The sequence below is a fragment of the Phoxinus phoxinus genome, assembly GCF_949152265.1.
Source record: "Phoxinus phoxinus genome assembly, chromosome: 24".
Classification (NCBI taxonomy): domain Eukaryota; kingdom Metazoa; phylum Chordata; class Actinopteri; order Cypriniformes; family Leuciscidae; genus Phoxinus; species Phoxinus phoxinus.
Window position 1 is genome coordinate 13,556,282 of NC_136899.1, and position 246,183 is coordinate 13,802,464.

Below are 246,183 nucleotides of genomic sequence, written 5' to 3' on the forward strand. Positions count from 1 at the left end.
ACCTAACCGTAAAGGTCCTTGCACACGAAATTCTCATCCAAATTTTTTGCAGGTTAAAAAAATAAATCCGACCTTTTACATTTACACACTGCCTCCGAAACTTTCACCCGTCATTCGGATCGGGTTCGATTTTCTGCGTTTTTTTGCATCCGTAGCAAGCATTTTGAGATGTGTTTTTACCATTCAGAGTCCCTGAATGACGTATACGAAAAAGCACATTCAAAAATTTCGGACTGAGTGTGCAAGGACCTTAACTCTATAGTAAGTAGTTACAGTAATGTAGTTAATCAATATTACTCAGTACTTAAGTAAGTACAATGAGTAAGTACAATGTAACTAACTAACATTAAAATAAAATGTAACCGAATTGCCTACTTCGTGATTGCTACATCTACAGAATATTGCTTTATTCCTCTTAAATATTGCAGAACACTTAAATATTTTCATCAGTGTGTTAGCACTATTTTGTTATGAACAGAGGTTTTCCTTCTCTGCCTCTTTTGAATGTGCATCAGGTATCTAACACGCTCAGTGCAGACAATGGGAGTGATTGACAGGTAGTTTTATTCAGGCAGAAGGGCTTTCCCCTTGCTCTGCTGCTCCCCCAGGTGTGAACAAAGGACAGAACTAGAGCAAATCCCCATGTGGCACAGGCTGATCTCTGTGAATGAGTATAATTACTACTCTGTGTTTCAATGTCTCTGGAGGAAAATGATAAGCTGAAGCGTTACTTAACATGTTTTGTACATTTAAATCTTGGTTATGGAAAAACAACTCTAGAATGTCATAAAGACAGACTATACAGTGAATAAAGGGTGAATTTGTTTGTGAATAAATTCAATCTGTTCATCATATAAAGCGATCGTGTCTCTTTAGAAAATATTAGACTAAACCACTCAATTCATATGGACTAGTTTTACGATCTCTTCTTTATAAACTTTTTTAAGCCTTAAAAGTGGTATAGGCTGTCAATGGAGGGACAGAAAGCTCTCAGATTTCATCAAAAAGATCTTCATGTGTGTTTTGGAGATGAACAAAATATAATAATTAAAATAAAAAAATAAAACAAGACATAATTTTCATTTTTGGGTGAACTATCCCTTTAAGATTTGCAGTGTAAACAAACTTGCACACACACACACACAAAAACCTTTAACTGTAGAAACAACCCGTTAAATACAAAAGCACACAGTGGGGACAGAGCAGGTCATCCCTATTAGGGAACTTTTTGGCCAGAGATGTTTTATTTAATTCTGTTAAATCCATCCCTAAACTCTCTCTCTTTTTTCAAAGTAGCCTAGTGTCCCCACAAAATATCGTAGGCCTATTGGTTTTATTTCCATAAACATTCAGTAATTGGATTATACGGCTCCGCAACTTAAGGTGATTCCAAAGCCTCTCGTCTTCCTTGCTCGAGCTGACAGAGGTTCACTGATTTTGGATCATGTGTGGCAATAGCTTACGTCCAAACAATCACAATCCTCTCGTTTCCAGCTTTCTTATTTATTCAGCACAGTGCTCTTTTGAGTCGCTGAATCTCTGGAGTGGATGTCGTTGAAAATAGCTCTCAAAACTGGCTTATTTTGCCAGATAAAAAATGTGCTCCGCTAAAAAGATCTCAGTTTAAAGTGCTTCTGTGACAGTTGCCGTGCAGACCCCACATGAGATGTATAAAAGAGTTTGAAACTTGACAGTTTTGTCAGGATTGCCATGGCAACCACAAAAGAGTCTCATTATTCATGTGTTTTTTTTATGTGTATTTTTTGCATATAGAATCTTTCTCTCAAAAAAAGAATAAACAAAAATAAATATTAAATAAATAATAAAACATTTAATAAAATGTATAAAAATATCCAACAATAAATCTTTCCTTCCGCTTAGTTACTAAACTAGTTCCTTAATCACCCCTCATTAAATTCTTTCTACATCCAGTGAAAATGATACTGTCCATTTCTCAGATTAAAATATAGCTGCAAACATTTTCTTTATCTCCCGCCTCACACTCATCTAACATTTTTTTTTGCATTTACTTCTCAATAATAATATACAAATGTCCCTCCGATATGTCGCATTAGCCCGCTGCATAATTCTAAAATCGTTAAATAAATCTTGCTAATAACTCATTAGCATCAGGATCTCAATATTGTTAAATAATGAAGCATCCCTTATTTCTTTCATCTGAGCGAGGGGCCTTCAGGACGTTTCGCTGTTGTGTAATGACGAAAATACCCAGAGGAATATCACCGTTTAATTCAGACGGTGGGACTAAGTGATGATTACTGCAAATTCATCTGCAAATAAGAACTTTCCATATTTATGGGTTCTTATAGTTCGGAGCAGATGGCGATATTACGTATTAGTGAAAGAAAAGCCTAATGGTTATGCACATTTGCTTGTCATCAGGGTTTTTCAATGAGATAACAGGGAGATGTGCTGAAGCTAAGACATCAGTTGTTTTACAACTAATAGCTAAATAAAAAAATTGCTCAAAATGTAGATGAGAAAAACTAAAAGAGAATTAAGTAACAAATGTAGAAAAAACTTAGCGGTAAGAAATCTTCCTGCCAACATCCATGGAAACGCATCTGAATAAATTAATGTCTGCTTTTATCATGTCACATCTTACTGTCAGAGATATGTGTATTCACAAAAATGTTTGGTAATTGATAGAAATATTTGCAATCAGACTCCAAATTACAGTTTAATATGGTCATTCATTATGTGAGTAAATGCAACAATAGCTACGTTCACATTGACACCTTGTTTGAAATCATTCCGATTGATGAATCCGAATGTAGTGTTAACATGAATGCTAAATAAAGTGATCGGCGCGTTTATATGTCACAAGTTTCAAATAGGAACTTAGCCTATTTTTAGGATATGCGCACAGTCGCACACTGCACGAATATACCATTTTTCACTGCACTGATATACATTTTACGAGACGACAGCACATATACCGTTGTGTTTTGCCACTTATATTTATCAAGCAGCCATTCCCGCAACCAAAACAAAGCAACTGTGGACTGCAACTTTTCGGATTTGGTCGAAATTGCTGTGATTTGACCCCACCAGCAAGCATTCTGGGTCACTACAACACATCACACATATCTGTAGCAAATCAAATCAAACCTTCTTATAATTAGCAATTTTAGAATTACTGTAGTATATAAACATTAGGAAATCCAATAAGTATGTAGTGAGTGTGCTAATGATTTTGATGGTCTAGTGTGTATTTTTTACTTTTTTAATGTGTACAAAATGTAGCCTACTGTTATTGAACTGAACTGTATCAACATTAAGCTAAACTGAGCTGAATATTGAAACTATTGTCTGTTTCTGACACTGAAGTGGATTCATAATTGATTTGTCAAAAAGAACACTGTAATATTTGTTTATTACTGTGAATCTGCTTTAAAACAATCTGTATTGTAAAAAGCGCTATATACATAAATGTGACTTGACTATTTTGTGACACTAGCGGCACTAAATTGAAATAATGATTGTTTCCAAAGTTCCCTACCTGCCATAGTAGAAAAAAACAAATAGCCCCGCCCCCAGATCAGCCCATTGGTTGAGCCAGTGTTGCTATGCTGGGATGCCCAATTAAACAGAGCAATGTTTTAAAAATGCCACAGAGCCACAGTGCTCACACTTTTTGAATAAATCAGCATGCATGGCTTAATTACAATCATTTCTGCATATTCAGGAAGAATAAGGGAAAGTATTTAACAATTAAAAAATAATCACCTTTAATTTTTCATTGTGTTCACTATGTAAACAGCCACATTGATGAATAAAATGAAACCGAGAGGGATCAACAGCAGATGTAAGTAAGTGCTCGCACTGCCTCAAAGGTAGATGGGAAGAGGCAGGAACATTTAGAGGAAGGGGAGGAAGGAGAGAAAGCCGGAAAAACATCAGAGGAAATTCAGGGGCCACACCGGGGGGGAAGTTCGTAAAGCAACGCAACCTCTGTGGGGAAAAAAAAACTGGGAAATGATCGGAGCGACTCCGCGGTCATATTCCACCCTGGTGACATTGTTCATGGAGAGCAATAGTCCGCATTTATGTCAATATTTACACTCTAATGTAATTTTCCTGTGGGCCAAGGCTTTCAAAAGAGCTCTACAGAGTGCTGACAGTGTCTGGCCTCCATGTCAAACCCCTGCTATGATACTAATTACACTCCTCGCAAATTGGTTTAATATGCATAAAGTGTCTCGACTCATTATCCACAGGGTTTTGCGTGCCCTGACCAGGCGGAGAACACCTCGGTGTGAGCCGTACACCAGCGTTACGTGCCACACAAAGCACTTTGTTGTGACATTTACACAACAAGGGGCAGGGAAAGGGGGGTAAAATGGGTCAGAGATGAAAACGGAGCTGAAAATAAGATGGATTCGCATACGGTGTGTTTTTAGTGGTTTTACATTTAGTGATGTAAATAAATAAACAAGGTTTTATAGCACTGGCAAGTGGCAACTGGAGGCAAGCTCTGGGAAAATTGTGACAACAGAGAGACAGGCCGAAACGGGAAGGGGCGAGTGAGGGAAATTAGAAAGACAGTGGAAGACATGGAGGAGAGTCCAATTTGGCACTGTCCTCCTGTCAATGTGTTGCCCCACGTCTTACCCTTATTTTCAGTGACGGCTTGTGTATGTGTGTGTGTGTGTGTTTGTGTATGTGTGTGTGTGTGTGTGTGTGTGTGTGTGTGTGCGCGCTTCAAATCTCATTCCTCTCCTGTTAATGCATGACACCTCAGCGAAGAAACATTTCGCACCCTCTTTCCACCCCACCATCCTTACTCCTGACATAATGACTGATGAAAATTCCTCAGGAATTATTCTTCATCTCCAGTGAAATAATGCAATTAGAGAGAGAAAGAGGGCGAGAGAGACAGGAAAGACCTGAGAGGAAGCAGCAACTACTGCTGCTGACAGCAAATTATGTCCCTGCCCCGACCCATAAGGTACTGATGCAAGACAGAGTTTTTTTTTTTCTCTTCCCTTTTATTATCATCGTAGTTGAATTATTCAGCAGGGCCCATTAGCGTTAAGAGCAGGACTATTTTATATTTAGTCGGCTGTGTTGACTGCATCAACAGCTCTCTTCTGAGACCCTCTGTTAACAGCTCTGACAAGAAAAGAGCGCAGTGACTCAGAACTGACTGCAATTAAAGACTGAGAAGGGAGACGGGAGACCTCTGATAGGTCCTTTTCTTAAATCATCACCGATTTGCGCAAGAGCGCATGGCCTACCATGTGTTTCTATAATGCCGTCGCATTAGGTGCAGGGAGAATTCTTTCTTTCGAGCCACTGACATGATTGTTTAGTCAAAACTTAAAGGGATAGTTCACTCAAAAAATTACATTCCGCCATTATTTACTCACTCTCATGTCACGCCGAACCGTTTTATATTTTATTTTATCTAGAACACAAGAGAATATCTTTAGTTAGCAAGATGTGCCAGTTGCAGGAATATGCAGGGAAAAGAACCAGATTTAATAGCTGCAGCAGAGGGTAAGGTCACTTCCATGAATAAAGACTTAAATTTCAGTCTCAAATTATCGTACAATTTCAGAAGACTTGGAAAATAGTGTACAAATCCAGCAGACTGTTTACATGGTCCTTGTATTGTTTTTTAGGTCATTTTTCCACCATACACAGACACTATGAACTGTCATTTATAAGTATAGAAAAGATTTAAAAATTCTCCTTTTGTGTTCCACTAAAAAAATTACAGCATATGAGGTTGGAAAAACATTGGGCTGTTGAATATTGAAGTATTAAGGAATCTTGAATGATTTATAAAAAAAAAAGATATTATACATAATTCATAATCAAAATATCATAAATCATACCATATTGCTGGACATCAGTTTTTTTTTTTTTTAAAGAAACGCTGATCGTCTTTTTCACGCTGAAGCGCCTCGCTTTGGTCACCAAGAATTGAAGAATGTTCAACTTTGGGTAAAACGCAGCGCTCATCGCGGTCACTTTTTATCCAGCTGTCCAATCACAGTGGAGGAGGGGCGGGACAAATACAACACCGACCGACAACCACATTCTGCTTGTACAAAGTCAACGGATGACAACAATAAGCATAATAACGGAACAAAATCATTTAAAACAAGAGCCAGAGCAAACACTTAACATTGTATCAACATTTTTATATAGAAACAATACAGAAACAAACTCTCTGTGAAATTAAATACTAATAACACTTCCTAACTAATATAACTAATAACTAATATTCCGTATAAGTGTCTCAAGTGAAAAAAACACAGTGCTGCCAAAACGCTCTAGTGCCCACAGCTTGGCGTTTCCAGCAGAGCGCCTGGCTAAAAACGCATTGGTGGACATGCGGTCTAAGTCCTGATATTTTTTCTCTTCAATAATCCGCTTTATTTGGATGTAGCCTACTCCCTAAACTGTCACTACTTCAGTTTCATCAGGACTTGAACAATATTAAATATTTAATGCTTTATTGAGTGTTGAGTGGCTTACAAAAGAGAATAGAGTTAAGTTTGTCATTCTAACTTCCATCTAAAATCAAATGTGCTTGTTTGAAACGTGACGATAAGGCTGATACACATGTGGCCATTATTTGAGTGACACGGACCTCCATTTGTGAGTGTGTCTCTGCTCTGTCTCTATCCCCACCAGCTGTGCCCTTTGACTGGCACCAGGCTTTGATGAACTGTCATATCAGCCAGCTAGTCACCTGAAGAAAACTAGCGTGTGAAGAAAAGGCAAACTTTCTCACGTCTCAGACAGAGTACGGGTCCAATTCACTTCTGAAGAGACCACTTGGAAATTGCAACATTATATCTCTAGATTTTTTTTTTTAACCAACGTTTCTTTTTCCCCAACATCCTTTGCAGTTTTTTTTTTTTTTTCAGAGCTGAAAAACAAAAAGGATTGTGCTTTTAAAACCCTTACAACTCACAGGAGACCATTAAGAAACAATTCCCCAATATCAGAGCTAGTTTGACAGCAAGGTGATGTTACGACAGCCGTTATTCATATGTTCTCTGCAAATCACACCAAAACCAGTCAAAACCCCCAACGCGCTTCTTATTTGAGATTTAACATAGCTTTTATAATTTTTAAAGCTGTGAAACAGGAATGGCTCTTCCTACACTGTCACGTGATATTCAGATATGGCAGATTATTTATGATGAGAGTAGTCTGGCTGTGGGTGGAAGTGAGATGGTGCTAGCTCTCCATGTCTCTCAGGAATATGTGTATAAAAAAAAAAATCTACAAAGTGACTCTCTAAGACCCGCCTGCTCTCTCACATATGTAGTCAGACCACTGCGAGAAAGTTTTAGATGACAATCAAGAGGCACGGTCATCTGAGTTACAAAAATATAAGGCAGTGCTATACGGGATCCATTTAGTGCCATGTTTCTTCTAGAGAACCAGGATATTCAAATCTAATTGTGGAGGGAAAAGTCTTGTCTTTGGATCCAGTGTGAACATATTAGGTTGAATTTACACTATTTCTGACTATAGCTGTGCCCTTTGAAGCTTTTAAACAAAGTAAAAAAGCCAAAAAGAGTATTTTAACATCTCAAAGGACTTATTTACAACAATCATCTCCATAGTGAATGTATGGACGAAGTGAATATACTTTATGAATATTGTGTTTCAGCAGTCACTGTAGTCTTCCCTTTGAAATGTTCCAGAGGCTATTGATCTTCAAGTGACCTCTTGATGTAGCATCATTATGCTTTACGTTTGTCTTTCAGAAGAAGATTTACCCTTTTTCTCTTTTTGAAATTCAGCTTGGACAAGGTCATGTATCGTAGCAAACATCTTTCATTGATAGGGGATTCAATGTCACACCGTTCCAACAGCAGCACACACACACCTAGAAGAAGGGGCTAGTTGTCACATACAGTATATAATTTAAAATGTTTTATATCATGCACTACCATTCTAAAGGTTAGTGTCAGTATGAATTTTTTTAAATGAAAGAAATTAAATACTTTTACTCAGCAAGGATGCACAAAATTCAAAGTAAAGACTTTTACGTTACAAATTATTTCTACTTCAAATAAATGCTGTTCTTTTGAAAATTCTATTCATCAAAGACATTTCCACAAAAACTGTTTTTTCAACCTTTATAAGGTTACACTTTATTTCAATAGTCCACTTTAGACATTCTGCTAACTATACATAACTTTGAAACATGTCAACTACCAGTCATTAGAGTATTAGTAGACTATCTGCTTAATATCGGCTAACACTTTATTTTGATGGTCCAGCAACAGGCATTCTACTGACCCTAAACCAAACCTAACAGTCTATAATCTCTAATGAGAGTTAGTTGACATGTAGTTGCACATTTGCTTAATTAGCAGAATTGTCTAAAGTGGGCTTGCCTTTTGAAATAAAATGTAACCATTGATAATAATAAGAAATGTGTCTTGAGCATCAAATCAGCAGTTATTTAAATTTATTTATAAATATATTGTATATTATAAAAGTATAATTAATTATATGAAGTAAAAGTAGTTGTCTTCACGACTAATATGTCTAAAACAAAATTATCTGAATTTTAATAAGATCTTATGTAGAATTACTACATAAGATGAAATAAAGTCAAATGGACAAAATGACAAAAAAAAAATCGTAAATACAAGAATGAAAATGGAATCAAAATTGTAAAAAACTTCAGCAAGGATGTTTTCCTCTTTGCGCTTGGATGTCTGCGCTTCTGTCTAGCATCCATCAGGTTTTGTAAAGGGCTCTCGAAGGGCGGCGAGTGAAACACCTCCACATCCCTCTCAGAGTTTAACAGGGAAGTTCTTTTCTGCCCTGAGCAGCCACTCAGTCTGGGGTTTGTGTTGAGTGACAAAGAGCGCTTTTACACTGTGACACATGTCTGATAGGAACAGCCACAACTCTCCTATGACATGTTTCTGTGTGCTTCAGAGCACCCAACTCTCTTCCACAATCCACCCACAGAATGCCAATGATCGGAATAAGGGTCTCAGCTACAGAAACAGCCACTCAGGTATGACTGGATGTCAGGAATCAGTCTCACAAGCTGCAATTACACTATTTTCCTCCTCCATTGGCAGGTCCTTGCTAGCTCCAGACCGATGCTCTCATTTACATGACCTTTGAATGGGGTGGTTCGTATTCAACAAAGGCCCTGTACCGGAACCGCAGAGGCTGCGAGCGCTAGCTGTTATTATATCCTCTACTGCTCTCCCACATAATACGTAATGAATATTAATACACTCACACTACAGTACAGAGTGATGGGTTATTAAAGGTAATTATGGGTAAACTTTGCCAATACTGAATCATTGTACTGTTCTTCTGTGTATAACAGTTGGAGTAGAAGTTATCTGTTGGAAGAAATCCTGCCACTTCTGCCATCTCTTACAGCAAAAGTGAAAATTATGTCGTCATTTACTCATTTTCTGAAATTTACTTTTTTAAAGACTGTACCAAGGTTGACATCAGTAATTCGAAAAATCATTGAAAACTCATTATGATGTGCCAAATTTGAATATGCAAATCTACAGACGAGGGGAAAATTAATGAATAATTATTATATGCAATAATGCTCTTCGCACAAAACTATCGTACCAGCAATTGGTGTGCTTTATTTTTCTTTATTATCAATTTATTTTGATCAAATTAGTTCAATTTAGTTAGATAGTAATTTTTGGTGCTTGTCTGGTCAGGTCACTATTTTTTTTATTGCATGAAAAGGAGCAGCATTAACATTCTGCGAAATATCTAATTTTCTGAGCAACAAAAAAAATTTTGTGAAGGTGAGTAAATGACAAGATTATATTTTGGAGGAGTAATCAATCTGAATTAAGTAATCTGAAGTAACAAAATACAATAAACTATTTCTGACTATCAAGAACCAAACTAGGGTGGAAACATAATATAAACTGAATTAAATGTAGCTGAGGCATTATACGCATAGCTATTTTTTAAAAATCTGAGCGATTGCCACAAACTAAGTGTGAAACATCAAAGGTATTTTCTTAAAATATGTATTCTTCAAAGTTACTAAATTAATATCAACGAAATACCTGATTACACAGAGTTTTAAACAATAGCATTTTATTTGCATAAATGCTAACTCATTACGGTAATGCTAATTTGAAACCAACTAAACACAGGAGAAATAGGTTTTTTTTTACACGACCCCATTTATGTTGTCTGACTGCATCAGAGTTCTCCTAGGAAGAGCCTGCAGGCTTCCTGTACATCTGACATACAGCAGCCATATGAAACGTTCACCAGGAATAAAATCTGGAGCCACAGCCTCAAAGGAATCCTCACAGAATACATTACTGAAAAATAAAACTGACTTTTCAAAGTATTACCAATGTCAGGTAAGAAATTAATAAGCTTCAGAACCGCAGCATTTGAAGATGGTTTCAAGGTAGCAATGTTTCTTTCATTTGATACTTTCCTTCATTTCGAATGCTCCGGTGCATATTAAGGAAGAGACGTCAAGAAGATCGATGGATTACGTTTGCATCCACCCAAATTTCTACAAAACAGCCATCTCGCTTTTAACTTGTCAAAGAAAATCAAATTTAGCCATGCATTGTGGAATTGAGACGAACATGGGACTAGATCTGAGTGCCGGTCCTAAAAGACATGAACCTGCAGGGTTTGGCTTTCAGCTTTATGTTCAGAAATACCCACACACTCAGCAGGATTTGTGCATAAAGAAGAAGAAGAGAAAAAAGCCAAGAGAACGAAGGAGGGCTAGTGTTGAGAAGCAGAGGAGGGGTTGCGGAGGAGCTGTGAACTCCAGGGGCAGGGGGTCTTGGAAAGAGAAGGATCACACCACGTATAGCGAGGGCGGTACAACTGGAGCCGGCTTAATTTGAGGGGTGCTCAGCTCGGCCCTTCTTCTCAAGAGCCATGGAGAGGTCTCGCGGCAATCCACTGATCATTATGGCAAAGGAGCTGGAGAGGTACAGCACAAACAGAATATCAATCGTCCATGGATGAATTTGATGCATGTGCGAATGGTGCAACATGGTTCTTACCAAGTGGAAAACATTTAAAAACGGATGATAATTCTGAATAGCAAACATGCATTCAGTGTCAGGTCACGCTTAGTTTCCCGCACGTTCCTCCTCGCGATTCGTTCATCCCTGCAGAGGAAGGGGAAACACCTGGGGGTCGGCACTCCTGTTCCCAATCCTCCGTTTCTGCCTGGCTGACTCACCTCGTCATAGGCCGTAATTAAAACCACAGGTGGGAGTTGCAACACTCCCGGTCTCCTCCCGGCACAGAAGGACACCATATGGTTCAAAGGAAGGTTATTTATTCAAAGAAAAAGAAGGGGTTAAAACATCAAAAGGAGCTAACTTTTGATCAGACTGAAAAGTGCAGGCTGGAACAAAGGGGATCGCTGTCCTTCAAATCATTCTGCAACATAAAGCATGAAATCTGAGTTGATGTCCAGCGTGGCCATGCTGTGATTGTAGTTGGAGCGGACTTTTCCCCTTAACACCTCATGGGATCGTGTTGTTTGATCCGCCCTGCAACAAATACTCCTGACGTGATATCATCCATGATCACGCATTAATGACCAACTTTTAATTCATTCAAGCAAAACAGGTCAATGACATGAGAGTGTTTATGATAAAGAAAAGGGAAATTGTAATAATTGTAGTGCATGTGTATAGTGAGAAAGAGAGAGAGGAACGTCCTCCCACTTTCAACAGCAAATAAATTTAGTATGTGTAAATATTTGAATGAACATAAAAAAATTCAACAACTGGGACATAAACAGAACAAATTTCACAGACATCTGAAGAACAGAAATGGAATAATGAGTCCCTGAACAGAGCGGGGGTCAATATCAAGTCCTACAGTGCATCTCATCTTCATAGGCAGAGAAAGATTTGTCAGCTCTTGCTTTGAGATGTTACTTCACTCTTTCGCAAGGCATTTGCAAGTTCTCGAACACATCTGCGGGGACATATGGTGACATGTGGTTTGGCATTGCAAGGACAATCAGCTGTCCTTCCTGTCTCTCTGTAGCAGTCTTATGCGTCTTACATTACGGACATTGCAGTTTATAGTTCTGGCCACATCTGCAGATGTCAAGCCTCCCTGCAGCAGAACTATGACATATTTTCGCAGGTGGTCAGGCATCTTTCTCCTTGTGTTTTTCAGAGTCAGTAAATGTCCTTGAAACTGTAACATTCATTTTCTTCCACCTGTAAACTGTTATTGTGTTAAAGAGAACCAATCATGCAAAATTCACTTTTATAAGGTGTTTGAACACAGATGTGTGTCCACAGTGTGTGTAAACAACCAGCCTATAATGGTAAAAATCCACCCAATACTTTTTTATAATTCCCATAAATCATTAACAATCTCTCCAAACGAACGGTTCCAGATTCCCCCTACTCTTTAGGGAAGCTCCACCCACGACTGGTGACGATCTGCCCTGAGTGAGAAGCATGGAGTCCGCAATTTCTGTTTTGAGATTTACAATGTCTGCGCCAAAAAAAACATTACAAATGTTCTGTTGCTGAAAGTACCATCAAACAAAAGAGTCTCCGTAGACTCCCGGCGTCCGAGTCACTGAGGACACCATGGTTGGAATTTCATTTTCAAAGGAAATGCCCTGAAGACAATCGATAAAGTCTTATACAAAGACCATCGGCTCGATAAATGTTACATGCGTTCTGAAGAGAAAACACGTTTAAACAAACAGGCTCTAGTCCAGGATGGTCATTCATACATTTGGGAGTCTGCTCAAGCTGACGCTTCCGTCGTTTCACCTTTATTGCAATACAGTACATAACACAAATGCAACAGCATGTTATAAAAGCAAGATGACAACATAAGTTATAACCGGAAATAAACTAAACTATACCTGTTCTACCTTTATACAGTATTCTCTGGCTCTATAGGCATTTTACAACAGCTCCCAAACAAGCATCCGTTCAGCGATATATAGATTATCATGACAGAACATGCTAATCGATGACTTAACTTCGATAGTCGATAGTTAACTTCACATCAACTACATAAATTCAGTAATTAACCATTCAGAAACATCCTTCTTGTCACTTCTTCTTGAGTCTCCATCATTGTCCAACTCCGGTTCGAACATATAAGGCTGGCTGACTGACAGTTTCTGACATTTTCAGTGCGTGAGAGAACACCGGAGCATGAGCTCTTGAAGCTCTGCCCTCTTCTTGAAAGGGGGCCTGGGAGCACCAGCTAATTTGCATTTAAAGGGACATGCACAAATATAGCGTCCCTAAAAGTGGCAATTTTAACATGCTATAAAAAATTATCTGTGGGGTATTTTGAGCTGAAACTTCACATACAAACTCATATTTACATTATTGTAAAAAGGGGGCATAGGTCCCCTTTAAGGACTGCTCCACAGGTGCATGTGCAATAATTGTTTATGGTTAATTGAACGAGCATTAAAAACATTGTTTAAACACTTTCAAATAAAGATCTGTAAAGCTCATTTGGGTTTAAAAAAATTACTGAAATATCCTCAAAAAGGGAATTATAATATATTTTCCTTACACCTTGAATACATGTGGGTCCAGACATCTTTAATATTTTTTTTGAAGGTCAAAAAAGGATATATATTTTTAAATACAATACATTTACAATACATTTTTATGGAGTCAAACCACATGGCATTTTACAACATAGACTAACCTCGCCTTGTCATCAAAATGTCAAACTTTCAAATATCAGATATTTTAAGACTTATTGACCTGACAGACAGTCATGAGTCATTTTTGGTTTTTCAAATATTGATAAAGCCTTTTATTAAAAATTAAAACATCTTCCAGGAAGCTACTTAAGATTTTTTTCTTGCGCCTCCAAAAGATTATAAAAATGAAATTAATACAGAAAATAAATGCATGGTCAATACAGGGGTGTATTCAAGTTATCGTACTAATTTTCATTCATTTTTATTTGATTTTAAAATAAATTAATAAATTGGATGAATACAATTGATGTCATGTTATTAACCTAAATATTACAATGACAAATCAACAATATGCCTCAGAGATGGTATAACACCAAGCTAGTGCTAAACGTAATCGTTTTTTTTAAATCTGCATCATTATTTTCATATTTTGTGTAAGAATTTCAGCACAACCGGGGGAGCTGTTTTACACTCTTGTAAACATGGAGAGCATCGCTCCCCTGTGAAAGCATCATTTAAAATGTTTGTCTCAATGGGATGATAAAGAGCCATCCAATGTGCTCCAATTTAAGCTTCCATGAAATCCCATTGTTCTCAGACCAGTGATGATAATCCCAGCTGTAAGAGTAGAGCGCATTTGTACCAATGAGATTAAACCCGTGCTAGGGTTTTTTCTGTTGTGTTTTATCATGTAGGGCCTCCAAGGCAGTTACACAGGGAGCGTAGTGCAGAAAGCATAAACAGAAAGAATGCTTCATCTGCTGGATTTATTCAATGTGTCTGCAGCATCTGTTAAGGCCAATAGCAAATCAAGAGCTTGTGGGGGCAAAGAATTTTCCTAATTCTTATTTGAAGTGATTTATTGTATTTCTGTAAATGGGAATGGGTTCATTTTCTCAACATCCATTTTTCCCATTACGATATCGCCACATACACAATAATGAAGCCACGCCCACTCAATGTAGTTGCTTTTTACTTCAGGGTGAAAATATTTGTTTCTAAATTAGCAAAATTCTGTTTTAACTCTGTATTTTTGGCCCTTTTTAGGACCTCTCTGATACTGACATCTTGCAGCTCAAATGCTTACATGCAGGACGCAGAAGCTAAAACCGCAGAATTCTGATCAGCCTGTTACCCTGTGACCCTGCCGAGGCAGCGTTCACATAAATCAATATGTCCATTTGCTCATGGTAACACCCATCAACTCAGGGTGGCAGCTGTAAAAATATTAGCAATGAGAGACTCAAAAAGACCACATGCATTTAAATACCTGATTCTGGAGCATGCATTTGAATAAATATGACTTACAAGAGTGAAGAGGAGTCATTTTTATTACAAAAAAAAAAAGAGTGTTATTTGTTCCTAAAATAGTTTTCAAAGCTTTTTGCCCCACAGTCTCAAAAGCAATACGTTTCAATTAGTGTGAAAGCTGTTCCGAGTTTAAAGGCTTTTCTACGTTTGCTAAGTGCCTTATTTTGCATAAGGTACCTTCATGTTACATTTTTTTTTACAAATAAACCAAAAACCTATATACAAGCATATATAAATAGCTGAAATAACAGCTTTTAACATGGTGTGAATGCTGCTCTTTCAATAGCTTTTGAACAAATGAAAAGCTGTTCCCCCCAACAATCAGACTGCACCTGGTCTTGTAGGCTATATACCGAATGTCTTTGAACCTATACTGCACGACAGAGACCATTAAAACACAACAACAAGAATATCTATCTCAGGTCCCATATGGTTTACAGCTAGCTCTATGAATCCCAGCACGGTTCTCCTGCCTGGATGAACTCCCATCAGATTAAACCCACTCTCGCTGACTTTAAACCCTTGAACTCATCCCTCACCTCGCCTTTCCCCACATGACCAAACCAGTCCCTTGAGTCCTAAACTCACCCATCTATCCATCCCTCATCTAGCTCACAATTCTGACAACTTTACAAACCCAAATTTCAGCCCACATAGGGGTGCTGCACAACCATTGTGCCCTTGATAAAGACACATAACCCCTGCCTGCAATGTTGCTACTGTAAGGTTTCGACTTTGTTCACACAGAACACATTTTCTCCATTCCAATGTGCTACTTTTCCATTGTTTTTCTATGTAGACGCACTAGAAGGATGTGTTATGCAGCGTCTCGCATATGACATTTGAAAAATACAAAAAAAAAAACATGTTTCTAGAACTTATTTCATTTTAGTGACCTGCATCTCTCTCAAAAATGTTTTTCTTTGTAAACGCATGCTAGACGGACACATTTCACTGATGCGTTTGTGGCTTTTGGAGCCTCTTGTGCATGACATGGCGTTCTAAAATCACGGCCCGCAAGTTAATAGAAGTGAAACTTACAAAAAGTTCATAAAGATATCGTAAAACTAAAACACATGTTGTTTAGTCCAAATTTTCTGAATAGACTTGATCGCTTTATATGATCAACAAATTTAATTTAGGCTTTTATTCACACATAAACATTAATCAGCGAACACAAACAGAAGCACAACCAAATCTATTTGATGCACAATAAAAAAAACTCGTGCGGAAGCTCAAAAGTGCTACGTAACACGAGAATGAACCTCATTGGTTCTTACACATCAAGCCAATGTGCTTGAGCTTCCGTTTACCACAACTGATGTGTGAGTTGATGAATGTTTATGTGAATAAAAGCCTAAATTCAATCCGTTCATCATATAAAGCGATAGTGTCTCCTCAGAAAGTAGTGGACTAAACCGCTCAATTCAAATGGATTAGTTTTATGATCTCTTTATGAACTTTTTGAAGCGTCAAAGTGTCAGTTCCGTAGCTGTCTATAGAAGGACAGAGAGCTCTCAGATTTCATCAAAAAGATCTTCATTTGTGTTTTGAAGACGAAGGAAAGTCTTACCGGTTTGCAACTACATGAGGGTGAGTAACTAATGACATAATTTACATTTTTGGACGAATTAACCCTCGGAGAGGTATATGACTCTGCAAGCTTTAGGGGTGTTGATGGACTCGATTATGTTTTGATTTTGATCATCGTTCTGAAATGATGAAGTCTTTGACAAAAATGCAATTTTCTCAACTTTTTGTGGAAGAGTTGTTTCGACGACGACAGCGAAGAGTAGAAAATATTGGACAGCTATATGATGTGACGGACCAATCAGAATTGAGAATTCTAAAGAGCTATCTAATAAGGTGTGATGTTAGGCAAACCAATGCAAGAATCAAAGATTGATTCAATGCAAGAAGATGATTGATCACTAAAGGAAGAATGAACAATCCTTATCAAGAACAGGGAGAAAATATAAGTATTAATTTAGATGCTGCATACAGTTTATACCATATAACATCAAGGCCTTACAAAATTAATTCCATTTAAAATGTATTGATAGTTGTATCTGAGCAGATTTTATTTTTAAACAAATTATGTCTTACTAAAAATCTTTAGTGGTGCAATTCAGTGGCTGTCTGAGTGATGGTGCACATCAGTAAAATCACGTCGAAACATTTGAAAACCTGAAAAATATTCTGACAGTTGGACAGGTAGAATGATATCTGAAAAGTGTCCTTGATATCAGAAAGTTTCCATCTAGAAGTTCTCAAACTTTGAGAGAAAAATAAAAAAAAATTCTACCCTTCTACTTTGCATTTCTACCCTTGACAAATCTGAAATAGCCTATAGGTTGCAACATAATGACTGTTTGTTGAACATTCAAGAGAAATTTAGAATAGAGAGCTTTCGAATAACTAAGACTAAATATCACACGTGAATTGAGAAGAGCATTGAAGTCAAGTTAATAATTAGAAATGTTTTAATCATTAATTATGAACTAGACATTTTATTTAAAGGGATACTTCACCGCTGGAAGGATGAATGTGTATTTAAATTGGGTCATGTATGTAGTAGAAATGTGAAATTATGAAATAAATAAGTTGATGCCTTCTAGACTGAGAAAAGCCAGAACATGTATTTTTGGCTCATGTGGATGAAAGACAACAACTCCCAGAATGCACTTGATTCGCTGCCCTACGAGGCCACGCCTACTGGTTACAGAGGCCAGTATCGAAATAATTGATACAAATAGGTTAGTTGACTCGAAACTGAAAAGACACCGTTTTATCGTAAATCTCAGGGACGAGTCTGCCCGGGCTCTTCCTCCTGACCGTCAGGCGGGTCTCGCTCCTCTGCTGCTCCGGCCGCCTCTGGTTTCTCCATCGTCCGCGGCTGTTCCTCGCTGTGTTGCGGCTCGTGCGGGTGGCCACGAGTGTCGGATTTGCACGGCGGATTTCGGGATGTCCGGGATTCGGCTTGTAGTCGCCATTCAGTATGTTTAAATGCACGCATTTTGTTTCAATCAGACTGAATTCATTCCGATTGGTGAATCTGAATGTAGTGTTTACATGAACGCTAAACAAGTGATCGGTTGATGTGCGCTTTAGCATTGTGAAGCAGAATGCATGACCTGCAGAGCTGGCACGTACGTGTCAGTGTCAAATAATGTAGGTGTAGTGAATGGAGACTGTGGAAAGCAGGAGCCGAGACCCGGACATTTTGGGCGATCTCGAGGTCTGGTCTGGTGCACGGTCCGATGCTCGTGGCTGCCTGTGCGGGCCGCAGTGCAGCGGGGAGCAGTTGCGGATGGTGGGGGAGCGGGAGGCGGCCGGAGCAGCTCCTGCAGCGGAGGAGCGAGACCTGCTTGGCGGTCGGGAGGAAGAGCCAGGGCAGTCCCGGCCGGACATGTCAGGGAAAAAGAGGATGTATGGTCTACTACTCGGCTTTCTCCACAGAGCAAGAGTCGGTTAGCTTAGCTTTTAAAAAAAAGATGGCTGACACCGTTTGTACATTCTGTGAGCGAGATCCCACCCACTATTGGCGGGTTGAAAACATGCGGAACTTGCTCCTCCTACTGGCTGTAGTTTTTAGCCTCTGGCCAGGAAATACTCTGATGACGCAAAATGACGATTTTTGCGTCATAGGAAGATTTTTTTCTAGAAAAAAAATACATAAATCTCTTGTCTCAGGGGGACATGAGGCAGGGAAGCATGGTTATTCGAATATACTACAGGTTTTATACTAATACAAAGCTTAATTCCAATCGGTGAAGTATCCCTTTAATAAAAACATTTCAAATTACAAAATAATAAATCCCCCCAAAAATGTGTATGCAGTCAAAGCAACACAAATTGATTAAAGTATCTATAATGTAGACAAAGCAGCTTCCAACACACCATTTACATTCATATGAAACTACGCTGTCAATTACTGTATTTTATTTAAAAGATGAAAGTTTTATTTAAAAGCTGATAAGTAACTTCACCATTCACACTGCCCACTGTAAAAAGTCGCTCAGTGCTATTGTCCATGAGACTTATTTTTTTTAACTATATTTATTCCATTAAATTAATTTATTTGTATTTCTTTGTTTTTTTGAGTTATTGATAAGTAAAAAGTGTGAATATTTTCGTAACTTAATATTTTCTATAATAAAATTAGGTTCATTGGACTTCACCATAAATTGATTTTACAAAACTCATTTTAAAAGTTTATATCAGACGTAAAAAAACGACCCCGCCCACCTGCAGCAACGGAAAGTTCAAGCCAGCTGGCAAATCCTTCACTCTCGTTCCAGGACAGAAGCTTATTCGAACACTGAGCCATGTAAGTAACTTTTTGTATTTTTAAAGTTAGATGTTAGCCTAATTAACGTGTTTATGTTGTACAATCTGCAAAACCATTGCTCTGTTTCTTACAAACTTTTGCGACCGTCGGTCGCCATTTTTAATGTGCTCTCAAACAGCTCGAAAGTAGCAGCTAACTTGAGCCACATAATGTTAACGTTAACTGTTAGTGTATAAATCGATGTGTGTGCGTTGTATAAGTAATGTTGTCTTTGTGTGATAGTTTAATTTGTCAAATGTGTTTGTAAGTTTGCCAGTGAACTGAGAGTGCAGTGTTAATTTCATTTTTCAAACATTTTTTCACAGACAAAAACGAGACCATAACTAAATTAAAACCTACAAATAATGGCGAATAAAAACGTTAATGTTAGGGAGAGACTATTAGGGAAGAGATCCATTCAGAACTGATTTGCGTTTGTGGTAGATGCGTATGTTAGGCCTACATTTTGTAACGTAGCCTACTGATTTACCTGACTGAACAGGAGTTGGCATGCGCTTGATGCATGTCAATCGTTCAAAAATGTAAACGTCTGGGAGAAAGAGAAGAGCAGAAATATAGATCTGAATAAGAGTGACGACGCAAAAGAGGTTTTCCTGTGCGCTCACGTGCAGCCCTGCATATAGACAGCTAACGTTATACAGCCCGCGAGGACTGAATTTAACTCTTTCATGTCTGAATGGATTAAAAACACACAACATTATTTCTTAGTGTATACTTCACTTAATATTATTCAAACAACATAATAAAAATAGAAAAGCATTCATTGCTTTTTAATAGCTTTTATAAGGATTACTTGTATTTAGTTTATACAAATATGTCTGCTTGAAAGAATAAAGAATCATGTATGTTAGTTAAAGACTGAATAATCATTAATACTGTTCTACTTTAGAAGTGTTTTTTTAAAGATATAATTTTGTCACAATGCTAAATCTGTGTCTGTATTGCATGGTCAAACTTAAAATAAATATTCATATTAATAGGTTGATAGATTATCTACAGGAATATTATGGGTTTGTAAATAAAAACATTTTAGAAATTTTTTTTAGATTAATGCATTACAATTTAACTAAATTAGTTGAACTAAAGCTTATCTTGTTCAGAAGGCTAATCTTCACTTGTATTTTAAGTTTTTTTTTTTAAAAGGGCTTGCATTATAGTTGTATGACTAATATTTGTTTTTTCTTTTCCCTCTTAACAGATGGGATGGCCCTGTAAATTGTGCCGTACTGTGGTACAAAGAAAGAGGGACATTTTTAAACATTATAGACTGCGTCATGGGACCTTTGGACACAGCCATTCCTTGCCTTGTATTCATATAGATTGCCCATGTTCTTTTAAATCCTGGAGTTCCTTCCGCTTTCACCTCTCAAGATACCATCCAGAAGCTAAATCCCACAATTCACCAGAAGTAAGTCTTTCATTTACCTGTCCTCTGTGTCAAAACCCTGGATATCACAATGAAAAGGAGTGAATTTATCAACAAAAATAATTTATTCATTTTTGTTCTGTTAACTAGGACCCAAGTGCCACTGCTGTAAAAAAGAGAGATGTCACTCTGAGATGCCTCTTTGAATATATGGGAGAGAGTGCACAGGAGCTCATCTCTGATTACTGTGTAAGTATTGGCTCAGTCTGGTGAACAGGTTTAAATTGTGCTGACTGTTAATGTAAACTAACTGAACCAACATTTGGCTGGTAATGGTAGAGTATTTGTTTTTCATAAACAAATCAGATTGTCTTATATATATTTGTTTTATCTCAAAGGGGGCTGTAGAGACAACTGTTCATGATGACCTGAAAATGAAAAATTTCAGCATTTATGTCTGCCGTGAGCCAGATGCAGTAGGAATCATCCTTGAGGGAATTCCAGTCCTTTCTAATCTCGGAAATCTGGCCAGAGCATGCTGCTTACTGCTTGGGTTGACATATGCCCTTAATCTCGAGTTTCCACCGAAGCTTTGCAAAACATTTGAGGTGTTCCAAAGACTTTTCGTGGGACTTGACACACTGCGCCCAAAACCAAGCCCAAAGTTCATGACTTTGAAAAATAAAGTGAAAATGTTCTTTCAAAACTGGTCAGTTGGTGGGATCAGTGGAATATTTGAGTAAAAATGTTTCTAAAATAACAAACTATGTGAAGGTGTCATGTTATTGTATAATGCTAAGTTGTACTGTAGGTCAGATGCTCATGCTTGTGACCTGTAAAGTAAGTTAGTGTTAAAATGTTTATATATTATTATATTTAAAATATGTACACACTACTGTGAAGGTGTTTTACAAAACAGCAGTTCATGATTGTTTTAATGCATGAGTACAGATGTTACTTTATACTGTCCAGCTAATTTCAACTGTTTAGAAATATTAAACTGTTTTAATATGTACACCGTAAAAACACTGAAGCACTTTATTGGCTGATTCAGATGTTACTGATTGTTTACATTGTGCAGCTAATTGGTACTGTTAATAAATGTTGAAAATTAACAGTCTGAACTAATTATTTGGGTTTACACTTTCAAAACCAAGAGCAAATTGGTTAAAACTAATAAAACAGAAGACATTAACAAGTATTTTTTCATTTAAATTTTACCTAATTTAATTAAGTCTGTATAAAATGCAGATCTGTTTTTTTACTTTGATTGTACTTAATTTATTGGCTTTTTCTTAAAATGCTACTTAATAATATGTTTTTTTATTAATTCGAAAATATTAGGTTGTCCTTACTCAAAATATCAGTTAGTTCAATAAACTTACAAAAAGTAGTTGGAAAATGTTGTCTTAATTTTATTGAGTTAGATTCAAGTAACAGTTTTAACAGTGTAAGCACCCTCTTTCAAAATTTGACAAGGATTACAAAAAGCATGATATTATATCCACATCAAGGCTTAGTAATACCTGTTATTAAAATTAATTCCTGCTAAATATTTCTAATTTATACACAAGGAGAACCGACCAACACCACAGAGAGGAGATACAAATGTGTAATGTTACTTTATTCACTCGTTCATGTAGATTCACATGTCCTATTTCTTTTTAAACCATAGATCATCTTCCTTTGGTCTCCTCGGGATTGTCATGAGCTGTCATCAACGCCACTGAACCTTGAACCAGTCTGCAGATAAGGGATTTCAGTCTACTGCATAAGTGCACGGCACCCTCGGACTGCAAATGAAGTCTGACGAGACTTAAAGGCTTCCGTGTCAAATACTCATCAGAAAACATGACGCATGTCTTTTCCTTGAAAAGGCCATCAGCTCTGCTTTAGATAGATAGATGTTTCTGTTTCATCCCATGCCTCCTGCTAAAATCAATTTGGTTTCATATTTAGCAAATTTGGAGAGTAAAAATCTGCAAATGTGAATTGCACAAATCTGAGTGAACAGCAAAAATACTTTTATGGTAAGAATTATGTTAAATTCTCCCTGATTACTGAACCACAAATGTTCAGTCTTTGCACTCCTTGGCACCCAAGATACAAATGGAAATCTACCCCTGTAATCTCAAGAATAATCAACTGTGATTGGCCCATCTGATCCATCACTAAAAGCATAATATGTTATTCTCTTTTCTATTTCAATGACTTGTACTCAACACTTTTATTGCAGCAATTTTTTCGCTGCCATGTGACAAACCCCTTGCCCCTGGAAAGAAGGATGGATGAATAGAACAAGGAAACGCAAATGGATGGATGCATGGATGGTAAAGAGTGAGGAAAGGATGGAACAAAAAAAGATGGATGGATGGATGGATGCATTGATGGTAAAGAGTGAGGAAAGGATGGAACAAAAAACAGATGGATGGATGCATGGATGGTAAAGAGTGAGAAAAGGATGGAACAAAAAACAGATGGATGGATGCATGGATGGTAAAGAGTGAGAAAAGGATGGAACAAAAAACAGATGGATGGATGCATGGATGGTAAAGAGTGAGAAAAGGATGGAACAAAAAACAGATGGATGGATGGATGGATGGATGGATGGATGGATGGATGGATGGATGGTAAAGAGTGAGGAAAGGATAGAACAAAAACGGATGGATGGAAAAGGGAAAGAAGAGATTAATGGAACAAAAACGGACGGACGGACGGACAGACAGAGAATGAATAGGTCAAAAAACAAAGAACAATGATGGAAGGAAGGAAGGAAGGAAGGAAGGAAGGAAGGAAGGAAGGAAGGAAGGAAGGAAGGAAGGAAGGAAGGAAGGAAGGAAGGAAGGAAGGAAGGAAGGAAGGAAGGAAGGAAGGAAGGAAGGAAGGAAGGAAGGAAGGAAGGAAGGAAGGAAGGAAGGAAGGAAGGAAGATCCAAAAAGTGAAAAGGCAGAATAGCAGGAAGGAAGAAAAGATGGATTGAAGGAGCATGTATGGATGGATGTATGGATGTATGGATGTATGGATGGATGGATGGATGGATGGATGGATGGATGGATGGGTGGATGGATGGATGGATGGATGGATGGATGGATGGATGGATGGATGGATGGATGGATGGATGGATGGATGGATGGATGGATCTAAAAAGGAAATAATCAAAGACAGATGGATGATTGCACGGACATAATTAGAAAAAGATATGAGGGAAAGAAGGGTGGGTAGAAAAAATTAAAGATGAATGAATAGATTAAACTAAGGAAAAGAAAGAAAGAAAGAAAGAAAGAAAGAAAGAAAGAAAGAAAGAAAGAAAGAAAGAAAGAAAGAAAGAAAGAAAGAAAGAAAGAAAGAAAGAAAGAAAGAAATTATTTCTCCAGTCACAGCCATACTTTGTCAGCGTGATGCATCTGTCTTGAGGGTTCATGAGTCTCAATGACTTCATCAAAGCCTGCAGCATCTGCTGCTAGAATATTCACACACACTCATTCCTGGACTCCTGTACCCAGTGTTTTTACCTTCCACCAATTCCCTCCAGAAGAGAACTCCACATATTAGTAATGTGTTCCCGGTACCCTTACCACTGGCATCAATAAAGCAGTGTGTGCCGCAGCCTGTGGGTATAGAGTCACTCTGAGCTGTCATGACACACACTTCACGTGTCAAAGTCCTCCAGCACCAGACACATTCCTCACTTAGCCACATCAACTGGAGGATTCCTCCTGAGCAGAAACTGTGCCTTTGTCACCAGCAAAAAATAATGACGGGGTTGGAAAAATGTGCTATTAAACTCCACAGTTTAGGCTTAAAATTTACAAATGCAGATTTAGAAAATATTTTTACTAGTCACAACCAGTTTATAACAATCCACCACGGGAAAATCATGAAAAATCACAGTTAAAGGGAAAATTAGACTACTTCCTAAGCCAACCTGTATATGTCATTCTTCTTATGTTTGTCATTCTGCATAGTTATGTTTAAAAATGCCCTGGCTCTTCCAAGCTTTAAAATGGCAGTGAATTGCTGTTTCTGTTTAGAAGTCCATAAAAGTGCATCTATCCATCATAAAAGTGCAACAACCAAACGAACGCAGTCTTCTTACGCCTAAAGCGCAACTTACTCAACTTGTGACGTCGGAAGTAGCGTAGTGCGTCATGGCGTGGCATAAATATCAGCAGTACGTCGCATTACTCGCATAAGTTGTGTTTTAGACTTAAGTGGAATTCGTATTTTCGTTTGACCGGAAGCTAGTTATTTTACTTTATAAAGTTTTAAATATGGATATTTTTCTTACAAAAATGCATCGCTTTGCATCAAAGGGCCTTTATTAACCCGCCAGAGTGTGTGAAGGATAGATACACTTTTATGATGGATAGATGCACTTTTATGATGGATAGATGCACTTTTGTGAAGGATAGATGCACTTTTATGATGGATAGATGCACTTTTATGATGGATAGATGCACTTTTATGGACTTCAAAACAGAAACGGACATTTACTGCTATTATAAAGCTTGGAAGAGCAAGGACATTTTTGAATATCTTCGATTGTATTCGTCTGAAAGAAGAATGTCATACGAAGACTTGAGGGTAAGTAAATCATGGGCTAATTTTAATTTTTGGGTGAATTATCCCTTTAATTCACCCCCACAAATCACCCGCCTTCTGTCGCGTGTTTGTAAAATTGCCCGTGCCCATTTTGTTTATGATGTCCAGTGAGTAAATGGTTTTCTTTTTATGTGACATTTATATGTGCAGGCTTTCCACAAGTTAACGTTCAGAACTAGATCCCTTCAGCGTGCTCATTTCTTCCACCCCCTCAGTGAACTTGACCTCGGGACCTTTCTATGCTCTGGCATGGCTCGCCAACAATCTCGTTTATTGAACTCAATACTGCAGTTCTTTAGAAGCACTGGAGACAGGGAGAGCAAACCAGACTAAATTGGGCATCAATATTTAATCATAACAGACTCAATATCCGGCGCAATATTTTTAGATCAAGAAAACACTGGTGTGATGACAAATGGATAACTTAATAGAATGTTTTACTGGAGCAATTAACCTCAACGCCATATAATAACAAATTCTCATCCATACTAGACTAAATGCTGGACTTTAGCGAGTAAGAAGTCGACTTCAAACAAACTTGCATGAGGAAAATTAATTCTAATGAGTGCATTATTCAAATATTAATGAATATTGCAGAATTACATATTTGTGCCTTTCATCAAATGCAGCACAATACATAAAATGTGACTGTGGCACTTTTTATTAAGTTATGAAGGCATTAATATTTGATGTATATTCTGAATACAGACACACACTACATGTCAAATGTTTGGACGCAGGTCATTTATGTTTATGTTATGCAATTTATGTTTCTCAAATACTTTTAGTCTAAAAGCTTATGGTTAAATGCTTGAAATTAGTTTTGTAAAGTTTTTTAATACATGTATAATTGAATTGAATTAAATCCAATTAAATTGATCAAATTAAATACAATTTAATTAATAGATGAATTGGATCGGATAATGAAGGAATGTGAACTCTAAAGGTTGAAAGGATTTTTTACACAAAATTGGGACAGTCTATGAACTTGAGTTAGTATTAGTGTAAAGCACAAGATACTGAAATGGTTAAAGCCGACTGAGTTAATAATACTCCTTTAAAACAGTCCTCTCTTATTTTTTTCCTCTCTCTATTTTTAACCAGTCTTTTTTTATTATTTGTTCTATATGTATGCAGGAACTGCTAGCTAGACTGTGCATATACACAGGGTTTGAAATTAACTTTTTAACTCGACGGCCAATCTGGCTAATACATTTTTTACAAGTTGCCGGCCATTCAGAACTTCTACTAGCCCCCCAAAAAATACATCAGACCTTGTATTATACAATTTGGATTTCATAAATTAATTTCTTATTCAAACAAAATCTTGTCATCCAGCAATCTCCTCACTTCCTCTTTCATCCTCATCACCAAAAAATTATTTTAGGTTGACAGATCAATACAATACAAAGAGCATCAAAAAAAAATAGCAGGATGTTGGAAAATAATAATGTCTTTTCTGTTATCCAATTGCTTTTTAATCTTCGTTATTGCTTCAATGAAAATTAACAAACATGCCATTATTTGTTGCGTAGTGATGTATCTATATGCGCAGATTTGGCTTACACAAACTTACTTCCCCAGCAAAGTGAGTAAACATAGTAAGTAACCTGCCACATTGGCTAGTGATTTGACAGCGTTACCCGCCACAATTGATTTTTACACGCATTTGGCGGGTGTTCATTTCAAACCGTGCACATAAATGCATAATAATTATCGCACTGCTATTATCTAAACCCTCCCTGCATATCAATTAGAATTCAAATAAAGGCAATTGGGAAATAATTAGTAAGCTGAAAGCTATGAAATTTGTAAAACTGGTGTAAATGAAGCCTCGCAACCTTCTCTTAAACTTGCACATCTTCCACATATCCCTCAATTCTCCGCAGATAAGCCATGCGGGATGTTGGAGTTTTCTGACAGGCGCTTGTTTGCAAACTGAAACCGTTATAAACACCATCACAAGCGGTGCACCGCCACTGTTGTGACAAGCTGTGGCAAATATAACATGACATGACACTGTGGATGTGATAACATGACATTCTCCTTCTGGTTCCAGTGAAATCACCTGATGTGTGGCCGGTAATGAGGGCATGCCTGTGACGCGCAGTGTCATGCCGCAGAAAAATCAATTGTCAGGATCTCCAATGTATGTCAAAATAATTCGTCATAATGCGCAGCAGCTTATTGTCTCAGCTCGCAGGTTCTCCGCTCCAAATTTCTGACTCAAAATGCCAGCCAAGGTATAAAAATGAGTGAAAGGCTTTAAATCATAAGTAAGTCCTATTTAAATCACAAATAAGTGGGTTTGTTTCAGGGTTGACTTGGAAATACACATCCTAAAGAAACAGTTTTTCCCTTTTTTTGCATGTAGCTTAGGACAAAGCATGTCAGTGTAATTTACCATCACAGACAAGAAGTCGTCAAGCTTTCATGAGTTATTCCCAGCAGCACCAAGCTCTTGAGTCTTGCATCCATTTTACTTCATATATCAAACTACATCTCAAAAAGAAAACATAATGGCTGCTACTGACAAATCATATCTGTCAGTATGTTCGGCAAATGTCGGAAATGCCACCACCAGCAGAGCAATTGTTTGTTTTGAGAGAATAATGTTTTAGGAGCATTTTAGGAGAACGTTTTGGGAGTATGAAGAAGCAAGTCACAAGAACTGGGGTTTGATGCATATTTTCTCATTCAATCCGTATTTGTTTTGTAGGATAATGAGGAATGTAGTTCTGTGTACAACACCTAATCTCATTTTAATTTCTTTCCATACTGTAGTAGAGAATGTAATTTTCAAAGGTGTTGAAAAATAATTAATTTAGCCATACAACCTGTAAAAGGCATAGACTAATTCTGTACATGTGAACAGCTAAGGGCCTAAAGTGAGAAGCGCATGCGCATTTGATGTAATGTTGCCATGTGCCTACATGAGCATGTTCTGTAATTTCAGGTAAGAAATAATTGCACATACATGCACAAACTGTTGTATGAGGTGAAGGAGTTTTATAAAGCTTTAAAAATATGTTTGTCATATGTGGTTCTGCTAGCATTACTTTATCTTATGGTCCGTTTAATTAAACACAATGTTTTATCTCTGTTATTCTGAACATTTAGCATAGCCTTAATGTCTGAAATTTTTTCACAATTTCTACAAAGCTGTAACAGAACATTTGCGGGTGCGGGCGGGAGTGGGCGGTGATGGTCAGAAATTCAGCGGGAGCTGTAAGAAAACAGTCCTGAAGAAACAAAATATTTTTTTGTAGTCGTCCTCAGATCTGTGTCTCAACACAATCCTGTCACTGAGCTCTGCAGGCTGTTCCTTTGACCTCATGGCTTGGTTCTTGCTTTGATATGCAATTTCAGCTGTTAGACCTTTTATTGACAGGAGTGTGCCTTTCCTAATCGAAGTGTATAAACATCTCAAAGATTCTCCAGATTTGCAAAACGGACATGCCCCTGAGCTAAATTTATCAAATAGAGTTATTTCAGTTCTCTTACGTAGAGTTCTCTCGTACTGCGTCGAAAGAACGCTACGGGAAAGATATTTCTTTGTCGAGATTGAAGCCTAAAATTAATCCTTAATTTTGTAATATTGTAAAACGCTTTTCTGAAGCATACAACCTAGGCGGAGCAATACAGCTCACCCATTGGCTGCTCTGCCAGAAAAGCACAGCCTATGCGAGGCCAGAGACGCTGACCAATGAGGACGCTTCGCGCCCTTCTGCGTCACCTCCCGCCCAAACAGGCGTGGCCTAGGCCTATAAATACGAGCATAGCTGTCTAACACACTGATTTTTCTAAATTCACGAAGCTGCACGCATCGTTGGATTGGATTCGAGCCGCCACAGCCGTTTGGAACAAGCACCTCAGCAGGACGCGCCTCTTACCTGAAGCCGCTGGTCATCGCCGCCTTCAGCCGCCGTTCCCTGCTGCGCTTCTCCGGCGTGGAATATCCTTTACATTATGTGTGTGTGTTTTGTGTGTGTGTTCGCCGTAGCGACACACAGTTTTTCCACCACTAAAAGAGCCGAGCGTCTTTTTCAAGATGTCTCGCACCTCCTGTGGCTCGTGTAGAGCCCCGCTCAGCGACGGGGACCACGTGCTTGTGTTTCCTGCCTGGGTGATGATCACGCAGCTTCAGCTCTCGTCGATGGCGGCTGCCATCACTGTGATTTGATGCCTACGGTGACTCTGCGGACTCGCCTGGCGTTCTTTACTGAAGCTGCATCTTTCCGCCCGCTGCAGTGCCGCGCCGTGAAAAGCGCCGTGCTCAGCGGATCCCGGAACCTCCCTCCACCACGAGGTGCTCGCCGCTGCTGCCGCCAGCTTCTCCGCCCGCTTCGCTGGACTCTCTGACCGACGGACAAGGGCCGCTGAGTGCCGCCGCGTCCGTCATGAACGAGGGTGAAGCCGCGTCTGTGGAGGACGACTGCTATTCTCTCCTCGCTTCGGGTAGCGAGGGATGGGCGAGCTCCGAGGATCTCCCCTCCCCCGCCGCTCTTGAGCGTCGACGGAGAAAGACCAGCATCGATGCGCTTACCGGCTGGATGGCTGCTTTTCTGCAGAGGAACGTACGTTACCGTCCTCACGACCCGCGCCTTTTTCTTCCAGAATTCACGAAGAAATCGCGGAGTCCCGGAAAGCCCCGTTTTCAGCCAGGATGCGCACTTCTGCTTCGAGGAAAGCTACAGTGTTAAAATCCCGCCGCGGCCGGATTTCACTAAAATGTCTCGCTCGCACAGTCCCAACATACGCGACCGTGCCAGTGTATTTTGCGGTCACCAAATCGGCATCAATGCCCGTTTGCCTGCACACAGACGCCGTTTTCACGACGCCCCAGGTAAATCTGAAAATGTATTTTCTGGTGTCCCGGCCACGGCCGATGGTGTAATGTGTGTATCCGTAATGCCCACGACCTAGTGCCCATTCGTACACACAAGCACAGCCCTACACAATACAGGGCTTGCACACATAAAATCGACTCATGTCGGTTGTGCTTCACATGTAAGTTAGTGAACGTGCCCGCTTTTCAGTGCCCACAATCACTACACACTGCATGTCCCGTGGTTTCTGTAAAAACGAAACGAATGCACGGTCAGTCGGTTCTGATAGACAGTACTCTCTGTGCTACACGGTGTCCCGGCCACGGCCGATGATGTAATGTGTGTAACTGTATGCCCACGACCCAGTGCCCATTTGTACACACAAGCACAGCCCCACACAATACAGGGCTTGCACACATAAAACGACTCATTTCGATTGTGCATTATATGTAGTGAGCGTGCCCGTTTTCAAGCGCCCACAATCACTACAAGCTACATGTCACACGGTTTCTATGAAACGAAACCAATGCACGGTCAGTCAGTTCTAATAGACAGTACTTCCCAGTGCTATAAATGTACCCGCGTTCACGCACCCACATTTATTCTCAAACATGCCGAGCCGTACGGGGCTCGCACCGCGCGCTCTCTCTTTCAGCTGAGAGAGCTGAGCGCGCGCGGGCTGCCCGCTCGATTAAGCGCGCCCCCGCATCACGCTGCAATGGCGCCCATGTTACAGCACACGACTGCTCTCGTGTCGCCGCCATTTCGCGACCAGAGCCGGGTTTTTCAACCCGTGCAAGCACAGCCCTGAACAACACAGGGTCTGCACACATAAAATCGGCTCATACCGATTGTGCTTTACATGTAGTGAGCGTGCCCACTGTCCAGTGCCCACAACCACTACATACTGCACGTTCCGCGGTTTCTGTAAAAACGAAACTAACGAACGGTCAGTCAGTACACAAACACAGTGTCCCCGGTGTTATAAGTGTGCCCGCCACCAAGCGCCCACGTTTATTCACAAACATAACGAGCCCCGTAGGGCTCGCCCCGCGTGCTCTCTCTCAACTCAGAGAGTCGAGCGCGCGCGGGACGCATACTGTGTTAAACATGTCCCCCGCCTCAGACGCCACGGCGTCCATGTTACAGCACACGGTTGCTCTCGTGTCGCCGCCATTTCGCGACCAGGGCCCAGATTACATTCAACCCCTAGTCACACGTGCAGATGCATGGGAAAGACTTCCCGGGGTCTCAGAATGGGTGCTAGAGACTATAGAAAGAGGCTATTCGCTACAGTTTCATCGACGCCCTCCCCGTTTCACGGGAAAAGTCGAAACCACGGTAAAAACAGAAGTAGCACATCTACTTCGAGCCGAAATAGCGAAACTATTGAGCAAAGGGGCCATAGAGCCTTTATCTCAAGCTCAGAGCGAAGGGGGTCTGTACAGCAGATATTTCCTGGTACCGAAGAAAGACGGGGGTCTCAGACCCATTTTAGATCTAAGGCGTCTGAACAAAACGCTAACAAAGCGGAAGTTCAGAATGCTCACGACCAGAAGAATCCTCTCGCAAATTCGCCGAGGAGACTGGTTTATGGCGATAGATCTGAAAGACGCGTATTTTCACATACAAATTGCGTCACGTCACAGGCGATTTTTGAGATTCGCCTTCGAGGGCCGGGCATATCAGTACACAGTCCTGCCATTCGGCCTGTCTCTAGCACCTCGTACATTTACAGTGTGCATGGACGCGGCGCTGGCACCCCTGAGACTCCGAGGCGTTCGAATTCTGAACTATTTGGACGATTGGCTAATTCTGGCTCAATCGCCGTCAGAACTCGCTCACCACAAGACACTAATACTCGATCACCTCGAGTGCTTAGGTCTGAGAGTCAATTGGGAGAAAAGTTCACTGTTTCCCAGTCAAAGGATCTCCTTTTTAGGACTGGATCTGAACTCACTGTCTATGACAGCACAGCTGTCATCACAGCGCAGGCGAAATACCCTGCAAATGGCGAAATCCTTCCGCAGCGGCCACATAGTGCCACTCAGGAGATTTCAGAAAATGCTGGGCCTCATGGCCTCAGCCTCAACAGTGCTGCAGTTGGGCCTGCTGCGCATGCGCCCACTACAGTTCTGGTTGAGAGCGCGCGTACCGCGCCGAGCATGGTTACACGGTCGTTATCGCCTCAAGGTCACTCAGGAATGCATTTCAGCCCTGACACCATGGAGAGCGTCAGACTGGTACCGGTCAGGTGTAAGCCTGGGGACTTCCTCGAGCCTGAAGGTGGTGTCCACGGACGCGTCCACCTCAGGCTGGGGAGCACTGCTCGACGGCAGACCGCTCTTTGGCCAGTGGGCAGAGCGGGCCAAACTACCGCACATAAACTGCCTGGAAATGATGGCGGTGGACTTTGCGCTGAGGCGCTTCTGTCCCCGGATAAAAGGACACCACGTCCTGGTCCGCTCGGACAACATGACGGTAGTAGCCTACATAAACCGCCAGGGTGGCGTGAGATCCCGGAACCTATTCAGGTTAGCGGAACGCATACTGGTGTGGGCCCAGCACAACCTGCGCTCGTTAAGAGCAATGCACGTGCCAGGCCACTTGAACGTAGGCCCGGACAGACTCTCACGGAACAACGTTCCTACGGGAGAGTGGTCCCTACACACACAGACAGTGCGTCTGCTGTGGAAAACGTTCGGCAGAGCGGAAATAGACCTGTTTGCAAACAAGGAAAACGCTCACTGCCCAGAATTCTTTTCGAAGAGCACGAACGCGCTGGCCAGAGTCTGGCCCCGCCGTCCGCTCTATGCTTTTCCTCCTGTCTCACTCCTGCCTCAAGTGCTGGAGCGTATCAAGGAGAGCGGATGCTCAGTACTACTGGTTGCTCCATACTGGACGAATCAGACCTGGTTCCCAGCTTTGATGCGACTGAAAAGTACTGCCCCGTGGCCGATTCCAGTGAGGAGAGACCTCCTCTCACAGGCCAAGGGCTCGATTCTGCATCCTCACCCCGAGCTTTGGTCCCTACACGTATGGGCCATAAACGGGTACCCGCTAACCTCCCAAGAGGAGTGTTAGACACGATCGAACAAGCTAGGGCTCCGTCTACTAGACGACTCTACGCTTCCAAATGGTCGGTGTTCTCTGGATGGTGTTCAGATCAAGGTCTGTCACCACTTCAGTGTGGAGAACCGGAGATTCTCTCCTTCTTGCAAGAGCTATTGGATAAGGGAAGAACCCCATCCACGCTCAAAGTCTATGTGGCTGCCATATCAGCGTTCGTTAATCCAACGCTTGGCCATTCACTAGGCAGGAACGACCTGGTGGTCCGCTTCCTTAGAGGCGCCAGGAGGTTAAACCCTCCAAGGCCTCCTTCAGTCCCCGTTTGGGACCTTTCTACAGTGTTGAACGCTATGAAAGGGGCCCCTTTCGAGCCTATTCACTCAGTTGACATGAAACACCTGTCTTTCAAGACCGTGTTTCTTTTGGCTCTCGCTTCAGTGAAGCGTGTGGGAGACTTGCAAGCGCTCTCAGTGAGAGCTTCTTGTATGGAGTTCGGGCCAAACGACTCTGTAGTCGTATTGAAACCGAAGCATGGGTACGTGCCTAAGTCCCTCAACACACCGTTCAGGGCTCAGGTCATCTCCCTGTCGGCCCTGCCGGCCTCAGAGGACGGAAATAGCTCCCTTTGCCCGGTCAGGGCATTAAGAGCTTACGTGTCCCGCTCCGCTGTTTTTCGACAGACGGAGCAGCTCTTTGTTTCGTTCAGCGGGCGCTCCAAAGGGCGAGCCGCAACGAAACAGAGTCTGTCTCGATGGGTAGTGGACGCCATTGCGCTAGCCTACGCATCTAGAGGTTTGGAATGCCCTTTGGGCATCAGAGCACATTCCACGAGAGGCATGGCCTCTTCATGGGCTTGGTATAGCGGAATCTCGTTACAAGATATCTGTATGGCGGCAGGCTGGGCCTCCCCGTCTACATTTATTAGGTTCTATAACCTAGAGGTTCCTGCGTTGCAGGCTAAACTGCTCTCGGTCTAGAAGACTATGTATAAGTGTTCCTGCCCCGCGCTGCGGCCCAGGTCACTTCAATGTTTAATATGTATAAGTGTTCCTGCCCCGCGCTGCGGCCCAGGTCACTTCAATGTTTAATATGTATAAGTGTTCCTGCCCCGCGCTGCGGCCCAGGTCACTTCAATGTTTAAGCATCACTCACTGACAATGTGTCCCATGAGCATGCTATTACCCCTCATATATATCTATATTTACATATATATACTATTATGCCTTAAGAGGCACTACTATAAAGGGATGATGCTATTTTAGCCGCTCTCCCTATACTTCTTGGGGTAGGCACTTGTATACCAGGTATGTCTGTGTCGGTCCAAGAGCACGCACGGCGGTTTACATAGGGTTCCCGTAGCGTTCTTTCGACGCAGTACGAGAGAACTCTACGTAAGAGAACGTACTCGGTTACTAACGTAACCTCGGTTCTCTCTAGGAGAGGGAACGAGTACTGCGTCTCATGGCCGTGCGTGCCCACGCTGCGTCGCTTCATTGACGAAAATCAGTGTGTTAGACAGCTATGCTCGTATTTATAGGCCTAGGCCACGCCTGTTTGGGCGGGAGGTGACGCAGAAGGGCGCGAAGCGTCCTCATTGGTCAGCGTCTCTGGCCTCGCATAGGCTGTGCTTTTCTGGCAGAGCAGCCAATGGGTGAGCTGTATTGCTCCGCCTAGGTTGTATGCTTCAGAAAAGCGTTTTACAATATTACAAAATTAAGGATTAATTTTAGGCTTCAATCTCGACAAAGAAATATCTTTCCCGTAGCGTTCTTTCGACGCAGTACTCGTTCCCTCTCCTAGAGAGAACCGAGGTTACGTTAGTAACCGAGTACGTTTTTATTTGTAATACATTTTTATCAGTTTATCGTCATTGTGTATGGAGTGTAGATTGATGTGAAAAACAACAACAATTTAAAGCAGTTAACATAAGACTGCAACAACAACAAAAGTGGGAAAAAAATTAAGGGCTACAATATTTTTGCAACGCACTATAGGCTATGCTTAAACTATGAATCCAGTTAAGTATGTGAATTCAGTAGTAGAGGATTCATCAGACTGATTCAAATTTGTAACTCCTTGTTTTGTGAGTCTTTCATGAATGGTTCAAACTAATTATTCTTTTAATTATTCATTCAGAGAGTCAGTTGTTTGCGAACAAGACCAAACTTGTGTCACGGTCGGTGGCTGTAATGAAAGCGCACGATGATGAAGATACTCAAATAGTCTTTAATCCAAGAATTCAAAACAATAAACAGGAGAATAACTCACACACAACCACAGACACATTAACATCAAACAATGCAAGGAACAGACTGGACCTGAGGGCTTAAATGCACGGGAAAACAAAGGAGCTAAAGAGATGGATTAACATGACACACCTGAACAAAATACTCCAATCAATCAGAAACCATAGTGACAAACAGACAGGGAACAGAGGAGAACTGAACTAAGGCCACATCCACACGAAGCCAGAGCTTTACCTATCCGATGTTTTTTTTGCCTCGTTCTAAAAAATAATTCCGTAAACACGGCGTCGTCTCAAGAAATATCTGCGTACACACGAAACCACTGAAACCGACTCAAAACGATGTAGTTTACATGCCAGACCAGTATGTGGCGCTGTAATTCTGTCATAGAGATACAATAAAAACGGAGAAGAAGACTGAGCATGCGCATAAACCTTGCGCGCTGTATACAATAATATTAGGCACAGTAGCTTCTTCTTTTCTTTTTTACCAAGAACTTTATTAAACAATATGAACAACCATAAATGGCCTGGTACAAAATAGGGATGAGTCACGATATTCAATTAGTTAGCAGACTCATAAAGCTTGCCGCAAAGAACCGGCAAAAGTAATGAATGAGTCACATATAGCAAGGAGACATTTTAATTGTTTAAAAGTAGACATTTCAAGCATTTTAAATTTCTGAGTTTCGGTTCATTTATGAGACGAGTTCCAGTTCACGAGCAATGCACGTTATATTGCGCCGGCGCGTCCATGTCATGATTATATTGTCAGCTATATTTCCTTCTTATTTATTAAATCCAGGCAATTGGTTAATGAAACATTGATTAAAAATAACAATCTAGAATATTAACAAAAAAACTCAGACATGATCAGGATGGAAAACAGGTTGAAAAACTCAAACCGTGACAACTTGTTTCACTGTATGATTTTGATTCACAAAAAAAAAATAGCTCTGTTTTTTGGTCACATGTTTGCACCATTCCTTCAAAGCAATGAAGGAAACACTAGAGTAAAGATTTGAAGGATTTTAAGAATTGATGATGAGACCATAATAGCAGAAAGCAGAAAATTGACAAAAGCAGAAAATACCTACAAATTATGAACAAATTCCTAAAAAGCTCAAAAGTCAGACTACACTCAGTCCAATAGCGAGGCATATTCTTCCAATTACAGTGGTAAGATATGGGTATTTCTCTGTAGGGAATGTGTTCTTTAACCCAACTGATTTGACACAGAGGAGCTAGCTTTCAGCCAAAACAAGGAAGGGCTATTTGAACCAGGATATGTCTACGAATTAAACAGGAGGAGGGTGGAGGACAATGCCTGGCATGCTCTCAAACTCTCAGTGGGGACCCCACACTTGTCTGCGAGAGCTGCCGTCTCCCACTGCACCTTGACGTGGGCTGAAATATTGGTTTTCACATTAGCGGCTAATAAGGAGCAGCAGCACTAGCGATGCACCCTACTTGTGTCTTTCATGTGTCCAATTACCGACAGATCCCCACAAAATCATATTCACCTCTTCCTGTCTTTAATTACCTCTTCATCACTCCACTTTTCCCATGTGTCAGACTCAGGCACACCAGCCCTCATTCACTGCTACCACCATCCTGAGATTGTGGCTTTAATAAAGAATAACAATGCTTACAGAAACATCAACCCATGGATCTTGGATTGGCTTAATGTGTGACGTGCCTTTGTCAAAGTCACACAAACAGATTTAGGCACAGCGGCAAGGATATGTCAAGAGACAAAAGGTATATAGTTGAAAATCCCTTATGCTATAGATGCGTACAGTATTTCAAGAGAACGAATGTAGGGGTCTGACAGCTACGAAAGATGACAGTGCAGGTGATTTATGAAATATTAGGCTGAGAAAACCTTGTTCGTAAGCAGAAACAAGAATATCAAGTTGATCAAAATCTATAAGAGATCAAAAACATACTCCTCAACGCTTCAGATTACTGAACAATGACATCAGATTCTAGATGGCCTGCAAAATGTTGCCGACAATGCTGGACTGTAACTAATTAAAGGTAACAACTACATTTTGCACAGTAGTTTAGCTGTACAAACCATTTTTTAGAAACAAACTAAATGTTTCCTCAAGTAGTGGTGTCATGCGACAAATACACGATTTGTATGTCAAATTGTATTTGGCACGAAATGTAACTGTAGAGTTAAAGGGATCAATAACGCTCTCCTAAAAGGTCCTTTCTATCATATAGCGTTAAAAAGTCGGAGTCATGCTCTTGAATGAGTTTGTTCATGGAGTGTTTATGTAAACTACCAGATTCAAAGGCATCAGTTCAAGCAACAACTAGCTAATATACTGTATGCATAAAAAGCATGAATTGTTTCGGCTCTGATTCAGTTAAAAATGGCACATAGCTTCAATGTAATGTAGTGTCGTGACTACATGACTACAACTGCTGCCTTGACTGTAGGTCATTTACTGTAGGTTATGTGTAGATAAACTAGCCTCCCCAACAGTGGTTTCTCTAAAGCCAATGAAAATGTAGCTAGCATTGGGCTGTGTGCTGTGACAATGTATTTTTCCAACAGGATGGTTTAAAGGTTATAAATAGTAAGGAAACTAAGATATGTCAGTGACATTAAAAATCATTACCGTATATTGATCTATGAATGCATGAACTTAAAGTTCCACTTTTTTCACCTATTTGATAATTATTGTAAACAAGATTTTCTTCTGATTAAAGAAAACAATTGTTGCAAAAACTCATCGACATCCTTGTATGCACCCAATGGACAGCCTGTCTTGTTTCTGTCCAGGTTCCTTTTTTTTTGGAAATAAAACATTAACTCTGGTCTCTTTTATTTGATTTTTCTTCCAGAAGGAACTGACTTTGATGGTATGTCAAAATGAGGTGATTATGAGCGGTCTCATTGCTATTCTATTGAGTTAAAGCAGGTTGGAGTTACCATTTCAACGCTGTGAATAAGGTGAGAATCATCATGCAGAAAGTTGATTCAAGGTCAGAGCAAAAAGGGCATGCACTACAATGAACATGTTCTGCACGTACTTGAAAGTGTTTGTCAAATTATACAGAAAAAAAAAAGTTTCCATTCTGTTTTATGGTGACACAATTGCTTTATGTAAAGTCGAAGGCTATCCAACAACCCTGTCTTGTTCTGGTGAAAATATCATGTCTTTCAATCACCCTATCGGCTGTAAGCTGTGATGAAGGATTGACCTTTTCCTGTTCTTTGCCTTCGTTTTGCTCAGGTTTCTGCTGAAATGAAGCTGATGGTGTGATTAAGATGCACACGCTCAGAATGAAGGAACTGGACAATTCTGGGAAATGGAAATTGACACAGCAGCCAGAAATAAAGATATTTGGTCAGAGGACAGAGCTGACTAAAGAGAGACTTTAGACATTGTAACTCATATTATTCACGCTGCAGTTTAAATGGAAGTGTTTCATTCTCTTGATGTTAAATTGCTTTCTCCTATCACAGTTTAATATGCAGAGACAACTAATAACTACTAGTAAGCCATTTTTTGTGCTATGTTTATGAAAACATTGATGTTTGCTAAAAGTTCTCTTGTAGTCAATAATTGTATGCCTTAAAATTCATCTTTGATCACCAAAATGACATTTACATGTTTTTTCCTGTGAAAAAAGATTTATTAATGCCTTAAAAATAGCTTGACTCTGTTATAGCGTAACTCTACACCCTTGCTTCATAGTATACGCGGTTCCCCGCCTCCACTCATTCATACAGGCTCGTCTACAAATCGATGTATCAGAATGGTAATGCGTTTTATGTATTGCTCTCTACAACGTTGGATGCATAACGGTAATTAATATGATTAGCCTTTTGCTTGACTACATTACCAAACAGCTAATAATGTGTTGCTAATGTTACACAAACCTTGTTCCCGTTCGCCGTCTTCTAAAGATCAGCATCCTTACAAATGCTTTGAACAACTTAGAACGTCACTGGAGAAAGACATGTAGGTCATCATATCATCGTAACATACATCATATACATAATTCACCCGCTATATTGCTAAATGTACCCGATTTTTCATTTCAACAGAAAAATATACAGGGATAACCTGGCTTCTCTTGAGACTACACTGATTCGCAGCATAGTAACCAGTGCTGGGGAAAGTTACTTTTAAAAGTAATGCATTAACATTGTGTTACTCCCTAAAAAAGTAACAAATTTCATGACTTAGTTACTTTTTATGGAAAGTAATGCGTTACTTTACTACTTACTTGAAAAAGTAATCTGATTACATAACTCCTGTTGTAAAACGAAAAAAAAACGAAAAACGAAATGACTAAAACTGTACAAGTAAAATTAAAATGGAAATATATAACAATAATTAATGCAATAAAGCAATCAAAACTATAATAGTATCTCAATGATCCTAAAATAACACAACAGTAGTGATGGATCATAGCAAATGTTATTACAGTGTTCCTATTATACTACAATAGAAAAAAAAAGAAAAAAAACATTACATTTTCATGACTTTCCAAAAGAGGAAAATAATGAGAGATGGAAAACTACTGATCTATTCATTCAGAAAATGAGCTAACAAGCTGACGAATAAAACAAGAAAATATATACAACCACCTTAATTGAAGAGATATCAGTCAAAAAAGTTATTATACTTCTGAGTATGTCTCTAAAGCAAATTTGGGAAAACCCAGTTGACACGGAACATTCTCAGAACTTTGGATAACATTTGGTCTAAAGTTATAAACAAACATTCCTCCAGTAATGTTAACAGAAATTATGTGTTCTTAAAAAATATATTTTAACCCTCTGGTGTTGTTTGGTCATTTTAGACCATTTTTTTATCGCTATACTTCATCAGAACGGAGCGAAATTCTGTGCCATTTGCGGCAAACACTATGGGACCATACAAAAAAAAAACGTGGACTTGATTCGAAAAACCTAAATGGTCGTTAAAAAAAATAGTCTCACTTGTGTTGTTCACGGTCAGAAATGACTGCCATAGGAAATGAATGGGAAATATAAAATAAAAAAAAGAGAATTTTTTACAATCTAGAAATCAGCCACAATGCATAAAAATCAAGAGTGCAAAATAGACACGGCATTACAGAGGTTTTTACTTTCTTTTCCCTTTTTACCTCAACCTGATGGCACTAATATGCCTTCAAAAATCTTGGTCTTGTCTCTATTTTAACATGAAATACAGCTTTAATTGAAAAATATTTCAATGGGAATAAAATTATCATAATTATTCACGTGTATATATAAAGCTTCACGTATATATATATATATATATATATATATATATATATATATATATATATATACTGTAAATATATATATATTATACATTTTGTATAAATATTAATTAGTAACATAAAATTATCTTAAAATACAAAATAAAAAACACTTAAACGCATACCTCGGGTGTTTAGTGACACTTCACTGCCCTCCCACTTAAAGTTAGACATCAACCTTCTTAGTATTTCTCAATCAATTCATTAAAACCAATATAACAAGGGAAAAAAATAATAATAATGTGTCGCTAACGACCCAAGGTGTGCAACAGTGCAAGTATATGTTTTCTGCACAACAATAATTGAATATTTGACTGAATAAGTGCAATGTCTGATACACAATGATGAAGTGACATTTCACTCATAGTTACTGCAGGCAGAAAACAAAAGAATAGGAAGTAGCATCAGCAAAACTGACTCACAGCTACTGAACACAATCAAATATTAGTGATGATTTTTGAACATGTTGAAAATGATAGTTTTGAGAATTTGTTTGAGATCGCGAATATGAGCCAGATGCTGAATGTACTGGGAAATGAGCTTGAAAACAGAAATGCTCTTCATTTCATCACAGCAGTGCTGTCGCTTACCATGCTAAATTAAAGCGAAGACACGTCATCAAACTTCTTCCTGTCGCAAAATTCTTAATTTCTCTTGAAAACTTTCTCTTAGAAAAGCATTTGCTTCCTTAGCGAACTCCAAATGCAGTTGCTGTGCTGTTGACATGCCTGGAACAGCCAAATGTGACATATCTATGACTAGGCCTATAACTCTGTGTATTTCTGAAGCCAACAGTCAATGGAGTCAGAGGTCATTGCTCATTATGTATTCACGATATCCTGGAAAGCCACCCACTCTAATATCAATACATTCCCCCAGCATTGCTTTCTTGTTTTTCTGTGTCTGTATTGAATTCAGACATTATGGATAAAATTTATCACTACATTGTTCCGCTTTTTTCTCTTTATACTTTCTATTATGTCCATACAGTATTTTTAAACACTGCACAAACCATTGACAACATACAATGAGTGCAGGCACTGTCCGATCTCACAATGTTTCATCGAGCTGAATACGCTACAGCATTCAGACACTATCCCGCAATGCTGGCATAAAAAAAAAAGCCCAGAACATTTTCTAATTAAAGTGCCAAGGACCTACTTGCACCTGCAAATGATTAAAATGAAACAGCCATAGTCTGCCTAATTTGCACAGTCACAGATGTATTAAGATCATCTCTATGGACATCTGCATATTCATAACGCTCCCTGACTCAAGGGAAATGATAATGTTCCTTAAATGCAGACATTGCAAAATTTGCACAATTAACAAATGTGTGTGTAGAATCAAGGTTTAGTAATATCAGGGAGAAGGCTTGGAAACTACCCTTGTGAGCTGTGTACTGAGATTATTTATAGACATCATGAAAGCCTGTGCACTAGGGATGGGCCATACCACTTATATTCATTTTGATCCCATATATGAAGGCCAATACCGATACCAATATGATACGGCTATTAAACAGAACTTCTGATGATAGATAAAATGGCAAGGTATTTAACATTACATTTTAAATCTTGAAATAAATAACCACCAGCGATTGAGGTGTTTTGTTTTTAGAATAAACATAGCAGTCTTCATTTACTCTCGTTGATACTCGAGGATTGTCCTGGCTCTGAGTGTGAGCTGGTTAGGCTCCGCCCCCCGTGCGTGGAACCACATCTCATTAACTTTTAAAGGAGACACACTAAAACATTACAATTTAAACATGCTGTAAAAGATTATCTGTGGGGAATTTTGAGCGAAAACTTCACATACACACTCTGGGGACATATTTTACATCTTGTGAAAAGGGGCATAATAGGTGCCCTTTAAATGAGCGTAAAGAGTTGTGAGGACATCGGATGTGTCAGATTCGCACCATGTGCATCAGATCTTAAAGTGACAGCAGCCTAATAACCCTTCTGCTGTGATGTCTGTAATTATTAATCATTGTTAATAAAAGAACAAAAGACAAAATCACTCACTGCTCATGATTGAATAACATTTGTAGCTTTAAAAGGGATTAATCTATATTTAATTTATTATTTATGCAATGAAGACTGTTTGATAACTTTATTAAATTTCTGTATATTTCCTACCTGTTAGATCAAATATTTAAATACTGTGTATGTTGTTTCTACATTAATTTGGAGATTAAATGTGAAATTACTACAATAATTGAAGACTAAACATTTTTAATGTTTAATGTTATTTTTTAGTATTATTTCATCATAATACTTTATCATTTCATAATGTATTTTGTGAAGTCAGACTATGTTTGTACATGTGTGCTGAGCAGAGAGCTGGTAGAGTTATATTTTGCTTAGACGTATGCAATGTTCACTTAGCAGAGATGTTCCAATGATGATGATACTTCAATTGTCTACAGTTGGTGCTCTTTGCAAGGATAATGAATGTTTCAACTGATGCAAATGTACCATTTGTATACTACTAATGTATACACTGAAGAAATAGTTTCTTAATGTGGATAGTGGATTGTACCATGTGCATTACATTCCATCTTTAAACAGAAGCAATAAATGTTTCTACCTTACAATGAAGTTGTAAGTCTCTCTGTGATGTATATAAGCTCAATCTTACTGTACCACCTCAGAGAAACATTAAGGCATAATGATGGTGTGAGAGGAAGGAGGAAACAGAGATGATGGGGTAAGGAAGGAGAACCCCAGAAACCATTTACATCTAGCATGATGGGGTGAGAAGATAGAGAAATGGGGAATAGAGAAATCTAGAATGAATACCTCCTCTCAGCCTTATTCTTATATGCCTGTATTTCTCTCTGTCTGACTCGTGACACGTTTAAATAATAAATCTCTTGGCAAAAGTAACTGGTGTAGCTTCCGTGATTCAACAATTATGGGGGGAAGCAGGATTTTCAAATCTACAATCATATATATATATTAAAAAATTTAATATTAGGTATGATTAAATCACAATTAATTACAGAAAGAAATGTGATTAATTAGTTGGACAAACCCAGAAGTTGGGTGAATTTTTTTAATTAAAAATGTTAACCCAACGGTTGGGTTAGTCCATATTTGACCCAGATTTGGGTTAAAACAACCCAGCATTTTTTAGAGTGTACCTGCTGCTAAGCATATAACTGTAATGTTCTAACACCGGATCCTTTCACAAGTTTGGCCCCGCAATGAGGGTTTAACATTGCAAACGCGGCACTAATCCTGCACCAGGAGCAGAGTTTCATAACCCTGGGTAAAAAGCTGTGCTAACCCTTACTTATAAATTCCAAGTTCGAAATGTTCCTTTACTCAGAGTTAAAAGCGGTGTTTAGGACAATGTTAACTCGTGGTTAAGTGCAGTGTGAAAAGCCCTAATGAGCCCAACTCTGTGTGCTGATTTATGTCACTCTCTGCTAAGCTAAGCAGTTTGAGGAAACCATAATGGGGGGTTAACATCTCACTGAGCCCAAGATGAAATCAGGTGAAATCAGGCAGAGGGGGCACAGTCGACAAGGAGCCATTTTTAACACCCTCAGCAAAAACTTTATTTCATGAACAAAATACAAACAAGGCCCTCCGTTTATAATAATTCAAGATAAACACGCCAGTTTCTTGGGAAATTAAGACTTTTTGGATTTTTTGCAGTAGTGGCAGAATTTCCCAAACCTGAATTACAGAGCAATTTGCAACGTCTTTGATGTGGTAAATATAAGGCCTTGCTGAAAAATATACAGACTGCAGGGTAAGAGTGATCAAGGCTGCTCCACGGCAGAAAACACAGAACTGGAGTTTGCTACCGGGCTTCCTTTCGTGCAAAAAACTGCTTAGATCAGAGTCCAAAAGCATCTTCATCTGCTTCGATTATACCACTGTGGATAGAAAATTTGATGACTATTAAGGAGCAAAACTAGGATGCTGACGTGGTAACCTCCAAAAGAGGGACGGGGCATTGTGGGAGGAAGGCCATGGGGGTGATAGACATTCTAATGAGGGGATATACTGCACACATTCATCTCTGGATGTTTGGCGCTTTCTGCTATGAGCTGATCAGCGAGCCTGCTTTTCCTTCAAGTAGTTAAAATAAAGCACATTTTCAGAGAAAAACTGATTGATTTGTTGATCAGAAAATCAATTTGTGCTTTTTAATACTTTTATGAATTGTTTTCCTTTTTGTGAGCTGGTGTTGTTGCGTCAGCACTGAGCATGGATGTATCAGGAGAATTTGTGTTATTACTGTCGATCAATAGGGGCTGCTCTATTGGTGAGACACTTTGGTATGGATGACGGGGCATGGCAGTTGTTGGGAATTAAATTAGGGGGAGGAGAGAGAGAGGCCGGGTGATGAAGAGTATCAATCATCCTGTCTCGCATGTGAAGTTATTTGTGGGTTAGACAGAATCGGCAATAATGAAAGTTCACTTGTTTTCACACACAAAGGGTTTGTGGACAAATTTATTTCTCTGGGAAACGCAGTGTGTGTGTTATTTAGCTATAGATTGGGAACTAAATCATCCCCAGAAGTTTACTGAAAACAAAACCTTTTATTGGGAATTTCCTCAATTGTAAGGTATAAAACATAATATTTAGATATTTTAGAATATTTAGAAAAATATGAAAAATAAATAATTAAAAGAATTTGGGCAGACTTTACATTGTATTTAAACAGTATATACCAACATTTAAATTAATCATTTGACACAATGCACATATTATGTACGTTTTTACATTGTACTTATTATTTATTAATTCCTGCATGTAGTTTACAAATAATTTCTATAATTACACCTATAATTTTGACTGTTGACCCTTCTCTTACCCCTTAACCAACCTTTAAACCTACCCATACCAATAAACCTCTCTAACCGCATCCATATCCCACTAGCCTGACGTCGTCATACTCAGATTCTAGTCAGAATATGAGTCTGATACTGCTCCATTGGGCTGTGATTATGGGGCGTGTTTCAACCGAACCAGGAAAGAAAATGCCTCTGCACTCAATTGGATAGACCTACAACCAATCACAGGAACGGAGTAAGTGACATATGTTGAATGCCTTGATCGCGGTTCTCTGTTCCTCTTTTAAAATGAATGTGCTGTCGATGTCTTCTATAACAGCGAATGGCGGAATCTACACATTTCAATTCTCCAGCGGCAGCCATCTTTGTTGTAAACAAATTCAACGCAAGCGCTCTTTGGTGATGTGGATGATTACGTTACTGTTGATCATCTGTCCATCATCGTATAAAGCCCGCTCTGACAATTTGATTGGTCCAAACAGCTCTGGTTCGAGCATGGTTGCTCCACAACGGATCAAGTTCGGCTGGCATCCAGGCTAACATCCCACCTCAGTAGCAGCAAAATACAATACAACCTGAAGACAATAAGTACTGTACATTGATTGTACCAAACAAATTTTTCTTTGTAACACTCTATTTAGAAAGTCCACTTTAGTCATTTTACTAACTATAAGTAACTTTGCAACTAAACGAAAATCAACGACTCAACGAATATCAAAAAGCATAACTTTCCATAGATGGTCCTGAAAGAGTTCTGGGGCTCTGCAGCTGAGCGGATCCGTAGGAGGGTCATTGCTTGGACATTTTTTTTTTCTTTTTTTTAGGCAAGCTCCGGCTGCAGATGTTGATACAGACACCATCACAGGACAGTACCATCACAGGACAGTACCATCCTGGCCACTGGATTAGTCTCAGGGAGAAAGAGACTGCTATCCAGTGTGGCAGATCTTCCGCTGATGTCGGCACAAGCAGTTCAAGCCCAGCAGTCCCAGCACCCTCAAGCCCAGCAGTCCCAGCGCCCTCAAGCCCAGCACCCTCAAGCCCAGCAGTCCCAACGCCCTTAAGCCCAGCAGTCCCAGCGCCCTCAAGTCCAGCAGTCCCAGCGCCCTCAAGCCCAGCAGTCCCAACGCCCTCAAGCCCAGCAGTCCCAGCACCCTCAAGCCCAGCAGTCCCAGCACCCTCAAGCCCAGCAGTCTTAGCACCCTCAAGCCCAGCAGTCCCAGCGCCCTCACGCCCAGCACCCTCAAGCCCAGCAGTCCCAACTCACTCAAGCCCAGCAGTCCCAATGCCCTCAAGCCCAGCAGTCCCAGTGCCCTCAAGTCCAGCAGTCCCAGCGCCCTCACGCCCAGCACCCTCAAGCCCAGCAGTCCCAACTCACTCAAGCCCAGCAGTCCCAATGCCCTCAAGCCCAGCAGTCCCAGTGCCCTCAAGTCCAGCAGTCCCAGCGCCCTCAAGCCCAGCAGTCATGAGTCCGGTGTTTCCAGATCCAGCGGTCTCAGAGAAGAAGATTCCGGTGGTCTCAGAATTCTTTTGAAGCTGTGCTTCATGTGGCAACCGACATCTTGTGTGTTTGGGTCGCACGCACTTCTCCTGCCTGCTTTGACCTGGTTCCCTGATCCTTTGACTCCGCCCTGGTTCTCTGCTCTGCTCTCAGTCACCAGGCTCTCTTCCACTGCATGGAGGGCCACTGTCCTGGCCCTCCATCTCTCCCCCTGGTCCGCCTCTGCTCCACCACCTACCAGGACTTTTGTTTCAGGGTTTTGTTGGCCTGTGAGCATCTAAAAGTCGCTCTTAAAGGGTGTGGGGGGGTTATCTGGTATAAGTTCCCAATAGGCTTGTTCGACTTGAACCGGCGCTGCACATACCGATCGGTTTATGACATTAAAATACCTCGAGAGTGATTCAAAAGCATATGAGCGTCTGCTCTCTAATTGTTCTCGCGGTACTTTGATGTAATTCACCGATCGGTCTGTGCAGCGCCCATTCAAGTCGAACAAGCCTAAAGTCTTGTTTGGACTCTTAAAGGGATACTCCACCGTTTTTTCATATTAAACTATGTTATTCCCTTAACTAAGACGAGTTGATACATACCTCTCTCGTCTCAGTGCGTGCACTAAATCGTGACGCAAAACAAAACGTTTCGCTTTTCTAAGCGTGTAAGAGTGAAGATATTACTGCACCAAGTCGAAGTGCTCCCAAGCACTTGCCATGGTATTCCGCCATACAATATAGTTATCCATTTTACACGCTTAGAAAAGCGCAACGTTTTGAGTCACCGTCCTAGGTCGAATTACACTACTCGAGTAACTGTATTTAAATAGGGAAAACGTGGAGGTGTTTGGTAGCTTCTCTGCTTGGCCCCTATTGAATGAACTGGGCTAAGCTAAGTGCTATCAAAGTGTCGCGGCGCGCCAGAGCGATTTAGTGCACGCACTGAGACGAGAGAGGTATGTATCAACTCGTCTTAGTTAAGGGAATAACATAGTTTAATATGAAAAAACGGTGGAGTATCCCTTTAAGTTACTTCCTGTGTGGTCTCCTTTTCGTAGTCTGATTGTAGTTCTTTTGTTCAGTGGTTCTCCTTGATTTTATCCCCAGGTGTGTCTTGTTCCCTCTTTATCTTGTTAGTTCCTATGTGCATAAATGGCCCCATGTTTCTGTCAGTGTTTGTTAGTTGATGTTTGGTGTTTCTTGTGTGTACCTGCCTTCAACTAATTTATTAAAGTTTTATTAACGTTACTGTGGTATGAAGCAGGGTGAGCCAAGAGCCGTAGGAGCAGAACGAGAACACTGGAGCGAATGTTGATGAGAGAGTCCGGAGCTTTTATTATGCTTATGCTGCAGTCAGCCACTTCCGCTCTTTTCATTGCGTATGCGTTACCAGTGCTGTTTTACATGGTTAAAACAATCATACTAAATACATTAGTGTGTTGAAAGTTAACGTTACTCTTTGCGTTCACTCGGTGGCTGCTATGAGAGACTTGTTGAACTTTGCAGTTAGCTAGATTGATATTAGAATATCATATTAATAAAAGCTGGTTGACTTGTGTTGCTAAATCACATGGAATTCATTTTAAAATATATTGTGGAGAAAGCACTCTCTCCGATTATGCCATGTTAGCCACTTGACAACATAGTACTGTCTCTGAGGCAAGGTAAAAACATGGTAAAACAAGAAAACAAATTATTCAAACAATAAGACTAACCATGTTAAGCTATAAAACAATGATTAGTTTTCTCTTGATAAATGTATCCAAACATACCAAACAGGGTATGACATCATCAACAGGCGACACAATGACATGGTCCGTGTTCTGGTTAAAATTGCTGATTTCTCTGGATTTAAACATTGTTGGAAACATTTGGGATAATGCAAGTACAGAAGTCAACAAAATATATAACATTGTTCTAGTGGTTTTTGGATATTAAAATCTTACATATTGCGCCTTTAAGTAAAGACAGTTACAGACACCTATAAGTGTGACCAAATAATCTATAAAAAATATTATGAAAATTAATACTATATGTATGAAAATCAATTTAGAATTTTTTCAGAAAGGGCTTAGATTAAGCCAGGAGTAGGCCTTAAATTAGTACATGCAAGTAGCTTTTTAAATGCGCCTTTAAAAAAGCATTACTGATGTGCATCTTGAGACAAAACAATGGCAATGACATTTTAAGATATGTCAGTGTGAGTTGCTTTCAGTTAAGACCGCTCAAAAATTTTTAGTCTGGGACTAAGCTTAAGCCTTGCCTGGGAAACCGGGCATTAGCTTGGACCTCAACATGAGTGTAAAAGAAGAAAATATGAGAGAAAGTGAGAGAAAAATAACCAACTTGCTACGAAAGTAAAAAAAAAAAAAAAACCTATTGTCAAGTTTTAAGTGTTCTTTTTTATGATCTCTGAGGGAGCTGCCCTTGTTTCCCCACAACAAGCACTACTAGCTTTTCTCCATAGGGTCCTACATGGCATCACCGCAAGTGATAAAGACTACAGTGCCAGGAGTTTAATGACACAGGAGAGCAGAATCTCTGGCAGTATTTATGTTTCTTGAACAGAGCATTTCTATGGCATCTGTTCAATAAGAGTGTTTCTTCAACTATGGCCATGTTTGCCCCCTGTGGACTCCTTTAAACTCATTTAAAACAGTTTTTACATTCGCATTAGTTTATGTAATCTGTCCACAAAGACGGTCCTATTTGTATGACATTGTATGACAAACTTATCATAATTTTAACATCATATAAAAAAAAAAATCTGCTGTTCTAAATGATGCATAATATAAATAATCTGTTCTGTTTCATCTCAAGCTCTTCACTGAGCTTGTTGTAGGCTACACCATGTTGGTTGTGATGGAAATGATGGCACAAATAAGTGACAGTCGTAAATTGTGTAGAACGATGGATTTTCATAATTTAAGGGCAGAGATAAAAAAAAAAATCTAAAATAGATCAGAATCTAAAATAAGAGATCTGGAAAATCTCTCTATAAAAGGCATTTAAATGACAAAAATAAATAAAAACAAACAAACTTTTCAATAAACTTTGATTCTGACCTTTATACACCACCATTCAAATGTTTGGGGTAATTTTTTTTCACGATTCTGTGAAAGATCATAAGACCAGCATTTATTTGAAATACAAATCTATTGCAACATCATAAATGTCTTTACTGTCACTTTTGATCATTTTAATGCAGTCTTACTGAATACAATTTTTCTTTTGTTTAAAAAAAAAAATCCAACCCCAAACTTTTTAATATAATAGTTGAAATCTATCAGTTTTAATGAAAATCAAACCATGGAACATATACTAAGTGCACATATTTGAATTAACACATACATGCAATTCCCTGTTCAAAATATGGCAATGAATGCTTTTGTCAGGTCCAGCTCCTCCTCTAGTACATTTAAAGTGTACCTATTATGCTTTTTTAAATGTTACCTTTCTTGTGTGTAATATAGCTGTTTGTGAAAGTAAAAGGTCTGCAAAGTTTTAAAGATCAAAGTGCACAACAAATAAGCTCCTAAAACAACTGACAAAAGTCATCAGTAATTCCAGTCTTACTTCCTGTTATAAACCTACATATGTTTGCAACAGATTTGCAGATTTGTCAACATGTTGAGAAGACGCTGTTTTCTGCACTGTGAATCCACTTTGCATGCACTTCCAAAGGATGAGAACTCGCGCTGGAACTGATTCAGTAAAACTGACGACATTGTTACTGTTTGTATCACTATATGTATACAAAAGCTGATGAAGCCTGTGATCAAATTCACATATGGTAATAGGCGTTTCATTTCTAACACACGCTGTATACAGTAGACCAATCACAACAGACTGGACCATCTGACCAATCAGAGCAGAGTAGGCTCTCAAGAAAGGATGGGTTTAAAGAGAGTGAATCTTTTATCGGGCCGTTTTTTATTTAATGAGAAAATTTAAATGTTTTTTGACCTTGTGTGCATATAAACCTGTTGTATGAGACCTCCAAAACAAAATTAAGAACCTTTAAAATTGCAAGTTTAAAGAGATCCAATCACAATCTTTCTCTTTCAAAAAGAATATTTGTGGCATTACCATTTAATTGCGTATGAAGCACAATTACCTGTCATTGTGCTGTGGAAGGTGGTGATATAAGGTTTATCTCAAATAGATTGATCCCAGGAAGCCATGTCTCAGATTTCCAAAGCTGTGGAAGTGGATGGAGTCAATGAATGGATCAGAGAAATGCTGTGAGAAGAGGGAAAGGAGGGAAGGAGGAAGAGGAGGGGATGCTGGCTAAATACTAAATGAAAGGAGGGGCCATAGGCTGTGGATCCACCCTTGGGTCCAAGACGGCAGTGATTCTGACAGCTGGGTGAGAATGTGACTGATGTGTGACAGCAGAAAAAGTGGCGGTCTGGGAAAAGCAGCTGTTCAAGACACGGAGCACAAGTGGATCTCAAAGAAACTCAAGGAAACGATAGACCTATGATTAGAATATCTGTGATATCTTGGTTGGACTACATACAGTAAGGTCCATAAGTCTGATATTTTTCAGATTGCACCATGAGGTTACTGATGATGACATAAGCAAATATGTGACAATTATCATGTGAGACTGTAAACAAGTCACATCAGTTTCCAGTGAAGCTCAAGTCAAGATGTTCTTTGGACCATTCTCATATCATGCTGGAGAACATGATCATCAAGATTTACACAAACTTGTGGAGCTCGAGTTCTGCTGTTAATAAAGCAAAAGACAAACCAAATACTAAGGCATCCATGTTGTTTTTTCAATTGTACTTTACACTAACATTATTACATTTATAATCTAATTTGAAAAGCAGCATTGTCATAAGTTGTCTCAGACTTTTGTGTACTATAACACATATCTGATATCTTAATGTGCATAAGTTGTGCATGCTATTTTACATTTGTCCAAGATGTGTTTCACACATTAACTGGGCTACATTATGGTCGATTTTGACATAAATCAATAAACTGATCTGTCATATACTGCCAGGTTAAGTTGAATGCAAAAATGTAATGTAAAATGGACAATTTATGCACATATTTTACTGATGTAACACTTCACCATAACTGCCCAAATTAAATGCGAGGAGAAATATGATTAAGCATTATTCATAATACTGACCATTTCCATAGACAGGTTACTGTATAATTCTCTCACTAACTTTTGCATCTATAGTACAGTTCAAAAGTTTGAAGGTTCAGAATGTAGTTTGAAAGTCTCTTATGCTCACCAACGCTTCATTTATTGAAATAAATAAAAAAAACTGGTAAAAACAGTCAAATCTGAAAATATTACAATAATTTAAAATAACCGTTTTATATTTTAAAATCATTCTAATATGCTGATTTGGTGCTGAAGAAACATTTCTTATTATCAATATTGAAATAATTGAAAACAGTTGTGTTGCAGAAGTTATTCTTCTGGAAAATGTGATCTTTTTTTCAGAACATAATTTATTGGAAATAGAAATTGTTTATAAGAATTTAAAAGTCTTTACTGCCACTTTTGATCAATTTAGTGAAAAAAGTATTAATTTCTTACTGACCCCAAACATGTGGCCAGCAGCTTATCTATTTAAATACGTGGCCCGCCATGCATAATTTACAAATCACGCAGCTGCGCAATGTCAACACATGGTGACAGCACTATATTTTAGGCCAGGTGTAGCAGTAAACTGTGAATGACAACAATTTGATAAGCAGATGCTGAAAAAATGGAGGTGCATCATATCTTGCTTTACAAATAAGCGCCCTGTCGAGTCGCGGTGCAGAACTTCTCCGTCGCACAAGAAAAACTCAGTGATAGAGGAGACGGGTATACATTGTACACCGCCAAAATGGGGTTTGAATCAGATTTAAAAAATAAATCAATCATAATTTCACAAACCTATCTGGATATGCAAAAAATCAGATTTTTGCTGGCCGTCTGAACATGGCCTAACCAGTTTGGCGCAGAGGTCTCTGATATAAACCTCAAAAGTCTCCAGTTTTAAGCCGGATAAAATAACGCTGACATTCTCAACAATACTGACGCGGAAAACAGAGAAACATTGTGCCACAACGATCCAGTTAGAAGGCTTTTCAACCCACAAATCACCAACATTTACCATGTTTTTAGACATACATTAAATAAGTTATAAAATATATGCCAAATTACAGAAATATTTGTTATAAGCTGGCATTTTAGTTCATTTGTATTCATATTAAATGTGTTTGGTGGACTAATTACCTAAAAGCCATTTTAGATACCATATTGTTACTTTTTACCACAGAAGTGAAGTGCCATGTCTGGTTTTACCTCAACCCCAACTCCAGCTACAGCTATCCTGTCAACTCAAGCTACTGTCAAATGTGCATTTCCAAGACTCAAAACATGTAATGTGCGGTGCGGTGCTACCAAATCAGGTGCTGGTGCCACTGGACGGTCTCAAATGTTAGTCCCTGTATATAAGTTTGGACATCCCTGCCGTAAACAGAACAAATGAACCACTATCCCTGGTAATGCCACCCTGGAGAGGGGCTTAAAATGGCTTATAGACAACCGGAGGTGGATAGAGGAGAAGAGGAATTACAGGAGTGTTTTATAAGAACTAAAAACGCTCAGTAAAAGAGGTTCACATCAGCAGGATCTGTGCCATCAGCAGTCTGCTAAGTTAGAGCGCTAAGTGACACCTGAACACACAGAAGATGAATGCTGCAAACAGAACACACGAGCCCAAATAATAAAACGAAAATGTGTTCTGCTATTTTATCCTTGGTGATAAATTGGCGTGTGTTTATGAAACCATCCTTACAGGAAGTAATATTAACAAACAATGCTGCATTTTCAGAGCCATCCACCTAATAATTCGGGAGTATGCGATGACGAGCAACTTTCTTCCCAAGGGCACTTAAAAAATTGCAGTTGATAAATTAGTCTGACTGCCACATTAATACAGAAGAATGAAAAAATCGTGGAAGTGCGGGAGGAAAAATAACTTTCTTTTTTTCAGGATCTCTTGACACGCCGCCTGGTGCTTTCTGACTTCTACAGAATCAATTATTATGGAAGCTAATCGAATGGAGATAATTGGTCGCAGTGTATATTAAACAGTCCCACACAGGCTCTTGTGGGGATGGATCCAGAGTCAGGGGCTGAGGGGCCACTCCAGGGCCAGAGGGCGAGAGGGGAGAAGGGATGACGCACTTGGCAGTGCCGGAGAGTGGGAGGCTCAGCTTGCGGAGTGCGCCTCGCTGCACGACTTGAACACTCCTCAAAGCTGGAGAGGGGCTCATTCTGAGTGTGTGTTTAATAGGATATGCAAATATCTTACAGTCAGAGAGCATGTGAGCTTCTGGGTGTGTTCGGGTTTTAATGATCATCATCAGACTGAAAATCATGGTAAAAATAAAGAGCTAAAGTCATTCAAACATTCTCTGATGTCCACATCCCTCATCTTAGCCACCCACAGATGTCTGTAATCACATTTTATGCTTGTTTCAAGGGCAAGTCAAAAAAAAAATCAAAAAATCAAAAAAAAAAAAAAAACTTGCGATAACCACAAAACCAAACACAAAACCACCATCAAAACAGAAAGTCTAAAATAATAATTTCACGTCTTTTCTTTTAAAGGGTTAGTTCACCCAAAAATTTAAATGCTGTCATTAATTACTCACCCTCATTTCATCCAAACCCATAAGACCCAAAACCCGTTCATCTTCGGGACACAAATTAAGATATTTTTTATGAAATCCGAGAGCTTTCTGATCCCTCCATAGACAGCAACGTCATTGCAATATTATAAAAGCGCAGAAAAGTAGTAAAGACATCATTAAAATAGTCCATGTGACTACAGAGGTTCAAATGCAATGTCATGAAGTGACGAGAATACCTTTTGTGCGGCAAAAAAAACTCAAAATGACAACTTTATTCAACAATCTCTTCTCTTCCACCTCTGACATAGAACCGGGAAGCGCTGTATTGTGAATACTATGCAAATAGCGTAGGAGATCTGACACAGAAGAGAAAAATTGTTGAATAAAATCTTTATTTTTGCACAAAATGTATTCTCGTCGCTTCATAATCTGACATTTGAACCTCTTCATTTACATGGGCTATTTTAACGATGTCTTTACTATCTTTCTGGGCCTTGAAAGTTGCAATGGCGTGGCTGTCTATGGAGGAATCAAAAGTGTCTTAATTTGTGTTCTAAAGATGAACGAACATCTTACGGGTTTGGAACGACATGAGGGTGAGTAGTTACTGACAGAATTTTCATTTTTGGGTGAACTAACCTTTTAAAATATATATTTTAACGTAAGGTAACTTACAGTTGATGAATTTACTGTTGTATTTTTATGGTATTCCCCTTTACAATAACAAAAAATTTAAGTAGATCCATCTTTGCCACAAAGTTTTGACTTCTTCTCTCTCCCTCTCCCTCCCATTTATTTCTACCATAAAGTAGACACAATTTACAAAAACACTAAGATTGAATAATCTTATTTAAATGCCATCTGTCCTTTTCCCTACAGCGGATAAACAAAGAACCACTTAAAAGTAATGCGTGTAATTTTTCAATGTTAAAATACTTTCTCCCATCCCATCTTAGCTATAAGCAAGCAATTTAAACCACCTTTTCACAACTTACAGCAAACAGCTAGACACAAGAAATCAGTCATTTCCAATGGAAAGCCACACTGGGGCGTATGCAGGATTTTCTGATCTGATTGGATGAATGTGATCTGATCAAAACTATGACCGTGAAGTGAGAATCAATGGTTTCACGCTCCTTTAGTGTAAATCTGTGTATAAATGCGTTCATCACTTGGCGGGTGAATTATGACCCATTTGTATCCGAAGATTGCTGTTCAGGTAAACCTGTTTTAAAACACTCATGATTTTAGAAATCCCGTTTGTTGACACTAGTGGTACCATTGAATATATAAAGGAAAAATGCTCTTAAAGGGATACTTCGCCGATTAGCATTAAGCTTTGTATCAGTAGAAAACCTGTAGTATTTTCGAATTACCATGCTTCCCCCCTCATGTCTAGAAAAAATCTTCCTATGACGCAAAATGAGGATTTTTCGTCATAGGAAGGAACATCTGAGTATTTCCTGGCCAGAGGCTAAAAACTACAGCCAGTAGAAGGAGCGAGTTCCGCATTTTTTCAACCCGCCAATAGAGGGTGGGATCTCACTTACAGAATGTACAAACAGTGTCAGCCATCATTTTTTTTAAGCTAAGCTAAACGGCTCTTGCTCTGTGGAGAAAGCTGAGTAGGGTGACAATACGTCCTCTTTTTCCCGGGCATGCCCGACCGGGACTGCTCTGGCTCTTCCTCCGACGCTCGTTGCAAGCCGTAACACAGTGAGGAACAACCGCGGACGATGGAGGAACCAGAGGCGGCCGGAGCAGCTAGTAACCTATTTGCATCAATTCTTTCGATACTGGCCTCTGAAAACCGGCAGGCGTGGCCTCGTAGGGCAGCGAAGCAAGTGCATTCTGGGAGTTGTTGTCTTTCATCCACATGAGCCAAAAAAAAATTTCACATTTCTACTACATACATGACCCAATTTAAATACACATTCATCTTTCCAGCGGTGAAGTATAGCTTTAATTTCTAATATTTAGAGGGAAAGGTGCACTATGAATTACTCTACAGAACTTAATAAAATATATATTTATTTATATGTTGATCAAATGAAATATCAAAAATATCAAAATAAAATATAAAATTATTTGTTTTAATTGCGGTGTGCAAATTAAATGGTTGAAATAGAATGAATATAATGAAGAAACATTTAGAGAGTGCCGTAAGACAAGAGTGCAGCTGAAAATGGTGCAAGGTGCCCTTATTAATTAAAAGCTGTACACACACACAGCCTTCTGGGACACTATCCCTTTGTATATAAAAAATTGTACCATAAAAAATCTGATTGTACAAATAACACTGGGTCCCCTGTAACAGAGACGGGAGACTCCTTGAAATTGTTGTTTGTGACTCGTGAGAAACGAGAAAGAGAACAGCTTGGTAGCTTCCCCGGGGACAGACATTCATGCTATTTACAGCTGGTGGTTGTTTTTAAATACTCACATATTTAATTAGCAGACAGCACAAACATTTCTCACATGCAGGCTCAAAGTCAACATTCTGGCCAGGTGTAAGGATAGGTGTAGGTGAGGATGAGGAAGCATCTGTAGAATGAGGAAACATTATGGTTAGAGAGTGATACTACTGTATTTTTTCTGAATATCAAACTAATGCAGCAGAAGAGATTTTTAGACATTTATTTAGAGCTGTCAAATGATTAAATTAAAGTCAAAGTCAAATGAATTACATGATATGCAAATGAATTTAAACAGCTCACAATTATGAATATGTGCTTATAAAACAATGTAAAGCATTGAGTAAGCATAAAGAGTCTACAGTCCACAGCAATCCAATCCCCGTATGTCAATTAAACATTTTCAGTGCAGTTGTTTATATATATATATAAAACAAATATTTAAAAAAAGTACACATCCACACAACTTTTTTTTCACACTATGTTTAAGCATGGCGTATCCTGATGATATGAAACATAGGACAAAAGAAGGACCCTGGTGTTTTTATTTTATTTTTATTTTTTTATGTATTAGCAGTTTATAATACCTCTTAGGCTACTATTCAACAACTACATTTATTTTATTATTTTTCAGGAATGATTTAGTTGTTCAATACAATAGTACACATTTAATTGACATATTGTCCTAACCAACCCCTAACCCTAAACGTACCCATTTGTACATTTAACCTAATTTGTTTAAATATATGTGCAACTATATATTCTGGTTTGAAATTCAGGTTTCTTGGAAAGAAATACTATTTTCTGTGTACCTGCCAGACTTAAAATTCAGTAAACAGTAAAACAATTGCTCTACAATGGTGTGTTTATTAGTATGTTAATTAACTAAAATAATTAGAAAACAAATACCAGTTTACAACATCCAGCAGCACAATGAACTGTTTTTGCACAGCTAAATAGTAACTGGAGACTGCTGACACCGAAAGCAACGCATATTCAAGTTTAAAATGGTCATGACTGCTCTTACGTTAAAAGAAAGGTGGGAAAGAGAATAAAAATAAATAAATATGTCCGTGGGTCTAGTCTTTGCATCTGTTTGTTTGAAGTTTGAGTCAGGTTTCCTCTTTTGGAGTAGAGTTGATAGTGGTGCTATAAAACTAGGGTCCTATGCAGTCCTCAAACTGCAGCCTCCTACGGGACTTGCTGGTGGAAAAAATGTGGGATGGGAGATGTTTTTTTTTTTTTGTTACATATTTTGAGTTCCCTCGCAAAACCTATTGTGAGCTCGGACAAACACTTCCTGTTTAAGATCCCGCTCAAATACTAATATGCACAAACAAGGATTTTTTACCAAAATAAGTTGCATAGTGTACCTTTAATCATCACATCATTTCATAATACCATTTATAATACTTAAATAAATTGTTGTTAATTAACAGCTCAAATTGAAAATTAAATTAAAAATGTTTTTTAATTTGTCAAAATAACTATTCTTAATGCAGCATGCACTTGAAAGCTGTTTAAGGCAGGAAAGTATAGTGTCTTTCAATATGATGTTGGAAGGGGGGGGGGGGATTCTCACCCACTTCAGATCTTTCTCATCTGCATTTCAGTCGATCCCTCAAAGAAGAAAAATCTAAAAAGATTACATCAGGTTGTCATACCTGTGACAGACAGTAGCTACCACTGAAATATATTTTTTTTAAGATGAAAAAATATATCCAGTGCAAAACATGATTTGGCATAAATTTGCCACATAAAATAATGTGAAAAAGAGATTTACACCTTATTGAGGAGACTGGGGCTAGTTGTCACACAGCGAAGTTTCACAAAGTCTGGATCTCAGTTACTGTAAGGTTCTGAATCAAAAGTCTCATTAAGCAAATGCATGTTTTCTCCAGCAGGTTTACTTGTTCTAGTATTCCACGACACGACACCGTATTCAACTGAAAACGGTAAACTTTTTTTGCATTTTGGCCTCATTTACACGACAATGGCATTTTGGGGCCATCAACAAACAACAAAAACATGAATTGTGAAGACGATGTCATGCGCATGCATATTTGTCTTCGCGAGGTGTTTCTTGACAGTGATATTGCCAACTACAGGCGAAAAAAAATCGTTTTGACAACGTTGTCGTCTGTTTTTAGTACAGTATCGTTTTTGTGCAAAACATACCGTAAACTGCACACACTCACACCCCAAACGGTCTTATCTAGTTATACTTATTAGAAACATACATTTTCATATAAAAACAACTACGGTACTTCAAATGTTCATTTTCGGTATGGGAGTGTGTAATTTACATTATAGAACAAAACGTCAAAGTATCAAGTTGTTTACCACAAGCTTTATTTTACTCATAAATTGAAAAACCCCATAGGAAAATCTCGATAGAACCAGTGGTGAATTGGTCTTATGGTTTTGACGTTATCCTTAACACAAGTGGTGATCAGTAACACTTTAAGAAATGTGCCTAGACTGATTTTTTTTTTTTTTCTGAGAAACATTCAATGAAGTGAACAACTGTGTGACAATTAACCCCAGTCTCTTCTATACAACAAATAATATATTTTACAGCATAAAATTGCCACATCTGAAGTGGAAAGAAACAAAGCATGTACAAGAAAAGCATGTGATCACTCAACCATGTGAATAATGAATTACACAAGGTCTGAGTGATTACTCATGATAGAGGTTTTGCTGGCAACATCGCTACACGCAAGACCTCACTCCGGGGAATAAGATAAGCGCACGCTAACGGTATGAAACTCGCAAAATCTCTGATAGGGCAACATGAATCTGAAGCAACGTCAATTAACTGGATTTGCGGGTTTAACCTGTCAACAGGATGTCATAACAGCTTTTATCATTGTGCACACTGTTGAGTGTGAGAGGCATCATATTTAATCATGCTCTCCCTCGCTCTTTCCCCTGCTTTCTTTCTCTTTTTTACTTTTTTACTTTTTTTTTGGAGTGAAAATATGTCCCCACGCAATGCAAACTCCCCAGACACAGTGTTGTTTACTGCAGATTAACAAAGGGGAGGCAAGACGAGTTTCTGACACCAGCTCAAGTGAACAAGCAAGCGTAATACCAGCAAGGAGTGAGAATTTTTAAGCAAAAGTTGGGCTGCATTTGTGGGAACTGTTTACTTTTGTTTGCTAGTTCGCTACGTGGACTATTTATTTATTCATTCATTCATTTATTTGTATATTTATGAATATATGCAAGTGTGGTATAAAAAAAAGTTCAGCTTTTGCCCTCGCAGTACTGCAGGAGAGCTAGATTTCTGTTGGGCTTGGTTAACTGAAATTTCCATTATTTGTGAGACAACGCTTCCCCGCCGTTGACGGAAATGTCCGGCTTTTCGTATTTTCACTGTTATACAGTTGGGGGCACTACTTCTGAAAGAGTACTGAATCTCCTGCTCAAATCACAGGTGAAGAAGAAACAGAAACAAGCAATGTAAGCAGATGCATGTGTAAAATAACGTGATCATCAACATTAAACAGCATATAAAACAAAACTGCCTAATGTTACTGAATGAAATGTTGACCCTATAGAATGAGCTATAGGTCTGTGAAGCTTTGATGGACTCGCTCTAATCCATATAGGTTTTGATCATCATTCTGAATCCGATCTGGATTTAGTCTTTGGCAAAAACGTGATTTTCTCAGCTTTGTGCTCAAAATGTTTTATTTTATTTTATGAAACTATACCACATTCAAGTGTTGATAAAAAAAAGAATGCATGTGCATTTTTTTAAGAGCAGAGGTTTTGTTCTTTCTTTTGATATATTGCATATTCCTACAAAAAATGGCCATGAAACTGTGTAAATTATAAAAAAATGCAGGCGGTGGCTGGCAACTTTCAAAAAACACTGGCGGTGAAAGAGTTAAAAAAGCTATTTGTGTAGTAGTCCATAATTAATTAATAAAGATACATTTTTTGCAATGTCAGTGGGTCAGTGTTTTTCAGAGCAGAAAGCATCTGAAGAACTCATCCTTTAGGACTTGCATAGGGACACATGACGGAATACGGTTCTGTTGGTAAAATAGCAGCATGTCACATGACAGCACGTCAAAGGATAACTGACAAAATGATGGGTTGCTTACTTGCTTTTGGTAAAAATATCTTCCAAAAGCAAATGCATACATTTTAAAGTGTACCAGACAAATAGGATTTGAGGACAAGACTTGTTTTTTAAAGTCAACATGAAATCAAAATGGACAATTCTATTTTTAAATGCAATATTCTTGCAGTATTGATTATAAATGATTTATCCGTGCACATTATGTGCCCTCGTAATCTTTTATCAAAATAACATCCCCTCCCTCTAGCAATAAAATATTTTCTCTTCTTTGATGACGTGTTTTTCGGTGTGAGGGCGGTACAACCTGTCACTAACATGAGATCACAGCAATTAGGAAATGACAACGATCCAATCAAGTCCCCATGGAAAAAATCAAGTCCTGCCAAGTCTTAGGAACAATTGCATTGCCTGCTGATTTTCCCAGCAATAAAACACACATATAGCTATGTGTGCACAGTGGCAAACAATAAACAACACTTCAGTTCTGTTTAAATGCAACCTTTCACCATGGTTCACTATATATATGAGCTACAAAATGCTTTGAGATTGGATATCCAGTTTAGAAAGCATTAAGATGTAACTTTTGATGCGGCCGACCCGAGTTTGAATCTGCCTTTTCCTGAAATTCTTCTGCTCCCTTTTACCATCGCATATTAGCTTGGAGAGGTGTATATTTTAAATAAAAATGAAGAAAATATTCAAGCAGTGGAAATAAAGTGCCTAATGGATATTTAGCAGGAATGAAGTGTTTAACAGATATGGTAGGTGTGGGAGAGGTCTTTAAGGACAGGGACTAGTAATGTCCGTAAAATGTAAGGCAGCATCTATTTATCACTTTAATAAATATAATCCTATACTGAATATGTTGTTAGTAATGCATACTGTTTTATAATATAGCCTACTACAATACAATAAGGTGAAAGAGTATCTGCCACTATTTGCATGAAGTATAAATAGTATCTATCGCTATTTCTACAATCTACATGGTGTACATTTTTACCTTTACACCAAGTAAAAAGACTGTAACAGTTTTTCTTGTAAAACGACTCCAAAAAAAATCTGTTTTATTAAAAATTCTTCTTTTTAAAATGTACCCTTAAAAACAAAGGTTCCTTATTGGCATCTATGGTTCCATGAAGAACTTTTAGTAACACTTTAAAATAGGCCCTAAGGTTCACTTGTTAACATTATTTGTTAAAGGGATAGTTCAGGGAGTGCAGTGTCGTATTTTGTGCAAAATAGATAGACAGGCGAGACGTGACACGTTCAGAATGAATAAACTTTTAATAAACTACAGAACAGCGGGAAGCGTCGCGTCTCACACGAGCAGAGCTTAGGCTATATGCTCTAAGAACGGACACTGCACTAGTGATATAAAACACACACACACACACACGCCTCTGTTAACTTAAGCAATATTTTAAATAAGGTAGTCTAATATTTTTCTCACTACTGACAAAGTAGGGTAGATTTAAATAAAGAAGCGGCGCGCCTCACGCGAGCAGGACTGCTCTAGTGATATAAAATACACACACAGGTCTTTTAACTTAAGCAATATTTTTAATAAGGTAGCCTTATAATATTTTTCTCACTGACAAAGTAGGGTAGATTTAAATAAAGAAAAACTAAATTTTAATAAAGAAAAACAAAACTTAAATAAAGAAAAACGAAAAATAAATGAATGAACTGTAATAGCCTAAAAAAAGAACACGGTACAATAACAATTTCAATAACATCATCACACATTTCAAATAACGAACAGGGAATCCATGCAATTTGGAATATAGCGGGAGGGCTAAAGATTTTGTCACAGGTCGGGGGGGTCGACTTGGTCTACACCCTCCCTTTATCCAGTACCACTTAGGAGCAGACCAGAAACCAAGCAGACAACAAGGTAAAATTTAAGCAGGCTTTATTTACTTAAAACAATTTGAAAATCCTAAATTAAAAACTTCTTCTTCCTCCTCGATATCCAATGGGCGGTGGAGGAATACCACCAACCCAACGGCGTGCGTGCCTCAAGTGCTGAGGGGGGTGTTCGCTGGACAGCAGGTAAGTACTCCAGGTACGGTTAGCTTCCTCCCAGTATAACAGGTACAGAAGGCTTACGGCTGTGGGAAGGAGTGTCGACTAGACGACAGGTAAGTACTCTAAGTACGGTTGGCTCTTCCCAGTATCACAGGTGCAGAAGGCTTACGGCCGTGAAGGGGCGTCGACTGGACAGCGGGTAAGGACTCCAGGTACGGTTGGCTCTCACCAGTAAAACAGGTACAGAAGGCTTACGACTGTGAAGGGGGCGTCGACTGGACAGCAGGTAAGGTCTCCAGGTACGGTTGGCTTTCTCCCAGTACAACAGGCACAGAAGGCTTACAGCTGTGAAGGGGGCGTCGACTGGACAGCAGGTAAAGGTCTCCTGGTACGGTTGGCTCTTACCAGTATGACAGGTGCAGAAGGCTTACGGCTGTGAAGGGGCGTCGACTGGACAGCAGGTAAGGACTCCAGGTACGGTTGGCTCTCACCAGTAAAACAGGTACAGAAGGCTTACGACTGTGAAGGGGGCGTCGACTGGACAGCAGGTAAGGTCTCCAGGTACGGTTGGCTTTCTCCCAGTACAACAGGCACAGAAGGCTTACAGCTGTGAAGGGGGCGTCGACTGGACAGCAGGTAAAGGTCTCCTGGTACGGTTGGCTCTTACCAGTATGACAGGTGCAGAAGGCTTACGGCTGTGAAGGGGCGTCGACTGGACAGCAGGTAAGGACTCCAGGTACGGTTGGCTCTCACCAGTAAAACAGGTGCAGAAGGCTTACGGCTGTGAAGGGGCGTCGACTAGACAGCAGGTAAGTACTCCAGGTACGGTTGGCTCTTCTCAGTATAACAGGTGCAGAAGGCTTACGGCTGTGGAAGGGGCATCGACTGGACAGCAGGTAAAAACTCCAGGAACGGTTGGCTCTTCCCAGTATAACGGGTGCAGAAGGCTTACGGCTGGGAGGGGGCGTCTACTAGACAGCAAGTAAGTACTCCAGGTTCGGTTGGCTCTCCCCCGTATAACAGGCGCAGACGAATTCGGAGGGACGGCGGAAACGTTGACGGGGTGGCAGATGGGCAAGTCCAGGCAGTCGTCCAGCTCCTAAAGTCGGGCGGGCTTAGAATTCATAGCTACTTAATTACCTCCTCGGAAAACTCCAGACTGTAACACAAGGCAGGACTGATGGGCATGTGACAGAACTCTGTACATTAGGCATGCAGCAACTTCATTTCAAACACACGGTGGGACACAGCATTTCCACACGTCACTCTCGCCCACTCCGTGAAATTAAGGCCACAGTCCACCTCCTTTTGTATGTCTTAGACGCGTGGGGACCAATGAAGCCCCCGAGGGGAAATCCCGCCGATGGAAAGCTGGCTCGAGGAGAAAGTTCACTGCCTCGCTCTGAACAGTGGCGACTGTAAGAAGAGAGAATTTGGCGGCATGATCACGTGTCACAACAACTGTCTTCACATTCAGGCGTCTGGACTCCTCTTCTATTCCAACTCTTCTCATATGCAATATATTGGGGTATAAATCAACATTCAAATACAGCCAGTGAAAGGTTTGTACTTATCTTCACCCAGGTGGGTAGACTCAATGTTACTTTGTATATGTATCGTCCTCTACCTCTCTGTTCTTCGCCACCCCGTTCTTCGTAGCAGGCCCCTTTCCACAGAGCGGTCTCGCCAGCCGATTCGACCCACAGAAAATCTCCCAGCCCACCTCGACAGGAACAAAACAATGTGCAGCCACGACCCAACACGAGAGAGAACGACCCCTTCTCTTCTCCCCGCTCTGCTTTTATCTGTCTCTCAAGGCTACGTGTCCCAATCATCGAACAGTCGCTTAATCCGCCGCACCTGCGGTCACTTTGCCATCAGCGGCGGCTGTCACCATGGTAGCGACGCACCTGAGGCTGGCTTGGTGTTCGGTTAAAGTCGCTCCGGGTGGGAACGTCCCTCCGCAAACTTTTTAGTTCCGCCTCTACTTCGTCACCTTGTGACAATTTCCCCACACAGATTTCGTATTGGGTTCTGTCGATCAGGCAAATTTGCCACGTGGGCCAACAGACAGCTGTACATGTATCATACTACTCTATATTGACCATAGACAATGGAACCTTTTTGCCAGAAAAAAAACATTCTGGTTAAAATTCCATTACAAAATATTTTAAAAAGTTTATATTTTGGAGATAAGTGGAGGCTAATAGCAGCAGGCCACATACTTCATTGCATTGTTATCGAGGTGCAGTAGGCAAAGTCCAACGTAAGAATAGCCCTTCACATCGGGCTATAATGTAATCAGCCATTGAACACATCTAAATGACATGAGTACAATACTTCAATACTTCCTCCACTGGTATCAATGCTTTCCGACCTGTCAAGCCACTTAGTGGAAATGAACATTATCAGCACTTACAAGAATGTAACCCTTGAATAAAAAGAAAGTGCTGCATAGAAAATGAACCGTTTTTGTCAAAAAACTATCCAAAGACTGAAATCAATTTTCATAATTTGTTCAAAAGCACTTTTGTGCTTCACTTAAGTGTTTTAGAGAAGACGGGCGAGTCAGTCAGGCCGTTTTGTATTTGCAACTCTATTTCACCTATAAGTCCACTATTCATACCATTTTCATGTCATTCTTCAAAACCTCAGTTCTCGTCAGTTTAGGGATTTGAATGGCCTTTGAAACATTTGCTTCTTGAAACCAGTTTCTTCATTTCTAAAAGTCAATAATATTAGTCCTTATTTGAAAATCATTGTTTCTTACTTTGCTACCTTTCACAGTGACTGTAGAAATACACAATCTATCAGCTCGATGCTGAATTATTTATTCCTCTAAACACCACCTACGCCTGCTCCAGATTTCCATTCTCTCTCCTTTTCATTTTCTATTTCTCTTTGCATCTATTTCTCTCTCTGTCTCTTCCACGGAGCGGTTGCGGGCGCTCATGGTGCGAGATGACAGTTCTTCTCCGTAGTGATTCATGGATCCAAATGCTGCACATATTGCATATTTTGCATTGTAAAATCAAGTTTGTCAAGCAGAAAAGAAAAAGTATGTCTGACAGGAAGTATAAGCATTCATTCTTTCCTTCTCCCTAAAGCTTGGTTCTTTTCAGCTGCAAAAATATAGAAATAAACAATTGACGGAGGCTAAAAAATATATATGACAGCAGACACAAGAGTAGTTAGACAGAATGCTAATTCTTGGAAACGGCACTCTAGATTTATGCAGCTCGATGAAATGTTGCTCATTCTTTTTTTTATATGCTCAACCGACAACAAATATAAATATATATATATATAGGCTTCTTATATCAATAAGTATAAGTCTTTAGGGTCACTGAATGGTGATATGTGGCTGTTTCTTCAGCTGGCTCATTTGACACTATGGATGTTTAGAAAATAAACTACTTTGCACTTTTGTATTTCATTTATCTAAAGAGTGTGCAACAATGGACATGAATCACATTCACATTTAGATTCTGTAATTTTTTGTCATGTTGTCTGAAGTCACTTTTTTTCCTGAACAATCAAATGTAATCTCAATATGTAAATTGTATTATTATCATCATGTGGCGGAAATTAATGTTGTGGAAATTATATTTGAAACATTTTTGGAATAAAATGGCAGACTCTGTCAGGACTCTGGTTTGATCTTCAGCCTTTCTGCTGTTTGTCTTGTGTCTTGATTGTCAGTTCACCTCACTCTACCATCACAGCTGAATCCCATTCTAATTAGTGCTCTCACTCTCATTACTCACACACCTGTTTCTCATTTCTGCACTGATTTTCTCCACTACTTATGCTTCTCTCTTTCTTTGGTTCTCTGTCAGTGTGTCTTGGTTTCCGTCCGTTTCACCACTGTCCCCTTGCCTGAAAGTCTTGTTTTGGTTGCTGCTAAACCTTGTCTGATTATTTAACCCTGTTTTGTTGTTTATATCCCTAGTTCCTGTTCCCTGTCTTGACTCAGCTTGCTCTCCTGGTTTTTGACCCCCTGCCTGTCCTGGACTATTGCCTTGGCTTTTCCTTAAAGTTTGGTTCGCTACTGGCTTTGACCCCAGCCTGTCCATTGGATTTCGACTCTGCCTCGCCCTCTTACTTGGTGGCTCGGCTACCAATTATTTTGTATTTTGTTTTGCTTCAATCTTTTGGACAATAAATTCCATTCTCAATTGATCTGCTCTTGGGTCCCTGTTGTCTCTGCACCTCCCTAACAGTACACACTGACCAGGATGGATCCAGCAGACCAATCTCAGCTACGTTCGGCTGTGGAGGCCCAGGGTGCGCTACTGGGACAGCATCAGGGGGAGCTGGCGGTCACTCATCGAACCATGGACTCGCTAGTCAACCAGGTCACTGAACTTACAGAGACTATTCGCAGAATGCAGACCGATCGCAACCCTGTGTCACCGGTCATCGAACGCCCCCTTGTCACTCCCGAACCACGCATCAACAACCCTCCCATTTATTCCGGTGAGCCTACAATGTGTCGTGCGTTCATGATTCAGTGTGAAGTGATTTTTTTCTCTGCAACCCCTCACTTATGCCTCAGACACTGCCAGAGTGGCGTTCGTCATCTCCCTTCTTGCTGGCCGGGCCCGGGAATGGGCCACTTCCGTCTGGGCTGCAGAGGCAGAGTGCTGTGAGGACTTCTCAAGCTTCAAAGCAGAATTTGTCAAGATATTCGACCGCTCAGCGCTCGGTAAGGAGGCGTCGCGGCTGTTGGCAGCACTACGTCAGGGGAGGCGCTCAGTGGCGGACTTTGCCATCGAGTTCCGCACCCTCGCAGCTTCAAGTTCATGGAATGAAGCCGCACTGGTAGCCAGGTTTACGGAGGCACTGGAGGATGACATAAAGGATGAGGTATATGCCCACGAACTTCCTGAACACCTGGATGAACTTGTTGGCCTGGCCATCCGCTTAGACAACCGTCGGAATCTTCGTAGGAGAGCTCGGGTTCCTCCATCCTCGTCATTAGTCGACCTCGCACCTTCCTTCTCCATGTCTGCTGCTCCAGACCACCCATCCCCTCCGGAAGCTATGCAGTTGGGCAGGTACCGTTTGTCGGCAGAGGAGAAACAGAAACGTCTGTCCAAGGGGCAATGTCTCTACTGTGGTCGACCCGGACATTTTGCTTCTTCCTGCCCGGCAAAAGCCAACGCTCGCCAGTAAACGTGGGGATACTGGCGAGCGCTACTTCCACCACCCCACCCACTGGTTCCCGCTCCATGCTTCCAGTCTCAGTCATTCATAAAGGTGCTGTCCACCAACTCTCTGCCCTCATTGATTCGGGAGCCGAAGGAAATTTTATTGATTTTTCTTGGGCCTCGAAAAGAGGCATTTCTTTTCAGTCTCTCTCTCCTATCCTTACTGCTCTCGCCTTAGATGGCAGGGAACTGACCACTATTTCTCAGACCTCTGTTCCTTTAGAGCTTATCACCTCTGGCAATCACAGAGAAGAAATAGTGTTTTTTGTTTGTCACTCACCCCTCACTCCTGTGATCCTTGGTCACCCCTGGTTAACCACTCACAATCCTCACATAAACTGGTCTGAGAGCACTATCTTATCATGGAGTCCACATTGCCATGCCCATTGTCTTGTGTCTGCCTTGTCTCCTGTCTCCTCTGTTTCTGTGTTGCAGGAGGAGCCGATTGATCTCTCCAGAGTTCCTGAGGTCTACCACGATTTGAGGGCGGTCTTCAGCCACTCCCGGGCCGCATCTCTTCCTCCGCACCGTCCCTATGATTGTGCCATCAACCTTCTTCCTGGCACTTCTCCGCCTAAGGGACGGTTGTTCTCCTTGTCCGCCCCCGAACGGGCGGCCATGGAGAAATATCTATCAGAGTCTCTGGCGGCTGAAATTATTCGTCCTTCTTCCTCTCCAGCGGGGGCGGGGTTCTTCTTCGTGAAGAAGGATGGTTCCTTGCGCCCCTGCATTGATTATCGGGGGTTGAACGACATCACTGTTAAAAACAGGTACCCTCTGCCATTGATGTCGTCGGCCTTCGAGATCCTGCAGGGGGCAAGGTACTTCACGAAGCTGGACCTCCGCAACGCATACCATTTGGTTCGGATCAGGGAGGGGGACGAGTGGAAGACGGCTTTTAACACCCCCACGGGGCACTTTGAGTACCGGGTTCTTCCCTTCGGTTTGACTAACGCCCCAGCCGTCTTCCAGGCGCTCGTCAACGACGTGCTGAGAGACATGATCAACAAGTTTGTCTTTGTGTATCTGGATGACATCTTGATCTTTTCTCGTTCACTCCAGGTACACATTCAGCACGTCAGACGGGTGCTGCAGCGCCTGCTGGAGAACCAACTGTTTGCTAAGGCGGAGAAGTGTTCCTTCCACAACCAGTCGGTTCCGTTCTTGGGACACATCGTCTCGGTGGAGGGGATTCGCGTGGATCCTTCTAAGGTAAGAGCCGTCTCTGACTGGCCCACACCTGGCAACCGAAAATCACTACAGAGTTTTATTGGGTTTGCTAATTTCTACCGGCGGTTTATCCGTAATTTTGGCCAGGTGGCGGCTCCTCTGACTGCATTAACCTCCACAAAGACACCGTTTTGCTGGTCCTCGTCTGCTCAGGCGGCCTTTGATGAACTCAAAAAGAGGTTTTCATCCGCACCTATATTAATTACTCCAGACCCTACCCGGCAGTTCGTTGTGGAGGTTGATGCGTCAGAGATAGGTGTCGGAGCGGTTCTTTCCCAGCGATCTTCCCTTGACAACAAATTGCACCCTTGTGCATACTTCTCTCACCGATTGTCTCCCACAGAATCGGCAATCGTGAGCTGTTGGCAGTGCGGCTGGCTTTGGGGGAGTGGCGCCACTGGTTGGAGGGTGCGGCGGAGCCTTTTCTGGTTTGGACCGATCACCGGAACTTGGAGTATATCCAAACCGCCAAACGGTTGAATTCCAGACAGGCTCGCTGGGCACTTTTCTTCGGTCGCTTTAATTTTACTCTGTCTTACCGGCCGGGTTCCAAAAATGTCAAGCCTGACGTGCTCTCTCGCCAGTTTCCTGTCCCAGAGGACGCAACCCCGCCAGACACCATTCTTCCTCCAGGTCGTGTGGTGGGTTCCGTCACCTGGGACATCGAGAGACGCGTCAGGCAGGCCCAGTCGGGGGCAGAGGTACCAGAGAGGGTCCCGGCGGGTCTGCTGTTCGTTCCGGAGTCGGTTCGGCCGGGGGTTCTGGAGTGGGGTCACTCGTCCAGGCTGGTCTGCCACCCAGGAGTGAGGAGAACATTGGCTTCCATCCGCCAGCGTTTCTGGTGGCCGGGCATGGGGGGGGGATGTCCGTGGTTTTGTAGTAGCTTGCTCGGTCTGTGCTCAAAACAAGTCCTCTAATTCTGTTCCCGCTGGTTTGCTTCAACCTCTCCCTGTTCCATCCCGTCCCTGGTCCCACATTGCACTGGACTTTGTGTCAGGGTTACCGGAGTCCAGTGGCAATACGGTTGTCCTTACCGTAGTGGATCGCTTTTCCAAGGCGGTCCACTTCATTCCCCTTCCTAAACTCCCCTCGGCTAAAGAGACCGCCCAGAAGGTCGTTGACCACGTCTTTCGGATCCATGGTCTTCCGGAGGACGTGGTCTCCGACCGGGGGCCCCAGTTCGTCTCCCACTTCTGGAGGGAGTTCTGTCGACAGATTGGCGCTACTGCTAGTTTGTCGTCAGGATTCCATCCACAAACCAACGGCCAGACCGAGCGGGCGAACCAGGATCTCGGGAGGGCTCTCCGCTGTCTGGCCTCTCATAACCCTTCTTCCTGGTGCCAACAGCTTACGTGGGTTGAGTATGCTCACAATACCTTGCCGGTGTCGTCTACTGGGCTATCCCCGTTTTCTTGCTGTCTTGGGTATCAACCGCCTCTGTTTCCTTCACAGGGTTCCGAAGCTGCGGTTCCCTCAGTTCAGGCATTTATTAACCGATGCCGGCGGACCTGGAGGAGGGCCAGGGAAGCACTTCTAAGAACTAGGGACCGCACCAAGAGATTGGCGGACCGCCGTCGGGCTGAGGCACCCCGGTATGTTTGCGGACAAAAGGTGTGGCTCTCCACCAAGGACCTGCCTCTTAAGGTGCCATCCAAGAAGTTGGCACCGCGGTTCATTGGGCCATACCCCATTGTTAAGGTGATCAGCCCGGTGGTGGTTCGGCTTCGGCTCCCGCATCCCCTTCGTCGAGTGCACCCGGTGTTTCATGTGTCTTGTGTCAAACCTTTTATTCGTTCCCTCTCTTCGTCTCCACCTATTCCTTCAAAACCCCTCCCTCCCCCCCCCCTTAATGGTTGAGGGTGCCCCCGCCTTCACTGTTAGGAGGATTCTGGATTCCAGGCGTCGGGGAAGAGGATACCAGTACCTGGTCGATTGGGAAGGGTACGGTCCGGAGGAAAGATGTTGGGTCCCTACCCGGGACATTCTGGACCGTTCTCTTATTGAGGAATACCATCGATCTGCTCCTCGTCCTGGGAAGCCTGGTGGCGTTCCTGGGGCGGGGGGTACTGTCAGGACTCTGGTTTGATCTTCAGCCTTTCTGCTGTTTGTCTTGTGTCTTGATTGTCAGTTCACCTCACTCTACCATCACAGCTGAATCCCATTCTAATTAGTGCTCTCACTCTCATTACTCACACCTGTTTCTCATTTCTGCACTGATTTTCTCCACTACTTATGCTTCTCTCTTTCTTTGGTTCTCTGTCAGTGTGTCTTGGTTTCCGTCCGTTTCACCACTGTCCCCTTGCCTGAAAGTCTTGTTTTGGTTGCTGCTAAACCTTGTCTGATTATTTAACCCTGTTTTGTTGTTTATTTGCCTAGTTCCTGTTCCCTGTCTTGACTCAGCTTGCTCTCCTGGTTTTTGACCCCCTGCCTGTCCTGGACTATTGCCTTGGCTTTTCCTTAAAGTTTGGTTCGCTACTGGCTTTGACCCCAGCCTGTCCATTGGATTTCGACTCTGCCTCGCCCTCTTACTTGGTGGCTCGGCTACCAATTATTTTGTTTTGCTTCAATCTTTTGGACAATAAATTCCATTCTCAATTGATCTGCTCTTGGGTCCCTGTTGTCTCTGCACCTCCCTAACAGACTCCTGGAATATAATTGCAGTCTTAGGCTAATTTCATACCTAGCATTTTATGTATACCAAATACACACAATTAGGTTCACACTTTTCACATAAGGCTGAGTACACAGTGCTTGCATTCTCAGTGTTCATTAGTTTACGATCTGTATAACTAATACGTTATTACATAGAACTGTTAGAAAGTAGACAGTGATAAAGTTATTAACGTATGCCAGGTGGTTGATGTCCAATGTTGCTAACTGATCAGAAATACATAATCATGTTTTGCTTCCCCCCCAAAGTTCCGTTGGATTTTCTCCTTTTATACAAATCTGTGGCATTGTGCTCATTGTGCTGTGTGATAAAACTGCACATTTTAGAGTGGCCTTTTATTGTGGCCAGCCTAAGGCACACCTGTGCAATAATCATGCTGTCTAATCAGCATCTTGATATGCCACACTGTGAGGTGGATGGATTATCTCGGCAAAGGAGAAGTCCTCACTAACACAGATTTAGACAGATTTGTGAACAATATTTGAGAGTAGGGATGGGCATTCGATTAAATTTTCTAGTTGATCGTCGGGAGAATAAACAATCGACTATCGATTAATCATTAATATTTTTATATTAAAATTATTTAACTTTTTATCAATTAAAAATGCAATGAAAATACAAAAATACAGCGCGTTTATCCTCAATGGCATCTTTATTACAAGAAGATCAACTTGTGGCAGTTAAACTGGATGTTCAGTTAGGCTAAACTTGAAAATATATGCGCTGCGGTGCTCTAAAGAGACCCTCGTTTGTTCCAAAATAATAAATAGTAATAAAAAAATAATCATGTTAAACAATAACTAAACCAAAAACATAATAATACTTAGATCTGACAGGTTTTGTAAAAAAAATGTAACTCAAAACTATCCAAGGCACAGAGTCAAGAAAGAGGGTGAGAGAGATTAGCCTACCTAACAATTAAGTAGGCTACTTAAAGCCTCATAAAAAATAACTAGTAACTCACATACAACTTCTGCACCTACTGATTTTTGTTGAGAAAGATAAGCATGTTGACATGATTTGGGATCAGACGCGACCGCAACCGTTGCCGGGAAGCATCGTAGTGTCTGCAGTGAACGAAGTCGTTTTTTAAATCAAAATGGTCCCATGCCACACTTCGCCGTGACCTCTTCATGATTCTCCTTTTGAAATCAAAACGGAAACTCGCAGCCCGCAGGTAACCGAGTATGGCGTCAAATATTGCCCCCGGGTGGTAAAATATTTAATTACTGCCACACAGTGAAATTCATTTCATTGCTTCAAGACTCACACTACACGACGCAACCTGCATTAGTTTAATCGAATACAAATTAACGTGATCGACGAAATTCTTAATGACCAATTATCGATCGTCGATTAGGCTAATCATGCCCATCCCTATTTGAGAGAAATAGGCCTTTTGTGTACATAGAAAAAGTCTTAGATCTTTGAGTTCAGCTCATGAAAACTGGGGGCAAAAACAAAAGTGTTGCAATTATAATTTTGAAGAAACCTGGGTGTGTTCTTTGATAGCAATCTTTCATTTGAAAGTCACGTTTCCAGTATTTGTAAAACCGCATTCTTCCATCTTAAAAAATATCTAAATTAAGATAGGCTATATGCTTTCAATGACAAATGTGGAACAGTTCACTCATTCATGATATCAGAGCTAAATTGTTGTAATGCTCTACTGGGTGGTTGCCCTGCACGCATAATAAACAAACTAGAGCTGGTCCAAAATGTGGCAGCTAGAGTTCTTACCAGAACCAGGAAGTATGACCATATTAGCCCCGTTCTGTCAACACTGCATTGGCTCCCTAAACATTGTATACATTTTAAAATACTGCTGATTACTTACAAAGCACTAAATGGTTTAGCTCCCCAGTACTTGAGCGAGCTCTTAACGCATTATAGTCCTTCACGTCTATTGCGATCTCAAAATTCTGTCCAGTTGATAGAATATCAAAATCGATTGTTGGTGGTAGATCCTTTTCCTATTTACCACCTAAACTTTGGAACAATCTTCCTAACATTGTCCGGGAAGCAGACACACTGTCAGTTTTAAATCTAGACTAATATCTTTGACCTAACATACACAACTCATTATCAACTTCTATTATTCAATGTTAGGCTGCATATATTAGGTCAGCCGGTTATAATCTATCCCCTAACCCTAAACCTACTCCTGATCCTAACTGACGAATTTTAACAATGTGCTCTAATGAGTAGCCTATTTGTGTGCATTTAATATTGACAACATTATGTTTTTTTAAGTGGTTATGTTTAGCTTTGTGGATAGCCTTAATATATTTGTAAACATTTAAAGGGACTCCTAATACAAATGCAATTAATGTCCAATAAAGATTGGTTTGAAAGTACATTTCCCAATATTCTGTGACCTAATCTAAAGTGAGAACTATTTACGGTTAATAAGATGTTAAGCATTATCTAACTTTTTATAAATGAGCTAATTAAACTATAATGATTTGCTAATTACAGTGACAATGAATGAAGAACTCATTGTTTGTATATCGTCTATTAATGTATTAACTACAGTTTATAAACTATTAATTACCTATAAACTCATAGTTTGTAAATTATTTGTAAATACTTTATTACTGTCTACTTTTTACAGTGCACAGCGCTGGTCTCAGCCAACCCAACACGTAATCACAACTTCTCTATTCAGGCCAGCCAGGAACCTTGGAGTTGTGATTGATGATCAGTTAAATTTCACAGAGCACAATGCTAGAACAGCCCAGTCCTGCAGATTTGCCTTATGACATTAGGAAGACCAGGGGCCTCATTTATAAACGTTGCGTACGCACAAAAGAAGGCGTGCGTACGCCTTCTTTTATAAATACCAATTATCGCTCTCTACGCAATAATTGGTATTTATAAAAAGCAAACTTCACGGGAAAATGTGCGGTCCTTCACGCAAGCTCTGACCCAGGCGTATGCACAAAAACGGGTGAAATGAGAAATGGCGACACCGTCGGCAGATGGAAGAAACACGTGAAAGTGTGTGAAACTGTAGACCGTTGTGTAAAAGAAATGGCAATACTGCCTCTCATAAATAACATGAAGACTTCACAAAGCAAGTCTTACAATTAACAGCCTACACGAACACCCGTTCGATCGATCTGCAGTGTAAAACAAACAAAATCAAACGAAAATTACAACAGAAATGCAAATTAACACATTTGCAAAAAGAAAAGTGAAATATGTTCTGCAATAATATTGGCATGTTATGCAATTCATCCTCATAAATATTATGGTAAACAGAACGAAATAATGTACAAAACTGATATTCTCGTCAATGTGTCCGTCTGGCGGAGCAGATATAGATAGACATATAGATAGATATATAGATAAATAGATAGATGATGTAAGATAGATGTAGCCTATTAATTGTCCACTGGGAAAAGTTGTTTTCATAGTAAAAATGTCTTAATCAGCTACGGAATCATGGTATATGCCTATGCCTTTGGTTTGTTTTATTTTTGATAAAAATAATGTATGTATGACGTAGCCTATGTCTCAACTATTCAGAAAGCTGCAAGAAATTACATTTGCACTGAACTATTTCCCATTTCCACGTAGATTGTAACCGACATCTGTAGCTTGTCAGATGCAATTAAATGGATGGAAATAAAATGCCCCATCACAATGCGTAATGACGCACAATGGCTGATCTTGCCACGGTCTGAGGTTGTGAGGCTACAGCATTTACGGCGTCTGCAACCTTTTGCCACTCAAGTGCCTTTTTGGCATTAGTAATGCCCACACTGTGCCCTCCAAACAACATTTTTCTCCTCTTTTCCACCTCGCCAACGATAACTTATACTGCACATTGAGTGAAGTTACGTTTTTTTTTATTTCCTCTCTGTGTTTGCCATGATTTCGCAATCGATGAATATTAACTTGTGGGCGTTCACAGACTATTTATGGGCAACTATGAATTGATTGTGATTTATTACGGGAAAACTGCGTAGGATGTGCGTGCGCACGGTTTTATAAATCCGAATATTTCTGTGCGTACGCACGTCCTATGTTTCATCCGTACGCCACTTCTGACGCAAATCCTACGCAAAGTTTTATAAATGAGGCCCCAGGCCCTTTCTATCAGAGAATGCAACAACTTCTTGTCCAAGCAAGCATTCCCAAGAGAATACATAGGCTATTCAAGATATTATTGGTCAAAAATGACCATCCATTGAAAATGAATGGGCGAAATCAAAAATAAGAGAATCATTTAGTGTTCAAGAGCATGTTCATGTTCACACATGTACATGCGTGCTTGCAAAGATAAAGGCCTCGGACCTGTGTGCGAGGATACATGCATACTCGCGCTACTGCACACCCACCCACACACAAAAACACACACATGTATACACAAACAAACTATTTTGAGTATTGGGCTTTCTTTTTCACAGAGATGAACTTTATCCACAGATCAATGAAGCTCAGGTCAATAAGGCCTACGATCAATCGGTTTCAAAAATAAATACAAAACCTGTCCTAATTTAAAGAAAACAAGATGACAAAAAGATTAGGCTAGTATTTGGTGATATATATATAGGCCTAGATAATATAGCAGATTTACAAGCTTTTTTTTTTTTGAACACCATAAAAATGTGACTTTGTTACCTTTTGTACAAAACAAAAGCATTTCAAAACAAACCTCCTGGTTAAAAATTAAAGCAGTGTAATAAACAGGGGACTTTTTTTCCATATTTTGTTGAATATTGATAAAATTATCCACAAATAATGCTTTTTTCACTCAAAAACTGAGGTGTATAAGCTCGGAGCAATGAGGCTTATGATCAATCAGTTCAAAAAGAAATACAAAACCTGTAGGCCTACTTATTAAAAGAAAACAAGCTGACAATATTTGGTGATAATATAGCATAACAAATGATGTACAAGGAATTTTTGAACGGGAACGACAATGTGTTACAGGGTTTTCTCTACCTAAAATCTTAGCTTTTTTCTACATTTAAAATAGAAAATAAATACAAAAATGAAAGCATGGTAAAAAAGTATTAAATGAAAAGTAAAAACATAATATATCAACCCCATAGTTGAATAAACAACCACATGTCTGGCATAAGAAACTTCCACAGCTCATAGCCTAATCCCTGTCAATCAAACCACAAAGGTGCTTCATCATCAAAAGTGAGACTAAAGACTATGTCAGCTTAACTCAGGTTCGAGTAATAGTCAATAACAGTCAACATTTTCCTAAAGAGTCAATGATAACAGCCAAACAGAGGCCTCCGTTTAGGGTTTTTTTTTTTTCAAAGAACAGCATTGTCTCATTTTGAACCTAACTTGATAAGAAAATGTTTTGCATATCATGAAGCCTGTTTTCAAGTGCATATTCCACAGTAAAATTAATTCATCAGCTCTTTTTTTTCACCAGATGGATTAATGATTCAGATAAATGCTGGTAATGTAACATCAGCACACAAAAATGGTTACATACCCCCCATTATCTTGTTTTCTTTCTTCTCAAAATAAAGTTAAAACATCTCCAGGATTTCAGAGCAGCTGACAGTTTGAGAAATAAATAAATCACATGCATTCTTTTATCTAACAGACTCCCTGTAGATGCAATTCGACAGCTGTAGATATTTAACAGTCATCCTCAAACAGAATTATTTCAGTTCTGCACAAGCCAGATCCCAAAGTTCATTATTATTGCATAGCTTATGGCTACTCCTCTTCATCAAGGCTGCATTACATTATTTACAAACCAAAAACAATTGTGGGAAAAGTATAATACAAGGCCAGGGACACCGTTAAAAAAAGCAGTTTGCATAATGGATGGGAAGAAAAGTCATTCTTCGTGCATACGTTACATAATGAACGTGTTGAGGTATTGTATATTCAAGGAAGCAGCACTTCCTAAACTCATCTATTTGTTTTAAGAGGGAAGTAAATGGACAGATCTAGGGCAACCTAAGCGGAGTCTCTTTACTGAAGAATGGCGCTCCGTTGCTTTACGGCCCTAATGGGAAGACAATTTCATAGCAACGATTCTGGTGTAAGAAAAAAAAAAAGGGCAAAAATAGACATAAATGCACTTAAACAGCTGATCAAGGGAAAAATACAAAGCAGAACAAGAAATCTTTTCCTTTTTATGTTCTCTTCTGTATTGCTGCAGAGTTCAGAGCGGTTTGGGACTCAGCAATCTATTACGGGTCAGGGGAAAAGATGAGACAACTAATAATCGACCGTTTTACTGTAGTTCGCTCTGGTGAAAAGACCCAGAGGAGAGATGTTTAGGAGAGAAGCTTTTCACACAAAACCAGTTGCATGATGTTCATATGGGTTCATATTTTGCCTACAGCAAACTGCCCGCTTTTTTTTTTTTTTTCACAAGGTGATAAATTTAAAACATAAACTGCAAAAAACACTGGTTACTTGTCATGTTATTTTTATGTTTGTTTTCGAGCAATACCCAACAATCCCATGTGACACAACACTTGCTGATCAACTCCACAAATCTCATACACTATCGTTCAAAAGTTTTGGGCCGATTAAATTTTTTTTTTAATGTTTTTTAAAAAGAAATATCTTATGCTCATGGCTGCATGCAATTTGAAATGAAATTAAATGAAATGAAAAATATGTTAAAAACAGAAATGTATTACAATTTAAAGTAGGCTAACTGTTTTCTGTATATGCTTTCAAATGTAATTTATTTCTGTGATGGTAAAGCTGAATTTTCAGCATCATTGCTCCAGTCTTTTGTGTCATGATCCCTCAGTTTCTTGCTGCTCAAGAAACATCTTATTATCAATGTTGAAAACAATTGTGCTGCTTAATGTTTTAGGATTCTTTGATCAATATAATGTTTTTAAAAAACGGCATTACTTTAAAAATCGGTGCAAATTGGTGGTGGTTGTGGTGGTTGAGGAGGCTAAAGGTAGCCTATGCCAACATCATGTAACTTTTGGCAGTTATAAAACAACACTGCATGCATTTAGCGGAAGAACATTGCTTTAGTTGTGCTTCGGCTCTGCGTGACTTTTCAGATGAATATGGTTCTTTCTCTTTCTCATAACTAAAAAATAAGAGAGAGAGAGATGATCCTACTGCTCATAAAGCTATCACTAGGCTACTGGGCAAGAGATAACAGTTTAACTTAGATGGAAAGGATCTCAAACTGACAAGCTGAAGACGTTACTGTTGCTATTAGGCCTTCCCATTAATAGTGTTTTCTGAGCAGTATGATTATCTCTCTTTTATTAGTTATGAGAAAGAACGATAGTATGGTACTTCCTTGAAAATATACAGCACAGTGCTACAACAACCATAAATACATGACCCTTCACAATAGATATGCTTTACAGTGAACTAAGAAGCTACAGTGAAAGAGAAGCTAACGTTACAGTTTATCTGCTGAATAAAATACTTTACTCACCAGTTGAGTAATAAAAACGCCATCTGCGTCGCCTTTACAACATTCCAAATCCATCAGTTCTTGCCAACTCCGAAAAGCCAATGTTGATTCTCGTTTTATTACGAGCTCTGTAAGTTAGTTCTATTTTTGTCAGGAGACTCAGAAGTTGCGTCCGAAATCACATACTATAGTAGGTAAGTTACTAACACATTTAAAATAGAACGTACTTCGCGATCATTAAATACGTTCTGTATATGAATATGGATAACAGTTAGTTTGAAACAGACAATAAAGGTTTGAATCATAGACAGCTTTGAACGGAGTAGGCTACTACACGCGCCATGTTGGTATTGTCACGTGACATGCGATGTGAATTCAGTGCGAAAATTTAAAGAGCCCATTCCACTGACTGCACTAACTTCCAGCGATGTTTTTAGTTCTGCTAAATGCTTTCGTCTGGGTTTCTACGCCATTCAAACTCACAATCCAGAGGAGGCGTCGGTCAATGTGTAATGTGTAATTTCTCAAATAAAGTAGTATCATCATTTATTTAGCTAATGTATTTCACCTCAGAAAATACACACAAATCTGTGAACAATGACATGATGTTGATTTTGGTAAGGAGAGGGTCATTTATGTGCTTGTGATATTTACCATCAATGAATAAACATGAATTAATCAATATCTCTTATAGCTACATTATGTCTGTTGATTTATTAATTGATGGTAATATCACCAGCAGTGTGTGTGTGTGTGTGTATGTGTAGCCTATATATATATATCAAAAAATGGGTCACATTATGAAATAAATGTTTTTTCTACAAAACACATTGAACAATTATTTGGCCCCTTTTATTAAATACTTTTTGTGATCTCCATTTTCCAAGATAACAGCTCTGAGTCTTCTCCTATAATGCGTGAGTTTGGAATCTCTCTTTAGATCCTTCAGATTCCCAGATCAATGTTGGCGCTTCTTCTCTTCAGTTCAGCCCACTAATTTTTTATAGGGTCTGGGGACTGGGATGGTCATTGCAGATGCTTGGTTTTGTGCTCAGCATTTTTATTTTATTTTATTTTTTTATGTTTGTTTTCGGATCCTGTTGGAAGATCCAAAGTTATAAGATTTCTAGCACAGGCTGTCAGGTTTTGATTTTTTTATCTGTTGGTATTTGAATCCATCTTGGTAACACTATAATACAAATATTTTAATACTTTTCCTTTTGGTGGTGCTTAAAGTGTTGTCACGATACTAGAATTTCTAACTTTTATACAATACCTTGAAAAATATCAATTTCAATACCATTTTCGATACCACAGAGAAAAAAACTGCCAAGTCTAGGCCTATGACAAGTCTACAACATGACAATGAGGTATATTTTACATGAACAAAAATGTCCTGAGTTCTATCTGTTCATATTTTTTATTGGACCAGAGCTAACATGATCCGTTGTATTTTTATTACATACTGTTATCAAAGATTAAAATATACTGTAACATAATGCATTGCTCATCGGTCATAAATACTGGTTAATACATTAATGTATTTTGATGAACAGATTTAAACGCAAACGTGCGTGCATCACACGCGAAAACAGTGCTCACTGGATTGACATGAAGTCAAGTCACCTTTATTTATAGTGCTTTTAACAATACAGATTGTGTCAAAGCACTTAACAGTATCAAATTGGAGGATAGAGTGTCAGTAATGTATAATAATAAGATTAAACATTCAATTTTCAGTTAAAGGCATTTCATTATTGAATTCAGAGATGTCATTGTCTAGCTCAGTTTAGTTTAATCTGTGTAATCAAATTGATGATAATTGCTAATGAAGGCAAATTACAGAATTAAATAATAATTTTTTGAATAAAGTTAAATGGGCACAAGTTAATTTACATTTGACCACAGTTAAAATATGTACTTGTCTAAGATTCCTCAGTCAGATTAAATTAACTTTAAGAATTACGGTGAAAAAACGAGACAACACACACTCATATCAACAACAATACTAGGCCAAGGTTAATGTTTCAGAAAAGTTAAAATGAGAAGAGTTACAGTGTTTCCTTTAGGATTTAAAAAATAATAATAATAATAAAATAAATAAAACTAAATTCTTTTAATTAGGTTTGTAACCTTTAAAAAGTAGCCTATATAACATCTTGGAAACTAAATTCTGAAGTGACAGACTGTGTATTATACCTAATGACCGGATTTGATTTTCAAAGGCCTGCATCATGATTCCCAGTTTTAAAGAAGGATTGAGTGCAGTACGTCCTATTCGGATACGAGAAATAACTGTATCTTCCCTTCTTTTTCTACAAACTGCTCTCTTTAACCTACTTCCATTTGTACACTACAAGTGTCTACCCTTCTCTTCTTATCCTACATTCATTTTTTGCTCTTTTTTATTAACCCTTTTGATTTTGAATTTGCTTAATGAAATATTTTGTCCTATTTGTACATTTTCCAAGGTCTTCTTGGCTAAAGCATCTGCTTCCTCTTTCTGCTACATGAGATGGTACCCATACTAAGAAAATGTTGTAACCTTTTTGTTATATGGATTTCAAATAATATATCTTGTCTATATGTTGATTTACCACATTATTATTATTAACACAGAATATGATTCATGTCCTCCGCACTGAATTGCCAACATAGCTAATTGCGATCATCTCTGTCATGTAAACAGATAAATTATTTGTTGTCCTTTTATATTGTATATTTTAATTTAGGAATGGCCACTGCTGAAGCTGTTCATCCAGATTCTGGATCTATTGAGCCATCTGTATATTCGATTGTATATTTCATATTCATATGTTGCCTCACTGCTGTATCCTTTGAAACACATCTTTGTTTATCCAGAATTGTATTTTTCAACTGAAGATCAACTGAAGGATAAGACTACAGCAGACAACTGAATAATCTTCTCAGAGTAGTTTTTAAATATGCGTTATGTCTATACAATGCTGAGAAAATATTGCAATCCTTCATTCTTGGTCAGCATATATATTCACGTTGTTCATCATTGTATGAGAACAGTGTCATGCATTTTAATTGGTGCCTTGTTGTCTATGTAATCCTTAAGACTCACATTGAATATCATAGACTCACTCTAAAATATCCATATCAAGGGATTTTCCACTGCTAGAAAAGGGCAAGTTTAAAAGCAAAGCTAGTTCCTCCTCTCACCCTTTAGATGTATCGTCCAAGCTTTCTTTTAAAAATATATGTTTTTCCTTCTTTTTTTTAAATAGCCACCTTTCCCGTTCTGACTTTTTAGGATTCTCAAAACAGACATGTCATTTACATAGAAGTCAATGATGTATGCACACATAAAATCAATGCCTTTCTAGCCTAAGGGTTGACATGTTTAACATACATGATTTTTTAAATCAACACATAGACCTACATGGCTTGAGTAAGGCTAAAGTAAGGCTAAATCTTGTACATTTGCTGTACAAGAAAGCATATAGTAAAGAGAAATAGTAAGCCACCTTTAGAACAGTAAACGGGTAAATGCACAGCATGCTAAACAGGGCAATGTCTGCTGGTTCAGAGCATCATTAATCAGAGCCGCATTGCTGGTAGAAAGATTGAGAGATTTGCAGATCATGTTAATACTGGTGAGACAAAGCAGCAACGATGCAGAAAGGTAATACAGAGAAACACTGCCTAGGATTCACGCACACTTTGTGGTGTGAAGGCTTTTGTTGGTTAAGTATGTGACATGCTGATAAGGAATTGGTAGGGGCAAAAATTGTGAGGGATACAAGCAGGTGGGACCAAATTGTGAGCGATTAAATGGTGTTGCAATTAAAGCACAAAGCAAATGGGCACCATATCAGACGATTTGTTGTCATAATTATGCATTTTCATTAATAGATGTGATTTTATTTAGTGCTATGACGAGAAATTAGAACAAACTTGATAGCTAAAAACACATAAACGTTTTATTCATTGAAGTTAGAATTAAAAATCTAATATTTTAAGAGAAGAACATGCTTTTAAAGGGATAGTTCACACACAAATGAAAATCCTGTCATCATCAGGTCGTTTCAAATCTGTTTGCCCTTGTGAAAAAGAATGACAATTTAGCATAGTTTTAAAAAGTGTATTGAAGAGTTGTATTAGATACTTTAAAAGAAATGTATGGTCCCAGACTTAATGGTCATTAACTACAATTAAATTAAAAAAATGTATTATACAGTTTACTAATATACTAAATACATTTAGCTGAACTTTTAGAGTGCTTGACTTAATTTCGTACATATTTATATGTAAATTCAGAATTCCGTCATATTGTCTTTAATGAAATATGATTAAAAACTGTTGAAATGTTTTTGCATTGCTTTAGTTATACAAGTTTCAACTAATTTTTTAAGTCAGATTAATGAAATTTAAGTTGAAATGACATAAACTTTCAAGTTGATTGTACTTAAAAATTGAAGGCAGCTACTTTATACTTTTACAGTACTTGTCACCCTTTTCCATGCAATTACAAAAAATAACCATATAAGCTTGAAAAAGATACAAAAGCACCATGAAAGTGGACCATATATGACTTTTGTGCTATATTCTAAGTCTTCTGAACAGACTGAAAAAAAAAAGGTTTGGAATGACATGAGAAATGATAACAGAATTCAAGTGAACGATCCCAAGACATAATTAATTTGTCACTACTACTAAATTGTTCACATTCATTTTATATTATTATTACCATAATATTCACACGATGGGTAGTGCCAACTTATTTTGTTGGTGCGATATGGAATTTCATATTTGCGAGTGAAAACGCAATAAAATGGCGTCTTGGCTTCCATCAGTGGTGTGGTGAGACACCAACTCTTTGGATTGGTGCAAAGGGAACATATGCCAAAGATACCTGCTCCTGAGACTCTATCAGAGACTAACTTGACAAAGGAACACCTGTTAGGATTTTATCTTTCTCTTCTAACAGTATGGCTAGGATTTTAAAGGACCAATAGTGGGGTGCTCTTCCTTGAAGTACGGCTACAGAGAGTTCTCCCCAAGCACTTCCTGATGGGCGCCACCTGTTCTCTTGCCACATGAGGATCTGCGGATCACTGGGGGGAGAGAATATTGTCACCACAACACTGCTGGAGCCTCCTCTCTCTCTTTATTCTCTGTCACCTGTTGTCCTTCAGGTACCAGATGTGACTGTTTGTGCAATAAAGGCCATATTCTAGCAGTCTATCTGGCGGGATTCCAGCTTGAATGACTTTAGTTTCTCAATAATAAAAAACGATAGTCCTGCCAAAAAATTTAATTCTTTCATTGTTCACTCGTGATGTTCAAAACCCTCATGCCTTTCTTTCTTCTGTGGAACACAAAAGAGAATATTTATATAATGTCTGTGAGGTTGTTACACCTGGCCTGTGCCGGGCCGTGCAACAGAGAGGGGAGACCACGCGGATTAGTTTGATTTAAAGAAAATATGTTTATTAAAGATAAAGAATGAACAACGTAAAGTAAATAAAGTCAGTATATGTGTTAGTCAGGAGAAATAAAAACGTATGCAATCAGGGTATATGAAGAGTAATGCCAAAAGGAAACAAAATCAGCAAAACGGTGCGGGAGAGAAGGAGAAATCGGCGACCCCTCAATCCGGTCTGGAGAACTTTTTAAAGCCCAAGATGCTGGAGGCAAATCACACGCGATATGCCACACCTGTGCTCCGCTCACCTGTAGGGGAGACATAATTACAGAGGAGGAGCCGACAGATCCGTAACAGAGGTCCAATGTTGTTTTGAACCCCATTGACTTTCATTGCATGTCCAAAAGCAGTTGAAACAAGAAGCGAGCCATATCCAGATACTTTTTTGATAAGCAATCAATCACCTGGCAACCACCCAGAACATCCTAGCAACCGTATATTAGCAACATGTTTAAAAACAACTCACTTAGCAAACACATAACAACATCCTAGGATTGTGGCTTGAGGATTGTATTTAATTGATCATGCAATTTTTTTTTAGGTTGACTTACCCTCTAATGCTTATTGGCATTAATATATCACATTGAATTTCACTAATACACCAACTCACACTTTTGTAATGACCAAATCTCAACATAATTTTTCCTAAATTCAATTGTGGTATTTAAAGTCCCCCTGTAGTCAATAATTGTATACCTTAAAACTCATCTTTGATCACCAAAATGTTACATTTGAAAAAAAAAATCATTGAGAATTTTTTTTTTTATTCATGCCTTAAAATACCTTGAATGTAACTACACCTTGCCTAATTCAGTAAATTAGTAAACGTGGTTCTATTAATATGCAAATTAGCCCCGGCTCCACTCACGCCAGCTCAGAGATCCACTTGTTGACGTGATTGGTTACAAGGTAGTTTTGTGACGTCAGAAACACCTGCGATTTCAAACCCCGTTTTTGAGAGTCTTTGATTCATTGCAGTTTTAATGAGAAAATCAACAATGGTGTTTACTTATGAATTTGCACATGGTTTGTCTTAAAGCATATTAAAACACCACATAGACATATAAACAACATATGATTTTCACCACATGGGGACTTTGACATAATTTATTTATTTTTGTTTTATTTTGAATTTATCGAAAATAGTAGCCTATAGAATTTTAATATAATTTAATATCAGTAATTGGCCACAACAAAGAACTCTCCAAAAATAATTGTAAAGTACTTGTAATACACCCCATATCTACAGAGCCTAAAGGGACATGGGATGAGATGGAAAGAAAAAATATGTCAATGCTTTTGCATTCGCTCGCAAAATGTTTGCGTTGCCCCGAAAAACACAGAGAAAATGTGCGTTCAATTGCAAAGAACACTGAAGGTTTGCGAGCAAACGCAAAGTTTCTTGGGGGACCGGAAAGAAGCCAAAAGCTTTGAAATATATATTTTTCCTCCCATTACCATGCCCCTTTAGAGGCTCCGCACATATCCATTTAAAAGCATCAAATAGGCCTACAACAAAAACTGACATGAGACGAAATTAAACATTGAACAAACAAACTGGCAGAACCCCAGAACCAAGCCATTGTCAAAAACAACAAAACACATAAAATGGCATTAATTGATTAATTAATTATGCTCAGTAAATAAGTTATGAGTGCAGGTTACCCATAGCTTCAGTGGTGATTAGACCTTTGGCATGGGATCACAGGCTGTTCTCAGAAGTGAACCTTTAGTACCCCACAAATAAAAACATCTGGTGCCAGCAGGCACTTTGGGTCTCATCATTATGCTGCAGACCAAAGTTCCTTCTGCCATGTCATTTTAAAGCCATAGCTGTGTTCACTGGGTAATTTGAGTTGTCTTCATCATCCGCTGACAAATGGAACTTCATGCAGAGGACCAGATGGCAAGGCTAACTCATAAATCTACAAAATAAGACATTTGATTGATGACTTACGGGATAAAGAAACACTCCCAGTAAAAAACAAACCGAACAGCGATTCTTTCCTCTAATTGAAACTGACGTAACACCAGCAAATATAGAGCGATTCAAATTTAATTTGGGCTTCTCAACAGTACAGCTAATGAACTCCAAGTCATGAATATTTTTGAGTTAAATCAGTTTTTGTACTCAGGACAAAAATTGACCCAACAGTATGTGAAACGCATATTAAACAGTGTTGAAGTTCTTACCTAAACAATGGGAGGTTAACAGACGGAGGCTTTGAAAACACAGTATGACAGATCCATAGTACCGACTGTATCCTGGAGCAGAATATGTACTGAATATCAAAACAAACCTACTCTTATTTTCACACAGAAAGTTTGACTCACTCGGTTTGGCACATTTAAAAGGACGTGCTATTTCATGAGGGTGGCATCCTAGTGTGACAAGTTATCACCACCTTACCATGAATAAAACATCTTGCACCCAGAAAAAGAATAAATATGTGCCTGTACCTTAAGAGTCCACATTGAAGAACTAAGTACATTCTATATTTTTCTGATTAGGAGCCCAAACTGTACAAATACACACCCGACTATTGTCCGCCTAACAAAAGTTAGCAGATTCCAAAATCATTTGTCAACGATAATCTTTTTTTCTGAGAAACAAACCAAAATAAATGAGATAGGCTATATGTGTGTGTGTGTGTGTGTGTAAAGGGGCATTTACACAACACCAACTAAAAACGGGAAACTTTTAATGCGTTTTGGATGTTCATTTCAAGTTTTTGAAAACAATAGCGTTATATAGTCTCCATGTAAACTACAAAAAAGCTACTTAGTGAAAACGGTGATGCATATAGGCTACTTATTACGTGTTCAGTCTGTGTAGTGTTTCTTTACAAATTGACATTGCTAACCACTGGCCTGTTATGCAAAATACTGAATTCTTCTGTCATTTTTGCTCATGCGAAACATTTGTTATCCGTACATTGTCGTCGTGAAAACGGAGCCTAAATGGAATACAGTACAAAACAAAGCTTTGAATAGTGTTTTAAATGTATAATTTTACCAGCAGATACAAACGTATACGTTTTGGCCATTCATTTACATAACAGCGTTTTTGTCGCAAACATTTGCAAACGCGTTTCAAAGTGCAAGATTTTGAAAACGACACCAACAGTTACTGTCGAAACGCAAATTTGTGATTGTGAAAACGTTGACATCATGTATACATAGTGTTTCTTTACAAAGTGACATCGCCAACTATTGGCCTAACATGTGTAACAAGCATTTTTAGTCATTCGTGGATCTGTGTGAACGAGATCGCTTTGAGAACATTGTCAACTATGTGAAAATTAATTAAAAAAAACACAAAGGAAAACCATTTCCATTTTTAGTTACAATGTTGTTGTGTAAATGAAATACAGTACAGAATACAGATTTGAATAAGTTTTTTATTCATAATTTATACCAGCAGATACAAAAATGTTTTAATTGTATCCAAATGTGCAAGAAAACACAATTGGTACTTTCATTAATTCAAATTAACAACAAACAAGAACTGACTTTGGAAAACTGACCATGTAAACTGTAGTGAGCAGACCCTTCTCAACAAAAAGGACTGAATTCAGAGCATTATCATCACTGATTAAAAACGTTGACTACAATTTTTGCATCTGACTTTCTCAAGACTATACCAAAGTCATGTGAATACATAGGCCTATATCTATAGGTGACATTCTATCTCCCCCATTTTGTAATTAAAAAGGCAATCATAATCGTAAAGCAGCACAAATGTGTATGACACATTAAAGAAATACATTTGTAAAATTGTACCAAGATGTTTAAGAAAGAGATATAAACAAAGAAACTAATTTGTACTAAATACATCATGTAAACATTCACCTTCATTCGCAGCACAAGGACAACATAACATGGATATCAGAAAAATAGATATTTCAGTGAAGCTTGTTAAGTGCTCAACTGTCATCGGTTCAAAATACTTCAGCAATCCGAACAAGAGACATCTAACGACATACAAACAAGGTCATGAAAATTATAATTGAACATGATGGACTCCCGTCAACTTTTTTTTCCTTTTTTGAAACATGCTCACACACACTGAACATTTTCAGTGTTTATCTAATTATGCCACACATCTGGGAAAAACAAAAGAAATTCAATGTACATTGCAGTCAAACACTCAAGTTCACATTTATTTTTTGCATTAGTCGACTTCCACATTCTGGTAAATGCATTTTCAACGGATTGAAAATCTTGTGCCTTGCCTAAGACATTCCTCTTTTTGTTGCTTACTTGTCCACTCTCTCACTCTCAAACACACAATTTAGGTGATTCTTCTGACATCCAACAACTGACATCCAACAAAAACCCTTCATTTAATGGGAAAATGGCAGCTTTTGCCCATTCAAATACAGCATTTAAAATAAGCTCCTTTCAGTTGTGTAAAGGAGCGATTCCCGCCTCAAACTGTTCCCTCATACGCATCACATAAAACATTATTCGCTGAAGGAATGAACTCTATGGGTTGTTTTCACTAATAAATATTAAAGATGGCAAACCGTTTATTTGACAGCTAACCTTCAAAGTCTCCCCAAGGTGTCTCACGAATACTTTCCGCGGCATTGTTCACCAGTTTCTGTGAACGCCACTTGGCACTTTAAAAAAAAAAAAAGAAGGCCCTTAAAAGCCTTGGACCATGTGTGGTGTGAAAACCGCAAATAGAAAGATCTGGCTGATTCACACACATTCAATATGCCAGCTAAAGAGACATTTATAAGCTCCCGTTTGCTGATTATCCCAATCTAGTCCAAAGCCAACCGGTGTCGACTTGTATGAGGACAGTGCACATGCAAAACCATTTCATGTCAAATTTATCCCAGCATTTAAATAATGCACATAAACCACTAACTCTCACAAAATATGAGCTACCGATGACTGACGATTTCTCCTATTTGAAGCCCTATTAAAGCCCTCTTTAAAGGATAGATGAGCAACACAATTCCCTTTCAGGTGACAAGAAAGAGGATAGGTGGTGTGGGGAAAACAATGCACAACAGATGAATTCTCAAATATCTGAATGCAACATTTTTGGCTTGAAGCAGTGTTTATGGAATATTGACAGGCTGACATGCTGCTATTATGGAGGGCAGAGGGTGAGGAAAGCCTGCTGTCGGTTCTGCGAGGGGGAAAAATCTCCCATAAATCACTCAAGAACTTATGAATGCATAACTCATTTGGGATATTTGCAGATTAATTGAATGTTTGGTTATGGTTCAAGTATAAACAAGCCATTTAAGGTGAAATGTTTCTATAAAAACTGTGCTTTTGGGTTTGGTAGGTTGTTGCGAACAATTCTTGGCATTATTTTCTTCTCTCAGCCAGAGCTTCTACAACAGCGACTGATGGCAATCATTCCAGCACTAGAATATGAAATACTTGAAATGTTGTTAAAAAAAAAAGAAGAGGTTTGTGAACAATTACAAATCTTTACTTAATGTAAATGAACCAAAAATGATTTAGACAGAACAGAATACTGTGTGAACCACGCTATACAATATAAATAAAAAAACTAAACCTCTTTTGTTCTTACCCGCTCCCTTTATGTATAACATCACAGATTTGTGGCATTCTATATGTATTCTTCTATAACATTTGTTTTAGATGTGATTCACAGTCCTTTCTTTCTGGCCTTCTCATACCTGACTGACGGAATTTGTTGTTGCACAGATCTACAAAAGTCTAATGGACGAATAAATGATTTACTGTAAACCTCCAATAAATGTAGAATATTAATGCTAAATAAATACTTATTCTCTTACAAAAGTTGTCTGCTGATATTTGACGATAACTGTATTCCACTAAAATTCTGTCATCCAGCATATTCACAAATTTCATTAAAAGTACCGATTTGTAGAAGAAAAACTACCAAACCCTGACAAAAACGTGGCTGACATCTTATTTCTAGAAAGGACCAAGTTCCTTTTAAAGGTGCAATCGCATTTACCATTGTTCAGCAAATTTTTGCCAGCAAAATCCTAGCTAGTATTCGTATTAGCATTACTGCAGTCAATATGAATATGTGTATTAGGCATCGCATCAAAAATCCTGACTGGTTGTTGGACATCACTCGGAAAAAGCCTTGCGAAACGTAAAACACTGAATCTGAGCAACAACAAATGCACTATTCATTTCTGAGGGAAGATCGGATAATCAACTTATGCGACTGATCACTTGACCTCCATACATGTAAACTGTTTTAAGAATGCGTCACTCAACAAAAAGTGCAATTTACCACCATATCCCACAACAGTTCGTTCAGTAGTGCTTCTCCTGCAAATAATCTTTCATTTTGTTTGGTAAAGGCAGTTTCTGAATCAGATCTATCCGTGTGTACTGTCGAATGACGAAGCGACAAAGATATTGCAGCGAACGGACTTGCATGAACCGCGAGACAGGATTGGTCAACCGAACGGGGTACGTGGCGGACCCCGGCAGACGGGATCTGGAGTAACAGAAAGCGCCATTTTCGGAGTCTTTTATAGAGTGCTCGATGAGATCTACGATAGAAGTGTGACCTTCTACGTCAGGCTGCTCATAAAAGCTAAATCTGCCATTCGAGTGTTCGATCCTGGTGTGAAGCGTCTTTCCCTGTGACCGAAAGCTCAAACTGAGGAGATAGCGATCGTCTGAACTGTCCCTCACCAAAAAAGAGCCATCTGGAAGGTTGATGAGCTTCTCCTCTGCCTCCCATCGAGTTATAGGTCCCCAGTACCAACCCTGTTTGGCCAGTTTTTTAAGTTCCTCCGTAAGGCTTGTGACAACCATGGGTCCGCTGGTTTGGAAAGAATCGTACACCCTGCTAACACCAGGAGCGGAATTGGGGTCAAAGTTCAGGTGATGCCTCATTCTCTCTACAACATGAGAGTCTGCACCACTGAACCCAGAGAGGGTTCTTGGAATATCGTTGGTGGAAAGAGGTGACAGTGAGGGAGAAAATAAAGGTGTGTCTGCTCTGGAATTGGAAAGGACCATTGACGGAGTACCAGGAAGGTGTCCGTTCACCGCCTGCTCCATGAGAATGTCTGGCAGCACGAGATTGTGGTCATCCGGGCACTGGTCCACGTGCACAGAGTCGGATTCGACCTGATCGACCACTTCCATTGGCGAGGGGCCATCTAAGCAGAAGGACTGGGACGAATTTGGGTACATTCCCTCATCTAAAGGCATTGTGTATTGGATGTAGTCCTGAGGTGTGAGTCCAATAGGCACGTGATCCTCAATGTTCAAATGCAAGCTACCACTCTGAGTCTCCATGTCCTTCAGAGACTGGCTCTGATCCTGGAACAGACCTTCTATTTGGATGTCATGGAACTCCTTTCTCATGCCATTGAGGGAGGGACTGGGGTTGGGGGAGTGGACCATAGCTTTGACCTTCACCTCCATCTTGATGCAAGCCTCCTCCGAGCTGACAGGTCGGAAAGGCCACGGAGAAGGGCTGTAATGATGGCTTCGGAGGGACGAGGATCTTAAGGGACGCTGGGCTTTGACTTCATTAAAGCTTATCGGGACTGACGAGGAAGAGAACGTGTCATCATCATCTCCAGAGCCTACCGCAGAGGAACCTCCTTTAACTTTTGCTTTCTGTTTGGTAGACAGTCTCCTCTTTAGAGTGCCCATAAGACTCTCGCTCTTGGATCGGTTCTTATGACCCTTCTCATCCTCCCCATTAAGATCACAACCTACCAGCCCTTTGGTGTAACAGCCTCCAAAGAGAGAGTCATCCTTGGCAAACTCAGCTGCTAAAGATGGCTGCTGGAGCATGACGAAATCCCCATCTTCTTTGCCCTTTATGTTCAGTGACTTTCTGATCGTCTTCAGACTGATCTTCTTCATCCTTGTACACCCCAGGTGAGGGCATGGGATGGTCTTATCTGCTGACCGATGAAGGCTAACCTAGTCCGGCCATGTGACTTGAGAACGTCAATCATGTGAACGCCAAGCCTTTGTCATCTGCAAAAGGTGAGATAAAAAACATCATGAAAAAGTGAACTAACCACTAAGAGTGCAGAGTACTCAAAGTGGTTGACCCATAAATGGCATGTTTTTCCTGTTTGGCCGATACATGATACAGATACATGACATGAGCACCCATTTTAAGTCTTCATTACTTTTCGTCATTATTTAAGAGTTCTGTATAATAATACAAAGGTAAACTTTATAACCATTTAATATACCCTTGAGTTTGACATTCAGAAAATACACATTTATATTGAAATTTAATCATTTCCATTCCGAGGACGAGAATCCATGAACCGCATTTTTGGATTGTTGTCTAAAGCAGCACGATGTATTGAAACCATTTAAAACCATACTATAACATAGTGCTATTGTGAATTCACAAAGCCAGCGATTCAATTAAATAAATATATGCCCTGCGTGTTTAATGTGCTTTAATTATTTACATGCGCGTAGATAACGGGCGTCTCAGAGTCGTTCAGTTCGCAGTAAATGCTGCTCCACATGAACTGTTATCATTTACAATGTGTTGAACTCAAACTCCATCTCTCCATATGCTGAGAGTTTGGTTGGCTTATAATGTTCATCTGGGAACGCCATTTCATCAGATTTGTAATTTAAATTATTTATAAACCTACGCCAACACAGGAGAATACATCAATATGCGTCTAAATATGCAAATGGTTTATAATTTCAAAATAAAAGTTTAAAACCTCGCTCTGAGTTTTGTTTTGATGTCCACATATTCTTGTGGATTTAGCATTTCTATCATAAAGAAGAGGCAAATATTACAGATTAAGTTAACATTTGAATTAAATGTCATTTGGCCAATATTAAAGTTGTCATGAAATCAAAATTGACAGTATTAACTTTATCGCACATTACTAGTCTTGGGGTAAACAATTAACCCGTGCAAGTTAATACACAGAAAAAAATAGTTTGTAACGGTAATCTTTAATCAAAATCTGAAAAGTTGCTTCTGCTCTGGAATGGCGTTCCGTCTCTATTGACGTCAGTTTGACGGCTTGGGTTGAATATCCTTAACCACTCTCCTCCAACCGTCAGTCTGCTATGAGTGAGGGATGGAGAGGAGGTGTGCTAAAATAAAACCCCTCCCTCTATAAAATGTTCCGTTTCACTTGATAATACGTCACAACACTGAAGTAAAGTCGGCTGCAACTTCCGGTTCACGTGGACTTTAAACAAGGATTTGATCTGCTGTAAAGTGGAACAACAAAAACACCAGGCCGGTGGTGCCCTCTGCAGGCATTTGTCATAATATAAACAATCAACTTATGTACATTATGTATTATGTATTTTAACAGTGTTATTCTATAAAACCATATGATTACTTGCTTTTAATACTTTATTTAAACCTAAAATGATTGCCTCATTGTTATGTATTTTAAGTCATTTTAAAGGCTATTGTTTGCTAAAATAAAAATAAAATAGTTGTTAGTGACAGCCCAAAATGAAAGCCCATAATATAGAGCAATGATTAAACTGACTGGAACTACGGTCTTAATGCACACCTTCCAGCCAGTCAGAATTGAGTTTTCAGGCAGACCATAGTATAAGCTATTATATTTAGGCTTGGTTTCACCGACAGGGCTTAGATTAAACCAAGATTAGGCTTTAGTTGAATTAGGACATTTAAGTAGCTTTAAGCTTGTATAAACATGCTTTATAAAAAAACATAACTGATGTGCATCTAGAGACAAAACAATGGCTCTGACATATTATTTTAAGATGTAAGTGCAAGTTGCTTTCAGAATAAGACAGCTCAAACATGCATTTTTGTCTAGGACTAGGCTTAAACCTGGGGAAATGTTATACTGTCAGATGTTTCATGTTTTAGCCTACTTAAATTGTATTATGGTCAAATCAACATGAGGGTTAGACAGGCAGTAACAAATTATTTGTTTATATAAAACCAACAAATCAGTTTACACATTCTTCCTAACATTTAAAACCAGACATACAGACATATGTTCATATGTTCATCAAAATCAGCAGTTTACAGCAGAACTGACACAGGCCTTTATCAACACACTTAGCCTAAATATGTTACAACAGCATCTAACTCAATAACTTATAGAGCAACATAGAACCAAAAACTAAAAGGCTGAAGTTTCATCAATTATAAAATAAAAAAATAAAATACGTTTGGACAATCAGATAAATCTTTGTAACTTTGTCTCGCAAAATAAACAGGCCTGGAGTGAGCTGAATTAGCTAACGTTAGCAGGCTACGGGACATTCATCGTGTCGGACACAAATAGAGAGTGTAAATATGCACGTACATTCAACAAATTACGTCCACTTACCACTTTAAACAGAGTTTAACCCACCGCTCTCGTTTCAGAAAGATGGATCTGGGTCGAACATGTCCGTAGATCTGACGACGAGGGTTGCATTTAGCATTATCGTGCTAATAATAGACTGCTAGCTGCTAAGCTAATCCAGCAACAGCTCTCTCACTCGAACAAGAGCTGCTTTACTACATTAAAACCCACTACTCGTGGTCTGTCATCGTCTCATGCACGCAAGGAGCCGAGGCTGTTTTCTCCTCGTCTGTATTTGCCAGTTTGACGAGAGAAACATTCCTTTAATTTTTCAAGACAGCTCCATTTCTTTCTTCCTCTTTTTTTGTGCTAGCTAGCCACTTTGGCTGCAACCTGTTCCTCTCCCTCTTCCTTTGTTGACTGTTGCATTATGGGAAAAGACTCTGAAAGGATAACAAGAGGGAGGAGGGTCTGCTGGTCAACTTATCTATATACATTTATATATCAGTGGTCTGGACTCAGATTGATTTATTTGTTGATTGTGAAATAACCAACATAAACACGTAAATCACATCTGTTATGCAACAAACCATGACTTTTACAACGACACTTTGAATATGCAGCAGATTATTTATTACTATTCAAGTGCTTATTGTATTATATCTTAATTGTGATATTATATTATGTGAAATAATGCATATGCAGGGGAGAGTGCCAGGGTTATGCTGTAACTCGGGGTCAGTTAACTTACACTACACTGTCAGTGTAACAAGTCAGAAAATAACTATGGTGATTTCATTAATAATATCACACACTCGCATCACCTTTTTGAGCTCACTGGAGAAGTGGCATGCGACTGTGAGCAACGTTGTACATTTTATGATCCAAAAAAAGGACAGTAAATATTTACTACCAAGATTATTTTTTTGCCTTGCAATTGTATTATAGATGCAATTATTTGACTTACGTAATATAATTCTATAGTTTAATTTGATGCTTTGCATTCATGCTAACTTCAAACCCACATGCTATGTATAACAGTTAGCTATATGTTATGGCTGTTTGGGGTGGGGATAGTTGTAACAGTTCATTAAAATGCTACAACCAACCTATAATGATTCCAATGAGTGCAGTTATCAATCACACTCTTTTAAAGCAAAGTCACATGAGTTTTTTTGTTGCACATGTGGGGATTTATGTGGTAAATGTGCTTTCATCTTGGTTTATGCATGTCGTCTTATCAGATAAAAAACATCCGCCTCATTTGAGTGCATCCTTTTTTGTGTGCAAATTTTCAGAATTGACATACCTCTCATTCTTGCATCTATCCACAGCTAGTGTTACAACTCACACCTGTAGTGAGGTACGTAGATTGTAACAACTGAACTCTTTGTATTTGACATTAACTCACATAATCTGTGGTTGTAGTACTAGTCCAAGTGAGTTTTATTTTGTAGTTGACAAATGTGGCTATAGTGTATCAAAGTTTGAGAGTTCTAGCACAAACAACCATTGATGTCTATCTGTCTGTCGTTTTGTCTGTCTGTCTGACTGTCTGTCCATATCTATCTATCTATCTATCTATCTATCTATCTATCTATCTATCTATCTATCTATCTATCTATCTATCTATCTATCTATCTATCTATCTATCTATCTATCTATCTATCTATCTATCTATCTATCTACCTGTCTATTTATTTAATGTGAAATAGCCAACTTAAATAGTCCTAAATTTACATTTGTTGTGCATCAAGCCATCACATAATATTATAATTGACTAAGTTTGACACTTTGAATAGGCTATGCAGCAGATTATTTATTACCTATATTCAAGTATTTATTAAACTGTGTATTATTATAAACGGTGTATTTGTGTATTATGTAAAATATGCTATAAAGAGTGTCAGGATTTGATTGTTTGTTCGTTTTACACATCTGCAAATTTGGTGGATAACAAGTCTACAACAGAGTTCACAGAAGAATAATCACAGAATCTTATTCAAATTAAGATCTAATCACATAATACAGTAAATGGTGTTAACCATTAACACTGTTATATTTTAGGGAATTAATTTTTGGGAATTCATGCTAACGTTTCACTCAAATTGTAATGCTATAATAAGTAAATTTTTTATGTTTTTTTTTTTTATTAGAAAAAATGTGAATTGAATTATTCACTAAATCTATTTACTTGTTTTTTTTCCCACAGTATGTTGTGTTATGTTCTGGGGGTGGGATTTAAAAACATACACAATCAGATGATGTTTCTAAGTGTTTGACCATTTTTTTATATCATTATTTGTATAATTTATTTAGCCTATATTTATGAATATTTTGTCAGATAGCGATCTCTTTTTCGAAATGCTGCACTGTTATTAGAGACAAAGCATGAACTTCAAGTAATTCATCGGTGGCCTAATTAGTGTCAGTATTGTTTTAAAGTGGGTAATTGTGTTTACTGCTGTTGGGCTAATTTGAGCCTCACACTCTGAGATGCTGTTTCCCCCTCCCTTTAAGTTAACCTGTCAAGTTAATAAAATGCCTTGGTGAACCTGCTGGAGCTCTTTGTGCAGAGACAGCCTCAGCAAAGAGTCTAATTACATGCCCCTATTAAGGCTTATCAAGCTGAACCACATTATATCCAGAGAGGAGGAGAGAACCTGTTTTCGTTAAAAGAGCACAGTCATGCTTATAAAGTGAATCCGGATCTTTATATAAAAACAGACTTTTTTTGTATGCACATTGCATGCTTTCTATGTTTTTCAAAGCAGGAGATTATCATTTGTCATATCTTATATGATTTCCCCCTATTTTGTATGAAAGCTGCATGAGCCAGAAATGATTTGCTCAATATGTCTGCAGCATCTCTCACATTGATTTAGTCCTTCAGCTTGACTGTTTTCGCTAGGGGGGTGGTTGTCAGAGGTCCCTCGGTGCCCACCCTAATATCTTCAACACTTGCAGTGGAGCGGAAGACGTGTATTACAGACATGTCAGACAGTGATGGTACCAGTGGGACCACTTGGGTTTTTGTTGTCTGAGATTACTTGGCTCTTGCTCTCCGGTCCGGGGTCATTTATTGGATTGATCATGTTTACCTCTTTAGCGTATGCCTTCTTTCTTTCCTTTCAAGTCAACAAGTGCATGCTCCGGATGCATTAGCATGCGGGAAAGGCGATCCGCGAGCTAGTCCTTCAAAACCTCTGCTCGCTCCACATGGAGAGTCCTTAAAGGGTCTGAGAGAGTTTGCATTAATTGCACCTGAAACAGCTGGAGCCGCACAGAATGTAATGAGTCAGCTATACGACTCGAGCTGAATGCAATTACCATGTGCTCAAAAACAACATAAATCACCATCCATATTTAACCTACTTTAGCTTGTAAAACATGTTTTGCTCGTTGTCTTTAAACTGAGTCTATCCTTTTTGGGTCGTTTGGGTGTTAATGTGCTTTGAAGAAGTCTGAGGATTGTGTCGGGAATGAACTCTTTGAATAAGCGTGCTTATAATAATGATGGCCTGGTTGTGAAATGTTAAAATATGATGTGCTGGAGGCATGTCTGTTATGTAACTTTGACATGCACTTTCTGTTTTTACTTCAGCCTTTTTGTCCAGCTTTATTGACCCACTTCATCGACATCAAACTAGACATGTTTGTGTTTTTACATTCATTTTATGCTGGATATTATTTAGGATCAATAAAATAGCCTTTAATTGAAATTATTTATGGTGCGTTCATCATGTCGGAAAGACTGTATTCATGTATCATAATCTATGTTCCATACACAATATTTTTATGTGCATTTTGGGATATCGGATAAAAAAATGCTGGATGGAAATACCATCAAAAAAGTAATTTGACTGCGCGATGGGATGACATAAATGTGCGTTCACGTCATGTTGTAATTACAGGAACAATTCTGAACTTTAAAAAGCCTTCACGTGCATGTAGAACTTGAAATTAGAACATGCAAACTCGTAATTTTCTGATAGCTACGACCACGTGGCCGCCGTACCACCTGACCACTGCAGATTAAAGGTGTGTTTGACTTGCGGTGCTGTGCAGACATTTATGACATCAAAGTACTGCGAAAACGATTCGAAAGCATACAGAGCTTTATTCACAGAATTAAGACATGGCGTGAATGTAGCATAACACCGCATTGGCCAGCGGACCGATCTCGTTGCATATAGGATCTGAAATGTCGTTTGTAACGTAGATTGTAACAACTGAACTCTTTGTATTTGACCATTGATCTATGTCTATCTGTCTGTCGTTTTGTCTGTCTGACTGTCCGTAGTATCTATCTATCTATACTGAGGTCTATGTAAATTTACATTTGTTACATTTACACCCTCACCCTCACCCTCCTCACCCTCCCCTCCCCCTCCCCCTCCCCTCCCCCTCCCCCAAGGGTTTTTTGTTTTTTGACTAACAAAGCAAAATTCTATTTTTTCCAGATTTTTCCTGCTCACTCTCATTTAGACAGCCTAAAGTGTTTCAAAATAACCAAATAAGAAAATCAAAGTTTTCTGGTCTTTGCGATATCAAATGTGTTTGAGTTATGTTCCATATTGGACTCTTAGTGCGGAATATTCATGATGAGCCCGGGCAGGAGCACGGGTGCAAGCCAGGGCGATAGATTTGGTTCATCAGCCAAGCACTTTATCTCACAGTGGGAGAAGACGCAGAGCGATCCTCTCCGTAATCACAGGTCCGCATATCCGAAAGAGACAGCCATGCGGAAAATAAAACAGGGAAATCAGTCCAAAGGTCTCCAGGTCAGGGCTGTGCTGAGAGTCATATCAACTGGTCAGACTGCTCAGGGAGGAGACCAGCACTGTGGTATTTTAGACAAATAGAGTGATTTGGACAGTGAAGCTTCGGTGTACCAGAGGAGTTGATGAATCATACAGAACCCAGGACACATTCATCTGAAGATGCAGTCTGTTTCCTCAGGCTGGAATGCTTTGAATGACTGATCTCAGATCCAGACTGATTACCAGCAGGGTCTATCACAGTGAGCACATGGTGAACATTTAGGTGTTTAAACCATATTTCATCTGCCACATACAGGCCTTTAGTTCTGATATAAAGACAGATGGAAGAGGAGAGAAAACTCATCCTGTGCTATCCTGAAGACCTGTCTATGAAATCAACTGAAATTGTTTTATAATCAATCTTTTGTGGATTGTAGGCTCATCAGTGTGTAGAAAGTGTTGAACGGTTTCTGTGCTATTGATTCAAGATTATTAATAAAGAAACACAGATTCACAGAACGTCAGTTTCAGTTTATTATAAAGGATGACACTGGAAATGTTTTCAAGGAGAACATAATAACAAACATGGCATAACAAATAAGTGATTTATATAAATAGATTAAAATAAAAGATAGGCCTACAGTAAAGGGCCCAAAAGTTTAAACTTTCATTTTGTATTTTTCTTTTTTAAAGTCGACATGTAAAGGTTAAAATTAGATTGTTTAACAACAGCCTTTGTATGACTTGTTTTAACCCCAACACATATTACGTTTTTAATTTTCTGTTTTAGTTCTGGTAAAAACGATATGTCTTGCCCTCCTTGAGCATGTCCTTTTGACGTAGGCTATAGGCTAGCATATGTTTTAAATCTACTTCGATTAAGATAAATTATGCGCTGCCTGTTAGGCTATGTAACTGCATGACAATTATTTGTAAAAAAAAAAAAAAAAAAAAAAAAAACAAAACAAGCCTGTACAATAATTGTGCTGGACATCTTGGTCAGTTTTACTAAATTTGCAGCTTTTAAAAATCAGATGAAACACACTTTGTCATCTGTCACCTACCGCTTATATTATAAGACCATTTTAAGTAAAAAGGTGTCTGCAGAGCTATCTATTAAAAATGTGTTTTAATTATCACTTTTATAGGACCCCACTGTGTTATCATATGTCACCAACCAGAGTGTGAAAATGTTAGTCACAGACTCACCAAATAAATATGACCTGCAAAATCAGATAGCCTACACATTTAGTGTATTTGCACACTTTATATAATCCACTATTTTTGATGTTTGGTAAAATGTGGATTTGCTAGGAAGAAAGTTGGGGGGAATGTGCAATGATGCCTCAGAAATGTTTAGTAGCCTACACTGATCGTGCAAAAAAAAGAAAAAAAAACAGATCACTGTACTCATCTCACTGTATTAAATAAGATTATTTTTTTTGTGTGTAAACAGTGTAGTTGATAAAGGTATCAGTGTTATAATAAACAGTGACATTTCTAGCTGGTGAAAAGAGTCACAGTACAAATGCCACCCAAGAAATCAATTAAATACAAATTCTAGTCCTCTAAAATAGGCTCCTCGTCGTGGCTAAACCAACATGAGAGACTGCATGAAGATTATTTAGTAATCTATATTTTGCAACAGCAGAAAAAGTAAAACAGTATAACAATGGTATTGCCTACTGTTAGGTTATGGCAAATTTTACAGAGCTTTGTAATACTTTTCATAAGGGAACATTTAGATAAATTATATAAAAAACACAATTATTGATTTGCTAATTTTGCAAAATATATCTTTGTTTCAAGCAGTTGTGAGGTTTGAGCATACTTTTTTTTTTTTTTTACAGTCTAATGGTTTAGCACAGCATCTCACTGACATAAACCGGAAGTGCCTGACAGTGGCGCGCTAGTTGAAAACAGACCCGCGCTGCTGCCAGTGATGATGACGAGGATGTGACGTTTAAGTTAACCGAAAACGCCGTTGATCACAGTAAATGTTGTCTTTTTTGTTTTCCACCTGTGAGATAAACTATGGAGTTATCACCACTCATAAAGAAGATCGGTAAGACGCTTAGTACAACAGACAGACGACTTTCAGAAGTTAAACAACAAACAGCTGATTTTGAAGTAGCTTGATAAGCTAAACAAGTGAAGCTATATGTTTTGATCAGATATTTGGGATAAACGTGTGCATAATTATCCATCGTGTTAATATTGTTGTTGTATCTCGCAAAAACGTCATGATTTACTTTGTTGAAGTCATATAAAGGCTAATGTGATGTTGCGCGTGCATTTTGATAACTTAGCTTTGTTATGAGCTCGCGAATAATCTGTCAAACTTCTTTTTGTTATTTAGTTTATGAAAATTAAATCTAACTGCGCTTTTTTTTGTATCTTGAATAGTTGATCTGTGTTTTATCTGCAATATGTGTGTTGTGGCATTATGAAAATGCATGTCAACTGAGATATTGCTACATTGATGCTTAATTCGCTTCATTACATGATACAGTATTATTTAGCCTATACATTATTGTTTTTTCTCCACAAGGACACTCCTTAGTGGAAATCAGAGTTCGGGCTCTTAAAAATATCAGAAGTAAACTGGATCATGATCTCGTCGCTGTTCCTGATCTGGTCCAGGAAAAGATGCTGTTTGTTTTCCTTTTGGAATGGTTTAATTTTCCAGAAGTTCCAATGCAGGAGGAAGTTCTAGACTTGATCAGCATGCTGTCCAAGGTAGATAATGTTCAGAATGTATGTGAAATGACTCAAGTGTCTTTATATTGTCATGCTGCGTTTTGTGAAATGACAGGAAGTGATGTTTTAATGGGCCCATTGCAGTGACACTATTCATTACCAATCTGCTCGGGAGGAAATAAAGTTCAAGGGGATGTCAGTATCCACACAAAGAACCAGGCAGATTATTCTACTCGATGGCATGTTTTGAGTAGTATCTAATTTTGGTTTCCCTGTCATGTCAAAGCACCCAACTGGAGCCCAAATGCTACGAGAGGTAGGGGCTGTCGAATTTTTAACACAGCTCTCGCCTAATGTGGATCTTCGCCTCCGAACAACCGTAGACGGCATCTTCGATCAGCTCTTCCACCTCTCAGAGGCCTTGCCTGGTTGTCCACCCACCACCTCCTACGAGCCACACTCTGTTCCCGCGCTGCAGACAGGTATAAAAACATTACATTGATTTTATATCCATCTGTTCTGCAGATTACTGTAGATATCGATGTCATTATAACCAATGTCAAGGTTGTCACATGGTCCCTTTGAATAGCTGTCTGAAAGCAGCTTCGGAATGAACATGAGTAGACTGTCTGATTCAAAGCAGAGAAGAGCTTGAAAGTGCTGGTTTCTGATTTGCTTTTCAACTACAGCTGCTTTTTGTGTTCTCAGAAGAGGACTCGTCGGCTAGGGGATATTTCCAGTGCAGTAAACCCAAGCAGACAGATGCTCCCACCCCCAGAGTATCATGTAGGTGACATCAACATCAAATTACTTTTTGTTTAACTAACTTTCAGGGAGAACTTAAACTCATTAAATCTTCACTGTAGAATGTATGCTAAATAATCTAATATCAACACCGGTATGAACTGTCAGGACTTGACAACAAGTCATTTCTTTCTTCTGGCAAGGTTGGAACAGTAGTACAGATTTGTAAAATAATGTTATAGCAATTTATCTTCATGTCTGTCAAAAAGATATATATTATAATATATTTATATAATTTATTTCCTACTTTTATATACACTAGTGTTTACATTTTTTTAATGCTTTTGGAAGTATCTAATGCTCACCAAGGCTGCGTTTAAAATACTGTCAAAAGTTAATATTGTGATTTTTTTTTTATTAATTTTTTTACAATTTAAAAGCATTTTTCTTTTTGAATATGTTTTAAAATGTAGTTTTTGTTGGAAAGGTTGAATGTTTAGCGGCCATTAGTACTCCAGTCTTCAGATTGATGATCCTTCAGAAATCATTTTAATATGCTGAATTGCTGCTCAAGAATTGTTAAAACATTTGTGCTGCTTAATTTTGTGGAAACTGTGATAATCTTTTTTCAAGATTCTTTGAGTAGAATGTTCACAAGAACAGCATTTATTTTAAATACTTTTTTTTGGTATCAATTTAAAAGGCGTTACTGTCATTTTTTTTCATCAAGTTAACGCATCCTCGCTGAAGAAGAAAACTACCAATTTCTTTAAAAAAAATCATATTGACGGGACGCTCAACCTTTTGAAGTTTGAATGGTAGTATATTTTTTCATCAAGCATTCTAGTTTATTTAAAAAAAACATGAATTAATTTTTAATTTTCAGGCATTCTAACTGATGCTTTTAAAAATGTCACATCATCATCTAGCCATACAACCTGACATATTTGTGTATTTTAAGATTTTGTCTTTATTTAAGAACCAAACATAAAAACGCATGTGCATGATCTGCAAACATATTATTTCACCCAACAATTTAAATTGTCATCGTTTACTTACCCCCATGTCATTCCATTGTTTTGTTCATTGAATTAGCAAAAAGCTCTATTCGTCCATACAATGAAGGTCAATGGGGTCCAATGTTGTTTGGACCTAAATGTTCTTCAAAATATTTTCTTTTGTGAAGAAAGTAAGTCGTACAGGTTTTTACCAAACCTGCACCATACCTGACAGTCTGATTGGCCAAGTAACAGTTCCGTCACTTAGCCCAAAACTCTTTCAAACGGGCCCTGGAACATCCTTTTTGTTGAAATTTGGCCTTGTTTGAAGTCTTTACACATATTCAAGATCTTTATATATTTAATTTCTTTACCCCGCAGTCAACACTTCTGTTAGATGCTTGAAGTTCTCTGTTTTTCCATGGCTGTCTTTGAACACAACAGATCGACATATCTTGTCATCAAATGAAAGGTATTGGTACCCTCTGCTTTGTGTAATTTTACCACTGTTACCATCTAATGTATGTCTTATTGTCAAAATGACTTGTTGTTTGCTCAATCTTTAGTTCCCTTAGAAGCGGCAACCACAACTTGGTAAGAACCACATGTGAACTGCTTCGTGACGTCATCATGCAAGACTTCCCAGCTGAAATATTCCTGCAAAGGCCAAGCACAGTTCAAGTAAGATTTAAATTTCATTTCTGTCTTCAATCCGTCAGTTGTTTTAACCCCTGATGGGAGCTTCATAAGTTGAGTGACAGTGATGAAAGCGATATTGTGGGCTCCGTAATCCCCATTCCGTTCTATAATTGAATGCCACGGAATCTGATTGGTCGTACAATAGGTTCAAGTCCTGAAAGTATTGGAATGACAGCGGAAAATCATGTCTTATGTCTAGGACTGTACCGTGATGATTAGCTGGCAAGATGACACTAGCCATTTTAGTATTAGCGTTTAAAACCAAGCGACAAGCATTGCTGTAATTCTGTCAGAAATGAGTTGGCATGGATGCGTTTGAGATAATTTTGAGATACGCATGTAGTCTCAATGCCCTCAATGAAAATTATTCATCATTCGGATGTGCTAGAATAAAGCTTTGATTTGTTTTGCAAGCATTCTCTATGGTTCTTGTGTAATGCTCTTGATCTTTTGTCTAATTGTTTAAAAATTGAAAGTGCCACTGATTTTGACTCAGTGATCAGTTCAATTAGGTTTATCGAATCACCCTGATTCATCGGCATTGCTTCTGTACCACTGGAGGGGTAGTGAATTTTAAATTGGTACAAATTACACAACTTAAAAGTCAGTATCAGGTGGTGGCCTTTTATTTAGTGCCTAATTGAATGTCAAATCACTGCTCTTAAAACACTTGCACCATTTGGATCAGTTGTTTTGTTGTAATGTTATAACAGTTCTACACATGTTCTGGTAGGTTTACAAGACAACATCAACTTCTGTTTTCATATATTGCTGTTTTCCCCTCTAGAGTCTGCTGTCACTTCTCGGCCTGAATGTTGATGGTGATGTCAGTTACCTGACGTTGCAGGCATTGGCCTGTCTGGAACAGCTTTGTAGGAACTTGAGGAGTCGCCTACGTTTCTACAGAGATCCAAGCTTTTGCTCAGCCAAGCAAGGTACCCAACACCATCTTTTATGAATATGTTAACTTGTCCTAATGTAGAGGTTCACTCTTATGAGGTGATCTGATGCAATTCTTTACATGATTAAAATCAGTTATACAATACCACAAATTTTGGGGTCGGTAAGATTTTTTTTTAGTATGTTTTTGAAAGAAGTCTCATGCTCTTATACAGTAAAAACAGTAACACTGTGATATATTTTACAATTTAAAATTCTATCTGTTTTCTATTTTAATATAGTTTGGAATGTAATTTATTCCTAATGGCAAAGCAGAATTTTCAGCATCATTACTCCAGTCTTCAGTGTCCCTTCAGAAATCATTCTAATATGCTGATTTGGTGCTTAAGAAACATTTATTTTTATTATTGAAAACAGCTGTGCTGCTTAATATTGTTGTGGAAATCGTGATGATTATTTTTTCGAGATTTTTTTCATGAATGGAAAGTTAAAAGAACATAATTTATTTGAAATACAAACCTTTTGTAACATTATAAATGTCTTTACTGATATTTTAGTTAATTTAATGTACTCTTGCTGAATAAAAGTATACATTTCTTTTTTTTAAAAATCTGACTAATCCCAAACTTTTGAACAGATGTGGTTCAGCAGTTCTTCTAAATGTGATTTTAAACTTGGATACTTTTCTAAATGTTGAATCAATATCTGTCCTATTATTTTACCCAATTAGACCCTGTTTCTCAGAACTCCTCTATCTCCTACCCTCATGAGGTGAGGGGTACCCAACGGTCTGGGGTTTCTTCTCCAGAGGAAAGTTCCCCCAGACCCTCTGTGGTGGGCCGACCCGTTCAGAGGGCACGCGGGGATGGCCAGGATGGAGATGCTGCCTCTTCTAGGTGCTTACTAAGCTTAATTCTCTACCTTTAAAATAAAATTGGTAAATAGGATTATGAACATTACAGTCTAACAGATCTTCCTAAATCATCCATAACACAAAGCTCTCTCCCATGGTCATGGAACACCTGGAAATTGTGTTTTCAGGCCTTGAAAAGTCAGGGAAATTTCAAGTTAGTAAAAGCTATAAAATATTTAATTGTGTAAATTGCTCCTTGAACATAATTTTATTTATTTATTATCATACTTTTATATATTTATTTTAATTCACATAGAGAAATCAAAAACAGTCAGAAATAGTCATGCTAAACTAAATCCTTTTTTTTTTTTTACACAAGACATGAAAGGTGCACTATGCAGGATTTTCAGGTACTGTTTGTAAACACAAGAGTCAAACTTGGCAATATAGGGCGGCAAAGCATTTATGCGCATCCCGTGCGCAGAATGATGCACTTGAAGCATCATGGAGTCAAATTTACGTCCACATGAATGGCATACCCAGGGTTTCTCAACAGAACATTGACAAGTGCTTCACGCTCCCTCTACCGAATTGCCGTCCTGATGCCATCACTTTCACTGGTTAACAACGCAGAAGTACACCGCTGTCCACGTGATGTAAAAGAAAACGGGACTCATCTGACCAGGCGACCCTCCACTGCTCCAAGGTTCAGTTCCAACGCCTGGGTGCACAATGTAGGTGCTTTTAATGGTGGAAAGTAGTCATCAGGCACTCTTGATTGGTCTACGGGTATGCAGCCACATACACAGTGTGATGCACGGTGTGTTGTGACACATTCCTCCCATGACCATCATTAAACATTTTTTGACTTGTGCCACAGTATACCTTCTGTTGGCTCGGACCAGATGGGATAGCCTTAGTTGCCTTCTTGCACCCACTGGCCGAAGGTTGCGGCCCATGTCCAGAGCACAGGAATTTAAGAAGAAAATATGAAAGTACAGTATCACTGCAGTCTATACTTTTATTTATTTTTTAATCCTGCATAGTGTACCTTAATGTTCAACTGTTTGGGGTCTGTACGATTTTTTTATAATTCATACTTTTTTTCTGCAAGGATGCATTAAATTGATCAAAAGTGACAGTAACAACTTTGACATTGTTACAAAAAAATATTTATTAATTTTTTTCAGTTTTTCCCCACAAAAATATTAAGCAGCACTGTTTTCATCATTGATAATTATAATAAATGTTTCTTGAGCAGGAAATCAGCATATTAGAATGATGTGTGCAATATGGCTTTTTAATTACTAAATTTAGGTTTATGTTGGAAAAAATGAGAACTAAACATAGCGAAAGTATTCGTCACTGCCTTAAGCTTTTTATTTTATTTTTTATATTGCTCACAACCATTCTCGTCGTTCGCAATTAAGGATTCTTTTTGATATGTGTGGTACAGCGGTAGCAGCAGTCAGAGAGGGGCTCCCCCCAGGCCATCCCAGCAGTCCCCGCTCCCGCAGCCCCACCCGGAGCTCCCCCCGGAGATGGAAGCGGAGGACTCGCTGGAGCTGCAGCTGCAGCAGTGGAGCCTGGCTAGATTCGCCGTGGCGGCCGTGGAGCACGCGCTCCCTCTCATCAGGACAGGTGAGAGTCCTCTTAAACCCTCTTTCCTGCTTCCAGCTGCTGCTGTTCCCCTCGCACGTGCGCTTCCATCGCTCATCATATCCCTCTCTTCTTTTTTCTCCCATCCCCGCCTTTTTTAAGAGAGCCTGAAGGTTTTCCAACGGGTGCTAGAGCTGCTGGCAGAGGCGCAGGGGCTGCTGGGAGACAGCATAGCCCCCGAGGTGTGGGACGAGCACAGCCTGACTGCGACAGAGCTGGCAAGTGTCTTCAACAGCACTCCTCCATGGTGCAGATCCACAGCCATGAGGCTGATGTCTGCATTAGTGCATACAAACACACACCTGTCGCCCGCTCCGTCTCACCCACTTCACTTACTCTGAGGGACAGATGCTCATCGTAGAACGTTAAGCTATCAGCGCAAATCAGTCATGGCACAACCGTTGGTTTTAGGCCAGGTTCACCACTTAGAAGTCCCTGAATACATCTGCTTTTTCAATCTAAATAATTTGTATTGGTTAAAAAAATACAATATGCTGTAATTCGCTTCAATAATGCTCTATTCAACAGCATTAGATAATGCAATAGCTAACATGGAATAACAATGAACAATCATTATTAGTCTTAATGTTAATATATTAATACATTTGTATAATTTCAAGTTGTATTATTGTAACATTAATGTATTATGAATGAACATTAAAAATGAAAAATACAAAATTTATAAATTAACCTAGATTAATAGATTCTTTAAGTTGTTTTTTATTTATTGTATAATTTATTGTAACTAACGTTAATGTTTTTTGAGCCTTATTTTTAGAGTTTCCCAATGACATCTATATGTCAACATTTAGGTATAATGAACTTACAATCTTTGCCAGCATGTTATTGTTATTTATATTATATTACATAAATTAACACTTTTCAAATACATGTTAGGTCACAATGCAAAAACTAATGTTAACATATATTGTGTTCTTATTGTTAAGTTTTACTATTCTCATTATGCAAAGTTTATCTCATTCAGCGTATGAGTATTTTACATAAAATTACATCAGTACATTGCATACAAAGGATTATGTAGGTCGCATTACACTGATATCCAAATTCGCCTCGTCCAATGATGTTTATTGCCTGTAGAAATCTTTTAAAACTAACTCATTGTGCTTAGTGTGTGTGTGCACACCTATGAGAACGTTCCCCGCCGCATATGATTATGCATATTTCACGGCATGCCTCTCTCCCTCATTGATCTTTAATACACGCTCATGGCATTTTATCTTGAAAAACTGCTGTCATCTGAAAACTTTCTTTGAAATGCACAGGACTCTTGCTGCCCCCTGCTGGCAGGAAAAAGACATGAGATCAATAAGTCTCTTTGTAATTTAGTTTTTTTTATTTTGTCTCGTAAAAGAGGGAGAAATTACAGACATGCATAGAGACGTTGGGAGATGTTATGTGCCACCACCATGGCATGACTTCCTCTGAACAGCCAGAATCCTCTGTGATCCACCACCGAATGGTCTTCACGGGCACTGCCATTTTCACAATACGTCTCCTGCAAACCTTGTTACCTGTGGAGAAGGTGAGTGAGCATATGGCTGTGCCATTCTTAGACATTAATAAGCCGTGCCACCGTGGACATATGGCCGTGTCCTTCATGGTCATTATTAAAACAAATGAGAGTGTGAAACACACCAGAAGTCGCTGTGAAAGGGTCAATTGTTCAGTTAAGCTGTAGACCTAAGGACAGCACTGTAATTATAGACAAATTCATTAGAGTGTGTGCTTGTTTACTGCACATATGTGTGTTTATTACCTTATGTGTGTTGTCTTTACAAACAGGCTGAAGATAACCTTCCGGAAAGTACAGTGGCTGCCATTTTCCTCTTGTGTCTTGACGCATCCTTCTGTGTGGCGTACCCCCTCATCCATGAGTCAGCCGTGGCGTACCTAGAGCAGGCTTGCTTTGAAAGATACAGCCTTTATCGTAGAGTATACCGTGTTTCTCACTGCATGGAGGCTACATGCACCTTTTTAAAGGATGCACAGGCTGAGGTAATGATTGGGGATTTTCAAGAGCTACTAACATGTAGGATATCTGCTTGAAGAATATATTTATTCTAGTGGATTCATTAAGACATGTAGTCGATATTTAAACTCTGCACTATTGTCTAATTAAATGAGTTACCATGAAATCCTTAAGGAATTAAGGAATATTGCATTATTTACAGATAAACAAGTTATCCGTGCACACTTTTTTTTTAAAATTCATGCAGCCCTTGTAATTTTTACTAAAAATAACTTACCCTCTCACTTGAATCTCTTTGATGACGTGTTTACTGGCTCGCATGACATCACAGCAATAGCAAACCACAATGATCCAATGTTCCAGTCAATTCCTGACGGACAAAATTAAGTCCTGCCCTACATTTTTTCTTGTTTAAGAAGCTGTTTCACTTGGAGATACGTCACAAAAGGGAAGAAAAGCTATCACAGCTTTTTTGTTTTGAGTCATTTTGTGATTTGCTAAAGGATTGGATCTTTCAAGAATTACAAACTTGTATCAAGAACTATTTCTTTTAGTGCATGCCTTATTCAATGAATCCACTGGTATTCAAATACTGGTCTATACCAATAACTTGATAATTATTTTATTATGTTATAGTCAATATTAAAGTTCTACACCTATTGTCTAAATAAATTAAAAAGAAAACACAAAAAACTAAAATATATTGATATATTGACTCAAGTTGAGATTTGCTAAAGATTTTAATTTATTAGTGTTATTAAATTATTAGTGAAAGGTTGTATCTAATTATTAAAATAGAGGAAATGGGCATGTAATGATATAGTTTAATCAAAGTAACTTCCCGTCTCTTGAAACCACATCTCTTCTCTGATGACATGTTTACTGTCGCAAGAGCGGGACAACCTGTCACTCATGACATCACAGCAATAGTAAACCACAACAATCCAACAATTCACTCAATTCCCAATGGACAACATGAAGTTCCACCCTACATTTTTTTGCTTGTTCGAGAAGCCATTTCACTCAGATATACATCACATTAAGGAAGAAAAGTGTATATCAACTTCCATTTCATGCCAACTTTAAAGGACTAGCTCACTAAAAGATTATTGTTCACTCAGTCTTATGTCGAATTGCAAGTAGAAGTGCTTCAAGTGGAAATTTTGCTTTACAGGGCGATAAGAATTGGCACGAGCTTTTGGAGCTCGCTGAACAAGGAATAGATGCTTTTCCGTACCATCAGCACCTACCGATGGTGAAGGAATGCGTCCAAATTTGCTCCTACCTGTAAGTTTCTCACAATTATATAAACCGTAAAAACGCCATTGACATCTGCTGTTTTGTCTGGCACTGTGGAAGAAGTGTCATCGTATAAAAATCTGTAAAATCGTGTCTCTTCGTAGGTGGAAATTTGCACAAGCAAGCCCGCTCCTGCAGTCGGAGAGTCAGAAGATATTTCTGAAGCTTTTGTCTCACCCTCTGTCCCAAGTGAAGGTGGAAACCTACTCCTGCACTCTGAGCAATTTGAAGGTACAAGATGTGCAGTGAAAATTGCAGAAGCTTATTTTTAACCACTTCCTGTAGAGAAGTGACAGCGTTTCACTGTTTCCTGCACCGCAGTTCAATGTTGATTCTCAAAAAAGAATGGCCATTATAGATTCATGACTCAATTACACAAACAGATCAGATGTGTCCAACTTGAAATAAAGTTTAAATATTTTGTGTGTTTAAGATTCATTTAAATGCTATTTAAATATAGAGTTAGAGTTTTTATATATATTATTATATTTAGTGCTGTCAATCGAAAAATGTAAAAATTAACTAATTAATCACTGATTTTTTCTGCGATTAATCACAATGTTTTTTTTACAGTCTGTGGTCAGGATATTCACACCCAGCTCTTTTTTCTTATCGCGCTTAAATGGTTTAAAAGCATTCGCATGAAGAAGAGCGTGATCATTTAATGTAACGCTAGCCAAAGGATGACAGAAAAAACGGATGCTGCGTTAATTGGGTTAAATATTTTTAATGCGTTAAACTGGAAAAATGTATCGCATTAACGTTGACAGCACTAATTATATTATTATCAAAAATTATGTAATTTAACATTTTCAATACCAAAAAGTTCAGTAGTTTTGGTTCACTAATTTTTTTTTTTGAATGAAATGTATAATTTTATTCCACAAGGATGCATCAAATAAAATTAATCAAAAGAGAAATGCATTTATTTCAAATAAATGCTGTCCTTTCTATTCATCAAAGAACCCTGAAAAAAAAGAAACAATAATACAATTTCTACTATAATATTAAGCGGCACAAATGTTTGTGTAAATGTTTTTACTGCATCTTTGAATAAATAAATGCAGCCTTGATAACCATAAGAGACATCTTTCAAAAACCTAACCAACCCCAAACCTCTGAACAATAGTGGATAAATGTAAAATTTCACAAAAATGTTGTTTGTTCCAAAGCATCTTTTGGACTAGTTGGCAAGCTTGACCACCTGATGACCTGGTACTTCCAGCCAGAAAGATTTTAGTTGAGAGTTCTTCCTTTTGCAGGGGGTAAAATACTGTTACCCTTTGTAATGGGTTTGTCTACGATGCATTGAATTTCTATTACACTTCCCAGCAATTCTTTTAAACTCCACATAGGGTGATGGTGACCCTTGAACCCTGTAGACGGTAATATCCCCACCCTAACTTGCTGCTCTCACCCCCACAGGAGTGCTTGGGAGTTCAGAATGTGGCCAAACCGGCCTCATCCATCTGCAGCAGAGTGCATTTCTTGCTTCACTCCCGTGTCCTGTATGAGATCAGTGTGTTTGGCCTTCAAGACCAAGCAAGAGAGGTGAATAATTCATCTTCCTGTTTCCAGCGAGACCCCAAGTAATGCACAAAGAAGAAATATTTTGATATACCAATACACAGTTCGCTAATAAATAATGTATCCACGCTGTATGTTTAATGGGTTACTGAGGTCATGCTAAACTAATGATTGACATTGGAAATGCCCCCGTCACACTGCTTTAGGTGTCGTTTGGTGGATTTGGATGAGGTAGCTTGTTGTAAGTGCAGTATCATAGCGCCATCAACTAACTTTATGTGTGATCCAAAGGTGAGCGCCGCTGCCAAGGATATTCTACTCTATCTGCTGAAGGGACGATTGATGATGACAGCCGCGAGTTGGAGCAGATTTAATGAGGCACTTTACCCGGTCATTCCTATATTACAGGTGCAAACACTCTTTCCTTTCTCCACATCTCTCTACACACACACACACACAGCGCATAGCAGCAATATAACCGTCAAACTTGGCTGAAAAAATAATTTCCAATGTAATATTAACGTGTTTGCAAGACGCCCGAGGCTGGATGGTAATATCCATGTTACGCCGCATTCTATTTTAAACATGGTTATCTTGTACTTTTCAACTACAGAAGCTGCGTTTCATTTTTTGAAGGGTGGGGGTGGGGTTGGGGTGGCATTGAATATTCATAAATCTTGTCAAGGTCATCACATTTGATTCATTTTAGCTGAAGCCTCTAAGTAATTGGTTTGTGCTGTCAATAAAGTAGGGGTGAAATAGTCTGTCGGAATGGTGCGTTTGTTTATTGTTATTCCAAGTTGTATTTAGGTTTCGGAAGTCTATTTTCTGCTGTGTTAAAGCTTTGTGCGTTTATGTATATTAGAGTTATGCCAGTACTGATGACGCCCTGGGAAGCTGTATCTTGCTGTTAAGTGAAGCATCTGCTGAGAAGGAAGATGAGGTTTGTTCACCGCCTACCAGACTACGGATGGCCCTCCGGCTTCTGTTCACCAAGCATCACACGTAAGTTTAAAGTGCACATAAATTGATTTCTTTCACCTTCTTATGGCAATAATTACCAAAAGATGAAAATTCTGTCATAATTTACTCACCCATATAATTTTCTTCTGTGAAACACAAAAAAGGAGATGGTTTGTAGAATGTTATCGCTGCTCTTTTACAACAAAATTGAATGAACTGTGAAAGTCAAGGTTAATAAGCATTGTAAAAGTAGTTCCACATGGTTATATTCCAAATCTTCTGAAACTATACAGTAGCTTTCCCAAGTGAAAAAAAGAAGTGCTTTACAATTATATTGTATGTAGTGTACAAATCTTAAAATTGTATATAAAAAAATGTTCTTGCATGAAATAATATACCGGTAAATATAATGTAGTGCACTTTGTAATCATTGTTTTAATAATATTTTGTCGTGCTTTAAAAACCTGTTGACTAACACACTAAAGCACATGTAAAGTACTTTTAACTAGTTAATTTTAACTAGTTTTTGATAATACATTTAACGTTAATATATTTTATATGTATTAAATTGCAACTTCATCATTACAAATGTTTAATTACAAACATATTTAAATACCTGAAATACAAGTTTTAATACAAAATTACATTAAAGGAAATTTTATTTGGCTATTAATGCTTGTTGGTACATTCAGCAGTGAAATGTAATTTTTCAGTAGAATTAATTATGAAATTACACATAAAGATACACATAAACTTGAGTCGAAGTTCACTCAAGTTCAGCTAATTACATTGAATATAAAGTTAAACTATTTAATTGCAGTAAACATTAAATTAAGTGTCAGAAAAAATACATTAATTTCACACTTAACTATATTCTTTTAAACTATATTATTTTAGTAACACTTTACAATAAGGTTTATAAATTTAGTTGATGTATTTGTTTCTGTATTTTTTTTAAATACAAATAAACTGTTCATTGTTTGTTCATGTTAGTTCACAGTGCTATGTAACTAATGTTAACAAATCTCATGTTAACAACTCTTGATTTCAATAATGTAATTAGTAAATGTTGAAGTTAACATTAACAAAGATTAATAAATGCTGTAAAAGTGCAGTTCATTATTAGTTAATTTGAACTAATGCAGTTAAATAATGTTAACTAATGAAACCTTATTATAAAGTGTTAACATTTATTTCTATTTAAAAGTATGCTAAAGTTTACTTTTTCACAAAGGCTAACAGACTGAAAGTTATGTTATTCACAAAAAACATAACTGGACAGTCGTGATCAGCATTCACTTTCATTGAATGGAAAAGAGCAGCTTTGACATTGAGCTTAATAACTTCATCCCAAAGTTTGTAAATACTGTGGCTCTGTTTGCAACTTTTAGCGTGAGGAATAAAGCAGTCCAACATTTGCTACCACACCTGACCAGCGCTGAGAGAGCCAGCAACTCCAGACCAGCCCTGGACAGCTCCACATTGTCATGTTTACCAAATCTCTATGTTCTTAATAAAAGTGTGGACGTAAAGTTGAGCAATTCAGAAAAGTCATACGTGAAGGTAAAACGCTGTTCCCCCACTCAGCAGCCTATTAATAATACACTCTTGTTGCTTTGAATCCACTGTATGGAGTAGTTATTATTGGCATTGACACCATGTAAAATAATGTTGCTCTGTTCTTAGTAGTCTTGACAAAATCTTCAGTAAACATTTTTTGTTTGTTTTTGTTTAAACAGGTGGAGTCTGTAAATAAATTGTACAATATCCTTACGTCGGACACGGTAGATCTAGTTTTGCGGAAATCTGCGGCTGATCAGTTGGCTATTGTTCTGCAAGGTGAGGAATCCATCTGTGCATCCCATTGTTTTTATCATTAACTAGTTCTTAAATTGAAATTGAAACTATGGACAAAAATGCATTACTTGGAATTGTACTTGAAGTGCTAAAATAACAAACTAAATAAACTAAACCTTAATGCTTAAACATAATAAAAAACTATTAAAAATGACAAAAATACAACAAAATACAATAAATTAAATCGAATTCAAAATCTTAACAAAAACTATTATAGTATATCAGTTATACTAAAATAACACTGGTGTATCCATCCATCCAAATTAACCTTAGACTGAGAAGACACCATATTTAATTTATAAATATCATCATTAGAGTTATAAATAGTTAATTAGAGTTTTTACCTGTATTTACACTCCAGATTTTTTTGTGTTTTAGATTAATTTAGACATAACCTTATGAGTGAACTTCATCAAATTAACACGTTGTCTATCCAAAAGTGAGGTCCATTTCTCTTGAATTTTAAGTGTTTTGAATAATGCTTTTGATCTTTGAAACATAAATTGACAAAGCAAATAACACATAGTTCAACATGTTCTAGAAACAAAGCCGGTCTTGATTTATTTTTCATTATGTTCTTTATAGATTCATCAATGCATGCGGTGCTGAAGGCCTTGGGCTTATCAGACAAGCTCATATCTTTCATCACGGAGTGTGTCAACAACAATGTGGCGGTAAACCTCACATTCTCTTTTGTGCAGTGAGCCTTTTATCCTGAATGAATTCAGGAAACTGGTGCCTGGGCATGATGCTTGAGTTAATGGTTTCAGTCAAGAGTGAGTCAGTCTTAATTCGCATCTATTGCATGATCTCTGCATCCCTAGGCTGAAAGCTGCCAGGTTTGTCAAGTATTCCAGCCTGCTAATATGGCTAATTAGCGAGAATTATGCACAGAAATGTCTGGCAATTACGCCACGAGCAGAATCTGATACGTCTCCTCCATTTGCCATGCCTAGTTAGTGCTATTACAATGAATTACGTCACTGCTTTTGCTGTTTGTTTTGACTACTTGTCTAACTTTTTGTGTTGTTGTTAATGTTATGACTGCGGTTGTGATTGTGTTTGTGTAAACACTTCTAGACTCAATCGTGATGAATTATGACTTTTTCCTCTAAAGCTGTGGCAAAACACCACTCCAAACAGCTTAGCGGTGCAGTAGTTTATCGCAGATGTGTGGCTTTTCCTAGGGTCAACTAGAGATGGGAGAAACAAAGCCTTTCAAATATTAAAGTTGAACCACTTGCTTTGCAAAGTGATACAATTAAAAAAGAAAATCTTTACGGCTGCTGGTTACGCTTGCTGGTCAGAATAGTGAAATTGCAACAAAAACTTAACCCAAACATGCATAGAAACACCTTATACAAACCAATTACAAATGTTTTATTGAAAGTATATAATCTATTAAATGCAATTAACAAATCATTTAATACCATTACAAATTAAGTGTCTGTATAATGTGTAAATTTAATTAATTATAGGCTTGTTTTAGCTTATTTTGTAGACTTAAATTAGTCCGGTGACTTAGGACTGCACGCAACTGCATTTTTAAAAATGGTTGTTGAAATCAAATGCTGCGTGGAGTCAACCAATCAAAATGCGGCATTAACTCATTTATTTAGACCCTGGTTCCTGCGGTCGAAACACACAGAGTACCAACCCAAAGTTCCTAGTTCGTGGGGAAAGTTCCTGCGGTGGAAACCCGGCTTTTGTTTGAGCTTGGTTAATTCGTCTAATAAGTTTACTGTAACTGCTCCTTTTTGTTCTACAAATGTGTTGTTAAAAATATCTACAAGTTTCTAAAAACTGATCCGAGATCAGGTTAAAAAATATATATACGTGGAGACTTGTTTCATGGATTCACAAAGGCCGCCCCCTAGCAGTAAACTATTGAAATTTTGTAATGTTTCAAAACAGTTATGGTGTAACCAAGCCACATTTGGTGAGATGATGTGACTTTGGCAGTTTGATGCATGCTCTGAATCACTGGTTTGTATTTACAAAGGTTTCGAAGATTCACAAAGTAATGTTTCGAAAGCTCCCATCCCTAGGGTCGGCAGTGTCAAAGTTCTTTTGATGATAATACAAGACTTCTTTAGACTGTTTGTTATTCAGTACTTCCAGGAGGCTCAGACCATCTCAACTATGTCTTATCTGGGGGGGGATCTATTGACACTAGAAGGTTTTAATTCAGGCTTTGTATTCATTATTCAGAGCATGGATTGCATGTTGGAGCCCAGCATATGCATGCTGAGGAAGCTGGTGTTTGCAGACCCCTCTCTGCGTCACAGTCTGGCTCAGCAGACGTCTCTTCTCATCACGCTGCTCAGAGGTACGGCACGTAAAACATCCCTCTGACCTTAATTCATTCAGCCTACTGTAGATCGTTGGTTAATTAGTCCCAAGAACCAGTTTTGTAGACACCTTTTTTTAGATGTTAGTTTTCTTTTCTTTTTTTTATCCTCTTGGAGTTTGTCAGCCCCTTTGGCACAGTGATTGGGAAGGCCCTCAGTGTTCATGGTGCCAGTTTTGGGCTCCTTCTCTCAATCCCTCTAGCGCCACCAACAGTTCATTGCTTAATATTTTTGTTTTAAAAAATGCTTTGAAGAATAGAAAGTTAAAAAGAACATTTAAATATATATATTTTTTAATTACTCATTAAATAAAAAAATAAAAAAATGTAATGTAATGTGTCCATGCTGAGTAAAGAATTTAAGAAAACATACTAACCCCAAACTTTTTGGATTGTTACAATTTTAGAGCTTAGAAACAAAATAGTTTTCCTCAAATTTCTTGGATCATGCTGATTTATTTGTCAGTGATCTTCAGATGATGGCGGTGAAAAGTTTAAAAAATATATAATTTTGGAAAATAGGTTAAACTCATTCTTCTCACCATATATTTGTGAAGGCTTGATTGCTTTATTTTCAAGGTCTGTAATCTTTCACAAAATTAGCTCAGACCCATCTGTAGACCAAACCTCACAAATATGATTAAGTGGATTTTTGATTTTCAAAACAGTTTCAACACAAACAAACAAGTTAAAGTCTGCGTGAACCGGAAATTGCAAACGACTTTTCTCCAGTGTTGTGACGCATTTCCAAGTGAAACTGAATGTTGAACAGAGGGCAGATTTTTACTTTAGCGCTCTTCCTCTCCATCTCTCGCTCAGCAGACTAACGCTTTGAGGGGAGTGGTTAAGCGTTTTCAAACCAAGCCGTCAAACCTACGTCACCAGAAAAGGAACGCCATTCCAGACCGGAAGTAACTTTTCAGACTTTGATTAAAGATTACCACGGCAAACATTTTTTTTCTGTGTATTAACTTGCATGGATTAATTGTTCACCACAAGACTAGTAATATACTCGACTATATATTTACTTATAACAAATGATTTCATGTCGACTTTAATGGCAATTTTTTAAACAGTCATTTCTCACAGTACCCTAGGGTATGTGCAAAGTTTGAAGTCAGCTCCACATACCGGTCAATTGTTACAAGAAATAACATATCTTCTTCTAGCCTTTCAACCAAAAAGAAAATATCAAAAGATCATGGCGTCACAAGATCCACTGGTGTGTTTGGCCACTTAATTGCTGCTTAGTTGCATTTTGTTTATTTACTGCTGGAAATTCAGAGCTATTGATAGTTCTCTAGTCTAGACAATTTACAAATGGCAACATGTCCAGTGAAGAGCTCCCCGATAAGCTGTTTGCGAATGTTTGTGATCGTCTAGAGTACCTCGATGTAAAATTAGCTTTTCCGACTCGAGCCCTTTTTTTTTTTTTTTACTTTCACATCTATAATGGATGAGTTGTTTTGTTTTCCTTGTTATAGTTTTGTTTTCATGTTTTATTCCACCTCGGTCCCAGGATGCGGCCCTTAAAATCTGTTTGCCTCAACTAACCATTTTTAATGCGAATACATGCTGCACAATTCATGCTACGACACATTTGTACATTCAACGATTGCTTCCCTGGCCATTTAAATGTTCTTTTTTCTTTTTAAGCATCTCTGTTGATAAAGGAGAGTCAAGGTGATGTGAGCGAGGCTGCTGCATTGATGTGCATTCTGCTGTTTGATGAAATCGCACGAATGGACGTTTGGTAAGTTTTCTTTGTTGTATGATCTCACACTCCATTGGTCGATATGTAAAATATCTGCAGCTGGTTTCATCAAACCCTGTCAGTTAAAAGAAACCCTGTAAAGCCAGCTTTCCACTATCTCCGATGTCTGAAACTTTGTATTACTAGCAGTTTTTTGTCGTTTAAGATGATTCACTTGTTGTATTCTTCAGTTGTATGTTTTGATAAAAGCGTCTGCTAAATGAATAAATGTAAAAGTGATGTAAATCTTCGACATTCACATGCGATTGTCACATTTCAAGTCGCATGAAACGTTCAAATTAAACGTGAAGCAACCATTACCCTCCGCTTACTCACCACAGTAAAATTAAGGATTTTAATGAATATATTAAATGTTTGAATATTCCCACACAAAACAAATGACTTCTAATGGCTAATCAACATAAATAATTATGAAATCACCTCGTATTCTTAGTTTTTAGAATACATCACATCCAAAGCTCAAATCAGTTCTGAAATTTCCACGCATATGCTCAGAACTCCATGAACCTCCCGTACTAACTCTACATTGAAAATGGATGACTTCTGGTCTGTCGCTTGTCGGAGATAGTGGAAAGGCGGCTTAATAGTGATTACACTCTTAGAATTATGAGTAAGGGTTTTGTTTAACTTAAAGGGATATTTCACCCAAAAATGAAAGTCAATGGGGTCCAGTGTTGTTTTGGTCTCCAATGACTTTCATTATGTAGATAAAAAACAGTTGAAATATGATAAAAAACAGAATGCTTTGGCTCACGTTACATTTTATCATCTTTGTGCCCTGATCAGGACTGACAAAGCTGGCTCAGACACAGGCCTGTCTTCCTTCTCACTGCCTGCTGCCATTATACGGAGGTAAATCACATCCATTACGACATTCTAGCTGTGCATTAAAAGAAACGGCCGTTTAATTTCCCCATAACCTGACTTTCATAGGTGTCATGGGAAAATTAAATGGTGATTTAACTATTATTTGACAGATTAACTGTATATGAAATGTGTTACATCTCATATTTTCTTACAGGTATAATCTTCCGTTTCAAGCGCCTTCACACCATGCAGTGAGTCCCTACTGTTCAGTTCTCCCTCCGTATTCAGACCTGCTGAGTCTGAAGCCTGCCTGGGAAGCACTGCAGATCACCTGGAACACAGCATGGCATTCTGGGATTGATGGACTGCTAGAGCATCTGAAGGGTTTTAGGAGTGATGTACTGGAGTAAGTAGAATTTACTCGCATGCTTGTATAAGTTCATTGTGGTGAGCGTTTTAAGGTAAGATTTTATTTAAAGTGCCCCTATTATGTTTTTTTTCCGGATATTACGTTTCATGTGGTGTGTAATATAGCTGTTTGTGAATGTTATATGTCTGCGAAGTTTCAAATATCAAAGTGGATGTTAAATAGAGGTACTGAACCGATTTAGAACGGCCCGAAACAAGCCTTCAATAATTCCAGCCTGTACTTCCTGTACGAACACAAGTAGGTTTGTAACATATTTGCATAATGCCGGCCTTTGGTCTTCATTGGTTGCCCTAAAAAACCTGAAGTTGTAGCTGAAGCCTGGAAAAGTTTGGTTTGTGCTGTTGACATGTTGGGACCAAATCCTTGATTGAACAAACCGTGAGAAAATAGGTGATGCTTCAATGTATATTATGAGAAAAGTGTTTTTGGACTTGGATGCATGTAAACCTGTTTTACACCTCCAAAACAACTTTAAAATAGCATAATATGTGCACTTTTGACATTCTCAAAGCCTTTTATTTGTTTTCAAGCACTCAAATTGTATTCAGCACTAGGAGTTTTAGGCAGTAAATCTGGATCATCTTAAGAGTTAAGATAGATAGTTTTTTTTATTGCTGAACTGTTTGGAAACTTTTGCAGTAGAACTTAACGTCATTTTAATACATAGAAGCTGTTGATTTGCTACCAAGGATAAAATGATTACAGATCTGCTGATCTGCTGGCAGTAAACTTGTCTGGCCTCCCTAAAGGAATAAATGAAAAAATAAAAAATGTCATTATTTACGGTCGCTCCAAACCTCTATGCTGTAATTTATCTGTGGAAGAAAATATTTGTTTTTATTTTTCAAGCTTTATGCTTCCGATACAAAGTGACCATCTGTGTCAAATTTCAAAAAACAACGACAACAAGGCGCCATAAAAGTTGATTTGTGCACTGTTCCAAGTCTTCTTAAGCCATATGATAGGTTTGTGTGAGGAACCTAACAATTTAAGTTTTTAAAATAGTTATTCATTAATGATCATCACCAAGGCTCATATCTAACACGTTTGCATCCAGATTCTTTTTTTTATTTGCTCACGACACATGCAAGAGCTAGTGACGTTTTGGCCTCAGTGACTTCAACATGCCACGTGGCTTAGAGTGCTGAAAGGCTTAACTTTTTTCGTAACCCCTCGTTTTCTGCTTCCTCCTCACCCCAAGGTTTCATGGTGATCTGGTGCTGTCCGAATCTCAGGTGGTGGTGTTAAGAATAAGCAATATAAGGTCCGGGTTAGGGGACTGCATTCACGGGGTCCGTGATGCAAGCTCCCACAGCACCGTGACCTTTGCCCTGACCAGAATGCACCTGTACCTTTTCGCTGACCGCCTTGCACTCAAATCCACTGCCCAGAGCAGCAAGAACATCCTGCAAACCCTGAGCTGGCACAACGCTGTAGAGAGGTAAACGCACTGTGTGTGTGTGATCTATACATTTGTTTTCCGTATACCTCCAGATATGTGATTTGTGATCGCCAGGCATGACTTTGCATGAGTTTGATGGAGTGCGCCTGCATTACACAGCCTTAAACAATGAATGAGCTGACACCTTCAGACACAAATCAGAACAATATTTTATCTTTGGCAAAACAGAGCTTAGAAATGACTCTGAAATTAAATATAGTACAGTTCAAAAGTTTTGGGTCAGTAAGATTTTTTTTTTTAAAGACATGTATTCAGCTAAGACGCATTAAATCGATTAAAGGAATTGTTCACTTAAAATGTTTAATTCTATCATCATTTACTCACCCTCAAGTTGTTTCAAACCTGTATGAATTTATTTCTTCTTTGAAGAATGTCGGTGACCTCATTGACGTCCATAGTAGGAAAATAATAAAAATACTATGGAAGTCAATGGGGTCCAGCAACCCGATATGCAATTGCAATCGCTCGTTTCTTGAACTGGGCAAATGTCTATTGTCCAAACGTATTGTTTGTTCTTTACTGTCATTGTGATGATTAATGTTGTTTTTATTTTATTTTTTGATTATTGTTTCTGTTTACTACACTTGCACTGCGATTGCTTGGACTGGGCAAATGTCTACTGTCCATTCATGTTTGAAATTATTGTTTGTTCTCTACTGTTGTGAAGCGTCCTTGAGCTTGGGAAAGGCGCTATATAAATTAAACATATTATTATTATTATTATTATTATTATTATTAACTGTTTGGTTACCGACATTCTTGTCCAACCTGTCCTAACCTGTTTCTAACCTGTTAAAAAGTTATGTAAAATATGCACTACCGTTCAAAATGTCTGGTCCGTAAGATTTTTGTCAATACTTATTGAGCAAGGATGAATTCAGTTGATCAAAAGTGATAGTAAATGCATTTATAATGTTACAAAAGATTATATTTCATATAAATGCTGTTCTTTTGAACTTCCTGTTCATCAAATAATTCTCATAAAACAATTCAGAAAAATATTAAGTGTAACAACTGTTTAAACATTGATAATAATTAGATAATTAATGATTTGTGAGGGATCATGTGACACTGAAGACTGGAGATTTGACATCACAGCAATAACATACAATTTTAAAATATATTAAAGAAAACAGTTGTTTAAATTGCATTTTTTTTTTTTTTTACAATATTGCTGAAATTACTGTATGCAATTATGCATTAGACATGCGCATAAGCGACGACTTCTTTCAAAAACATTTTAAAATCTTACCAACACCAAACTTTTGAATGCCAACATAAACTCTTTTTTTTATTAACATAACAGATTTATTATGGTACGTCCAGCTTGCCGTCAAGATGAGAGGCTCTTGGTGGACATTGTCTCATTCCTCAACACCTTCTTCAAGCAGAATCAGTCTGAATTGGATCACCAGGACCTAAAATGGCTCCTAGAATTACTCCTAAACCAGGTATTTCTGAATAAACCCGTGCCACATACCACAGCGGTGTTGAATCCTTTATGGAGTGGTTTTATTTCTCTTTGGAGCCCTCGTAAAAACAATAAAGAGACTTATTGTACCTTGATAATTAAATTAGCTTGCCCTCCTGCCTCAAATGAACACAGTGTGGTGTATTTATTAAGAGGAGCTGAAATAAATCACACCGCGGAGCAATACAAATACATTAATATTGAATTAACGCTTGTAACGGAGAGACGTGCTTCAGCTGTCATTTGTTTTTGTTTCTCACGCTGGGGAAGAATGGCTTTATTTACTAAAAGTCTATTCCTGCCTTACCTCGCATTAATGTGTATGTATGCAAACAAACCTGCCTTGACGCTTGACAGAGAACGCTGGGTTTGATGAAACGCCTGGTGGGGGAGGTGGTGAGCATCCACAGTCGCTGGAGTGTTTCTCAAACATCTGTGCTGTCTAAATGAAACACAGGCACAACCGTGTGTTTTTTCTTTTTCCAGTGGTGCCTGCTAAGACAAGCACATGCTTATTAATATTCTTTTGCACAATATTTTGGTATGCTGCATCATTAGAGCTTTGGACATGAATGATTGCTCAAATTGTGTGGCTTACTGAAGAGGAGAGATTACTTAAAAAAATAAATAAATTCAAAATCCCATAGACTTGTATTGAAAAAGGGCCACACAAATATCTAAGGAGAGGAATATCATAGAGAATTACTGCTGGGTTAAAAAGCAATCACTCATAATGTCTTAGCAACCACTTAAAAACCACACCGAACACCATAGCAACTACCTAGCAATGCTTTAGCAACCATCTAACCCCCTAGCAAATGACTAGCGATACACAAGGAACCTTAGAAACCCCCTTTTCTCCTATACAAACCAGAACACCCAAAAGCAACTTCCCAACAGTTCCTGAGTAACCACCAAGGTTTTGTTTTTCTCTATCCTCTGCGCTTTCCCGTTCGTCAATACAGTATGTCATGTGTCAGGTCAGGGGTTACTCTTCCGCCGAAGCTCTACTCTTGTACGGCCGTTAATGGAAGCCAGTGATTCTAGTTTATAAAGTTATTAATATGGATATTTTTCTTACAAAAACGCACCGCTTCACTTCAGAAGGCCTTTATTAAAGGAGAACTCCGGTCAATTTTAACATTGAGCTCAATTTTTTGTAAATTTGGAGTGCTGTCAATACAGAGAACAACGACAAAAATCGGTGTTGCCTACACTGTTATCCTATTTTTAAAATTTGCACCCTATTGACTTGAATGGGGCAAATTTTAAACCTGCTTTTATTTCTCTTATCATCCTTGATGTGTCATTACAAGTGCCCAGCCATGTTGAGTGATTCCTTCAGAGTGTACACGGTGAATCTGACTGCAGTAGATGTGAAAGATATGAATAAAAATGATGTTATTTCAGCCAGCGCAAATACCTGTATAATACCTGTATTTGGTCGAAGTCCAAAGTAGTCGATTGTCGAGTTCACGCGCATAGGTTTAGTTACCTAGGATCACACGTGTGAACTCGACAATCGACTACTTAGGTGTTAAATACCGGAATTATCCTTTAACATGGGGAACTCCACACATTTTCTTCAAAATGTATAAAATCTACTTTTGTACCAGCTGTGTGAATTTGTAGGTACATTTTATGCAGGATTAAGATTCCTAGTGTTGCTGAATGAGGCATTTGTAATAAAGCTATTTTTAATATTCATTCCTGTGGAGATAAGGATGGGGTCATCAAATTGTGTTCAGCTGAATCAGGAGGTATAAGATAGCAGTAATTGACAGATCACATTAAGTAGCTGTGTATTTGTGTGTGTGTGTAGGAGTCACACACCCTGCTGAACTTGTTGCTGAGTGCTGAACTGCAGACCCACACACAGATCCAGTCACAGGGGGAAGCGGACACGCTTCAGGCCCACCTCAGTCACCGGCTACAGAGAGAACTGACTGGCCTCTTCAACACTCTGCTGCTTCGAATGACACACGCTCCTGACAGGTAACACACACACACACACACACACACACACACACAGACACACACACAGTGGTGGGTGACACGTGACTCACAAACTCAGGGACACTGAATGAGTCACTCGCTCACGAACACACAAAATGACTCACTTGACTCATTTAACAACAGACCCACACTTACTGACTCACTCATATTCTTTAACACATGGAGTCAACCATCAGACCGCTCTATCTATAGAACATACCCACACACTGTGGCACCTGAGTATTGTCTTGGACCCATTTCCTTTTTGAAGACTATATCTTAAGTATCTCTCTTGACTGTTAGTGTACCTTAATAGACTACCAATCAAAAAATAGGGATCGGTAAGAATTTTAATAAAAAAAAAATATTGTTTAAAGAAGTCTCTTCTGCTCAGTAAAAATACAGAAACAAACAGTAATATTGTGAAATATTACAATTTAAAAGAAACATTTTCTATTTGGCTAAATTTAAAATGTGATGCAAAGCTTAATTTTTAACATCATTACTCCAGTCTTCAGTGTCACCATTGTCCTTCAGAAATCATTTTAATATCCTTTAATATATGGTGCTCAAGAAACATTTCATATTAATATTGATGTTGTATATTAGTGGAAACTGTGATTAGGGCTGTCATGAATTTTGTGCTGATTAATTGTCATACAAATAATTGCGACTAATGATTTAATTCTGTTTTGTTCATATCACTTTCTGTAATAGTTTTTTTTTTTTTTTTTTACTTGGAATCGTATATAATATAATAATAAAAATGTTAATAAAATAGGCCCATATAATATAATATATAATACAGTCTGATTAAACCCACAGACCTTTTAACTCTCTTGATGTCCTTTTACAACAGTTTTTTTATATTCTTTGGCAAAATGTGATTGAAATAATTTCAATTAGATCAAATGACCACAATCAGACGATTAATCAATTATAATTACAGGCCTAACAAAGATACTTTTTTCATTAATACTTTATGAATAGAAAGTTGTAGTATAAAAATATTTACTGTCACTTTGGATCAATTTAATACGTAATTGCTGAATAAAATTATTAATTTAAAATTTAATTTAAAAAAAATGACTGACCCCAAACTTCAGAACAGTAGTGTATTTACCAGGGTATTCCAGTTACTGTAGCTAAATGTCTTTCATCTTTCATTGGATAGTTATGTAGTTACAGAGATTTTGTGGAGCTCAAACCTGTCACCCACATGCACACCGCAGCTCAATATGCCCAGAACATGTGCGCTAACCCCTAAGCCACGGCCACAAGAAGCTTCTAAAAACTTTTTAATGAAGTAAAATCAAGATATCACTTTTTGATCCTGGTCTTTTTTTTTTCTATCAAGATGATTGGTTTGCAGGCCGCTGTGCATTTTAATTAAATCTTCAAATGTATTCAAGAGCCGTAGCAGCTATTGAGTTTAGCATGCACCTGTGGTTAGTGAGGGTGCTAAAACACTCTGTCACATCTGTTTACTCCCCAAAACACACTCATTGAAACCATTTAGACCGACAAGGCAGATTTGTTATTCCTAAAACACTCTTCCTTTTCTCTCTCCTGTACATGCATAAAATGTTTTACTATCCTCATTAGGAGACTTCTGCTTCTACCTGCCATCTGGGGGAAATACAAATCTAATGACGCTTTTGATTTAATTTTGTTATTTATGGAATAACTCTTCTGAAAACTCCTTAAGGATCCGTAAATTGGAAACTCCCACTGTTAGTTGTTGATGTATCAAGGCCCTGTAATGCAAATCTGATCTACTAAGACATTTCCCTGCATGCGTCTTCAGTTTATGAGTTAGCAATCTAACATGTATCGTTTGTTCAGGTTGCTTTTTTAGTTTGTAATTCTTTATAATACAAGAAACACAATTTAAAATGGCATGGATATTTTTTTGCAAAAAAAGAAAAAAGTATACTATAGGTTTAAACATGAAAGGAGTGGTCTGATGTTGCAAAAAGAATAGAAAGCATCAATTATTTTAATGAACTAAAAAAACAAAAACATTTTAATAGATAATTAAAATTAAAACCCAATCTGGGGTGCGTTTCCCGTACAACTATATAGCTCGCTGCTTAACTACCATAGTACGATCGTTGGAGATATCAATTGATGATTGGCATAGAAAAATAATGCTCACCCGAGGTGGTAATGCGGTCATGACGCGAAGCAGAGATTCAAATATTCAATGGCCCTGTAGTGTGTGTGTGTGTGTGTGTGTGTGTGTGTGTGTGTGTGTGTGTGTGTGTGTGTGTGTCCCCGCAACAACACAACGGAGTCAAGCCCCAACGTAACGGAATCAAGTCGCAACAACACAACAGAATCAATCCACAACACATCGAAACAAACCACAACACAAATGATCATGTAGCAACACAACGGAATCAAGCCGCAACAACACAACGGAATCAAGCCGCAACAACACAACGGAATCAAGCCGCAACAACACAACGGAATCAACCCGCAACAACACAACGGAATCAAGCCGCAACAACACAACGGAATCAACCCGCAACAACACAACGGAATCAAGCCGCAACAACACAACGGAATCAACCCGCAACAACACAACGGAATCAACCCGCAACAACACAACGGAAACAAGCCACAACACACCGGATCAAGCCGCGACACAACAGATCAAGCAACAACACAACGGAAACAAGCCACAACACAATGGAACACAACGTTACGTAACAGAACCAAACCACAACGTAACAAAATTAAGCCACAACGGAATCAAACCACAACACACCGGAATCAAGCGTACCGGAATCAACCCACAGCAGAACACAAAAGAAAAAACTTTTTGGAGTGTGAAGCAGCCATCAAAATCTAAATGTGTTTATATTTACAAAATACAATTAAGTTGTTCAGTGAAAACACTGAACATCTTTGCACTTTTGTCAGTTAAATAAAGTTGAAAGAGAATTAACAAATTACAGATTCTTGATTTTAATTGCATTTTACAAAATGTCCCAACTTTTCTTGATTTGTGGTTGTATTATGATCACTCAGTTCCTCACTTTGCATTTTTCATCTACTTTTAAGGGTGTGTGGAGTTCTGTCCGGACCGTTTGCTTCCGAGCTGTCTCTGCGCCTGCTACAGTGCCTGCGCTTGTCCGACGCTCCATGCTTCTACGGCCTGCCCTCTCTTGAGCGCACGCTCAGGACCATGGCCCATGTGACCGCCCTGCCCGGCTGGAGCACACACGCACCCAGCATGGAGCCAAACACACTCTGCCTCAAATACCTCAGTGGGCTCTTGGAAGTATGCATACACACGTTCTCAAGTGCTTTGGTTACACTCTAGAATATATTTTTCGCAGATTATATACAGGCTTCATTCTCTCATCCAGACAACACATTAAACGCACACTCGCACGCAGGGTCCAAGATGTTTCCAAACACTTGAGCATGAATCACTTCATACAAATCAGCCGAGTCTCAGCTGTATCTCATATTTTTGCATCAATTTGACTGCTCTTCCCAGGTCATCTCTTCATTCTACGTTGATTTGGGAGGAAACTCAATGTCCTTCATGGGCAAAGGAGTGACAAAAAATGCTGTTATCTGCCTGCTTCACCTGTCACATGAGATGATAAAGGAAACCAAAAATGAGGTCAGAAATGCCTTTGCAGTTGAAAATGATATCATAAGGCTTTGAATCTGACACAAGGGGGTGCTAACACTTCTTCTAATCAATTTAGTGAACATGATATTGGTCGATTATATTGGTTTATTACTAGAAACCTGTTTAAAGGGATAGTTACCCAAAAATGAAAATTGTCATCATTAACTCCCCCTCATGTTCCAAATCAGTACGAGTTTCTTTCTTCTGATGAACATAAAATAAGTTATTTTGAAGAATTTTGGTAACCAAATTCTTCAAAATATCTCTTTGTTTATGTTCATCAGAAGACATACCCTCATGTTGTTCCAAACCTGTATGAGTGAGTAAATTATTACTCAATTTTAATTTTTGGGTGAAATAACCCTTTAATACTAAGTTTGATCGTTATACTACCAATTAAGTATAGGTTTCATTAGTACAGCAGTTTTACGGTCCAAGCTTTGTGTGTTGTTTAAGGACTGGATATCCTTGTGGTCTTTGGGGCGTGAGCAAAGTTCTGATGAGCAGAGTGCCGCCCAGCTTGGCTTGGCCTGGTTAATTCCCCTGTGGGTGGACCGAGACCCTGAGGTGAGACCTTCAAGTCTAAAAGTAAACATTGGGACATACAGTTGGTACTCAACATGAAGTATTGTTTTGAATAGTTGACATCTCCTGTGTTGTGACATGCTAATTTATTAACCTTTTGAATTGGCTTAGTTTTATGTTTTTAGTTTTATGTTTTTAGTTTGAGTAATTTTACATGCTTTTGTCATTCTTAATATTTCTATTTAGCTTTCATTTATATTTATTTTAGTATTAGTAATTTTAGTACCATAACTTAAACTTATTTAAGTTGGTTCCCAAGGCAAATTTCAATTTTATTTTATGACAGCATTATTTCAATTCAATTCAATAAACAACACTGCCAGTTAAAGAACATGATATCCTTTCCCTTATACATTTATATTAATTTAAAACCTAAAATGATTTTGACAAAAGTCCATGGACATGTGCAGCACTGAATCGGCTACCCACAGATTTTATTTATAACTGTTTATTAAAACGTTTTTCTTAAACAGAGTTGTGTTTAAAGATGTACATTGGTGCTGAATGCAATCATAGTCAATATAAAATTATTAAATGTGTGTCTGTAATTTTGATGAAAACCTTATCTAGCAATTTGTGTGCCTTGGCCTTCTATTTTGGATACTTTTCCCAAGTACCCGTGCATGTCCAGGCCTCCCTCAGATCAGCAGATGCTGAGCACTGAAAATAATGGGCATGATAAACACAAACTTGTGCCAGTGCTACACGCCAAAGAGCCCATGGCAGTTAGCACTGCCAAGCACATGTGCAGGGTCTTAGCACGAGTGTGTGTGTGTGTGTATTTGTCTGGCTCTAGGTGCGCTGTGCCAGCCTGGCTGTGGGTGCGGCGCTGAGTTCGCTAGAGAGAGGGTGTGTGGCGCTGTCAGAGAGTTGCCAGAACATTTCAGGAGGCCTGTGGGCCACAGTACTCAACATCCTGCTGGAGAGACAGGAGTGCAGTATGGTGCGCCGAGAGGTGAGTCCATCCAGCTTCAGCTTGAACAGAACACAAGTGTTTACCCAGACTGCCTCAGACTGAGAGTCTAGGGACCTGCACTCTGTCCGTTCACTGGCCATCTGATGCATATTGGACTCAAAAAATCGAGAGTGCTGGTTGAAATCACCAGTTCAAAACTGACAGGCAAATTTTTCTTTGTGGTACAATTTATTCCAGATAAACCCGCCCTAGGTCACATATAATGAAATTAATAAGGGCTAATGTAAATCCAGCCGGTTGTTACTCCGCTTTGTGTCAGGGTCCTGATCACCATGTCAGGGTTTCATTTGCTATAACAACCAACTTGATGTACATTATCTCGCTTATTACACAGCTACTTGCCTCATAAGTGAATAAGTAGACATGAAATATTGATTTGAGTTGAAATATTTTATTAGCTCGCCTCATTAAATGCAAAGCTTCCTCGATGAAAACCATTTCTTATCAAGCAGATTTGAGCCTAGACGAATGAACAAGTTCAAACAAAATGGACATTTAAGGGATAATGTACAGTCATGTCACTTATTAGCTTTTCACCATATAAATAATGATGGACATGAAATATTGATTTGATAAGAAACTGCTTTGATGGATTATAAGCTAATAAAATCAGAAGAAGATCGTTTCAACAATATTACCGTTGGCCTACTATTAATACAGAAGCCCACTGGTTTCGTTTTACAGTATATACAGTTGATACTCGATAACTGAGGTGCAAGATGGCACCAGATGCATTGAAATGAAACGAGAGAGAGCACATCTGTGGTGTGATACGAGAGACATTAAAGAAGCGCTGGCCTCTTATTTTCGGATGTATTAGACAATGTTTACTTTATGGTGTTTGTCATACCTGGAAACTCTACATTTCAGTGAGGAACGTTTTGATGGCATTATCTTATCCGTATAATGCCTAATAAAGTAGTGTTTATAAGAGCAGTTCTGCTTGGCTAACAGGGGTGACAGTTACGTTTTTACTGCTCCATAAGGGCCATCTGTCAAAGAGTGAATTTGCATTTTCATTCAAAGCATCTGCCGTTTTTGTCCAATGCGAAGATTGACCCATATTTTTACACAGCTTACACTGGAATGTAAGGCTGAAATGTTACGTTTATAATTTTATAAAACTTGTTTTTGTCAAAACTTTGGTTTAGGACAGTGTTTCTCAACTTGTGGGTCGCAAGACTTCTGAATTGAGACATTTATTTTGAAAGATATGCGTGAAAGCTGTTGACTTTTCTGTCAGTCGCAGTTTAAGTAAGTGCCTGAGAAAAACGAGTTGTCCTGATTCAGTATCTTAACAGATGAGATGTTGTCAGGCTAGATGTCAATGTCATTATTCAAATGTTATTTTCATAACTTGGAATGAAATAAAATGTCTCACCTCAGAAAAACAAACGTTTCTGTCCTGTGAGACGTTATAGTGTGCTAGCGGCACACACTCTTCAATTTATTTAACAGTTCATATTTGTATTGTGTATTTACCAACTGTTGTTTCCGTACCGTAACCCCAAAATACCATTGAATTTTCACTTTTTTGTGTATTTTTAGAATGACTGTGGTGGCTCATACCAACTTACTAACTTTATTGTATTAACAAAAACTTTGGGACAGCTATTTAATAGCCTTACCTTATACTGTTTATTCATCGGTATTACCATTGTCATATTCGTACAATTTATGTGTATGTTAAGTAAAGTGGGGCGGTACTTGGGGTGTGTGTCAATCATTTGTCAATCGTGTGTGTGTATCAAAACATTAATATATATATATATATATATATATATATATATATATATATATATATATATATATATATATATATATATATATATATATATATAAAAATACATATACATGTGTATATATACACACACATATATATATATAGAAATTGGGTTGTGGCCAAATGATCATGGGAGAATGTGGGTCCCATGGTTAAACCAGTTGTGGACCACTAGTTTAGGATGTTACCCCCCCACCCCCCCGGTTAACAAAAGTTTACGCCCCTCACGAACGACTACTGCACAAACATAAACAAGGCACAATGTAAAATAGTCCAGGTCTGATCCTCTCTCGTCCTTCACTGTCTTCACTCCTCCTTTTATCCATCCGGAGCTCCTCCGTGAGACACTCTAGGCAATCATTAGCAATCACACCACTGGCCTCGCTCTTCCCACGGCTCTCGGCTCCCGCCCTGCGTGCCACACCCTGCAGATACCCAGTTATTGGGGAATGTAACGCCTGACCAATCAGATTCAAGCATTTCAGAAAGCCGTGTAATAAAGTGCACTTACTAGCTTTACAAATCAATCAGACGGCCACTTCCTGCATAAGTGGGCGGTTCTCGGTTAGAATAAGCTGCAATGATGATTAGACTTAGTCGCAAGTCAGAAAGGCTCCGGAAGGCATGCTATTTCAGATCTGTGATCAACCACTGAATGTTTTATTATTAGTACAGGTTTCGAACTAGGCGCATTTGACCAGGAAGAGGGGAAAAAAAGAGGTTAAACCCATTTATACATGGTGGCACTGCACAGAAAAGAATCTTAACTATTCCTCAGTCACGGTTTAAAACGAATGTGTTTGCATTTCTCTCATTTGAAGGATTTTTTTTTTGCTTTCTGCGATTCCACTGAGAATTCAACCTGCATGCATTTCCATTCATTTGCAAGAAGATGGCAGTGTTTCTGACTTTTATGTTTCCCTTCCCCATAGGCAGCGTTTATTTTGCAAAACCTCCTTGTGATGCCAATGCCTGCTAATGCAGAAGAGGCCAAAGAGTGTGCCTGGCAGGTATGTTTACATGAGAATAAACTTTCAGAACTGAATATCAATATCACAGCCGGTCTTAAAAGCTCCGTAGACATAACAAATCTGTCTATGGTGATTTCTGGTTTCCTTAGTATTAAATCCCCCCCCCCCCCCCTTTTTTTTTTTTACGTTTTATCTCGTGTTCCTTTCTTGTCTCCCAGAGCCCCTGCGTGCATGATGAGGATTCCGGACTGTGTCTGGTCGGGCTTCCTGCCCTGCAGGCTCTGTTGTACCACTGCCAGTTTTTTGAGAGCGTGGGCCAGATGGTGAAGAGCTGTTACATGGGCAGACATGCCTTCACCCTCAGCCCCCCTCCGCCGGCCAATGTCACCCAGGGTACGGCATTCACGCACCCAGAGCACTGCCAGCTATTAGTGGATGTCCGACTCTTTGGCATCCATATGCTTACACACATTATTAATACTGTTCTGTACTAGAGATCATGGCGGGTGTGCAACATATTTTAGATGATGGTGTTTATATTTATCATTCTTGTTATAACAAAATGTTCATGTTAGTACTCTGTTAGAGGTAATTATTCCAGTGCATATAATTTAGTTGTAAATATGACTGTTTTATTTGTAAATGAAGCGGTCTGTGTTTCTTTCTGTTCATGTAGAGACAGATCTCAATGATTCTCTAAAGCACTGGAGAGAGATGCTTGCTCCTCTAAACCAAACTCAAGGCTCAGGATCCATGTCCACCTCCAGTACTCTGGTTAGTAGACCATTTCATTTGTGGTTGACTTTTTTTTTTTGGACCAATATTTTTTTTTTTTTCTAGTGAATATCCTGAACAGGATGACAGGATGGCTGATTGAATGTCCATATATTATACACTTCTGAGTTTGGGGTCAGTAAGATTTATAAGAATTAATAATTTTATTCACAAGGACACATTTAATATCAACAGTGACAGAAAAGATATTCATTATCTTAATATGATTTCTTGTTTTGTTGTTCTTAGTATCCTGATTTTTTTTTTTGTTAGGTTACACAAAATATTAAGCTGCACAACTTTTTTTTAAATTGATAATAAGAAATGTTTCTTTAGCAGCAAATCAGCATATTAGAATGATTTCTGAAGGATCATGTGACACTAAAGACTTGAGTAATGATGCTGTAAATCCAGCTTTGCCATCGCAGGAATAAATTACCTTTTAAAATATAAAACTAAATATGAATTTCAAATATAATAATAATAATAAATAGAAAACAGTTATGTTAAATTGTAATAATATTTCAGAATATTACTGTTTTCATTTTTTAATAAATAAATGCTGCCTTTGTGATCATAAGAGACTTCTTTCAAAAAGAATTAGAAAATTGTACCTACCCAAAACTTTTGAGCAGTAGTGTATTTAATGTAATATATTGTGTTATAATGTAATGTAAAATAATATAGTTAGTTATTATATAAATATACAGTGTGTGTGTGTACATATATATAATATGATATAATATAGTGATCAGGGTTTTCAAATTGTTATCATGCCGGTTTGTGTTCTTCAGATTCCATCAGGAAGCTCTAGTGGGACACATTCTCCAGTTCCGACCTCAGGTGTTGCTGGAATCCAGGACACTCCAGTTAACAGACTCACTGCTCAGGGTATGACTTTTTTTAGGCAGGAGGGGAAATTTTACTAACTGACAGTTTGGTCTTGAGAGTAATGTTTCTTTCAGTCTTTAGTGATTTTGAGTCTTTCTGCTGTTAATTATTTGTGTTGTAGGTCAGAGTGACACGGACAGCTCAGACTCCGCCCTCACTCAAGAATCCCACCCTGGGGGAAGGACCGAGCCTGTTGCTATAGTAACCCCTCACCTGTTGCTATCTGTGTGCGGTCTACTGGACAACCTACTGGCTGTGCTTCCTGAGTTTAGTCTCTCTGCCCTCAGGCACAACCAAATACTTCAGACCATGGCCAGGTTAGAGAGACGTGAAGACAAATATTGTGAAAATTCTGGCATTATTTATATATTATAAGCATCATACTGATGCTTTAATAGTCAAGTCACCTTTATTTATATATGCATTGTTTCAAAGCAGCTTTACAGTAATAGACATTGTTAAAAGCAGCTCTACAGAACACAGTAAAATTAGTGACTTTATTTTCACTAATATAAATGTTTACTAAAAAAATATAGTTCATATTAGCTGTTAATCACAGACACGCATTGCACATTGTATAAGATAATGCAGACCCTTGCACCAGGGTTATTGTTGTTAACTAAAACTATTAAAAGCATTTCTGTTAATTGAAATAAAGCTGAAATAAAACAAGATATATAAATATAGGTTGCACTTTATTTTTCAGTACATGTATTTACACTAACATTTACCACTAACTACATGGGTTAAGGTTAGGTTTATGTGTAGGTTCAGGGTTAGTACCTAGTTATTACCCAGTTATTGTAATTACTATAATAAGCACATAGTATGATGGGTAACAGGACTGTAAAATAGTGCTACCTAAATAATAGTTGAAAAACAAAAATGAGAAATGTTGCTTTGGCAATAAACTGAAATAAGTTTACGATGAAGAACTAGAATTATTAACTGGAAATAAATAAAAACTAAAATGAACTAAAACTAAAATCTAAATAAATTAAACCTAAATAGCAGTTTAAAAAAAAAAAAAAAAAAAAAAAAGACAAAAGCATATAACAAAATGACTAAAAATTAAACTAAAATTAACATAAAAAAAAAAATATATATATATATATATATAAAGCAAATTCAAAACATTAATACTCATAATTAAGTATAACTTTATTCTCATGGTTTACCTGACAACACTAACACAACCACATTCTGCCTGCCTTCTGCCTTCTCTTACTAAATGCCAAATTGTGATGGTTTTGTCTGTTGGCTAAGAGAAAGACCCACGTAAAATGTAAAAAAAGGACACAAAACACGTTTTAAGTTAGATTCCATTTATTTATTTATTTGTTTATATATGTATTCATCTATTTAGTCTGGGAAAAAGCCCTGTTAGCTCAGCTGCATGACGTCCTGTTGGTTTTGTGCTGTCTGTTTCAGTGTGGTTGATGCGGCGACCATATCTCAATGTGTCAGTGAGTTAAGGACACCTCTTCTGCCAGCTGCTATGGAAGATGCTAGGAACCAGGTGCATTATGGGATTTTCTACCTCCACTTAAACACCAATCTGTCATAAGCGAATGTGCGCCTGCAGGACGCCACTGAAAGTTTGGAAAATTTCCACAAAATTGGAACACCAACACATTCACAAACTTCTATACGTCCTCCACAATATGCATGTTGTTTTTTTTAATATATGTATTTTTGATAATTTGATTAAAGTCAATTCACATCACCACAACAGGTGGCAACAGGCACTTCATCAGGTTTTGTCGGATCAGTGTGGTACCTGTCGGAGTCTGTTGCCGTCTGTGACAGCTTGTTTTCGCCGATTGAACATGCTGAATCGGAATTAGACTGTCTGAGAAGTGACGTGCTGTAATCTGCTGACTGTTGCCGTTGGTCTGCTTCTGTTGGCGCAGTGTGAATTGGTCTTTAGTGGTATTTCACACATTTTACCATGAATAAATCCCTTCCCCTTCAAAATCTACACATTAACTGCGAAACAAGTCAGCAGATTTTGATGCAAACTCTCTAGTGTATGTGAACAGCAAAGTATATTTCAAAGTATGGTCAATTTGATAGTATACCTGAACTCAGGCGGTCCACACATGCGCTCTAGAAAGTTTCATCTTTGTTCAGTGTCTGGGATATTTTTCTTCAGAAGTTATGACTGATAAAAATGTCTTTAAACTAGAATTGCAATATATTTTAACTAACTTAAGTGCTTGATTTCACTTTTCCAACTTTAGTTAGTGTGTAATGTTGCTGTTTGAGCATAAACAACATCTGCAAAGTTACAACGCTCAAAGTTCAAAGCAAAGGGAGATATTTGCTTTTAAATAAATCGTTTTTTAAGGACTACAACAAACGGCTGGTAGGGACCAACATTCCTTCCTAAAATTTACATAAACCCTGCCCCCGGGGTCCGTGATTTAGAGGAAGATTTGTTGTAGTAGAGCACATTTGTGAGTCTGCTCAAGCTGTCGCATCCGTCTTTTCTCATGCAATACAGTACGTAACACAAATGCAATAGCATGTCACTCTGTAGGTATCTTACAACAGTTCCAACACTAGCGATTTATAGATTATCATGACAGAATATGCTAATTGAAGATTGTTAACTCCACATCAGTTTTTACACATCAACATTTTAGTGCTTGTCTGCGTGAGGTAATCGGAGCTGCTAACACACACACACACACACACACACACACACACACAGCGCCATAGTGCTGGGAGCAGCAGCTCATTTGCATTTAAAGGGACACACACGAAATGACGCGTATTTACTAACCCTCAAAAAGGGACAATTTTTACATGTTGTAAAATTATCGGTGGGGTATTTTGAGCTAAAACTTCACATACACACTCTGGGGACAACAGAGACTTATTTTACATATTGTAAATTATACCACCCCTTTAAACTAACATCGTCAATGTGGTAGTCAGTTATTTTAGCGGTCTTCAGTAGGTTGTTGTTTTGCTTCTTCAGTTTGTACCATCTAGAGGGCAAACTAATCACGGCACATATGTGAGCCTACAGAGATATGCAGAATTTTGGTTTTGACATCACACGCTCTGGTTTTTACACTAAGCTAGGGTATTTGAACTATGTATTCTTTGTGCTTAAAGGGATAGTTCATAAAAAAATTAAAAGAAAAATTCTGTCATTTCCAAAAAGGTCATAAAGGCCACACAAGCTTTTATTCACACAAACACATGCGTGTCACATGCTAGAACAAACTTCATTGGTTCTCGTGCATCAAGCACAAACGTTTGAGCTTCTGTGTTTACCATATTTGATGTGCTCTATGTATGCGTGCCAATCATTAAGATGCACATAAAATCCTAAATTAAATCTGTTTATAAAGCGATTGAATCTCTTCACAAGAATTAGATTAAACTGTTCTATTCTTAGAGCTTTTATGACCTTTTTAGATCCTCTAAGTTTTGATTACCTTGACTTTCAATGGAAGGGCTGAAACCTGTCAGGTTTCATTAAAATATCTTAATTTGTGTTTTGAAGATTAGCCAAAGTCTTATGGTGTTGGAACAACATAATGAGGGTAAGACAGAAATGTTTTGGGTGAACTAACCCTTTACGCCCATCATAACCTTTTTAATTTAAGTACACACACTCATGCTAGAAAAATGCTATTCTACCTCAAGTACAACACAAGGGCATCATGGTTTCTGGTTCAGTTCCACTTTGTCTTCAACACAGTGCCAATTAGTCGGCTATTTGTTGTCGTTTAGGGGTTGTGAAACCAAAGTGCTGCATGTGTGTTTTTTCACTGGTAACTCGACACTCGTTACCACTGACTCTCTCTTTCCCTCCCATCACCCCCTTGTTTCTCCCTCAGGTGCTGAGTAGCTTGTATTATGTGCAAAGTCTGTGTAAGCTCCTGCAGTCAGCAGCAATGCACAGTGAGGATGCGCCGTTCCACCGAGAGCTCTTTAAACCCCTGCTGAACAACCTAATTTCCATCCTCACGCTGTCTGTCGCTGACTTGGGTAACACAAAACGTCCTCAGCAAATCCAAACCTTACAAACAAGACCTTCAAATAAAAGAAAAGTGTTTTTAGATGAGTGTGTGGTTGTTTTGGTCCTTAGATGCGCAGGCCCAGGGTGCAGTGCTCAACACCTGGGCGGATGTGTTGATGCTCCTGGCTACTCTGCTGCGCAGGAACCAAGCTGCGGCCGGCCCATCTGTCGGTGTGGCATTGGGGAAACACTGGCAGTGCTTTTCAGGTGACACACACACACACACACACCAAAGTGTGTTACAAAGGGTAGAGACAGGCAAATGGAGAGGGAAGGCAGAAGGAAACAGAGGAGTATACAGAAAAAATGGTGGCAAGCCTGATGAAAGTGCATAGGGACGGAGGGGGAAGAAAGATTGAGGAGTTTAGATAGAAGAGAATGTGCTGGATAGATGTTGAGAATGAAGGAGACAGATGAGGAGATGGAGACAGATGCAGTGGGAGGCCAGCTCATTATGCTTGTATATGTGGATGGGTGTCCCTGCTGTATATGACAGACTGGGACAGAGACAGGAAGAACAATCAGCCTGCTTTAGATCTGATGGATGTGGTAGAAAATCCTAAAACAGGTGGGTGGGCAGTAGACTCGCTGACTTGCCTGCAGGTATCCAGGCTTTGGAAGCCCTTTTTAAAAGCCTGCGAGTTTGGAGAGACTTTATGTCAGATGTTCCCTTGTGGTGAAGATTGTTTGTTGTGAAGTTTTGTATATTTTGCATCTTCTTGTCTCGAAGTTGGAGTTCGAGAAAAGCTCTGAAAACTAAATATTTTAGAATTATTTATGTTTAGTCTTTGCCCTCTCTCGTGACAGATACCATCCGAGTGTGCTTGAACCAATCGGGCGCAGAGTCTTCTCTCTACACGTCGACCCTGCACTTTCTGTGTGTGTTGTTCACAGAGGAGGCTAAGAGGAGATCGGGAGGCCACACTGAGGATCTGACCAGCAAAGGCCCAAGCTCCTCACTAACAGCGCTCCTGTCTTTTGAGCCTGGAGAGGTCATGTGTGAACTCTTATTAGAGGTAATAATAGATTTAGTTTAGGTTGTAAATGGTCGCAGATACAACTTCCGTTGGCTGCTCATAGACAAGTTCCACGCACAAAATTGGCAAGCACTTTAACAAAATGGAAATCTCAAATATGATTGGCTGACCGTAAAACATGTGACAAGTACCATTGTAATGTCTATTTATATTTTTTCATGTTTTTAAGGGAAAATGTATATCTAAGCAAGCATATCAAATCTGATTGAAAATGGTGTGTATATATTAGGGATGTGCTCGAAGCCGAATGCCTTATTCAGAAAAGAACGGATAATGTCTTCGAAACGAATAGCCTAACGAATTCTGCTGAATAATAGAAAAAATATTAGTCACTCGTGTTTGCTGGATAGCAGGTGAGCCAGGGGATAACATGATATTAAAGCTATATCATTATTTTATATTTATTATGTAAGGGATAATGTATAGCGAGGCGGTTGTTATAGCGAATACAACACCGACAGGCTGATCGGGATTTGTATGCATAGTAAAAGTTGTTTTAGATTAGTAACTATTTAAAACTATTTGTAGAGTCTGACTCTGCTTATTTTAGATTGTGGATGATTTCTGACATAACTCGTACACAAAGTTCCTTTGGAAAATAAAGATTGTTTAACATTTAGCATTATTATTTTAATTGAGAGATATAAAATAAAAAACAAATTCGGGATCTGGAAAGGTCCCAGAGCTGGGACTCGAACTCGGGTCACCCGATAATTAGAATAACTGATACATTTTAAATATATATATATTTTTATAATAAACATAATTTTTTTACGAGTTATATTAAGGTATCTTTGTTAATTATTTAAATAATAAATATGATATTTTTATTTTTTATTTTTTTTACTATTCCAGATTCTTTCTTTTTTTTCTGGATCCAAAATTAATTATTTTTATTTATTTGTTTAATTTACAGCAATATGAGAAGATTCTGTTCCAGGATCCCTTCAAAAAGGTGATGGCCAAAACGTTCATGTCTCTGTTAGCCTGTAGCTCCAGTGCTCAGAGTTACGCATGTAAAGGTAAAGATAATTTCATTGTTTTTCAACACATAATTACACAATGTGGAACTATATACGCTAGTGTTCACAACTCAAAGCTCCCTCCCCCATTCCACTCAAACCATTTATGGAAATTAAACCACACTGATTTGTTTAACAGAGAAATCATCATAGTTTTGATGTCATGATGACATTTGCATATGTTTGCCTACATTTACATATTAATGCATATTCAGTAATCAGCACCTTAAAGGTACAGTAGCATAAAGAAGTCTTAAAGGTACAGTAGCATAAACATCCTGTTTAATTCTTTAGGAGTCAAAGAGGGTGGAAAATTATCATGTATAATAAATTACCGTATATACCCAAATATAAGACGACCCGGAATATAAGACGACCCCCCCATTTTCCAGACTTATTTGGGACAAAAAGAGATTTTTGTGGAAAAAAAATCTGGTTTTCAACATAAAATAATTTTATTTGAAAATTGCACTGATAATTCATTCTCTCTCTTCCAGCACACACGCACCTTTCTCTCTCTCGCTCTGCGTCTCGCGCGCACCTCTCTCACGCACTTCTCTCTCTCTCTCTCGCTCGCTCTGCGTCTCGCGCGGCAGAGAGGAGCAGCGTTTTAATTCAGTTAAACACAGATATTATGTTGCTTCTCTAATTTTACATGCAAGCAGTGACGTAGGTTTGATTTTGAAATTGGTGGGGACGGGGACATCAATATATAATATATTTTAAGTTTTGATCGAAATTATTGCTGATATACCAGTGTCACTGTATATTGGTAGGGACACGTCCCTAGCTTCCCTACTAGATTCTACGCCCCTGCATGCAAGTATAGCCGAAATCACAGCACAGATATTGTTTTTATCTTATGTGTATTTGATTTCATCAGACGACGGCTCGATTATCAGGATTTTTGTGCAGATTGACATCTTGGAAGGGAAAGCTGGTTTTGTGTTAATGGGTCATGTTTCAGTCACTATTTCATATTAATTCCGTTGTTCTTTCTCCCTTTCCCCCGTGATTTTGTCTATATCGCGAATATAAGACGACCCCCCATTTTTCAGCCTATTTTTAGGACAAAAACCTCGTCTTATATTCGGGTATATACGGTACTTCACATTACTTGCCTAACATGAAAAGTAAACTTCAGGTGGGAAAGATGCTACATAGTGTAGAAAATGGCCCCCTTAATGCATAGCAGTTACAAATGTGCTATAACCTCAACTAGGAGGAAATCTTGCATACACATTCATTTTAGTCCCAGGTTACATTTATATTTGTGTTTTATGCTTGATGTCACTGTCTGATGGATGAGTACATAGACAGATACATGTCTCTTCTCCCCCTTCAGCTGGTGTGATTGACAGCTGTGTGGAACGCATGAAGCACATTTACGCAGAGCTTCACCTGGAGTCTGTGAAAACGGGCAAGAGCACTCACAGGAGGAAGGTACATAGGGTTCCAGCAACATGACAGATAGATTCAACATCAGAAACACTGAAAACCTGTTAAGAGGGAGAAGGGAGGTAGAGGTGGAGACAGTGCTGTCACAGATGTGACAAAAAATATCAAAACTGAAGCAATCATTTGGTTCAGTTGATTTAACCAGTTGATTTCCTTGTGGTTCCAGTTTATAATAACTTTCATTAATAACATCAACAATCATTATTGCTTATATAATGCAGATCATTGGTGAAACTCCATTAAAATGTATATAAACTTGATTCATATATGATTCAGTGACAAATATGGTATGTCAAAGATGGTCTTTTTTTTAAATCATGGGTTTTGCATGTTTTATTTTATATGATATATATTTTTTATTTTAAGAAATAATCATGGTAATTATGCCAAATTATTCTTTAATTTTTATATGATTTCATTTAGCCCTTTTAATAATACTTTCTTTGTTACAATTGCTCCACCTTGGCAAGTTTGTTTTGTTTCGTTTGGGGTTTTAATGTATAAATACAGACAAAAATTACTCTCATGTCTCTTACCATTATTTAAATGGGAAAATATGAGAACTAATCTGTGTTTGAAGTAGGAGATGTTCCTGGATCGACATCCTTTGTTGGTCCTGGAACGACAAGACTATTAAATAATCACTGCGCTCTAAATTTAGAGGTAGCGTTATGATGGTTGAAATTAATGTATTTCTAGAAATAACAAAAGATGCTGATCCAGGAACATGCCAAACTTCAATAAATCACAGTGTGCTCTGTGAATTTATGTACTGCAATTTTGGTTAAGATTTATTAACTGCTTATGACGTGTTACAGTTATAATTAATACAAACGGAAAGTGCAACATAAATGTGTGCATTTACAAATAAGATGGTATCAAAATTTCCATTATCAGCATATTCTCTTGTTCTAACCGCTCTGTCTTTGTTCAATGTCAGCAGGTGGAGAACAGCATGAGAGAACTTAAGATGATTCTAGAGATACTGCGAAATTGCCTGTATCAACATAATGAATGCAAAGTACGTCATATCAAATAATGTTCCCCGTGATTATTATTTAAGCAGTTACATTCATCGCACAGTATCCGCATCGCAGACGTTCTCAAAAGGGGTCTTGTGGGTTTGAAACACTGTGGGTTTGCATGCAGATTTTCTTGTAAGGACTGAGATGCAGTCTTTACAAGAAAACCTGCATGACACCCAGCAAGATGCTTGTGTGCGTGTAATGAGTCTTGATCATTTCTGTGAAGTACAAAGGAAAGTCAATCTACCGGAGACTGTTGGATGACTGTTTTACCAATTAAGCAGCCAAATTTACAGCCTTTCAATGAACGTTCGAAAAACGTTGAAATTAACTTTCTACTCAAGGTGTGTGCTCACACTTAACATGTTCGTTTTGATTAAAACAAACCCTGGTGCGATTGCTCTGTTAGTGCACACTTTGAAAACAGTTCTTCTAACCCTGATTGATGGAGTGTGTAACTTTCCATTTCATCCAGAGTGCTTAACTTTTGCATTGTCGATACAAGATCTTGACCCAAAATTGATGCACCGCTTGATGGAAATGAATTCTGTGATATTATTTCCATCAAGAGGTGCATCAATTTTGGGTCAAGATCGTGTATTGACAAATAAGAGCCAAGCATTCTGTAAAGTCTCTTCCAGCACATCCCAAAGACTTTCACTGAATTCAGGTCTGGACTCATAGGTGCAAATTCATATGTGAAAATGATTCTTCATGCTCCCTCCCAGTCACAATTTGAGCCTGATGAATCTTGACATTGTCATCCTGGAATATGGCCATGATACATCTTACATGGTTGTTTAGGAAATGAAAAGCTACATTTCTAATTCAATTTGATTAGAAGAACTTTTGCCAAACATATAACATGCTATAGAAACATAATAATAAGCGCAATAAAGATCTCGTCTGTAAGAATGACCGCTAGATCATTGTTTCCCCGTCCCCTCCTCATACTCGACGCTCGCGCAGGTTGCCAGTTTAAGGACACACAACGGGAACGAGCGCAATTGACAGTGAAAGCCGAGGAGACTTACACACTGAAAGTTGATGAGTTGATTTATCCGTGTTTTAATATGCTCTCGTTCATAGAGATTTTTTTGATGGATACCGAGGCTTTTTAGGTTGGGTAGAATCTGCAATCTCTGACCCAGTTTGATTGCTTGCTGCGATACGCTGTGTTTCCTGTCAACTAGCATCCCCGGGTGTCGAAATACTATTGGGTGAACTGGCTGTGGGCGAGATCACACAGACCAAAAAAAAGAACCAGACATTCTAACACGGAACGTACATTTCAAAGTAAAATAACTGGCTGTAGAAGTGTTTTTCAGAGACACGAGTATGTGAACTCAGCATGTTTCCTAAATATCTCCAAACATATTATGGTATTTTTATGCTTTAGTAGAGTGAAAAAGTTACATGCAGCACCTTAAAGCATTTGCCCATGTAAATCCAAAACGTGACTTTTAGTGTGTAATAGCATATGAATTAATTTACAAATTAAATAAATTTTGGGATTTACTAATTACATTTAACAGTCTTTTTAGTGATTTTAAAGATTAAACTTAAGTGAGTGTTAGCTGTCAGCTAAGGTAATGTAAATGTTATAAATGAGCATGAACAATTAAATATCCAATATTGACTGATTAATGACTCTCATTTGATTAATGAATGAATCATATTCTCCTCACAGGCTGTGGCTACAGAGCTGCGTCTAGCAGCGGTGCTGTTGGCCCTGTGGCCCTGGTTCCTGCTGGACGACCTCACCATGACTTCAGCCCTGGAACTGCTCTGTGTCTACACTGCTAACTGCACAGCTGGTCAGTCTTCTGAGAGGTGGAGAGGAACGAGAGTGAGAAAGGGGGAATGACAGAGAGAAAGAGGATTAGAAAGTCAGAGACAGGGTGCTGAGATAATGTATAAGCTTTGTGCTCACTGTAACCCTCTCATGAGTCATGTGCCGGTACAGTGAGAGCCATTGTGTGCAAAATGTAAGGCTGATATGAGCCCGACAGCTACAGAAAGGATTGTGTCATAGTCTTAAGTGTGCTGCCAGATTACTGGAAGGAAAGCTAGGATGGAGCATTTGTGTTAAGGGGAGGTTCTTCAGGCATAAATGCTTACTTTGGCTGGATTGAGCAGTTTTTGGGAGCATGTCAGAAACTTGTATTTGTATACTGTATCAGTGTAGAACGTGTCAGTGATTATAGTAGGTACTATTTGCTTTTGACGTGATGCAATACGACGCTCACATCCAGTGTAGGCAAATGTAAGCAATTAAGTGACTAAATACCAGTGGGCGGGGCCTATGCTGCGATGATGGTGTGAGGATTCGTCAATGTCTTGCTCTGGAGGCAGTCATATGCAAATGCGCTTCATAGATCAAGCAATATAAAATGAGCTGTTTTTGAAGCTTGATTAAATAAATGCTTTGTTTATAATGAGGAGGACATTTTAAGATATGAAACTTGGAAGATGTCTTAATGCTACAAAGACCTCTTATATGTCAAAACATCAAGGCAAATTTGATTTATCATGCCATGACCTGTGGTCCGTCCTTCGGATGAGACGTTAAACCAAGGTCACTCAGTGGTCATTCTCTGGCACTTCTCGTAAACAGTAGGGGTGTAACCCTGGTGTCATGGTCAAATTCCCTCTCTCTGCCCTTATCAATCATGGCCAAAAATCAAAGTTTCCAACCTTCAATTGGCTCCATCCTGGCACTGTTGTCCAGTTGGATGCTGCACATTGATGGTTGGTGAGGAGAGACCCCTGATATGATTGTAAAGCACTTTGGATGTACAGTATTACATAAGAAAAGCGCTATATAAATGCTTCATTCATTAATTTGACTGAAATGAATGTGAAATTAATCTAATTGTCAGATTGAAGTTAATGGTCACTTCCTCTAATTAAAGTTATGAAAATACAAAAATAAAATAGCATTTAACATTTCATGGATAATTTAGCCTTAAGTTAGAAGCATTTTTATTTATAACAACCTCATAAGAAAAGGGTCTGACGATTACCAACCACTGTTGATTATATTAGACTAGATTGTTAGCTGTAGTACCTCCCTTTTCTATAAACAGAGAATATATATTATGTATTAGGAAAAATCTAGAGAAAACTAGGAAGAAATTCATCCTTCAGATTCAGACACTTAAATATAAATCTGTTCGTTAATCTTAAAAAACTGCATTGTGTGTAAGAGCAAGACGGTTACACATGAAAGCATTTGCACGTGTGTGTGAGTGAGAGAGACTACCGGTACTTTTGTACATGAAAGTGTCTGTTCGTTAGTGTGTTTACCTAAACACAATGATTGCTCAATGTCACATATGTGATCTCATGGAAAGCTGTGCTTAAGCACAGGATGTGGCTTCACACCTGTCAGCAATGCATGGGCGTATAGTCAGTTTGTACGTATATGTCTGTGGGTGTGCATGTGGGTTTAGGCCTATATTTGTGTGTGCGTTTGGGCTGTCACTATAGTTTAACCGCACTAGGCTAAAATAGCGTGCATCATGTGTGGTGTTTCTCAAGGTCTGTGCTTACAGCAGGTGATGTTTAAAGTTCATGAGCTTGGTTCATCAGTTATGGAATCAGCCCTCCAGCAATTTTCCTTCCCATCATACTCTGTCCTGTGTCACTTTTATTGTATAATACATTAACCTGCGACACACAACCTTCATTCTTTCATCTGGCCGATTAATATTGGATTTATTCTGCAAGCAAAACCCTGCTGAGTTCTCTCAATAATCCAGTAGAATAATGTTAAATGATTCACCCACCGCCATGCTATTCTTAAAAATATGTCCGTCAACTTACCCAGAAGTGAGACATTTAGTGGTTTTGACATTGTACTAAATGCAGCATTGTTAGACCTGGAGGAAATACATTTTATCTAGATATATTTAGAATTATAATACAATGGAAGTTTCCATTGAGTTTCGAAGCTCATTGTTACTGAACTGCGCGGTGATATTTTTAGGCAGTAAAGATGCATTGATTAAAAAAGGGTTGTGTGGTTGTAGATCACCGGCAGTGTTTCCTGTAGCACTATCCTGCTGCAACAAAGGGCAGAATTTTTTATGTATATATATTTGATTTAAAAAAATACAGTAATATTGTGAAATATTATTAGTTTAAAATTTCTTTTTTCTTTTTGACTGTTTTAAAATTCCTGTGATGGCAAAACTGAATTTACTCCAGTCTTCAGTGTCAAGTGATCATTCAGAAATCATTCTAATATGCTGATTTGGTTCATCAACATTTCATCAAACATTTCTTATTATCATCAACCGTTGTGCTGCTTAATATTTTTGTGGAAACCGTGATAAATTTTATTTTTTTAGGATTCTGTGATAAATAGATATCAAATACTTTTTTTTTTTTGTAACAATATAAAAGTCTTTACTCTTTACTGTCACTTTTGACCGAATTAATGCATCCTTGGTGTGTGTGTGTGGCAACGTGTTTAAAGCTAAATGTTATTGTTATGTAAGGGGTTTGGCCTAATTTTAGGGTTTTGGATGGTTAAGAAACATTGATCAACAGTTCTGTTTCTGTTAACAGGTTAACGCACTTTTATAATCTTTCTGAGATAGTTACTTGGTTTCTTGTAACTCTTTGTATACGTTATAGTCTTTGTACACGTACTATTTTTCCATAGTCATGTTATCTCTTTCTCTGTCTGTCTCTCATTCTCTTTCAGCATGCAGTGCTTTATGTAGCAGCAGTTGTAGCCCTGGCTCAGTTCAGGCTGTTCTTCCTAAGACTGCGGTCACAAATTCACTGATGCATGGAGTGATGAAACTGGCCTCCCAGGTTGCCCCTGACAACAGCAGCATCCACAGTCTGGCTTTCTCATTGCTGGCCAACCTGGCCATCTCAAGGGACTGCAAAGGGGCTCTGCTGAAGGTAACTCACTGGCTAATGTTTAAACAAGACAATTCAGGGGAGAAGGAAATAGAACCACTGCAGTCTATACAGTAAATAATATAGTTGAGAACTTCTGGTTGCAAATCCACTTTTTAGTTTCATAGAGAAATTCACAAAGGGAAGTGTTAACAAAAGCTTCTTTCTTGCTCTTTCCCTAGAGTAACTTCCTGCAGCACTTCCTGTCTCTCCCCGTGCCTAAGGCGGGTGGTCGAGGTGGTGTTTCGACAGGGGATCCTCTGTCCCTGTGGCTCAGGCTGCTGCTGAACGTGTCGTTCGGGGAGGACGGACAGCAGATGATCCTCAGGCTCCGAGGGGCTTTGGAGCTGCTGGTCGAACTGGCCCAGTCCAAACACACCAGCACTAAACCCACCATCCTGCTCATTCTCCACAACATCTGCTTCTGCTCCGCTAACAAGCCCAAAGTCTTAGCCAACGGTATGAGCGCTGGATTAACAGGGTTTTAGATGTTAATGGTCGACCAACATGTTTCTTTTTGAGTGGTTGATGCCAATGCCAGTCTCTAATAAGGCTCAGCAGGCATGGTTAACAAAATAGCCAAATGTTGTCTGAATAATTGGCCTGGCTGATATATCAACAAGTTTTTTCCCCAAAACATAATAGTAACACTTTACAATAAGGCGTTATTAGTTAACGTTAATGCATTAACTAACAATGACTTATACATTTGTTACCATTTTTATTCATCTTTATTAATAAGTTAATAAAAGTACTGTTCATTGTTCATATAAGCTCAATTCCATTAAATATTAAAGGGATAGTTCACCCAAAAATGAAAATTCTGTCATTAATTACTCACCCTCATGTCGTCCAAACCCATAAGACTTTTGTTCATCTTTTTGATGAAATCTGAGAGCTCTCTGTCCCTCCATAGACAGCTATGCAACTACCACTTTGATGATTCAAAAAGTTCATAAAGAGATCCTAAAATGAATCCACATGAATTAAGCGGTTTAGTCCAATTCTTCTAAAGAGACTCGATCGCTTTATATGATAAAACGATTTAATTTAGACTTTTATTTACATATTCACATATTAACATTGATCAGTGAACATGAACAGAAGCTCAGCCGAACCGTCTTGACGCGTGAGAAAAACCTAATTGGTTCTAGCTGAAGCTCAAATGTGCGTAGGACAGAAAGCTCTCAGATATCATCAAAAAGATCTTCATTTGTGTTCTGAAGATGAACGAAAGTCTTACTGGTTTGGAACAATGAGGGTGATTAATTAATGACACAATTGAAATTTTTGGGTGAGCTATCCCTTTAAACAGATACAACTTTGAGTTTTAATAATGTAATAGTGAATGTTGAAAGGCGGCACGGTGGCTCAGTGGGTAGCACTGTCCGCTCACAGCAAGAAGGTCACTGGTTCAAGTCCTTTCTGTGTGGAGTTTGTATGTTCTCCCTGTGTCAGTGTGGGTTTTCTCCGGGTGCCAGCCACAGTTTCACACTGTTTTATGAGTACATCCACATCATGTCAAGTCAATCATTCATCTTATTTCCTTCACTTTCTATTTAAAAGAAATTGGGCGGAAACGTTGGTTTAATGTGTAAACCTATTATCACTCCATTGCGGCTGTTGTGACACATCTGTACGTCAGTGTTGTGTGTGTGTGTGTGTGTGTGTGTGTGTGTGTGTGTGTGTGTGTGTGTGTGTGTGTGTGTGCGTGTGTGTGTGTGTATGTATGTGTTGCCTATGGAAGTAAAATAATGACAAATGTTTTTGAAATAAAAAAGCCTGTTGAATTGCACTACTTGAAAAAAATATGCATTGCATTAACCATGCTTGCATTTTAATGCATTGTATTTTTAGGCCTCGCATTTTTATGGGCTGAAATTCAACATGGTTGTATATTTAAGCTGTGAATATTACAATTCAAAACATTTCAAACACATTTTCATTCATAAAAATTCAATAATCCATTTTCACCTTTCATATTTCCCTTCCAAAATATTCAAACTGTTAAAAAATACAACCTATAATATTCAACGGGCAATTTTCGGTCCACTTTATTTCGCTTTACAAATTCGCTTCCACAAATTCAGTGGTTCAAATTCGACAGTAAATTCAACAGTGACCTCCAGGAACTGCAGGAAAAGCAGTAGATTACCGAGCATAATCTCCATCTGCTGTTAATCGATCTCACCAGCAGGGAGTGCAAGCGCGTGTTGTTGACGAAGACCAGAGCAACAGTTAGAGCAAGCCATTCATTCATTCATAAAACTGATTTATAGAAATGTAAGTGTATTTGTGATTATTATGAGGGCTGTTTTCATGTTTAATTCAGTGTCTTCACGGTCCCTGTGTAGTCTACATGCATCTTTCTCTACGTGAACAAGATTACAATGTTATTCCCCCGATGCTGATGTACAGAACAAATGTTACATTTGAGGTAGACATATATTTCTCTTGGTTGTTTTGCCTTAACTTTATATCGCGACGATGTGCTGCAGTACTGGGGTTTCCCTCAATAATTCAGGATTGCTGGACATAACGCTTAACGTATACTAATGGACTATTGATATAGTGATATAAAAGACCAAACTCACACTTTATTGAGAAGGCTGTACTATATGGCTACAGGCAAGCAGACTCAGAATATGAACTTAACACGCAAAGTTTCACGCGTTTCCCGGTCATACTGGTTATAAAGTTGGCATCTATTGTTGGCATGACATTCGCACATTTAGGGGCCGTCTCTAAAGTTGCATACGACATTGGTATACACGTTTCTAACTTCAATAGCATTGGAAGAGAATGACTTGCAGTCATAAAAACAACTGTAAGTGTTCATGTAGGTGTCAGGCATGATGCACACCTTTTACATTTTTTATATTTATTCATATAAATAGAAGTTTGCTATTGAAGTTAGAAACGTGTATACCAATGTCGTATGTAACTTTAGAGACGGTCCCTAAATGTGCGAATGTCCAACGTCAAGCCAACTTTATAGCCATTGGCCAGTAAGTTATGTAACTGGGAAACGCTTAGCGTGAAACTTGCTTGCGCGTTAAGTTCATATTATGAGTCCATCTGCTTGCCTGTAGCCATATAGTACAGCCTTGTCAATAAGGTGCGAGTTTGGTCTTTTATATCACTGTATTAGTCCATTAGTATACGTTAAGCGTTATGTCCAGCAATCCTGAATTATTGAGGGAAACCCCAGTACTGCAGCACATCGTCGCGATATAAAGTTAAGGCAAAACAACCAAGAGAAATATATGTCTACCTCAAATGTAACATTTGTTCTGTACATCAGCATCGGGGGAATAACATTGTAATCTTGTTCACGTAGAGAAAGATGCATGTAGACTACACAGGGACCGTGAAGACACTGAATTAAACATGAAAACAGCCCTCATAATAATCACAAATACACTTACATTTCTATAAATCAGTTTTATGAATGAATGAATGGCTTGCTCTAACTGTTGCTCTGGTCGTCGTCAACAACACGCGCTTGCACTCCCTGCTGGTGAGATCGATTAACAGCAGATGGAGATTATGCTCGGTAATCTACTGCTTTTCCTGCAGTTCCTGGAGGTCACTGTTGAATTTACTGTCGAATTTGAACCACTGAATTTGTGGAAGCGAATTTGTAAAGCGAAATAAAGTGGACCGAAAATTGCCCGTTGAATATTATAGGTTGTATTTTTTAACAGTTTGAATATTTTGGAAGGGAAATATGAAAGGTGAAAATGGATTATTGAATTTTTATGAATGAAAATGTGTTTGAAATGTTTTGAATTGTAATATTCACAGCTTAAATATACAACCATGTTGAATTTCAGCCCATAAAAATGCGAGGCCTAAAAATACAATGCATTAAAATGCAAGCATGGTTAATGCAATGCATATTTTTTTCAAGTAGTGCAATTCAACAGGCTTTTTTATTTCAAAAACATTTGTCATTATTTTACTTCCATAGTTGCCATAAGTGTGTGTGTGTGATGGATCACTTTTACACAGGGAGTGTTAAATTCATCTTAACAGGCTGGAGTCTGTCACAGATATATATACAGTCATGGCCAAAATTGTTGGCACCCCTGGTAAATATGATCAAAACTGGCTGTAAAAAATTAATCCGCATTGTTTATACTTTTGATCTTTCATTCAAAAAATTGCCAAAATTCTAATTGAAGCAAGAGAATTGAAAGTGGGGCTAAATCACATTATGAAATAAATGTTTTTCTCCAAAACACGTTGGCCACAATTATTGGCACCCTTTTATTAAATACTTTTTGCAACCTCCTTTTGCCAAGATAACAGCTCTGAGTTTTCTCCTATAATGCCTGATGAGTTTGGAGAACACCTGACAAGAGATCAGAGACCATTCCTCCATACAGAATCTCTCCAGATCCTGCAGATTCCCAGATCCATGTTGGTGCTTCTTCTCTTCAGTTCAGCCCACTCATTTTCTATAGGGTTCAGGCCAGGGACTGGGATGGCCATTGCAGATCTTGGTTTTGTGCTCAGTGACCCATTTTTGTTTTGATTTTGATATTTGTTTTTGGATCACTGTCCTGTTGGAAGATCCAAACATGGCCCGTTATAAGATTTCAAGCCCCGGCTGTTAGGTTTCGATTTTTTTATCTGTTGGTATTTGATCCAATCCATGATGCCATGTATCTGAACAAGATGTCCAGGACCTCTGGCAGAAAATTAGGCCCACAGCAGTAAAGATACAGCAGAGTATTTCATTTTACACATGGGGTACTTTTTTATCCCTGTGTGCACCCATCTTAAGTGTTTGCACAGAGGACAGAGGGACAGAGGAACCAAAAAAATAGCTTTTTTGGCAGCAAACACTTAAGATGGGTTTGGTGCACACAGGGATAAAAAAGTACCCCATGTGTAAAATGAAATACTCTGCTGTATCTTTACTGCTGTGGGCCTAATTTTCTGCCAGAGGTCCTGGACATCTTGTTCAGATACATGGCATCATGGATTGGATCAAATACCAACAGATAAAAAATCGAAACCTAACAGCCGGGGCTTGAAATCTTATAACGGGCCATGTTTGGATCTTCCAACAGGACAGTGATCCAAAAACAAATATCAAAATCAAAACAAAAATGGGTCACTGAGCACAAAACCAAGATCTGCAATGGCCATCCCAGTCCCTGGCCTGAACCCTATAGAAAATGAGTGGGCTGAACTGAAGAGAAGAAGCACCAACATGGATCTGGGAATCTGCAGGATCTGGAGAGATTCTGTATGGAGGAATGATCTCTGATCTCTTGTCAGGTGTTCTCCAAACTCATCAGGCATTATAGGAGAAAACTCAGAGCTGTTATCTTGGCAAAAGGAGGTTGCAAAAAGTATTTAATAAAAGGGTGCCAATAATTGTGGCCAACGTGTTTTGGAGAAAAACATTTATTTCATAATGTGATTTAGCCCCACTTTCAAATCTCTTGCTTCAATGAAAGGTTAGAATTTTGGCAATTTTTTGAATGAAAGATCAAAAGGATAAACAATGCAGGTTTATTTTTTACAGCCAGTTTTGATCATATTTACCAGGGGTGCCAACAATTTTGGCCATGACTGTATATATATATATATATATATATATTAGTGAATGTTGAAATTAACATTATAAACTAATAACGAAAAATACTTCTAATGCAGTTTTTACTTTTTGTTAAATTAACAGAGCAAAAACTGCATGTGGCGAACAGGACGAGGCCGAGGGCCGTGAGAGAGCGTTCATTTTGTATTTATTTATTAAAGTCTTTAAATGTTCGCCGGTTCCCAGTGTTGTGTGTAACTCATTACAAGTAACTGGAGTTACGTACCGTAATCAGATTACTTTTATCAAGTAACTAGTAAAGAAACGCATTACTTTTAAATTTACTGCAAAATATAGTTACTTTTTCAAATAAGTAACGCAAGTTACTGTGTTCTACCATTTATTGACTGACAGCTCTCCTGTCCCCATGTTCAATGTAGAGAAAAAGTGTGTGCGTGTGATGCTTATTTATACACATATATGTAAATGTAAATATGTCTTTGTATTTCAGATAAAGCTGTTGAGCTATTAGTCTCTTGTCTGAGCAGTAGCTCATCAGATATACGTACCATAGGAGCTTCAGCACTTTGGGCTTTATTGCACAACAATCAGAAGGTAACGTCATTTATTCAGTGGCATTCAGTTGTTATAAAATGCTTTTTACAAACAGTTAAAGGGATAGTTCACCCAAAAATGTAAATGTCGTCATCATTTACTCACCCTCATATCGTTCCAAGTCTTTCGTTCATCTTTGGAACACAAATGAGTATCTTTTTAATGAAATCTAAGAGCTTTCTGTCCATCCATTGACAGCCTATAAACTAAAACTAAAAACTACTATGCAACTACCAGTTTTAAGCCACAGAAACGGGTTTGGAACGGCATGATTTTCACTTTTGGGTGTACTATCCCTTCAATGAATTATTGGGGGAAATATTAAATAGTTGTACTAGACTCAAGCGACAGTTCTTTAGCAGCGGAATGTGAAATAAGACACTATTCATGATCATTTTTATAAACACAAATTACATCTGAGTCACACACTTGGAGATCCGTCTCACCCTTTATCTTCCCATCCTGCATGTCTCCTCTTGCGAAGGCAAAGGCCACTTTGAAGTGTCCTTCCATCAGACTGAAAGTTGAAGAGGCATACGTGTCCGCCAGGAAAGGTGCGAATATATTCAGTTTGATCATGAGAGCCTCTCGTTTTTACTCTTCAGATGGTACTACAGCAGTAGATGCATCAGGATTGGACCTTTTTCTGTGAATGTGTGGTAATTCTGTCTGTTTGTCTGTTTGTTTGTTTGTTTGTGTAGAAGAAGAGCACAGAAGGGACAAACCCCTGAACATCTATCTTCTGAAGTGCCTGAGAAATCTCACACACATCTTCAACTCTTAAGTGCCTCACTGGTGATTGAAGTCACCTAATAATGTGAATGTATATTTATGTTTTGGTACTTACTATGAAACCGTTTTTGTATATTTTTGTTTTGTAGTAAATTAATAAATGAACTGGTTTTACAGTAGACGCCTCTCCATTTTCCAGCTGTCAGATCGGTATGACTGGATGATGAAATCTCAATAATTATTTATCACATGCACTGTAAAAGGACTAGTACACCCAAATTGTATTATTTCACCATTTTGGGTGTACTGTCCCATTATGAATGAATCGCGTCATTATTTTTGTTTTACTTTTATTTTGATGTATTCTTATCATAGGGGAATTCAGCAATTGGTTTCAAATCCGCTCTTTCAGTTTCAGTAGAACAAACAAAAAAAAACTGTGAGCTAGAATTCTGGCCATTGTATTTTGGTGAACTTAACACCTCCTCTGTAACAGTGTTTAACAGCTGATTGAGGAGGTGATTGCAGACTCTTGCAGCTGAACACAGATCGTGCCTGTGGTTCGCCTCAGTCCCGTCAATGCTGTATTCATTCTGTCTCAGAGGAGCAAGATGGTGGCAGTACAAAGGGATTACTGGTACTTCTTGGTACTCATGATGCCGCTCTGTTTTCTGAAAGGTAATGTAGTTTTTTAGCAAAGGTAGGAACCTTTGCCTGTAGTTAAATGCTTTGCTATAAGCAATTGTTTGTGCCTTATTGGTCATTTATATCTATATTTCAGGACGCGTAAGCATGAATGGATTTTATCTTGCATTCATAAACAGTGTTCCTGTTTACGCACGAGTTCAATTGACTGTTTGTTGATGACGAATATACATTAAAAAAGTTTTTTATAGACTATTATTGAAGGAAACGTCTGCAGTAATTGATTTTGCTTAGTTTAAAAAGGAGATATGTGGTTACATTGAAAGTAACTTTCATTTGTACTTGTGGTTGTTGGTTACATTGTATTTTGTACCCTTATAAAACTAAACGTGTGTGTGTATATATATATATATATATATATATATATATATATATATATACAAATAAAACAGAATGGTAATTTAAAATTTATGCAAATCTGAAAAAAGGTCGTAATTGATGTAATATTTATATAATAATATAAGTGTCTACTGTCACCTTTGAAATATTTCATGTGTCCTTGTAGAATGTTACAGAAAATTCTATTGAACTTTTTCAAATAATCATAAAAAGTCAGTTTCCGCAAAAATGTGTTTTTTTTACAGTTGCTAGGACACATTTCTTAGGTCACTTTTTCAAAACTCTTCACACAGTTCTCCTAACCAACTTTCAGTTCGGCACAGCAGTTCATTTCAAAATGCACTAAAACTACCACATCACTTCATACATGTCTCAAATCAACACAACACTAGCAAATGTTGACAGCCAACAAACATTTTATCACCTACAAAACAATGACCTACAAAACACTACACATTATACAGTTTTCCTCTGTAAATGCTTTCTTACCTCTCTACTGTTTAAAATTCACGGCAAACTAGAATGAATCAGACATGATGCCGTATATGCTTCAATACTTTATATATTTCCTCTTTTTTAATTTCAAAGTACAAACATTTGTCTACACCATCCACCAATACAGATACAATAGGAATTGGCTGTGGTTGGTCCAATTGTTTTTATACCATTTCATTTTTAGATTCAAAATATATTTCTTTACAATATTACTGTAGAAATGTGGCAAAATGCTGTCGTATACAGTTTTTTTATTATGTTATTGTTTTGAACTTAAGTTTAACAGTTTTGAAAACAGTTTGTAAGCATGTGCAAATTGGCCTGTAGGTACACAGAGTTTTGGCGGTTGTTGTGTCGAAGTGAGACAAGAATTAATGTACTTTGAAAGATGTAGTCACTGAATGCATTTTGTGCCAAAGCAATGATAAATGATCCACAGTTTAGCCCACATATAGTTTCTGTTGTGCTCTGTGTGAAGAGTTTTGAAAAAGTGACCCAAGTATTGAGAAATGTGTCCTAGCGACTGTAAAAAACTGTAACACAGCACTGTTTTCAACTGATAATAATAATAAATGTTTCTTGAGCGGTAAATCAGCATATTAGACTGACTTCTGAAGGATCATGTGACACTGAAGACTGGAGTGATGATGCTGAAAATCCAGCTGTGCCATTTTAATATATATTTAAATGAATAATATTTCACAATATCAATGTTTTACTGTGTCTTTGATCAAATAAATGAGACGAGTGAGTTTCAAAATAGCTTTATTGGCATTGGTGTAAGTAATACGATATTTCTACTTTGTGTCTTTTTTAAATCCGTGTCTGCCTTCCCACACTTCTGCAATGGTCTTCTAGGCTCTGTTCAGATGAAAGCCCCAGAATCAACAGTCACACTGCAGGAGGGAATGGTATTGGACTGCCTGTGTCCGTGGACTGGCCAGCTCACTATGGTCTCTTGGACTAAAGAGTCTCTTTCACAACCTTTAGCTATTTATCATCCTCAGTATGGCACCAACTTCGAATCATCTTATGACGGTAGAGTGGAGTTTCTGAAAACCACCCAGATGGATGGCAGCATTTCCATAAGTAACGTCACCGAGGATGACATCGGCCAGTATCATTGCTCTCTGCAGACATATCCTCAGGGTTCATGGACAAAAGACACATTAGTCGAAAAAACAGGTGATTGAAAACATTTCACTTTTGCCATCTTCGGCATTACATATGAAGACACATGAGCTAATTAATGGTTAGCCAATATATACCGCCAATTTTGTTTAAATTATGGGACGACAATTTTTTCTGTTTGGCCGATAAGTGTCAGAAAATACTTCTTTTTTTTTTTTACACTGCTATGAACGCAGTAGCCTACCCATTCAGCAAATGCGTTTATGCAAACGCAGCCTTCATTTGTTTTGTTTAACAGTTCTATCTAGAATATTCGGCATGAAAAGCAAGTTGCGATTGTAATGTATTTCCGAGTGAAACGGCTTCTCCGAACAAGAAAAATGTAGGGTGGGATTTGATTTTGTCCATCAGGAATTTGTTGGATTGCTAGGTTTGCTATTGCTGTGATGTCATGTGATTGACAGGTTGCCCCGCCCTCGTGCCAACACATCGTCAGAGAAGAGATGTCGTTGCTTGAGAGAGGGGATGTTATTTTGATTAAAGAATACAAGGGCATATGAATTACAAAATATATGTGCACGGATAAATCATTTATAGTAAATAATCAAGTCATCTTATATAGCGCTTTTAACAATGTAGATTGTTTCAAAGCAGCTTCACAGAGATAAACGTATAATTTAAGGTAACAATCTATTGTTTTGGCTTTATAGTGGTTCTTGAATAATGTTATTTTCCAGCTAAAGTTAGTTTTGATTGATTCACTTCCGTCGAAATGATAATTTGTTAATAAATTAGGGGCCGCGCTAACTAGACGACACCGTTCTCTAAACTGACTTTAAACGCAAACCTGTGATAAACGCTAATGGCGCTCACGTGCACATCAATAATTAATTATATAGTCATGTGCATTTGAATATATGTGCGCAGGGTTGTAATTCCCTACAAACCATGCCTAAACAAAATACTTGTCTTGCCTATACATTTTGATACAGAATTGTATTTTATTTTATCACTTCGGGGTAGGTACGCGAACCGTATTTTCCCACAATGCTTTATCTGTAGAGTGGTAAAGGGATCCTCCATAGGGAGAGGCTAGTTGGCACTTCAGCACTGCGTTGTCATCGGGTCCAGGCGAAGGTCCTTCGTCAGATCTGGATACGGCAGGCTGCGGGAAAACCTCGGGATAAACAAAGACTAAAATTAGCGTAGATGCCATTCATTTTATGATGTAACGAGTACATCAGGATTTAAGGGAAGTGTTCCCAGTTCCGGCTGACCTAATCTATGCAGCCTAACATTGAATTATAGAAGTCTATAATGTATTATGTGAATACTAGGTCAAAGAGATGTGTCTTTAATCTAGCTTTGAACTGACAGAGTGTGTCTGCTTCCCGGACAATGGTAGGAAGACCGTTCCAAAGTTTTGGTGCTAAATAAGAAAAGGATCTACCGCCAGCAGTCGATTGTGATATTCTAGGTATTGTTAACTGGCGGGAATTTTGAGATCGCAATAGACGTGAAGGACTATAATGCGTTAAGAGCTCGCTCAAGTACTGCGGAGCTAAACCATTTAGTGCTTTGTAAGTAATCAGCAATATTTTAAAATGTATACGATGTTTAATAGGCAGCCAATGCAGTGTTGACAGAACGGGGCTAATATGGTCATACTTCCTGGTTCTGGTAAGAACTTGAGCTGCTGCGTTTTGAACTAGCTGTAGTTTGTTTATTAAGCGTGCAGGGCAACCACCCTGTAGAGCATTACAATAATCTAGACTTGAGGTCATGAACGCATGAACTAATTGTTCCGCATTTGTCATTGAGAGCATATGACGTAATTTAGATATATTTTTAAGATGGAAAAATGCGGTTTTACAGATACTAGACACGTGACTTTCAAATGAAAGATTGGTATCAAAGAGCACACCGAGGTTCCTAATCGACGACGAAGACTTAACAGAGCAGCCATCAAGTGTTAGACAGTATTCTAGGTTATTACATGTGGAAGTTTTTTGTCCAATAATTAGAATCTCTGTTTTTTTTCGAATTTAGTAGCAGGAAATTACTAGTCATCCGATTTTTTTATATCAGCTATGCATTCCGTTAATTTTGTGAATTGGTAGGTTTCGTAAGATTTTGAAAAATTATACAGCTGAGTATCGTCGGCATAACAGTGAAAGCTAATTCCATGTTTCCTAATGATATCTCCTAATGGTAGCATGCCATGTACAGAGTGAACAGCAGCGGTCCTAGTACTGAGCCTTGTGGTACGTCATACTGAACTTGTGATCGATAAGACATCTCATCATTTACTGCTACAAACTGATAACGGTCAGATAAGTATGATTTAAACCATGCTAGTGCAATTCCACTAATGCCAACATAGTTTTCTAGTCTATTGAAAAGGATGTTGTGGTCAATGGGGTCAAATGCAGCACTAAGATCGAGTAACACTAAAAGAGAGATACGACCACGATTGGATGATAAGAGCAAATCATTTGTGACTCTAACGAGAGCTGTCTCGGTACTATGGATGGTCTAAATCCGGACTGGAAATCCTCGCAGATATCATTTCTTTCTAGAAAGGAACACAGTTGTGAGGATACTACTTTTTATCTTTGACAGATAAGGCAGATTCGAGATCGGCCTGTAATTGACTAATTTTGTATGATCAAGTTGTGTTTTTTTAACAAGCAGTTAAATCATAGCTAGCTTAAAGGTTGTTGGTATGTATCCTAGAGACAAAGATTAATTAATGATATTAAGAAGAGGATCTATGACATGATAGGGTTGAAAAATAAGCAGATCTAGCAGCTTTTAAAGCCTCTCTGTAAGCAATCGAGCTCTCCTTCCATGACATCCGAAATACCTCTAGTTTTGTTTTCTTCCAGTTGCGCTCCATTTTTCTGGCTGCTCTCTTAAGGGCCTGAGTGTGCTCGTTGTACCATGGCGTTGGACTATTTTCTTTAACCTTCTCTAAGCTATCTGGGATGCTGAGATGATGAAACTAATTAGGAAGATTATTGATAAAGCAATATTTTGTGGCAGAAGTTATAGGTCTAACATATTTATAACACGGAGTCGGCTTTGCAGCCTTGGCTAAATGTAATTTACATGATAATACAAATACTGCACTATTCCATAAAAAAATTAAATTGTTCATTTTGATTTCATGGTAACATTGTCATCCATGTATTATTTACTGTCTTTAAATGAAATGGCGTGATATCATATATGGCCAATCGGCTTTATATAGTCCTTCCTTCTCTCTTAAGATAGCGGCCAAAAAAAAAAGTCCATATTGGTCGCGCACTAAATTCATTAGGTGTAACCCAGAATTGTGATACTAAATTATACAGTGTGAATTACTTATTAGATTAACAATTTCAAATGTTATTGACTTTATGTACCAGAGAAACAAGCACGCAACCATCTTTAGAAATTTGTGTTTGAACTTCTGTTTTTGTGATAGATCTGTAAATTTCTATGGCATCGCTGTCGATGAGTAACTACGTACTGTAACTGGTTTAGTGGATTTACTTATTGTAGAGTTAATGAAAGTTATGAGCATTGTAATGTTTGAAGAGGATGTCAAAAGATTTAAAAATTAGCGGTTCATTTTTTAATCCGCAAAATCTGAACTTCATGCTGTGGAAATACAAACCGGAAGACAGAACACAACGAGTGCAGTGTCGAAAAGGGGCGGGGCTACATGTCTATTGATCCCGAATAACATTTCTCCTACTTTTTTTCTAGCAATCACCACCACCATCTCTATTCAACCGGACACTAAGTTGGTGGTGGCAGAGAACGACAACCTGACCATTAAATGTGACCTTGTCCACTACGGTGAGGTTTTACAAGTAAGCATAGAGAAACTGAACACTGAGGAGGGCAGTAGCAATATTATAGCAACGTGTCAGGTGCTGAGCGAGGGAGTGGAGCTGAATGAGTTCGACAGTAGAGGACGAGTGAACTGCAGTGATGCTTTGGAGTTCAGTCTACACCTCACCAACATCATTAAAGAAGACGGAGGATTGTACCGCTGCAACTTCAGCACAGACGCCGGTTTGCAGTCCACCACAGTCCTGCTGACCACTCTACCTGCTCAAGGTAGGACAAGGATGGGACTCTTTCTTTCCTTTCCGCACCTTTTTGTCCACACTGCGTCCTTTTAAGAGAATGACCAGTACAAAAGGACATTCATGTGTCCAAACTTTTGAATGGTAGTGTTTTTAAGTAAAAATCCTATCATGCAATAATTTTCTGTTAAAAATATGATAATTATTTTAAAAAACAATAAACAGATCAAATTTTTTGACTGAAATATGATAAAACAAAATAATTATAATTAAAATGTTTGGTGCTGAATTGAAATAAGATTGTAGCTTATTTTAATGCTTGTTTTGTTATTTGTAACATTTAACTTATCTTGAGGCCCCCTAGTGGGCCCCGGCCTTCTGTTTGAGAACCACTGCCATACTAAAGTGAATTTTTACAGACAAAAATAGTTTAAACCCTTAAACGCATACCTCAGTTCTTTTAACGACCTGGGATGTCATTCATTACCCTCCCCCTCATTCATTTTTTAAAGTTAGACATCAAAATCCTTAGTATTCCCTAAATGTATTGATTATAAACAATTGCAGAATCATCAGCAAAACTTTAGCGATTTACTGCGGAGCAAGTACTGAACGCAATTAAATATTAGTGTCACTGTCACTTGATGGTGGATCTGGTGAAGAAGCTGTCAGCGATCAAAATATTGATTTTGAAAGTGTTGAAAATGTCTAGTTTTGATAAAATTATTAAGATTGTGAATATGAGCAGATGCTGAATGTACTGGGAAATTAGCTCTGATGATGGTAAAAAGCATCTGCTCAAATTGAACTCTTCCAAGTTCCAAAGGGTAAAAAAAATATGCTTTATTTTATTCCTTTGTCATTGTTATTAAAATATCAGGAGAGTTTTGTACTATTACAGCAGTTAGAGAGCCATCTGTGTTAAATATAGAACCGGGTCGCTAAAGTCCAGAAAATGTAATAATAATTGACGAAATATACATGCATATAAGGGTTAGCACAAAATATGAAACTGACTGTCCTGAACCAAATTGTAAAACATCTGCGTTTGCACATCGCCTGTAGCCTATTACAGGGTTCATTATCAAATCATCCAAGATGATTATGACGAGGAGTACTATTATTTAACTGAAGTTATGATTAGAAATGCCTTTATTTGAATGTATTTTTATCCGCCGGGATGATAGAATTGACGTCATTACGTGATGACGTAAAATAACTGGTGAACCGGTTCATTGAAACGAACTGTCCGAAAGAACCGGTTCGTGGAAAAGAACCGGACTTCCCATCACTAGTGTGAATGAACCGCACTAAAACAGTATTTTGTGACTTTTGAATTGATGTAATGCGATCTCAAGCATAATGCAGCGCAGTGATTGGATTAAAAAGTGAATTCTCATTAATAAATGCAGAGAAATGCTCTGAAACTGATGATGCATCTCACTTTTCATGACGTTGGTTCAACTTTGCTTTTCAAACCAGAACGAAATGGCTCCAAAAAAACACTTCTCCCATAATGAGTGCAAATGTGTTTTCATTGTCTTGCAACCTATAAATATCAGTTAACATTTCAAAAAATGTCTCTCGTTTCAGATTTGAAGGGTCTTCCTTACATGCTGTATGTGTATATTGGAGGAGGGCTGGTCGGTGTCACTCTTCTGGTGATTTTATTAGTGACGTGGCTGAACAGGTATGTCATCTTACTTTATTAATCATAATGATGTTTTTTCACTTTAGGTTCAATCCACCTCGTGAGGATTTGCTTTAGCAAACAGCCAAAAGCATAATTTCTTATTTTTTATATGGAAGTAATTAGAGGTAACAACTAAATAGGAAGTATGAACAGATTCATTGCTGGTATAATAGCGCAGACTTGTGTTCTGTGCATGTTGTGACTGAAGGTTGAAAAACAATGCATTGCCCATAGCTTTCATTAGGTATGAAGATATAATCGTCTGGTTTGTGAAGAGGTCTCCGATAACTGGCTGTGAAATCCCTCGCCTTCACCATATGTCCAGCACACTTGCTGCCAGCCTCACCAAGTTTTATACTGAGCGTGCAGTTTGTTGTTTGGCAGTGAAGCGAGCTTATCTCCATACGGCAGTGTTTGCTTAATAAAATGATTAAGTAGCCTTTAATGTCGGTCATCTAGAGGAAACAGTCACTCAAATTTCTAAACTGTTTTTTTACAGGATGAAAAGGAAGAGGGAGGACTACAGAATCAAACTGCACCCTGCCAAAAGACAGGTAAATGTCGATCAGTTTCGCTTAGCTGCCGCGTTCTCCTTAACTAATGAAAAACCCTTAACACAGCAGTACTAATGCTTCTTTTATTCAGAACTCAAACTGAATGTTTTCTTTCTGTGGCAGCGTAACCCATACGATCATGGCTGTGTCTATGACAGGATGAAAAAGGGGACCCAAAGTGGGGCGAGAGATAAAGAAATATATGTTAACTTTCAGGTAGTGAGGGCTCATAAAAAACAAAAACAAAAGAGATGAGATGCCACCACTCGAGAGTTCAAACTGATAAATTGGCGTCTACGCGGGAGAACTATCTTTTGGCTGAAGAGCCGAAATCATAAAACACAAACCAAACACCAGTGCCAAGAAATGCTTTCGCACCTGAATACTAATGGATGGATCAGAGGGGAAATTCTTAATAATGTAGAAGATTAATGGAGCCGTGTGTATAATTTGTCATTTGATGAACCGCTACCACCACCATCATCATCTTCATCATCTTCATCAGTGCATTAACCATTCAAGCCTGGCCCAGAACCCACATTTCATGGCATTTCATTGCATATGGTGCTGGATGTTTGCTCTTCATGTGCACATTGTGGAAAAATGTCCTCTGTGAAGACTGTGTGACAGGTAATCTGCTTAAGAAGCTTTCTGGACTGTATCAAAGCCATATATAAGCTAAGCACGGTCACTCTGAACAGACACCGAAGCAACGCTTTAGCTTGAGTGACTCTAATTATCAAATGATTGGATCTCAGAGCTTTTGAGTGGATGAATCTTCTCAGAATCACATCCTTGTCTCGTGTCTCAGTTTGAGTTGAATGCTTTCTCTCTGCAGAAATGGACGTACCAGCCTCACGAGTGAAAACGAGGATACGAAGGCTTCATTACTCATAGGTCGAACTGACAATGCTCAGCTTACAGGCGGAATATGATTTGCATTGTGAGGAATAATGACTTTAAATGATTCGGATCATTCAAGAGCTCAGGTTTGGCGTTTGAGCACAGGGCACTTAACATATACAGGAATAAAATGAATCACATTTTGATGCTTCAATCCTATCCTCGATCTCACAAAGCAATCTGTATTTGATAACAAAACAAAAATTAGGCTTGGTACTCTGAAAAGACATGGGATTTGGCTTCATGAGACTGTATTATGCCTGAATGATGGTGTTTAAGACTTATATAAAGATATTAACATTTAATGTAGACTTTTTGCTTTTCTTATTTTTTTATATACTCGTTTAAATATCAAGTATGAAGGGAAAGATCACATCTACATTTCTAAAGTTTGGGGTTAGTAAGATTTCTTTTATTTTAAGAAGTTATTTTATTCAGCAAGGAGACAGTAAATATTGCCATTTTAAATAAACGCGGTTCTTTTGAACTTTCTATTCATCCAAAAAAAATATATAACTTTTTCAATATTGATAAGACGTGATTCTTGAGCACAGAATATTAGATTACGGTATTTCTGAAGGATAATGTGACACTGAAAACTGGAGTAATGATGCTGAAAACTCTGCGTTACCATCACAGGAATATAATTTCACAATATTACTTGTTCTCACTGTATTTTTTAAAGAAATATATATACACATATTTTTGGTAATTATTTCTTTATCACAGACGCATTGTATTCAGGGGTTTCTGTAAAGTCCATTTTATTTTACTCAGTAAACATTGACACATCCACACAGGACAAAATCTACGTAATGCCTTAAAATAAAACATGGATTAAAAACAACATACAATTGCAAATAAGCATACACACACAAACTAAACCTGGTGTAAATCCTATAACACAACCAGAAAGACATCTTACAAGAAATGATTTCTGGAAAAATCCCAAAGGGAAATTCCCGAACAATGGAATATCATGGTATTAAACAACACAGTGTTTGACCAAATATCCCTTAGAAAAGGACATTCCCTTTTTAAAGACATTTTTAAATGATGTACAATGCATACTGTAAGAAAACAGGTTTGATTCACATTCAAGTGCTACTAAACGCTGCCTAGAATGAACCTCTGAGTATCAGCAAATAATTACGTGTGGAAAAGGGAAAAAAAATGACAATTCATAATGTGCTTCTAAAACATTTAGCTCCACATCATGACGCATGTTATTATTCTGGTCAAATCAGGTTTTTCTACCACAATGAGACAAAAGATCAACAGTCATTTAAAGGTATTTTATGGTCAAGTATTAAAGTAAATTGATTGTCTCACTGAATGCATTATTGTTTCTGTGCACACTTCTATCATCCTATCTATACAAGACCATTTGAAAAAACCCAAAGACATTCAGAAGAGTTGAGCATTTTCCTGTGCGGGGAGAGAACGGATATTTTGCTCTGCTTTTAGACGAATGCAGCGTCAACAGATAAACGTAATTGGGTTATACACATGTTGGATGGTTGGAGGGATGCTAATTGAATCAGCGTTCCAGCCAGAGTCTCAGTCTAGCAGAGTCTGAAGGCACTTCTGCAGTGTGAGAGGCTTCAGATGAACTGAACCTCCCATCCAGTGTGTAGACACTTTTCAGAAATTAACTTAATAGAAAATACGGTTGTTTTGGGGGGGGGGGGGGGGGAGGGCATTGGACAGAATAGTTCATCCAAAAATGCAACTGATCATTTTTCACCCTTGTGTCATTCCAAAACCTGTCTGACTGTCGTCGTCTTAACCCTTGCGACCAGATTGACCTCAGATTAGTAAATGATTCATTCAGACTGTGTTTTTCAAAAAAAGGGACGGTCACACGACATTCTATTCATAGGCATGTGAATGCTGGAGTCCGGAAATGTTAGTTTCACATTTCGTTGCGTTCCAAAGTTGAAGTTTAGGCTACGTCGACATTTATCCGGATGCGTTTGAAAACTATACTACGCATAGGCCTACGTAAAACCTCATTAAAACAATGAAAATTGAGATGATACAGACAAAAGTTGCGTCCCAAATGACAATGTACTCAACTGTGTAGTGTAGGAATTTTATAAGGTTATTTTGCCATTTTACATGGGAGTCTGTGACAGTTGAGTGCATGAAGTGTCCAACATTACACACTTCGTTTTTTCGGTTGATTAAGTGCATCCGAGCAGCCTGATGCCTATTTTAAGTGAACGTTTTCTATTTGGAATTTTCAGTGTGAACACACTACTTGCACTATTTATACTACAAAACGTCATATAATAGTGCTTAAGTACAAATTTGGACGAATACATTTCTATAAAGTTATCATGCTATTTTTCAGGCAGGATCATTTTATTTAGCAAAATATCTCTCACCATTATATGTTTGGCCTAAAACACAACTGCTCATGTTTTGCCGCAGGATAGGAATCGAGTAAATTTTCCGTCATCTTTGCAGGACTGTGATATGAAAAGTGTGCAACGTAACATTTTAGCAACAGTGTGTAAGTGAATAGCATATTACAGGCAGAATAGCAGTATAAACTTACATGACTAAACGTGCGTTAGCGTTTTCAAATGCCTCCATTTTCACAGGTCACACTACAATGTGAAAATGACGTTTTCAAATTTATCCACTTTGGGAAAGCGTTTTCGCAGGACAATGCATCTCCGTGTGGACGGAAGGCCCAACCAAAGAGAAAAAGATGCGTTTTCAAATGAAAATGTAATAGTGTGGACCAGAGTGTGGACAAGGCGTTTATCAAAATCTGACATGCAAATTCGTATTGACCAATAGAAGATTGATACGCTCTGAGCTGAATTAAAAGAACGCAAACTTTGAATCTACTGGACTGCACTGTTGTAGCCTAGTACATTGGAGTAAGATTGCATATTTGATGCATTAGATGTTGAATGATGTACTTAAAAAGACGCCGTAGAGTGTGTGACGTCATATTGCGATCGTTGCAGTGTCCTTAGAAATTTGCTCAAATTCTAGTGACTATGGCCAGAGAATGTCTAATAAGGGGAGAAGGTTCACTCTCGCTACACTTCCGGCTTCTGACTGGTTGCAGTTCCACTCTGATTCCATATGAGGGCGCTCACAGGACGAGTGCAGAATGAATGGAGGTCTATGGAGCTATACCCCTCAAAATCCACTTTTCTCAAGATATAATTTGTCTAGTAATTTGAATGTTGTATTCGAAAAGAGATGCAACGAAATTGCACATTGCTGGGTGTTAGATTTTTTAGAGTCACTTATTTGCTTTAAAAAGTCTTTCAAAATGTCAATGACGTCATACACATCGTACGACCAGAGATACTGCTTTACGGCAATCCTTCAGTCACTGGTGCTTTCGCGCTCTGCACTTTATTTTCTCTCTCGAGGCATCGCCAGCACAGCTGACACAGGTAAACACACGTGCTAGAAGAGTTTCTGCTAGAATACATTCTGTTCCCGCTTCAGATACCACGATGCCATCAAGCGGTATCTCTGGTCGTAACCAGTCCTTCACTGACCAATCAGCGTTCATTAGCAGAATGCTAGCGTGTTATGGGCAACAACAACTCAACCTGTAAGAAATCGAAAGGACATAAGTACTCGTTCATTCAATTTTCGACCTATAACCCATGTTGAACTTGCCAAACCTACAATCAAATCTGAGATTTCTCAACGGCAATCGGTTGAAAGGGACAAATTTAGCCGTCTAGCCCCATAGACTCCCATTCATTTTGCACTCGGGGGTGATCGCCCCCAGTGGAACTCTGGTGGAACTACAACCAAAATTCGGTACAATAGGACTTAATAGGGAGTGAACAGGCTCTCCGTAGACGGGCTCTGCTATGGCTTAACTGATTCATTGAAAAGATCTGATTCGTTCATGGTTTAGACGTGATTGTGGACAGTCAATTCAGTTTAGATCAGATTCCAATGTGTATCGAAACTGTTCAGATATGATTTGTGTGTCCCATATCGCACTTTCATTTTCCGGAATAATTGCGTTGCGTTGGTCCACATACGGCAAAAACAGCATAGAGGGGTTTGCAGTGTTGCATTGCAATATTATATAGAATATTATTATAATTTTTTTATATATAGTATTATATAAGTTTACGTGGCATGAGAAAGTAAAAAAAAAAATGCTACGATCAGAGCAGACCGACTAAAACCGATTTCTAGAAATGAGATTTGAATAGGATTTCAAACCACATTTAAATGTAGCTCAAAACAGATTTGTAAATATCGGATTTCATGTTGTTGTTTTTTTGTTGTTGCCGTTCACTTGTTAAATATGATCAGATTTGGACTGACAGTCTAAACAAGTCTTTTGTGTTCCACAGAAGAAACAAAACTAAAAAAAAAGTTTTGTTTGGAAAGTGAATGAACAGTGACAGAATATCCATTTTTGGGTGAACTATCCTTTAAAAGTACGCTGTTTTCCCCAAAACACCACACAGCACGCATCTACAGACATCATGGCATAATGAAACCCAAAGAAAACGTCAAAAGTGCAAAACAAGCTCTAATTTAAAAGTGCAGGGTGCTAAACATAAACATGTTCCTTGTTTGACAGAAGCTAAGTGAGTGTCCCATTATAGACAGACAAAAATGCAAGAAACTAGGGATGTAAGCGCTACAGCGCTTTAATATTTACAGTATATCTGAAAAATAACCGCGGAAAGTCCATTTGTCTTAAACTACACAAGGAAAATAAAGTTTATGGTACAACTTTTTGGCATTTGTTGTTTTGTTTTTTTCTTCAACGTACAAAAAGAGGCTCCTAGAGTATACACCCTGTTCTACAAATAATTATTAAGTCATACATATACATACATATATATATAGAGAGAGAGAGAGAAAAAAAGAGAGTTCATACTGTTCATGTGTCTATGAGCTTCCTAAAGCTTTGGAATGTCCGGGAGTCGTGGCTTTCGTCAAGCCATGACAGTGCATGTCAACGGTGCGGCGAGGCGCTGCAGTTCCTATCGTGGCCGCTAGAGGCCGCTGTTGCTTGATCCTGGTTCTGCTCCTGCTCAGTCTGCTCGGAAAGGAAGCTTTGAAACGTCTGAGCCCGTGGAATGAGTGTCATCGTCAAACTCGTACCTTGAAAGAGCCAGAGAGATCATTATGCATGCTATTGACACGGCACTGATTCGAAAAGGCATTCGAGTGAAGGTAATAAGAACTGTACAGCAAAACACATTCCTGCGCATTGATTAACTTGCGCTTTTTGAACGCAGCATTGATCGTCTTTGTGCATTAAAAACACTGTTCCTCAAACTGGAAGGGAAAAGAGATTTTGGCAACTCTCCACGTATCAGTGTTTGGCACGCTCGCGGGAGAGGTAGATGGCTTAACTCGATTTTCTAGAGGTGATTGTGTGATCAATTATGGATGAGGAGGAGTAGAATACCCAGGGTGAGACGAGGATACCTGCTCTCCAAGTAGGCGAATCACACAAAACTTGTTTCTTAACAACAGCGAGCACATATATATAGAGCACTGACTCAAACAAATGCAGTCTCACACCGAGCGCACGACACAAACCTTATTTAGAAACCAAGCGAGCCGCTTCTGAGGAACCTACAGGTATTGCATGGAAGGCTGTCACTTAACTTAATCGTACAGGTGGGAGGGCGTTTTGGTAAAAATATTTCTTGAGCTTTATAGAAATCAACTGCATTTTTGAGCAAAACAGGAGTGCTGAATCCTGCGCCAGTGCTGTGTCCTAATTCGCATATCCGTCCTAAATAATAATCAGTGCGTTCTAAATTAAAGCGTGTTGAATAGTAACGTTATGCCTACTATTTCCACTGGATCCATACATGCTTTTCATTTATATCACCCCACAACTTTTTGCAAAAAGGAACAACAGTCAGAGTCAGACTAATGTTCTCGTTTGGTGAGGACTATGAGGGAGAATCCACAGTTGGCCTGAAATGAAAATTCACCTAATCTATTTTTATAAACAATCCATCAAGTTAAGTAGCCTATACATAGGCTACAATATTTTATTTTTTTGTACATGCAATTTTTAATCAAAATCTAATGCTGATTAAATGAGTTTGGCAGATTTCTCCAATCATTTTCTCTGTCTGACATGAAATAATAGTAGGGGGCTATATATAAAAATATAGAACGTGTGTTTTTTGGTTGAGTTATCATATTTGATACATCAGGGTTTTATGGCCCATATAGTATATGGAGCTCAAAATCAGGAAAATGTGCAATTTGGTGCAGATGTTGTTATATTTGACCAAACCGTATGATGTAATTATAGCTTGTAATGTAAATCAACCAAGTCTTTAACTTACATAAAATGCATATTAGTTGTCTCCAAAAAACATCTTATATGATCAAAGCTGTGCCATTTTTTTTTCATTAATTTAAATTCAGAGCAAAAAGGCCTATGAAAGAGTGGTATAGGTTTTATTTGAACATATGTATGAAGACAGTTGACTTTTTATACTATTGCTAACATTTCTTTGTTCATTCAACACATATTCAACAAAGTGTTTGTTAATATGGTTTGATATTCTGATAATATGAGTGAAACGCATTGATTTTATTTATATTATACTTAATTGTATTCTATTGTATAATTGTATTGTATTATCCTTGATCTTGTCTGCTTTGCTTAGCAAAGACATCACTAACATGGCTTGAGATTCTATGCCTAAGATCTGATCAATAGACAATATAAAGTTTTGACTAATTATGAATAATAAAAGATGAAATAGATGCTTTATTTAATTTATACTGCCGTTAAAAAGTATGTTTTTTTTAAAGTAATAATTTTTTATTCAGCAAGGATGCACGGATTTCATTGATAAAAAGTGAAAGTAGAGGCATTTATAATGTTACAAAAAATATATTACAAATAAATGATGTTCTTGAAAAAGAAGCACAACTGTTCTCAATAATAATAATAATGAGCTGAATGATCATGTGACACTGAAGACTGGAGTAATGATGCTGAAAATTTAGCTTTGCGTCACAGGAATAAAATGCATTTTAAACTATACTAAAGTAGAAAACCTTAAGTTAAATTGTTTTTTATCGTATTGGTTTTAGTCAACTATAACAACCCTGGCTCTAAAGCATGACATCATGTCCCGTTGTCCATATTTGTTGCATAATCTGACATAATTCCTCATGCTCAAAGCCTGGAATGTGTGCATCTTCAACTGTGTGAACTACAGTATACAGATTCTCCTCATCTGAATGGGTTTCCCTGAACACTACAGGCAGGTGTGAATCTAACCTCTGCATTGAGGGATCCTGTAGCAGAACTGAACACACTCGCTCTGGTACATGATTCACACAGCACAGAGGGTGTCCTCTCATCCAGATGTCACACTTTTGATGTAAGCGGATTTGCGGGAGCCATATGAACCCAAGGGCAGTTGGAGCGCGCTTGTCCTGCATGCTTGGTAAACATGTTATGCCTCTTCGCCACAGCGACCTCCCAACACACACCATCCACATGCGTGTTTCCATCACCTTAGGAAATTGCAGTCGGGATTCTGCGCCACAGATGATCTGAGCTGCCAGTGAGCTCTACAGGATGGAGGAAATGAAGCAACGGCCAGATAAACAGACTTGGATGATAACACACACACACCTTAATATTTGCAATGTCTAGAGTCTACAAGCTGTATCACTTTCTTATAACAAAGGCAATACAGTGTATCTGAACAACCAGGAAACTCGATCTTGATCAAATACTGAGTCAAACCATAATGAAAAAAATCTGACTACGTGACTGTAGTCTGCAGTATGACTCCATTATTCATTTCAACAGACAAATACAGCAATATGACATGCAAAAGTGTTATTTACATGAGCACAACTTTTTTTATTGAACTCCATGACACTGTTGCCTTTGGCTTGCTCAGTTGGGGATATTCAATTTAATGAATCAATCAATATTACTATTGATTAGCATTACCAAACATGGACGTTTTATTATTATTTTAATTTAATACTGTGAAGCTGCTTTGATACAATCTGTATTGTGAAAAGCGCTATACAAATATTCTTGACTTGACTTGACAAAAACAACAAGTATTTTTATAGATTATACATGTATATATTTAATAATTATTATTGTGTAACTAAAAAAAATAAACAAATGTCTTTGTTAATATTTGGTCATTTTATTTTGTTTCTTTTACAATTTTTTTCCCCAAAATCATAGGATTTTTAGTAAATCGCAACACATTTTCCCTCTCTAACATTTAATAAAAACGGTTATTCAAAGAGACACTATTGTTATCATTAACTACATATAAACTATTAAAACGTTTTTTTTTTTGTATTTGAAATAAAAATTAAATGATTTATTTCAATTCCAAATAAAAAAAAAACATTTAAAAATATTAAATGTATATATAATAGCTATTAGCTAACATTTATTTTAGTAAAACTGGTTATTCAAAGTTTTGTTATCGTTAACTAGCTATTAAAATTAACTGTTCAAATTATTTATTTTATTTCAGCTTCATTTCAAATACATGTTAACCTTTAACTTGTAGTTAAACTACATTTAATAAACAGAAATCTTAAAAATTTGAAATTTTATTGAAATTAAGTTGATAATTGAATAATAAAATTAGTAAAATTGAAATAAAAAAGCTATAGAAATACTTTTTAAAAATCTAAATGAATCAAACAGCACATAACAAAATGACCAAAAGCAAAACTAAAATTAAAATGTTAAACTTTTCAAACATCTAAATGAGACAATCTTTTCTCATATACATGTCATTAAAGGAGTAACATGCACATCAAATGTGTAGTGATCTATTTTCAAACACTGGCATGGTGTTGCATTTATTCTAGCTAATAACATCAACAGAAGTGCTGCTGTGTTTGACTCCCAGATTTTGACTGCAAACAGCCAATTGGCCAACGCCATCAGATCCCACCGCAGGGGCCCGAACTAACAACAACCAGAGAAGAAAACAAAGTGACAACCTCTCGATTCTTCTTCCTTTCCTAGGAAATGACAGAAGCCAAACATGCCTTTCGTACTTCACTTGAAACAAGCCAGCCTTTAGAAAACAGCAATTATACTGCAGATCTGTTGCTCAAAGTTCTGGCCCCGTTTCAGCTTGGTAGGACGAGAAAAAAAAAAAGAGGAATTATCGTCCGGGATGGTAAACACGCATATTTGTTGTGTGCAAGACAGCTCCTGCAGCGCCAGGGCTCCGGGTTAGACCACAGCTGTCACACACACACACACACACTCGCGCAAGAGGCTGCAATAAACTGATCTAACCTGGTGGGACAAAGACGATTTGTCATTGGCTTGACATTAAAGCAAGAAGGCCACAATAAAGAGCAGAAACTAGAGTTGTACTTGCTTTAACCTGCTGTATTCATTGTGTAAATGTAATTATTTTAATATTTTGAATATTTTGTAATCCTTCACATTCAAATATAGTTTAAATGTTCTGACAGACTATGAAAGCTTGTTTCCGCCATGTAATAAAACGTAATTGCGACTCACAATTCTGAGAAAAAAACGTCACAATTGTAAGTTTATATGCGCAATTCATACTTTGACTAGCAATTGCAAGTTTGTATCTTACAGTTGTGAGAAATGGTTAGAATTGTGAGATACTTGCAATCGCGAGAAACAAGAAATATATGTTGCGACTTTTTTTATTAGATTTTATTAACACGCCTTAAAAAAAAACATTACTGGTGTGAATCTTGAGACAAAAAAATAAATAAAAAATAAATGGCACTGATATATTTAAGATATGTCAGTACAAGTTGCTTTTAGTTGCATTTTAGTCCGGGACTAGCTTAAGCCTTGTCTGTGAAAACGGATAAACTCGTCATTTCTTTTTGGAACAAAACGAGACTTCAACGCAACAATAGAACGTGAGCACAGTAAACAAACAATGTTTCCTAGCAACTACAACTGCCTTAATCAAATTAGAAAAAGATACAAAAACCCTTAGTTACTGTCACCTCCTGTTGCTTGACTGCTTCTTCCTGACGCAATTGCCTTTTTTATTTTTGATTCTGTAGCAGAAAAAAGCTTCCATGGACAGAAAGATGTAGATGTGAAAAAAGGGGAAAGCAGTGCCACCGCTGCACTTACAGCATGACATCTCAGTGCCACTTGCTTCATGGGTATGTTGCATCAGCTTAGTGTAGTTGTGAGTTGCAACCAATACACCACAAACAAAAAAACAATGTGTGCATTGCACTGTTTAACTTAGTTACAACATATAGACAACCTCACATACTAGATATTTATGGAAACATCTGACCAGTAGTAATGGTTGCCGATAGCTTCTTTTATATGACTTTGATCCTTCAAACTCCGAACATAATGTGAATAATGAGATGTCAGTGGCTAAAGCAAACTAATCTAAATGGTATAATCCCCTGTATATTAAGATGTAACTAATCTTAGGTTGGTTCCAATGTAAATCTGTGGTGAAAAATGGAACTGCAGCACGCTCTAATTGAAAGCCATTGACCTTATTCACAGCAGCGCCATCTTGGCTGTAGGCCAGCCCGGTCTCACCCCAAAACGTCATATACTGACGGGTCTTGACCATACGTCAACATACGACGAAAAGGGTACCCCTATAACGTCAATATGAGACGCAGACATAAGCGCACCAGCAGCGCCTCCTAGCGGTACCCTAACGCATACCTAAACCCAACCATAGCCGAATCGTCACACATGGACGTTAAAGGGTACCCTTTTCGTCGTATGTTGCCGTATGGTCAAGACCCGTCAGTATGTGACATTTTGGGGTGAGACTGTGTTATGTAGGCTCACTATTGGCCAACGCCGGTCGTGTGTGTGATGCTGGCCATGTGTGTGATGCTGGCATAGTGAGCCTACGTTCTGACGTACAACCCAGAAGCGCTGCGCTGTTACACCGGCAGATATCAGAGCCTATGAAGGAGTGAGAAAGCTCTCAGATTTCATCAAAATATCTTAATTTATGTTCCGAAGATGAACGCAAGTCTTACGGGGTTAGAAGAACATGAGGGTGAGTAATTACTGACAGAATTTTCATTTTTGGGTGCCATCAAACTGACGTAACCAAGGAAAATCATTCCAGAGCGGGAGTGACTTCAGATTTTGATTAAAGATTACCATGACAAATGTTTTTGGTTAACTTGCATTGGTTAATTGGTCACCATAAAACTAGTAATGTGCACTAACAAAGTAAATAGTCTCAATTTTGATTTCATGGCGAGTAACAGGAATGAAAGCGAGGCTATGAGGGATAGACATACATCTTTTCAGAGAGTTGTACTATTATTTAAAGGGGTGGTTGAGTATGATTTCACTTTTCTAACTTTAGTTAGTGTGTAATGTTGCTGTTTGAGCAAAAACAACATCTGCAAAGTTGCAACGCTCAAAGTTCAAAGCAAAGGAAGATATTGGCTTTTAAAGTAATCGTTTTTTAAGGACTACAACAAACGGCTGGTAGGGACTACACGACATTCCTCACGGGTTAGTGACATCATCAACCCTAAAATTTACATAAACCCCGCCCCCGGGAACAGACAGTCCATGTTGAGAAGAGGGAGAGTTGTTGTAGTCGAGCACATTTGTGAGTCAGCTCAAACTTTAGCATCCATCTCTTCACATGCAATAGAAAGTCACTCTGTGCGCATCTCACAACAGTTACTATACGAGCGATTTATAGATTATCATGACAGAATATGCTAATTGAAGATTAACTCCACATCAGCAACATAAATTCATCAACTAACCTTTCAGAGACGTCCTGTTGCATTCTACATGTTGTCACTTCTTGAGTCTCTCCATCTTTGTCTGACTCCGTTTAAACATAAAAGGCAGAACAGTTTCTGTCATTTTAGTGTGTCTGCGTGAGGTAATCGGAGCTGCTAACACACACAAGCTCTTGAAACCCCGCCCTCTGTGTCGGGAGCAGCAGCTAATTTGCATTTAAAGGGCCAGACACAAAACGGTGTGTTTTTGCTGACCCTCAAAATGTGACAACTTTAACATCTGTGAGGTATTTTGAGCTAAAACTTCACACACACACTCTGGGACATCAGAGATTTATTTTACATCTTGTGAAAAGGGCATTTTACCACCCCTTTAATGCGTTTTTGGATTGACCTGCTGACAAAAAACTGTTAAAATTTCTTGTGAAATGTCAGTAGACAAAAAACTTGGACCAGCTGTGGAAAATTATAACTGATCTAGAAGTTTTATACAGGCGTTTTCAGCGGATGCCACTGAAAACACGATAAGTCTATCCTGTCATGGCGCTGCTCTGAATAAGCTCTATTGGGACAGATTTCCGGCTGCCTTGCTTGTTTTCACATCACCTTACGCAAACCACGCTCCAGTCCAAGATGATATCAATTTGCTTCAGCTATGTGTATATTAGTCTGCATCAGGTCAATAACTAGTTGACATGTCTGTTCTTCCTAAGTGGAGTAGCGTATCAAATTAATGAAAGTATAAAGCCTTTAGTTTAAATGTGCCCATGTGAATGTAGTTCTGTTCTGGCAATAAATCCTACATTAAGGTAATTTTTAATAGCATTCTATGCGTGAGTCATGTGTACTTAAAGCCCGTCAATCAACATGAGAGCAGGCAGAATAACACAACCTCTCCCAAAAGTGTTCTGCATGTATTCAGCGATTAGAATATAAAGCTTACAAAACGTTCATAAACTAGCCCAAGAATCTGCACAAGATACATTTACTGTCAGGAGTCGCTACTGGGTGCATATATATATATTAATCAATTTGACTGGGAAAAACATATTTTTCCACTATGTATTTCTATGCATTAGTAAACTCCCATTTTCCTGCTCTGCTGTTAATTTACATCAAGCCCAATCTGCTGCTCACATATAACCTGCCATCATCAGACAACCACTCTCCGCAAGGTGATTACAAACCTAAAGGCCAGAGTAAATGAGCCAAACTAATGAAGGCAGAGGGAAAGGTTTTAAGCAAAAGCCTCCATTTTCAAAAGTCTATAATTGGGTAGATGACATGAATTTCCCCCCTGACTTCTAGATGTTATATTTTTATGTTTATATCTTCTAGATGATATACATATTTTAGATTGAATTAATTTATTAATTAATTTACTCAGTTTATTTAAATAACATGTGGTGCAACAAATGCATTGTTAAAAGTACAAATATTCAATTTCATCTCTCAACTAATATGAGTAATAAAGTATAAAAAAATTGATAAAATAGTTCTAGTTGGGAGTATGCCACACTGTTGTCACTAGACTCATTTAATGCCAGCTACCCAATTATGTATGTAAACTCATTTGCTTTATACATTGTTTACATGAAATATCAGTCTATGGCTAATACAGGTATGGCCATTATCAGAAAAGGAATAAGTAATAGTTAGTTAACAAGAACAGCTGTAGCTGTTGTCCATTAGAGCAACAGAACGTATCTCTCTGCAAAAGTACGCCTACTCATATTTTGCTGAAGGAAAGATTCAACACACATACACACACACATATATATTTACATGTAGCACAATCTTTGACAGGGAACAGAAGAGGCCCAATCAGTAAAGTAAGGTGCAGCTGGTCAGAGGGACACACATGGGACTGATCAGGCTTATCAAACCACTCCAGAGCGTCCCCAAGACCTGAGCGCAGTGTGTGAGCATGTTTACATAATAAGAAAAGCTCTCTCCGTTCTACACTTGTCTGAATCTTCCAGAGAAGCCTCTTTATATCATCACTGCTAGGTTGGAGGTGCTGGGATCGTGCTGTCTGGCAGGGAGGCACACAGATTGGGTTTGTTGTGTATTGATTTCAGATTAGCGAGATGGTGAGGAATGCGAAGATGGGCATTTTTGAGTCTGTATATGGACTGGACTCGCTCAGCTCCAACCCAGACAAACATGTGCTTAATGCAGGAGTCCTGGAGAAAGTGTGTGTGTACTGTATATAATGTAAAGTTTGTGTAGTAGAAAACTCATGTCTACACAAAAACACAATGTGTGTGTGTTTGTGTTAGTGAATGTGTCATATGAATGTGTGTGCATTTGCGCTCTGCTCACAGTTCATTGTAACTGTAATTACTGTATTGTAACTGGTGAAGTGACTCTCAGTATATGTCAGGAGATGAAGTTCATGTCTTCATAAAGTGGATTCGGTCAGTGTTTTCAACATCGCAAAATCATAGGGCCTCAAGTATGACTAAATAGAGCCATCAATTAAAAAAAAATGGTATCAATCAAATTATCAAGTACTTGCACATATCAAAATATGCTGAAAAAGCCCAAATAAATTCAAAGACATTATTATGCCAGTATTATTTCACCGACTCTAAGGTAGTTAAAGTCATATACAAGGCTATTTGTAACAGGTTAATTATTAATTGTGCTACGTGTCTTGGAAGGAGTGGATGGAGGTGATTCATTTTCAACAGAATACATACAGTATGACTCATATTTTGTGAGTCAGCAAATCCATAGCTGCTGACTAAAAATGTATCTTGTGACCAAATGTACGCTGCCAGTTTGGCCCCTGTTTTCTATCTTTCACCTGAGCCGTGACTGAATGAACATCAGCACAACACTTTCCGGGCATTATTTCTCATTCACCAAGTGACAGGAAGTCATGTTCTTTCCTGCCAGATGTGGATATTAGCTGGAGAACTTACTGTAAACAATTAAAGAGCAGAAAATTCATCTTTATTGTGGTTCATATCAGTATGAGGGGAAAACAGATTCTTTAAATGTCTTAGAATCTGACCTTCAGAATAACCTTCATTAATAATATAATAATAATAAATCAAACATCGTTGATGTACATTAGGGACAGTTCGATCGTTTACCTGCCCACGTTTCAAACCTGTATGATTTTATTTCTGCAGAACACAAATAGAGATGCAGGTGATAAATATTAACCGATTTTGATTTTATTTTTTTACTTAATGTAGATTAGTGCAGTGTTTCCCAACCCTGCTCCTGAAGGACCCCCACTGCACGTTTTCTTTGTCTCCCTAATCAAACAAACCTGATTCAACTCATCAGCTCAGTATCACATGGGTTAATGAGCTGAGTTGAATCAGGTGTTTGATCAGGGAGACAAAGAAAACGTCAGAGAATGTCTAATAAGGGGTTGCAGTTCCACTCTGGTTCCATATGAGGGCGCTCACAGGACGAGTGCAAAATGAATGGAGGTCTATGGAGCTATACCCCTCAAAATCCACTTTTCTCATGATATAATTATTTGTCTAGTAATTTGAATGTTGTATTCGAAAGGAGATGCAAAGAAATTACACATTGCTGGGTGTTAGATTTTTTAGTCACTTATTTCCTTTAAAAAGTCTTTTAAAATGTCAATAATGTCATACACATCGTACGACCAGAGATACTGCTTTACGGCAATCCTTCAGTCACTTTGGTGCTTTGGCGCTCTGCACTTTCTTTTCTCTCGAGGCATCGACAACACAGCTGACACAGGTACGGTAAATACACGTGCTAGAAGAGTTTTTGCTAGAAGACATTCTGGTCCCGCTTCGGATGCCATGATGCCATCAAGCGGTATCTCTGGTCGTAATTCATTAGCAGAACGCTAGCGTGTTATGGGCAACAACAACTCAACCTGTAAGAAATCGAAAGGACATAAGTACTCGTTCATTCAAATTTCGACCTATAAATAACCCATGTTGAACTTGCAAAACCTACAATCAAATCTGAGATTTCTCAACGGCAATCGGGTGAAAGAGACAAATTTAGCCGTCTAGCTCCATAGATTCCCATTCATTTTGCACTCATGGGCGATCACCCCCAGTGGAACTCTGGTGGAACTACAACCAAAATTCGGTACAATAGGACTTAATAGGGAGTGGCCAGGCCCTCTGTAGACGGGCTCTGAAAACGTGCAGTGTTGGGGGTCCTTCAGGAACAGGGTTGGGAAACACTGGATTAGTAGTTTAATTTCATTAAACTTGATTTGCAAACTACTGTTCAAAAGTTTGGGGACAGTAAGATTTTTGGCAACACTATTTCGATGGTTCATCGAATGTTAGACATTCTACTAACTAAAGTAACTTTGCAACTACAGTATATGTCAACTTATTCTACTAACCCTAACCTAACAGTTTACTAATACTCTAATGAGAGTTTGTTGACATGTAGTTGCAAAGTTACTTATAGTTAGTAGAATGTCTGTTGCTGGACCATCTCGGATTTTTTTAGTTCATTTAAAATAACTATTTTCTATTTTCTATTTTTATAAACTGTATTTTAAAATGTGATTAATTCCTGGCAAAGTTGAATTTTCAGCATCATTTCTCTAGTGACTAGTCTTCAGTGTAACACGATCCTTCAGAAATCATTCTAATATGCTGATTTAGTGTTCAATCATTCCATATCATTATGTGAAATCAGTGTGGCTTAATATTTTTGTGGAAACCATGATACATTTTTTCAGGACTCTTTGATAAACTGAAAGTTCAAAAGAACAGCATTTATTTTAAATAGATTTTGTCTTTACTGTCACTTTTGATCAAATAAATACAAATCTTATTGACCCAAACTCTTGAACAGTAGGGTACTTTTTTATTATTTATTACTTAATAAAAACTTATTTAATACTAATGTTTACTTTTTATTTAATAAAACGTAATATTTTATTGAAACGTTTTTAAAAGCTTTTCAATGTAATATTTAATGTACACAATCTAATGAGCAGTTAAATAAACATACTGAACATTACATATTGTTTGTTAATGACCAGCTGTCACCAATTCATTTCCAATTAAATTCATTGTTCGTTGATTTAGTATCCATTCTTCAGGTGTGAATGATTCGATTTATGCCATGAACTGTACAGTATATTATCACACACAGCAGTGCGGTGGGTTGTTCATATGCATGCTGATTGATTAAAAAAAGCATCTTATGCTGTACATGCCTTCTTACGCAGGTGGCAAAGTCCTCTATTCAGCACAATTCGTGAGGAGTGTGCTGTTGCACGGCAGAGATCTTTATAATATTTTCCATTTTCCTCTCACGGAAGGCGCGCACTCTCATTGACTCTTCAACCTAAACACCGTCCTTCAACATGGTGATGCACTCAATTTATTCATTGAAAAAAAAAAAAAAGCAGCATTCTGCTGAATTTGTATTTCTGAGGGAAGCTGATGAGGAGGGGGAACATTCACTATATCAGGCTAACATCTCAACAATGGGAATGCCACAATGATGAACGAGACAGAGGTTTTAAGGCTGGCTGCCTCAGAGCCAGATACATCAGAATCTGGAGCTGCCTCAAAAAAATTTTTCACTGATTAGAGACGCAAATATCTTGCCATTATAGCCAATAATCTTTTTGTGTGCGTTCATATGTTCAAATTTCCTGCTTGTGTCTTGTGAAATTGCGTAACAGTAAAAACGCAGGTTATTCGCATATGACAAAAGACGATTTTGACAGAGACCGAGGCACCAAAACCCATGTGCCGTCCAGGCAGATTAACTCATCTCTCTCCCAGCAGATGGACACATCATTTCCCTAATGCTACATGTCTCCGGACCACATGGGCCTATACACACGCTTTCAATCCAACCCTCAAAAGCATTAGCTAAAAAGGAGCCGTGGAAAAAGAAAAAGAAAATCAATGGCACCCAAATAGCAAGATGCAAAATGTATTGTTGTAACATTGATTTAAATGTGCATCAGTGAGTGGTTTACATGAGTAATATACAAATGTCTGTTTAAAAGAATAGTTCAAAAATAAAAATAAAATCTGTAAATTTTCCCTGAATCTGTATGGTAGTTTTCAGTTAAACAAAAATGAGTATTTACTGTATAGCAGAATGTCCAAGATGCTCTTTTCCATACACTGAACATTTTAGTGAATCTTAACTTACATGTGGTCTTTTACTCACACAAAGCTATTACAGAGCTTCTGAAGACTTAGAAAAAGTAAAACAAACTACTTTTATGATAATTTTATGGTGCATTTTGTCCATGCTGCAAGACTTTAGAATTAGTCAGTTCTCTAAAATTCAAAATAGGGGCATTAAAAGATAAAGTACATGATTAATTCCATCTAGTTCAATGGCAAATTATGTATATGGGATGGATACAATATTTTTGAAAACCTATATAGAGGCACTCTTTCCTCCTATTTTCAAAATGTTTAATTGGTCTATAAATGATGTTTCCAAGTACTTGGAAAACTGCAATAATTAAACCAGTGTTTAAATCAGATGATCACATGGTTAGTATCAATTATAGACCAATTAGTATCCTGCAGAAAAATTGATTTCTGAACAGATACTATCACATTTGAATAGTACTCCATTCTCATTACATCCGATGCAATTTGGGTTGCGAAATTCATTCTACAAAACTGAAAATCATTCAACAGAAACAGCAAATTGTTTTCTTTTAGAAAATATAAAATTTAAATTGGACAAAGGAGGTCTGGTGGGAGCTGTCTATCTAGATTTAAAGAAAGACTTTGATAAGAGTAAATCACCACATTTTAATTATTAAGTTATCGGTAACACTTTACAATAAGGTTCGTTAGTTAACTACATTAGTTAACATGAACTAATAATGAACTGCACGTATACAGCATTTATTAATGTTTGTTCATGTTAATTTCAACATTTACTAATACTTTATTAAAATCTTGTTAACATTAGTTCATGCACTGCGAACTAACATGAACAAACAATGAACAGCTTTATTTATATTAACTAACGTTAACAAAGATTAACAAATACAGTAACAAATGTATTGCTCATGGTTAGTTAATGTTAGTTAATACATTAACTAATGAACCTTATTGTAAAGTGTTACCAAGTTATCAAATTATAAATTCTCACCAGAGGTAATTAAATGGATAAGATCATACCTTGCTGATGGTGTGCTTCAAACAGTGTGTCCGGGTAGGCCATAAGACTTCACAAATAGTTACTAATTCTGTTGGCGTACCTCAAGGTTCAATATTGGGTCCTTTGTTATTCAGTTTGTATATTAATGACCTACCTACGTTTGTTAATTATCTACTAATTACCTACTATCTACTGTTAATTGTCACATGCATGCTGATGATATGTTAATATATGCATGCTAAAAGCAAAAAGCAAGTCAGTTAATAAATTCATGTTTACATCTTAATGTTAGTAAAACTGTATGTATGTTTTTATCAAAGTCTGCAAATACTGTAGAGATCCAGATCCAGATGTTATAGTATCAGTAGTTCATGAGTATAAATGTTTAGGCATAGTAATAGATTTACAACTTGCATTTAAAAAACAAGTTGAAAAACTTGTGCATTAAATTTAATTTAATCTGGTAAATTTTATACATATTAGAAATAATTTAACCACTGAGGCCTCAAAATTATACATCAATGCCATGATCTTTTCAAATATGAATTACTGCCTTACCAGCTTGACGCATACGAGGTGGGACTATCAACAGAAAGACTTTTTAAACTAGGAAAATATGATTACATTTGTAGGTATGGAAGCTGCACATACTGTACCTGGAATACTATACCTACATAATTAAGAAATATTTTTCTTTTTTCTGCATCGATAAAACAAACCGTGGCTATTGGATAAATCAAACATGCCTTCATAATTTGGAGTAGTGGCTTGTTTCTGTCTCCTTATATTTAAAGTAATTTTGTGTTAATATGCTCTGGTTATGGCTATGTTTGCTGGAATGTGTTTTTACATGATTTTTCATGTTTTTATGTACTTATGTACTTTTCTTTACCATTAACCTGCCAGGTACTACAGATGAAAATTAGCCTGTATGGCTAAATCTGGCACATTTACATGTTACATGAGTGCTCATCATGTTAATTAATGTGCATTGTTTATTTTAAAGAATAAAGAATAAATGTGATTTAAGCATATTTCACTTTAAAATGCGGTATGAATTTATTTGTTGGCATAACAGGAGAAGCATCAAAATGTTTGAATAAACAAATACAGTATGGTTTTGCTGACACAATTGTTTTAATAAGATGAATTCATGTTCATCAGCTACTTTATGCAAATCCGCTCCCTATGCGGAACACAGCTTTACTGGTAATTCAAAATCACTATGGAAACCTGCCATGCTTAATTTATGTTCACTTAAAGTATTGAATTAAATCCACCAGTCTGATTCCCAGCAAGACTAATGCAGCACCGCATTCAAACCGTCTTACAAAACACTCCTCGAGAAAGGGCAGCGGGATGTAAAAGAGCACGTAGCGCTAGTACATGCACAACAAATGTGTTGCCATATTATTGCTTTACTCAATCGCCAGATTGATTTACTTTACCCAAGCGAAAGGGCCAGTGTTGCTCACCGATTTATAAATGTACCAAATGGAGCTTCAGATGAAATCGTCACCCTCGTAAGTACGGCGAACATTTAAAGATGCTGTTTTAACTGAGCTGTGGAGTGGGAAAGAGCTCCGTCTTACCTTGGTAATTGCAGATGTCTCCCACGCTGTTCTGACGCGTGATGTGGTGCCAGTAAGCGCTTCGCGGGAGAGATATCGACTTTGTTAATGTGCTCTCGTTTGAAAGAGTCTGTGAGGCAGAGCAGAAAATCATTGGGTTACATTGGTTATATTTCCAGTCAAATTACTCGGAAAGGCCTTACACTGAGAGGATTTTCAAAGACCGAGACTCGCAGTAAACAGCATTAGGCTGTTTTGATCATTACAGATGACAGGTGGAGTGTGATGTCATTACAGCCTTTTATCGCGGCATTTTCGTAAATTCGAACAAATAATACTCGTAGCGGGACTCTAGATCAAGATTTCAGAGCAAGCAGCATTTTTTTGGCAGGGGTCCTGAATGCGAGATCTGAGCGGAGGGCCATATGGTCAAGTCTCATCAGCCTCCACTGAAGGCCTTAGAGATGACAGCACAGATTCACTGCCAGCCAGATTTAAATAGTGCAGGAAAGACCATCCGCGCCAGGCGACTGAACGATTCATCAACCTCGCTAGCTTCAGGAGGTTACAGAGAAATAACCAAAATGTGCTTTCAGTGATATGCTGACAATAAAAATGGCAAGATCACATTTCAAGGCATCACTGTTTAGATGCAGAAAGCTTTGAACGATGTAAACCTCTCCAGGCTGTTATTTCTGTTGTTATCTTGCGTCTCTAATCCATTTACATGTACATATTTGGAAGACGCTTTTATCCAACGCGACTTCAGTTGCAGCTGAAGGTATGCTTTTTATCAGTATGCGTGTTCTTGGGAATCAAACTCTTGACCTTGATGTTGCTAATAACGTCACGCTTTACCAGTTGAGATATTGGCACACATAAGCGCATCATTTTTGAAGGTTTTCGATCAACAGTGTTCTGTGACCTGCGTGATATATGAGCAAGGACATGGGAAAACTTAGAGGAAATATTCAAGTAGCATGTCTTTTTTATTTTATTTTTATGTTGTAGACGTTTGTAGCATACATGAATCTCTGAAATAATCACATATACAATACCATTCAAAAGTTTGGGGTCAGTAAACTTGAATGTTTTTATTATTTATTTTTATGTTTTTGAAAGCCTCTTATGCCTATCAAGTCTGCATTTGTTTCTGCATTTAAAACAGTAATATTGTGAAATATTATTTCAATTTAAAATACCTGTCTTTTATTTTGATATATTTTGAAAAGTAATTCATTTCGGTGACAGCTGAATTTTCAGCATCATTACTCCAGTCTTCAGTGTCACATGATCCTTCAGAAATCTTTCTAATATGCTGATTTGGCGCTCAAGAAACATTTCTTATTATCAATGTTAAAAACAGTTGTGCTGCTTAATTATTATTATTTGATTTACTTGATCTACTTACGTGATGCAGCATTTATTTGAAATAAAAACCTTTTGTAACATTAAAATTTTTACTTTTATCAATTTAATATGTCCTTGCTAAATAAAAGTCTTCATTTTATTTATTTTGTTAATCTTACTGACCCCCAAATTTTGAACAGCAATTGAGTATAAAAAAAAAAATTATATTACGTGATTGAATCCATAGTTTGTCCAGTAACTGTCAAAAGTTAAAAAGATAAGAAGTAATACATTTTCTGTGCACGTGGACGGTATTATTATGTTAGCATTTCTATCAATGCTAAATGAATAAAGAACCCCAGAATCCCTCCATTTTGAACACTACAATTAAGACTCATTTGTGAAATATGCTTGTACTGATATTACAGAATAATACACAAAGCACATTGTTATGTTATGGGTTCGCCCCAGTGTGTCCTATAGAGTTTGGCATGGCATGTGAAGTTTTACTATACCTGTGAGCTCTTCTCCATCTCCATCATCATGCGTTCATGTTGCTCTGCGATGGACAGTGTGGCAGAGTGAACTCTCTGATAGATCATCTCACCTTCTCTGGTCTGGAACGTGAACAAACCCTCCCCTGTATCACACATCCTGTAAAAGCACAACACACATGCACACACACATACAGCCCTAAGCATTATTGCTTCTATTAGATTTCAGTACACTCACACACTTCTTGTAATAGGCTGAACAGTAGGCAGCCTGTAAGGCAAAGCTTATGTTAAATGTGGAGCACCTTCATGAATCAGCGAATCAATATGCAGAGCAGCAGAATCAGGACTATTGGATTTAGGATGAAAACATCTTCTCAGACAAAAGCACACCCAACTAGAATCGAATGGCGTTCACACACCTCCCGGACTCAAATGTGAACCAGGTTGAGTCTCTGCCGTATCTCCTCAGGGAGTTGAGCGGCCACATGACCAGCTTGACTCTGGCATTATGGACGTCCCAAAGGTAGATGTTCTCATGGGTGATCTGCATTGTGCACTCTCCATAGATGTCCAGGTTTGGGGTAGGCATCAAGTAAACATTAAATCTCTCTGTAAAAATAATAATAATTAAAAGTCATAAGTACTGGGGGGTTGCTGAGATATTTTAAAAAAAATACAAATACAAATAATGGAAAAAAGAAGAAACAATTAAAAGCATATAATGTTACAAACTGGATGTTTTCTGATTTGCTGAATATAAATATATAACAATTCTAACTTTAAAGAAATGTAAAAAAATTATAGATTTAAATAATCCTTTTTATAAGATAAATTTTGTATTATTATTGACAACATGCAAATACTGTGACAAGACTGGGGGTTTGTTAATAATAATAAAAAAATTTAATTAAATTATAAAAAGGATTTATATATGTTTTAATAATTTAGCATTAACCGCATGTAAATAATGTGACAACACTTAATTTAAATTAATAATAAAACAATAAAAAAATAAACCATTAAAATAGAATACTTTTCAATTAATTTCCTCTTATAAAAAGGTATTATATACGCCTATTTTGCAATAAGCACATGCAAATAATGAGTCAAGATAATATACTATATAAGATTATAATACATTATATATTACATTACATTATATAATGTATAATGTAAAATATTTATGTTCACAGCTCATTTGACTACCATTAGTATCCATCAGTATTACCAAGTAAGAGTATTTAATGCGAAAAAAAAAAAGAACCTGACTGCGTGAATGGAGCCATGAAGCTGAATGGGTTGTCAAAAATGGGTTGAGTATTTTTGCAGAAATTTGTGCTTGATACAAGCACAAATGAAGCTCACCCAACAAACCTAGGAATTTATATAAGTAGGTTGACAAAACTAAGTGGTTTCTTTAAATGACTCATAGAAGTTCATCATGATTTGTGAGAAAGAAAATTCATAACAGGGTAAACAGTTTCTTTAACAGATATGAAAAGGTTGCCGACTGCTGTTTGATTGACATTTCTTTTAATAATAATTACATTTGCTTAAAAAAGGGCAACCACTGTGGCGGTACAGGCCATGCAGCTGTCATATTTACAGACATCTAAAACAGCTCGGGTAAATGCAGCTTTTATTTGCGCAGCTGACAGATTCTGCTCTGCCTAAAGATGACAGAGAATTAAAGGGTACGGCTGGAGAGCGAGAGAACATCTTAACAGAGCCATCTAGCGTGATTATTATTTTCTCTTCTTGCAGATGCAGCTCTTGCAGAGCACAAAGGTCAACAGATTGTTGCCATAGAGCCGCAGTCGAGCCAACCGTGGCTGGAGTAACCACACCATCTCAATTAGCTTCGAAAAGACAAGGGTGCACTTCATAATCCAAATTAATAGTGCCTAATTATACCTAATGCTTCAAAATAAGCTATGTGTCTCTCCGGAGGAAGAGGCAATGTAATGTGGGGTCTATTTTAGGGATTGTGAAAATTAACTCTGATTTAATTATCGCAGGCCGCCGTTAGAGGGTCTAATTGAAGCGGCAAACTCTCTGCTCGTTATTCCTCAGCTGTCGAATAGCGCAGAAACCATCATTTCGCTGACCTCCAGCTGATATAATCATATACACATTGCGCTCTCGTTATGAAAACAAATCAATATTTGCCTGTCATTTGATTGAAAAAAAATTTGATGATCGCGGCACGGTGTCTGACGCAGCGTAATGCTTGAGCGCTTCAGCGGCACTAGGAGATGAACTGATATTGATTTTCGCCGAATTATGCTTAAAAAACACTCACATAAACACAGACACAACTCTGACTGAAACAGTCTGATCTTAGAGGTGATGAAGTTGCAGTAGAATATAAAAAGAAGATATTTTGAAGAATGTTAGTAACCAAACGGTTTTGGTTACCATTGACTTTCATTGTATGAAAAATAGACATTAGACAAATAGACATTTCTTAAAATATCTTCTTTTATGTTCTACAGAGGAAAGAACGTCATATGGGTTTGAAACGACATGAGGGTAAGTAAATGATGACAGAAGTTTCATTCAATTTTATCCCTTTAATAATACCCATTTAAAACCCATTGATCTCACCCCATTACTTATGCAATTGTAATGCCACCTCTGAACTGCAATAAATAGTCTGTAAATGACATGTATCTAAATACAAATTCAGATGCAGCTTCTAAAAAAAAAAACGTGGCCGTTGTAGCCTAAAAAGTTTACGTGTAATAAAATGTTGAATCAAATATTTCTTTCTAAAGCTACTTTTGTATGTTGCATTTCATGCTTCTCATTTAACACATTAATGACTTTAAATTATATTTTGGGGGTAATTTCTCAGCCAAATTTGATTTGCAGTTAATTTGGTTAATTAATTGCATATCATGTAATTAATTCGATAAAAATTTAATACCCTTTTCATCTCCGTGCGTGCCGTAACTCTGAGTTAGCTAGCTAGCCTAGCTTAGCACAAATACTGGAGGTAAACGGCTCCAGCTAGCGTACTGCTCCCAATAAGTGACAGAATAACACCAACCTTTTCCTATTTACATGACTATACAAATCACAACATGTAAATAGGAAAATGTTAGCGTTATTTTGTCACTTATTGGGAGCAGTACGCTAGCTGGAGCCGTTTACCTCCAGGCTTTGTGCTAAGCTAGGCTAGCGGTGAGTTACGGCACGCACGGAGATGAAAGGGGTACGTATGGATTTATCTAACTCTGGGGGATACGGTGAATAAGCCTTTAATACCAGGTGTAAATAGGGCCTAAGATTTGCTGGCTGCTAAGAGCATGAAACAATCAAATAAAACATGTAATATAATAATATATATAATAATGTAAGTGAATGTATTTTTAAAACATTTGTTTATTTCTGTACAGTGAACAGCTCCTGTACTGTTTTAGGTGTAGCTTGATGTCCAATGTAAAATCTGGGTCCTAAAGCAAAACCAGTTTAGAACCACGGCTTTAAAATTCAACTATAAAATCATTGCCATTCATTCTAGAAGGAAACAAAATGAATTCACGAAAGATTCTCACTCATTCTCTTAAGTGTGTTTTTTTTTTTTTTTTTTTTTTTTTTTTTGCAGAGCTGCTAGGCTATACGTATTCATCCAGCTTTCTTCTGCGTCATAATCTCATCCATCTCTATGACAAGCTTCATTATGGGCCGATGCTCTGATGCACGGCAGTACCCATTAGTGCTTAGTAAAGAACCTTGGCCCGAGCAGATCATTTATAAACATGAGAACAGACCTGGAGGGACTGTGTTTAACAAACACATTTGGTCCTTGTAATAGAATCATTTAGGGAGTACAAGAGTTAAAAATCACCCAAAAAGCTGGGCTCTAATTGGATACTGACCGTTCTGTTCCCTCTGCACTCCTGCTGCTAACAAGTCCGGTTCTCCCAGGCTGATGTCATTAAGTCTGCTGCCCAGACACTCCAAACACAATAACTTCCACCACTCTTCAGCCTCCAGCTCTGTGGACACACACATCCATATCATCATGTTTATATGCAAACATACAGGAGCACTGAAGAGACAGCGGCAAACAGGGGAAAAAAGAAGATTCAACACTAATGCGCAAAACAAGCTATTTGCGAAGGCTGCATTGGTGATGAATGTTATTTTTCTAGTCATCGACCAGCTTAGCCTTTCTATGAATATTTATTGAATGTTTAATGTTACAAGAGATGTGCGTTTTAAAACTAAAACAGCCAGTAGTCACGTCCAGACAGACAGACGGACAGAAGTGACCGACAGACAGGCAAGTTTATAGGTTTGGACACAGTGTCTAAAAATACTCGCCAAGTGCCAAATGTGAGTAAAAACCGGCTGTCAAGAAAGAAAACAGAATTACTGACCATTTTTAGAAAGCGCAATGATGGAAGAAAGAAATTCATGTTTGCAACAACATGAGGGAAAATGATGACAGGTTTTCTTTTTTTTTTAGGTGAGCTTTACTATTTATTACACTTACACTCATATATAAATTATATTTTAAATAGTCATGTTATATACTATAGGTCAAAAGTTTGGAATAATAAGATTTTTTTATGTTTTTGAAAGAAGTCTCTTATGCTCATCAAGGCTGCTTTTATTTGATCAAAAATACAGTAAAAACAGTAATATTGTAATATTATTACAGTTTAAATGAACTGTTTTATTTTAATATATTTTAAAATGTAATTTATTTATTTGATGGCCAAGCTAAAAAAAACATTGCAACCATCACTCCAGAGTCAAATGATTCTTCAAATCAATAAAATGCTGATTTGGCGCTCATTAGGGATCAAGCACCGAAGGTGCGGAGGCACCTATTGTTTTTATTATTAGTTATTTTTAATATGGTTTCTTATTATCATCAATGTTGAAAAGTTTTTGCTGCTTAATATTTTTTGCGATAACCATGATACATTATAATAATAAAAAAATCTTGAGCACCAAATCAGCATATTAGATTATGATTTCTGAATAATCATGACTGGGCTAATGATGCTGAAAATTCAGCTTTCAATAAAAGGAATAAAATACATATTCAATATATATGGGATGATATATATATCAATATATATATATATATATATTCAATATAGATGATATATATATATATACACCAATACAGGTGAAACTCGAAAAATTTTAATATCGTGCAAAAGTTAATTTATTTCATTAATTCAACTTAAAAGGTGAAACTAATATATTATATAGACCCATTACATGCAAAGTGAGATATTTCAAGCCTTTATTTGTTATCATTTTGATGATTATGACTTACAGCTTATGAAAACTCCAAATTCAAAATTTTTATATTGTGAAAAGTTTTTAAGCCATAATCATCAAAATAATAACAAATAAAGGCTTGAAATATCTCACTTTGCATGTAATGATAATATATTATAATATTATAATAATATTATATAAACTTTTGCACGATATTAAATTTTTTTGAGTTTCAAATGCAAAAACTGTTATTTTAAATTTTAATAATATTTTAAAATATTACTGTTTTACTGTATTTTTTTATTAAAAATGCAGTCTTGGTGAGCATAACTTCTTGGTGACTTCTTTCAAAAACACACAAAAATCATAATTATTCCAAACTTTTAACTGCTAGTGTATAAAGTGATATATTTATACACATAAATAATGCAGGAGCTTAACGCACAGTAAAAACAAATATTTATGGGTGGCACATTTTCTCAGTTTACACATTATTGGCAGGTGTTGCAATAGTTATTTTGGCCCCTGTGTGCACACAAAAGACAAACACAAATAGCATCCTGTAGGAGTTGAGCATGTTGAGTAAGCCACTTGCATGTATTTATGTGACTTCTTGTTTGTTTCCCTCAGCAGTTAGTTTATGGAATTCTTGAAAAGCTCCTGGCTTATCTACAGCAGACTCTGACCAGAATCATTCTAATAATGAGTAAACCTTGCAAATGAACATCCACTCAAAAGCACCTAATGCAGTTAAGCACAATGACACAAAGGGAGCACAAATTAAACAACAAAATGAGCTCCGTCCACACCACTTCTCTTTGAGACATGGGTTTGAAAGCTCAACATTATGAGATTAGATTTGTCTAATTATGCGCCAAGTAGTTTGTGACCTGGTCGAGTTTGCGTATTCAGCGGAGCTTGTTTGAATAACAATGGCTGTCTGCTTGATGTTTCCCTAAGTATATTTCAGCTGTAGTACTTGAAGCTTAAAATGAATATACCGTATGTCTATTCACATTTTAATTTAGCTTGATTGAGTAATGTGAGCAGGCACCATTCAAAAAATGACTAGAATTTGTTTTAGTGCCAAATGCATTAGCATAAAGTACAATAAAGTCCTATCAATTAAGTTCAGATAAGTCGTGCACACAGATCCAAAAGCTGGAAAGAAAACCACAATGCCTTGGATTTTCTATATCTAACTTTATTCAATCACAAACAAATCATTGTCTACATTGTCTCCTTTTTTATACAAGCTTTTTGTTGGGAGTTTTTGCATGGCCTCTCTCCTGAGACGGTGACCTTTAAGTGTGTCTAAATTCACACACACTTTTGGGCCCACTGAGTGGAAAATTGGATAAACAAATACTTCATCAGCATGGCAAACTCTCAAGTGCTCAGGCAGCTATGTGCACAAACACAAAGATGCCCGGTGGAATCACAGCACTTTACAGCACAACATCTTCACATGCTTAATGGTTCACTCAGAGCACAGGAAATGAGAAGAACTACATGATGAATAGTCAGGAGAGAGAAAATGGGTCAGGATGGATGAAAATAGATTAATGTGGCAACATACAATTGATCATGAAAATAATCATCGATGAATTTCATCGATCTGTAGGGTCTCTAGGCCTTGCATTGAGAAGGTGAAGCCACTCTAAAGCACTGAAAAATGGGGAAATTTTAATTACATTTTGCCGCTTTATTTTTACAAGGTGAGCATTTTCATTTAGCAAAGTAGAGCATCTTAAAAGCAAGAAAGCAATATTCATTGTTAAACATCAAATGTAAGTTTTAAATTAACATTTACATCTATGCATGTGACCAAACATCTTATAGAAGGTATACTTCTTTTTTTTCATGCATTCCCTGAAAACAAATTCAAGACTTTGGCATTGCTAATGTCATGCTCTACTGAATTTTTATATTAGGAATATCTACCAAAAGTTTGGGGTCAGTAAGATTTGTTAATGTTTTTGAAATCTGATATGCTTACCAAGGCTGCATTTATTTGCACAAAATGGTTTTCTAATTTAATAGATTTTAAAAATGTAATTTATACCTGTGATGGCAAAGCATCATTACTCCAGTCTTTAGAATTCTTAAATGAAGTCATTTTTTATAAATTTAATGCATTAATTTTTTTTTTAAATCATAATGATCCCAAAACCTATGAACGGTTTATTATTATACTTATGTATTTTTATATTTTATTTTAGGGCTCATTTGTTTTTGGGTGCAAAATGTATACATTATAAAACAATTAAATTTGCACATCGTGCAAACATTGAGCAAAATGTGAAATCTTGATTCAAATTAGTTATAAATCACAGCCCTCATAGTCAGACATGATAATTCTAAGAGAGAGAGAGTCCTGACGTGAGAGAGAAGAAAAGGGTCAGATCAGCACAAGCGTAACCCGACAGACTCAGAGGGAGGTGAGGAAGTGGAAGTGAAGGATCAAGGGAGGTCGAGTTCCTACATGTGGCGGACATGTGAGGGACACAAGCTCCATATGGCCGGAGTTAGTGGGAAAGGGGAAGTTCGAGAGGGGGCGGCGCGTGGACATGTACCTGTGCCAAAATTAAAAGAGCCACAAGGAGAGTTTATCACACTCACACAGGCGCCTGAGGTCCACATTGACACAAAGGTGATTTACTCCCAAGGACAACAAGGTGATCTAATACAGCAGGACACATTACCAACAAACAAGCACAGAAAAGTCTTTGAAAGTGTCACAGATGCAACACTGAAGGACTGAAGACTTCATTCAAACGGCCTCAAGGCAAACCCTTGGTGTACGCCCATATCTCGCACAGCTCTTTATTTATGCCCTATGCCCGCACTACCCGTTTCCCATTAATATCCTGGCTCTGAAGGGAGTGGAATAGAGTGGAGGCAGAGCTGGGGGTGGGGAGGTTATTGTGGTAAATGGATTCAGGAGAACATTCCTCGCCTCCCCCTGGCAGTGCGGAAGACCCCAGAGGTGCTAATGATATCCCAGCGGGTCCACCGTGCTGCTCCCCCTGTGCACATCCACTCCACTGCCTCTCCTTCCCGTCTTCCCCTTGTCTCCTTCTCTCTCCTCTCTTATCCTACCTGGGAATTTTGCTCGACAGGAAAATGTGAAGGCAAAGGACAAATTCAGTGCTAGATTAAGTTTTCTCTTCTTCTGGTCGAATAATGTCTTTGTGACCACATTACTGTGGGTGGAATTCACTTAGAATTATTTGGAGCTGCTGTTATTATGGTTTATTAGCACATACTCGCTAAAGAAATGATAAAAGTCAGGTACACTCGTGTTTGTCTACACTGCACCATGGATTTATGCCTGGGTTTGACGTTCTTTTTAGAAAGAAAATGTATACAAATGTCTCTTTTTCAATGAAATGCCATTCAATATAGCGGAATTTTGTGAATTATAAATATATTTAAATAAAGCTATTTACATAAAAAGGTGTTTTCTGGTGTGAATGACACCATTTAAATACTCATTATTCAGCATTTTATCTGTGCATTTTACTACGTTAAACTAGATGCAGGTTATCGGTTCATAATATGATGTGGAAAAAGCAGATAAAGGAAATTTATCCATTTATTCATTCATACATATGGATGTGTATTTCAAATGCCATAGGAGCTATGAGCTATTTTTCTGATTGTTTTATCATTCAAGGTTTTTTAATGTTTTTTTATGTTTTGTCTCTTATGCTTGTCTTGTCTCTTTTCAGCATCATTACTCCAGTCTTCAGTGTCACATGATCCTTCAGAAATCATAATCTAATATTCTGATTTGCTGCTCAAGGAACATTATTATCAATGTAGCAAACAGTTGTCTCTCTGCTTAATAATTTTGAGGAAACTGCGATCAAAAGAATAGCATTTATTTGAAATAGAAATAATTTGTAATACTTCTTTCCTGTCACTTTTGATCAATTTAATGAGCCCTTACCGACTAAAACCATTCTTTTTTTTTTTAAGTCATATTGACCCCAAACTTTTAAACGGTAGTTCAAAAAATTCTCTCAAACAAAAAAACGGTACATTTAATTAGGGATAATCATGCTTTATTTGGCCCGGTAAAATGACGGTTGTGGTAAACCCCAGAACTGAATATTAAAACTATTCTAAAATCATCTCGCAACCAAGTTAGTGCCAACTCATCTTTGTATTCTGGATGTATTTTTTTTCCCCCTGCGATAACACTTTGATCAGTTTTGACATTGAAAATCTTGTAGTGGAAAGATGGCAGTGTGAGAGGAGAGAAAACACTTGGGAAAAGACACTTTCTACTGCCAACCTAATGGTGAGTAAAGCATCTCATTCATATTTCAAATGCGTGTTTGTGTTTTAAGCCTTTCTTTTGTTGTTTTGTTTTCTAACTGCTGATCTGTCTGTTGCCTTTGGCCATATTCATTCTCTTAGACACAAGATATGACACAATTTAACAAAGAAAATCCCTGTATATCCCAATGGGCTCTTCTAACACTTACTAGCCTTAATGTTTTGCAGCACCTTCTCCAGTTTCAAGGTATAAATGGAATAACTCAAAGAATAAACGATTACCCCTGATATGTGAAAATCAATACTTGCGCATCTTGAAATATAGAATAAATGAAGTCATTTTGGATACAACCCAGCACTACAACAAAGACTTTTCTCATAGCTGGAGACAATGCTTACCTGACTCACAGGCAAATGTCTTTGACGTCTCATCACAGAAAATAATTGCCACTGCGTGTTTCTTGGTCTCTCGTGGCATTCGCGTAATGTTCTTAATGTTGTGGAGCTCAGTAATCTGCGGAAGAAAAAGACAAAACTCATTACCAAAATTAACAAACTCAGGAGGAGGAGGAAACGAAGAAAGGAGGATGACATTGAGGTAATGTAGTTACTGTTATCTGAAAATGAAATGATTTGAAATTACTGCTGTGCCTGGATTTATGGAGCAATGGAGATGAGAGTTAATGCTCGCCCTCTCTATTGTCACACTAATGACAAACACCAAAGAGCAGTTGGACATTGGAAATTTTAAATAAATCTTAATGTTCATAATATTTCTATATGCTCAAGTATGTTTTAGACAGGGTTACATCAACCTTGGTTCATTGTAAAAACGTGCCGCGGTTCCTTGTACAATAATACGTTGTGACCTCAAAAAACTTACTTTAGTGCATGATTTGTAAATTGATACATTTTGACATTTGTATAATATGTTTGGCTTTTCTAACAAAGTAAACTTGTAATGCAGAGTGCTAGGATAGGAGTCCCTTGAAACAAGATTTACCATAAGAGAGCTCAATGACTTTTAGAAGCAGAAAAAAATGGCACCGTTGCATCAGCAAATTGCTAACACTATTGTTGTTTAGTGTAGTTGGTGTGTAGGGCTTGACATTCACTTTTTTTGCTCACCACACCGTGGCTAGTGGTTTTCCAAAGTTACTAGCCACTCTGCATTTTCACTGGCCACAATTATGACATCGATATCATGAGGAAAAACTGTCATTTATATATTTTTAATATGATCTCATAATTTGGCAGCATGTATATTAGGCTGCTGTCACTTTAAGACCTGACGCACAGATCCATTACATTCTTTCTCAACATATGTTCACTTAAAACAAAACTGACTATATTTACGTGAATACCCGCCAAGACTGGTATTTTGACATTATTTTGTGTGAATTTGACTGTTAAAGCAGTAAAAAAGAACTCAAATCAGTACTTCGAGGTGGCTTTATGTGCGAGCACAAATCTGCAGGAATGAGTAAAATGATGCGCAATCCCACGCCGAAATTCAAGCCCTGTAACACCAACACTATTCATCCGGAGAAAATGAAACAAGTGAGTGAAGGGAGGCAGGTTTGTGTGTCAACTCGTTGTCGAGAGATGCACTTAGTTTATTATTTCAGATGCAGTTTTAAAAGACTACAATTGAAAAATGTAGCCTATGTATTATTATATAAAATTCAACCTGCCAAAGTGGCTAGTAGGAGTGACTGCATTACACGCCACTGCTGAAATCAACCTGCATTTGGCGGGTTGGCGGGTGTTAATGTCGAGCCCTGGTGGAATGTTATTTTCAAACACGAGAGCATCAACCTTTTAACGCCACTCACCAAACATTTCATTTCCAAACTGACACGTTACGTACAACAACCTACCTGCTTTTAGTGCCGCTGGGACATTTTACTTTGAAAGTGTTGCAAAGCATGCAAGACGCAATGTAAATTTTGCAGAAATGTCACCAGAGACACTTTTTTTTATCTCAATGAGGGTTACACAGACACATATTTCTTCACCCAATGCTTTATTATACTTAAAGAGATCAGAAAATGGCCTCAAGATGACTTAATTTAAAATAAGACAAAACAATAGGTAAAATGAGCAAAAGCAATTAAAAAATCAAGAAGCTTCATATTTTATTTCCCCCATCAGCAATCTTAAAAGTGTGATTTCTATAAAGTATCTATTACAGTAGTATTTTATATCTTGCAACTAGATGGGCATTTTTTTAATGAATAGGCTATACTTATTTAATCAAGCCAAGCTCTAAAATAATCTATGAGGTAGAAATTGTGTAAGTAAAAATATTTTCTTATCACAAAAAAATTTAAAAATCATGGGACCTTTGAATAATTGTTTTGGATAATGGGGGTTCCTGGAGTCAAAATGTTTGGGAGCCACTGATCTAGAAAAAAAGAAAAGAAAAAAAATAAATGTTCTTGTAAATCGGTTTCATCCAGTACACTAAATAAGAAAGATAATGGGATAATTAGCGATATGACTAAACTGTCACCATACTGCAATTAGAAAGAATGAATGCTGATATTGTTTTGTGATTGCTTGCGCTTTAATAAATTAAGCTAGCAGGGATGTGAATTTGAATACGATTTTTCATCCATGATTTAAAACATTTTCACATCCATGACAAACACAATTACCTCAGAGCAAAGCAGCCTTCTTACTGACAGTAGAAAATAAGCACAGTCTATATTTAAAATGCTCTTCAGGTATATTTCACTTCATCTTCTAACATCACACTCCTCAAAAAACATTACAACCCCAAAAAACATTACAAGAAGTTTACCAACACTTTTTCCGAGCTCTGTTAAAATAGTTAAAATGTAGTCGAGACAGCAGACGCTACACCTCACCTCTCAGCATTGCCGGTGGCATTTCTTGGTTTGAGAGTATGGTTTGCCTGTGGCATCAGGGAAGGTGTTTGACTCTGAATGTGTTTGTGTTGTGCTTGAGTGTGGGTTCAAGGTTTTTCAGTCTTATGAAGGGTTTGCTCAAGCCAAAGGCTTTGAAAGAACTTCTCCAGCTTGAGAGCATCACAGTGAATAGATGACGCGCTGATGATGGGTGTGTTGAAGCATCTTCTGAAAACTTCTTAGCTTTCAGCAATGTGCTAGCCTCGCAAAGCCAGACCTTTGATTAGACATCAAACAGACAGACCCACACTGCATCTTATTCTGGCCAGGCGGTCGGTCCATGACGTCGGAGGATGAGACTAGTAATGTACAGTCTAAAAGAATGTTTTTATACAACGGTGTTATTATTGTTGACTAAAACAAAAACTATTAAACATTGTTTTCGGTAACTGAAATAAAACTAAATATTAGATTAAAAAGGTACAATATGTAAGAATTTTGTAATAAAATATCCAAAAATCACTTGCACATGCACAGTGTGATATATTTCCTACAGATGTGTACTTACAATATCCCAAAAGTCTTCAAAGATTTTTTATTTCAGAGAAATTCCAATTTTAAATAATGGCCCGTCCCGGAAAAAACAATGCCGCCTGTCAATGACGCAATATCCGCGCTATCCTCGGTTTCCGTTCGTACTGCCATAGCCATGAAGTAACCATGGCGACAGACGTGGACAACTGCGTAGTGCATAACGTTTAGCGGCACGCTGTTCTATTTCGTTCAAACATTATGGACCATGGCAAGCAGAGTTTAGGACAAAAAAGGTCCGTGACTAACTTGGACTTGACAGAGCTTCACGAGTCACGACTTGACAGAGACACCACTCTTGCACATACTTTACTAGACAAGTGAGCAAATGTACATAAAACAAATCAATGTTATATAGCTCAACATGATGAAATGTTAGAATATGATCTGTATGTTATTCTAATGTTGATCTAGATTACTAGTAAGCTGCCAGTTTCATATAGCAAACAAACTAACACAGAATAACATTATACCTTTCAACACATGCTGTTTAGTATGATAGTGTAACGCTAGGCCAAGTGAAACAGCGCTGCGTTACCTCACAAGTTTAATTCGTCAAATAAACTGACCTGTGCGAGTAGAATTTCAGCACTTGGCGGTAGTTCGGTAGAATTAATCCTTTTTCCTTTATATCCGCGGGACTCGCGTGTGATATCTGTCTATTAATTGGCAATCGCGACCTGCTTCATACCACTGTAATGCTAAAAAACGTGAATGTTTTCACTCATCCATTAACATTATTAGCTCCATCAGCTTGACAGCAAGTCCCAGCATTCAGCTCATCACTGCGTCATGAACCTACGCCTTTGTTATTGTACGAGCCTAGCGGCGAAAAAAACTTCTATGGCAACCAGCGGTTTGAAGGTCCAAATGTCAGTCTCAATCATAGGTCTCAATGCAGCTTCAAACGCTCTACACGATCCCAGTTGAGAAATAAGGGTCTTATCTAGCGAAACAATCAGTCATTTTCTAAAAAGAAAAAGATGTACTTTTTAACCACAAATGCCCATCTTGTACTATCTCTGAGATGTGCATCATCACGTTGGAAAGGCTAGACGTGTTTACAAAGCAAACGGGCAAAGACTAATACACGTACCAATAATATATGCACACGTAAGGACCGTTTTAAACAATAAACTGACACAAATACATATAAATGTGTCATTCAACATACATACATCATACTTGTAAACACTGGGTCGGTAATTCCGACTACGTCTTGCGTGACCTTTCCAACGTGATGACGTAATATGTGACGCATCTCAGAGATAGTACAAGACGGGCATTTGTGGTTAAAAAGTATATACTTTTTATTTATTTTTAGAAAATGACTGATCGTCTCGCTAGATAAGACTTATTTCTCGACTGGGATAGTGTCGAGACTTTGAAGCTGCATTGAGACCTATATGATTGAGACTGACATTTGGACCTTCAAAACCGTTGGTTGCCATAGGAGTCCATTATATTGAGAAAAATCGTGGAATGTTTCCCTCAAAAACCTTAATTTCTTTTCGACTGAAGAAAGAAAGACATGGACATCTTGGATGACACAGGGGTGAGTAAATTATCAGCAAAAAATGTTTTGAAAGTGAAATAAAAATTAATTAAAGCTAAATAGAGCTATAAAAAAAACTACTGATAGAATTGACAAGAAGCACAAAATGATTAAATTAAATAAAAACTGAAAATATAAAAACAATGCAAAATAGTAATACTATGGTGCATAAATAATACTAATATAACACTGTTAAATAAAGTGATGCTTGTTTTCCAAGATTTCTTATAGATATTTGAGGTATTCCAATAACGTGAGTATTAAACAGAAGATGAATCTCTCACCTTAACACCACACATTTTGTCAGAAACAGTTTTGTCAAAAAGTGTTATGCACTAGCTGCAGATATTCATTGTGTCTATTTTTTTTTAAATACAGAATATTGCTTTAAAAACATATCAGGTTGCATTCAATTTATGAATCTCTCACTTTTCAAATGATTGTCAACACCCATTTTTTCACCAGATAAATAGTGTTGAACAGCTTATCGAACAGCACAAATCTGGAACAGGGTTCAACAGCAACACTTGATTGCAATATCACAAAAACTGAACGTGTAATTGGCTCCAAATAAGAGTTATAATAACAGTAACAACTGTTTATTTCCTTTGAAAAAAAAGTTGGCTTATTGAGGTCACTACCCTACACGTGATTTCATGCTATTAAATGATTTAACATGTAAACAAAATGTAACATTTTCTTTAAAATTGCTGACAGTTTAATGTTAATTGGGGACGCACCGATATATTGGCCGTTATATCTAAATCTAAATTTTATATAATTTTGATGAGCCTAATTACAAAAACAAAAGTTCCAAGCACACAATTATAATGAACTTATTATAATTTTATGTAACCTACAGTATATGACAGACATGTTGCCCTTAACTGTATTTTCCTTTTTTGAGCACATAATATATATCAACATGCTAACAATTCTACTTGAGTTCAAATCGGAATATCATGAACATCAAATATGAACAAAATGGGACTTAAAGTATGTCAATACATCAGGTATAATAGAAAATTAGCTTAACAATTGTATCTTTAAATCTAAACTTCAATAGCAAAAACTGGTGCAGAGACATGAGAGTTACACCTACACCAGATCTGCCTGTCTTCATCACACATGCTGAAAAGCCGGGCTGTTGCTTTGTACCACATTCACTCATCTCCCTCATGTCTAATGTGTAATCTTATTAGCAGGCTTGTTAGAGCTGATAAAGGCACGTTCCCACAATGCAGCGACATCAAACCGCGGTGTCACGGCCCTAATCTACAACCGCATCTGTGCTCATTATTCTAGAATGTTCTGCATGTTCGCCGCATAAGATCATCAGCCATCGCCCTGATAATGAGCCCTAATTGGAATATTTTCAAAAGGGCTTGAGGACAGGAAAGGGATGTAATGCTCGAAATTTTTCACTTTAAAAGAGGGTCTGGTTCCTGGGCGGAAACCTGCTGCTATTGCAAAATGCCCTTTATGGATTTTAATTTGGCTGTAGCCTATACGTTATGAAACGAATTCTGATACTGCAATTAGGAACAAAAATTCTGATAATTAGAAAAAAGAAATCACTAAAATTCTTTGATGGGAAATTAGGTAGACTACAAAAATGGTCTAAACCTATCAGGCATGATCAAATAACCATTCAAAAGTTTGGGCTCAGAATGATAAAAAAAAAAAAAAAGGAATTCATATTTAATTCAGCAAATATGCATTCAATTCTAAAGTGACAGTTAAGACATTTTAAGTTTTTACAGTATTTTTGATCAAATAAATTGAAATAAAATAATAAATATATTTGCATATTTATCTAAATAATACTGTAAGTGATGTCCAGACTAGAAAAAGTGACCTTCACCCTTTATCACCCTTAAAATCTTTTATAAAACCCTTAAAAAAAAAATTTGTAAGCATATTGCACAGTTAAGCTTGGAGTCAAGAGTTTTATTTGTGATAATGCAATGATGCCAAATTGTGCGGAAATAATATTTGACCAGGCTACAAAGAAATAATGAACGCATGCAAAAACATCCATGTCCTTTCCTCATAATTAGGATGGATTTTTTAATTTTTGTGCTCCATTTGTCAAGCACCTGAGGAAATCCTAAACTCTTGTGAGCATTATCAGAGTGGGTTGGGAGGAGGTACTCTATGATCAAATCCTTTATCACAGTGACTTTCAAAGTCATTGGAGCGATGTCAATGTCAGATACAAGTCTCTGACCAACACTCCACAGAGAACACATCATATTATCAACTGACACAACACAAATAAACAGACATGTGCTTACGTTTACACCTTTAACCTGAGCTACTGTCAGCTCCAAAAGTATCACACAGCGATCGCTCCGGAAAGCCTATGACCCCTGCTAACTAAATAATTAGACTCAGAGATTCTCTCCCGGCATGAACCCTTGAGCCAGAGCCCTCACTGTCAGAGGAACTTCTCAAAAGGGACGCTGTGCAAATAAATGATGCAGGTAATGAATAGAGCTATCCTTGAGCCTGGAATGAACCGAGTGTTAGAATGTTAAACAGAATGGACCCAATGCGTCTCTTAATTTAGTGATTTGTAAACGTGATCAAAATGAAGTTTTCAATCAAGATGAAAAATGGAAGTCACATTTACCTTGTGAAAGCTTCTGAAGTAAGCAGCTTTTTCGTCTGGATATTTCTCTAATCGCCGTGGTCCTTTACTGGACGCCTTCTTGAATACAAGCCAGCATCTTCTGAAGATCTGTTACAGAAAGATGCATTTGTATTTACTGCAATGTACCGTAAAAAACAACAATTAATAATAATAATAATAATAATATTCTAATATTTTTTTTCTCTTTAAACTGCATTACGTGACAAGCCGAATTACAAGAACGATACTATGTGTGCCATCTAATGTTGTATTATTTAAATACAAAATATTTATAAAAAATTTATAATGTATAATAAATATAGACAGCACACACACACACACACACACACACACAACTTATTACTGTAATATGCTGTAATACAGACAGCACACACATACATGGATGCTGTCTATATTTATTATATTATACAAATTTCTTTAAAATAAGTACATAACATTTGGTAACACTTTAGTATATTTTAGTGTCCTCCTTACAAGTTAGTTCAAGTTCATGTACTTACTTTAGTAATAACAGTAAATTATTCATAATTACATGCACCTAACCCCAATCCTAGTAGTGTTGTTAATTATTATTACTCAGAACTTAAATGCATAATTACACCATAACAAGGACACCTTACATTAAAGTGTAACCAAACATTCAAATAATGACAGGCAGTCTATTATTGACAGCATCTACCCGCTTGCAATGCATACAATATAGAAAACATTTCCATAAAAGGATTTTTTCAGACAAATAAAACACTCAGGCCATACTTTCTGATGTTACACAATGTACCGCTGAGCCATAAAAACCATGAAGAGCCTCTAGATCTCAATTTCAGCACTCGTTTCAGTGTCCATTCGTCCGAGTTTGCCCCTGCATACTATTTAAAGAAATAAAGGACTGAAATTCTCTCTGAAACATTCCTCCAAGCAACGTCTGAGACTTTCACAGATTAAACACTCACATTCCCCTGACAGGGTTTCAAGGTCAACAGAAAAGAGAGAGTGTGAGAGAATGTGCACAATCTCTATTAAAAAAAGAATCCACAAACACACACACACATACTTATTTCAATCCATTCCCCCTGACACCTGTGTTTATTATCTTATACTGCCCAAAAACAGACACAGTTCTCTCCCCAAACGGCATGGGCAAAATCATAGCTTTGCCCAATCAATAACCCAGCAGTTCCATAATTAACAAATGAGGTTTGAATGGCCTTTTCTCAGCGGGACCCTCCACATCTGTTTAGTATCTCTGATTTATTCACATAATAAAACATGCTCTCTTCAAATGTAGTTGAACATTTTACGATGGATATTTACTGAGGCTTAAGAGTCCACCTGGATCAGCGCCAAGGTTCACTCTAAAAAATGGGTGCTCATGTTTGAACCCAACAGTTGGTTAAAAATATCAATGACATTTTTTTAACCAAACGGTTGGGTTTGTCCATATTTGACACAACCATGGGTTGAAAATTTAAACAATCCAGCATTTTTTAGAGTGTTTATTTTCTTAATATAATACTTATCCCGAAATCTAGCTTTCAAAAAGAAATTCTGCTCACCTACACTCTAAAAAAGGCTGGGTTAAAAACAACCCAACACGGGTAAATATTCGACAGAACACATGTTGGGTTAAAGTAGGTTGCACCATTTAACACCTGCTCATATTGACCAAAATCTGGGCTAATTTTACCCAATAAATGGTTATTATTTTCATTTCCTTGTAATTTATATAAATAATTTAGTTATGGTAATTTAAGAAATGAATAGACATTAAACAGTTTAAATCAAATAATTTAATGCTAAGTTCATTCCCAACATATTACCATTAGGAAGTGACAGGAGCAAATGGAATACATTTTAGACACATTTAGAACATGTTGTACATTCTGAATAGAGAAGTGCAACCCGATCACACTTAAACACATAAGACCCAGCATGCTTTTGAGGTTAGGGGGATCATTTTACGGAAGCGATAGTCCATATCCTGCTTCAGGCAGCCAATATTCATTTGTTGATGTATGTGAAATCCTGTCGGGATTCATATCCACAGGCGAGATTAATTTGTTTACTCCACTGATGTAGTGCATGGAAAAAGAACAATGCTTAATTTGGCACTCAACATAATTGATCTGGGTGCATTCCTGTACGACGCCTGGTGCTCCTGATACCTGCTATGTGTGTCGAGCCAAAAGGTTACACGCAAAATTGCTCCATTTCATCCACATTGTTCCAAATGAGAAAATCAGAAATAATGAAACCCTGTGCACGCATGCCATCTGTTATCAAATGTGGTTATGGGAATTTGAGATTTACAAGCCCAGTTCGTTCTCGGCCGTTTGCTGGACTTTCGGGATGCCGACTGTTGTGATAGACGGGGGTGCTGCTTATTCATGTCTATTAATATTAACATACATGCACCCTCTGACAATTCACTAATATTCATTTTCATTTATGTTTTCCAACAGCATAAGCTATCTATAATCTCATCTTTTTATTGATTTTAGTCTAGGAATTCAATTTTAAGCAGAGCCAGCTAGACGAAACCGGCATCAACCATTCGTTTCGAATGAATTGTTTCGACATTGTGACATTCAGCTGCCTCTTGACCTTCTAGAAGCAAACTTTCAGATTCTTCTCACACCAACACTTTGTTTTAATGACAGACTTTTAGCTGAGTCCTAAAGCAGCCAAGATGCGCCATGCCCTATATATTATTTATTTATATAATAAATAGTTGCATTATACAAGTAAATTATATTATATAACTATATAAGTAAATAGTTGTAGTATAATAATTGGCAAATAGTTAAAGTAAATAGATGGTAAAAAGTGTTTTGTAGTGTTTTTTTGCTTCTATTTTTAAATTTACATGGAATTTTTGAAAAACATCTATGACAAAAGGTAAAAATGGTGGTAAATAAAACGTAAAAAAGTAGGGTGGGCAATTTTCGAAGAGGCTAGCAATAGCGAGCTAGCTTTGAAAACACAAGATCCCACCCTTCAGAGCGTCTCCAAAGCCACGCCCCCTTCAAAACACATGAACGCGTGTACAGCAGGGAGCAAACAAGCATCACAAGAGACGGGTATTAAACTACCTCAGGTCTCAAAAAAATATAACATTACAATAATAATGATCAAAAAACAACTTAAAGATCAGTGACCTGTACCACCTGACTGCAGCAGATTCATTTCGCCATTTACAGTGTTGCCATTGAAGCACATCAATTCGAGTCACGAACCACTCTGAGTATAAAGTCAGGGGTTTCCATCTCTTCCAAATTACAGTTATGGCGTGAATGCAGCATAAGCTCATTGTTTTGGATCAGTTGGAACTGTAAAAGGTGGCTGCTGTTTCAGTTGTAGTGCTTGCACTGACGTCTGTCTAACTGTAGTTCCGAAATCAAACCAAACTTGTCAGTAAGTAAGGCTGGCGCCAATATCTCTTTAAGTTCATCTTAACACGATTCAGTAGAACTGACTGTTTTGTTTTTGTTTTCTAAAAAGCTGCTGATTTTCTGCAACAATCTAAATAGGCGCCCTCTGATTTTTTTAAAGGTTGACACGGGTAAGTAAATGCAACTTGAGTGTGTAATAGCTTTATATAAATGCTAATTCTGACCATGGCATTTAGATTTTTTCACAGTAGTATTATCCACAAATAAAACGCACTACTCTTAGCCAATTTTCACTTTAATGCAACCATGGCCAAAGTCATCAACCCTAACTATGACTGACATAAATGAATTTGCAATCAGCCACCCTCTCCATCACTTAGTGCAGCTCAATGAACGGTAGGAGTTACAGGCAGACAGTATCTCTCCGAGCTCTCTGATTGCAAACAGAAATTTCAAAGGCTGATTAATGAACAAGTCTTCTGTCTCTGAATTGGATTGTTTAATTATGAATCAGGACACCGTGTACCCTCCAAACCGTCAAAATTATATGTACACACACAAGGGCTCTTCAGTGGAAACACAGCCAGGTAAATTTAGCCACTTCATTAAGAACCAACCGTAAACAAGTGTATATAAAAAATTCAGCAGAGTTTGATTAGAATTGATGCAAGCAATATAAGATTCAATAGAGCAAATAATTCACTGTAGATCATTGTACACGATTCTCCAATGAAAACCACCGCTTAAATTACTAGAAGGTTGAAATAAGCCAAAATGGTAATTGTTAAACCATCATGCAACAGGGCAGTATTCACCCCAAAAGTGTAAAATATACTAAAACATTTTCATATGATTCATTCTTTACACTATAATATATATATATATATATATATATATATATATATGAATAATGTTGTATTTTGATTTAAGTTATTGTCAATGTACTTATATCTACACATTACATTTTTTATATTGTTGAAAAGTAGTAAAAAAATTATTAAAATATGTAAAATGTATATATACAAATAAATGTAAAATGTATACTACAGTTAAGGACGGCCCACACACGAGATACCACAAACATGACAATAAAAAAAATCATAGATTTAACAGCTTTGTTCCTATAGTGTGTGGAGTGACCAAGACAGCACACACTAACAGATTCAATGGGCTTTATGCACAGCTGCACTACTTCCTGAACTTCAGGCAGCTCCTTTGTTTCCTGTCTGCCATTATTGGACAAGCTGATTGACCCAGGTGTGTCTGATTATTGTTATTGGTCAGGCACACCTGGATTAATCAGTTTGTCCAATAATGGCAGACAGGAAACAAAGGAGCTGCCTGAAGTTCAGGAAGTAGTGCAGCTGTGCATAAAGCCCATTCACAAACAACCTGAGTCCCGACTGTGAACACGGGGAAATCTTGCAAAATCTCTCATGGTCAAATGTGACTATAAAGTAAACAAACAAGGCGGACGACGGGTAAAAAAAAAAAAAAAAAAATGGAGATAATAGTGTTTGGACTGCTTTTAACGGAATATTTGCGGGAAATATATATTATATTTTTAGTTTTTAATGAAGTCGTGGAGACGGCGTTAACATGTTACAGAGAGAGCTGGGGGTACAGTCAACCCAAAATGTATTCAGACACCTTCAACATTTCTCACATTATCACAGTTTATTCGCTATAGTTTAGAAAATTGTAATAAAATATGACGAACTCACAGTTATCAAATTAGTTGATATTTCACTGGTTTCGGCCATCCTTCTGTTAGACTGTCTCACAAATGAATTAGGTTGAATAGCTGTCAGCTGTTCAATTTAAGTACACAATTAGATAATATAAATTTAGGTCAACCAATTACCAAGCAATGCTTAATTTTGTTTAGTCTGTGGTGTTAAAAGGTCGCATTAGCAATTAGAGAGAAGTATTTTTGTGTATAATATGTCACAGTTTATTTTATTTTGCTATCCTCACTTACATAAATGAACTATAGTGTCCTGCACCCAGTAAAAAAAATATATCTGGTGCCTGGTGTAAAATTTTTGGTTTGACTGCAAGTCATCTGTCAGCTTGCTTACTTTTTGGGTTTTGTTTCATTCCACGTGACACTCTACAGAGTGTGTGCTTGTCTGTCCAAAGGGGTCCCCCCACACTACAGAATAGATAATAAATATTTAACATGTTGGGTCAAAATCTGCCCGATTATTTTGTAGTGTGTGCCCAGCTTAAAGGTAGGGTAGGTCAGAATTGTCTAAAAAAAACTTTTATTCAAATTTGTTTAAACTGTCTTTATATACCAATACATAATTAAAATGCAAGTACTCTGAAATAGAGAGTATATAAATTGAGTGACTATAGTGTATTTAATCTTCAATAAACACAGCTCATTAATTCCATTCAGTCCCACCTAAAAACGGGTGCTCGAGTGCGCGCACGTCGGCAGAGCCAGTAATAGCGGCGGTAGTCATGGCGACGGAGAGTGACAGTCGCGCAAGCCAATCACTTGTTTCATCCCGGTAGGAATTAATGAGCTGTGTTTTTTGAAGATTAAATACACTAGAGTCACTCAATTTGTATACTCTCTTTTTCAAAGTACTTACATTTTAATTATGTATTGGTATATAAAGACAGTTTAAGCCAATTTGAAAAAAAAGTTCTTTAGACAATTCTTACCTACACAACCTTTAAGTTATGGTGCTCGAACAGCATTCACACTTTTCACTTTTTCAGTGACTTTGCATTGCAAGTTTTAGACAGACTGTTTTAGTAACTCTTTCTGCAGGTTATATTTGTATGCCATAGGTGGTGACAAGTGGCTTAAAATGAGTCTTAAAATTTGAATATCGTGCAAAAGTTCATTTATTTCAGTAATTAAACTTAAAAGGTGAAACTCATATATTATATAGACTCATTACATGCAAAGTGAGATATTTCAAGCCTTTATTTGTTATAATTTGGATGATTATGGCTTACAGCTAGGAAAACTTTCACAATATTCTAATTTTGAATTTGGGGTTTTCATAAGCTGTAAGCCATAATCATCAAAATAATAACAAATAAAGGTTTAAAATATATTACTTTGCATGTAATGAGTCTACAGTATATAATATATTAGTTTCACCTTTTAAGTTGAATTACTGAAATAAATGAACTTTTGAACGATATTCAAATTTTTGGAGTTTCACCTGTACTCATGTGGTACACATCCATTCCGTTTCATAAAAGAAAATAAATCACTTCTGCAGCTGCTGTGTGCACAAGAGGATTCAATAATCACACCTGTTATGTACTAATGTAGCCCAACAAATATGAAACTGTGAACTGAATCGAGAGTTCACCTAAAGGCAGCGAATTCAGATATGATCCAAAGCAAATGAATGCTACCATAACCTGTAAGCATGCAGGAATGTCTGTGTTTATTGCATTGACTTATCAAAAGACAATGCAGCTCAGTCAGAGAGATGGCTGACCTTTTCATGTGCCAGCAAGATGATGTGAGCCACCTTGGAGGCTCCACTGTCTGACGTTTCACCTCTCTAATAAAATCTGTGTCTGCTGTGATCCACAAACCACCCGCTGCTAGTGGAGAAAGTTATCTGATTACTTATAAGACACAGCAATCATACTCACTCTGCACCCAGAGAGGGCAAAAGACAGAGAGAATCAACACTTCCGTAACTTGCTTTCTCTGTAAGCCCAGATAGATCTGAACAGACTGAATACACTGATTAAATACACTGCACACTACCGGGTGACTTGTAAATGCAAACATTTGTAGAAAACTCCCTTAGGTTGTCATCAGATGTGTCTAGATGAAAAAAAAATATGTACAGTAATAGTACAGAAAGTGACAGAAGTGGGGCTTTAAGAAACCAACATGTGCAACAAATCTTTTAGACTTGGTACACTACCGTTGAGGGCTTTTTGATTATTCTACACTACGGTTTAAAAGTCTGGGGTTGGTACAATATTTTAAATGGGGTTTTTCAAGTTTTTCTATAAATCACCAAGGCTGTATTTATTTGATCAAATACAGTAAAAACAGTAACACTGTGAAATATTACAATTCAACATAGCTTTTTTTCTAATATATATTTGTTTAAATGTGATTAAATGTGAATTTTCAGCAGCCATTACTCCAGTCTTCAGTGTCACATGATCCTTCAGAAGTCAGTCTAATATGCAGATTTGGTCCTGAAGAAACATTTCTTCTTATTATTATCAGTGTTAAAAGCAGTTGTGCTGCTTAATAATTTATGGAAATCATGCTTTTTTTTAATATTCTTTGATAAATTGAATGTTTGGTAACATTATAAATGTCTTTACTATCATTGTTGGTAAATTCAATGTGTCCTTCCTTGCTGAATAAACACTACTTTTTTTTACTTTTGAACAGTAGTGTACACTGTAAACGTTTTGTTCATTTCAATGTGGTTCATGCTGCACGAATGACTTTCTATAACGCCCACGTACAGCCAATAGACACTCCGACTTTTTTAATAACGACAAAGATCTTAATCCCATCTGAATAAGTACATAAACCACAGAGGTTGTGCTAATATGATAATAACTGTGAATGTAAACTGTATATGAATCCAGTGCAATTACAGGTCATATGCAAAGACAAACAAATATACATTAAAGCTACAAGAGAATTTCTAAAAACACACCCAAAAAGCAATTTCTACTGATTTTGAGAAGCCGTAAAGAATGAAGCTGCAAGAATGATGAGTACTGATGTTGTTTGGGAATATCCTGACACTGTGAGTACCATTTTCCATACAAACAAAAAAAGGGCTGTTTTGACATGATTGCCAAGCTGTTTTGGGACAGAGCTGTAGAGGATGCTGTGATTTGATTTGTTATCTGGACGAGCGGTTGCTAAGGCCATCATTACTGCAATCACATCCAGACTTCTGTTTGCATCCTGATCAAGCTTTTATTTAACTCTTACACTATAGCATATGAGATCTCAGGGCTTTACATTAATACTTGTCTGGGACAAGCCGTATTGCTTATATATTATATAGTATTTATTCATAATATTCATATGGGCTAAGTAAATGATGACAGAATTTTCACTCTTGGGTGAACTAGCTCTTTATAGCTGATAGGCAGGTAAACCATCAGTTTTTTCTTTGCCTGTAAAACAAGTACGTGTAAAAGTTTAATGTTGGGCCCTGAGTTAGATTTCACTCCCACTGGCTGCAATCCTAACTTTAGGTTGATGCACCTCAGGTGTAGACGTCATTTAATTGATTAATTTGCTCAGTGACTATGGCTGCGTCCAAAATCTTTAAAATGCTGCCTTCGTAGGATGCATTGCAAGGTAGGAAGGCATCAAGGCACATTTGAATCCAATGTTAGCTTGACTTCCTGTCTCCTGAGATCCCTTCATCTGATCGATTTTGAAGGCAGCATAGATGTATCCTTCTCTGCCTTTGATATCCCACGATCTTGTGCGTTCCACTCAGTGACAGTTAAGCTAAAAAGGAAAGATGGTGTCTGAAAGTTGCGGTTGTTGTTCAGTTTGTGTGTAAATGTACATTTTTAAACAACGTTTTCCACATTTAATGTCATTTCTAGTTTTTTTAAACAACGTTTTCCACATTTAATGTCATTTCTAGTTTTCACCAAAGCTCTCTCTAGTTTGCTATAGATTGTTAAACCATTATGCTGCCTTCGAAATCAGTTTTGTGAGTTACCTTCATGCGCTAACGCTCCCTGCTAAGTCAGCTGCCTACGTTTTGGACGCAGCCAACAACTGCTCCGGAAAGTGAAACTTCTTCCTTGTTAATCATAGATTACACTATCTGGGGCATTCCGAAAGCGAAACACACCGTTGCCCCAGTAGCAAGTAATCACAGTATAGCGCCGGCTCATTTCCCATGCACGGACGCTCTTTAATAAAATATCCATGGGCTTCCACCCAAGTCCAGAAATGTAATATGGAGTTAATGACATACAGCAAAGTGACACACAAACCAGTGGCATGTGGTCGCCTTGTGAAATGAGGAGGCAAAGTATCTTCTCTGGGCTAAATCTCTTTTTTTAGTCCAATGTAAATTCCAGGTTAAAGCCTTGGAAAACCGTTTACCTGACAGTATTAACAAGCAAATATAATATACTAAAAGTCCATAATAAACTAGAAGTCTAACCAACCCAACATTTTTATCATTCTGGTGTCAATTTTTGCCTTCCTTACCACCTAGAAGAAAGCACCGCTGGCACACACACACACACAGAACCACACACTTTCACATATCAAAGAGATGCACGCACACACAACCCAACAAGGTCAAGCTGTGTCAGCATAGGGCTAATCCAAAGCCTAGCCTTTCACAGATCTGCATGGATGATAACACTGCCAGCAAGAACCAATGTCCAGCATAGCGCAGGAAGGACAGAGAGAGACATTCTTGGCTTACAGCATTAGCATAACACTCGATTTACTTATTTATTTTGCACAAATTCGGTCCAACAGAGCACCCATGCCTCTTTCCCAGTTACTGCAGCCAACAGATCTGAAAGCTGCAGGAGGAAATAGAATTCAGGTGACATTCAGCAGGTGCTGATGACTCACAAACATTTGGGTTATCAGAGCCGCCACATCCCCGTTTCGTATCAGGAACAGAAAGTTCGTTAACAGTTCAGATGTTCTCTCTATAGGACTAATTATACTGTTGATATCAACATCAAGTTCTTATTTCTTTAACGTCAGTCGCATAATTTAAAACCTGAATAATTAACACTTCTTATTTTTGTGCATGCGTTTTAACACTTAAGGCATCATTTCATTCAGGTGCAAGGAGAAAGAGGAGGGGAGAGAGAAAACTCCACATGGAGCATGTAGGTCACTCTAACCTTTTGTGAAGAACATTAGTTAAAATGTCAGGTTTGAGGCAGGTCTAACCGCCTGCCTCAGCTCTGCACATATACTAGTACATTACCAAAATAGCTGCAAAATAATGTTGAAACAATATGTAGGTCAAGTTTTCTCATCTTAAAGTGAAGCAGTGGCAGCGGGGATCATTCGGATACTAAAAACCTACATATGCTAGCGTTAAAATCTACAGTTATTAAATATTGAGGTTAGAAGCTTTTTAATTCCTTTTCAAGTTTGGTACCAGATCTTTGGTTTTACCCGCATGTTTAGTTCAAGTACATTACAGCTCAAATGTACGTAATGTCGTAGAGTCGGTAATGGGTTAATGCTTTTGAAAGTCTCTTAAGCTCCAAGAAACATTATTATTAATGTTGAAATCAGCTGTGCCGCTTAAAGTCCCCCTGTAGTCAATCATTTTCTAACTTAAAACTCACCTTTGATCACCTTCGACATATTTAAACGTCTCTTCATCCACACCCTTGCCTCGTTTAGAATATGCAGTTCTATGAATATGCTAATTAGCCTCACCTCCACTCACACCAACTCAGAGCTCCACCCGTTGACGATCACACGTTGACGTGGTTTGTGATGTCAGAAACACCAGCAATTTCAAAACGCGTTTTCGAGACTGTGTTTAGTTCACTGCAGTTTTAAGGAGAAAATACTCAGCAATGGTGTTGACTTATGAATATGCACATGGTTTGTCATAAAGCGTATTAAAAAACCACATAGACATATAAACTTGATAATTTTCACCGCAGGGGGACTTTACTGCCACTTTTATTTAATGTAATGCATCCTTGCTGAATGAATGAATTATATATTATATATATATATATATACCTTTTTATAATAAATCTATGAAAAAAACACCCACATATATACATATATGTATATATGCGGGTGTTTTTTATCATAGATTTATTATAAAAAGGTATATATATATATATATATATATATATATATATATATATATATGTGTGTGTGTGTGTGTGTGTGTGTGTGTGTGTGTGTGTGTGTGTGTGTGTTTTATCATAGATTTATTATAAAAAGGTATATATAATAAATCTATGATAAAAAAACCCACACACATATATACATGTGTATGTGTTTTTTATAGATTTATTATAAAAAGGTAATCTTATTAAAGATTCATAAAAAGTGTAAATAATTACAGAATATATATATATTATATATATATATATATATATATATATATATATATATATATATATATATATATATATATATATATATATATATATATATATATATATATATATACACACATACATATATACACACACACACCTTTTTGACTTTCTTTCCTACAAAGAACACAAAAGGAGAATTGTTCATATCACAGTGTTGAGCTTCCAAGCTTCAAAAAAGAATGCAAAACCCCATAAAAGTAGTCCTTATTACTCAATAAGCAATATAATGATGGAGAGACCAAATTTTAATTATATTTCACTGATAATTTTCCACTCCAGTGGGCTGTTAACTACTGAAACTGGATCAAAGTCAGTAAGTTGATCCTAAGATCAGCTTGATTTAAGAAAAGAATTATTAAATCTGGATTTGGGAAATATCATTCAGAGAGAATCGCTTTGTAAACTCTAACCAACCGATTCAACAAATTGCTCGGGAAATGGACATGCCAAGAATAGCTAAAATGTATTTAAAGATGCATAAATTTTTTGCTTGCGAGTCCAAAGATTCAATACCACAAACCTCTCAAACTTTCAAGTCACTAGCTCTTTCTCAGAAGCATTCACTGTAGCAGTCTGGGAACTTGTAGAAAAAGAAAAAGAAAAAGAAAAATCACTCTGTTTCCATTTCTTTTGTGCACACTGAAACTGAATAGAAGTCAGCCAATCAGACTATTACAGGCAGTTCTAGGTATTTTTGTGTGCAAGATGTATCAGACAGTCTGTGAATAGTATGTGGGTGTGCTGTCTGAGACTATAAGGCGGATAACTACCATATATACTCTCATCCCATCTCTCTAACAGGGAATTTCATTTTTTTAATCATGCACGGTCGCTTGCGTATGGAATCTTTTCTTTTATCCACTGCTTCTATTATGGGGCTCTCATACAAAAGCTGTGCAATCCATAAATCTGCCCAGGGACAAATACAGACCAGGAAACACTACGCTATGCACAGAACTGTCAAGCTGGATGATCTATATGCCATAATAAAATATCAACAAGGGAATAATCAAACAAACAAACACACCCCCTCAATTTCTTTTTAGAGATGCATATACCATCCATGCATGAATAACCTGGGGGTGGGACAGGGATACATACAGCATTTCACCAGTTTCAGTGGACACTGTTGGTTGAATTGTCAATTATCAAATGGAAGATACAGCAAACCACCCAGAAACCATCTGGAAAAGGTCATCTGTCAAAGCCCTCCAACCGAACAAGTAGGAGATTTGTGAGAGATGCCATAGAGAGGCCAACAATCGCTTTGAAGGAGCTAAAGAGTTCAGTAGCTGAGGAGGAAGTGAAGGCGTATCCGTGAAGCGTGAAGCGTATCAAGCGTTCTGTAGTGCACTGAGAGGGTGGACATAAATCAAGCTATTTCTCTAAAATAAATTAATTGCATAAAAGCCAATCTAAACTTTGACAGAAAGTATATAATGAGCCACAGGCGATGTCTGAAAAATGTAGTTTGAACAATTGTATTGTTGTCGTTGGGTCATAATGGTCAAATCATTGTGTGATGATATTTATTTGAATGCTGACAGTGTGCTGTTAGTTTGTATGGTAAAATACATTATGTTTAATTTTGTGACCAAACGCAAAATGAATGCAAAATTTAGAGAGCAAATGAAAAGTTTCTTGGGGACATGCAGACTTGTTGCACAAAGTTTCTTTGGGTAACGCAAAACTATTATTGGGGTAAACACAAAAAATATATATATGTAAAAACAAACAAAAAGTTGTTTGGGGCAATGCAAAAGCACGGAAATATAATTTTTCCTCCCATCTCTTTTTTTTTCTTCATGTCCGTCACACGCACATAGAAATGTATAGCCAATGAAATATTTAGTTAACTACACTTTCATTGATTAAACAGATGCTTTAATCCAAAGCGATTTACAAATGAGGAACATCACCAGCAATTTGTCAGGTTTCAAGTTTCAAGAGCTAGACTAGTACACAAGCAGAATTAAAATGCAGAAGAGAAAGAGGAGTTGTTATAGTAAATGCCTTTGTTCCAGAAGATTAATGAAACTTTGGGAACTGTATTCAATTGAATGACTTTTCTAGGTCTTGAAAAAAAAAAAAAAAAAAAATCACAATTCTCAAACTTCCATGAACATGTACAACCTATGTTTAAGACCTTTTATGCATCGCACTTACTAGTAAATTATATAATTTAGCACATCCCTACCTGGAACTGAGCACTGAGCACTAAAATGTTTATTTAATTTAGTATATTTTCTTACATGAAAATGCGATACACAAGTCATTTTTGAGTCCGTGTTTTTGAAATAAAATAGTGATTAAAATAGAATGACGGTTTGTAATAAAATAAAAGAATTGGTTTAGGGTCTGATTGCATTTTCAAAGGCTCTGTGAGTTATTCATGAGAAAAGCTCTATCTTATTTAGACACATGGTTGAGAAACTCAAGGATGCTTTGATTTTCTGTCAGTTTAACTTGTTTACCTTCACGCCACCGTGACAACCATCTCCCACATGACAACATGATCAGTGGAGAATAATGAAGTGGAGTTTGGGGACACTGTTGGGTTGCTATTTTTGGACTAATCACCAAGGCTAAGCACGTGCACTCAAGCACCTGGTAAACAACCAGGATTAATGCAGGGTTATTGTTTGAAGAGTGTTCCAAGAAATCACTGAGGTCCTTCCAGAAAGTCAGGTGCATGTCTATATAAATTTCTGGTAAAAGTATTAATCTAGTATGAAGCCTATGTGACACAGATTAGCAGAGACCCAAAGAACTTAAATGCACCAGTGCACAAGGAAAATATCTATTATGTGTCATTACATGCTTATTTTTATACTCGCTTTTCCCTAAAAGAATGAATTTGATTCATGATTCAGGATAACTCATGCATAACAGCCTGGTTTCAAAAGGAAATCAAAGCCAAGTGTCTACAGAAACATTCTGAAAAGTAACCAGTGAATGACAAAAGGAGATCATTCACTGCAGTCATTCAATTGTTATACTGTAAATGGAGGACTGTGGTCAGAAATTTACGGCTCAAAAACCCTTAATGGAATAGAAAGGTCATGCAAACCTGAAAGGATGCTTTTATCAAGAACCAGTAGCCTACAAATTCACAATCGTATATGAATCTCCATCCCAGGGAATATATTTCATCATATTCATGACATATAATTTTGTTCCAGGCAATGTTCCCATAAATTACATGTTGTCTTTACTGTCCAGGCCATTTGTCTTCCCTACATCTCCAATATATTTCCCTTGAATATTTTTTTTTCTTTTTTTTTTGCCAAAATGAAAATTGTGCCTAATAAAAGGCAGAATTCATTCTACTGTGCAATAAAACGCTTTATATTCATCAAAAAAAGATTTGACTCAGCAGCCATCTCTTTGCTCATTATAGTCAATTGCACTTATATTGCGGGTGACCGCTATTTCTCAACATAATGCCTATGGCATATATGTGTGAGGGACTGTTCATCATTCTGGCAGATATGGCAAAGCAGAATGGGCAACCATTAAGTAAACTAGATTTGATGGGACAGAGCGGGCAGCAAATCTCCAAAATAAGCCATTGTGGGATCTGAAACAAAACTAATTTCTGCTTGTAAATAACACATTTTTAAGTATCCGGACAACACTTCACAGATTATTTGGACTTCTACTAATCCTTAGCTTTAGAGAAAATTCAAAGCAAAGACTGACAGCATTAAAGGGCACCTATTATGGAATTTTGAAATTTACCTTTCATGTAGTGTGTAACATAGATCTAAGTGAACAAAAACATCCTGCAAAGTTTGAAATATGAAAGTGCACCGTATATAAAGTTATTGTCTTTCAAAAGTGAGAGTCGACTCTGAGTCATTTTTATGAATCGTTAGAAGACCGAAGCTTTTTCTCTGACTAGATGACGTCAACTTGTCAAGTTATTTGAATACGATACGCCCACTTATTGCGCTCCAAGGCCAGGGGAAAATATTATGGCGACGAGACGCTGTGTTCTGAAGTGCGGCTCAAAAGCAAACTTTTTTCATCTGCCCAAGGAGGAGCATTTGAAGACTAAGTGGCTACAATTCATATATACAACTATACCACAGAAGTATAGTCCGAGCCTTGTGCTTTGTTCGCGTCATTTTGAAGACGATTGCTTTTTAAATGCAATCAAACTGGGATTCGCGAGCCGGCTGATATTGAAGAAAGGTTCAGTTCCAAGTGTATTTGCATCAGCTTCCTCCTCCGTATCACAACCTGTAAGTGTTATTAATAATTTTTGCTTTTATATTTTATGTAGCACGCTTAATAATTATTTTGTTTGTTGTGAAAGCACCGTTTAGCTTCTAGGTCTTCAATGACAATTGTATTGAGATATGTGAAGTGTTTGTCGTTGTTTTCGGAGTTGTCTAAAGAATAGAGTAATACCTCGTAGTAACGTAACTGCATTTTTTTTTTTTTGTAAAAACGTTATGTTTTTGCATCGGGCTAATGCAAACAAAGACTGATTGTGCTTTTACAATATGAACTGGGCTATACTCGCTAACATAACATTAAATTCTTTATCTTATTTTTCGTTTTTTTACTACAAACTATAAAGCAGTGGACTATAATCATTATTATAATACAATTTAATTGATAAAAGCATCATTGTACTCCGTGTTAAAAATAAGTATTATCTCTGTAAACACTGCTGGGTCATCTGACCAATCAACGCAGATTAGCGTCGCGCAAAGGAGGGGTTTGAAAAACGAGTCGTTGAACGAATCATTTGGGAGTCGGTGAGCAAATCAGGTAAAAATAAATGCATATTATACGAAAACAAAAGTGTTTTTTGTCATTGCATGCATGTAAAACTGTTGTTGGGGACTCCCACAACAACATTAGGAACATTTTAAATGTCATAATAGGTGCCCTTTAATGGAAAGCTGTTTGCATAACTTACGGCAGGGATCAGGTGCTTAGCGAGTGGCTCTCCAATTAAAACAGAGCATGAAAACTCCCACGTACTGTACACTCGGTCAGCTAAACTAGACTTCTCTTAACTGAGTTTTGCACTTGGAGCAAGATACAAATAGTATTAGACTTCTGCAGTTAATGATGAAGTTTTTTTTTTTTTTTTACATTTGTTATAAAAAAGTTTTAAGTTGATACGATAATTAAACTACCAATTAAAACATACTGTTGACAAAAATATGACAGGAAAAGTGCTTTTTAGAAGTAAAAAGGAAAATGTAGAAAGCTGGCCAGTGCACATTGTAACTACTGTATACAGTATATTTACAGTATGTAATTTTTTTTTATTCAATTAGAAAATTTTAAATATAACTTTAAATAAACATATAATATAATATTTAAATAATTTGTCCCTGTTTTTAATTCATAGATAAAAACAAGTGAGATTTCAGTAATATTTTGACCACTGAACAAGGAAATGTCTCTGGTTTCAATTTCAGAAATCTGGTCACCTTTTGAAGATGCCGTTGCTCGAACAACGGGCAGCATATAACCCATTATCAATAACAGTCTCTATGAGAAGTTAATTTTAGTAGTAGTATCAAACAAGCAAGAGAGCTGTTATTCCTGAAAATCAGCATGGGAAAACAGCATGAATGTCACAATATGGACTTCTATTTTGATATTGTTTTGTTTCCTTCAGTTCAGGTTCAGGTTAGTTCCTCATTTGTTTATATAGTTGCTTATAATTTGCACCTGTATTTAATTATCTTTACATTGTATTTATACATCTTGTTATATTCAGTCCCATGTCGGTTTTCATTTATGATTTATGTAGTTAGCATTTCTCATATGTTGTTCCTGGGATCTGAATTATAAATAAAGATTGTCTATTTGTATCTTCTTCATATTTGTGTGTGCTGACTACACGCTACATCAATAAATAAGAAGTTAAATAAATAAGAAGTTAAGTAACTTAAGCAGTATATTTGCCAGTTACTCTGTCAATACAATGTTTCTGTCTGCAGATGAATAGTTCCAAACAAAGCCACAGCAAGAACCATTATGTGTCTCAGTGCAACACACAGTAATGGCGTTCCAGAAAGGATAATTGTTTGAATGAATGGGGTGAGTGAATAATTCAATGAATCACTTTTTTAATTCCTGAACGAATCAGCGTTTTTGAACAAATTGGTTGATTCAATGACTTACATGAACACAGTCACTTGCAGCCAACTCGTTTCTAAGGTTAAATGGAGCTTTGCGAAACACCCAGGCTTTCCTCTCAACCTTTTTATCATAAAAAGGTTCATTACTCGAAGCTTTTCTGCACAGTCATTGTGGCCTGTGGCTGATTCTTTCTTTTTTTATTTATTTTTATTACTGTCAAAGTGAATAATGTGTGTCCGTGTACTAGCACTAACATAATTAAAATAAACGAAACAAATACATATAAAATCTGTGATCTGTCTTTTTTTAACCATAACCCAGCCCAGTTCAAATGTAATTCCATAATCAATTGAACATTGAGCTCTTCATATATAAATTGCAGTTTTTATTGTTAAAAACAAAACAAAAAACAAATACAATGAATAAGAGGAAGGAAAACTGCACTGGGTTTCGCTCCTTTTAAACCAGACATTGAAGGGTTCACGTGTTTCTCAGACCAACTAAGCTTCAGATGTCATAGATCACATGCTTTTGGCAAAGTCATTCAATGTGAAAGGAATATTTCAGTCTGTAAATTTCATTTGGTGTAAAACAGACTAAAAATAATGAGTATGACATAACAATATGAAACGTTGTAGTCAAAATAAGACTACCGCATTTTATCTTGTAATACGGAGACATATTATAGGCTAAACTTTGATGCAGTCCAGATGCACAGTGTCCTTAAACTAGGGTCATAAGTAAACATAACTGTACATGGTCTACGAAATTATGAGGAAAAGAATAAAGCCTATACTATGGATTGTGGTTTATCTGAGGGTGCATGAAAAACACATTTTCGCTTTTGGCAAAGGAAAGCAGATAGCATGTCCACATAGCAAATTCCCAGAGGCCTGAAGCATCAAGAACTTTCTCAGCTTGAGAGAGAAGGAGGGGGTATAAAAAGGAAACTGAGATGTTCTGTGGGAAAGAGAGTGATAGAACAGTGAAGTAAAATTGTCCTGAAGAAAACAAAACCCCAAAAGTGTTTAATGGGCCATGCTAGTGTGACTGGGGCTGGGCTGGTCAGATTGGGTGCTGTTGCTTTAACCAAAGCACATACTGTACTGTTCTGTGCTCAGAGACACTAGACAGCAGAATGACTAGAGATTAGTAAGACCCAGGAGACACAGACATGATTAATGCGTGCCAAATGATTAGAAGAGACAGCGGCTGGGTGAATGGACCTATGGTGGATTCATTCAGAGGTGAACATTTTCCATACAAATGGAAAAGTCTCTGAAGACTGAAACCATACAACTTTGTGTACAGGGTATGCAACTCAAAAAAGTAAGACTTGGCCGTTTTACCATCTCTCCTTCTCTGAAATATTCTCTTAGAATATATGATTTAGCTCTTAGATTAAGACAGATGATGTGACAAGACTGGTAAATTTGGAATACAGAGAGCTTGGGAAGTGTAATACAAAGAGATTTGCAAAGTTCTTAACTTATCTTTTTAACAGATATTTTTAGCTGAAATGGGTGAATACTAAATCCAAGACAGAATGTCACCCCTGCGGACATTCTAAGCCTCACAAATTGCACAAAAAGGATGCAAAAGCACAATTTAAGCATCATAAATGTGGTCCATACTACTTAGAAAAGTTTTTCATGTACAGGTAAAGATAAAAACCAAAACAGCACAGCTTGGGGAAATAAATACGGAAGCCCTGAAACCGCAACGTCAAAAAATAAAAAAAATCTGTAAAATAAATAAAATAAAATAAAATTGAGATTAAAATCGAAATATTTTGAGAATAAAGTCGAAATATTTCGAGAAAAAGCCAAAATATTTCGAAATTAAAGCCGAAACATTACGGGATTAATGATAGTGTTTGGTTAAATGTATATTCAAACTAATGAATTCTTAAATTTGAAATCAGTATGATTAACTTTATGCCTTTTACAAAGAAAAATTGGATTCAAAATACAACAAATCTCATAAATTACACTTGAAATAATATTGTTAAAATTGTATTTGTTATATTTGGAATTGATTCAACAATGTGATGGAAACATTCCTCAGAGATTCTGGTCCATATTGACATGATGGCATTGCGGGCCAGATACATGTTAAACAGCTCAATGCAAATGATCTAATCAGCCAATCATATGGCAGCAACTACATGCATTTAGGCATAGACATGGTCAAGACAATCTGCGTTCAAACGGAGCATCAGAACGGGGAAGAAAGGTGAATTAAATGACTTATGGTTGTATTTCAGAAACTGCTGATCTATGAGATTTTCATGCATCTATAAGGAATATAAAAGGTTTACAGAGAAAAGAGAAAATATCCAGTGAGCGGCAGTACTGTGGGCGGAAATGCCTCGTTGATTCCAGAGGTCAGAGGAGAATGGCCAGACTGGTTCGAGCTGATAGAAAGGCAACAGTAACACAAATAACCACTCTTTACAACCAAGGTCTGCAGAAGAACATCTCTCCTGAACTCAAAACACGTTGAATCTTAAAGCAGAGATGAGCTACAGCAGCAGAAGACACACCGTCAGCTCCTGTCAGCTAAGATCAGGAAACTGAGGCTACAGTTCACACAGGCTCAACAAAATTGGAGAATAGAAGATTTAAAAAACGTTTCCTGGTCTGATGAGTGTCGATTTCTGCTGCGACAATCAGATGGTATGGTTATAATTTGGAATAAACAGCATGAAAGCATGAATCCATCCTGCCTTGTATCAACGGTTCAGGCTGGTGGTAGTTTAATGGTAGAGGATATTTTCTTGGCACACTTTGAGCCCTTCAGTACCAAGTGAGCATCATTTAAACACCACAGCCTACCTGAGTAATGTTGCTGATCATGTCTATCTCTTTATAACCACAGTGCGTCCATCTTCTGATGGCTACTTCCAGCAGGAGTACACGCCATGTCACAAAGCTCAAATCATTTCAAACTGGTTTCTTGAACATATCAATGAGTTCACTAGAATCAAATGGTCTCCAGAGGACCTTTGGGATGTGGTAGAATGGGAGATTTGCATCATGGATGTGCAGCTGACAAATCTGCAGCAACTGCGTGATCCTATCATGCCAATATGATCTGAGGAATTTTTCCAGCACCTTATTGAATCTATGTCACAAAGAATTAAGGCAGTTCTGAAAGCAAAAGTGGGTCCAACACAGTACGAGCAAAGTGTACCTAATAAAGTGACCAGTAGGTGTATATCTGAAAACATATACAGTGCTTTTTGCCATATTGGTTGGGCCACAAACAGACCAAATTAAATTCATCATGCAGTAAAAACCTTCACCTTCAGTGGGTTGTTAAATAGTCAATGAGTTGTTAAGATTGTTGAGATTTTCAGTGAATAGTAACTTAAAATTTTCATTATGTTCCTCATATAAAGCTACTTTATAGCTTTAGAAGACTTGAAATAACGTATTATAGACTACTTTTATAGTGCTTTTATGGTGGGGATTTGTTGTAATTTTGGAGCTTGACATCCCCAGTTCTCATTCACATTCATTATAGTGAAAAATGGGATATCCTGGATATCCCACTGTCCAGGATATTCTTCAAATATTCACTTTTGTGTTCTACAAAAAAAGAAGCTTGAAATGACATGAGGGAGGGTAAATATTGACATAAACTCTGTGTGAACTCTTTCTTTATAACATGAAAAGATGACAAGCTTCAGTCTAGTAGTCTGCACTCAGCTAAGTAGTTGGCAAAAATCAAAGATAAAGGGCTCTTTTCAGATTCAACAGGACTTTTCAGTCTGATGATTGGCTAAATGGCAGCTCTCAAATGACCTTGGATGAAAGACTTCTGACTATCACCAGCAGGAGAACAAAGCTCTTCCTCACTTTTCCCCTTCTGCTTATTCAATATTATTTAACTTCTAGACAAGTATAAAGTAAAAAAGCAGTATGAAATACGTAAATAACTGCGCAGAATGTAGTGATACAAAATGCATCCAGAGCATGAGATAAATGAGTGAACGAGAACATGAAATGACACAAACAGCACTGGCTCACTCAACATTAAAAAGCCTACACAATCACACATCCATGACAGCTAATAGTAATGTTTACTCCTATTCAAAACAAAAGTGTGTTTTGTAATTAAAAACAGCAGGGATCGATGATGTAAAATGTTGGAGTGAAGACTGAGAGGAGATTTATCTGCGAGAGAAATGGCACAATAGTGCAGCATTATTCACTCTGAATAACATTTGCTGCTTCTGCTGCTGTGGGGGGCAATTCATCAGCCCTAATAAGAGCCTCCAATTTGTCTTCCGCAGTTTGTTTGAATCAATTTGATGAAAGCTGGATAAACACTATTAGCATGAACATGAAAACAGCATTGGAAGTAACATGTAACATAGCTGTGTGCACACAAGAGATACTACAAAGAATTACGCAAACCTGCTGTCAGATAATAAGCATTCATATTACATCAGTGGTCACTTAAGAATTGGTTTAGTTAGCACACAGTTGAAATAAAATATTTGCAAAAGTGTGGGTTTGAATATTTAAGGTATAATTCCATAGTGAAATGACCCAAACCTAATTGTTTGCCTATGTGGACAATATAAATGGTAAATATACCGTTTTTTATGTTGAAATTGAACACTTGCAATGGGGTCAGTCTAAATTAAAAAAGGAAATAAATAAATTGTAAGTATTTTGAATGTTTTAAACTATTACAAAATATTTAAGATTCCGCGTTATTTCTAGGTCACCAATCAAATAAGTAAATTTGTGACACTGATGTGACATTTACAGCAGTTTAATGTTTTTCTTCATTATTTGTAATCGTTTAAAGTGCCCCTATTATGCTATTTTAGAGGTTCCTCATTTTGTTTAGGAGGTTAGGTAAAGGTAAAAAAAACACACTTTAAAACGGTTTGATAAAGGATTCTAAACTTCTTCTTTTTTTGCGTGCAGCCAATGAAAACCATAGGCTGGCATTATGCAGATTTGTTACAAACTGTAGGTTCGTGCAGGAAGTAAGACTGGAATTACTGACGTTTCGCGTCAGACAGTTCAGAATCGATTCTTTCTTTTGGAAGACAATAACTCCATTTATTGTGCACTTTGATCTTTGAAACTTTGCAGAGCTTTTATATTACACACTTCATGAAAGGTAATATCTGAAAAATATTTAAATGACTTAAAATAATCATTTTTTTAAATGCAGAAATTCTTCTGAAAATTTTGATTTGGCCAAGAATTTTCACTCATAATTTGCAGGTAATTTCCTCCCATAATCGTTATTTACAACTATAAAATATATTTAAAATGTAGGCCTATATCAAATTGCAAATTGTCAGCTGTTTGACATGACATGTCTTAACATGGAGTGAGACCATGTATACCTACATGTATTAGATGGGCTTTACAGCTAGACACTTTCATTGTCCAGAACATCGTGTTAGGCTGATCTCTGTTAAACATTAATCTCTGGCATTACTAAACTGCCTGTACGTTTAGAGACAGATGACAAAACACAGTTGTCAAATATGGGTCAAGTACTGGCTTGCAACAACAGCTTAAATAAGATTACAGTTCTGCTGAAAGTGCTGAGAGGAAGGCCGCTTTAAGTCGACCGCTCAGGCCTGGTTGATTCTCTATGGATTCACAATGCATTATAAGGCTGTTTGTAATTGTCATAAACAGTGGCTGTCAGGGCAAACAAAGATAACATATACGAGGTTAAAGGGCATTTCAGTAAGGTCAGAGTTTGCATGGACAAGGAATACCATCACGGTCTACTGGGTAGAAAGAAATTAAACTGATACAAATCATAGAAATAGGTGGTATAAAATTCACATTCCCTAAATATGGATTGGCCTTTTGTGGAGCATTGTAAGCACAAATCCAATGTTGTTTTTGGGAGAACCATTAGATATGTTCAATAAAACCATTATATCTAATAACATTAACCTGACATGAAAAGTACCCAGTTTTAAACACATTAATGCCTGGTTCCACAGACAAGGCTTAAGCCTAGTCTCAAACTAAAATGCCAATGTCTTGAAAGCAACTTGCACTGACACATCTTAAAATCGGTCAATGTCATTGTTTTGTCTCAAGATGAACACATTTATAAAAGCACCTTAAATTACCCATTTTAACTAAGGCGTAATCCTTGCTTAATCTAAACCATGTCTGTGAAACCAGGCCTAAATGTTTGTAACCCCCTTAAAATAGTGATTTTGGCCATCCCATCAAAGATTTTTAATCTAAGAAAGTAATACATTTATTCACCAAGGATGCATTAAATTGATCAAAAATTACAGTAAGGACATTTATATTTAGATTTTAAATAAATACTGTTCTTTTTAACTTTCTATTCATCAAAGTTCCCACAGAAATATTAAGCAGCACAACCGTTTTCAACATTGATCATAATAACAAATATTATTGTGTTTAATTATTATTAATATCATCATTAAAATATTTCTTGAGCACCAGCATATTAAAATGATTTCTGAAGGATCATGTGGCACTGAAGACTAAAAGAACTCAGCGTTGCCATCACAGGAATAAATTATTATTTTAAAATAGGTTCAAATAGAAAACTGCTATTTTAAATGGTAATATTTCACAATATTAATGTTTTTACTTTTGATCAAATAAATGCAGCCTTGGTGAGCCTAACAGACTTATTTAAAAAACATCTTTTGAATGCTATTGTATATTATTAACTCATTAAAAAAATACTTAAAATTGTGACACTCAAGCAGTGAAATCTGTATTCGTCAAGTTCAAGCATTCAACCCTTTGCAACAAAAAAAACAAAAACAGATCAAACTAATATTTGGACCCAGCTCACCCCTAATGAGTGACAGCTTAATTTGATTATTTAAAATAAATAGAAAATAACACAGCTTGTATAATATTGACCTCCTGTGGTTGTACGATCAACATTTTCTAGAGGTTAAGCATGTCCTTACTGAAAGAGAGAGAGAGAAAAAATGTGTCAGGCCCTATTTCGTACCCTATTCGTGGAAAGTGTTGATAAAGTGACTTCATTTTTACCTTTTTACCCCATTTAGTTTTTAATTTGCATTGCATTTCTATGTCTCAGAAGATTGAGGACGAGATGAGAGGGAAAACAAGAGGAACAGAGAGAGAGATCAGAGGGAAACCCTAAGCTGATCCTGCAGTTCAAAACATGATCCTCGCACTAAAAAAAAAGACTGTGCCAGCACTGATGAGACAAGTAGTCCTTCCCTTTAAAGCAGTCTTCAAAAGAGCAGCTCTCCCGTTTCATCAGCATATTTTATCCAATGATCAGATTCCACTCAAATAGATACAAATGGCTGATAAAGACCAGTAATAGAGGCTTTTTGAATACGAGTAAAAGCATTTTAGAACCTTACTTTTCTGCCGTTTTCTATCAGATGGTTATCGTCAACATTTATACTAATATTTATATAATAGATAAAGGTTTTTACACAGATGCGTGTCAAATGGGAAAATGCCAAAGGTGCAGAAGACCGTGAGTTCAAAGGGCATTGTGTCAATGTGAGAAGGTCAGTTAATGTCAGGTGCGTTGAACTGTAAATTCATATTTTATCAAAGCAACTTTACTAACACGCTTTCACACTTTTTTAAAACATCCATTCTGTTTAATTAATGGCAAATGCAGCCATGAAAATGTACCGCACATAATGGAAAAATAATGAGAGGGGTTATATTTCTATACAGTACTATTAGATGCTAATATGCTCTGCAAGCAAGAACAATGCAGTAGATGTACAGTAGCAATACTGAGCAGTTTCCATTATTTTAGTTTCAATGAGATGTGACCACTACTGTATATTTGAATCTGAAATGCAGCTGGTAAGTTTATATGTGACCAATAAAAATCAAAACGCAATATGAAGCTGCACTTCACACCAAAAAAAAATGCATTTAGAGTAAGCCCACACTATGGAAGCAATATCTGTGGAAATACACTTTATCTCATGTCTCATATCCCATGTCTAGGGGCAAAAACAAACCACCTTGGTCAAACATCCCCGAGACATCAAATATTGGTTAGAACTAAATATTGAACTAAGTATTTATGTTTTATTGCTAAAATAGACGTGTCTCAAACTTAAGGCAAAAACAATGTTCATTATTTGTTCATTTATTTACAGTATAATAATATATTACACTAATTACGTAAAAAATATACAATATGGTAGCGGAATAAAAACTGTTACCACATACTTGAGCCTTATTTTTAAGTCAAATAAATAATAAATGCAGAAATGATATATACAGATTTCTTAACTTATTCTATAAAATATATAAATAAAAATATATGTACAGTCAAACCAAAAATTATTCAGACACCAGATCATTTTTGATATTTTTTTACTAGTGGGTGCAGGACGCTATAGTTAATTTATGTAAGTGAGGATAGCAAAATTAAGTAAACGGTGACATATTATACCCAGAAATTCTTCATACAGTGGACTACCAGTAAAATGTATACAAATTTGGGACCAAAATTTATTCAGACACTTTGACCTGAACATGTTTTGCTTAAGTGTTTTTTCTTAATTGCTAATGCAACCTTTTAACACCACAGACTGAACAAAATTAAGCATTGCTTGGTAATTGGTTGACCTAAATTGATGTTATCTAATTGTGTACTTAAATGTAACAGCTGACAGCTATTCAACCTAATTCATTTGTGAGACCGTCTAACAGAAGGATGGCCGAAACCAGTGAAATATCAACTAATTTGAGTTCTTGTCATATTTTATTACCATTTTCTATAGCGAATACACTGTGATAATGAAACATATTGAAGCTGTCTGAAATTTTAGTTTGACTGTATATATATGTATACACACATGTATATAATTTTGTGTGTATACTTTATAATTTTGTGTATAATATATATATATATATATAAAAATGTACTCTACTGTATAGTCTTATATATTGAAATCTATAATTGCATTGTATACTGCATTGCTACAGATAGCAACAATTCAATAAACATAAAAAAAATTATTTCATAAAAGAGAAATTCTAGCCAATAAACTTAAATAGGATAGATACGGTACTATATGTTCAGCTGTAAAATCCTCATCAAACCCCTATGCGTTTATAAAACTATTAATCGGCATAGTTTTCATCATATACGATTGCATAAGAAAGTGAAATCTTTCTTGGTTGGATGACTTCACCTGCTGTATCACACAGACCTGATGACCTACAGTACTCACTCTATTCACAGCTGCAGAATCAGGAGGACAATAAACAGATGATGCTGCATCTGTAGTCTTGACTAATGTGTCTTCTCATAGGCGAAGAAACTACTGAAGACAGCAGATTCCTGATTAACTCTTGAAAATGTAATAAACGTAATCTATTTAACAGACAATGCAATTATAACTTTAAAAATAAACCATGTTTGAATAAATAAAAAAATCATGCTTACAGCAAATATTATGTTTATGGTAAAACAAGGTAAAAAGTTTTGTTTAAACAACCCATAATTGCTCAAAGCACAAGCAATAAATAAATCAATGAATGAGTATTGTATAGTTATTATTTACTTGTTCAGATGGATAACATCAGAGCAGGATTTAAACTATAGGATATACACTGAATTATATGCTGAAAAATAAATAACTGGTCATTAAGAATAAAACAAAAAGTAGAGTTGCTCGTGCACATTAATGGCATGTTCTCTATAAGCGCGCGCTCCTTAAAGCCTTTTTTTTAATACAGATGCCCCAAAATTACTGACCACACTGTAACGTCCAGCAGATATTGACTATACTCACCCCCAATTTCTTACTCCGAATCCTCACGTAGCCCTGCTTCACTATATCGTTGAAGTTTGAAGCCATCCTAACAGCCTCTCTGTCCTCCTCGTCCCCCGTCTCGGCTGCGAGTCCCCTCAGAAGTCACCACGACATTCAGTCCTCAAACAACCTGTCTCAGTGTCTCGGTTCCTCAGAGTCTCAGTGCCGCTGCTGCTGTTGCTGCTACTCGGGCAACCGAACCGGCTCGAACGGCTCATTCCACACGAGAATAGGGAGATAGCGCGCGTCAGATGATTTAATTCAGTAAAGAAGAGTGCAGCTTCCTGGAATGCACCATGAGAGGGCAGTCAGAGGGGTGGATGCAGTGAACTACTTGCGTAAAATGAAACCATTTATTTATTTACTTACTCAGAAGTATTAGGAATTTTTGGAAATATGTTAAATTCACTTTCATGCACAGGCAGATGAAATCTTCTATAGGTGTGGATATCTGAATTTAACAGCTGTAGCCTATTATAAATAGGTAGCCTATATAGGCAAATAAAAAAAATCGTTGAATTTGCCAACATTTTATTGATTATGATGATTATCAAGAACAGTCTAAAATGCTTTATGATATTTCTATAGGCTTAGTCTGTTACTCTGATATATATATATATATATATATAGGCCTATATTTTATTTAATTGTTAATCCTTGTGATTGTATTTAATTTTTCACAAAGCAAATGTAAAAAATCTAAACAGTAGCTTATAAGAAATTGTCTATTTATTTATTCACTGGTATTGTATTAGGATGTTTTTTAATATATATATTTCATTGTAATGTGGAGATCAAAAATTAACACCTGTATATTGTAAAAAGTAATTTAGGCCTACTAAAGAAAAAAAAAATTATAAATGTATTTGATTATGATGATTATTATCAAGAACAGTGTTATGTAATCATGCTATGTTTGAATGCTCAGCAAATGTAAAAGGTTGATTGATTGATTGATTGATGGATGGATGGATGGATGGATGGATGGATGGTTGGTTGGTTGGTTGGTTGGTTCGTTCGTTCATTCATTCATTCATTCACTCATTCGGGGAGGGGAAATTCTGAAACTAATGTCACAGTGCATAAATTCTTAATTGTTCTAAAATAGGCCTTATTAAGCAAAATATGAAAATAAAATAAAAACTTTTTAATGTTTGTGTGAAATATGAAATATGAATTTTTTAGGTTGCATGTTATTATAAGCATGTCTCAAACATAGCACATTAAGTAATAAAAAAGTGCTGCGACTGATTTACATCTAGCTAACTACATGTGATATCTTTAAGCATTTTGAGAATTAATTTTCAATCATTAGCAAAATACAGTTTTGCTTTCATATGAGAATTATCCTACTATAAAAGGCTGGTGATAACTAGTGGATGGGAGATTTGTTTTGTTGATTGGATCCTTGGGATTAAAAGATCAAAGCAGATCAAAAGCAAATGAGAAAAAAAAAGTACAGAAATGGATGGGATGTTATATTCATATATTAGAGTGTGCTGAAGCTCCGCTGACACAAATGCTGAAAATGCCTGAAAAAGCCTCCTCCTTTAATCCTACTTTATAGAGACGCCCGCCTGTGGAAAAATGGCAAAACCAATTTGATACAGTTGATGACACAGTTACACGTGTGAGAGGGTTTTCTGCATCTCTCATGACAATGAAAGATGTTACGTGCATAAAGATCTCTCACGTTACTGAAGTCAAATGGTAAAATGGATCAGGCATACAATCCACATAGGTGATCACATAATTTGATATTTACAGTAAAGTATATATATATAAATATATATAATATATTTATTTATCTTGTCATACATCCGTTCCACAACACAGGAGTAAAACAAAACAAATAGTAGAAAGAAGAAGAACAAAAATTATTTTGAGAGCTATAATTTTTCATTTGTTTAATTTGTTTTGAGGCATAACATTATATTACCGTTTCTTCTCTTGGCCATGTACATTAAATTCATTCAATTTCATTAAAATGAAAGACATAAACATAGCAAGAGAATATGTTGCAAATCTATGTTACTCAATGGCACCGAATTTTATATGAGACAATGAGTGAAACACTATAGTTGTCCAATGACATTACCCTCATTTTTTGAACCATTATTGAATTATAAAACATTATTTTTTAATTAAATCATCAAGCATTCATAAAACATTAAACATTTCATGCATATACAATGACTTGAAAACACCTCTCGAAGAACATGCTTAACCTTCCTGAATTGAAGTCATTTTTTGAGATGGCATAATAAAAAATATAAAAATGTTATTGAAAATTATGATTAAGAAGTATGCACTGACATGGATCCAACATGAAAAGTATGTTCGTACTTTCTACTTGATTGTTACAACATCTTTTTTTTTTTTTAGAGGTAGTCAAATTCAAAACTGCCTTAATTCTTAATGGAATAGATCCAACAAGGTGCGGGAAATATTCCTCAGAGATTTTGGTCCATATTGATATGATAGCATCACGTAGTTGCTGCAGATTGGTCGGCTGCAAATCCATGACGACACCCGGTGTGTCTTCTGCTGCTGTAGCTCATCTCTGCTTCAAGATTCAACGTGTAGTGAGTTCAGAGATGCTCTTCTCCAGACCTCGGTTGTAAAGAGTGGTTATTCGAATTCTAGCTCGAACCAGTCTGGCCCATCCTACTCTGACCTCTGGCATCAACCAGGCATTTTCGCCCACAGGACTGCCACTCACTCGATATTCTTTGTAAATCCTAGAAATGGTTGTGCATGAAAATCCCAGTAGATCAGCAGTTTCTGAAATACTCAGTCCAGCCCGTCTGGGTCAACAACACCCATGCCACATCAAAGTCCCTTAAATCACCTTTCTTCCCCGTTCTGATGCTCATTGAACGTCAGCAGGTCTTGACCATGTCTACATGCCTAAATGCATTGAGTGGCTGCCATGTGATTGGCTGGTTAGATATTTGCATTAACGAGCAGTTGAACAGGTGAACCTCCAGTGAGTTATATTAGAATAAAGCAACAATACCTTGACCTCAACAAAACTTCAGGTTATTCAATGTGTGTTAAGAAAGCAGATAATTTTGCATTCAAGTCTCACAACCAACATTTCATCTTTCTTTTTTTTAAACAGACACGCAACCCTTAGATGAAGTACCTTTCACAACTTTATTTGCAAGCCTTCCACTTACTGTAATGCATAAAAAGAGAAATCTCCACTGTCCACCCTGAGGAGTCTGGTATATAGTTATGATTTATTCATAACAGCTAGGAAATGGTTTGAGGGCTTCCTTGACCTTCACTTTTGAGGTAACATACTTTAGCAGCCCAGCTGCCTTTGAAGTAATTTACCCCTGCTGATGACATAGATAACTCACCTATAAATGAAAGCTCTACAATGTAACCCTTGATGTATAATGCCTGCTACAGACTGTGTGGTTTCAGCAATCCTATAAGATCATTACAAATCACACTGTACAACATGGATCTAAAAAAATTGGGTACGACATGAATGTAGTCTGTATGATGATGATAGCTAGTGGTAAACAAATAGAGCAAGATGAATCACACTTTTGTCAGTTGTGGTTTTGAAAAAAAGGAAGCAAAAGAGGAGAATATGGACGCGGCAATGGCCAGGGAAAAGAAGCCAACTTGGCATGTGAGTTTTGCAAATGTAGCTTCAGGTAGTTTTATGTTTTAGCGTCATGTCGCGTGAATCAATATGCCATTTCGTGTTGCATTTTGATTGGCTAGTCAGTAGACGTAGTAGGTCGTAGCAGCAAACACACCGAGATGATCCAAATTTCTGACACTGTCAAAGAATTATCGCATGCTATCTTTGGTCGCAAGACCGTGACACAGCCATTGTTGACGTAGAACCGCCGTTTAGGAGCCACAGCCACAGAAATCGATCGGTCATCTTCCGTCTGGGACAGCCCAAAATCCCACAATGCGTACCGGGCATAAGGAGTCTGAGAGCTGTCACTGAAGGTGACGATAAAGTGTTCACTCGAAGACGGAACAAAGCCTTCCACTGGAATAAACTTCACACATTTCATTGTGCAGTGTGTGAAGTGTGAACTCCAAACTATTAATCACAGGCTGGCTGTTCTATATTGAGATTTATTGTCAAAAAATGTGTGCCTTGTCACACTTCTAACTGTCACACTCATTCACACATGCACACAAACACACACTGTGCATGTGAAATGTCACAATCCCGCTGCCACTGCATGTTTGATCATGCTTGATAACTCAGCTGAAAGCACACTCTAACAATTTTCATTCAACATAGTATTTTTTGTCTTTGTTATTAAACGATTTACATGAAGGCCATCGAATGGTTCTTTCTCTTTCTATTCCTTATATGACCTTTCCAAGTCATAGGGCTGGAGCCTATTCCAGTTTCTATAGGCCAGAGGCAGAAAAAAGCTCCCTGGACAGATGGCCAGTCAATCACAGGGCTCTCACACACACACAGGCAATTTTTTGGACTGTTCAATTCACCTAACCTGCATGTCTTTGGACTGTGGGGAAAACCGGAGTTGCTGGTCACCATTGACTTCCATTTGGGGGGACAAAATACTATAAGTCAATATACAGTCAACTGTCTGCATTCTTCAAAATATCTTCTTATGTGTTCAGCAGAAGAAAGAAACTCATACAGGTTTGGAACAACATGAGGGTGATTAAATGATGACAGAATTTTTCTTTTTGGGTGAAAAAATCCTTTGAAATCACCATCAAAATGGGAAATTCTTGTTTTAAATTAAATATTGCATATTATAAATGATTTTATCTGTTTGCATCATTATTTTTTCTTGATTAACGCGCCCTCGTAATCCTTTATCAAAATAACTTCTTCCTCTTGCAGCGACATCTCTTCTCTTCTCTGATGATGTGTTCACTGGCGCGAGGGCGGGACAACCTGTCACTCACATGACATCACAGCAATAGCAAACCACAACAATCCAATCAATTCTCGATGGACAAAATCAAGTCCTGCGCTAAATCTTTTCTTGTTCGAGAAGCCGTTTCACTCAATCACAACAGATCACAACTCAGGTCACAATAGGGAAGAAAATACTTTCGCAACTTCCAGTTTCATATCGACTTTATTATTCTTTAATATGAGCTTTGGCAATAAATAAATACCTGCTGCTTTTGGCTATTAACATTAGCTGGTGAGAAATTCTTAAATCAAAATATCATAATATCATAATCATAAAAATATCTCCTGTGCTCTAGAAACATGACTGAGATGACAAACACCTGCTGTCAGCTGTCACAGCAGCTATTGTCCATTAGATGGCAATGTTACATTTGATGCATGTAGTAAGAAACCTAAGGGTCCAGTAAGGGCATGCCAGTACTGGTCATTGAGCTGAGCTCCTGTCAAAATTTAAGTCCTTCCCTTGGATCTCCTGACTATTAATATCTGAGTAAATTTCATATGCTTTCATTTGGATGCTTACTTTATATACTTGAGTCTCTTACAAAAGAAAATATTTGAAAATATTTGAAACGCAAATGTAGCTTGTTTCTTGTCATTTTTCTTTCATGAAATGTTTCCTAATGCTTGTTTTCATATATATAAATATTACATTAAAATGACTGATAGCTAAAACTAAAATGGAAAACGACTTATTGAAATATCTATCTATCTATATATATATATATATATATATATATATATATATATATATATATATATATATATATATATATATATATATATATATATATATATATATATTAATAATAACTAATAAAATGAACAAAAAACACAAACTTTGAATAATTCAAAATATTTAAAAACAATAATAGTATTTCAGATGATATATTTTTGTCCAATAATCTCAATATAAGAGCTAATATCAATCTGAGAGGAAATAAATAAAACAACTGAAGTTATGTACATGTGACAATGAGCCTCATCCACAAATAATGCGTGCTTGCATATGTATTATGTGCTCAGGACATTTTGCAAGCAAAATTTTTCCATAAGTGCGTACACTGAAATAAAACAACATGTCAATCTTTTGATGAATCAGGATTTCTGCGTGAAATCGGTTGCATATTTTATCCAGAATTACAGTATCTGTGTATATGCAGATTTTATGCAGAATTACAGTATGTGTGTATGCAAATTTTATCCATAATTACAGTATGTGTATGGAGATTTTAACCAGAATTACAGTATGTATGCATGCACAGTATGAAATCCAGCATAACAATGATTACATCGGTTTCCTTCGCACATTAATGTTTGACCTTGAAATAAAAACCCAAACTCTATAAAGGCAACACTGGAGCAGTGTAACTGAGTACACAGAGTGTTCAGAGAGTACAATGTCATTTCAATAAAACAACCCTCTCCAGAGACACAATTTGTTTGCTTTTTTGGAGTCATAAATATTTATATGCAATTAACAATGCTCTGCCTAATGAATTGTTTGAAGACTGGAATCAATTATGAATTAAAATAGTAAGGCTTCAAAATTGGTCATCAAAATAAGTCATGCAAGAATAAACCATCAGGGTATTAATGCTGCAATGCCTGTGCTAATTATAGAAAACCGCTTACCGGCATCATTCTCTATCACACACAAGTTCTGCTGTTCTCAGTTTGGGTGTGACGTCATCACAGGCAACCGTTTTGCAGGTGGTGTGATGTGGATAACTGCGAGATCTTGTTTCTCTGCTGTCCTTTGTTAAGGATGATGTTGGGCTGTTTTGTTTTGCTGGGCCTGTGGAGAGTTTGGTCCTCATGGGCCTCATAGAATCAAGAATTCATCAATTGTCTGCATCCTCTACTCACCTTGTATTCAACAAACAATCAGGGCGCACTGTGTTTCGGCCAAGGACAGGGCACTTATGACGTCAATTCTTTTATATAGTTGATCAATTATTCTCTTAAAGGCTGAATGGTGCATTATCAACTGTGGATGAACAAAGTGGATGAACTTGGCTTTGTTGATTATTTTGTTAATTTTGTTTATACCAAAATATGTCTGGACTTCAGTTTGTACTTAGATTTTTTAAAAACATAATGATGTGTTTGAAAGTGACTCAATTAGAACTATTATAATAACATGTACAGTAGTGGGCAAAAAAATGATGTCCGGAGGGGATATTTGTTATTAATGACCCTACAAGTTCAAACTTAACTTATTACGTCAAATATATTATATTTTTTTAAATATATTAAATATGATGGAAGACTTGGTAAGCTATTTATCTGAAATAACTATAAAGTTATTTGGCAAAAGAAATGCACAGAAAAACTAAAAATCTCACAGGAAAAGGCATATAATACAATGACTACACGTTGGTTCTGTCTTGTTTGTTGCATGTTCAAAAATTTTATGTCTGCACAATTTGACATGTTTCATTGTGTTATCACAGATAAAACAGTTGACTTCAAACACAACAATTATGCTTACAAAATCTTTAACCAGTTTTTTTTAATGATATTTCAGTAGAGGGTGAAAATGTCAATTTTCCTAGGCCAGACATCACTTTTGGTCACTATAACTGTCGTTCTTGTAATACATACTGATTTTATAAATAAATATTATATGAAAATGATAAGTTTAAGGCTGCACTGATGCTGTACAGATATTTTGGTATGGTTTTATGTGCTTTAAAATAATCAAGAGGTTTCATTCCCTTAAGCTATGGTTTTAAAGTGGGAAAAAAAATTATATCAAATAGCATTTGTATTTGGGTATTTTTTATTATTATTATTATTTGAGTTTGTTTGATTTACTGTTGTAATTTATTATTATTGTTATTTGCATGCAACAAGTGATTGTAAGACTTGGTTAAATACTGATTATGTATTGTTTATAGCTGTATAAGTTATTAAACTGGACAGGAAATTAATTGATTAAGAAGCAACTGTTGCAAACTTCAGACCAGATTTCATTACACGAGCTGTCACTGCAAGTGAGCTGTACGGAATCATTCATGGGATCAGCTGGAAACTAGGGCCAGAGAGGGGGTAGAGGCGTGTATTTTGGCTCACACTGTATTCACAGAAGTTTATCGGCTCACTCATTTAATCTGACAGGTTTAATATAAAACAGGTGAAGTTTGTGGAGCTCGGAATCTTGGCTGGTTTTGGCAGAAACATGTGTGGCCGCTCCTGCCATTTCATTAAGACAAAGCGACTCTTTTACCTCACCATCGGTACTGACAACGGCTCATGTGTGAACATGGAAAAAGAAGCGAAATGAAATCCATTTTATAAACAGAGAAAGGTCAGTGGTGACGTGGATGAGTGGCGCAACCCCTAGTGCTCAGCACAGTTTGTAACCTTAACTGCGTCCTGTATGTTGCTGTAACGGATGTGAACCATATAACATGAGAAATATATATATATATATTGTTGTAAAAATGTTGTCTTAATCGAAATTATTCAACCCCCATTTCTCATGAGGAAGCTGTACTCTGGTTACATCTCGTTTGCAACAGGTCAGAACAACAATTCTACAAAGTAGGCTACTAAAGATGCTTGCCATGAAGGGGTTGAATAATTTTGAGACTGCAGAAGTCATTAAAAGTGGCATTTCCAGTTGAATTTGGGGAAACCTTTTGAAACATTGGTTGTGTTGAGCTATTTTAATTACTTTTGTTTGATTTGTTCATTGCAAACAGCTGAAAGTCTGTACATTTTTCACTATATATATGTATATATATTTACTCAAATATGACTATATATATATATATATATATATATATATATATATATAGATATGGTCAAGACGATCTGCTGAGGTTCAAACTATAAGCATTAGAACGGGGAAGAAAGATGTTTTAAGTGATTTTGAACATGGTATAGTTGTTGGTGCCAGACGGCTGGACTGAGTATTTCAGAAACTGCTGATCTACTGGGATTTTCACGCACAACCATCTATAGGGGTTTACAGAGACTGGTCCGAAAAAGAGAAAATATCCAGTGAGCGGCAGTAACAGTAACACAAATAACCACTCTTTACAACCGAGGTCTGCAGAAGAGCATCTCTGAACTCACAACACGTTGAATCTTGAAGCAGAGATGAGCTACAGCAGCAGAAGACACACCGTCAGCTCCTGTCAGCTAAGATCAGGAAACTTAGGCTTCAGTTCACACAGGCTCAACAAAATGTAACAACTGAATATTTGAAAAACATTGCCTAGTCTGATGAGTCTCGAATTCTGCGACATGAGGGTCAGAATTTGGCGTAAACCGCATGAAAGCATGGATCCATCCTGCCTTGTATCAACGATTCAAGTTGGTGCTGGTAGTGTAATGGTGTTGTAGTAGGATATTTTCTTGGCACACTTTGAGCCCTTCAGTACCAAGTGAGCATCATTTAAACACCACAGCCTACCTGAGTAATGTTGCTGATCATGTCTCTTTATAACCACAGTGCGTCCCATCTTCTGATGGTTACTTCCAGCAGGATAACAAACACGCCATGTCACAAAGCTCAAATCATTTCAAACTGGTTTCTTGAACATGCTATGATTTCACACTCAAATGGACTTCACAATCACCAAATCTCAATCCTATAGAGCACCTTTGGGATGTGGGGGAATGGATTTTCATCATGGATATTTACCATAGCCTATTGTATATAGTGTATCTTGTCTTGCCTGACACGATCCCATATTTCCTTCATAAATTAATATTTTGGATTCACTCATTCTCAGCTTAAGTCTTTCTAAATTCGATTAGAAAAAAATAAGTATTCTTCATCATCCTATTTGACCTAGATTCCTTCTCAGAGGAATGACAAAATAGACACCGCTAACGTCTCTGGCAGTTCCTGAATTTAAAGGTATTTCCTCATTTCACTAATGTGGTGTTGTTTCAGTAAACTAAAACAGTGGGACTTACAGGAGCATAATAATAATCAGTACATATTAGAAAAGTACACCATGCATAGTCCACCATAATAAAAACCTGTACATAATAATCATAATAATCTGTATTAGAAAACTACACCATGCATATTCCAAGACTTTCATCATATATCTTTTCTTGAATTAGATTTTTAATGCGCGAATGCCAGCAGTTTCTAGTAATCTCTGGAGAATATCTGCATACTGGATGTTCTTGATACTTGTGAGCTTGCTTTAAAAACCTTCTACATATGGTACACACCTGAAGAAAAATTTTGTTATGGTTTTCCTGACATCTCACAAGAGAATGGTACATTGGTGAAACGAGCAAATGTTTTTCTTGGGCTTTTTGTTGATGGAGTTTTGGCATGTAGTAATACAACGAATGGAAGCAATTAAATTTTTTTTCTAGGTGCAAATTTCAAGCAAAACTTCTTGTGTGTATGAAGATAACAATAGCAATCTTGTGATAGTATATTTGAGTAAAATGTCGTCCAAAAAACGAACCATGGCACAGAATGCATGTTTAAAGGAAAAGTTTCACTCAGCACAAAATGACTGCATTAGTGTGGAAACAAGACTTTATTTATTCAATACTGTACGCACATGTTCCAGATCCATCTGACATCTCATCTGCTGTAATGAATGTTCAGTGCTGTCTAATGTTCAGATTGCTCTCTTTTGTGCAATTTGAAGTATTTTCTGTTTTTCTGACTGGTTACTTTAAGAACCACAAATATCGAAATGTGAAATTTTTTGTGATTTGCAAAGGGAACAGACTTGTCGTTTTTATATGAACAAAAGTGATGCTGACTATGCTTAGGGTGAGACCTGTTAATGTGACAGAAGTAATAAATCATATCACTCATTCAAGTGCATTTCACATTCATATTAATCCAAAATATGCAGAAACAAGTGTTTCTATAGCCCAGATAGTAATTATTTTAAATCACTTCTTATATTTATATAGGGGTTTTGTCTAAAGAACTGAAATAGCTAATTTTAAGACTCACTTGGCAGGTCAAGTGAAGTCTAAAAAGCTCCTTCCACTCAAAACGCATTCAATTTGTGTCATATTTTTAGTGCTTTCCTTCATCTGTAAATTCAATTCTGATGCCAAGGAAAAGGTGGGCGTAGAAAGGCAGACATTACCTCTGGTCACCATAATATTTCAATTCATCATCAACAACCTTGTGGTTGCCAGACTGAATCGTTTTCAAAGGTTTTGGAAAATGCCACATGTAAATAGAAAAACGAATGAGTAAGATCGTTGAAGATGTTCCAAAAGACTGAAAGAGAAAAGGCTAACATTCCCTTGCCAGGCCGTGAATATATGCCGCTTTCAGTTCAGTTCATCAAACTGCAGCTTAGAAAGTTATTAATGGTGACTGTTATTTCAAATGACTCTCAGAAAACATAAGTCTTAAGGTTTGTCTTTCATCATACGCACAAACATCTTCAGTCTTCAATCCGCTGCTGCCAACCTCTGCACGTGTCGATGGAAAGTTGCGGCAACTCCCAGCCTCATTTGTCCTGCATGAACCTCTGTCTTGCTGTCCAAAGACAGTCCTGTATGCTCTATTTAGTCAAATGAACTGCACAACCTTCTGTTTGGGCTTATAGGAGAAGTTTGAGGTTGGTGTGAGACAAAAAATACTATCTACCAGCTAAAGACATTTTCTTTGGTGCAAATAAATAAAGAACACCATTTTCCTGTTAAAAAAATATATTGTTGGTTTAACTTAAAAAGGTAAGTTACCTGGTTGCCTTAAAACTTTGAGTTCGTTGAAAAAAAAAGAATTTAGTTGACTGGAGATTGGTTTAATTATTTAGTTACATTAGAGCTTTGAACCTAATTGTTGATTGCAAATGGTACAGTATTTGGGGGCGGGGCATTCTTATTCTAGAGACATTTCGATTGGACAAAAAGTACAGGATGAGTCATAAATTTTGGCCCATTTTCCTACATTATATAGAGGCTTTAAAGCTATAGATGTGGAATAAAACCCACAAATACAAATGCATAAAGACCTATTCAAAGAAATCGCACCAAATAAGCAGAGTAGTCATTTGTTTTGTGACAGCGTGAGAGGTCCAGGATCTTTAGTTTGTGCAAGTCCCAGTTAACACCACTTCAACAGTGTCTTCAATACGTAGGTATGTTTAATAATCAAACAAAAAACGGTTTACAACTTAAATCTCTTCAGCTCAAAAGTAACTTTGTCTTCTTTGTTTCACAGAGGTGCCTGTCATTTCCCAGCCACACACACAAATCAGCAGGTGTTAACACTATTAGAGCCTACTGCTGGTCTCATTAGCTGCAGCTGTCCTCTCAGGCAGCCTGGGTTTTGTAGTCCTTAACAGACCGCCATCTTGCTCCAGCCATCTGAGGGCAATGTATCTGCCCTCTAGAACACGTCCTCTCATGATGCCACAGTTTGTTCACAATTCTTCTAAGCAACATTTGATTGTAAATAAATATGGCATTGTTCACACATTTAACTCTACAAGCAAAGTTATACAGTAGACATTTAAATGAATATTCTACATTAGAATAAAACCTTGTCGTTCAACTATAGCTGCATTTGGTCAAATGGCCATAATAATTCGGACATGCTCACAGGGTTGTTCCCACTTAGCTGAAAAAGAGCAATTGAGCATAAAGTTAACGTATTTCTGCATTTCATTTTCCTG

At 37.6% G+C, this 246,183-nt stretch overlaps 4 protein-coding genes and 1 long non-coding RNA gene across 12 annotated transcripts; 3 read left to right on the plus strand and 2 right to left on the minus strand.

Annotated features, from left to right (window-relative positions):
* The first annotated feature begins 19,257 nt into the window (after positions 1-19,257).
* LOC306992644 lies at positions 19,258-22,145 on the plus strand. The gene is made up of 4 exons (XR_013796317.1): positions 19,258-19,340; positions 20,560-20,769; positions 20,878-20,976; positions 21,126-22,145. It is a non-coding gene; the product is annotated as an uncharacterized lncRNA (long non-coding RNA).
* Positions 22,146-88,619: 66,474 nt separating this feature from the next.
* Positions 88,620-95,934, minus strand: socs6a (suppressor of cytokine signaling 6a). Its single transcript, XM_079601332.1, has 2 exons — positions 95,550-95,934; positions 88,620-93,216 (listed from the first exon to the last, which is right to left on the minus strand). The coding sequence occupies exon 2, from the start codon at positions 93,097-93,099 to the stop codon at positions 91,522-91,524; it is 1,578 nt and encodes a 525-aa protein (XP_079457458.1). The 5' UTR covers positions 93,100-93,216; positions 95,550-95,934; the 3' UTR covers positions 88,620-91,521.
* A 6,264-nt stretch (positions 95,935-102,198) lies between these two features.
* On the plus strand, positions 102,199-157,386 carry rttn (rotatin). 5 transcript variants are annotated; one of them, XM_079601865.1, is made up of 50 exons: positions 102,199-102,335; positions 102,822-103,009; positions 103,257-103,452; positions 103,679-103,756; positions 105,094-105,184; positions 105,279-105,393; positions 106,199-106,346; positions 107,042-107,207; positions 108,621-108,805; positions 108,926-109,041; positions 110,196-110,366; positions 110,627-110,839; positions 111,988-112,100; positions 112,217-112,343; positions 113,538-113,663; positions 113,931-114,047; positions 114,505-114,644; positions 115,994-116,165; positions 116,342-116,441; positions 117,045-117,133; positions 118,671-118,788; positions 120,466-120,562; positions 121,370-121,435; positions 121,605-121,796; positions 123,022-123,261; positions 124,589-124,733; positions 126,576-126,748; positions 129,818-130,037; positions 130,260-130,388; positions 130,857-130,967; positions 131,782-131,940; positions 134,677-134,754; positions 134,934-135,108; positions 135,392-135,489; positions 136,284-136,380; positions 136,502-136,697; positions 137,812-137,899; positions 140,238-140,388; positions 140,489-140,626; positions 141,227-141,435; positions 142,373-142,478; positions 143,824-143,921; positions 144,877-144,957; positions 146,652-146,778; positions 149,676-149,881; positions 150,061-150,337; positions 155,944-156,047; positions 156,532-156,601; positions 156,749-156,842; positions 157,276-157,386. In XM_079601865.1, the coding sequence occupies exons 1-49, from the start codon at positions 102,305-102,307 to the stop codon at positions 156,829-156,831; spliced, it is 6,714 nt and encodes a 2,237-aa protein (XP_079457991.1). In that variant the 5' UTR covers positions 102,199-102,304; the 3' UTR covers positions 156,832-156,842; positions 157,276-157,386. The 5 variants fall into 5 exon arrangements, with proteins under 5 accessions (XP_079457991.1, XP_079457990.1, XP_079457992.1 ...); XM_079601864.1 differs by lacking the exon at positions 157,276-157,386 and having other exon boundaries at positions 156,749-157,248; XM_079601866.1 differs by lacking the exon at positions 157,276-157,386 and having other exon boundaries at positions 144,880-144,957; positions 156,749-157,248.
* cd226 (CD226 molecule) lies at positions 157,329-167,173 on the plus strand. The gene is made up of 6 exons (XM_079601870.1): positions 157,329-157,457; positions 159,177-159,503; positions 163,203-163,559; positions 165,122-165,218; positions 165,721-165,775; positions 165,899-167,173. The coding sequence occupies exons 1-6, from the start codon at positions 157,391-157,393 to the stop codon at positions 166,028-166,030; spliced, it is 1,035 nt and encodes a 344-aa protein (XP_079457996.1). The 5' UTR covers positions 157,329-157,390; the 3' UTR covers positions 166,031-167,173.
* Positions 167,174-170,539: 3,366 nt separating this feature from the next.
* On the minus strand, positions 170,540-233,913 carry dok6 (docking protein 6). Of its 4 annotated transcripts, none has more exons than XM_079601871.1 (8): positions 233,587-233,913; positions 206,161-206,268; positions 198,906-199,020; positions 192,857-192,976; positions 189,392-189,581; positions 188,991-189,129; positions 187,147-187,255; positions 170,540-171,796 (listed from the first exon to the last, which is right to left on the minus strand). In XM_079601871.1, exons 1-8 carry the CDS (start codon positions 233,650-233,652, stop codon positions 171,648-171,650), a joined length of 996 nt encoding a protein of 331 aa, XP_079457997.1. In that variant the 5' UTR covers positions 233,653-233,913; the 3' UTR covers positions 170,540-171,647. The 4 variants fall into 4 exon arrangements, with proteins under 4 accessions (XP_079457997.1, XP_079457999.1, XP_079458000.1 ...); XM_079601872.1 differs by lacking the exon at positions 170,540-171,796 and adding an exon at positions 173,958-174,253 and having other exon boundaries at positions 233,587-233,870; XM_079601873.1 differs by lacking the exon at positions 206,161-206,268 and having other exon boundaries at positions 171,057-171,796; positions 233,587-233,815.
* Positions 233,914-246,183: the final 12,270 nt, after the last annotated feature.

Bases quoted from the DNA above. Each gene is read 5' to 3' on its own strand.
- socs6a (XM_079601332.1), bottom strand. From the start codon at position 93,099: ATGAAGAAGATCAGTCTGAAGACGATCAGAAAGTCACTGAACATAAAG.
- rttn (XM_079601865.1), top strand. From the start codon at position 102,305: ATGGAGTTATCACCACTCATAAAGAAGATCG. The intron at 126,749-129,817 runs GTAACACACACA...TCTACTTTTAAG, and splicing joins ATGACACACGCTCCTGACAG to GGTGTGTGGAGTTCTGTCCG. The intron at 144,958-146,651 runs GTACGTCATATC...TTCTCCTCACAG, and splicing joins ATCAACATAATGAATGCAAA to GCTGTGGCTACAGAGCTGCG.
- cd226 (XM_079601870.1), top strand. From the start codon at position 157,391: ATGGTGGCAGTACAAAGGGATTACTGGTACTTCTTGGTACTCATGATG. The intron at 159,504-163,202 runs GTGATTGAAAAC...CTTTTTTTCTAG, and splicing joins CACATTAGTCGAAAAAACAG to CAATCACCACCACCATCTCT. The intron at 165,219-165,720 runs GTATGTCATCTT...GTTTTTTTACAG, and splicing joins TTAGTGACGTGGCTGAACAG to GATGAAAAGGAAGAGGGAGG.
- dok6 (XM_079601871.1), bottom strand. From the start codon at position 233,652: ATGGCTTCAAACTTCAACGATATAGTGAAGCAGGGCTACGTGAGGATT. The intron at 192,977-198,905 runs GTAAGCATTGTC...GTGTGTCCACAG, and splicing joins GACATTTGCCTGTGAGTCAG to AGCTGGAGGCTGAAGAGTGG. The intron at 187,256-188,990 runs GTATAGTAAAAC...TCTGCCTCACAG, and splicing joins AGATGGAGAAGAGCTCACAG to ACTCTTTCAAACGAGAGCAC.